This window comes from Sorex fumeus, unplaced genomic scaffold (genome assembly GCF_029834395.1).
Source record: "Sorex fumeus unplaced genomic scaffold, SorFum_2.1 ptg000082l, whole genome shotgun sequence".
Lineage (NCBI taxonomy): Eukaryota > Metazoa > Chordata > Mammalia > Eulipotyphla > Soricidae > Sorex > Sorex fumeus.
In genome coordinates, this window is record NW_026606139.1 from 3,398,649 (window position 1) to 3,623,853 (window position 225,205).

Genomic DNA, 225,205 nt, shown 5'->3' on the forward strand with positions numbered 1-225,205 from the left:
AATAAGCCGGTTCACAGGCATTGGAGTGATTCTACTTCTATAAACTATGGAGAATCGTCAAAATCCAAAACCCGTGAGGTGTGCTGGCCAGGGCGGAGACCGGGGAGCTACTTAGGGGGTGCAGAGTTTCCCTTGGGAGAGAGGAAGAGTTCTTTAGTGGATGGTGCGGAAGGTAACACCATATGAAGGTCCTTCAAACCATGAACTGGGGCTGGAGTGATAGCACAGCTGGTAGGGCGGTTGCCTTGCACATAGATCCGACCTGGGTTCGATTCCCAGCATCCCATAGGGTCCCCTGAGCACCGCCAGGGGTAATTCCTGAGTGCAGAGCCAGGAGTAACCCCTGTGCATCACCGGGTGTGACCCCAAAAAGCAAAAAAAAAAAAAAAACATGAACTGCATACTGAGTATTCACGTGGGAAATGTGTATTTACACCCCCCCACACACACACACACACTACACACACAACAAAACACTCATGGAAAAGGTTTAAAACTCTCTCCTCTCCCGCTGGCTCGCTCTTCCCTTCCCTCCTCTCTTTCTCTCTCCTCTTCTCTCTCTCTTTCCCCTTCCCTCCCTCTCCCTCCCTCCCTTGCTCTCCAGTCGCCTCCGGGAGGTCCCGTGGGTCCTTCCCGGAGCCCCAGGGTGGGGAGCGGCGGTGCGGGGCAGGGAGGGGCCGGCCAGGAAGGCCCGAGGCGCGGTCCGGGCCGGGTCACCTTTGCGCGGGGACAGGTGCGGATCGCGGAAGCCGGGCGCGGGCTCGCGGGGGATGCAGGAGCGCGGTGCGGGCCGAGAGCCTCCGCGCGCCGCCGCTCTGCTGCCCGGGCTGCTGCCCCGACCCGCCTGGAGGTCACTCCGACCTCCAGGGGCCGCCGGCTCCGAGCATCCCCCCCTCACCTCCAGCACCCCCAGCCGCACTGGTCTGCAAAGTAAAACCCAGGGGCCAGCGCCAGCTGGGAGGACCCGTCTCCAAATTGCAGGAACTGGAGGGGGACCTACAGCTGTCCGAAATGCAGGAGGGGGCATCTGGCTCGAGGGTGACAGCATCCCGTGGAGACCCGCGAGCACTCCCAGCGGGTCCATTCAGAGCCCAGCCAGCCCCGGGTCACGGTCAAGCTACTCCTTTGACCTGCCCTGCAGCGATGTTCCCAGCAGTGGGACATGATGGGGGGCTGGGGTTTTGGGGGGCGGGGGCGCCTGTTCTGTTTCTGTTTATTGAGCACAGCCCTGCAAGGCTGGATCCGGGGCCGTGAGCACCAGAACTGGTGGCTTCCGACCGTGATCTGGATAGCTGGGGTAAAAACCTGTGAGCAGAAGAACCCTTTCCTATAGCCTTTCCCCAGGGTCTACCAGCCTGGGGAGGCGCAGCCCCTCTGTACCTCTCATTCCCCGTCTTACTGCTGACTCCTGTGACACCGGGCCTTGACCCCCAGCAGTCAGGCCCAGATTAACAGGCTACAACCTGGATCCTTTCTCTGGCTGCAGCTTTTATTGAATCACAGCCACCTCCATTTTCCATTTCTACAAATGGGGGAACGAGGGCTCAGATAAGTTAAGCAACTCGTGGCCATACAGCTAGAAAGTGCTGGTGGTAACTTTCAAACAAATCCACTGGTCTGCAAAGTAAAACCTAGGTACTACCCTCCCGGCTGCCTAGTACATTGATCTGATTAATATACATCCAGCCGGAACTCTTCCTTAGCTTGGGGTTTGGTTTTGTTACAGGTCCACTTCTGACAGTGCACAGGATTCACTCCTGGTTCTGTACTCAGGGATCATTCCTGGTGGTGTTCAGGACATCATATGCAGTGCTAGAGATCGAATCCAGATAGACTGCCAAGTCAAGAGCCTTACCCAGCACAAGAACTCGTCTTTTTCTAACTCCTATTCCCACCCCACCAACATCCCCCACCCCCTTGATTATCCTCTCTGTCTGTCTGTCTGTCTGTCTGTCTGTCTCTCTCTCTGGCTGTACCCAGCAGTGGTCAGGTCAGGGTTTACTCCTGGCTTTGTACTCAGAAAGCACTAATGGCGTGGCTTGGGAAGCATATGGGGTGCCAGGGATGGAATCCAGGTGGGCCATGTGCAAGGCAAGACCTCCACACTGTACTATCTCTCTGGCTCCACATCCTAACCTCTTGCCCGTGAAACTCAACTCTCAGCCAGAGACAAACTCTTTTGCAATGCCTTGGACAACCGGTAAAGGTAAAGGTAAGGTAAAGGCCCTCCCGTTGATCGTCGATTTGCTCGAGCGGGCCCAGTAACGTCTCCATTGGAGACTTTGTTGTTCCTGTGTCTGGCATATCGAATACTCTCGGTAGCTTGCCGGGCTCTCCGAGAGGGGTGGAGGAATCGAACTCGGGTCGGCCATGTTGGCCGCTTGTAAGGCGGACGCCCTACCCGCTGTGCTATCGCTCCAGCCCGGTATCTATCCTAAACCCCTCCCCCACCCCTTGAGTATGCTCCATTGTTCTCTGAGAGTTTGGCTCACATTCCAGACCTTTGACTTTAGCTGTTTGACCTTCCCAGAAGGCCCGTTCCAACCGTTCAACCTCTTCACCAGCCTAAATCACAGAAAATGCCTTAAAAATTTCAATCCAGTGATCTCACAATTTAGGGTCTGAAGACTAGAAACACCCTGTGAACACTCTGGCCCACGACTCAGTGAGAATGCTGCCAAGAGCAAGGAAAACCTGAGTCTCGGTCCTAGAAAAGTCGGGGAGGGGAGGCCCCTGCAGCTGCTCAAGTCCTGAGTCCATTGTTTTCTCCCAGATCTCGCTTGGCTCAGGGTTCAAGATGTTGAGAGGGATTAGTTGAGATCTACCCAAGAAAGAGACTTCGTAGAAGCCATATAGATTACCTTCCTTAGCAGAAGTTTCTTTCCATCACTGTGGGGAGTGAAAACTTGAAACAGTGCATCTTAATGAATTTTTTTTTAATGTTTTAAAGGACTGTTAGGACAAAAGCGAATTTCTTGGAATATCTTTGTTTGCGGCTGGTGGGGTGGGAATGGGGGCACATCCAGCAATACTTGATTACTCCTGACTCTGCGCTCAGGAATTATTTCTGTCAATGCTTGGGTCAATGCCAGGGAACGGAACCTGGGTCGGCCTCGTGCAAGGCAAATGCCCTAACCACTGTACAATTGTTGCATTCCCTCTCCGGGTTTTTTTTTTTTTTAAAGCTAAAAGAGGATGTTGCTAGGAAATTCAGTGCTTGAGGAGGGAGAATTTGGGCTTGTCTCCCAAACGGGGCTGATTCCCTTTGCACTGAGGTTGGGGGGGCTGAGTTGAGAAACCAAGCCTGGGCACTGAGAGAAAAAAGGCAGCTATTGTGACTGAAGGAATGGTTCATGCGACTGACGGGGTCAGAGGCCCTGGGAAGGCGCGTCCCCGCGTCCCCGCGGTAGCTCCCGAGACTCAGGGGCCCCAGGGTGGGACGTGGGTTGCGGGGATGGAGCCGGTCAGCCGGGGCCACGGGCCCCACCCCTCAGGCCCCGCCCCTCAGGCCCGCCCCTGCTGGCCCCCTGTTGGCCCCGCCCCCTCTGGCCCCTGTTGGCCCCGCCCCTCTGGCCCCGCCCCTGCTGGCCTCATCCCCTCTGGCCCCGCCCCTGCTGGCCTCATCCCCTCTGGCCCCGCCCCTGTTGGCCCCGCCCCTCTGGCCCCCTGTTGGCCCGTCCCCTCTGGCCCCGCCCCTGCTGCCCTCATCCCCTCTGGCCCCGCCCCCGCTGGCCTCTTCCCCTCTGGCCCCGCCCCTGCTGGCCCCCTGTTGGCCCCGTCCCCTCAGGCCCCGCCCCTGCTGGCCCCGCCCCGGCCCCGGCCCCGCCCCGGCCCCGGCTCCGCGCGCTTCTCGGCGCCTGCCTGCGGTTCATTCCTGGGGGTCGCGCCTGGGGCCCCAGCTCGAGTGCGCGGCGGCGCGGCGGCGAGCAGCGCGATCCCGCTAGGGGTCGGTGCGTGCCTTCTCCGCGGAGGTGAGGAGCGAGGAGCACGCCCCGCGAGCGAGACGATCCCCCCGCCCGGCTCCCGACGACACGCGGGTGGGAGGCCGGGTGGGAGCGCCCCCGGGCCGCCATGGCCGTGCCCGCCCGCCGCCTGTGCCACGTGGCCTTCCACGTGCCGGCCGGGCAGCCCCTGGCCCGCGACCTGCAGCGCCACTTCGGCTTCCGGCCCCTGGCGGCGCGGGAGGCGGGCGGCTGGCGGCAGCTGGCCCTGGGCAGCGGCGAGGCCGTCTTCCTGGTCAACGAGGGCGCGGGGCCCGCCCGGCCGCTCTACGGCTCGGACCCGCGCCACGCCGTGCCCAGCGCCGCCGGCCTGTGCTTCGAAGTCACCGATGCCGGCGCCGCCGCCCGGGCGCTGGCCGCGCGCGGCTGCCCCGTGCGGGTGCGGCCGGTCCACGTGCGGGACGCGCAGGGCGCGGCCACCTACGCGGTCATCGGCTCGCCCGCGGGCAACCTCAGCCTGACGCTGCTGGACCGCGCCGGCGTCCGCGGGCCCGTCCTGCCCGGCTTCGCGCCCGTGGCCTCGGCGCCCGGCCCGGGCTGGGTCAGCCACGTGGACCACCTGACCGTGGCCTGCGCCCCCGGCAGCACCCCCGCACTGGCGCGCTGGTTCCGCGACTGCCTGGACTTTCGCCACCTGCCCCTGAGCCCGGGCGAGGACCCCGAGCTGGGCCTCGAGGTGTCCGCCGGGCCCGGGCGCGGGGGTCTCCGGCTCACCGCCTTGCGGGCCCCGCCGGGCTGCGCCGCGCCCACCCTCGTGCTTGCCGAGTCCCTGCCCGGGGGCGCCGGCGAACCGGACCAAGTGGAGCAGTTCTTGGCCAGGCACGGGGGCCCCGGGCTCCAGCACGTGGGGCTGTACACGCCGAACATCGTGGGGGCTGCGGAGGGGGTGGTGGGGGCCGGGGGCCGCCTCCTGGCCCCTCCCGAAGCCTACTACCAGCAGCCGGGCAAGGAGAGGCAGATCCGAGCTGCGGGGCACGAGCCCCGCCAGCTGGCCAGGCAGGGCATCCTGCTGGACGGCGAGGAAGGCCAGTTCCTGCTGCAGGTCTTCACCAAGTCCCTCTTCGCCGAGGACACGTTCTTCCTGGAGCTGATCCAGAGGCAGGGCGCCACGGGCTTCGGCCAGGGCAACATCAGGGCCCTGTGGCAGTCCGTGCAGGAGCAGGCCGCCCGCAGCCCGAAAGCCTGAGCTGGGTGCGGCCGCCGATCCTGGAGCTCTGGGACACCCAGCGCCCATTCACTGCCACTGAAAGACCTGCCGGAGGGAAAGGCTATGACGACCGACCCCAGGGGCCACCTGAGACCAGCACCTCGCGGGTGCCTGCCAGGAGCAAGATTCTCTTCCTGGAGTCTGGAGGTGGGGTTTTGTTGAAACAATTTCTTACATACAGTCTGTAAAATAGATGCAAGAATAAAGGAATCACGCCTTTAGGACGTAAGCAGTACTTTTTTCTTTTTGGGTCACACCCGGCGATGCACAGGGGCTACTCCTGGCTCTGCACTCAGGAGTCACTCCTGGCGGTGCTCAGGGCACCATATGGGATGCTGGGAATCGAACCCGGTCGGCTGCGTGCAAGGCAAATGCCCTACCCGCTGTGCTATCGCTCCAGCCCCAGATGCAGCACTTTTGAAGTTTCCTTGTACTCTCTGGTCCTCTTTCCTTCCACGCCGCATCCCAGCCTTATTATTATTATTATTAACTCCTTGCTGTTCTGTATCGTTAACATAACCCTGAATAAACAGCTTGTTTGAGGTCACAGACTTAGCAGATCCATCTGGCTTCCCACTGCAGGTAGGAGGGGCGGAGTCGGCCACCTGCTCTGGGGTGATGGCACTGCTCCAATCAGAGCCACCACCGGGTCCTGGACCACAGTGTTAGGTGTCAGCCTTTGGCAGGGCCTCCCTGCAGCTGCTTCTCCCTTTCTCCAGGACACCCGGGCGCTCCTTCACCCAGGGTTGGCCCGGGGCTAGGCTGGCTTGGTCAGCAGAAAGCAGGACTTATTTTCAGACCCCTCTCAGAGGTGCAGGGTGAGGGGGGAAGGGAAAGGTAAACTTCAAAAATTACTACAAAAATAGACACTTTATTTAAAAACGGGGTTTGCAGGAGTTGGAGGTATCCAGAAACATCACTGGGCAGTACTTTTAAGGCTGGGTGCATCAGTGTGGTTCTGGGGCTGAAAGAAATGATCCAGGACTTGCTGGCCTGGGCTGGGCTTTCTTCGGTTGCATGGAGTGGACAGCTGGTGTCTTTTAGAGCCCTGGACAAAAGCCAAAGAAAGGGAGAGCTGAAAGGCCGCAGAGAAATCCGCCCTCCACTCCTCCCCTCACTGGCCCAGCTCAGGTTCCAGCTTGGAAAGTTCCCAGCATGTCTCCAGTCTCTACTCCCTGGATAAACTGAAAGGCAGACCAAGGTAATCTTCCAAAAATGCAAATCTGACCCTCTACCAGAAATGCCTGCGTGGCTTGTCATGGTCCTGACTGGCCTGGGCAGGCCCTGCCGCCAGCTCCAGCCCACACCCCAGCCCCAACCCCCGGCTCACAGCCCCTTCAATACCTGAGACCTGTAGACTAGGGAAGGACACCCTTACTGCTGATTCCCTTCCCAAGTCTGGAAAACTCATTTCCAGCACTCCAATTATCAACTGCTTCCTAGTCTTTCCAGGTCCTTATTTCCAGACACAGCTATTTCCCCTCGTCCTCTACCCCACGTAACCCGTTACAAGCATTTCACACAGCTGTGAGAACACTGACGTCTCCATCATCTGCTCTTCTTCCCTCTCCACTGGAAATGCCAAGATCTATTCCTCTCCCATAGCCCCCAGTGAAGCCTGGTGTGGAGAACATGCACTCAAATGCGTGTCATGTACCTCGAGGTCTCCTGAATTTGGGTCTGGGAAGAGGCTGGGAGAGGGTCACGTGACTCACCTTGCAGGTTGCTGGCAGATTGCCTTCATACACACGGAACACCTAGCCAGGAGGGGAGAGCAAAGGGCTGGCTTCTCCCCCTGAGCGCCACACCCCTGTGTTGTCTTCAGGTGCATGCCCAGCGCTTTGTTTCAAATGTGCGTTTTTAGGGCTGGGGCACACGCTTTGCTCGGGCAATCCTCAACCCTGCTTGACCCACCCTCCAGCACTGCCAGGTGTGCCTGCCCCCACCCCTGAGCCAAAAAATTTCTCAGATGTTCTCAAACGTGGGAAACACAAGAAAAGTGGTGCCTTTTTCATGGCAGTAGAGACGGCGGCGGTGTGGAACTCCTCCCGGGTCAGCCAGCGAGCGCCGGGGGTCGTGACGGTCACTGAGGCCTGCCCATCCAGGGCCAGCCCATAAACGTGGTAAGTCAGCTTGATGTGAGAGAAGGTATGCACCACCTGGGGGGACAGTCCAAGGCTGCAGCTGGTGCAAGTGGCCCCTAGAGCCCTCTGCCGGGCCTCTCTGCTCACTCACCTGCCCCAGGTGCTGGAGGCGGGTGGCCGGCAGGGGCCCCGCCCACTCCTGCAGTTCTTGCAACAGAGCCTGGCGCTGGTGCTCCCCCGGCCTCGAGGGCTCCACACTCACGGATGGAAACTCCCATAGTCCGGCCAGCAGCCCTGAGCGAGAGGGCAGCCGTTTGGGGGGGCCCGAACTTACGACTGGTTGCATTTGCCACGGGCCCTCTAAACAGAGTCCAGGTACCTGAGTCAGGCCTCTGAACGAGCAGAATCCGGGCACCCCCAGGAGCTCCGGGCTGCTCCACAACACAGGTGGCAGAATACTCCTCCCTGGGCGGCTTGCGACTTGCCTTCCTGGGAAAGTTGGCGACGCCCAGGGTCTGGTCCCAGGGCTCCGTGGGAGGCGCACACAGCAGACACTGCCCAGGGATGGACGCTGAGAACAGACATCCCCGGACCCCACTCAGGCCGTGGGGCTTCCGTGATGAGCTGGGAGCAGGCCCTCGCCCGGCTCTGCAGCCTCACACGCCGAAGGAACGGGCATGGGGAGTGCAAGAAAGGATGGGGGCTTCCACTCACCACACTCCTCCACATCAGGACCACCTGGCTGGCTAGGGGGGGCTGCGAGCTGCATTAGTTCCACCTGCGGCACAGAGCAGGGTGTCACAAGGCCGCTCTCTTAGACCCCAGACTGCCCCCTCTCAGCTGACTCACCCTCTGGTATGCCCGGCACAAGCTCTGCACGGGGCACTGACTACAGAGCGGGCGCTGTGGGGTGCACACGGTCGCCCCCAGTTCCATGGCAGCTTGGTTAAAGTCCCCGGGCCGGGCTGGGTCCACCAGCTGCTGGGCCAGGCTCCTACAGAAAGGGAGGACTACTATGAGCCAAGGCCACTCTGCAGGCCCTTCCCCCTACCGGCATCACACCCCAACGCTCCTATCACCTACCAGAGCTGCTGGGACACCGTGGTGCTGCTGGGATCCGCACCGATGGCCCGGACGCGGCACAGCACCCGGATCACGTTGCCATCCACCACACCGGCTGCCTGGCACAGAAGCGTCAGGAGGCAGCAGGAGCGTGGCAGGAAGGAGGGTGGCTGCCCTGCCCGAAGCAGGGATGGGTTCTGTGCTCACCTGGCCGAAGGCTATGGAGGCGATGGCGGCAGCTGTGTACCGCCCCACGCCGGGCAGTGCTCGCTGCAGGGCCTCCGCTGTGCGTGGCATGTGGCCCCCCAGCTCTGTGACCACCTGATTGGGGGGAGAAAGCTCGAGACAACTGACCACTGAAAGTATCAGACCACTGACCCCCTGAGGCTCCCAGCTCCCACCCTCCCTGCGGCCCCCTGACCTTCAGGGCCCCTTCCTGAAGCCGTCGGCCCCTCGAGTAGTAGCCCAGGCCAGCCCAGAGCTGATTCACCTCCTGTCGGGGGGCAAGGTGCAGAGTTCAGAGAGGTCAACGGTCGGGCCTCAGTGCCCACCCCGCACCCAGGGTGGCTCTCACCTCCAGGGAAGCACTGGCCAGATCTTGCAGTGTCGGCCACTTCTACAGCCACAACAGAGAGGGTGAGGTGAGGGGGTGGAGAAAGTCTTCCTCTCCCCCACCCCCAAAGGGCAGGGCATCATCTGGGAGCGGCCCTGAGCCTCCCGTCTTCCCCGACGTCACCTGCATCCACCGGGTATAATAGTCGGTCACAGTGGCCACCTGAGTCTGCTGCAGCATGACCTCTGACACCCACACTGCGGGAGAAGGGCTGGCATGAGGGCACCGCTGCCCCACCCTGCTCTAACCCAGAGCTCCTGACTACCCAGCCCCGGGGGTGTCCAGGTAAAGCAGATGGACTCACCGGCATATGCCCGCCTGTCGGGGTCCACCTCAACCTCTGCCTGCCAATGCAACCCCAGATGGGAGTGAGTGGGAACGGGGGCAGAGGGGTGCCATACTCCCACCCCGCCATCCCTGTGCCATGTGGACCTACCCTCCTTCTCCAGGGTAGGTCCCGCTTCTCTTGGTCATACCAGCGCAGCAAACGCTCCCGGAAGCTGGTGACCTCAGCTGGGTCCCTGAAGAGATGGTATGGAGAGACAGAAGCCTTCTGCTGCTTGCCCAGGTCTGCTAGGGTCGGAAAATGTAGGCTCGACCATGGCCAGGCTGTGTACCAGGAATACGAGCAGGCAGCCTGTCCCACCCCAGACCCCTGCATAAGCTCTGGGGTGGGCATGAGACCAGCGTCCTCTGGCTGTGCTCATGAAATCTGCTCTTTAAGTTGAGGCCAATACAGTGGGTAGGTCATTTGCTTTGCACGTGGCCAGCATAAGTTTGATCCCCAGCATCACACATAATTGCCCTGTGCCCACCAGGAGTGATCCCTAAGCACAGAGCCAGGAGTAAGCCTTGAGCACAGTCGGATGTGACCCCCTCCCCACCCCACCAAAAAAAAATCTGTCCTTCCTTTTCCCAGGGTTGTACTGCTGGCACTTTTATCTATCTCTATGCCATAGTGGAAACTCAGTAGTTTCTGCCAAGAATAAGATGAACCTGTGCAGGTATTTCCTGTTTACAAAACACCTTGAAACCGACAATCTCCCTTGATCCCCTGAAGGCCACCCGAGGAGACTGGGCGACACCGGTTCCCTTCACTGGGAAGAACACAGCCGTTCTCCGGAGAGCACTCTCGTGGTGCTTGCCAACACCCGCCTTGCGTCCCCACCAGCACTGCCGGCTGCGGCTCTGGTGGTCTCTGACAACTGCTGGTGCCCAAGCACCACACCATCAGGTCCAGGATGAGGCCCCGGGTCCTTCCCAGCACTGCGGGCTAAGGCCCCGATATTAGGGGCGGGGCGGGGGGGATGAGGGGTGAGGGGAGGGAATCTGGGGCAACAGCTCCAAGGGCTGGAGTACTTGCTTTGCTTGGCAAGTTTGATTCCCTGGCACTGCATGCTCCCCACCGGAAGTGGGAAATGGTTCTGAAGCAATGCCAGGTGTGGCCCCAAACAGAAGCAAGAAAAAGCAAGCAGTCATTCAGAACAATTATACCAAAGTCCCACAGTCAACTCAGAATCAGATGCTCCATTAGCCTCTTAATGCCTCGATGCGTGCCATGCTCCCCTCCCCCTCTGAACCACACCCTGGGGGACCAATGAAACCAGACCCCCAATCTCTGACTAGCACTGACAGAACACCTCACCATCAGGGGTTGAAGACTTTGCCCGGATGCTTCGAAGGGCATCTTTCTTCCTCCTCTCCTGGCTGGACGCCTGCTTCCTGCAACGACTTCCCACAGCGGCGTGTGGCTTCTTCATGATGGCCTGGAAGAGAAGGACCCCAGCAAAGTGGTCAGTCACAATAACGCTGAATCTTGCGGGCCCCCAGAGGAACAGCCACCTCCTTCCCTACACCATTTATACGTTTTTTTTTTTTCCCCATGGGCTCTCCAGGGGGGTTGCTTGTGGCACTTCGGTATGACCAGTGGCTGAGCATCTCCAGACAGCCTCAGGGGGACTAAACTTAGTCTCGCTCTAGTACAGATCTGGACCCACGTATGCAGAGATGAGGGCCTTCCTGGAACAAGGACAAAGCCTCCTCTTTGGGAACAGCTGGGGATTCTTGATGCTTACTGTGACTATATGGGGACAAGGATTTTTTTTAATAGGAGCTACATATGACATAGCCAGGATACTGAGGGTGTTGGGGACACTCCAGGTAACGGCGGTGAGATAGTTCTGGGGGGCAGGAGAGGAAAGGCATGTATACTGGGGGTCAAACTCAGGGTCTCACAGCTGCGAGGTATGTGCTCTGCCACTTGAACCATCTCTCCAACCCCATAAACCAGGTTGTTTCTGTTTGTTTGGGGCTACACTTGGTACTTAGGGCCCCTGGCCCTGGCCCTGCACTCAGGATTCACTCCTGGAGGGTTCAGGAGATAATATGGGATGCCGAGGATCGAACATAGGTTGGCTGCATGCAAGGCAAAACCCCTAGCTGTTGTATTATTGTTCTGGTGCCAAGACCAGGTTCTTTAGATGAGAGCATGAGAGTGGGTGCTAAGAGGTACTGCACAATTACACTGAAAAGATTTTCACAATCTTATAGCCCAAACTTTCATCCTATAGACAGGAGAAATCAGGGCTGGAGCGATAGCACAGAAGGTAGGGCCATTGCCTTGCACGCGGGTTCGAACCCGACCTGGGTTCGATTCCCAGCATCCTATATGGTTCCCCAAGTAATTCCTGAGTGCATGAGACAGGAGTAACCTCTGTGCATCACCGGGTGTGACCCAAAAAGCAAAAAAAAAAAAAGGAGAAATCAAGGATCAGAGAGGGGAAAGATTTATCTAAGAGTAAATGGCAAGCTGGGAGTGGAGTGAGAAGGGAAATGAAATATTTTTATTTCTTATCTTCTCTGGGCTAGTAAATTATCACTCACTGGTCTTGAGTAAAGAGAAAATGCACTGGTTAATCTTCACGGCCCCTTTAACACTCTGGCCCCCTTTTCTCTATCCGCTTAAAACTGCCAACCCCCTATGATAAGGCTTTCCTAGATTCTCATTCTTCCAAAGACTCCCTTGAAACACCTTCTAGGATTACCTCCATTTTAGTTATGAGGAAACCAAGGTTTATAAAGATTAAACAACTCGTTCACTCAAACCCAAAAAGTTGGTTTGTTTTTGTTTTTGGGCTTAAGTATGAGCAGTGGCTGAGCATCTCCATACGTTCTCAGAATTAATTAATGCTTAACGCTTAATTAATTTTAGGTCACACCCAGCAATGCTCAGGGGTTATCCCTGGCTCTGCACTCAGGAATTATTCCTGGCAGTGCTCAGGGTACCACATGGGGTGCCGGGGATCGAATCCAGGTCGGCTGTGTGCAAGGTAAATGCCCTACCTGCTTTACCATCACCCTGGCCCCATCAAGCCCCAAGTCTGCCTCCAGAGACTGTACTTTTATTCTCTACTAAACCAAACTCCTTGCAAAACCTCTCGATCAAGTTCTCCAAGGCCAGAAAGACAACTGGCTTAACAGGCTGAATATATGCTTTGTCTGCAGGCAGGAGGCCTGGATTTGATCCCTCAGACCACCATGGTCCCCGTACCATAAAGTCAGGAGAAGCCAGCACCGCCAGTCATGACCCCGAGCATGGCCCAATCAAACCGAAAAAGGAAAAGTAGTTGGGAGCAGAAAAAGTACAGGGATCAAGGTGTTTGCCTGGCACAAAGCCTACCCGGGTTTGATCACCAGCACCGCTTATGGACTCCAAAACACCGCCAGGAGTGATTCTTAAGCACAGAGCCACGGGTAAGCCCTGAACACCACCAGCTGTGGCTCAAAGCAGACACACACACACACACACACACACACACACACACACACACACACGGAGTGGGGAAGGAAGTTTTGGATTTTGCTTGTTTTTGAACCACATCAGGCGCTACTTAGGTCTTAAGGCAAGCACCTTCCCTGCTATACTATCTTGCCGACCTCCTCCAAGTTTCAGTCCTAGGATGATTACTCGCTTTCTAGTCCTCAGACACAACCCTGTTCATTTTACTTGGGAACAGCAGTAAGGAACAGAACACCGGCCCCAGTTTTGCAACTTGAAAGTGGTCGAGGTAGGCTCTTTTTGTTGTTTTTGTTTGGGGACCACACCAGTGATGCTCTGTGCTCAGGAATCACTCCTGGCAGTCCTGAAGTGAACTTCATGGGTCAGCTGCATGCAAGGCAAGAACCCTACCCACCGTACTATCATTCCAGCCCCGAGGTAGGCCTTTTTATTTTATTTTATTTTTTGCTTTCTGGGTCACACCTGGTGATGCACATGGGTTACTCCTGGCTCTGCACTCAGGAGTTACTCCTGGCGGTGCTCAGGGGACCACATGGGATGCTGGGAATTGAACCCGGATCGGCGGCCGCGTGCAAGGCAAACGCCCTACCCACTGTGCTATCTCTCCAGCCCCGAGGTAGGCCTTTTTAAAGTGATAGTTGAGGGCCAGAGAGATAACTCAATGAACTGGAGCACATGTTTTGCATACAGAAGCAAGCTTACATTGGATCATTATCACTAATTCCCCAAATATCACCAATAGCGGCGAAGAGGGCGTAGCCCCTGAGCACTGCCAGGTACGGGCAAAAATATAAAATAATAATAATAGTGATTTTCTTAAGCAAATGTAAAGCTATTGAAAGAGACAGCCATCTGGACAATTATGGGGAAGGTGCCCTAGGAAGAAGGTTGTGCAAATACTCTTCGTGCCTGGTGTATTTGTGGAACAAGAAACTGTTGGTTAGAATAGAATAGGAAAAGGAACATGTGAGTAGTAGGAAAAGGTTGAGGTAAGGGCATAGCATCACAAAGTACCTCATAGGCCACTGAGAAATCTGGTTCATACAGACAGATTTCCTTTGAGAGTAGAAGTCAATTCTCTTAATTGGAGAGCTTTTCTGTGCATTACCTATATTTATTCATTCTTTTTGTCTGCTTATTTTCTTACTTCATGCTAAGGATGGAGCCCACAGCTTCATGGGATGGGGAATATGTACTCTACCAATGAATTATATCCTTGGCCCTCTTTTACTCTTTTTTTTTTTTTTTTTTTTTTTGCTTTTTGGGTCACATCCAGCGATGCACAGGGGTTACTCCTGGCTCTGCACTCAGGCATTACCCCTGGCGGTGCTCAGGGGACCATATGGGATGCTGGGAATTGAACCCAGGTCTGCTGTGTGCAAAGCAAATGCCCTACCCGCTGTGCTATTGCTCCAGCCCCTCTTTTACTCATTTTTTAAGTATTGATTTAAGCATCCAAACCAGGCCCTGTGTCTTATTCTCTTAGTGTACTTCTCCTGTACTGTTTTTTTTTTTTTTCAGTTTTTTTCTTTTCTTTTGGAGTGTATGTGTGTGTGTGTTTGGATCATAGCCAGAGATGCTCAGGGCTTATTCCTGCTCTGTGCTCAGGGGTCACTCCTGGCAGGGCTTAGAGGATCAGCTGTGAGGAACATATGTGCCTTACCCAGTGGACTTGCTCCAGCCCCATCATTTTTGCTCTTTTTTTTGGGGGGGAGGGGGTCACATCCAGCAATGCTCAGGGGTTACTCCCGGCTCTGCACTCAGGAATTATTCCTGGCGGTGCTAGTGGACCATATCCGATGAGAGGGATGGAACCCAGGTCACCTGTGTGCAAGGCAAAGGCCATACCCACTGGACTACTGCTCCACCCCCCCCCCCATAGTTGCTCTTAAGTCAACTGTATTTCACATTTACTTGTGATTTTTGTTCAGTGTCCACTTTCTCCACATTAGTGTAAAAGTCTTCAAGAGCAAAGGTCTCTTGACTAGTCTGTCCCCTGAGTTAGCAATGTCCACTGTCCTCCCATTGTTCATCGATTTGCTCGAGCAGGCCCAGTAACATTGTGAGACTTGTTACTGTGTTTGGCATTATCGAATACGTCACGGGTGGCTTGCCAGGCTTTGCCGTGTGGGCGAGATACTCTCGGTAGCTTGCCGGGCTCTCCGAGAGGGGCGTAGGACTCGAACCTGGGCCAACCAGGTAGGCTGCATGCAAGGCAAACGCCTTACCCGCTGCACTATCGCTCCAGCCAAGTTAAGCCAGGTAAATTATACATAATAGATATAAAATTAACAGAACAGAGTTGGTAAAGGGTTTTCTTTTTTTTTTTTCCTTTAAATATAATTTGGGTCAGGGATGCAGTTTCAGGGCAGAGCACTTGCCCTGGGTTGGATCCCCAGAACTGCGGAGGGGGAAAAAAAAAAAAAGAACGGTGGGGGTGGTGTAGTAGAATGGAAGAAATTGAAACGACACAGAGGCCAGAAAGTTAAAGCAAGAGTTAAGGCGCTTACCTGGCACGCAACCAACCATTTGATCCCCTGCATCACATATGGTCCCCTAAGCACTGCCAGGAAGGAGCAATCCCCGGGTGGAGCCAGGAAGGAAGGGGAAAGCAATGGTGAAATTCAGACAATGAAAGAACCAATTAAAGTTAGAGGAACCTCAAAGAACTCATAGCCAAGTGGAGAGAGGATGGGGCTACTTGGGCCGGGGATGTGGCATCAGAGGAAATGATTTGTTTGGGGAAAATGATGTTTCTGGTGGGGTCACGTGTCATCCATCACCCTCTCCAAACTGCTCACAGTTTCTCCCTTCCTCACCGTGCCTCCTGCTGGGGCCTTGACTCAAGCTCTCATCATTTGCCGGGATGATTTCAAAAGCCGTCTAGTTTTTGCAGGAAACCTCTCCCGCCTGGTTTACTGCACGGAACGCAGCGATCCCAACTCTTCCGATCCCAGAATATTCTCTTTTTTTTTTTCCACCCCCCGTTGGCCCCGTCTCTGCCTAATTACTGGGCGTGCTCGGGCAGCCGGAAATCCTTGCCTGCACAGCCCCCCAAAGGTGTCGAGGTGAACATCCGAACGCGGAAACCCACGTTCACAGCCCGGGCACGCGAAGAAATTACCTCGTGGGACGAAGCCTCCCGCGCTCGGCGCCAACACGCACTCCAGGGGGCGTGGCTCCGGTAAGGGGCGTGGCTCCGGCCAGGGGGCGTGGCTCCGGTCACTCCAGAGCCAGCCCATAGGTTCCCAGCGAGGCCCCGCCCACTCCTCGGCGCCGGCCCGGCAGGTCTGAACGGAAGTGGGAGCCGCGGCCGCCCCCCCCGCAGCCGAGGCCCCGCCCCCGCGCCCCGCCCGCCCCGCTCGCGCCGCCGGACGGAGAAGCGGAAGTCCCGCGTTTCCGCCAGCAGCCTGGGCGGCGTCATGGCCGCGGACCGTGACGCTGGCGCAGCCTCAGCACCAGCGGCCTCTGACGGTGAGCGTCCTCCGGGGGAACGCGCTCGAAGCCGGTGTGCTCCGCGGGAGGGGAGCGCCTCGGGCTCGGGGTTCTGCAGCCCCGACTAGGGCCGCGGAGGACGGGCGCTTTCCTGGGGGACAGACACGCGCGGACTACAAGTCCCGGTGTGCACCGCGGCGCGGGCTGCCCAGGCTCGGCGGGTCGGGGCACGATCGAGGCGGGCGAGGGCCACAGAGACAGGGGTGGGGGGTGGGAGGGATACTGGGACCCGCGGTGGTGGGAAATGGGCACCGGTGGAGGGGTGGGTGTTTGACCATTGTATAAGTGAAACCCGAGCAACAGAAATGTGTAAGTCTGCAACTGTATACCTCATGATGTCTCACTATTAAAATTTTTTTTTTTTGCTTTTTTTGGGTCACACCCGGCGATGCACAGGAGTTACTCCTGGTTCATGCACTTAGGAATTACTCCTGGCGGTGCTCGGGGGACCCTATGGGATGCTGGGAATCGAACCCGGGTTGGCTGCGTGCAAGGCAAACGCCCTCCCCGCTGTGCTATTGCTCCAGCCCCTATTAAAAATGTTTTTAATTAGAAAATAAATAAATAAAATCCCAAGCGGAAAAATAAAAAAGAAATCCTGGTACAGAACATCTCAATTAAATTAGTAAATTAGGAAAAAGGGATAAAAAAAATAGGTGGGCAAGGGCATATCGGGAGGTGTAGTCCTGACTCTGTTGGGGGCGATTGGGCGTTTTGATCCCCAAGAAGTGGGAGGTATTGGGAGCTTTGGAGCGGAGCATTGTTTATCAGGTGCTGGAGCATATCCTGGCATTGCGTCTCGTGGCCGCTGAAACACCACGGTGATAATAGCATGGATCCTGGTGGAGTATGTTCGGGGAACCTGTCTTCGAGCACTGCAAAATAATTCTTGCAGAACAAGGGGAGAAGGACGGTCAGCTGTAATCTAGATCACTCTGTCTTCTGCAGATGCTGAGAGGGGTGTAATTTCCCCGAAATCTCACAGAAGCAAGTGGAAGGCCCCTATTTCCTCTCCCCAAATTCAGAACACTCTTCACTCTAAGACTTGTAGTAGTGCTGTGAGATCCACTGGTTTGAGGGGAAGGCCGCCGTCTCGCGTCTCGGTTCAAACTACCCTCAGGGTCCCAATTATGGCCTTGCTTATGTTCCTCTGACTGGTGCCTTAGTATTGACATCTGTCGGCTTCCTTGTCACCAGGAGGTATCAGCCAAAGCACCAAATCTGGAGAGGAGCTAGTAGTCCAGGTGCCTGTGGTGGACGTGCAAAGTGACAACTTCAAGGAAATGTGGCCGTCCCTCCTGCTGGCCATCAAGACTGCCAGCTTTGTGGCTGTGGACACGGTGAGGGTCGGGGAATCAGGAGGGCAAGAGGTTTGGAAGGGCTGGTGCCTGGGACCTAAACACTCCCTTCCCCCGTCCTTAGGAACTGAGCGGGCTTGGGGACAGGAAAAGTTTGCTGAACCAGTAAGTATAAGTCCTTTTCTCTCTCTCCCTTTTTTCCTTGTTTTTTTTTTTTTTTCATTTGGGGTTGGTGGTGTTCAGGACTTAGCCCTGGTTCTGTGCTCAGGGATCAGTTCTGGCTGGGCTTGGGGTACCATATGGGATGCTGGGGATCAAACCCTGGTTGGCTGCATGCAAGGCAAGCACCTACCCACTTTACTATCATACCAGCACCCAGCCCTTTCCTCTTTAGTCCCACCCTGGGCATGACAGCCAGGTCTCAGCTCTGGTCTGGAGGCCACGATCCTTGGTGGTTTGGGTCCTCCTAGGCACCCACTTATAGCTTCTCCCAAACCCGACCCCAAGGTGCATCGAAGATCGTTACAAGGCCGTGTGTCATGCTGCCAGAACCCGTTCTGTCCTCTCCCTGGGTTTCGCCTGCTTCAAGCAGCAGCCAGACAAGGTTGGTGTCTGGGTCTTTGACTCCCGGGGCGAGGGTTGAGATCAGGTGTGGGGGTGATGTGACAGACCCTTTTCCATTCCCAGGAGGAACACTCGTACCTGGTCCAGGTGTTCAACCTGACCCTGCTGTGCATGGAGGAATATGTCATAGAGCCAAAGTCCGTGCAGTTCCTGGTACAGCATGGCTTCAACTTCAACCGTCAGTATGCTCAAGGCATCCCCTACCACAAGGGCAATGACAAGGTTGGTGTCATCCCTGAGACACCTCTGTGGCTTCATTTCTTCCTCCCAAGCTGAGCAGACAGGGAGAATCTATTCCTCAGGAAGTCTGGGGAATCACTAGTGACAGGACTGGGGAAACAAGACTGCTGTCAGGCTTCGGCAGAGGGACAGCTTTCCAACTGGGGGGGCAGGGGCAGGGCCTCTAGGCTCTCTGGGAGGGCTCTGTGCTTCCCAGTGACCCTTTCTTTCCACACAGGGTGATGAGAGCCAGAGCCAGTCAGTGAGGACTCTGTTCCTGGAGCTCATCCGGGCCCGGCGGCCCCTGGTGCTCCACAATGGTCTCATAGATTTGGTGTTCCTGTACCAGAACTTCTATGCGCACTTGCCTGAGACCCTGGGGACCTTCACTGCTGACCTGTGTGAAATGTTCCCGGCTGGCATTTATGACACCAAATATGCAGCTGAATTTCATGCCCGCTTCGTGGCCTCCTACCTAGAATATGCCTTCCGGAAGTGGTAAGGAATTGGTTGAGGGAAAAGGGTGGGACTACTTCATTCATTCGCTGAAGATGTTTCTTGAGCACCTCCCCTGTGCTCGGCGCTGTTTTAGGTGCTGAGGATTCAGCAACAAACAAAAGACCTAAAACTAAAACCCCTGCTCACGAAGTAATTCCCCCTTGAATCGCTGCAGTGAGCGGGAAAATGGGAAACAGCGGGCAGCCGGCAGCCCACATCTCATCCTGGAGTTCTGCAGCTATCCTGCTAGCATGAGGGCGCATATCGACTACCGCTGCTGCGTGCCCCCCACCAGTCACCGTCCTCATTCCACCAACATCTGTGATAACTTCTCGGTGAGGGCACTTGTGCTTGTTTCCCGCCCCTGTCCTTTGTTTCCTTTGGGAGACGCCTACGCCTGATGCTTTGGAACCTCTAAGCTTCTGTCTTGCTCCTAGGCCTATGGCTGGTGCCCCCTGGGACCACAGTGTCCTCGATCTCACGATATTGACCTTATCATTGACACTGATGAGGCTGTGGTGGAGGACAAGCGGCGGCGACGGCGACGTAGAGAAAAACGGAGGAGGGCTTTGTTGGGACTGCCTGGAAAACAGACGTCTGGAGGGGCTGAGGATGGTCCTCCCACAAAGCAAGTCTGTGGGGATGACCTCAGGGTCAGGGAGACTGAGGAGGAGGCAGCCGAGGAAGAGACCAGCGAACAGACTGACTCTGAGCAAGCTCCCAAAAATGACTTAGAGATGGGGCTTACGGCAACAAAACCAGAAACGGCTGATCTGGTTACCCCCGAAATACCCGCAAGTCAGGCCGGTCCTAACCCAGTGCCTGGGGATGGACTGCATCGGGCTGGTTTTGATGCCTTTATGACAGGTTTTGTGATGGCCTACATGGGCGTGAACCAAGGAGTCCAGCCCAGTAGCTCTGGACCGTGGCTACCAGAATGCCACAATAAGGTGTATCTGAGTGGTAAAGCTGTACCCCTCACGGTGGCCAAGAGTCAGTTCTCCCGTTCCTCAAAAGCTCACAACCAGAAGATGAAGCTGGCTTGGGGCAGCAGCTAACCCAGCTTCTGCCAAGTACTCGGGGCCCAGGAAGAGAAGCTGAGAGTGGAACCGAGGGACCTGTATCCCTTTGCTGCTCTCTCCTGACTATTAGAGTTGGTGTGAAGGTTGGGAACCATCCTTAAAGCATCGTTCCTGGACTTCTTGCAAGCCGAATTACAAGGACACAAGAAGATAACCAAGACCTGTAACACCATCTTTATTTATTTTTTAATCAGAAAGTATCTTGGGAAAGTTTTACAAAAAAAAAAAAATCAACAGAAACAAGTTATGAAAATATTTGACCAGCTTCATCTTTGGTTATTTCTTATTGCGACTATAAGAATAAATCTTCCCATAGCTCCAGCCATATAGCAGGAAGGGAAGAAAATCTGCCCATATAGAAACTATTTAACCAATTGGATGTTTCACACATTAGACAAATACATAGAGCAGACCAAGGGTCTGCAAAACCAGCCCCACTTCCAACCACAAAGTTGAAAGTCTTACAGGGCAGAACATTAAGACGCCTTCATAAATATGAAAATAGATTAATCAACTGGAAAGGATCTTTGACCAGGTTAGCTAAGAGCCAGGACGACCACACTGCCTTACCCTCCCCTTGCATAGAAATGTAGTGATGTGGTCTGACCGTGCAGTCAGTGCAAACAGCAAGTATTCAAGTGTCTTAGATATACTGGCAAGAAGCACCCCGGTCTTAAGGTCCGAGAAATAACCGATCCTTTATGGCCTCCTGGTCAACTCCAGATTCCATCCGGTAGCTTATCTGCCCTCGGAAAGGGCAAGAGATAGACCTGGGGTAGAAGAACCTGGGGTAACAGCTGCCTGCCAGCACAAACTAGAACTAGGAGTTCTCTGGTCCTGTCTGGGAAGTGCACTGGGGGCTCAGGTGTAAGCCAGTTCTTGCTGGATTTCATACACTTGGTACCAGCTATTGGCCCCAGTTAGGAAGGTGTTCTCGACTGCTGCCTCCCTTATACACAGCCGTGGGGCATTAGAAACCCATAATTGAGCCTGGCTTGGTTGCTCTGTGTACCCTGGGGCCCCTGTGGCTTCAGCTGAAGGGGTTGATGGGAACAAGGCTGTCTTACCCATCCTGATCTTCTTGCATATTTAGACTTAAGCCTAAGAGAGAGAGAATGGGAGCGGAGCCAGGCCTCTGGGCTTTTCTTCTACCTCCATCTCCTCAGAGGCATCTTGAAGGCATGGATTTGCCCTCTGGGGCCTGGGCCCCAAACCGTTTTCTTCCTGGGGACTGGAGCAGTCCATGGCCTCAGTGGGAGCAGCTGGTTGGGCAGATGCTCGAAATGGGGGAATCTCTCTCACACGATACTTGAGACTGTTGAGGAGTGGTGGGGGCCCATCAGATGATTCTTCTTGGCCCACAAATGGACAGGCCTCGTTATGCAAGAACTCTGGTGAGCCGGGCAAAGAATGCCACCGGCGAGCAGATGGGGCCAAGGGCTCTTGCCAGTCAGCCAGGGGCATATTTCCAGGTCCTGGTGCATTCAGGTCAAACACCAAGGAGATGACAGACTTGCTAGGAAGGTCAAAGAGCTTGGTCTTGCCTCCCTTGAGGTCCTGACGAGCAATGAAAGGGTTGACTTTGTGGGTGCGGGCAGTACCACCTCGTTGTGGCTGGTAATAGGGGTCTGAGACATTCACTGTGTATGGGGGCTTATGGGAGAAGATGTCTGATTGACTTCGTGACAGCCAGATGGTACGTCTTGGGCGTGGGGACTTGGGAGGGATCTTGTCATCCAGTGAGTTCAGTCGCTTCACCCCAACTCCTTTCTCCAAGAGTCCTAAGGAATAGTGTGTCAAGTCAGTGATATTCTCCCCAGTTTTATCAGACAGAAGCTGTACTTTGCACCACGATTTTTGGTTTGTTTTGGGCCACATTCAGCAGGGTTACAAGGCTTACTCCTAGTTCTGTTCAGAACTAACTTCTGGCTCTGCACTCAGGGATCACTCCTGGCGGTGCAAGGGGACCATATGGGAGCTGGGACTCGAATGCGGGTCGGCCCCATGCAAGCTAAGTGCCCTGCCTGCTATAAGAATGCTCTGGTCCCAACACCATAAAATATTTTAATGCACCAAAGTAGAGGTCACTGTCCCTATTTCACCAGTGAGGAACGACTCAAGGGAGCAACTCAAGTCACAACCCATAGAGCCTTGTACTTTTCCCATTACCCCCTGCCCCTTCCCCTCACTTCTGGTCACTGGATCCTACAAGCCCAGCCCTCAAAGAGGACACTGGCCCTAATTTCCTCCCTGAGGCGAAGCTGAACACGGTCTAGCTTACCCTTCGCAGTGGGCTGCAGCTTTCTGTCCTCCAGCTCTTCTTCCTTTAGGCGTCTCAGAATTTCCTCCAGAATCTTCTCGATGTCCACAAATGATGGGCGCAGTTTGGGATCCATCTGTAGGCATCCACACCAGCTATTAGCCTGGCATCCTCCTTTCTTCCACCCTCAGGATGGCCTTTGAGTTTATTTCTGTTCCCAGGCCAAGAAGCGATTCCCAAAGCCAAGGATTGGGAAGATGTCTTTAATTTCAACATCCTTCCAATGTATCTTTTGTTTGTGGATATTTGGGGGGGGGGGTTGGAGGGGGCACACCCAGGAGTATTCAGAGCCACTACTGGCCATGAGGTGCTAGAAGTTGAACCCAGGCCTCCAGCCAGCAAAGCATAAGCCCAGCGCACTGAGCTCTCAGTCTGTGTCTTTTTATTTTATTTTTTATTTGGGTCACACTTGGTGATGCTCAGGGGTTACTCCTGGTTTTGCACTCAGGAATCACTCCTGGTGTTGCGCAAGGGATCCATATGAGTTACTAGGAATCGAGCCGGGGTTTGCCACGTGTGAGGCAAGCGCTATACCCACTGTACTATCACTCAAGCCCCACCTCAGTGCGTCTTATCCCTTAAAGGCATAGCCTCGTGGCACTGTAGCACTGTCCTCCCATTGTTCATCGATTTGCTTGAGTGGGCCCAATAACGTCTCCATTGTGAGACTTGTTGTTACTGTGTTTGGCATATCGAAAACATCACAGGTAGCTTGCCAGGCTTGGCCGTGCAGGCGAGATACTCTTGGTAGCTTGCCGGGCTCTCCGAGAGGGGCGGAGGAATCAAACCCAGGTAGACCACGTGCAAGGCAAACGCTCTACCCACTGTGCTATCGCTCTAGCCCATAGCCTCGTATGTGTTTATTATCTTCAAGATCTGCAGCTCACATGTTTTGGGAAACCTGAGCCAAGCCAAAGAACCTCCTGTGTGTGATAAATGTCCAGACCTGAGATATAAAATGAAGTTTAGCAAGAACCTTTCCCACAGGCCTTGGGACCTGCTTTATCCACAGTCTAGCTAAAACCTGACTTGGGATCTATCAGAACTTCAGGCTTCAGACTCCAGGCTCAGAACTGGATAATACAAAGGCATTTTCCTCTCCATGCACCAGGGCTATAGAGAGCCTGGCAGGCCCAATGGAGGGGAAATATGCATTGCAAATCAATGGTGAAATAAGCTTCTTGTGAAGCTTTTAGTGGCCTCTCCCTACAGTCCTAACCCTGTAGAAAGGATTCAGCCAGCTCCTAGTCAATTAGGGGTGAAAGAGACACTCACATTACAGCAGTCGAAGGTGAGTTGCAGAAAGTCTGAGGGACAGTCTCCCACCATGTGCTGGAAAGCATCATAGTCTAGTCCGAAGTTCTGTGGAAGAAATGGGACATGAGTAAACGAGTCATCAGCCATTCCCTAGTGTGGCCTGCTCAGGAGAGGAGGCTGGGAACCACCACTTAGAACCATCCGCATATACCCAGTTCCATCAAGCTCACACCAAAACCAAAATAGTTCCATTGCCTCAAAGCAGTCTCAGCCCAGTGGCACTGATCCCCACGCTGACAGCTCACCTCTGTACGGGGTAGATAATCCGGATCAGCCTGGATGCGGGCGATGATCTCACAGAGGATGATACCATAAGAGAAGACATCTGCCTGGTGGATAGCAAGACTTCAGTTCCCCTCAGTGGGATGAAAGGGCAGTTTCTGCACGCCTGTTCACCAGCCCAGCACTGCCCTCTACTGCCCATTTATTCTGTTCATTCAGTGGGCAGCTGCCAGGTCCCTGCCTTTCCAGCAGGAAGGCTGTTGATCCCTAACATAAAGCTCATCGCAGACGCTGATTGCTCAGTGTGCATTCTAAGAACCCACTGTGTGGGGAGCCAGACTCACCTTCTCATTGTAGGGCTCATCTCGGAGAACCTCCGGTGCCATCCAGAAGGGTGAGCCCACCACTGCCAGCTTCTCACTCCTTGTGCTGTGGAGTGGGATTATATGAAAAAATGAGTGAGCTCTCTGACCTTGGGAGTTCCTCTCCCTCCAGGGCAAGTACACATTAGGACTGGCCAAATTCAGGGAGCTGGGGCTGAACTATCACCAGCCCCTGGTGACTGGGCAAGTAGCAGAGGCTTTCTATGCCTTAATCTCTGCTAGGACCCTAGCGCCTAGCAGGGCTACCCACCTGACATCAGGGATCTTCTCAGCCAGGCCAAAGTCAGCTACTACCGCAGAGTAGCCATTTTCATCCTTCTTTATCAGGCAGTTCTGGGGTTCCCAAAGAAGAAAACGATACGGCTCAGAAATCGGGACCAGTCAATCAGTTATCCACCCCTTTGCCACCGGGAATCCTGTTCTCTGCTCCCCAGTGAGCCATACTCTTGACCCGCCCCCAGTGTAAGAGTCAACACTGACAGCTGTATGAAATGAATTAGGCTTAGTTCTTGGGTGGCTCTCCTAGAATATATTTCATGCTCCAAACACAAATATTTATCTTTGCTTTCTATGTACTGGGCATGTTTTTAAGTGGCAGAGATAACCTCAATGAACAGAAACTCTTATCCTCTTGGAGCTTCTGATAGAATGTTTTATCTACCCACACACGGATGGACTTCAGGCTACTGATTTTCCTTTTTTCTACAAGATGCAGAGACCCAAAAAGTCAGCACCTGACCATGCCAACATCAGTACAGGACAAATGCCCATTTGTGTTAACGTTCACTGTTCACAGAATCTAAATCCAACTCCTCTTGGTATTGCATCTATGATACGAATTATAGACTCTGACCAGTCAGCTGACACCCTCCCAGCTGGTCCTGGTCTTGGTCTCTCTCAGAATACATCTTCATACGAACTTGTCACAGTCAAGCTGGATCTTGGAGGTCTTTTTTATTTTGGAGCGACAACTGACAACAGCTCAGGGGTGACTCCTGGCTCTGCTCGATGAGGGGGAAGGAAATTTCTTCCAGTGGTGCTCAAAAGGCCATGTGGTGCCAGCAATTGAATCCCAGGCCTCTTTTTAACATCTTTGCCTTTGTAAATACCATTCCATTTGGAATGTTTTCCTGATTCATTCTCTCTCTCATTCTCTCTCTCTCTCTCTCTCTCTCTCTCTCTCTCTCTCTCTCATCTCAGAAAACATGTTTTATGGAAAGCTACCTTTTCAGCTGACCCCTCTAGCTTTCACTTTCATTTCTCTTCTCATCTCAACCTATTTAATTTCTCTACTTCCTCTTACAGGCTAGTAGAGAAGCCATGAGCTTGTCAGGGCCAAATTCTGGTTTGGGTCTTCCTTCCTCAGAGTACTCGGTTCCTGACAGAAACTCGGGACATGTTTGCTGAGCAACTGCTCTGTCCCCAGAGAAAGGATCTGAACCTAAGTGACTCGTAAAGAAACACAAAGCAGCAATATGCTCTCTCCCAAGAGCTGCATTCAAAATAGCCCTTCCCCAGCTGGGTGGCACTCACCACCCCTCTTCCTCCAGAGACAGCAGACAGTAGGTATCCTTGGCTCAGAGAGAAATTTCTGGGGCCAGCAAGGCCCTATCTGACCCACACCAGCTCTCCCTCCTCACCAGTGCTGGTATCCAGTTGCCAGGGCTTTGCCAAATCACCTCTGCTTCTACGCCTTCAGGTATAAATCAGTTCCTAACTCTGGCCTTGACGTGGTCATTCTCTTCTCTCTCCCTGAGCTGGAAGGAGCCTAATTTCCTCACATCTACTGACCCTGACCTGGGATCCCAGTCACTGACTGACTCCTGGTGCTTGTCCTGGTCACGGCCCTTCCCCACTCACCCTGTTGGCTCAGTTCCCCCCCCCAGCTCCCTGACTGTGAGGAGACGGGCACCAGGCCAGCTTGCCTATTACACAGCCAAAGCCCATGCGAAGAGGGCACTGGTCTGTGAGGCCCTGGCAGCGCAGATCTGTCACCTATTTTCTCCCCTCCTCCTATTTCACTAACAACTCGGGCTCCTGTCTCCAAGGTTCAGTCTTTAGGTCTATTATTTGCTTTTTAGTCCTCAGACACAACTTAGTTGAGTTCACTTGGGAACAGTGGTAAGGACAAGAACACGGCCAAAGGGCACGGCTATATCAGAGCCATTCAGGTTCCATTTCAGCTTCATGGGGAGCAACTGTTCACTCACTGTAAACCACCCACCCAGGAATAAGTAGTTTCATAATCACGATCATCACGACCATCCTGTTATTCATCGATTGCTTCGAGCAGGCCCCAGTAACGTTTCCTTCGTCCTAGCCCTGAGATTTTTAAGAAAGTGTCATATTCAAGGCTCTTTAGGAGAATGAGACCCATCATTTGTTACTTGTATTTGGCATATTGGGTACGCCACGGGGAGTTTGCCAGACTCTGCCGTGTGGGCAGGTTACATTTGGTAGCCTGCCGGTTTCATAATAGTGTCTCTAAATTGCTGGGAATCAGCTAAGGAGGGACCTATTGACCTAGGGACCAGGGACCTAGGTCAAGGGGCCAGGCTGCATTGTCCAACTGCCCCTGGGCTGGAATGTGACTTCTACCCCTCTTAAAGCTTCTCCAATGCCAAGAGCCTGGCATTGGAACCAAAGACAAAGACAGGATATTTAAAACCAAAGACGCCAGGTTGTAGTAGTCTGCATCTGTGATGATAAATCAGGGGTGGAGCAAGAGAGATAGTTAAGGCACTTTTATCTTTTATCTTTTTTTTGGGCGGGGGATGGGAATGAAGGGAGAGGCCATAACCAGAGTGCTCAGAACTTATTCCTGACTCTGCACTCAGGGCTCATTTAGTACTGGGACTCTAGGGATTAAGTAATGTGATTGTGAAGCTACCACGGCAGCTATTGGAGGCTATTCCTGCTCCTTTTTGATTCTTCTTTCTTAGTTTCTACAATACATTCTGGATTTCCTTCTTTACTGTTGGCTAATCTGCAGATTCCCAAACAATTCCTATCCCAAAAGGATGAGGATTTCATTCCTACACATTTCTTGTGCTCTATTTTGAAGCCTTTCCCACATTTCTGATCTAATTACTATTTCTGTCCTGATGACTCCCAAATGGGTGCCCTCAGTCCTGATCTTTTCCCTCAAGCTTCAGATCTGTAAATTCAGTTTGTTTCTGAACATCTACTGATCACTTGTTGAACTTCATATATGTAGGCCTGAACTCATCTTTTACTCCCTAAAGTGAAAATGCTAGTAGAATTTTGATCACTGGTACTTTCATTTTCTACCCAGTTTGTTAAGCTAGAAACTGGGATCCATCCCGTAGACTCCACACAGTTTTAGCTTCAGAATGTTTTTCAGGTAGGTCCCTCTCTCTTCACCCTCCTTCTTGCTGTCATAGTTTGGATCCTCCTCAATACTCCTCGCCCCGATCTCTGATTTTCCAGACTAGATCTGCATAACTCGCCTTTCTCATTCCCGCCTGCATGCTCTTTGTAAAATGCAAATCTATGTTACACCCCTACTTAAAAACCAACAATGACGTCTTGTATGCTTCCATTTATATAGAATGTCCAGAGTACGCAAATCCACGGAAACCAAAATTAGATTAGCGCTTGCCAAGAGATGAAAGGAGAGGGGAGTAGAGGTTTCCTTTTTGAGGTGATGAAAAGTTCTGAAATTAGTAATGATGGTTAAATGCACTTTAAAAAAAAAAACACTGAAATGTATACTTAACTAAAGGGTGAATGTTACTGCATGTGAGGTATATTCCAAAAAAGTTGTTACTATGGTGGCCAGATCTGCAGCTTAGTTGTAGAGTGTAGGTATGAGGCACTACAGAATGTTTCCTAGTCCCATATGTAAAAGAAACATTGTTTTGTGTGGCCCCTAGGAGTTATAAAACACTTATCACAGGGCCAGAGAGAAGAGAGACTGTACAGGGGTGAAGGCATTTGCCTTGTATGCATTCCAGTTGGATCTTCAACACCACACTTGTTCTTCAGTGCACCGCCACTTGTCATCCCTGAACACAGAGCCAGGAGTAAGCCCTGGGAATTGCTGAGTATGGCCCCCAAATCAAACATTAAGACACTCCTCGCAAAACGCAATCCCAACGGGTTTTCAAAACAATACCATCAGGTGGAGCGATCTGAGATTTTTCCATTTTATTTTATTTTTTGCTTTTTGGGTCACACCCAGCGATGCTCAGGGGTTATTCCTGGCTCTGCACTCAGGAATTACTCCTGGCGGTGCTTGGGGGACCATATGGGATGCCGGGGATTGAACCCAGGTCGGCCGCGTGCAAGGCAAACGCCCTACCCGCTGTGCTATCACTCCGGTCCCCAGATTTTTCCATTTTAAAATGAGAAAATGGGGGGTATGGTGCCGCCAGCAGGTCAATCTGTACTTGTGAGGCGAGTGCATCAGCAGCCTCATGGCGCCTTCAGACTTCCAGATACCCCAAAATTGCTGCTGTGCCTTTGGCAAGACCCCAAAAACTTGGGGCAAAGTTTACCAAGAAAGTAAACGGCCAAAAGTCAGGTATGTGGGAGACACACCCACAAACCACCTCCGGCTCAGCTATATAATTGGAGGCAAGGCCTCTTTGGTTCCTGATTGAACTGCTTAATGGACATGATCCTAGAGACTCAGAAACGAATCTCAGAACCCAGTGGCTTTAGGTAGAAATGCGTCTGGTCTCTGCAGTAGGCTACCGGTGCTGGGCCAACCCAGGTGGGAATAGGTTTCGTGCCTTGGTCTGTTCCCCTCGCCGGCCCAGTGGCCGCCATCCGTCTGAGGCCACTGGATAGTCACATTTGGGCCCCCAGTGATGAGACACACAGGGCCTCACGGGATGAGGGTGGAGCCGGGCTTGTCCTCCCCACCCCAACGTGACCTCAAGTCATCGCCCACGAATGGCCTCTCTGGCTCCTGATCAAGCTGCTTAACGGCCATGATCCCAGAGACTCAGAAACAAATCTCGAAACCCAGCAGCTTTTGTCAGAAATGTGTCCGGACCCCGCAGCAGGTTACTGTCACCGGGCCACCCCGGGGGGAATGGGTGCTGTCCCAACACCTGCTCCCTCTTGGCGACTTGGTGGCTGTCATTCTCCAGAGGCCATTGGACAGTCAGGCTTGGGCCCGCAGTGACAAAACTTGTTGGGTCTCACGGGATGGGGGGGGGAGTTGGAGCCGGGCCTGTCTTCCCCACCCCAATGAGACCCCAAGTCATCGCCCATGAATGGCCTCTTTGGCTCCTCATCAAGCTGCTCAACGGTCATGATCCCAGAGACTCAGGAGCAGATCTCTAAACCCAGTGGCTTTTGGCAGAAATCCCTCCAGATTTAAGTGTTAAAATTTCAGAACTTCAAAACCACATGGCCCTACTGCAGCCACACGACATCATATGTTATTCATAACCAGCAATAGAACACAAATTGTCTATTGTTGCCTTTTTAGCAGATCTGAGTGTTGGGGTAAAATCTTAAATAATGGTGGGTCTGGTGTCGAAATAGTGAACGTGATCAAAGTAGAGAGAGAGTAATGTGGAAATCATCTGCCCCACAGGCAGGGGGAGGGTGAGGGATAGGGGTATACTGGGACTTTTGGTGGTGGAGAATGGGCACTGGCGAAGGTACGGGTGTTTCATTGTATGACTGAGACTTGGACCCAAAAGCGTTGTAACTGCTCTCACGGTGATTCAATAAATAAAATTATAAAAAATGGAAAAAGAAAAAAAAAGTAAGGTGGAGTTCATGCACAATTCCATCAGCTAATCAGTGGCTGAATAAATAGCAGTACTCCTACAAAAAAAGGAAAAAAAAAATGAGAAAATGTGACCAGCCGCATAACGGCAATGTAGATGCCCCGTTATAAGTAGAAGTGGCAGCAGGAGAGCGAGTCCAGGACTAAGGCACTAGCCTTGCTTCCTTCTGACCCTCTGTTCAATTCCTGGCACCGCTTATGGTCCCCCAAACAACACTAGTGGCCATTCCTGACCACAAGAGCCAGAAATAGCCCATAAGCACCACTGCGTGTGGCCCCAACACTGGGCCCCTGCAACCCCCGCCCCCCCAAAAAAATCAAATAAAGGCCAGAGAGATAGTATGGAGAGGAATATATGGCATTTGCCTTGCATGCTGCAGAATGTGACTCGATTCCTGGCACCACACATGGTTCCCTGAGCACTTCCAGGATTGATCCATGAGTAGAGCCATTAGAAAACCCTGTATACGGCCAGGTGTAGACCCTGCCCCCCAAAAAACAATACAAATAGACGTGGTAAAGATCCGTGTAATAATTTCAGCATCATTAGAGAAACAGCTGACAAAACTTCCTGCTGGAGACAATAAGGCCATGATTGTTCAATGTAGTCTACGGAGAAACGAAGGGGCAGTGCCCTGGGAGAGGGCTGCCTGTGCCGCCAATACACGAACCTCTCATCTTCCAATGTTGATTAACCCAACGGCATTGCTCACCACCTTGGACACAGCCCCTGTATGCATGGACTGTGTGACCATAATATGAAGCTCTGACCACTCTGGGAATAGGAAGCAGCAAGAGCGATTAGCAGCTTGTCTGAGACGCAAGGTTCATCATTACATAAAGAAGGAAGATCGCTTTTTGCTTTGTTTGAGTTTTTGGTTTCGGGCTACACCCAGTGATACTCAGGGGTTACTCCTGACTCTGCACTCAGGAATTACTCCTGGTGGTGCTGGGGAACCACCTGGGATGCTAGGGATCGAACCCAGGTCAGCGGCGTGCAAGGCTAGCACCCTACCCACTGTATATCTCTCCAGCCCTGGAAGATTGTTTTTGAATGATGTGACAAGGCAAGTAAAGTCAGACATAAGAGAGGCTGAGTCAGAAGTCCCCGAGGCAAGTAGTAACCTCTTCCAGCCGCTCAAGCAGGGCACCTCCCTGGCCTCCATGTCCTTCTGCCCTGTTATAATATGACACACTACAGCAGAATGACTTTCATGTTACCCTCTTCAAGGGCAATGAGTGACTCCATTCATCTCTAACTAACCCAGATGTGTAAGAGTTTAGCAACTTTCTTTTCAGTGAAAGTGGTCAGCTGACCAAAGCACGTTGGCTTCCATCAATAACATGTGTAAAATGCATACACTAATCACACATTCAGCTCTCCACGAAAGAATAAAAGGGGGTAGGCATGGATGTATTTCTAGAAGCCAACACATACTCTTCAGAACGGGACCTGAGTTACCCCCGGAATCCGTTCCTGAGCTGTCCGAGGACAACTTCACTGTCGGTCATTTGGGAAGATGGGACCAAAGCGGGTTTGGGAACTCAACAGCTCAGCTTTCCAGAAGAGGTTTTGGGCTTCGTGCATCAAACACGTGCTCTCAGAGAGTTTTTGTCTTAGGAGCAACTGGCCCAGGTTTGATCCCCAGCACCCTCTATGGTCTCTAGTCACAACCAGGAGTGATCCCTGAGTGTAGAGCCAGGAGTCAGCCTTGCCCCTCCCCCAAATAAATAAATAAACAAACAGCATACCAGGGAGCCCCTCCCTGCATAGGCTCTATGCTTGGCTAGGTACTAGGAAGAAAGGTGTACATAAGGAGCATTTAAGAAACTTATATGTCCACAAAAACATAAACACAATAGGAACATCAAATAATAAGATTTTTCCCTTGCAGATGATGATGCAGATAAAGGACACTTCAAAACTTGTTACCAAAACACAAGACCAAAAAAAGTTTTCTGTTTATTTTTGGGCCACACCCATTAATGCCCATTAGCCAGGTCGTCCTGGTTCTGCTTAATGGTCCATGTGACACCAATGATCTAACCAAGGCTCCAGTACAAATACAAATACATGTACAAATACATGAAGTACAAATACATACAAGTACAAATACATGAACTCCAGGCCTTTAAGCTGTGCCCCCGCTCAGGAATACTTTATTGACCTCAAAGAAATCAAACTTAGACCCAATGTTGACAATGAAGAAGTAACTTGAAAACATCAAGGCCCAACTCCACGCCTTTTGCTTTTTTGATTTGTGTTCTTTTGCTTTTTTTTTTATTTTATTCTTTTGTTCTTTTTTTTTCCATTTTATTCTTTTGCCTTTAGCCTTCTTTTTTTTTCCCCCCCTTTTTGGGTCACACCTGGCGATGCTCAGGGATTACTCCTGGCTTTGCAACTCAGGAATCACTCCTGGCAGTGCTCAGGGGATCATATGGGATGCTGGGAATTGAAGCTGGGTCGGCCGCATGCAAGGCAAACGCCCTACCTGCTGTGTTATGCTCTAGCCCCATCTTTAGCCTTCTTATGTCTCCCTCAGGGCTTCTCATTTTGGAGATGGGGAGGAGAGGCCACTCCTGGCACTGCTCTGTCTGATGCGTGTACACAGGGTGTATAACACCAGGAACAGGGTATCAACCCCAGTGCCATGACCACTTAAGCCACATTCCAGCCTGGGAATTCTCATTATTACAGTCTCTGTCACCACTATCACGCAAGTCTGAAGGTGGGATGACGTGGGGGGAGGAGGGATGTTGCTTAAAGTTGGCCTTAGATGTGAACATGTGAGTTCTTCCACTATCCCTGAAACACAGTTACAGACAAAACTTTACAAGAAGTTCAGAGATAATAAGGGCAATGAACAGAGACAGTATTCCCAATGAGATCGTCTGCCTGGTAAAATATCTAGTCTTCAACTTAAGATTTCCTACAAGTGCCCTTCCCAGGCTGATTTCAGCTTACAAAGTCATTTGCTCTTACACTGGGAAGTATTCGCAACACTTCCTTTGAAGTCATACCCAAGAAGGTATAGTCCAGGGGCTGGAGCAATAGCACAGTGGGTAGGGCGTTTGCCTTGCATGTGGCTGGCCCGGGTTCAATTCCCAGCATCCCATATGGTCCCCCGAGCACCGTCAGGAGTAATTCCTGAGTGCATGAGCCAGGAGTAACCCCTGAGCATCGCTGCGTGTGACCCAAAAACCAAAAAAAAAAAAAAGTATAATCCAGAGACACAGGCAATTCTTTCTAAGTTTCTAGTTGCTTGTCTCACGCCAACAGACAGTGGGAATACTTTTTTTTTTTTAAGGAAAACCAAAGTATAATGTTCTTACCCTATGAGATCCAAAAAAGTCACTTTTATAATACAGACAAAAACCATACTAGGTCACTAACACAACAGGACAAAGTGCTTGAGAGCACAAAGGAATCTAATGAGCTCAGGCTGGAGGGAGAGTACAGAGGGCAGAGCACTTGTCTTGCATGCAGCTGACCTGGGTTTGATCCCCAGCATGCCATATGGTCCCCTGAGCCCTGCCATAAGTGATCCCCGAGCACAGAGCCAGGACTAAGCCCTGAGCACCTCTGGGTGTGCCCCCCACACCCCCACCAAAAGAAAAACTATGAACTCTTAAGGAGTAGGACAGAGCTTTATTTCAGAAAGCCTAGTTACCCTAGTCTAATGACCTTCTCTGATTATAAAATGCAGTGGACCTCAGGATGGTGCTGCTGTTTAAGAATACCCCAAACATTTTAGGGTAAGGAAGCTTACTTTCCAGACTTTCGTTGGATCTGGAAAGTCAAATATAAAAAACAAATACACTTTTGTTCTCTTTCAAAGAAAAATGTTCCCATCCCCCTCACCCGTGACAGAAATGGTATAGGAGGAGTGCGTGCAGGTATGTGTGTGCTGAGGGCGGGGACGGAAATGATAGATACTCGGGCAGGCACATAACTCCTATCCACTTCCCTGATAGACCTTGTAGCAACGCTTGGATGGAAGTACAACATGATTTGTAATTTGCCTATCAGTGATCAAACATTCTTAGTATAAACCTTGTCAGAGTGATGCCCGAGGCTACGTGGCCCTCCTGTGCCTGCCCAACTTCCTCTAAAAGCAATTCTTCTCAGGTATGTCCCCGCAAGTCTCCAATCCCCACACTATCTTTGCCACTCTCTTATTTCTTAATCACTTCAGTTCAACCCTGAAAATAGAAAATGAAAACAAACAAAAAGAACTATTTTCTAAACTGGTCACACAGCAGTTTGGATGGCCAGAGAATACTGAAGAGCTCAGCTGTTGCCAAAGAGGAACTGGCAGAAACTCAGTCACACAGAAAATGGGTCAGTACATCACGACCCTCAGAGTGACTGTGCTCCAGTGACTGAAAATCACTGAACTCAGGCTCTTGGGTAAAAGCTACTTCCCAGAGGCCACGGGAGAGAGCACTGAAAGACAGCCCTGCCTTGCCTTGACTGCTTGCACTCTGATTGGGCAAAAGTCTCCTTGCCCTCTTCATGCCATCTCCTGCTGCATCACACTTGAGGAAACTGAAGTCAAGCGTGAAGGTTCTCAAGGTATCTAACTGCCTTGCTTAATACAGAAAGTGATCTGCTGTGGGCCACGCGCAGCTTTCTAAGAAACGCTACACAAAGCAATAAGCCATTTCCTCTAGTGGAATGTTAAAGCTGTGCGAGATAGTCCAAGCTCATTACCTTTGGTACGCTGATGCTGCTCTCTTGAGAAGGGAGTCTGAAAGGAAAACCTTCGTACCTTAGACGTGAGATCCCGATGGAAAATGCCTTTCAAATGAAGATAGCGGAGGCCCACTGCTATGTCATAGGCCAGTTTCACCCTCACAGTCCAGGGCAAATGCTGGTTACTGTCTAGCAACTGTTCCAGGTTTCCAGAGTTTATATACTGAAAGACAGAAAGAATGCCCGGCTACAAGTTACCAGGAATGTTTAGGCTGGCAGTTGATACTTACCTGAGAGCAAGCAACCAGAGAACACACAGGATGCAGCGCTGGAGAGAGGATATAACAGGGAAGGTGCTTGGCTTTCATGCAGTCTACCGAGGTTTGGCCCCGGAATCCCCTGGGGTCCCCCAAGCCCTACCAGGAGTAATTCCTGAATTCAGAGCCAGGAGTAATTTAGGGACTGAGCATGCTGGGTAGAGTTCCCCCAACGAATTTAAAATAAAATAACGATAAAATAGAGACTATGCTTTTTTGAAGTTACTCAAGGCTAATTCTATATCCAGGCACCATGCAGACAAAGAAACTGTTACTCGTCGACTGCCTCGAGCAGGCCCCAGTAACGTCTCCTTCACCCTAGCCCTGAGATTATATTCAAGGCTCCTTAGGAGAATGAGACCCATCATTGTTACTGGTATTTGGCATATTGGGTACCCCACGGAGAGTTTGCCAGACTCTGCCATGTGGGCAGGCTACATTCGGTAGCCTGCCAGTTTGTCCAAAGAAACTGCATACGAAGAAACCATCCTTTGAGGGGAGCATAATCTACTAAGGGATAGAAACAGGATCCGCGAGAAAGTATAGGGGTTAAGGTGCTTGCCTTCCATGCAGTGACCTGGTTTCATCCCCAGCACCACAGGAAGCAGCACCCCCTGGAGCACCACCAGGAGCAGTGCCTGAGTGTATCAAGAAATGGCATTCCATTTGTAAAGGAGCAGGCAGAAAAGAAGAGCCAAAAAGAACCTCATCATGGAAACCAAAGGAGGAAAACATTCTAAAGAGGAAGTGACCAATAGTATCAAATAATGGGCCAGGTAAGATAATCATGCAAAGTGCCCGCCAGTTATGCAGCTCGGAAGTCACTCCAGAGCCAGAGCAGTCTTGGTAAAGTGGCCAAGCCCAGAGTAAGGCCCGAGGACAAGGCCATGGAGAAGCTGTCCTCTTCCAAGAAGTTTGACTGTTTACCATTCCCACATACCAATGAGGACTGCTTTGTTGCTTTTTCTGTCTTTGGTTTCGGTTTTTAGGCCTGCAGCACTCCTGGCTTGGTGCTCAGGAGTGACCCCTGGCATATTATTATTGAATGATGATAGCCTCTGTGGGAGTGGGGGTTGGGGTGACAACCAGCGACGCACAGGGGCATTTCCAGCATGGTGCTACTGTTCCTAGCAGTGCTTAGGGAACTGGTGGGAAGCAAGAGAGCTGAAATTCCGTACAAAGGACACACAGAAGTTAAGCAACTCGCTCAAGGTTACCCAATTATTAAGTAGTAGAGTCAGGGCTCAAATCCAGGCATTCTGGCTCCAGAGTCCACGCTCTTTACCACAATGTTACAGTACAGTGAGAAGCTGCCACACATGCGTCAGGAAGTTTCATGTCTATTTACTGAAGTTCAACATTCTTTTTTTGCCAATTAGGTTAATGAACTGACTTAAACCTTACAAGATCTTCTCACTCTTTCTTCCAAGGAAGGAAGAGGGGCAAAAGTCTCTAAGACTAAAACTAAGTTTAGTTATCTGGGGGAGACTGGGAGGGCCGGGGTGGGAAGATGCTGAATTTATCAAAGACTAGAGAATATAAGAGATCAGGGCTGGAGTGACAGCACAGTGGGTAGGGTGCTTGTGTTGCACGTGGCAGATCCAGATTTGATCCCCCAGCATTCCCTATGGTCCCCAAGCACCTCCAGGAATAATTCCTGAGTGCAGAACCAGGAGTAACCCCTGAGCATTGTTGGGTGTGGCCCATCCTCCCACAAAAAAAAAAAAAAGGAAATTTAATACAGTTCTGCCTCCCTCCCCCCTCTCTCCTTCTTCTTCATTTTTCCTTTCTTTTTGGCTTCAGGTCCATGTCCAGCAGTGCTGGGAAGTTGTTCCCCACACAGTCCCGAGGAGTTGCTTGGGAGGTGCTGGGGCCGATGCAGTGCTGGGATCAAACTCAGGTCTCTCACATACAGAGCTTGTGCTTCAACCTAACAGCTACCTCCCCTGGTTTTACAATTCCGTCTTTTTCTAACCACTTAAATTTAGATACTATACTGATATTCAATTTTCTCCCCTATAAAGTAGGCCTGATCATTCCTGATCCATGTCAGTTACAATGCCATCATAAGACGTAAAGCAAGTATAAGAAGGTGTTTAGGTAAAAAAATCTCAAGTGCCACATTATCTGAAATTGTTTGATGTGGTAATACCATTACGAGCCGGTTGGGGGCAGCACTATTCAGCACTTCAGCTCCTTGGATGCCCAGCAGCTTTGACCAGGCAGGGAGGACAGCTAAAAATACACCTGGCTTCTCAAAAGGGAAACGCCTCAATCTGCTTTATCCTACTTGATAATCCACCTCACAAGGAGGCGTGAGGGTCTTAACACAGCTTTGTCTCTTCACTTGTTCCGTCTATCCAAGGATGAAATGTAAGGTGTCCATTTGCCGTGGAGAAACAGCTTACAGACTTGAGGCCACAGGAGTGATGAAGCGAACATCCAATCCTTTCGACTTGGAGGCAAAAGGGTGTGAAGAGGAGCCAGGGTGGTAGTACAGTGGGTAGGGCGCTTGCACGCGGCCGACCTGGGTTCAATTCCTCACACCACATATGGTCCCCTTAAGTGCTGCCAGGAGTGATCGCTGAGCACAGAGTCAGGAGTAAGTCATGAGCACAACTGGGTATGACCCCCCCCAAAAAAGCAAACAAGCGAATCAAACAGCTGTCAAGAGGCAGCAGTGGTGTGATACAGAAAGCCTGCCTGCCTGCAGGAGTCACTGGGTCTCCTAGCTGGACACACTCTGTGAGCCTTGCAAAAACACGTCTACTCGGCTCAGTCGTGCTTCTCAAGCTGAGAACTAGACCAAAGCAGAAAGTTGAGGGCAGAGGAGAAAGAAGGGACAAACGAGGAGTCACACCTCCCTGCTAGGCTCCGGTTTGTCCAGAACAGAAAAGGCACAAAACAAGACCAGAGACAGAGAACAAACGGAGTTTTTACTGTTTTTTTTTTTTTGTGTGTGTGGTTCTGTTTTGTTTTTGAACACACCCAGCAGTGTTCAGGGCTTACTCCCGGCTCAACTTCAGGGGTCACTCCTGATGGGGCTTGCTGGACCATTTGCGTTTCTGGGAATTGGACTGGAGTAGGCTGCGCGCAAAGCAAGCATCCTATCCACTGGAGTTTATTTTCTGCATTTGGTTAATGCACTGGTGGAGTTGGTAAGTCTCAGGGCTCTCAGAAACTACGACCTCTTGGCCTTAAAAAACCACTGCCTGGGGCCAGAGTGATAGTCCTTGCACACAGCTGACCGGGATTCAATCTTCAGTACCCCTATGGTGGTCTCCTGAGCCTGCCAGGAGTAATCCCTGAGTGCAGAGCCAGGAGTAAGACCCGAGCACCACCAGGTGTGGTTCCAACCTCCCCCCACCACCACCAAAAAAAAAAAAAAATCGACTTTAATTTATGAAGAAAGGAAGTTTGAGACCTGCCAAAAGGAAGATTTTGAAAGGGCTACTCACTCTGTGTACCCATTAATTGGGACATTCACTTCCCTATAAGCAATTCAGGGGTTGCAGGCTCACTTGGTGCATCCTCTGAACAAATCCCCCAGGGGGTAGAAAAAACAGGCATGTTGATTTGTCTAGGAGAGGAGAACAGCTATTTTGCTTTTATTTTCTTTCACAGAACTCTCCCTGGCAAAACCACCTAAGGCATTGGCAATACAGGAAATAGGCTAACAGAAAGAGGGGGAAAATTTATTTATTTAAAGGGCCAGACTGTGCTCAGGATTAAACTTAGGGCTCTGTACATGCTGGGAAGGTGCTCTACCACTTGGACTCCATTCTGATCTCCTCCGTGGTTCTTTAAACTTTCAAGTTGAAAAAATCACGTATCAGCATAGCTTTAATACGTCTCCATGACGGTTACCTAACTGACACCTACTTCCTCTGCCTCACAGACTAATAAAATATTACAATACAGTTTCTACCATTTATGTTTAATAATCAATTTCTTTAAAAATATAGCCCCTCCCAAACCAGAGAGATAGCACAGAGATTAAGGTGTTTGTCTTGCGTGAAGCAAATTCCAGTTCAATCTATAGCAATGCATATGGTCTCCTGAACAAGGCCAGGGGTCACCAATGAGCACAGAATCAGGAATAGCCCCTGAGCATGGCCGGATGTGGCCCAAATTGCAGTTCCCCCAAATATTTTAAACGTTTTCCTAGGAAGCATTCAATAAATAAGTATTGGTGACCAGGCAATATTATGCCAAAAGATCATATGCCAACATCTTCTGAGTATCAGTTAAGCGAACAGCGAGATAGTTTAATGGACTAATTACATGCCTTGTATGCAGGAGGTCTGAGTTTGATCCCCCACACCACATGGTCCCCCTGAACATCACTAGGTATAGCCCCTGTACACCTAGCCCTGCTGGGTGGCCCAGTAATACCTGGTAACACAGTGCCCAAGCAGCACCACATCTTGGACCCTTGAGTTAAATGACATGCCCCATTGGCTGAACTATCTCTGGGAGGGGCCCCCAGGCTCCTGATCACCTTGGAGGCCTCAAAATAATAAAAATCAATCTACAAAGGTGATATACTCTGTCCTGGAGTCACAGGCACCCCAGTTCTGGGTGTGTAACTTCTCTCCCTTGTTGGCCTTTCTTCTCTCTCTCTCTCTCAAGAATTTCATATTCCCTTAGAATTAATATCCTCCTCCAATAAAACTATTTTACTAAAAAAGAAAAAGATTACCAAAGGTGGTGGTGGACATGGTATGGTAACACTGAACCCCAGAAATATAAACATCAGAGCCAAAGAAATAGAGCAAAGTTAGGCCCTTGCCTTGTATACAGCCAACCTGATTTTGATCATCTGTGCCGCACAGAATCACCTGAGTGCTGCCAGGAGTGACCCTTGAGCACGCAGCCAGGACTAAGTCCTGGGGGAGGAGAAGCAGGGGAAGGGGAAATCGACTTTGCCTGAGGAGTTTGGAAACTTTCAGAGTCAAGTTAACTGAATCCTAAAAGCTAGATGAGAACTGTTCTAGATTTTTTAATGCCCTATGTGAAGTCTAGGTAGACAAGAGTAGTTGACTCTGAAAAGTTCAGACGTTGGGGCTAGAGAGACAGCAGCACATGGAGTAAGACCTTGCACATGGCCAACTGAGATTTGATACCAGCCCCCTGTGTGGTTCCCCAAGTTCCAACAGGAGTGATCTCTGAGCATGGAGCCTGGAGGAAACCTTGAGCACTGCCGGAGATGCCCCCTACCACCTACCTCCGGCCCACCTCCCCCCATACACACACACACACACACACACACACACACACACACACACACACTTGAGATGGGTGGCAGAGGGCAGCAGTGAAACCCACACTGCAGAGTAAAGAACTGGGGGCAGAGTGATAGAACAGTGAATAGGGTGTGTGCCATGCACATGGCCAACTGGGTTAGACCCCTGGCATCCCATATGGTCCCCTGAGCAAAGAGCCAGGAGTAAGTCCTGAGCACCACCAGGTGGGGCCTCCCCAGTCAATCCCCTCCCCCCAAAAAACTGCCTAGAATAGAATCTCACCAATGTCTAGTACTGAAATAACAGAATATAATATTAACCTATTGTAAATATTCAGTGAGTTGATGTATAAAATGCTTAGAATGACAAAGTTCTCAATATAATTCAATTATTATTGATATCATTTTTATTAGTGTAGAAGTTCCAGAATACCAAGATGAAAATCTACATTTATGTTGGCAGGCCATGGGACCACAAAAGGTTTATAAAATATAATCTAATCTGTTATATGCTGCATTTTATCTAAAATTTTATCTAAAGTCCTATTTGCATAATCAAGTTCAGATGACATTATACTGGAGTAGGGTGGATCCTTAATCCAGTATGACTGAAACCCTCATAAAAAGAGAATACACAGAACTAGCGAGATAGTACAGCAGGTAGGGTTCTTTCCTTATTACAGTTGACCTAGGATTGATCCCCAACATACTATATGGCCCCTGAGACCTGCCAGGAGTGATCCCTGAGCATAGGGCCAGAAGTAAACCCTAAGCACTTTCAGGTAGGGGTGTGTGTGTGTCTGTGTGTCTGTGTGTGTGTCTGTATCTGTCTGTCTGTGTGTAAGGAGGGAACACATGACACACAGGTATAGGCACACAGGAAAATATAATGTAATGATGAAGACATATATTTGAGTGACACATAGATCTGAGTGACATCTATAAGCCAAGGATCCCCACCAAATGTTAGGGAGAGACAAAGAAGGATCTGATGACCCTGAGCCTTTAGAGAGGTTGTGGTCTTGTCAGTACTTTGATTTTGGACTCTTACATATCTTCAGATATGTAAGAGAATAAATTTCTGTTGGCATAAGATACACACACATTGTGATACTCTGTTATGGCAACTCAGAACCAAAACAAGAGTCAAGAAAGATTCTGGCAGAATGATAGAGGAGGCACTAGATGAAGGTTTGAAGGGCACTGGAAGAGTCCAGAGGAGAGGAGATCAAAATGTCTTACAGTGTCATTGGGCTGGAGCGATAGCACAGCGGTAGGGCGTTTGCCTGGCACGCAGCCAACATGGCCGACCCGAGTTCGATTCCTCCGCCCCTCTCGGAGAGCCCGGCAAGCTACCGAGAGTATCTCGCCCACACGGCAGAGCCTGGCAAGCTCCCCGTGACGTATTCGATATGCCAGACACAGTAACAACAAAGTCTCCAATGGAGACGTTACTGGGCCCGCTCGAACAAATCGATGAACAACGGGAGGACCGTGATACCGTGATACAGTGTCATTATGGACATGAAAAACTGAACTAGAGTAAGAAAATACAGCAAGTGACTCTAAAGACTTTTCCAACTGAGTGACATAAGAACTGAGAGCAAAACAGCAAAGATAAGCAGATTTCAAACTGAGGTGATCAGAGCAGCAACAGGAAAAGATCCTGGGATCTTCTGTGCCATCAAGTGGATCAGAAAACCAACAGAAATATGTGTTAGTGCCAAAAAGCTAAATTGGGCAGGGCCCAAAAAGACAGCACTATAAGGCACTCGCGTTGCAAATCGCCAACCAGGGTTCCATCCCTGGCATCATGCATTGCCTGAGCATTGCCAGGAGTGACTCCTGAGTACAGAGCTAGCAGCAAGCCCTGAGCACTGCCAGGTGTGGTTCAAAAACCAAAACCAAAACATCGATATTCTTTCCAAAAAACTGAAAACCTTGATTCTTTGGATGGGCCACGTCCAGAGGAGGGCCTGGGCCCCGACCTAGTTTTCACTGTAGCCCAACAATGCCATTGTGCTGGCCACTGTATATTTGTTGGTTGGCTCCAAACACAAAGACTAGCAGACATCCCATCCTGCTGGCTTGCTTTGTAGAAGACAAGAAAGCTTTGTGGCTGCCCTGGGTGATTCCAGGACAGGCATCTCAAGAGCGCCCCGTGGGAGGTTGTGCTCCAAAGGCCTCCTGTTCTCAGCTCGAGGTTCCACGGTCACGACAAGCATATATTCATATATCTGCCAAGGCCCAAATCTGCCACATTTTGGCCTCTACCGCAGGACGCTTCTCGGGCTCAGCTCGATTAAAAGTCAGTAGTTATAAGCTGATTGAAAGATAAAAGGAAATCTAAAATTTGTTTCTAGAATATTTAAATTCTGGATCGGAGTGACAGAACAGCCAGTAGGGCATTTGCCTTGCACACTGCCGACTTGTGTTTGATCCCCAGCATCTCGTAAGATCTCCCAAACACTGCTGGGAGTGATTCCTGAGTGGAAAACCAGGAGTGACCCCTTGATTATCACTGGTTGTGCCCCACCCATCAAAAAAAGGAATATTTAAATTCTGGGCAAAGGATATGGCTCAGTGGTAGAATATAAGTTTTGTATGTGGAGGAACTGGGTTCAATTCCCAGTACCACATAATAAATAATGTGAATCCTCATTGTCAGAGGGATGGTAGGATACTTGCCTTGCACACAGCTCACCTGGGTTCAATCCCAGGTCCCCATTTGGTCCCCTAGCCCACCAGGAGTGATGCCTGAGCGCAGAGATAGGAGTAAGTCCCAAGCACTGCCAGATATGCCCTCCCCCAACAACACCAACACACATACACACAAACCAAAAAAAAAAAATTAACTACACATCCCTGCTTTCATATAAAATGCTTATCTACTACCCAGAATAGACTCTTCCCCTTTTTAGCTTTGTTCATTCTCTTTCCCTTCTAAACCCAGATCAGAGCTAGAGTATAGGAGTTAAGGAGTTTGTATTGCATGTGGTCAACTTGGGCTGGACCCCTGAAACTCCATTTGGTACCCTGGGACCACCAGTTGTGATTCCCGAACACAGAGTCAGGAGTAAGCCCCTGAAAGTGTGGTCCATCCACCCAAAAAAGTACCATCACCTATCTGATTTTGGAAAGCGTTTCCTGATACCCACTCCATACTTTTGTACCACTTCAACCACCTGTACATACTTCTATATTGTTTGTCACATTGCACTAAATCTTGATAGCAGGCACCAGGTCTTTCTCAAACTTCTAAGTCTAGAATCTAGTAAAATGAGCAATAACTATGAAGTGTACAAGAGTGAGAACATTTAAAAAATGGAGGCAGTTTCCAAGTGCCCTCTTTTGATTGGAACCCCCCTCCCTATTCAATCATTAATGTAAGTTAAAATCAAAAACAGAAAAGTGCCTTAAGAATAATTTTCTGGGGCTGGAGTGACAGGACATCATGACAGGAGAGCATTTGCCTTGCATACAGCCAACCCGGGTTCAATCCCAGGCATCCCATATGGACCCCCAAGCATGCGAGGAGTAATTTCTGAATGCAAAGTCACGAGTAGCCCCTGAGCATCACTGAGACCCAAAAAGAAAGAGAGAGAGAGAGAGAGAGAGAGAATAATTTGGGGGGTTGGAGAGATAGTGCAGGGATTAAGATTTTTGCCTTGAGTGAGGCCAATGCCAGTTCGGTGCCCTGTGCCACGTGGTCTCCCAAGCATGACTAGAAACAATCCCCGAGCAAAGAGCTTCAAGTAACTTCCAAGTACCATTGGTGTGACCCAAACCCTCTTTACTTGTAAGATTCAAAGATGTATGATTAAGCTTTGTCCCACAGATTGGGGGGTGGGAGACCACATCTGACAACACTTAAGGGCTACCCTGGGCGATGCACTCAGGAGTTACTCCTAGCAGTGCTCGGGGGAACATATATGATGTGAGGATTGAACCTGAATCAGCCAAGGCAGGGCCAAGCACCATACCGGCTGTACTATTACCCCAGACCCCCACTGTTAGGACCCACTTAGCCGGAGAACTGCCATGATAGGCTCTGAGTAACTTGGGCCTCTTTCAGGAACAAGAAAAGCAGAAAAACCAGATGCTTTTGTCAAAGATTACATCCCCAGAATAAGATTAGATCTCCGGAATGTAACTGTTAGGGAGGGGGCTGGATGTCGCTGGCCAAAAAAAAAGTATAAAAACTCACCTGACTTTAGTGCACGGGGTCCTTGTCGAAACCTGGTGCATTGGGCGGGGACTTGGACCCAGCTAGCTGGAAAAATAAACCTCACTATGTGATTTGCATTACTGGCTCTGTTCTCTGTCCTTGAGGGGTGGTAGACTCTGGACTTTAACACCACACACTTTTTTTTTTCTTTTTGGGTCACACCCGGCAATGCACAGGGGTTACTCCTGGCTCTGCACTCAGGAGTTACTCCTGGCGGTGCTCAGGGGACCCTATGGGATGCTGGGAATCGAATCCGGGTTGGTCGTGTGCAAGGCAAACGCCCTACCCGCTGTGCTATCTCTCCAGCCCAAATTTTTTAAATTCTTTTTTGGGAAGGTGGGAGCTCATACCTGGCAGTACTCAAGGCCACATCTGACTCTGAGTTCAGGGACAACTCCTGGTTCTGTGCTCAAGAGCCACACATGATGGTGTTGGGGAACCATATGTAGGGCCAGGATTCAAAGCACTGTGCAGCTACAGCAGCAGTGACATAAAACAAGTGCCTTAACCTCTGTACAATCTCTCCAGAATGCCTTACTCCTATAGGTATGACCCAAACTCTACACAAGTAACATCGTTCATACATATAATTGGATTATGGGAAGCAAATGGAAGAATATCCAAGCAATCTTGGAATATCAGAAAAGGCTTCCCAGAGAAAGTACTAGCTGTGTAAGTAGGAGCTGGCCATGCCAATAAGAAGGGTGAAGATCCTTTTCCAGCCAGAGGGAAGAGGTGATACAGAGTCCCAAAGGTGCAAAGGGTCATATCGCATTTGTGGAACTGAAAGAAGTCTGTACAGTTCTGGTACAGAGTGGAGACAGAAAGCAAAGAGGTCAGAGATGTGAGCAGTGAAGACAGAGACTAGCAGAGACAGTAAATAGGATCAGTGTCTTACTTTATCCTGAGGGTGATGAGGATTTCTATGCAGAATCTACAGGGTGGAGGGGTGATGCAGGGGAGGGGGGATCAACGCGGGGGTGGTGATGGATAGATTTGTATTAAATAGTGATGTTAATATAAAGACAGACAGACCAACAGAACAGAATGCTGAGCCTAGAAATAATTCCCCATATATCAATGCAGAAAGACAATTTGGAAACAAATAGGAAATGCAGGGAACAGGGAGATGGCTTTGAAGGGCTGACATGCATGTTTTGCATATAAGAGCACTGGGTTTGATCCTTGGCACTGCATGGTCTCCTGCGCACTGCTGGGATTGATCCCTGAGCACCAGGTCAGGAGTTCCTGAGCATTTCTGGGCATGGTCCAAAAAAACAAAAAGAAGAACTGCAAAGCAAAACCAAATTGAGATATTATCATACACATATTAGGGTGGCTACCACCAAATAACTACAATAAAATATCAAGTATTAACAAGCATATGGAGAATTGAAATTCTTGTACACTAATGGTAAGGTGCAAAACATTTCAGTTACTACAGAAGAAAAGTACTGTAGTTCCTCAAAAAAGTCAAACATAGAATTACTGTAACATCGGAAGTCTAACTTCTGGGGAAATATCCACAAGAATTGAGAGCAGGACAACGGGTATGGTCCCACCAGCAGGTTAATCTGTACCTGTGAGGCGAGTGCATCAGCAACCTGATGGCACCTTCAGACTTCTAGATACCCCAAAATTGCTGCTGTGCCTTTGGCCAGACCCCAACAACTTGGGGCCAAGTTTACCAAGAAAGTAAATGGCCAAAAGTTAGGTACGTGGGAGACACACCCACAAATCACCTCTGGCTCAGCTATATAATTGGAAGCAAGGCCCCCTGTTCCTGACCAAACTGTTTAACAGCCATGATCCCAGAGACTCAGAAACAAATCTTGGAACCCAGCAGCTTTGGGCAGAAATGTGTCCAATCCCCCCAGTAGATTACTGGATCTGGGCCACCCCAGGTGGGAATAGGTTTCATGCCTTGGCCTGTTCCCCCTGGTGGCTCGGTGGCCACCATCCTCCAGAGGCCATTGGACAGCCAGGTTTGGGCCCATAGTGATGAGACACATGGGGCCTCACGAGAGGGGGGTGGAGCTGGCCCTTTCCGGACCGCCCCAACAAGACCCCAAGTCGTCTCTCATAAACGGCCTCTCTGGCTCTTAATCAAGCTGCCTAATGGCCATGATCCCAGAGACTCAGAAACAAATCTCAAAACCCAGTGGCTTTTGGCAGAAATGCATCCGGTCCCTGCAGTAGTTTACCCGCGCTGGGCCATCCCAGGGGGAAAGAGTGCTGTCCCTCCGCCTGCTCCCTCTTGGCGGCTCAGAGGCCTCCATCCTCCAGAGGCCATTGGACAGTCAGGTTTGGGCCCACAGTGACGAGACACAAGGGGGCCTCACGGGTTGGGGGTGGGGCCGGCCCTTTCCTTACCCCTCAAACAAGACCCTGAGTCGCCACCCATGAATGGCCTCTCAGGCTCCTGATCAAGCTGCTTAATGGACATGATCCCAGAGACTCAGGAACTAATCTCAGAACTCAGCAGATTTTGGCAGAAATCCCTCCAGATTTAATTGTTAAAATTTCAGAATTCCAAAATCGCGTGGCCACTACTTGCAGCCACACAACATCACATGTTATACATAATCAGCGTGTCTATGGTTGTCTTTTCAGCAGATCTGAGTGTTGGGGGAAAATCCCAAATAATGATGGTGGGTCAAGGGTCGAAATATTGAATGAAATCAAAGTAGAGATAGAGTAATGTGGAAATCATCAGCCCCAGAGATAGGGGAAGGATATGGGATGGGGCATATACTGGGGTTTTTGGTGGTGGAAAATGGGCATTGGTGAAGGGACAGGTGTTTCATCATCGTATGACTGAGACTTAAACCCGAACTCTTTGTAACTGTTCTCATGGTGATTCAATAAATAAATTTATAAAAAGGAAAAGAAAAAGAAGAAAGTGAAAAAAAAAAGAATTGACAGCAGGACAAAGAAAGACTTAAACAAGCTGAGTACAAGCTTTACATGCTGGAGACCCAGCTGCTATTCCTGGAACCTCAGGGTCCCCTGAGCACCACCAAGAGTTACCCCTGAGCACAGAGTCAGTCAAAGCCTCTGAGTACCACTAGGTGCTTTCCATAAACAAAACCCAAAATGGACAAGTATCAGTAGAAACAAGGGCCAGGAGAGCTGGTCCGAGGTAGGAAGCTTGCCACAAAGTGGGAAGATAAAGATAGTTAGGACAGAGAAGGGACCACTATGACAATGACGTTGGAAATTATTACTCTGGACAAAAACTGAGTGCTGAGAGGAAGTAAAGTGATATGCATGATACCCTTTCAGAAACAATATTGCAAACCATAGTGCCTAAGGGCTGAAGTGATGGCACAGTGGGTTGGGCATTTGTCTTGCATGCGGCCGACCCGAGTTTGATTCCTCTGCTCTTCTCGGAGAGACTGGCAAGATACCGAGAGTATCTCATCCTCACGGCAAAGCCTGGCAAGATCTCCGATACGTATTCAATATGCCAAAAACAGTAACAGCAAGTCTCACGATTTGTTGTAAGACGTTACTAGTGCCCACTTTGAGCAAATCGGTGAACAACGGGAGGACAGTGCTACAGTGCCTTAGAGGAAAATGAGAGAGAGGTGGGGGAGCAGAGAAAAGTACCTGCCATAGAGGAGGCGGAGGGGGCAGGGAGGACGGGGAGGGCCAGAGGGGAACTGGGAATATGGTGGTGGCAAATATACACTGGTGAAAGGAAGGGTGGTGGAAAATTCTATGACTGAAGCTCAATCACGAGCAACTTTGTAACTGTCTATCTTACTGTGCTTAAATTTAAAAGGACAAAAATTAAACACTGACAACAACATCTAAAACTCCACTACTGATGTGATATTAATAAAAATTCTAATATCAGTCTTTAAAAAACCAAGAATGATGGGGCTGGAGCAATAGCACAGCGGGTAGGGTGTTTGCCTTGCACGCGGCCAACCTGGGTTCGATTCCCAGCATCCCATATGGTCCCCCGAGCACCGCCAGGGGTAATTCCTGAGCACAGAGCCAGGAGGAGCCCCTGTGCATTGCCGGGTGTGACCCCAAAAGCAAAAAAACAAAAAAAACCAAACAAACAAAAACAAAAACAAAAAACCAAGAATGATGAATACAAGAGTAATTCCTGAGTGTAAAGCCAGGAGTAACCCCTGAGCACCACTGGGTGTGACCCAAAAAGAAAAAAAGAAGAAAAAAAAAAGGGAAAGAAATCCTGTAATGTTTTCACATAGGTGAACCTTATGCTAAGTAAAATGGACTAGTCACAAAAAGACACACATCATATGAGTCCACTTAATGAGTTACCTAAAGTTAAGGACCTCCACAGAAAAGAAAGTAACATAGTAGCTACCAGATGCTGGAGGGAGGGGTTAGTAGGGAGATTAATAGTTACAGAGTTTTAATTTTGCCAGATAAGAAAACACTAGGGAGGCTAGGGATGTGGCTCAGTGCAAAAGTGAATGCCTGGCATGAAGACCTGGGTTTGAAACTTTGTATGAGTGGAGCAAGTAGTGGTGTGTGTGTGTGTGTGTGTGTGTGTGTGTGTGTGTGTGTGTGTGTGTGTATACACACAATGGAATACCGTGCAGCTCTAAGAAAGAAAAAAATCATCCAATTTGCCACAAAATGGATGGAAGGAAAGGACATCATGCTGAGTGAAGTCAGTCAGAAAGGGATACATACAGAATGATCTCTCTCATATGCGGACTTTAAAGATACACAGTCAGGCAGCAACAAAGGGCTAAAGGGAACACAATGAAAGAATTGATAAACACAACTGAGTTGGTGGAGGGGGTTAAAAGGTAGGGGTGGGGGACACAGAGATAGTACAGTGGATAGGGCATTTGCCTTGCACGCCGCCAACCCGGGTTCGATTCCCAGGATCCCATATGGTCTCCCGAGCACTGCCAGGAGTTAATTTCTGAGCGCAGAGCCAGGAGTAACCCCTGTGCATGGCCAAGTGTGAACCAAAAAGCAAAAAATAAAAAAATAAAAAAGGAATAAAAGAAAGGGAGGGGTGCTGGGGTCCTTGGGTACACTGGTGATTGGTGTGGAAAATACTGGTTATGTGCAGGGAAAAGCATTACAAACAATATTATAAGTCACAGAATCCAATTAATGGAATGAGTTTGATCCCCAATACACTGTAAGCACTGTCCTCCCGTTGTTTATCGATTTGCTCCAGCGGGCTTGCCGGGCTCTCTGAGAGGGGCAGAGGAATCGAACCCGGCTCGGCCGGGCCAGCTGCGCAAGGCAAACGCCCTACCTCTGTGCTATCACTCCAGCCCTCCAGCCTCAATATGCAACAAACAAAAAGATCTGGAGATTACTACATAACAATATAAACATATTTAATGTGAACTCTTAAGCTGTACATTTAAAATACAGATCTGGAGCTGTAGCGATATTACAGTAGGTGGTAATTTGCATTGTACACAGCTGAACCAGATTCGATTCCCAGCATCACATACGGTCCCCCAAGCATCACTAGGAGTAATTCCTGAGTGCAGAGTAATCCCTGAGCATCGCCAGGTGTGATCCCAAAAGCCAAATAAATGAATAAAACACAGATTTGTATTTTAGAAGAATTACACTGACTGGTGATATGATTGATATGAATGAGGTAAGGAATGAGACTGTTAAGAATTCTCATTAGAATCTTAAAGTGAGAGGATGAACACAGCAGAAGAATTCGTTTAAGATGAGCAGATTTAGGCAAGAAGTAAAATGGCCAAGACAAGGTGATTGATAAAATGTAGAAAATCAAAGAAATCATGGACAAAGGAACAGAATTATCATTTGTAGTAAATTAAGTACTAATACTTTTATAAGATACTAATTACTTTCACGAACACCTATTAAGCAGTTACTCATGTCAAGTACAATAAGTCCTACAATAAGTCCTACTTAACATGGGACTCTTGGAAACAGGCTCTAAGCCACAATGTATAGCAAAACCAGGTTCTCGCATACCTTGGCCCTCATTTTTTTTTCTGTCAACACTGTAATGATACATCATTAAATTACACAGAGCTGACTGAAAACTTGAAACAGTTTTCTGTTATTTCCAGTATCTTTTCTGAAGTTCATTTATAGCTGGCCTTTGTGAAACTATCTGCTTCCTTATTTATTGAGTAGGAAATAGACACAAGTTATTACTATAAGAGTAAAATAAGCTAAAGTGGGCACCTAAGAAAAAAAATATTGGGCTTAAGTGGCAGCACATGTACATGGCATGAGTGAAACCCTGGGTCCAATCCCTGGCCCTGCAATGCCACGCGTGACCTCTCCTCTCCAGAACAGCAGCTACGGCCACAAGTGCTTATGATCTGCTTTGGAAATCTGAGAATTTACTATCTAAACAAACACTAGTTACCATAACAAGAAAAGACCAAAATAAAGAGCAAGTAAACACAGAAAGTAGGAACAGCGATTGGTTAGAAGGTGTAGGAATGCTGAAATGCCCTTGAGCAGTGAGAATGGATAACAAGGATATTAAGAGACCACCTTTCTTTCATTTTTGTTATAGAATCCAAAGTAGAACAACCCTCCAAGACCAAACTCAGACCCAATTCCTGTGAATAATGATGCTTAAGTTAAAAAGTTAAATTAAAAAGAAAGACACCAAACTTTTATTAGAGTCAAAGTTACCCTATGCTCAAGGAGAGTTCGATTGACTCGAATTAGTTTCACCATCATGAGGTGACTAGACTCATAATCATGAGAGAAGTGGAAAAAAGGTTATCTAGCCCCCTGCCCCCTTTTTTTTTCTGCTGGTGGTGGTCCAGAGAGATAGTATAATGGTTAAGGCACTTGTCTTATATTAGCCACAGCCCAGTTTGATCACTATTGTCCATATGATCTCCAAGCAATGCCAGGAGTAGCTACTGAGCACAGAGCCAGAGTCAGAACTAAACACTGTGGGGGTGACCCAATTCCCCTACCACAAAATCACAAAATCACAAATCATCCTGTTAATCGTCGATTGCCTCGAGCAGGCCCCAGTAACGTCTCCTTCATCCTAGCCCTGAGATTATACTCAAGGCTCTTTAGGAGAATGAGACCCATCATTGTTACTGGTATTTGGCATATTGGGTACACCACGGGGAGTTTGCCAGACTCTGCCGGCCTCTACCACATCTACCCAAAACAAAAATTTTCTAGGGGCCTAAGAGAAAGCTCAGTGGGCTGGTATGCATGTTTCGCATGCTGGAGGCTAGGGTTTAATCTCTAGCGCTAGCTGATCTCCCAATCACCAAGGGAAGGGACCCCATAAAACAGCTGAAAAGGTAGTCTCTGAGCCCTGTAGGCTATGGCCAAATAATCAAGCATTTCCTAAATCCTGCTGTTCTATCACTGCCAACCTTGAGAAGATTCAGAAAATACTTAGGTCAAAATGACCTTGAAAGAAATAGATACATTTGTAGCTAATAATTTAAATGCTCAAAGGTCAAGTGCTGGGAAACAGCATTCATTCATTTGTTCAATCACCCAACTAATATTTATCGTTTACCTTATAAGCTAACTAAAGTTAGTTAGCAGCAAACAAAACTGACCAAGAAGCCTAAAGTTTAGTAAATGGAGGATTATAGTTATCAGAACTTGCTACAAATCCCAACTCCTCAACTTAGGCTAAGAAATCTTAACTAAGTTAATTACATTTTTTTCTTCTAATCAGCACCCCCTGTACTATCCCTTCGGCCTGTGTTTTCTAATGAAAAGGCTGAGGACTGAATCTAAACCAGGAAGGACTCACACAGGCACCTCAGTTCGGAGAGAAGATGAAGTTCGCTCTGCCTGGATAAATATCTCAAACTCAACCTGTTCAAAACTGACCTCTTTTTCGTCTCTCATCTTGTACTGCATATAGCCTTCCCCTTTTCTACATTGACAGCAATTCTATCCTTCAGGTATGCAGGTCAGAAACCTCAGTTTTCCTTTTATCCCTTAATCTTCTCATACCACTCATCCAGTACATCTAAACAGGAACCCATTTTTTTTCCTACTTTCAAAATGGCAGAAAATGTTTCATGGTGTCTACCAGTCTCCACGTAAAACTGTCTAATTATCTGCAGATGATTAAGCTAAGGGAAATCCAAACCATATAAAGATGATCTAAAAAGAGATACAACGCAGAGAAAGAGAGATGTCAGGAAGCACCATGGTAACCAGCATGTGAATTTTTAAAAAAATCACCCTGGAAATGGGTCTTCCACTTCAGATACCCGGATACATGTGATCAAAGGCCCAAACAACACCCCTGAATTTCTCACAAAAATCATGAGCAGTGTAAAGTGGCTGTTTAAGTCACCATGTTTTAGGAAAGCTTATTTTTTTGTTGTTGTCGTTGTTTTGTTTTTTCCCCTTTTTGGATCACACCCAGCGATGCACAGGGGTTACTCCTGGCTCTACACTCAGGAATCACTCCTGGTGGTGCTTGGGGGACCATATGGGATGCTGGGAATCAAACTCGGGTCAGCTGCGTGCAAGGCAGACGCCCTACCCACTATGCTATTGCTCCAGCCCGGGGAGTTTGTTATGCAACTAGTTAAAGAAACAGGTTGTTTTGTCATAGGGGCTACATCCTGCTGTACTTGGACCTGCTGCGGACCACTGGTGCTTGGGCTCTCAGGACACAACCACTGGTGATAAGAGTAGGAAAGTTCGTGGTGCTGGGGATCAAACCCAGGGCCTTGCACATACAAGACATGTTTTACTCTTTGAGTTACATCCCCGGTTCCTAGGTTTCGTTCTCATTCTGCAAGGTCCAGAACTGAGCCAACAGTATAACGGGTAGGACACTTGCACTGCAAGTGGCCAACCTGGCATAGCCTACAAACATCCAAGTTTTATGTGGAAGTGATCTTTCTCTTCTTCCTTTATAGGCTCTAATTCATATCTTTGTGATTTATCTACCTTCAACAGTCTTTCAGGAAGCCCTAAATCACAAAGACAGTTGTTGGGAACCAGAGCAATAGAGTAGCAACTAGGGTGCTTGTCTTGCACACAGCCAACCTAGGTTCAATCTCTGGAATTCCAAAAGGTCCCTCGAGTTCTCCAGGAGTGATCCCTAAGCACGGAGCCAGGAGTAAGTGCTGAGCCTGGGCAGGTACGGCCCAAAAAAGTAAAACAAAAACCAAAGACAATCTGATGCTACATACAGCCTACCCTGAGTGTACAGCCCGGTATGGCCTAACTACCTCCTGACCCCCACCACAACCACCAAGAGAGACAACGGTTGCTGATACTTGTGATCATTCCACTTAAACTACCAAGAAGAAGTAAAAACCTTCCAAGACAGCCTATGATCAAAACCACCAGTCAGGGGCCAGAGCAGAGGGCAGGGCATTTGCCTTGCACATAGCCAAACCCAGATTCAAACCTTGGCACCCGGTATGCTCCCCTGAGTCCCACCAGGAGTGATGCCTGAGTGCAGAGCCAGGAGTAAGGCCTGAGTACCGCTGGGCGTAGCCCAAAACCAAAACAAAACAAAACCAAACCTCCAGATAAATTTGCATCTGACTGCAGGTAAATAAGGACAAGAGAATACTCTGTACTAGGTCACACACACAAAAGAAAAGGAGCAGGCACAGCCAATGGCAATATCATAGCACCCCAAGAAACTAAAATCGGGGTCTGGATACTTGCTTTTTATCAATAATGCATGAGTTTGGTCACTGAACCCACAGAGTTTCCTTTCATTGTAAGCTCCTTGATTCTATGAGGCTTCTTATAAGTCTGATGAAAACAAGACACATTAACCCTCATAAACAAGGAATTTCTAAAGTAATTTTTTTTTTTTTGGTTCACACCCAGCAATGCTCAGAGGTTACTCCTGGCTTTGCACTCAGGAATTATTTCTGGCGGTGCTCATATGGGATGCTGGGAATCGAACCTGGGTCAGCCATGTGCAAGGCAAATGACCTACCTGCTGTGCTATTCCAGTACCAGGAAGAGAACCTGGGGATTCTGCATGCAAAGCATGCACTTTAGCCCTTTGATCCCCCAGAGTAAGTATTGTTAATTTTTTTGGTAATGTATATTAAGTGAGGGACCAGAGAGACACAGTGGGTAGGGCAATTCCCTTGCATGTAGCTGACCCAGGTATCCCTAATACCCTCCATGGTCCCCTGACAAAGCCGCACCAGGAGTGATTCCTGAGCACAGCGCCAGAAGTGAGCCCTGAGCACCACCAGGTGTGACCCCCAAACAAAGAAGTAACAACAAAAGTATATTGCGGGAGATGTAATGGGGAGTCAAAGATGGTCAAGCAATTACTAAGCAATTACAAAGTCTATAGAGTGGCCTTCATTGCCACAGAAGAAAAAGTATAGCTTCTTCATCAAGAGAAGGCAGGAGAATCCCCAACCCACCACAGAGTCCTTTTGCTAATTCCCTGACCAGAGAATATTATCACCTAGGAAACATGCCCCACAACCTTATACTCTTCTCATTCTCCCAGGGCCCAGTCTTCTAGTCATTGAGAAGCTGTGAAAAAGATTCCCCAAACGTAATTCATTCATTCATTCATCATCCTGTTATTCGTCGATTGCCTCGAGCAGGCCCCAGTAACGTCTCCTTCATCCTAGCCCTGAGATTATATTCAAGGCTCTTTAGGAGAATGAGACCCATCATTGTTACTGGTATTTGGCATATTGGGTACGCCACGGGGAGTTTGCCAGACTCTGCCCTGTGGGCAGGCTACATTACATAGCCTGCAAGTTTGTCCAAAGTAGGAATGAGATAATAAGATGTCATAAAAAGATGTCCTGATAAGATGTCAGATGTCCGGGAGCTGGATTTTAGTCTCTGAGTCTTGGCCGCTGATGGCATTACACGGCACCAGGGGGCCAGGTGGTGGGTGTGACCCCCGTCTACTGGAATTTGGAGGATCTGGGTGGAGGATGCTCAACTCCAATCCGAGTAGGCTTGGAGATCTCGGCCCCGGAAGCCGCGTGGCTTTGTCCCTCCGCCAGTACCCCCAAACGTAATAAAGCTTAATAAAGAGATCACTTCCCTCTTGATGCAGTTCCTTGGAGGGGAGAAGAGAGAGGCACAGCCAGCGGGTGCTACTTCCTTGTACAATGCTGGAGGTCACTCCCAACAATGCTGAGAGCCTATGATGTGCCAGGAATCAAATCTGGGCCTCTCTCATGCAAAGCATATGCTCCTTTGAGCTTTTTTCCCAGCCTCCTTAGGCCTTTCTTAAAATGCTTTAAAAATGCTCCTAGTGAAGACTGGAATGACAGTACAGCATATAGGGTATCTGACTCTAGGTTGGATCTCCAGCATCCCCTGTGGTGCCCCAACCCACACCAAGAGTAACAGCACACAGCCAGAGGTAAGCCCTGAGCACTGTCACGTGTGGCCCCAAACCCAAAATACATAATTAATAAAAATAAATTAAAATGCATCCAAAGTCTGGAGAGACTGCACAGCAAGTTGTATACAGCCAACCCAGGTTTGATCTTCAACATCTATTTGGTTCCCTGACCACCATCAAGAGTATCTTGTGTGCAGAGCCAGGAGTAATCCCTGAGCAGTGCTGGTTTGGCCAAAACCGACAAACAAATAAGCAAATGCCTTCAAGGCGAAAAAGACAGCACAGCAGGCAGGGAACTTGCTTTGCACACAGCAGTACTGGGTTCTATCCCCAACTTCCCTTAGATAAGCATCCTACCTGCTGTACCATTGCTCCAGCCCTGGAAAATAGTCTTTATCCCCAAGGATGATAGAAAAGACAAATAATTTTGATATGCTGATTTAAGAATTTAGAGAACACAAGATATGAATCAATAGTTCCATTTCTTTATCCCTTAGTAAATTCAAACCCTGTGACATGTAATTATATAGGAAGCTCTTATGCATGTGATTGTTTTGTCTAATGAGATGCTGGCCAAGTAAACTTGAACACAAGAAAAATCAGGAAGAGCATGATGATGATAGGTGGCCATACTCCTGTTATTTTGAAAATGGACACGTCCAAGTCAGGCTCTTGCTCCCATGAGGAGAATGACAAAAGCAAAAATAATAAATATGGGCCAGGAGACAGAGAGATAGTACAGAGGGTCAGATGCTTGCTTTGCATATGGCTAACCCAGTTCAATTCCAGGCACCACAGATGGTCGCCTGAGTCCCACCATGAGTGATCCCTGAGGGCAGAGTCAGGAGTAAACCCTGAGCACTGTTGGGTGTGCACTCTAACCCCCCCCCCCAAAAAAATAGAATGAAAGATGAAAGAAAACCATGAGAAAGATGAGAAACAGCTAGCACAAAGTTGCCCCAGGAAAACACAGCCTGATCTGCCAACTGAAATCAACTGAACCCTAAAAACACTTGGGGCTACTACTGTCCACCCTGGATTGTTCCAGAGTTCCCTGGTCCCTACTGTGGTATTAACCCTTTGAGAAATATGGTCATAGGACATAGGTTTTCAAAATCTAGATGTCCAATAGTATAATCTTGGGAGCTTTTAAAAATAAAACCGGGCCTTATGCAAACCTCCTAAACCAAGAATGTTGTAGAAATCTACGTTTCTAAAAAGCACAGAAGCAAATCCTACAGCTGATAGTCCAGTAACTGAGATTTAGAAAACCTTTATTTGAGAGAGGATTCTCTGGTCCTAAGAACCTGAGTGATGACTAATATGTATTTATTTATTCAGCAAAAGCTAAAAATAAAATTAAAATGGAGATCGAAACCTGATTCCAAGGAGAAATAAGGGAGGGATGTGAGGGAGATCTAGCTGAGACATCTGTCACACCATTGATCACCAGGTTTGATTCGGTTGATCTGGCTGGCCAGGAAACTGTTCCCTTCCTCCCTCACTGTTCCAAGCGTGTCCTTCCCAAAGCTGCGTGCTCAGTCAAAGAGGACAGGCTTCCCGGAATAGACAAGGACCTTTCCTCAGTAGAGGGTATACAAGTAGCTGTGCTCCCCTGCTACAACTTTCAAATAAACTCCCAAGGTCCGAGAAGAAATAAGACCAACTGGGAAACTAAAGCAGGAAGAGTGGAATTCTCAATGACATCACCAAATATTTCTGGGTAGTTGGGCACTTGTCATGGTAGAGTCTACTGTCAAGTGGTGTTATTTCATAGCACAGAAGGGATCATTCAGGCAGCGAGAACCAACAGATGTGAGCACTGATACTCTCAAAGCACTCACCAAATATCATGAGTGAATTTAAGAGTACTAAGAGATATGGCCACAGCCCCCAGGAAACATAAGTATTTTGTTATGAAATTTTTCCACAAACAAATGCACACACATTTTGTTTATATATGCAAGTAACAATTACTATACAGTCACAAATGCTAAAATTAAGAAGGAAATTCACTTCAACATATGTATTAAAGTCATACCTCTGTAAGTGCATGTAATTGCCCTTGATGTACACACACGCCCATGAACCTACAAAACAACAGATATATTTTAAACAAATGAAACAGACATTAACACAAGCACATAAAGAGAAACTAGTTATTCATGCATCAGAAACAATCTAATACCTGTGAGTTCCCAAGGTTCCTGTATAACCCTGTGTCCACTCAAATAATGATGCCAGGATGATAAGATAATGATTTATTTACTGGGAGACGGGGAGGGGCACAGCTGGCTGTACTCAGGGTTTACTCCTACCTTGGTACTCAGGTTTTTTGGGTCACACCCGGCAATGCACAGGGGTTATTCCTGGCTTTGCACTCAGGAATTACTCTTGGCGGCGCTCAGGGGACCATATGGGATGCTGGGAATCGAACTCAGGTTGGCCGGGTGCAAGGCAAACGCCCTACCCACCATACTATTGCTCCAGCCCTACTACCTTGGTATTCAGGGATCCCTCCTGGGAGGGCTTGGGGGATCATATGGGATGCTGGGAATAGAAGCCAGGTTTGGGGTCACTGTACAAGGGCTTACTATCTCTCAGCCCCCATGTGATAAATTTTTTTTTAATTTTTATTAGTGAGATACCATGGGGTACAGTTGTGGACTTACAAATTTTGTGCTTGGGTTTCAATTAAGTTTACCATGAGACCTCTTATTGTAGGCAATACCTAATGATAAAAATAAGTATGTGAAAAAGTAGTGTTTAAGCCTTAACTAACAATAGTACAATAGGGTCAGAGAAATATCTCAATGAGCTGAGAACACACTTTGCATGCTAAAGGCCTGGACTTTGATTCTGGTAACACATGGTCCCCTGAGCACCGCTGGGAGTAACTCTTGAGCTTTTAAGCACTTCTGGGTGTAGCCCAAAAACAAACATTAAAAAAATAATAACATGGGTTGAAGTGACAGTACAGCATGGAGGGTATTTGCCTTGCATGCAATAGTACAGCAAGGAGGGTGTTTGCCTTGCATGCGGCTGGTGTGGGTTCAATCTCCAGCATCTCATATGGTCCCCTGAGCACTGCCAGGAATAATTCCTGAGTGCAGAGCCAGGAGTAACCCCTGAGCATCACTGGGAGTGACTTAAAGAGCAAACTAATATAATAATAATAGTATGATATGGGCTGGAGCGATAGCACAGTGTGTAGGGTGTTTGCTTTGTACACGTCCGCCATGGCCAACCCGAGTTCGATTCCTCCGCCCCTCTCAGAGAGCCCAGAAAGCTACCGAGAGTATCCCGCCCACACGGCAAAGCCTGGCAAGCTACCCGTGAGTATTCGATATGCCAAAAACAGTAACAACAAGTCTCACAATGGAGATGTTATTAGTGGTGCCTGCTCGAGAAAATCGATGAACAATGGGAGGACAGTTGACAGTGACAGTGACAGTATGATATAAGGCCAGAGAAAGATCTTGGTGGACTAAAGAACACTTTGCATGCAGGAGGTCTGGGTTCAATCCCAGTGACACAAGGTCCCAGGGAGTGACTCTTAGGCACAGAGTCTCAAACTATTGCAGGGTGTGGCATTTAAAAAAAAAGTATAATATAATGGAAAACCACCACCAAATTGGAAGGAAAATTAATTCTGGTTTCACCTCAGCTACCTTGATTACATGCTTTCTAAAGTAAATATTTATTTATTTTGGTTCTTGGGCCACACCCCAAAGTACACAAGGGCTTACCACTGACTGGCTCTGCACTCAGGGATCACTCCTGGCAAGCTTAAGAGACCTTATGGGATGCCAGAAATTGAACCTGGGTTGGCTGTGTGCAAGGCAAGTGCCCTACCCACTGCGCTATTGCTCCAGTCCAAACATACAATTTTTTAAAACTCAGTAATGGGAAAAAATAAACAAAACTTAGTAATGGGGTAGAGGTCATAGCTCAGTGGTAGACCACATGACTCAAATCTGTGAGGTATTGGGCTCAATTCCCAGTGTTTAATCAATCAACAAGGTAAAGGTAAGGTAAAGGCCCTCCCGTTGTTCGTCGATTTGCTCGAGCGGGCCCAGTAACGTCTCCATTGGAGACTTTGTTGTTACTGTGTTTGGCATATCGAATACGTCACTTGCCTGGTGGCTTGCCAGGCTCTGCCGTGCGGGCGAGATACTCTCGGTAGCTTGCCGGGCTGTCCGAGAGGGGCGGAGGAATCGAACTCGGGTTGGCCATGTTGGTTGTGTGCAAGGCAAACGTCCTACCGCTGTGCTATCGCTCCAGCCCTAATCAATCAACAAATAAAAATAAATTTAAGATAATTAATACTATTTACAATTCCATTTCCTCCTATAGAAAGTGAATAGGGGACTGAAGAGATAGTACACTAGGTAGGTGCTTGCTTTGTTATGACCAACCTGGGTTTGGTCTTTGGCACCACATATGGTTCCCCCTAGCTACACCAGGAGCGATTCCTGAGTCCAGAACCAGGAGCAAGCCCTGAGCCCTGAGCACTGTGTGACATGAAAGAAAGAAAGAAAGAAAGAAAGAAAGAAAGAAAGAAAGAAAGGAGGGAGGGAGGGAGGGAAGAAAAAAAAAAGTAAATAGGTTAGATCAACATTTCTCTACCAGAGACCCAGGGATCGTCAAGATATCCCAAGGGGTAACAACTTATACTCACATAAATGGGGGAGTCACTACTTGAGAGAATGGGACCAACTGAGAAGTCAGGGGGTCAGAGGAAAACAAAAAACAAGTTCAGAAGGGGGCCTTGGTTAAAAAAAAAAAGTTGAGAAACATAGATTAGACTATTTAATCTGAAAGTCTATAACAACTACTGAGGTAACAAAAGACCAGATTTATTGAAAGATGAGGGTTAATTTTCTTAATATACAAAGAACTCTTCCAGGGCCAGGGAAATGGCTCAAAATTCTAGAGAGTATGCTGCCTAGGACACAAGGAGACAGAAAGCAGTCCCTGACCAGCATTGGCTGTGGTCCCTAAACAAATAAAAAGAATTATCCTAAATATATCACTTAAGGGGCCGGAGAGATAGCACAGTGGTTAGGACATTTGTCTTGCACGCAGCCGACCCATGTTCCATTCCCAGCATCCCATATGGGCCCCCGAGCACCGCGAGGAGTAATTCCTGAGTGCATGAGCCAGGAGTAACCCCTCGCAACACGGGTGTGACCCAAAAAGCAAAAATAAATAAATAAATAAACATATCACTTAAAAAATAGAAAGTATGTATATGTTATCTACTCAAACTGGAATTGAGGAATAGAGAGTGTTTGGGGTTTTTTTGTTTTGTTTTGTTTTGTTTTGAAGTCACACTTAGCAGGCTCAAGAAGTAGGTAGTTTTTATGTATTTTAATATTATTTTGTTATTTGTTACGGAGGTACCTGGTCATAATTGATATCATAGAGGTTTTTTTTTTTCCCTTTTTGGGTCACACCTGGCGATGCGCAGGGGTTACTCCTGGCTTTGCATTCAGAAATTACTCTTGGTGGTGTTCGGGGGACCAAACAGGATGCTGGGAATCGAACCCAGGTCAGCCACGTGCAAGGCAAATGCCCTACCAGCTGTACTATAGCTCCAGTCCAATAATATGTAGGAGGCTGGAAACAGTACAGGGATTAAGGCACTTGTCTTGCACATGGATGACCTTGCTTCAATCCCGGACACTGCATAAGGTCCCCTGAGCAGAACCAGGAGTGATTCCTGAGCACAGAGCCAGGAGTAAGCCCAGAGCACCACTGCATGTGAAACCAAAACTAAATTTTTTAATTATTTTTAATAATAAAATATGCAATGCGCATGTAAATAATTCTATGGGAAATAAATAGAAAAAAAAGCAAAAGCTATATAAATAATTCACAGAAAAAAAATAAATGGCTAATAAAAATATCTCTTTGTAGGCCAGAAGTGTGAACTAAAGGGTCAGTCTTGCATACATAAAGTATAAGACCCTGTGTTTGATCCTTGACACCTTAGGGTCCCCAAAGCACAACTCAGGTGTGGTCCTGATGGGCCCCTCCCAGCACCACATGATATAACCCAAAAAGAAAACAAATAAAAATAAGTGGTACAAAGGAATAAAGGGTGATGTTTAGAGGTTTTTTTTAAATTATATATTTTGGTTTGGCACTACATCTGCCAATATTCAGGACTTACCCCTGGCCTTGCATTCAGGAATTACTCCTGATGGTGCTCGGGGGACTATATAGGATGCCAGAGACCATACTCGGGTCAGTCCTGCGCAAGGCAACCACTTGACCCACTATTCTATCTCTCCAGCCCTAATTTTCAGATTTTAGTATTAAATATGAATATGTTATATTTGAAGGGGTTTTTTGAAGCTTTTTTGGGTCACACCTGGCGATGCACAGGGGTTACCCCTGGCGTTGCTCAGGGGACCATATAGGATGCTGGGAATCGAACACGGGTGGGCCACGTGCAAGGCAAACGCCCTACCTGCTGTGCTATCTCTCCAGCCCCTATTTGAAGTTTTTTTAACCAAGTTTTTTTTAATTTATACACATAAATTAATCTTAAAGCTATGACAGCTAATGATGATCAGTAAGTGAAATAAGATAAATTTAATAATAATAGGGATATGGGTTGGCCAAGAACAAAGTCTCATTAACAATACCTCAATTTTTTGTGGCCCCAAACAAAAGCAATATCATCAACAACAACACAACCTAAATCAAGCTGGAGAGGGGACAAGGTGCTCGCCCCCAGTTCAACCCACAGCACCACATTCGATCCTCTAAACCCGACAAGGAACGATCCCTGAACCAGGATTAAGTTCTGAGCCCAGGAAGGCATGGCAAAAAAACAAACAAAAAACTTACTTCACACACACACACACACACACACACACACCCCTAATCTCAAGCAAATTGTCATTTAAAAGGGAAGAGACTGGCCATAAATGAACGTAAGGGTGTAGCAATAAGTACCTGGCAGGAACCATAAAGTTTTGTGAAAGCAAAGTTCATGTCCTATTCTTTCTGGGACTGACAGCACCAGCAAATAGCTGTGTGTGCATGGGAACCATTTCAACTAATGACTGCTGAGTGGAAAGGAACTGAGTGAGGGAGCATGCCTGGCCAGCTGTGGTATCACAGCAGGACGCTCTACTTGCTGTTCGGTTCCCCTTTCCTTCCCTTTGTTGCCACTGTGATGGTCACATACTTGGAGTGCCGGCGAGGATCGCACGCTTATTTGGTTGCAGGGAACCTGAGATCAACAGTGGTGCTTCCGGGATCACATTCAATGACACAGGGGGAGTGCTAGGGATCAAACTTGCAGCCTCATCTCTCTGACATTGAGTCACACCCCAGGATCCCTCATAGCTGATTTTTTATTCACTCGTTTTGCTGGGTTTTAAAGACATAGTCCTTCACATCAAGCCTTTTGTGACAAGTAGTAAATAAACCAATAAAAGGTAAAAAGGTAAAGGCCCTCCCGTTGATCGTCGATTTGCTCGAGCAGGCCCAGTAACGTCTCCATTGGAGACTTTGTTGTTACTGTGTCTGGCATATCGAATAATATAAAGTATATTCAAAAACATCTCTGAGAAAAAAATTTTTAGATATAGAGAAGGGAATAATATATTTATGTAGTTCGGATGAGCAGTAATCTTATTTTTGAGAAGGGTACACCTGGGGTCACACTTAAGTGACTCTGGGATTAAACCACTGTTGTAACCTCAGTGGCACGCAAGACAAATAACCTAACCTCTATACTATTGCTCCAGCCCATGAGTTTATAAATTTTAAGTCCATGTAGCAATTCACAATTCAGAGAAGTTGGAAAACACTGTTCTAGGCAGAGAGGGCAGCGTGAGAGAGTGCAAGGGTACGTGAAGAGCATGGGCCGTTTGAGAAATCACATTAGCGGTCCGTGGGAATGACCTCTTAAGAAGGTCAGCAGTACATGGAGGGGCCCGGAGAGTAGCATGCTGGGTGAAGTTAGGCAGAGGGAGAGAGACCGACACAGACTGATGACACAGACTGATCTTTCTCGTATGCAGGATATAAAGAAACTTAAAGGGGGAATAATGAACGTGAGAACTGGTATTCAGTAGCAAACCAGTAGGAAACTGGCTAGGGGAGTGGGGGAGGGGTGCAGGTGGGTGGGCTAGGGTTATGGGGGGGGAGGGAGGCAGCAGCTATGGTGGAGAGAAGATTCAGCTGGGAGGAGGAGGTGGTTTTAATAGGTGGTAGAGTGTTATGGATGGAAACCTATCAATAACAGTACTATAAACACAGTAAACGGGTGTTCCTTCCCGGAGCCCCTTGGAGGGGAGCGGGTTGAGCTTTCCTCCCCGCCCCGACCAGGGCTCCGGCAGCCGAAGACCTCCAGGACCAGCCACCACCATGCTGAGACCACTCTCCGCACACATGAAGGTACTGGCAGAGGGACAAAGCCACGCGGGTTCCGGGGCCGAGACCTCCAAGCCTACTCGAATTGGAGTCGAGCATCTTCCACCCAGATCCTCCAAATTCCAGTAGGCGGGGGTCACACCCACCACCTGGCCCCCTGGCGCCGTGTAATCCCATCAGCGGCCAGGACTCAGAGACTATAAAATCCAGATCCCGGAACCGCGCGGCCGCATTCGCAGCCACGCCACATCTTATCAGAACTTTTTTTTTATGACATCTTATTGTCTCATTCCTACTTTGGACAAACTTGCAGGTTATCGAATGTAGCCTGCCCACAGGGCAGAGTCTGGCAAACTCCCCGTGGCGTACCAAATATGCCAAATACCAGTAACAATGATGGGTCTCATTCTCCTAAATAGCCTTGAATATAATCTCAGGGCTAGGATGAAAGAGACGTTACTGGGGCCTGCTCAAGGCAATCGACGAATAACAGGATGATGAAATGAAATGAAACACAGTAGCAAAGTCCAAAACTTTTTTTTAAAGCACTTGTCATATAAAGCTATATTTGGGGGGGGGGGGGGTTGATGTGGGACAAGAAAAAGTGGACACTGGTGAAGGGATCCTTGTTGAAACATTGTAGCCTGCTTAATCAAAGTGCTCTTAAAACACAAATTGTCTATTGTTGCCTTTTCTGCATATCTGAGTGTTGGGGTAAAATCTCAAATAATAATGGTGGGTCTGGTGTCGAAATATTATTGAATGTGATCAAAGTAGAGAGAGAGTAATGTGGAAATCATCTGCCCCACAGGTGGGGGGAGGGGGTGGGATGGGGGGATACTGGGGTTTTTGGTGGTGGAGAATGGGCACCGGTGAAGGGACGGGTGTTTCATTGTATGACCGAGACTTAAACCCGAAAGCTTTGTAACTGCTCTCATAGTGATTCAATAAATAAAATTATAAAAAATGAAAAAAAAAAAGTAAGGTGGAGTTCATGCACAATTCAATCAGCTAATCAGTGGCTGAATAAATAGCAGTACTCCTACAAAAAAAAAGTGCTCTTAAAATGTAGTAAGTAAATAAATAAATAAGCAGAAAGGAGCCACAGCAGGGTTTTTAAGACATGCTACATCAACCAAAAGCATCATGTGGGGCCAAAGAGACAGTTCAAAGGGCTACTTTGCAGGGAGGAAATCTGGTCCAATCCCTGGCACAGCACAGTCCTTCCAGCACTGGCAGGAATAATCCCTGAGCGCTACCCTGAGAGCAGCCCCCACCCACTTTCATGTGTACTCCCAAAACAAACAAACAAAAACTACTTAAGCGGGAATTTCAGGTTTCCGGACCGCTGGTTTTCTCAAGGTTTATCTCGCCAATGATGGGAATTTGAGAAAGGAAAGAACCCAAGGAAAGATCTTGTCAATACCAAAAGTAGGGTACAGGCTCCAATGACTAGTTGGAATTACTCTGCAAGAGAAATAGTAGAGTTGTGAAAAGCCTCTGAAGTTCATGGTGTGGGTTCAAGTCCCACCTCCACTCTACCAGGTACACATTAGTTTTCCTCTCACTAAAAGAGCAAAATAGTGTCCACAACAAAAAGATCTTAGACTATATGAATGAACAATAAATGTAAAATTCCTAACATAAGGACTCAAGCATAATAAGAGTTCAAAAACCAGGGGCTGAGGAAATAGCTCAAAGATCTAGTGCTTATGCTTTGCATGCTGGGGGCTAGGGTTTGACCTCTGGAACTGAACGGTCCCTATGAGCACCACTGGAAATGACCACTGAGTCCTGCCAGATGTGCTCCAAAACATACATCGGCAATAAGAATCACCAGGTAAGGAACAAATAAGGACTGGCAGAAGCAGGTTTCTATATGCCCACTCTCCTCTCCGTTTCCTAATCTCTGCTCCTATCACCACTCTACTCAGTGGATGTTGGTCGTTTGACTTCATTTATGCGTCAGTTTCTTCACTATGAAACCCATGATCTAATAACAAAAAGAAGTGGAAGGAAGTTGCAAAAGTAAAAGTAAAGTAAAGTAAAGGCCCTCCCGTTGATCATCGATTTGCTCAAGCGGACCCAGTAACGTCTCCATTGGAGACTTTGTTGTTACTGTGTCTGGCATATCGAATACGTCACGGGGAGCTTGCCAGGTTCTGCCGTGCGGGCGAGATACTCTCGGTAGCTTGCAAAAGTAAAAGTATAACAAATAAAACACTGAGCAAAAGAGAGCTGCAAGACCAAAATCTAAAGTGCTGAGTGGCCAGGATGGCAGCGTGTTTGTAAACTGTGTGTCGAGGGCACCTGAGAGATTCTTTCAGTTAACATCAGAAACGAGACGGAGGGCCGGAGCAAGAGCATAGTGGGTAAGGTGTTTGCCTTGCACACAGCCAACCCGGGTTCAGTCCCTGGCATCCCATATGGTTCCCCCGGCAGCGATAAGGAGTGATTCCTGAGTTCAGAGCCAGGAGTAACACCTGAGTATTGCCAGGTGTGACCCAAAAAGAAAAAAAAAGAAAAGAAAAAAAATCCCAGAAACAAAATGGCTGGGCCAGAGAGATAGTAAAGTGAATAGGGCACTTGCCTTGCATCTGGTCTACCTGGGTTAGATCCTCAGCACCACATATGGTCCCCTGAGCCCTACCAGAAGTGATCCTTGAGCATAAGCCCTTAGCATCTGGGGTGTGGGGAAAAAATGGGCAACGGAGAAGAAATTGTGCTAGAGAAGAGGAAACTTTGACATGATGAATAAGAAAATAATAGTTGTGGGTGGGGCCAGATAGATTCGGAACGTGCCTTGCACATCATGTCCTCAGCATCCCATATGGTCCCCCAAATACTGTCAGGAGTGATTTCTCAGTGCAGAGCCAGGAGTAATCACCAGGTGTGTCCCCCCAAAAAATGAAAGAAAAAAAGAAAGAAAACAATAGTTTAGAAGGGAGTTACACACGTGTGCACACATGCTTTGAGAGGCCTTCACATGATGTTGTTCTGGGTTATATACCTACAGGATTTAACCAAGGCCTTCCACACCAAAGCCTGAGCACAAGCTCTTTCAGCTATCATCTTGACCCTGCATAAGTATTTTTAAATATGTCACTCTTGGGGTCAGAGTGATAGTACAGAGGGTAGGGCACTGGCCTTATACATGGCCAACCTGGGTTTAACCCCCTGCACTACATATGGTCCTCCAAACTCCACCAGAAGATGTGCCCTCCACCCCATGAGAAAAAAATAAATGAGTGAATAAGGTCACTCTTAGGCCAGGGATGACTACTCAAAGGACTGAAGTACAATTATGCAGCCTTGCATGCTGGAACCCCAGGTTTGATTCCCAGCACTGCATGGTCCTTTGGGCAACCCCAAGGGCCACTCCTAGAGGAGTAGAACCCGGAGTGCCACTGGGAGAGAACAAGATATTTTACAAACAAAACAACAAAAAATAATAAGTCATTCTTCTCTTAAATGTTTGCACAACTTCCTAATCATTTGAATTATGAGCCAGCATGTCACTCATTTGCTAGGAAAATCTTTCAATTAGCAATAATTGCAACTCAGAAAAGCCTTGATGGCAGTGGGACTACACAAAGCTTGTTTATTAAATAGCTATTTATTAATGTGGAAAACATTAAGAACAGAACAATAACTAAAGCAAACTCCCTGGCCTCACTTTCATTTGTTGGAAGACAATTGCAATTAAAAAAAAGTCATGTAAGAGCCAGAGGGATAATTCAGCAAGCTGAGAGCATACTTTGCATGCCAGAGGCCCCAATTCAATCTCTGGCACTATATGATCTTGTTCACCACCAGGAACAACCCCTGAGCCGGAAGCATCCCCTGAGTACCACTGGCTATGGCCCCAAAACCACACTTAAAAATGAGTATATTGCAGGATGTAGTTAAACGGTATGTAACATTGCCATTTCTAGAAAGCTCCTTTCTGGAAAGGCTGATTCTCTAGGTTCTAGGATATCCCCATTGAGGGGAGGGATGTGGCTCGAGAGTGAAGAGGTCCTGTAGGCATAGGAGCTGGGTTCGATCCCTGGCACTGTAAAGAAAATTAAACCATATCCTTCCTATCTAGGAATATTTCAATCCCCATCAACCCAAATTAGGAAAAAGAGGTGAAGTAAAATGACAAGCTATATTTCTCTCTTCATCACATCAAATTAGAATGACATGAACAAGGGTTTGCTAGCTATAGCCTGCTACTTGCTTTTGTGTTTTTATTGGAACAAAGACATAGTATTCTCTGTGGTTGCTTTCATGCTACCACCACAGAGTTAAATAGTTGTGACAAAGAGACTCAGAAAGAAATCTCGGAACCCAGTGAGCAGAAATGTGTCCGGACCCCGCAATAGGTTACTGGTGCTGGGCCACCCCAGGTGGGAATAGGTTTTGTGCCTTGGCCTGTTCCCCCTGGCGGCTGGGCCGCCATCCTCCAGAGGCCACTGGACAGTCAGGTTTGGGCCCGCAGTGATGAGACACATGGGGCCTCATGGGATGGGGGTCGAGCCGGCCCTTTCCTCCCCGTCCCAATGAGACCCCGAGTCGTAGCCCACAAATTGCCTCTCTGGCTCCTGATCAAGCTGCTTAACAGCCATGATCCAAGAGACTCAGGAACAAATATTGGAACCCAGCAGGTTTTGGCAGAAATCCCTCCAGATTTAATTGTTAAAATTTCGGAATTTCAAAATTGTGCGGCCACTACTGCAGCCGTGCAACATTATATGTTACTCATAACCAGCAGAGAAAACAAATTATCTACTGTTGCCTTTTTGGCAGATCTGAGTGTTGGGGTAAAATCCCAAATAATAATGGTGGGTCTGGTGTCAAAATATTGAATGTAATCAAAGTAGAGAGAAAGTAATGTGGAAATCATCTGCCCCACAGGTAGGGGGAGGGTGCGGAATGGGGATATACTGGGGTTTTTGGTGGTGGAGAATGGGCACTGGTGAATGGGTGTTTCATTGTATGACTGAGACTTAAACCCAAAAGCTTTGTAATTGCTCTCACGGTGATTCAATAAATAAAGTTATAACAAATGGAAAAAAAAGAAGTAAGGTGGAGTTCAGACCCAATTCAATCAGCCTTATCAGTGGCTGAATAAATAGTAGTACTCCCACATAAATAAATAAATAAATAGTTGTGACAGAGACTGAATGATTTGCAAAGACGAGCACACTACCTGATCCTTTACAGAAAACATTTGCCAACCTTGCACTAAAGCAAAGCATGGGTTTATATCTATTTCTATTGAGGGGGCCTTAAGCAAGTTACTTCAATTTTATAAATCTCAATTTCCTCATATGAAAAAATATAACTGAAAATAAAACTACCTTAAGGGATTGTTATAGGGGCTAGGAAGGTAGTAAAGATATTGAGGTGCTTGCCTTAAGGTGCACGGGGCTGACTCTTGTAGGATTTCCGACATCACATGTTCTCCTGAGCACTGTCAGAGTAACCCCTGAGCACAAAACCAGTGGTAGTCCTTGAGCACTGCCAGGTGTGGCCCAACCCTCATTCCACCCTCCACCCCCCAGGGCTGTTAGGAAGATTTAATGGAATATCTCAACAACAGTATTTAGCAATATCTGGTGGACCATGCACAAATAAAGCTTAGTGGGTTTTTTATATTTGGGATTTTTTTGCTTGTTTGTTTTGTACTTTGGGGCACACATGACAGTACTCAGGGACTATTTCTGGCTGGGTGTGAGTAATTCCTGACAATACCTGGAGAATCACGTAGTGCTAGGGATTAAGTCCTGGCCTCTAGCATGAGCACCACATCCTCCTGTCTACTGAACCATCTCTCTGGCCCAATTTAGTGGTTTTTACCTTATCATTTAGCAATGATGCGAGAGCAATGGTACAGAGGTTATACATGCCTTGCATGTGCCAAACTTGGGTTCAATCCCTAGCACTAGGCGCTGTAGGTGCAGCCCTGGGGGCAACCAAGAACTGCTGGGTGTGCCCTGGAGACTCGTAAGCACCACTGAGTGGCCAGCAGTGCAGGGTAGAGCAGCATGGCATTCTCAGACTCTCTCACAGAGTCACCAGCCTAATTAGCCAAAAAAGAGCCGGGAGGGGTTCCCAGGCCTCTGAGTATCACTTGGGAGACGCTGCCTTAGCACCAAAGAAGAATCGTGATCCTAAATTATGCTATCCCTTACGTGGCTTTCAGATAGTTTTCCAAAACTCAAAATGTCATTTCCATCTTCAAAAACTTTCAGTGACTTCCCCTTCTGCCTAGAGAATAACATCAAGGCTTCTTGGAAGACCAGAGCAAGAACAAGGGCTGTACCCGCCGTCTACATTTCTGTGACCTTTTTTTACTCCTACACTCATTATCGTCTGCCTTCTGCTCTTATAATCACTATTTTATAAGCTTAGAAGATCAGGATTTTTTTAATCTATGTATTTATAGTAACCGGGTACTGTAACTGGTACACAACAAGCAAGATCTCAGTAAAGATTTGTGAAGTGGGATGAATGATTTTTATCAAGTAGAAACTTAACGCCAAAGCGTTTCCCCCTAGTTAGATTTTACTTACTGACAATCATTCTCCCAGTATCAGCTAAAATTTCACTTTCTCTGTAATGATCTCCTCGTGCCTTCAGAATTACAGTCACTTGTTGCTCAACAATACGGATATATGCTAAGAATGTGTTTTTGTGCAATTTATTCGCTGTGCAAATGTCAGAGAGTACTTAAATCAACATGATACAGCCTACTCTACTCCTAGGCTATAATATTGTATTGCTAATTGATACAGATTACCAATCTATGTATCTAAATGTATCTTAACACACAAGAGCTATAGCATGAAAGATGTAATTAAATGATACACGGGTATAAGGTACATACCATGAATGGAGATGACAGAACAGACATTACTCCGGAGTCAGAGAGTGAATGACTAGTGAAAGTGAAGGCATAGGACATTACTATATACACTACAGACTTTTTAAACACTCCATGAAATTTAAAATGTTGCAGGGGCCAAAGAGATAGTACAGGGGTTAAGGAACTTGCCTTGGACATGGCTGATCTCCCCAAAAGATTTTTTTCAATAAATTAACCTTAGCTTATTATAATTTTGCTTTGTTTTGGTATCACACCTGAAGTTCTTGGGAACGAACCACCCCGGAAGTATGTTAGAAGTCACTCTTAGGGGCAGCCTGGGGGGCCATGTGAGGTTGGTGACCAAACCCTAGCCTCAGGCACTCATCCTACAGAGCTCCTCTCCAGTACCACAAGAGCTTTTTTACTTTCTAAGCCTTTTAAAATTGTTTTTGACTTTGAGGTCAGATAGGTAGTACAGCGGGTAAGGCTATACTCAATCCCTGGCACCTCATAAGATTCCCTTTGTCTGGCCAGAAGTGATCCCTGAGGAGAGAGACAAGAGTAATCCCTAAACACAGCCAGGTGTGGGCAATGACACACACCCCTCATTTTTTTAAAACTTCTGTTAATTTTTTTTGTTTTGGGGTCACACTAGGTGGACCTCAGGACTTACTCTTGGCTCTAAGATCAGCAATCACTCTGGTGGGGCATGAAGGACCATATGCAGTGCCAGGGATCCAACCCAGCCGCTGTGTGCAAGACAAGAGTTCGACCTGCCATAATATCTTCCACTCTCTCTCCCCGCCCAAAATTTTTTAACTTTTGTTACATGTATAGTTTACAATTCAAACATACTAGACAGTTGCTCAAAAATAGTTTCTTCCCTTTTTCTTCCTTCCTTTCTCTTTACTGCTACTGTTGCATTAACCAGGAGGGACCCACTTGATTGCAGTAATCACACACTTTGTGGTGGTGGCAGAGCTTCCAAAAAGGCAGTGTTACTGGGATCACTCTGGGCACACACAGTAGTATTGAAACTTAAACTCACTGCTTCAAGACAGGTGTTCTGCCACTGAGTTATTCCAGAGCTCAAGTGCTTATTTTTTTATTTATTCAATGTAATCTTGCCCCTATTTTTAAAATTTTGGCTTTTCTGACTTATAAAATTTTTTTTTTTTTTGCTTTTTGGGTCACACCTGGTGATGCTCAGGGGTTATTCCTGACTCATGCACTCAGGAATCACTCCTGGCGGTGCCCGGGGGACCATATGGGATGCTGGGAATCGAACCTGTGTTGGCCATGTTGGCGGCGTGCAAGGCAAACGCCCTACCCGCTGTGCTATTGCTCCAGCCCCGACTTATAAAAATTTTTAAACTAGGACACAGGTGTGAAGTGTAACTAGCTCAATGAGCTGAGTACATGCTTTGCATGCAGGAGGTTCAAGTTTGTACCTCCTCATCTTTAGAAAATCTTTAAAAGTCTCAGATAAACTTCTTAGGTGTCTTTTCCACCTATAGCTCATGTACTCCTTGGAAATACAAGCCCAAGCCCAAAAAAGGCTCTCAGTAAAATTACAGATGCTGTAATTCTTCCAGAATTACATCAATATCTTCTCATTGTCTTCCTCTGTTGCAGTATTGCTTGAACAAAGTTCCACTTCGGGGAGTAGACTTTAAAAGCTGCGTTACTCCTTGATCCATTGATTGGATCATGGAGGTGGTATTTAACAGGAAAAACACCACTTTGATAATGGATGAAGATCAATAAAAAGAGGATGTCCAGAAGCACTGTCAACAATAATAAAACCTTGAGAAAGGTATGTTACTCTCCAAATAGCACTTCTCCATTTTTTCTGGAAAAGAAATTCAGGAGGGCATCTTGGAAGAGGAGCTGGGTTATTCAGCCAAATACAAGGCAAGCACCTTAATCCTTTTACCATCTATCTCTCCAAGCCCTATTCCTCAACTTTTAACTTTGAAAGGTTGGTCCTGGTTTGGGGGCCAATATCTCACATGAGTTTCCAGGGATTAAACTTTGGTCTGCTGCATATACAATGTGCACATAACACTTTGAACTCTGCAACGGAAGAAAGGTTTTTAAAAGTACAGATCTTTAGGCAGGACTCTCTAGAACCCTGAAGCCAGTGGCATCTTTAAGGATGAAATGCCACTGACCAAGCAAGTAAAAGCAAAGATAAATAAACAGGACTAAGTTAAACTAAGCATTTTCATAGGAAATGATGACCAGAATACAAAGACAGCCCTCAAACTGGAAGAAATTTTTTGCTCACCACTCATCCGACAAAGGGTTAATATCCAAGATATATGAAGCTCTGGTAGAATTCTACAAGAAAAAATAGCCAACCCTATCAAAAAACAGGTAGAAGATATGAAAAGAAAGATCTTCAAAGAAGAAATACAAATGTACAAAAGGCAGATGAAAACACTATATATCACTAATCATCAAGGAAATGCAAATCAGAACAAGAATGAGATGTCACCTCACAACACAGAGACTGGCACTCATCAAAAAGAACAACAACCAGTGTTGCTGTTGGGGATGTGGGGAAAAAAAGACCCTCATTGACTGCTAGTGGGAATGTCAACTGGTCCAGCCCATTTGGAAGACAATATGGATATTCCTCAAAAAACGAGGAACTGAGCTTCCATATGACCCAGCAATCCCACTCCTGGGAATATATCCCAAGAGCCTAAAAGCACAATGCAGAAAAGACAGCTGCACGCCTATGTTCACTGCAGCACTATATAAAATAGACAAAATAGTAGAAGAACCCAAATGTCCATGAACAGATGACTAAGTAAAAAACTATGGTACATATATGCAATGGGGATACTATTCAGTCTTAAGGAAAGATAATCATGCAATTTTCTGCAACATGGATGGATCTGGATAGTATTATGTTGAGTGGAATCCGTCAGAGTGAGAGGAACAGACTCAGAATTATCTCTCTCATATGTGAATATAAAGAAACGTTGTAGGGGAATGTCAAATGCCCAGTGACAATATAAACAAAGAGCAGGAGAACTGGTCTTCAGTAGGAAACTTGGCACTGGGGCAGGAGTGAAGAGGGCAAGTTAGGAAAAGAACACTAGGATGGTGGGGGAGAAGAAAAGTGCCTGTCACAGAGACAGGGTGGGTTTGGGAAGGAAACTAGGTGGAGAGTGGTGGGCATGAGTGAAGGAGTTGGTGTTAATACATCTACAACTCAATCATAAACATCTTATAACTTTGTAATTCACAGCGATTCAATAAAATAATAAGAGTACAGAATTTGTCCCATTTGTTTCAATAGACAACACCTGACACAAAATAACCCCCCCAAAAACATACCACATAGCAAGTCATACCCACTTCAGGTCGAGAGAACAGCTCAAATGGAGAGAGTGTGTGCTTTCCAAATGGGACACTGGGTTCAGTCCCTGTACTGCATGGTCCCTGAAGCATCACCAGAGGCAACCCCAGAGTATTCAATTTGGAGTATTCTCTGAACACTCCCAGGTGCAGCCCAAAAACAACAAAAGTAAACAGTAAAAAGGCAATGCAACCCATCCAAGCATCTCAAAACCACCATTTGCTGACCTTCTATAACCCCCATTTTAAAGTATTATTTTATTTTCCTTTTTTGGGGGGGCCACACTCACTGTGTTCAGGGCTTACTCCTTACTCTGCACTCAAGGATCACTCACAGTAGACTCAGGGAACCAGAAGGAGTGCTGGGGATCAAGCCCGGGTCAGCCAGATGCAAGGCAAGCACCCTACCCACCGTACTATTACTCTGACCTCCTATTTTCTTTTTTCTTTCCTTTTGTTTTCTTTCTTTTCTTTGGGGAGAGGTTCTATACCAGTCAATACTCAGGGGTTACTCCTGGCTCTGTACTCAGGAATTATTCCTGGCAGTGCTTGGGGGACCATATGGTATGCCGAGGATCGACCTGGGTTGCTTTACCCACTGCACTATCATTCCAGCTCTCTATTTCTTTTTTTTTTTTTCCTTGTTGGGTCACACCCAGTGATGCTCAGGGGTTGCTCCTGGCTCTGTACTCAGGAATTACTCCTGGCAGTGCTGGGGGACCATATGGGATGCCGGGGATCAAACCTGGGTTGGCTGCGTGCATGGCAAACGCCCTACCCTCTGTACTATCGCTCCAACCCATCTCTATTTCATTTTTAAATAAGGAGAAAAGTGGACAAACACATGTTAGTGAATGCTAATTGCTTATAGTCACAAAAGAGAAAAGAAAGGAAAGCCAGACTCCTATGTACTTCACAGCTGCTCAGTCCATCAGTTTCCAGCAGAGCTCAGGGTGCAGAAGATCCTTCTTTATTTCCACAGAGCATAGTGGTATAGATTAGATGATGTTTTTAATTTTATTTTTTGTTTGTTTGGGGGCCACGTCCAGCAGCGCTCAGGGATTACTCCTGGCTCTGTGCTCAGGGGACCATATGGAATGCCAAGGTTTGAACCTGGGTCAGTCCACATCCAAAGCAAGAGCCTTAACTGCTGGGGGTCCTGCCCCCATGTTTATGTTGGGATAAGAATGCATTTGGGAGCTGGAGAAGTAGCTCAATGGGCCAAAGCACATGCTTCACATTCAGGAGGTCCAAGCTCAATCCCCACGTATGAACTCCAAACATTACTGAGAATGAGCACTGAGCCGGGAATAAATCTGAGCTCCACTATATGTGGCACCAAAACAAAATTAAAAAATAAACTGGAATAGAAAGGGGTAGAGACATCTGTCCATTATATCCTTCTCAAGATAGTTTCCCTCAAATTTAGTTGAAAACCATTGCATAAAAGAGAAAAGAGACCTCAAAAACAGAGTAGCAGTTTCCCATACAGAGTCATTATTATGTTTTTCCAGATCTCTGCTTTTCTCAGGTTATTCTTACTGCCTACAAAATCCCTCCTCTCATCTCCACAATTAGATTCTATATATTCTCAAAACCCAGATCAAATATTTCCTTCTTCTAAATTTGATCCCCTCCAAAGTAGAATGTGTGTGAGAGAGAGTGAGCGAGCGAGAGAGATAGAGAAAGAGAGAGAGAGAGAGAGAGAGAATGATATGTGTGTAGATGGATGGGGGCGGGGGGTGTATGTTGCTAAGGACTGAACCCAGATTTGATCTGAATGAACAAAATTTATATACTATTTAGTGTACAGGCATTGCCACATATTGTGTTATTTAATTCTAAAAGTAGCCCTTTGGGGATAGTTCTAATAATTTCTCTTTTTTTCTTTTTTCTTAGGCCACACCAGCAGTGCTCAGGGCTTACAGCTGGCTCTGTGCTCAGGGATCACTCCTGGTGGGCTCAGTGAACCATATGGGTGCCAGGGATCGAACCCATGTCGGCCTCCTACAAGGCAAACACCCTGCCCCCTGTACAACAGATAGCTCCAGCGCCAGTTCTAATAATTTCGATCTCAAAGACATAATTTTAAATACTTTCTAACTTTTATAATCAAGATTAATCTCCTCTTCCCTATACACTCATGAAGCTATTTGTGAACCTCTATTGTAAGAGGCTGGACAATGGGCTCAATGATTTAACGACTCAATTGGCTAGAGCCCATGTGTTGTCTTTGAACAACAGCAGGTATGGTGCAAAAACAAAACAAAAAAAAAACACACAAGAAACAAAAATGATGAAAGATGAAAAGATCTCTACTGTAGGGATCTAGAGGAATAGCATAGTGATTTAGATCAGGACTTCTTAAACTTATCTACTTGCAATCTCTTCACATACAAAGGGGCAAAAATAATTTTTCTTTTTAAATTTTGAACCACACCCAGCATACCCAGGGGCTATTCCTGGCTCTATGCTCAGGAGTGACCCCTGGCAGTGCTTAGGAGACCACAGGCCCAGAAGCATGTCGAGTGGTAGGGTGAGAACTGGGTTCAGTCCTGATGCTGAAAAAAAAATTAATAAAACTTAACTTTAGATCATATCCTATGTAGTAATGTTCACAGATCAAGGATGAGGGGATTTGAGTCAGAGGCGTGGTTCTTGAAGTAGCAGCATGCAAGACAAGTGTCTTAACTCTTACACTCTTTCTCCTGTCCCTATATCCAGGAAATGTTTACATGATCCTGACTACATAAAATAGATACACAAAAAAATTTAATGCTAATAGATCATAAATTTCTTTCAAACAAATTTTTGATGACTCCCACAGTCAGTTATATGGCCCCTCCTAAGGATGTGATGCACAGTCTAAGAAGCTAGGGCATTGAGAACATGACTTACAAGCAGATGATCATGAGTTCAAATCCCTCTGTCCCACGTGTGTGGGGCACTGTCCTGGCAGCTGGCAGCTTTGATGTGTGTGCTTCCCACCACCACATGTAATTTCCAGATGTACTGCTGTGAGGAAAATATGAGCACCCATCTCCAGCAGTACATGGCTCCTTGTGCACTGCTGAGAATAATCTCAAGCACAAGAGACAGAAGTAGGCCCTGAGCACTGCTGGGTGAGACCCCCAAACAAAAACAAAAAACTGCAGGTAGACCTGAGAGAGTACAGGGGCTAAGGTGTTGCCTTGCATGTTGCAGACCCCAGTTTGATCCTTGGCACAGCATATGGTCCCCCAAGCATAAAGTTAGGAGCAAACCCTCTGCATTGCTAAGTATTGTCTAAAAACAAAACATAGCAGCTATAGGGCCAGAAGCATGGCAAGGGGTGGGTAAACCCTGCATTCAATCTGATGCTGCCAAAAAAAAAAGTTTTCTAGTAAAACATAACTGTAGATCATATCCTATGTTAAAATGTTCACAGATCTGGGGTGGACTTTGTGCTTTTACTTTCTAAACAAGCAAAAGGAAAATAACATCATGTTCCCAACAATATGACATTCACATATAATAAAATATTTATTGAGCTCACAGCTCTGTATTAAGTACAGAGTTAAACATTAAAGTTTAAATATTCTCTCTCCTTAAAACTTTACTACCTAAATAGAAGAGTGAGGAAAATCTGACATCAATCTGAAATACATCTAGCTATCCTCCCTCTCAAGTAAAAAAATACAAAGACAAAGGAAAAAAAAAAAACAGAACCAGACACTTCTCACAGTCACGGACCTCCTCAATACCATATAAAAGTACCCAGTAAGAAGAGTTCTGTAGACATTCAGTCAAAGCTATCACCAAGATTACCACTACTTACTGCTCACCTACAGTATACCTGGGGGTTATGCTAGATAGTTCCTTATGTATTACCTAAGATCTAATCACACACACACACACACACACACACACACGCACGCACGCATGCACGCACACACACACACACACACACACACACACATCACTTCATCATCCAGGAAAGTGAGGATGAGAGCATTTAGGTATCTTATAAAGGTTGGAGAAGATAGCAGTATTTGAATTAATCTTTGACAATGAGCAGGAAAGCTAGTGGCTCAATAATAACGTCATTATTAACTCATAAAAAAAGAACTGCTTACCTGTATAAGCCATTGAAAATCTAACTGGTTTGCATGATAGGCCTTCCTACTACCAACTTCTGAGCAGTAAGCAGTGTTCATACTGCAGGAGCTCTTCTGACCTTTACTGTTCTCTCCAGAAAATTATCTGACTCCAAAGTTATGGTGAAAACACTTAGGAGGCTTAAAATAAATCTATAATGGAATATTACAACATTGACATACTTTTTCTATTAATATGCTTTCTAAAAGTCTATATCTGAAACCTACTTCGGTTAGTTTGCTATGCTTTAAAATAAAGTTTCTCAGAGGCCAGAGATAGTACAGTTGGTAGGACCCTTGCACTGTGTGTGGCTGAGCCACGTCTGACCCCCAGTAATACATATGGTCCCTTGTGCATGGCCAAGAGTGAGCTTGAACAGAGCCAGGAGTAATCACTAAGCACCATTGGGTGTGGCTCAAAATTCTCCCCCCCCAAAAAAAATAAAAAGTTTTTTATGTTATGTTTGTTTTTGGGTCCCATCCTGTAGTGCTAGGACTTACTCCTGGCTCGGTGCTCAGGGATCACTCCTGGCAGGGCTCAGGGGACCATATGTAATGCCAGGGATAAAAACTTGAGTCAACTGTATGCAAGGCAAGTGCCCTACCTGCTGTACTATCACTCCAACTCATAAGCTTTATATTTTTATCAAATTCCTTCCATAATTTTGGAAGGAAAACACTTGCAACACACTCCACTAGATTCTACTGCATTGCACTTCATTCCCAAGTAAAGCAGATACCATCATTTTATTAGACTAGAAATAATTACCAATAACAAGAAAGGAGAATAGAGAGCAATGGCTCAGATCTCAAGTCCCCAAAGAGCTATGAGTGTCTATGAAATAAGCAACATCCTTGGGTAACGCTTCTTGTGATCCAGACAAATGTTAGAGATACTTCATCATGGAAAGTTGGTTGTGTTAAGTCCTATATATATGATCACTCATAAAGAATCCCCAGCTGAATAGAAATTAGCTATTGGAGCCTCACAACTCTCTTTATAGAGCTGATTCAATATGACTTTCTCTTTTCTGTCCATAGTTTCAAATAGTCCTTACTTTAAAACAGCAAGAGGCTGAATAAACATTGTTCAACAATTATTAAACCGTGCCAACAGCACTATGTATAATAACAAGAGGCCCAATCAATTGTGTGCTCTAATTATCTTTTTGTTTTGGTTCTTGGTTTTGAAGCCACCCCTGGTAGTGCTTAGGGCTCTTCCTGGCTCAGTGCTCAGGGGTCACACCTGGCAGTACTCAGGAGACAGTGCTGTACCAGGAATCAAGCCCAGGGCTCCCACATGCAAAGCAAGAGTTCCAGTCCTCTCCCCATTCCTAATTTGACTTTTCTTACTGAAACAATTGAAAACCATAAGCCTTTAATATTAGATAGGCTTGCTTATAAATATTAAGCGTAATTAATATAGAAGCATGCTAGATTTTTTTGTTTTGTTTTGGAGGCACAGTCAGCAGTGCTCAGGGTTTTACTCCTGCCTCTGTGCTCAGGAATTACTCCTCATGGTGTTCAGTGAGACCATATGGAATGCTAGGGATCAAATGTGGATTGACCACATGCAAGGCAAATTGCCCTATCTACTATTGCTCCAGCCCCAGAAGCATGCTAGATTCCTGAGAAAAATAAGTATGACCTTAAAGAGCAACTGAAATTAAGTGGATACTAAGAATTAACTCATTCCATATGTATTTTCCCCAAGAAAAAATTTGAACGGAATTGAGTATGTAGCTTAGTGGTCGAATATACATCTTGCATGTGTGGGGTCCTGGGATCAATCCTTAGCACAACAAAAACAAAACTGTCAGGGCTGGAGAGAGTACAGCAGGAAGGGCGTTTGCTTTGCAATGGCCGCCCAGGTTCGATAGGGTCCTGCCAGTACCTCCAGGAGTGATTCCAAGTGCAGAGCCAGAGTAAACCCTGAGCATCAATGGGTTTGGAGCCTCTACCACCTCCCCCCCCCCACAAAAAAAATCTATCATGCAAACAGAAAAACACTAAGTCCCCTGACAAAGGCAGAACTATTAATAAACTAATAGCCACAAAGCTCAAGTATCTAGATTGTCTCCCTAAACACTGAAGACTTCCTTTCAAACTTATCCTTTATTGTAAGACTGTTCATAATCTCACATTATAATAGCAAAATCTAATAGACTTTACTTCTGAAACAACATTCTCACAATGATTTACTTCTTCTATCTCCCACAGTGGAAGATATATTTGAAAGAGAGTAATTCAATCGAACAAGCAAGAAATTATTAGACCCAACCAAGCTTTGGCATGCACTGGAGAATACTCAAGTTTTGGTTTTGGTTTTGTTTTAATTCTGGACCACACCAAGCACCCAACAGTTGCTCAAGGCTTACCCCTGGCTCTGTGCTCAAGGATCACTCCTGGCAGACTCGGGGGGACCATGCGGGGTACTGTGGATGAGACCCAAGCCAGCCACAAGTGCCCTACCCGCTGGGCCTTGTCGTTTGGGCCCCATATAGCCTTTTTAGTGTAGCTACTTGAATTAATTTCTCCCAGAAGTTCAAATTTAAAAAATCCAGAATCAGACTTGATTTTCTTGTGCTAATATCTCATATGTAATCCATAAAAAAATTGCAGTGTATCTATTTAAAATAAAACTTCTATCTCCACTGCTATCGCACAACCTGAAACAGTACTGAATATCCAGATTATGGAAATATGCTTATATAAGTCAATTTTATTACAAAATATTTGTTTATATTGAATTTTATCACTTAGATGCTTACATAGCTGCAGATAGATAATTCAAAACAATAGCTTACCCATGGTCTATCATGCAGCAACTGAATTCTACTCCCCAGAGGGAACCACTTTCAAGTCTTTTAGCTGTTTCTTCTATCGACCATCATAGCTCTAGCTAATTATTTGACTTTGCTTCTGACCTTTGACTGATTTTCCAGTGTTGAAGCTAAGAATTCATTCCTCTTAAATTACTTCCCCTTCAATGTCACTATAATTCGGAGAAAATCAATACTTGGGATAAATAAATCAAGGTTTGGCATTTCCTTCAAATAATATGATACTTTAGATGCCAGAGTTGAAATTATGTACTGTAAGAGAATAGGCATTTTATTGAATTATATTCAATGGTTTTAATTTTCTTATTTACATAGGTCAAAATCATAAAGTTATCACAAATTGCCTCTTACTGATTTATTTTTCTGATCATCATATTTGCCACTTCTTAAAGTTTTGTTGGAATAAGCAATATGAAGTGTGTATCTAAGGGGGCATGTTGGGATTGGGAGGGAAACTGGGTATCTTGGTGAAGGGAAGGGTCACACTGGTGATGTTAGAATACTAAATGTTTGAAAACAACTGTATAATAAATAACTTAGTAAATCATGTTATTTTTAATTAAAAAATTAATTTAAATAATAATACTGTATTATGACTACATCTTCTTTCTTTTTATTGAAGTAATGTGGTTTACAATAGCATTAATGTGTGTGCTTTGGTGTACAGTTATTGCTCTACCACCACCACAGTGACAAAAACACTCTACCCTCTGTCTCTAGGTCCATTCTGGTCCATCCCATCCCTCTGCTGCCCTCCCACCCCATCCCACCCTAATCCCAACACCTTTGGCAACCTCAGTCTGTTCTGTTGTCAGAGTCCAAGGGATGATTTTCACTGGACATTGTCCATTCCCTTGCTTTGTTTCTTTGTATACCACATATGAGTACTATCGTTCGGCAGTTGTTCTCTCACTTATTTCACTTACCATGACACCCTCTAGTTTCACCCAGGTGTTATGAAAGGCGAGGTTTCATCTTCTCATGTAGCTAAGCAGTATTCCATTGTTATAAAGACCACAACTTCTTTATTCACTCATCTGTCATTGGGCATTTGCATTGTTTTCAGATGCTGGCTACTGTACAGTGAAAAATAGTATGTAGATAGCTTTCCAAAGAATGTTTGCGTTCAGGAGTGGGATCCCTGGATGATATTATTGAGAGGTTTCTAAATTGTTTTCCACAGAAATTAAACTGGGGCTGGAGCAATAGTAGAATGAGTAGGGCATTTGCCTTGCACACAGATAGAACCCCAGTACTCCATCTGGTCCCCTGGAAACTGCCAATAATGGTTTGAGCGCAGAGCCAGGAGTAACCCCTAAGCACTACTAGGTGTGGCCCAAGAGGGAAAGAAAAAGAGAAAAAAATTGGATCAGTTGACAGTTTCATATTACTTTTCGTGATTTTTTTTGTTTGCCTTATTTTTTATTTGCTTAGTTACCATTTTCCTACCACTAGCCTCCAAAGGAATTCCTTTCAACACACTATGGAATCCATGAATTCTTTCCTCTTATCTCTTTCACAACATATCTGCTGGAGTTTTTGTTTTGTTTTAGTGCCATATCTGGCAGTGTTTAAGGTCTTCACCCAACACAGTGTTCCTGGGACCATGCAGTGCTGGGCACACCCAGATCTCCCTGATGTAAAGTGCTTGCCCCAGCTCTTGGCATGCCAAGCGCCTCTGCTAGAGTTCCTGGATCTTTCTGCTCCAGTTCAGGCTGTTTACTCTAGACCAGAGGCTCCCAGACTTATTTGATTTGCTGTTCTCCTTTCAGGAAGGAAAAAAAAATACTCAGCAATACCCTACAAATCTACCTTTCTTAAGCAAACAAACTAAAAGAATCCCCCACCAATTGCACCAGGAGTATGAATCATTCCAGCACCCCCAGGGGTGGCATCTCCCACTTTGAGAAAATCGCTCAACTGTACAGTAGTTGGCTTTATATTCTCTTTCTTCCTGCTTCTTGATCTCATGTCTTCCTTTTTTTATTTTGTTGAATTTTTTGACCCCTTCTTTCGATGGAAAATATGCCGTAGCAATTTCATAAGACACATGAGAAGCACAATTTTCAAAACCTTCCAAATTTAAAAATGTATTTATTTGGGTACAGAGAGATAGTACAGCGGGTAAAGTACTTGCCTGGCAATGTGGTCAACTCAGGTTCTATCCTCAGACCCCATATGGTGCCCCTGACCGCCACCAGGAGTGATCTCTGAGCGTAGAGTCAGGAGTGATCCCTGACCACTGCCATGTAAGGCTCAGAATTTAAAAAATAATAATAAAAAAATAAAAAAACAGTATTCAACCCTCATATTTGGCTGTGAAAATTATTTCCTAAGGAGAAAACAATTTTCTCTCACAGGGCACCGTTCCATCAGTCTAGATTCCAGAAGTGTTGTGAAGAGCAACACCATTTTGTATGCATGTATTTTTGCGGTGCCAGGGATCAAAAGCAGATTTCAAGCATGCAAGAGAAGGGCATTACTGCTCCTGCCTAAAACTAACTTCCTTCCTCCCTTCCTCCCGCCTAAATGGTACCATTTTGATTTTGAATCCTTTGCATGGAGTTGTTTTGCTTTGTTTTGGTTCTGGTTTTGGTTGGGGGGCCACACCCAGTGGTGCTCAAGTCCTGCTTCTGGATCTGCACCCAGGGATCTCTCCTGAAGGGCTCAGGGGACCCTGGGGTGCAGGAATCAGCTTTGAGCAAAGCTAGTGCCCTGTCTTCTGTACTTTCACTCCAGTCCCTGAACAAGTTGTTTTCCCCCCCCTCTGTGGAAGTGTAGCTAATCTTATTTCCATTACCCATATTCTAAAATTTCATAACCATATGCCGAGGTAAGATTTTTCTCATTCACTCTGGTAAGTCCTTTTAAATAGAAGTTCATGCCCTTCAAATCTAGGAAATATTCTTACTAGTCAAAAGTAGACTTTCTAGATCAACCCTTCAGATTTCTTTTTTCCCTCCCATTTCTCATTTTTTTACTTTTTCCATTAGTGAATTATCTCCTTTTTGTTGTTGTTGAGTTTTTGTTTTTAGGTTGGGTTTGGGGTGTTGTTGTTGTTGTTGCTGGACATACCTGGTAGAGCCCAGCGCTTATCCCTGGCTTTGTGCTTAGGGACTACTCCTGGCACGCCAGGGGTACCATTTAGGGTGCCAGGGATCAAACCTAGGTCAGCCATGTGCAACGCAAAAGCCGTATGCACTGTACTACCTCTCTAGCCTACTGGACTATCTCCTTAACCTCATCTCCTGACCTTCTATTCAAATGGGCTTATTTTAAAACTTTCATTAAAATTGTGCTATAGGACTGGATAACAGTACAGAGTATAGGATGGGCGTCTAGCATAAACCTGACCCAACACTCCATGACTTCTGAGACTCAAAACGAAAATTACATTAAGATTGTCCTATAAGGGCTGAAGACAGTATAGGGTTAAGGTGCTTGCCTTGCAAGCTGCCAACTCCTGTTAAACACCTGGCACACATCTGGTCCCTCAAGCACTGCCAGGAATGGTTCTGATCAGAGCACCAGGACTAAGCCTTAAGTACCACTGATTGCGACCCAAAAACAAAGGGAAAAAAGCTAAATATAATCTCAAGTATAATGAAGAGAGTATTATTAATAACTGAATAAAGACGGGTTACCTTTTAATGTTTCTTGGGGTTATTTTTGGGTTTTTTTGTTTGCTATGGGACATGTTTTTTTGGTGGGTTTTGATATTGTTTTGGTTTTGGGGCCACATCCAGTGATGCACAAAGGTCACTTCTGGCTCTGTATTCAGAAATTACTCCTGGCTGTGCTCAGGGAATCAGGGATCAAACCCGGGTTGGCCACATGCAAGGCAATCACCCTCCCTTTTGTACTATTGCTCCAATCTTCCTTTTAATGTTTTAATTTCTAAAGAATAGACCTGGGCTGGAGAGCTAGCACAGCGGGTAGGGCATTTGCCTTGCATACAGCCAACCCGGGTTCGATTTCCAGCGTCCCATATGGTCCCCTGAGCACCGCCAGGAGTAACTTCTGAGTGCAGAGCCAGGAGTAACCCTTGTGCATTGCCAGGTGTGACCCAAAAAGCAAAAAAATAAAATGAAATAAAATAAACCTGACCAATTTTTTAAAAAATGACTTTATCATATTTTTTTACTTTCCATAATCTGTCACTGTCGCGGTCACGGTCCTCCCATTGTTCATCGATTTGCTTGAGCGGGCCCAGTAATGAATGTCTCCATTGTGAGACTTGTTACTGTGTTTGGCATATCAAATACCATAATCTGTAATTATTCCTTTTAATAACATACTATTTTTGTTTCATATACTTGATATCTTCTCTAACCTACCAAAAGATAATAATGATAAGGTTTTAGCAGAACTAAGGCGACCAACCAGGCTGGGGTTAGGAAGAGACTTAGGGACAGTGGTGGAAGGATACTGGCACTCTGGTAGTGGGTGCGGTACTTCAGCATGGTACACTTATAACACTACTATGAATACTACCGTAAATCAGGATATCTCAATGAGGTATCACTGTCACTGTCCTTCCGTTGTTCATCAATTTGCTCGAGAAGGCCCAGTAACGTCTCCATTGTGAGACTTTGTTGTTACTGTGTTTGGCATATCGAACACATCACGGGGAGCTTGCCAGGCTTTGCCGTGCGGGCGAGACACTCTCGGTAGCTGGCCGGGCTCTCCAGGAGGGGAGGAGGAATCGAACTCGGGTTGGCCATGTTGGCTGCATGCAAGGCAAATGCCCTACCGCTGTGATATTGCTCCAGCCCCTCAATGAGATACCTCAATGAAAATATAAAGGTAAAAGGTAAAGGCCCTCCCGTTGATCGTCGATTTGCTCGAGCGGGCCCAGTAACGTCTCCATTGGAGACTTTGTTGTTACTGTGTCTGGCGTATCGAATACTCTCGGTAGCTTGCCGGGCTCTCCGAGAGGGGCGGAGGAATCGAACTCGGGTCGGCCATGTTGGCCGCGTGTAAGGCGAATGCCCTACCGCTGTGCTATCGCTCCAGCCCCAATGAAAATATAATTGGAAAAATAAAATAATAAGCTGAACTTTAAGAAAAGGCTCAATGTGATAGATTTTGAGGGAAAGAAACAGGTCGAAAGTTATTGCTAGGACAAAGTGAAGGGAGATCCAGCTACACTAGCAAGCTCCTGCCCTTTCTTTCTTGATTTCCCTCTCTTCTCATTCTCTTTTCCTTCCTCCTCTCAACAAACATCCTTTCTTCCTCACAGATCATGAATACTTTGAGAAAATGTAATGGAAGGAGATTTTGTAAGCAAATGTCTTGCTTGTTGTAACAGGAGTTGAACTTTTTTTTTGGTGGTGGGGGGGTCACACCCAGCAATGCACAGGGATTACTCCTGGCAGTGGGTGTAGGATAATACTGTTCTGTCCTTCCTGCATAACCTCAGGAATAGTTGATAGTTTATTGGACTGAGGAAAAGAGAAAAACACCTTAAGAGATATCTTGCCCTTGAGCAGTCAGGAAGGGCTTTCTTATGTTGATTTGGCTACCTGACTGGGTGGAGTGTCAGCCCAGACTAGAAGGGAGCCCAGACTAGGAGAGAGCAGGGCTGAAAGATGGACTACTGAGAGACTAGCAAGGGGAACTTGTGCTTGAGAGAACCTAGGCCCTCCATAACATAAATTTCTTCTATGGGATAAACTTCCTTGTAATAAACTGCCACTAAGATCAACCGGCCTGGCCCTCGTCTCTTCCTTCATCTGCCCTTGGCCAACAGCCGTCCTGATGCAGGCCACACACAGCGGCTCTAGGGCACCGAAGGCGGTGAGATAGAGCCGTCCAGAGAGCCCGCGAACACACGACCTTCTGCGAGTATAGTTTTCGACACTCGGGGGACCATATAGGATGCTGGGAATTAAACCTGGGTCGGATGCATGCAAAGGCAAATGCCCTACCAGCTGTGCTATCGCTCCAGCCCCAAGAGTTGAACTTCAAACTTTAAAAAAATCACAAAATTTTATTATGGTAGTTAGTGTTTTCATACAGGTCATCCCCTATGTTGCTGGGGGAGGGTGCTGGGGCACTAGTCCTAGCAATACTTAGCTCAGCTGATGTCTAATTAAGACCTCCAAGTTTGCACCCCGTGGTGCTCAGGAGATAATGCAGTGCCAGAGATCAAATTCAGGGCACATGCTTTATGTTCTACCACTTGAGTTATCTCTCCAATCTGTTTCACCTCTTTAAGTCATATTCCTAGCCCTGGCTGTGACTTTTTTTTACGCTTTCTGCTTTTATTAGGGGCTATTCAATTTCTTCAAATTCATAAATTTCCTGGCAGATGACAGGGGTTGAAGGTGGCTTGAGGATGATCTTGCCTTCCTGAGAACAGAGTGACAGAAAACTAGAAGTCTCAAGAGTCGTACTATTTGCTACAAGAGTATCCCTTCACCTCTCTTTTCTCATATGGCATTTCTTCCCTATCATTTATCATATTCAATCCTTATAAACTTTTCTCTTGCCGGGGTAGTGATATTTACAATGTATGGGCTAGTAACTTTCAGGTACAGGTATCTCCTTAAAAGATATCTTGGGCTCACACCACAGAGACTGGCCCACATCCAAAAGAACAAAAGCAACTGGTGTTGGCGCGGGTACGGCGAGAAAGGGACCCTCTTTCACTGCTGGTGGGAATGCCAACTGGTTCAGCCCTTTTAGAAAACAGTATGGACAATTCTCAAAAATTTAGAAATTGAGCTCCCATTTGACCCAGCGATATCACTTCTGGGAATATATCCTGGGGAGGCAAAAAAGTACAGTCGAAATGACATCTGCACTCTATGTTCATTGCTGCACCGTTCACAATAACCAAAATCTGGAAAAAACCCAAGTGCCCAAGAACAGATGACTGGTTAAAGAAACTTTGGTGCATCTACACCATGAAATACTATGCAGCTGTTAGAAAAGATGAAGTCATGAAATTTACATACAAGTGGTACTACATGGAAAGTATCATGCTAAGTGAAAAGAGTCAGAAAGAGAGGGACAGACATAGAAAGATTGCATTCATCTGGGGAATATAAAGTAACAAAATAGGAGACAAACACCCAAGAATAGCCAAGATAAGTACCAGGAGGTTCACTCCATGGCTTGGAGGCCAGCCGCACATGCTGGGGGAGAAGGTGGCTCAGATGGAGAGGGGAGCACCAAGTAAAGGGTGATGGGATGATCCTCCCAGGATGGGAGATGCATGCTGAAAGTGGACTATTGACCGAACATGATTGCCACTCAATGCCTCTTTTGCAAACCACAGCACCCAAAAAGAAAAAGAGAGAACAAAAGGAAATGCCCTGCCACAGAGGCGGGGTGGGATGTGGGGGATGGGGGAGTGGGAGGGATACTGGGATCAGTGGTAGTGGAGAATGGGCACTGGTGGAGGGATGGGTACTCGATCATTGTATAACTGAAACCCAAGCACCAAAATTTGTAAGTCTACAACTGTACCTTATGGTGTTTCACTAATAAAAACTTAAAAAATAAAAAAGATTTCTTGGGAGCCTGAAAGAGTGTGCTGCTTTGCAAGCATGAAGCCATGAGTTCAAAAGTACCTGCCCTGCAAGCATGAGGCAACCTTGGTGCTACTCACTGCACAAAGCGCACTTTTGGCAGCTTATTGTTAAGGACCCCACCAGCACAACAGAGTATGATCTCTGGTTCACCAAAGCCGAACCTTGGAGAGCACAACTAAAAAGGTTATAAGCACCACAGTCAGGAGTTGTGAGCACCACAACAAAAGTGTGTGAGCCCTGAAAAGCACTACAACAACGTGCATGAGCAACACAACTAATTGTGCAGCACTCAGAAAGTACATGTGGAAAAACCTCAACTAGAAGTATGAAACCGCTGGACCAAACACCACAGCAAAATATGCAAGCACGGCAACCAGATGTGAGATCCCCAGTGAAAACCACAATCAAGTGCGAATGACTGCAAACCAACCAGAAGCGTCTGTGACTCTTCAGCTGCTGCAACAATAGGAAGAAAATGGGGGGTAAATTAAAAAAAAAAAAAAAACTTTTAGGGCTGGCAAGATAGCACAGCAGGTAAGGAGCTTGCCAAGCTGATAGCTGGGCCAGGTTTGATCCCCAGCACCCTATATGGTCCCCTAAGCATTACCAACAGGGCAACGCAAGGAATATAGAGCTGGATGTGAGCCCAGAGCACTGCTGAGTGCGGGGGAAACTTTCAATAATTCTGTTTCTTTTTTTTTCATTTTTTTTTTTTTGAGGAAGTGAGAGGGAAAGCAAGATAGTTTTTATTGAAACTTATTTGAAAGGATGTGAGGGAAAAATAGGAGAGAAGTATGTGTTGAAGAGAGAATACAGGTTTCTCCAGAATGGAAACAGGCAAGCAAAGAAACAGACAATCAAGCAAGAGATGTGTTCAAGGAAGAACATGGGCTTGACGAGCAAGCCAATAGTTCTGTTTTCACCCAAGCAGGAAACCACCTACAGTGGGGTTTTTTTTCTTTTTTAGGTCACACTCGGTGATGCACAGGGGTTACTTCTGGCTCCTGGCTCATGCACTCAGGAATTACTCCTGGCGGTGCTTGGGGGGACCATATGGGATGCCGGGAATCGAACCCGGGTTGGCCACGTGCAAGGCAAATGCCCTACTCGCTGTGCTATCGCTCCAGCCTCGACCACCTACAGTTTTGAAGTGTTCTACATGTTTCTGTGATGCAAAGTGATTTGCTTATAACTGACATTGGTGTCTACAAATACTTTTCTGTATGTTTTGAAAACATAATGACAAGACAAAACTCCACCCTGTACAGAAGACTGTAAATAACAACAAATAATTTTTTTTCAGAGTTTTAAAGAACTTTGAAGACAAAGAAGAGTAAGAGACCTGTGAGATGAGTGGCTTTCAGTGTTTCGGAGTACGGGGGCAGGGCATTGGGTCACACTCCAGTGGTGGTCAGAGACCCCTCCTGGCAGTGCTAAGGAACCATGTGGTGCTGGGGACAGAAGCAGCGTTGGCTTCGTGCAAGACAAGTGCCTTAACCCCAGTATCTATCTCCCCACTCCCCCCTTGCTTGTCTGTTGTTTTGTTTCGAGGTCACACACAGCAGTGCTCAGGGCTTGTTCCTGGCTCTGTGTTCTAGGATTGGTCCTGGTGGACTCTGGGGACCATATGGCGTTCTGAGATCAAACCCAAGTCCGCCACATGCAAGACAAAGGCCATCCCGACTATACTATCTCTCTGGCCCCCCTTCCTATTTGATGGCTATTTTAGAAGGCTAAGTAAAAGTCTCTTGGAGGAAATAACTAAAAGGAGCAATTTATATAATTCTGGGATCAAAACATTCTAGGAAAAGGGAAAAGTTAAATAAATAAATAAATAAATAAAAGGAGCCTAAAGCAGGAAAAGATGAACACAATTGAGAAATAAGGCTTTCCTGAGGGTCATGTAAGACAATGGACAATATAGCTCATAATAAGTACCAAAGAAATGGCAGCCAATGCTGAACAGCTTAATGATTGAACTGTTAATAAATGAATTGTTTAATGATTAGAACTTTTCCTCCATGCGGTCAGAGAAATGGTATTAACGGGAAAAGCACTTGCCTTGCACACATCAGACCTCACTTTCAAACCCGGCACTCCATATGGTCCCCCAATCTCCACCAGGAGTGATCCCAGAGCACAGAACCAGAAGCCCTGACACCAATTGGTGTGATTCCATCAAAAAAAATTATCTTCTGTTACATGTCAATTATGTCTCAATAAGAATAATTTTTTGGAAAATTATGTTTTTAGCACAACGGGTAAGGCCTTGCACACAGCTGACCCAAGTTCGATTCCTCCACCCCTCTTGGAGAGCCCAGCAAGCTACCAAGAGTATCTTGCCTGCACGGCAAAGCCTGGCAAGCTACCCAGGATGTATTCAATATGCCAAAAACAGTAACAACAAGTCTCACAATTTGTTGTGAGACGTTACTGGTGCCTGCTCAAGCAAATCGATGAACAATGGGATGGTTGAACAACAATCTCGAGCAAAACGATGAACAACATTGATTGGTGTTCTGCGCGATCTGCTCAAGCAAATCGATGAACAACATTGATTGTTCATCAGTCGATGAACAATATGTTTTTTAAGCCAGAGATATAATACAGGAGGTAAGGCACTGGCCTTGCGTGCATCTGTCCCTAGTTTGAATCCCTGCACCCCATACAGTCCCCTAAGCACTGCTAAAGGTCAGTTGTGAGCATAGAACCAGGAATAGTCCCTAAACACCACTGGGTGTGGCCCTCACAAATGTTTTTTTTAAATCATGTTCTTTTAGGGGGTCTGCTACTGTCAGTCTAAAAGGATTTTTTAATATTAAAGATGAATTGAAAACATTTTCTCCCTTTTAAAAAAATGGCAATCATAACGTCACAAACAGCCCCCGAAGAGGGCTAAGACAATTGTGAACAACAACAGAAAATAGTAGGTAGGAAAGTATAATCGGCATGTGACCAGGGGGAAAAAAAAGGTCAACATTAGAATGTGAACAGGGAGTCTAAAAGAAATATTAAATTTCTCAAGGCATGAGGGACAACAAAGGGGTATGAGAACAAATGTTGGTTCGGGTCCTCAGAAAGGCCATCGGGGGGTAGACGTGAGCAGAGCACGGGTTTGGGTTACTTATCTGGAGCACAAGACCTCTTGGCATAAACAGCTTTATTCACAAGAGGCCCAAACAATCAGTCCCTGCACTCAACAAAGTCCTTTATTGTTACTTTTTTTTTACTGACAAGTCAGAGTAACTGACGATAAAACAATCTTAGAAATCTTAACAGCATTTTAAAAATACACACAAACAAAATGCACACAATTACCGACTGCTTCTGTGACTTACTAGGTTTCACTCTTTTCCTTCCAAACAGAAATCTTATTAGAGAGGAAAGATAAAAGGGAAAAAGGAAGTAGAGGGGTACGGTCAAAAAAAAGGGAAGAAGTAAAACTAAGAAGTTCAGCTCACTTACTCCTGCTGGGCACAGAATAGCTGTTCCAGCAGAGAACCAAGACATGCCCAGAGGACTAGATGCCTATCAGCTGGCAGGTCATGCAGACAGTCTTCTTTCCCAAGCCGATTTTCCGAACCACTGACAGTGACTTTCAACTTTGTCTTTGATTTTTAGCTGAAAGACCTTTCTTCAAAATTCTGATACAGAGGTCCAATATAAAATAAAATAGATAGTGAGAGGAGTCATGGTGGCTAGAGAAAGGACATGATCCCTGTTGCCTGCACCCCAGCCAGCTATGTCTACTTTCTCCCTCAACCTCTCTGACTCTTCTTACATTTCTCTAAACAAAACTATTTTTCCTCGGACCAGAGAAACAGTGCAGTGGCCAGAGCACTTGTCTTGCACAGGGCTGACCCAGGTTTAATCCTTTCACCACATACAGTCGCTGAGTATGGAATAAGAATAAGCCCTGCGTGCTGCCAGGTGTGGTCCAAAAAAAAAATAATAATACAACTTTTTTACTCCAACAAAAAATCAGGGAAAGAGACTGAAAGCCTCATCTGTTCAGCAACTTCTCTCCTGGGGTCAGTTCTTTAGAAGATAGATCTGTGAAAAAACTAGAGTTCAAAGAGATGAATTATTCCTAATTTAAATCTAATCATCTCAACATGAGGAAAACTTTCTTTCATACTTCTCTCTTTGCTTATGCATCTACAAGAGAGTTCAGGGCACTGGAGCAATAGTACAGTGGGTAGAGTGTCTACCTTGCATGTGGCTGACCCAGATTCGATCCCCAGAATCCCATATGATCCTCCTGAGCCTTCCAGGAGTGATCCCTGAGTGCAGAGCCAGAAGTAAACCCTGAGTATAGTTAGGTGTGGCCCAGAGACCAAATGGGGCGTGGGATAAGAAAGGCGGAGGAAGAGAGAGAGAATTCAGGGGTCCAGTGGAAGAGCCCAAAGAGTACACCACACACCTAGCATGTTCGAGAACTCTGAGTTCACCTCCGCAACACATCCCTGGCCCACCAACACTACCATATGCGGCCCTGGTGGCCCCAAGCACTGCTGAATGCAGCACTGGTGTCACAGGACAGAGCACCATGGGATGGGGCGCCTATCTCTTAAAGTGGGTGAACCAAAGATATAGCACAGTGGATAAGGTTTGGCTTTGCATGTGGCCAACAACAGTTCAATTCCTCCCCAGTACTGCATGATTTCCTAAAATGCACCAGAAGTGACCTCTGAGCACAGAGCCCAGAGTAACCCCCGAGGATATGGGGCAGAAAAAAAAGAGTGGGGAGCAGGCGGGGAGAGAGAGTTCAATCTTCACATAAACCCTGAAAACAGACTGAGTCTTACTAACTAGTAACCCAAAAAAGAGTATAAAAATTAAGTCATAAGAATAAACTGCTAACCTTCTGACTCATTTCACTCAGCATGATAACCTCCATGTCCATCCATTTATAAGTCGATTTCATGACTTCATTTGTCCTAACTGCTGCATAGTATTCCACTGTGTAGATATACCATAGTTTCTTTAACCAATAGTCTGTTCTAGGGTACAGAGGTTGTTTCCAGATTCTAACTATTATCACAGCGGTAGGGCGTTTGCCTTGCACGCAGCCCACATGGCCGACCCGAGTTCGATTCCTCCGCCCCTCTCAGAGAGCCCGGCAAGTTACCGAGAGTATCTCGGCCGCATGGGTGGCAGAGCCTGGCAAGCCACCCGTGATTATGAACAGTGCTATGATAAATACAGAAGGGCAGGTTGTTTTTGGGCCCCCGGGGTATATTCCCAGAAGTGGTGTTGCTGGGTCATATGGAAGCTCATAGAACGATTGCACTTATTTGTGGGATGTAAATAAACATATTAGGAGACTAATACCCAAGGGCAGTAGTAACAAGGACAGGAGGATTGGTCCATGGTTGGAAGTACTTGGAGAAAAGGCTGTTGGGATAGAGAAGGGATCACTATGACAAAGATAGTTGAAAATGATCACTCTGGATAAGAACTGCTGAAAGCAGGAAAAAAAACATAATAACCCCTCGGTATCTGTATGGCCCAAAAAAAGAAGGAGAGAGGGAGAGGGAGAGGGAAAGAGATAGAGATACAAGAAAAGTGCCTGCCTCTGGGGGAGGGGGGTGGAAACTGGGGCCATTGATGATTGAAAATGGACACTGATGGAAGGACGGCTGTTGGAACATTGCATGACTGAAACCCAATCATGATCAGCTTTGTGACTGTGTATCTTCTCACAGTGACTCAACAAAACAAAATTCACTAACTATAACCTATGTACTTTTCCTAGCACCCGTTTAATTGATATAGAAGAATAAAAGGGCTAGTTACCAACAAGAATCTAAAAAAAAAAAAGAATAAATTGCTAAGACATGTAGAAATCTAGAAAAACATTCAGAAAATTAAAATTCTAAGAATTTTGTGAATGAAATATAGTCATACCCAGGCTTATGTTTAAGAAGTTTTGGGAAGTAAATGAACTATCTACCGTAATTAATATGCCCCACTAGGTAATATAAGTCAAATGGACTGCTTGCTCCAGGCCACTGTTAATTTCCTTTTGTTGTATTCAAAATATGCTGGAGCGATAGCACAGTGGGTAGGGCGTTCGCCTTACACGCGGCCAACATGGCCGACCCGAGTTCGATTCCTCCGCCCCTCTCGGAGAGCCCGGCAAGCTACCGAGAGTATTCGATATGCCAGACACAGTAACCATGAAAATGAAGCCAGCAAAAATGTAAAAGATATAAACAAATAGAAAGTAACTTACTTCTAGGTTTTTACACCTACTTCCAGGTTTTTTTGGGAAACAGTATGGACGATTCTCAAAAAATTAGAAATTGAGCTCCCATTTGACCCAGCAATAGCATTCCTGGGAATATATCCCAGAGAGGCAAAAATGTATAGTCGAAGTGACATCTGCAATTGTTTGTTCATTGCAGCACTCTTTACAATAGCCAGAATCTGGAAAAAACCTCAGTGCCCGAGAACAGATGACTGGTTAAAGAAACTTTGGTACATTGACACAATGGAGTACTATGCAGCTGTTAGAAAAGATGAGGTTATGAAATTTAAATACAAGTGGTATTACATGGAAAGTATCAGGTTAAGCGAAATGAGTAGGAAAGAGCGGGATAGACACAGAAAGATTGCATTCATCTGGGGAACATAAAGCAACAAAATGGGAGACAAACACCCAGGAATGGCTGAGATTAGTACCAGGAATTTTGCTCCATGACTTGGCCAGCCACACGTGCTAGGGGAAAAGGAAGCTCAGAGAAGGGAGCACCAAATAAGGGGTGTTGTGAGGACCCTCCCAGGGTGGGAGAAGCATGCTGAAAGTAGACTGTAGACCAAACATGATTGCCACTCAATGCCTCTCTGGCAAAACACAGGACCCAAAAGAAGAGAGAGAGAACAAGGGGGAATGCCCTGCCACAGAGGCAGGGTGGGATGGGAGGGATGGGAGGTGGGAGGGATGCTGGGACCCGCGGTGGTGGGAAATGGGCACTGGTGGAGGGATGAGTATTTGATCATTGTATAACTGAAACCCAAGCACAAAAATTTATAAGTCTATAACTGTACCTCATGGTGTTTCACTAATAAAAAAATAAAATAAAAAAATTTAAAAAAATTTTTAAAAGTGTTTAAAACAGAGTACGGAAAGAGTTATATTCAGTTGCAAATCTACCCTACTTAAAAGATTAATGGTAATGATTTTTTTTAAATTTTTGGATCACACCTGGCGATGCTCAGGGGTTACTCCTGGGTCTGAACTCAGGAATTATTCATGGCGGTGCTGGGGGGGCCCTATGGGATGCTGGGAATCGAACCTGGGTTGGTCATATCCAAGGCAAATGCCCTACCCACTGTGCTATTGCTCCAGCCCCCAATGGTAATAATCTTTATATATTATACATTTACTCTAAATTATAACAGTTTCAAAAACTTTTTTTTTAAGTTTTTCATTTATTTATTTCTTTATTTTGCTTTATGGGTCTGGAGCGATAGCACAGCGGTAGGGCGTTTGCCTTGCACGCAGCCAACATGGCCAACCCGAGTTCGATTCCTCCACCCCTCTCAGAGAGCCCGGCAAGCTACCGAGAGTATCTTGCCCGCACGGTAAAGCCTGGCAAGCTACCCGTGGTGTATTCGATATGCCAAACACAGTAACAACAAAATCTCCAATGGAGACGTTACTGGGCCCGCTCGAGCAAATCGATGAACAACGGGAGGGCCTTTATGGGTCACACCTGGAGATGCTCAGGGTGTTCTCCTGGCTCTGCACTCAGGAATCACTACTGGCAGTGCTCGGGGGACCATATGGGATGCTGGGAATCGAACCCGGATCGGCCGCGTGCAAGGCAAACGCCCTACCCGGTGTGCTATTGTTCCAGCCCCAACAGTTTCAAAAACTTTAAATACAATATTTGTTGGCTTATTATAAAGACCGAGATAAGACTTAACACTATCTTTTATATGTTAGAAATATTATGTGAAAGCACAGAATATTACTTTTTGTTCTAAATTTTTGTTGTTGTTGTTTTTGTTTTGGGCCACACTAGGTGATAATGAGGGTTTACTCCTGGCCCTGTGTTCAGAAATCATTCCTGGCAGTCTCAGAAGACCACATGGGGTGCAGGGGCTCAAACCCGGGTTGGTTATGTGCAAGACAGATGTTTTACTCACTGTACAATCACTCAGACCCCAAGAATACTATCTTTTGTAGGTTAAAAATTAGGGGTGTGAGGGGCTGGAGCAATAGCACAGCGGGGAGGGCGTTTGCCTTGCACGCAGCCGACCCAGGCTCAATTCCCAGCATCCCATATGGTCTCCCGAGCTCCGCCAGGAGTGATTCCTGAGTGCAAAGCCAGGAGTAACCCCTGAGCATCACCGGGTGTGACCCAAAAAAGCCAAAAAAAATTAGGGGTGTGAGATTGGGGAATATGGTTCAAGTGGTAGAGAAATGCCTTGCATATTGAGGTCCTGGTCCTGGATTCGATTCCTGACACAGAATACCCTCGCCAGCACTGTCAGCTGTGGCTTAGTAGTCCCTGAGCACTGCCAAGCCTGCCCTCCCTCCCCACCCAGACATCAGTATTGGCAACCCAAGCACTGGTCAGAACCACATTACCAGATGAGTATTGCAGTGAGTGGCACCTGGGTCTCTAGAAACCCTCCCCCAAAGAAAATTTCATTCTTTTAAATAAAAATTTTCCCCATAATCTCCTTTTTTTTTTTAACTTTCTAAATTGAATCACTCTGAGACAGACCCTTACAAAGCTGTTTGTGACTGGATTTCATTGAATAGGTAAAGGCCCTCCCGTTGATCGTCGATTTGCTCGAGCGGTCCTAGTAACGTCTCCATTGGAGACTTTGTTGTTACTGTGTCTGGCATATCGAATACTCTCGGTAGCTTGCCGGGCTCTCCGAGAGGGGCGGAGGAATCGAACTCGGGTCGGCCATGTTGGCCGCGTGTAAGGCGAACGCCCTACCGCTGTGCTTTAATTTACATTATTCCAACACCCATCCCTCCACTAGTGTACATTTCCCAGTGAAATAGACAAAACACTCCTGAAATTCACATGGAAGAGTAAACCCCCACGAATAGCTAAAGCAATCCTTGGGAAAAAGAAGATGGGTGACATCACCTTTCCTAACTTCAAACTGTATTACAAAGCAGTAGTAATTAAAACAGTATGGTATTGGACCAGAAGGAGACCCACAGACCAGTGGAACAGAGTTGAATATTCTGTCACAGATTCCCAAATATATGATCACTTAATCTTTGATAAAGGAGCAAGAAATGTGAAGTGGAACAAAGAAAGCCTCTTCAACAAGTGGTGCTGGGAAAACTGGACTTCTACCTGTAAAAAAATAAACTCTGACCTCTAACGCCAGGCACAAAAGTCGACCAGAGTGGATTAAAGACCTCAATATCATAACTGAATCCATAAGGAAAATGTAGGCAGAATCCTCCATGATACTGAAATTAAAAGTATCTTTAAGGATGAAACACTGGACTGGAGTGATAGTAGAGTAGGTAGGGCGTTTGTCTTATACATGGCCGACCCAGGTTCAATTCCCAGCTTCCCATACGTCCCCTGATCACCACCAGGAGTAATTCCTGAGTGCAAAGCCAGGAGTAACTCCTAGACATCACCGGGTGTGACCCAAAAAGAAAAAAAAAAGATGAAACACCATCTGATAAGGGGTTAATATCTAAGATATACGAGATAGTAATAGAATTGTACAAGAAAAACCCTCCATCCCCATCAAAATATGGGGAAAATAAATGAACAGAAGCTTCCTCAGAGAAGAAATACAAATGGCCAAAAGGCACATGAAAAAAATGTTCTACATCGCTAATCATCAGGGAGATGCAAATCAAAACAACAATGAGGTATCATTTCACACCACAGAGACTGGCACACATCAAAAAGAACAAGAACAACCAGTGCTGGTGCAGATGTGGGGAGAAAGGGACTCTCTTTCATTGTTGGTGGGAATGCCGATTAGTCCAGCCTTTCTTGGAAAACAATATCAGCATTGCTTAAAAAACTAGAAATTGAGCTTCCATGTGACCCTGCAATACCACTTCTGAGAATATATCCCGAGGATGCAAAAAAGCACAGTAGAAATGACATCTGCACCTGTATATTCATTGCAGCACTGTTCACAATGGCTAGAATCTGGAAACAACCCGAATGCCCAAGAATAGATGACTGATTAAAGAAACTTTGGTATATTTACATAATGGAATACTATGCAGCTGTTAGGAAAGATGAAGTCATGAAATTTGCTTCTAAGTGGATGGGCCTGGAGAGTATCATGCTAAGTGCAATGAGTCAGAAAGAGAGAGACAGACATCGAAGGACTGCATTCGTTTGTGGAATATAAAATAACATAATATGAGACTGACACCAAAGGACAGTAGACACAAGGGCCAGGAATATTATTCCATAGCTGGAAGCCGGCATCATGAGCTGGGGGAGAAGGCAGCTGGTCAATGATGGTTGGAGGGATTGTTCAGGATGGAAGATAAGTGCTAAAAGTAGATAAAGGACCAAACGTGACATCCTCTCAGTATCTATATTGCAAAACACAATGCCCAAAGTAGAGAGAGAGTATAGGGGAAACTGTCTGCCACAGAGACATGGGGAGGGTTGGGATGGGGGGTGGATACTGGGGACATTGGTGGTGGAAAATGTGCCCTGGTGGAGGGATGCGTGTTCAATCATTGTATGATTGAAACTCAAACATGAAAGCTCTGTAACTGTATCACACGGTGATTCAATAAAAAAAAAAAAAATCACAAAGGTCCCTAACTGATCTCTTGTTCATAAATCCTTTCAACGAGCTTCTGCATTTACTCTCTGTCAGTTCCAGTTCCTTCTCAGAATCCAGTACACAGAGCATAATATAGAAACTTAGGTTTATGTAAAACATTTCTGATTAATTTATCCCAGCTCTACTTTTCCACTTTTATCAACCAATACCATGCTGTGAAATTCTCAGTTCTTCCTGAAACTTAGTACAAAGAGCCCCGGCCTCAGAATCATAGATTCTGACCAATACACGATATCTTGGTTTCAGAGACTTCAGTGGAGAATAGTTGTGATGTTTAAATCTCTAAATTGCTAAAGTAGAAAGTCAGAGAACACTGACCCGGGTTCATCCCCAGCACCACCTATGATCCTCTGAGTTCTGCCAGAAGTGATCCCTCAGCACAATGCCATAAGTAATACCTGGTGGTATAGCCTCACCACCACCACCCCTGCCCCCCAAAAGGCAAAGAACTCAATATACAACAAACTTTCAAGAATGTTCTCTGGGCTTAAGAGATAGCACAGGAGGTAAGGCATTTGCCTTGCATGTGGCAGACCCTGGCAGATCCCCAAAACATGGTCCCCCCAAGCAATACCAGGAGTCACTCCTGATCAGGGAGCCAGGTATAGCCCCTAAGCACCACATGGTGTGGTCCAAAACACCCACCTCAAAAAAATATAAAAGGTGTGGCTGGGGAGACAGTATAGCAGGTAGGGATTTGCAAATCAAAATTCACAAAAATCACAAATCATCCTGTTAATCGTCGATTGCCTCGAGCAGGCCCCAGTAACGTCTCTTTCATCCTAGCCCTGAGATTATATTCACGGCTCTTTAGGAGAATGAGACCCATCATTGTTACTGGTATTTGGCATATTGGGGACGCCACGGGGAGTTTGCCAGACTCTGCCCTGTGGGCAGGCTACATTCGGTAGTCTGCCAGGTTGTCCAAAGTAGGAATGAGATAATAAGATGTCATAATTATACCATATGATTTCTCTCTAATCTAAGTAGTAACAATAAAAGGTAAGATGTGAACAGAATGTTCAACTTTTACTTTAACATACCATCTAGTTAGGGCCAGAGAGATAGCACAGAGGGTTGGGTGTCTGCCTTGCACATGGCTGACCCAGGTTCTAACCCAGTAACACATATGATCCCTTGTGCCCCACAAGGAGTGATCCCTGAGTGATCCCTAACTAAGCCCTAAGCACCTCTGGGTATGTCATTCCCCCCCCCAAAAAAAAAACTAAAACCAAAAAAAAAAAAACCAAAATAAAAAGACCTAGTTAAACTTTAAAAATGTGAGAAATACTTATTTAGAAATAATTACATTAGTAAAGTGAGAAATACGCAGATACTGATTATTAGAGTATGATAATTTATAATTTCACTCTATTTTTTTAAAAAAATAAACTATGGGGGCTGGAGCAATAGCACAACGGGTAGGGCGTTTGCCTTGCACACGGCCAACCCGGGTTCGATTCCCAGCATCCCATATGGTCCCCTGAGCACCGCCAGGGATAATTCCTGAGTGCAGAGCCAGGAGTAACCCCTGGGCATTGCCGGGTGTGACCCAAAAATCAAAAATAAATAAATAAATAAATAAACTATGGTGTCAGGGATGTAGCTTAGTGGTAGATTACTTGCCTTTTCCCTTTCAATCTCTGGCACCACACACACACACACACACACACACACACACACACACACACACACACGGCAAACTGCCTCTTCAAGTACTAAAACTTCAGAGCGAATAGGTTGGGGACATAATTTTACTCTTATTGTATTCACTGATTTAATTACAATTCCTCCATAAAGTGATTAAGAAAATTAAATTACCACGTAGAAACTAGTATCTTTTCTCTGACAAATTTCTAATTCAGCAATAGAAAATAATGGTTCTAATGAGCTGATACTAGAGTAGAGTAATTCGGGAGAGAGAAGTTGCTTAATTAAACGTTGCTAATTACCAGAAAGTTATGCCAGTAGGTAGAAAAGGACCTAAATATGGCCAAGCCCCAGAGACCCAGCACGAGAGACCCAGCATGGACCTCAAATCTCTCTTTGCAAGCTCTTATCATCACTATTTTAGCAGCTTCCGATAACATTTCAGCCTTCTCGGTGATCCCCAGAAGGAAGTGGAAAAGCCATTACTTGAGGATGTTGGGATGGGAGAGTTTATTCATGAGCTGGACTTCTCTCAGCATATTTGCCCGGTTGCTGCTCAGCGTGTTCATCTTAAGAGCCATCACCTGACCAGAAGCGCGGTGTCGTACCTACAGAATAAAACAAAACAAGAAGAGCAGCTTAAGAGCAGCAGCTATGCAAGAGGCCAAAGTGTCCACCTGGAGAACATGCCATGATATTTTCATGCCCATTTAGAACAGAATAGACACGACAGAAACGTCTCGTCTCTTCTATAAAATCTGATCACCTTAGGTTTTCCTAGTAGACCCTGCTCTTGTGAGCATGATGAATGCACTCAAAATCCACTCGATGTTTTGTCAAAACGTGGCAAGAGACAGCACTGCAAAGTCCCACAGTATAAGAAAAGCAAGGACAATAATAATAAAAAGAAAAAGAAAGGTAAAGATTCTCTGCATGCCCAGGGAAAGTGGTATTATGACAGGGGGCAAAGTACTATGGAGGTCAGACAAAGCTAATTTGCTGGGAAAAGGATAAAATGATAAAGAAGATTGTGTTGAGGCTGGACGTAGTTGAGATAAGCTGAGATCTAAGAGAGTGCTCGTCATTAAGAGATGAAAGCATTTGGGTTTGTTTGTTTTGGGGTCACACCCAGTGATTCTCAGGTATTATTCTTGGCTTTACATTCAGAAACCACTCCAGGTGGACTCGGGGGACCATACAGGATGCTGGAGATCAAATCCAGGTCATCAGCATGCAAGACAAGCATCTCTCCAACCCAAAATGCAAGGGCTTTGAACTCATGCACAGAAAATTAAAAAATATATATTTTTTATATATAAAAAGGGGCTGGAGAGATAGCACAGCGGGTAGGACGTTTGCCTTGCACGCGGCCGACCTGGGTTCAACTCCCAGGGTCCCATATGGTTCCCCGAGCACCGCCAGGAGTAACTCCTGAGTGCAGAGCCAGGAGTAACCCCTGTGCATCGCCAGGTGTGACCCAAAAAGCAAAAAATAAATAAATAAATAAATAAATAAATAAAAGGAGTACCCTAGTAATCCAGTTATAAGCTTCAACTTTAGTTAAGACGACAATGAAATCCTGAAATCCTGGGCTCTGTTAAAAACTATATATGGGGAGGGAAATGAACTAGTTGTATGAATAAAGTTTCCCATATGAGGAAATTTCCTTAAAGATTTAAAAAAAAAATCTTATCACATTAGGATCTCACTTCCATTAACTGGGTTTATTCCATTTAAGACCAAAAGTGTTTCACATTATACTGGCAAAAAAAAAAAAACCTACTGTTAATACCACTTCAAGATTCTTTATTTTTTAATACCTTAGAAAAACTGATGGAAATGAATATGACTGGTGCCTGATAACCAACATGCGTGAATCTTAGGATACCAAAAGAAAAAAACTGAAAAAAAGACAACAGAAAAACTTTTTATAGAATTTTAAGTATACCAAAAGTTAAGAAAAAATACATATTTAAGCCTCACATAACACTTAAAAACTATAAAACTGTCTCTGAAACACTAACGTCAAGATTTTCCCAAACTTTGTAAATTATGTATTGATTTTAAAAAATAAATAAAAGCTTTGTGGGCTAGAGATACACAGTACAACAGATAAGACACTTGTCTTGCATCTGACTGACCCAAGTTTGATCCCTGGCACCACAAATGGTTCCCTGAGCACAGTCAGGAGTGATCTCTCTGCACAGTGATCTCTGTGCCCTGAGCAACACTGGATGTGGCCCCAAAACAAAACAAAACAATAATCACAAAAACTTTATTTAAAGATCATGGAGATAGCTCAAAGGACTGGAGCACATACTTTGAAGACGAGAGGGTGGGTTCAATTATCTACAGCACATGGTCCCTGAGCAATCATGAGTGTTGCCTCTCCCCACAAAAAGTAAACATTCATTTCATATTTTGTACAGTTGGGAATTACTATGCAAGAAGTCAACATCCGGGGCTGGAGCAATAGCACAGCGGGTAGGGCGTTTGCCTTGCACGTGGCCAATCCGGGTTCGATTCCCAGCATCCCATATGGTCCCCTGAGCACCGCCAGGGGTGATTCCTGAGTGCAGAGCCAGGAGTAACCCCTGTGCATGGCCAGGTGTGACCCAAAAAGCAAAATAAATAAATAAATAAACATTTAAAAATAAAAAAAGAAGTCAACATCCTATGGACTTTAAAGTATGAGGGTCTGAAAGTATAAAAATATTATTTCAGGGGCTGGAGCAATAGCACAGCGAGTAGGGCATTTACCTTGTACACGGCCGACCCGGGTTCAATTCCCAGCATCCCATATGGTCCCCTGAGCACCGTCAGGGGTAATTCCTGAGTGCAGAACCAGGAGTAACCCCTGTGCTTCACCAGGTATGACCCAAAAAGCATATATATATATATATACATATATATATATATGTATATATATAATATTTTAATTATATATTTTAAATTATATTATATATTAAATATATATTTAAAATTATATTATATATATTTTTTCAGTATATTATAACTTAAAGAAGCAGCAATCTATAGAAAATGTGGCAACTGAACCAAAAAGAGTACAGGAGTTAAGGCACTTGCCTTGCATGTGGCTGTGGTTTGCTCCATGACATGGCATGGTCCTCGCACTCTATGATCAACACCACCAGGAGCAAACTCCTAGCACAGAGCCGGAAATACCCCAGTACTGATTGAAGAGCATGGCTCAAACCCCTCTCCCCAAATGACAATTGACTTAATTTTATTTATTTATTTATTTGCTCGAGCAGGCCCAGTAACGTCTCCATCATGAGACTTGTTACTGTGTTTATTTATTTTGCTTTTTGGGCCATACCTGGCAATGTTCAGGGGTTACTCCTGGCTCTGCACTCAGGAATTACTCCGGGTGGTACTTGAGGGGCCATTTGGAGTACTGGCAATCGAATCCAGGTCAGCTGGGTGCCAGGCAAACACCCTACCCACTGGAGTATCATTCCAGCTCCTCTACTTAATTCTAATCTCCTAACATCCCTTAAAAACATCAAAAACAGGGACTAGAGAGATAGAAAGAGATAGAATAACAGGTCAGGTACTTGCTGTGCAAGTGGGAGACCCGGATTCAATCCCCAGAACCCCGTAATGTCCCAAGCTCTTCCAAAAGTGATGCCAGAGCACAGAGCCAGGGGTAAACCCTGAGCATTGCCAGATGTGGTGCCAAAACAAAACAATCAATAACCCCAAGTTTAGTTTACCTGTAAATAAGAATAGGCATCAAAGTTCATCTTAGAATTGAAAGAAAAACAATGTTAGAATGGTTAGACAGAAGGAGAATGAAGCAAAACATTCAGAGCCCTAAGAGAAAAACTGAGGCAGGAGTCTGAAGGAGAAAGATTGAGGCAAAACATCAGTTACCTCTCCCCTCTTCTAGATCACTAAGTGAGATTTGGAACCCACTCTCTTCCTACTGCATCAATGATTCTGTTGTCATGCACCTCGTGACTAATGAAAGAGAAGTGGCTTTCCTTTTCAGATTCTGCATGGATAAGTTAAAAGAGACATTTGTACACAAAGAACTCACTAACAGTATTTTTCCAATGCTATTTACAGAAGATATCTGTGTTGAAGAGCAGATCCCCATCCTGAAAGCGGTTTTTTCCCCCTCTCTCATCAAAAAAACTATCACTAACTTGATTTTGTTTTCTTTTATTTTGGTTTTGGGCCACACCCTGCAATGCTCAGGAGTTACTCCCGGTTGTGCACTCAGGAATTACTCCCGACAGTGCTCGGAGACCATATGAGATACCAGGGATCGAACCCGGGTTGGCCACACGCAAGACAAGCGTCCTACCTGCTGTACTATCTCTCCTGCACTGTTACTGTTATTGGATTTGTTTTTTTAAAGTAAAAATAGGTTTGATTTGGAAGTTTCGAGAAAGGGTAGAAAGAGGAAGGAAGAGAGGGTGAGAGAGACAGACAGACAGACAGAGAGAGAAAGAGAGAGAGAGAGAGAGAGAGAGAGAGACTCAAGAGACAACAAGGGTTTCTTCAGAGTGGAAAGAGCGCCCTAGGACACATCCCAGCATTAAAGTATGAGGGTCTGAAAGTATATATCTCAAGAGGGGAGATGGAAGCAATAAACCAACACATCTGCTCAAGCAGCATATGCACGCTTCAATCAATCAATCACAATCACGACCATCCTGTTATTCATCGATTGCCTTGAGCAGCCCCAGTAACGTCTCCTTCGTCCTAACCCTGAGATTTTTTTAAAAAGTGTCATATTCAAGGCTCTTTCAGAGTTAGGAGAATGAGACCCTTCATTGTTACTGGTATTTGGCATATTGAGCACAACACGGGGAGTTTGCCGGACTCTGCCGTGTGGGCAGGTTACATTCGGTAGCCTGCCAGTTTGTCCAAAATAGGAATGAGATGATAAGATGTCGCGGCCACGAGCGCTTCCAGGAGCTGGGTTTTATATTTTTTATTTATTTATTGAATCGCTGTGGGAAAAGTTACAAAGCTTTCAGGTTTAGGTCTCGGTCATGCAAATGTCAATCACATTTCCCTTTACCAATACTTATTTTTCAGCACGAAGAACCCCAATAAACTCCCCCACCCTCCCCCCAATGCCTGTGAGCAGATGAATTCTAGTTAACACTCTATCTACTTTGACTAGCTTCATTGTTTAGATAAAAGTTGCACCATTATTATTTAGAGTTTACCCCCCCCCCCCAAAATCAGCCATGCTGAAAAAGCATTGTGAAATGATTTGCTTTCTACAGCTGGGTTCAAGAATTAAATGATATCGCGTGGCTGCAATTGTGGCCGCGTGGTTTTGGATTTCTGCTATTTTACTTATTAACCCTGGAAGTATTTCTACTGAGAGTCAGATAATTAAGAGATTGGTTTCTGTGCTCTGGAGTCATGGCTGTGCCGGAAAGCCGCTCGTGGGGGGCAACTGGTGACCTCGGTAAGGTGTGAAGGACGGGCTAGAACGCCCCCCCGTCCCATGAGGTTTCAGTTGCGCCCCCACCTGGGAGCTGGGTTTTATAGGCTTCAATAAGTTGTTTTTTTATTATCAGCTGATAAGAAAATCTTTAAGAGAATTTTAAATATCAAAAATCTTGATATTTGAATCTCTTGAGTACTTGAGTACTTTTTGCCCCCGCGTTGGGTGTTCCTCCCCGGAGCCTTGGAGGGAAGCGGGTTGAGCTTTCCTCCCCGCCCCGACCAGGGCTCCGGCAGCCGAAGACCTCCAGGACCAGCCACCACCATGCTGAGACCACTCTCCGCACACATGAAGGTACTGGCAGAGGGACAAAGCCACGCGGGTTCCGGGGCCGAGACCTCCAAGCCTACTCGAATTGGAGTCGAGCATCTTCCACCCAGATCCTCCAAATTCCAGTAGGCGGGGGTCACACCCACCACCTGGCCCCCTGGCGCCGTGTAATCCCATCAGCGGCCAAGACTCAGAGACTATAAAATCCAGATTCCGGAACCGCGCGGCCGCAAATGCGGCTGCGCAACATCTTATCAGAACTTTTTTTTTATGACATCTTATTGTCTCATTACTACTTTGGAAAAACTTGCAGGCTATCGAATGTAGCCTGCCCACAGGGCAGAGTCTGGCAAACTCCCCGTGGCGTACCAAATATGCCAGATACCAGTAACAATGAAGGGTCTCATTCTCCTAAATAGCCTTGAATATAATCTCAGGGCTAGGATGAAAGAGACGTTACTGGGGCCTGCTCGAGGCAATCGACGAATAACAGGATGATGAAATGAAATGAAATGAAATGAGTACTTTGGTGGTGATGAAGATGCAGTACAACAAAACCACAAACTCTAACATTATTATACCACTATATCCAACCCTAATAAAACAAAAATTTTTAAAAATCTAATATTAGAATCACTTGATCACTTGATCACTTGACATCCTGTTACTCATCAATTGGCTCAAGCAGGTGCCAGTAATGTCTCCATTTGTCCCTGTCACATGCTAGTGTAGCCCAATGGCGTCTGCTCACTCCAGAACACAAAGAGCCTCAAACCGATCATTCAGGGTCTTGACGAAGAAGTCTGACTATCTCATAAGTGGGTGGCCACACAATCTTTTGATCACCTGTGGAATCCAGTTAGTAATGGCTCTAGTCCAGCGGTTGTCTCCAAATCTCATTACGTGTCCACCCCATCTGATTTTTGACACCTTGGCAAACGAGACAGCGTCCCTGATTCTTGATCATCGACAGAGGTCGGAACTCCGGATTCTTTCTCTCCTTTGAGTGAAACGTGATATTCCAAGCATAGCTTTTTCTATTCTTCTTTGGGAGACCTGAATAGCGTTCACATCTTGTTTGCGTAGGGCCCAGGTCTCTGAGGCATAAGTTAATGCAGGAAGAATAGTGGAATCAAAGAGATGTGCCCGGAGCCGGAGGTTCTTCGTCCTCTTAGCTATTTCTTTGACACTCTTGAAGGCATTCCAAGTTGCTCTCTTCCTCCTGTGCAACTCAGGTGCCAGGTCATTCGTCATGTTGATTTCTCAACCTAGGAACACATAACTGTTGCATTCGGAGATGTTTGCCTCGTTGAGAGTGAATGGAACATCAGGAACAAGACCGTTTCTCATAAACACTGTCTTCGTGAGATTCAGCTGTAGTCCGACCTTTCCACAATCACGGTCGAAGTTGGCCAGCATTTGTGCTGCTTGGCTACTGTTTGGTGTTATTAGAACGATGTCATCAGTGAAGCAGAGATGGTATAGTTGCCGACCGTCTATCTTCACTCCAATTCCTTCCCATTCCAGTCGTCACATGACGTTCTTGAGGGTGGCACTGAAGAGTTTTGGTGAAATGGTAACACCCTGCTGAACCCCTCTCTTGACATGGATTACCACTTCCTTGTAGAATGGTGAGATCCTGGTAGTGAATCCATAATACAGTTCACGAAGGATCCTGATGTATTGTGTTTGAATACCCTGTTTGGCTAGGGCTTCGATGACTGCTTCAGTCTCAACAGAATCAAAGGCCTTCTTTAACTCCATAAATGTTAGACAGAGAGGCATCTTGAACTCCCGAGAAACCTCAATGAGCTTGGTTATTGTGTGGATATGGTCAATCATAAATCCTTTTCGAAAACCGGCTTGCTCGCATGGTTGTCCTTCATCTAATGTTCTGCCAATCCTATTCAAGATGACTCGAATGAACAACTTGTAGACAAGAGACAACAGGCAGATGGAGTGATAGTTGCCAATGGGATGGAACTTTGCATTCAGATAGCGTATGAAGAGCCGAGCCAGTGTATTGATGAGAACTGGCAGCAGGTTCTTCAGGTGTCCGGGTCTGACCTTGTCTGGGCCAGGTGCTGTTCTCTTCTTTACCGACAACATGGTGTGTCAGATTTCAGAAGGGAGAACATTGGGAACAACATATCCATCCTGCGGATTTTGGTATGTGGGCAGGTATACATGGCTATCGAAGAGATCTGAGCAGAAGTCATGGATAATCTTCTCCATTGCCATTCTGGAAGATGTGATAGCTCCATCAGGACGTCAGAGAGCAGTCACATTGGTCTTGTAGTTGGCGAAGGACAGGCAGGCGTTGTGAATGCTTTTCCCAGCTTCTACTGCATCTGCCAGCATTGCTGCTCTTCTCTCTTTGAGATCTTCCCTTATCGCTTCTCTGCACTGCTTTGCAGCTTGGATGTTTGTTTGTGGTTGCCTTAGGCTTGTGCCACGCCATGTTGGTGAATGAGTTTTCAAAGACAGGTGTCTTTTTGTGACTATCTCTCTCTCAGCATTCCTCGCACAATCATGGAGGTGCTGAACCAGTTGATCGTATTCTTTGTCAATGTTGTCAATGACGGCATCTTCCCATGTTGCCGCAATAGTGCCAAAGAGCTCCCAGTTGGTGGTCGCTCTGGGAGTTCTCGTCTTAAACTCTGCAGCCCTTTCTCCCCACTCTGTGAAGTAGAATTTTTCATAAAGGAGATGGTGGTCCGATCCCATTTGAAATTTTAGGACAAAAGTGATATCAGTCAGGCAAAATTGTCCATTGAATATGATGTGGTCAATTTCTTTATGGAACCATCCACCGGGAGACGTTTAGATTCAGCCTTCTGGAACTGTGAGTTACCATGGTTGATCTTGGTCGACATGATGAACTCAGATAGTCTCTCACCCTGTTCGTTCCATTCTAGGCCATGGGTCCTAATGTGGAGTTCTTCAGCTGATCTTCTCGGTCCTATCTTGGCATTAAAATCACCAACTATGATCTTGTAGAAGGTGTGATCTTCTTTATAGAACTTCTCCAACTCCATGTAGAACTTCTCAATTTCTTCTTCATCATATTAGAATGACTTGATCACTTGCCTTCCTGTTAATCATCGATTTGCTCGAGCAGGCGCCAGTAACATCTCCATTTGTCCCTGTCGTGTGCTAGTGTAGCCCAATGGCGTCTGTTCGTTCTAGGAACACGAAGAGCCTCAAACCAATCGTTCAGGGTCTTGACGAAGAAGTCTGACCATCTGGTAGGTGGGCGGCCACGCGGTCTTTTGACATCCCGTGGAATCCAGTCAGTAACAGCTCTAGTCCAGCGGTCATCTCCAAATCTCATTACGTGCCCAGCCCATCTGATTTTTGATGCCTTGGCAAACGAGACAGCATCCCTGATTCTTGACTGTCAATGGAAGTCGGAAGTCCGGATTCTTTCTCTCATTTGAGTGAAATGTGATACTCCAAGCATAGCTCTTTCAATTCCTCTTTGGAAGACACAAATAGCGTTCTTATCCTGTTTTCATAGGGCTCAGGTCTCTGAGACATATGTTAATGCAGGAAGAACAGTAGAATCAAAGAGATGTGCCCAGAGCCAGAGGTTCTTCGTCCTCTTAGCTATTTCTTCGATGCTCTTTTTCAGTTTTTTTTTTTTTTTTGCTTTTTTGGGTCACACCCAGTGATGCTCAGGGGTTACTCCTGGCTTTGCACTCTGGAATCACTCGTGGCGGTGCTCGGGGGACATATGGGATGCTGGGAATCGAACCTGGGTTGGCCGCGTGCAAGGCAAATGCCCTACCCACTGTGCTATTGCTCCAGTCCTGCTTCGATGCTCTTGAAGGCATTCCAAGCCGCTCTCTTCCTCCTGCGCAACTCAGGTGCCAGGTCATTCGTCATGTTGACTTCTTGTTTGTCATCTACAAGCTGTTCACTCGAGTCATCTTGAATAGGACAGGCAGAACACTAGATGAAGGACAACCATGCGAGCAAGTCGGTTTTCGAAAAGGATTTAGCACGACTGACCATTTCCACATGATAACCAAGCTCACTGAGGTTTCTCAGGAGTTCAAGATGCTGCTATGTCTAATGTTCATTGATTTAAAGAAGGCCTTTGATTCTGTTGAGACAGAAGCAGTCATCGAAGCCCTAGCAAATCAGGGCATTCAAGCCCAATACATCAGGATCCTCCGTGAGCTGTATTGCGGATTCACTACCAGGATCTCACCATTCTACAAAGAAGTGATCATCAATGTCAAGAGAGAGGTTCGGCAGGGTGATACTATTTCACCAAACTCTTCAGTGCCACCCTCGAGAACATCATGCGACGACTGGAATGGGAAGGAATTGGAGTGAAGATAGACGGTCGGCAACTACACCACCTCTGCTTCACTGATGACATCGTTCTAATAACATCAAACATTAGCCAAGCAGCACAAATCCTGGTCGACTTCGACCGTGAGTGTGGAAAGGTTGGACTACAGCTGAATCTCACGAAGACAATGTTTATGAGAAACGGTCTCATTCCTGACATTCCGTTCACTCTCAACGGGACAAACATCTCTGAATGCAACAGTTATGTGTACCTAGGTCGAGAAGTCATATAAGAATAATGTATGAAATTCAGAATATTCAAGAAAGGGGATGGAACTATAGTACAGTAGGTAAAGACCTTGCCTTCCATGCAGCCAACCTGGGTTCGAATCCCAGCATCCCATATGGTCCCCATTCCTGCCAGGAGTGATTCCAGGATGCAGAACCAGGAGTAAGCCCTAAGCCCCACCAGATGTGGCCCAAAACCAAAACAAAACAAAAATAATAAAAATATTCAGCGAAAATCCCCACAAATAGTACATCAGGTAAGGCACTTGCCTTGTACACTGCTAACCCAAGTTCCATCCACAGTATACCATATGGTTCCCTGAGCACCGTCAGGTGTGATTCCTGAGCATAAAGCCAAAAGTAACCCTGAGCATCGCCCCAGTTGTGTCCCAGAAATAAAACAAACAAAAACTATTCAAGAAAAAACCTACTTCTTAAACAAGTAGATCTGATGACAAACATATTCATAACTCACTGCATAGTAAGTATGCTTCACCTTCATGAAATACTATCCTTTCTTCAAGAGCCCTAAATTCCGCTTACTTTTCAAGGACAATATCAACATCTCCTTGACTCTCCCTGGAATAATCTGTTGTTTCTTTATACTACTACAGAACATTCATAACACCAAAAGAACGGTCATCACACAGTTCTAGTCATAAGTATCTCCTCATGTAGCTATAAAGCATCATGAGGACAAGACTTACATTGCATTTATCTTTGTCTACAGGGCCTAGACCATCTGGCACATCATAAGGCACACTAAGAACAAAAACACTGGGGCTGGAGCAATAGCACAGCAGGGAGGGCGTTTGCCTTGCACCTGGCCAACCCGGGTTTGATTCCCAGCATCCCATATGGTCCCCCCGAGCACCACCAGGCGTAATTCCTGAGTGCAGAGCCAGGAGTAACCCCTGAGCATCGCAGGGTGTGACACCTCCCCCCCAAAAAAAGAATATAAAAACTGTAAAATAACACTTGTTATTATACTTTGGAAAGATTGTCATTTAAGCAGGTTATTTGTTGAAGGGAAGGAGTGGTCTTCTTTTCTTTTTTTTTTATGGCAGAAGTTGCAGGGAGGATGTAAACAACAAAGAAGGCAAAGCTTTAGCCATATTTTCAAGTTTACCATCTAAAAAAGAACAATTAATTATAGGACTAATTGATAAGAAAAAAAAATGAAGAAGCCAGCAGTTGATGGGACTTAGAAACACTGAGAAAAAACTTCATGAAATTTTAGTTAAACCTCAAAGCGTTAACAGAGTTAGTTCAGCTATTTTTCTTTTGGTCAGGGAGAGCCAAAGACTCATACAAAATACGCTTCATGGGGGCGCTTCATGTCCTCAGCCATTTTTCTTGTGCAGCAAAGTCATAAGGAAAAAAGGTTTCTATAGAGAAAGAAAACAACAGCTTTTGGAAAGCAGGGGTGGGGTGGAGCAGTAGGGCCCAAGCTGAACAATAAAAGACCCTTCAGTGCAGGCCAGAGAGATAGCACAGGGGTTAAGCACTGTCATGCATGCAATCAACCCCAATTTGATCCTCTACGCCGCTTCTCGTCTCCTAGGGAACATGATCCCTGAGCACAGAGCAAGGATAAAGCATGGAGCACTGCCAAATATGGCCCCAAAACATAGAAAAAAAAGAAAGAAAATACTCTGTCCCCTAAAGCATACTTCATGCTATCTGTAAACTAAAAAAGAGTTAGGCTGTGGGGAAGAACATGAGGAAGACTGTCCTTAGCTTCAGGCTTTTCGGGGAAAGGGGAAACAGAGCACAAACCGTCCTTATCTTTCTTTAGGTTTTGAGGCAAGAACAGTCCTCCTTGTCTAATATTGATCTCTGGCCCTACTTCAATCCCCACTTGAAAGTCAAATCTCACTTACAATTCTTTGGAAGTTGGATCAAAATTGGCCACTTCCTGCTTAAATAACCCTTGAACCCTTTTCCTGGGAATTTGAGCAGAAGGGGAAGCATTTTCTATGAGATATTTTCCTTTTATGCTAGTTCTTTTAGGCTCCACTGTTAGTTGTTCAATTTAGAAATGGAGTATTGACTCGGCTTTGGCTCGTTCTTGCTGAGCCAGGTCATCATGGGATGAGAGCAGAACAGAACAAACTGGCCCGGTGGGAAAAATACATGGGAGAGCTACTAGAGAGAGCACTCAGCAGGCTGAATACATGTTTTACATGCCAGAGGCCCAGGTTTTATCCCTAACCCTGATTGGTTCCCAAAGCATGCTGCCAGTGACCCCTAAGCACAAAGCCGGGAGTATCCCCTGACCTGCGTGTGAGCCCCTCAAAAAAATAAAACATACCTTTTCAGACAAGCTACATTCTACCTTTGGGTCACTCCTGCAAAAATAATCTTTTACCCAAGACACATTTTAGAATGGCAGATTGTTGCTTTTTTTTTTTTTTTTTAGGGGCGGGGGTGTCTTTCAACCAGTGCACAGGTGGTCCAGGGAGCACTCCTGGTGAATCTCAGATGACATGACTTGGCTGGCGGTTTAATATAAAGGTCTTAGGATGTGGTGGTGCTCAGGCCATGTCATGCTAGATAATCTGGGTCCCCCTCAGTAGGGGCTACTCTCAGCTCAGAGCTTGGAGGTCACTCCCAGTGACGCTCAGGTGACCAAGTAGTGCTGGAGAAAGAACCCAAGTTTCCTTTACGAAAAGCTTGCTCTGTAACCCATTGGACTATATCTCCAGCCTACATACTGTAACTTTTTTTTCAGTTCTCTTATCACCCAGAAGTGCTTTGAGGCTATTCCTGGCACACTGCTCAGAGGTCACTCCCAGTGCTACTCAGGGTTCCATGGAATGCCAGAGATCAAATCCAGAGTTTACACAGGGAAAGCACACACTCCATCCCTTTGAAATGACTCATCTTCCTGGACTACATATTGCAATCTTAAGTAAAAAAAAAAAAAAATATAGTAACATCTGTGGACCAGAAAGATAGTACAAGAAGTAAAGTGACTATCTTGCATGTGGCCGAACCTGCAAGCACAGCATATAATCATCCAAACACCTCCAGAAATAGTCTGAACACTCCTAGATGTGGCCCAAACCTCCTCCACCATGTGGCACCGTGGCAAAAGTGTATGACTCTCATGCAAGAGGCCCTGGGTTTGATCCCTAGCATCATACATATAAATATACATGCAGCAATATTCAAATCTATTTTTTAAAATCTCTATTACTGGGACAGAGTGATAGCACAGCGGGTAGGGCATTTGCCTTATATGTGGCAGACCCAAGTTCAATCCCCGGCATCCCATATGGTCACCCAAGCACCACCAGGAGTAATTCCTGCATGGAGAGACAGGAGTAACCCCGAGCATTGCTGTGTACGACACACACAAAAAAGCAAAAAAACAAACAAACTCTATTACTTAAAAAAGTAAAATTTTTAAGTATACCTTTGTAAAGTGGGCTGGAGTGATAGCACAGCGGTAGGGAGTTTGCCTTGTGCGCAGTCAGCCCGGCAGAGCCAGGTTCGATTCCTCCGCCCCACTTGGAGAGCCTGGCAAGCTACTGAGAGTATCTCACCCGTGCGGCAAAGCCCGGCAAGCTCCCCGTGACGTATTCGATATGCCAAACACAGTATCAACGAGTCTCAAAATGGAGAAGTTACTGGGCCCGCTCCAGCAAATCGATGAACAACGGGAGGACAGACAACGACCTTTGTAAAGGAGAAATGTGCTGTCTGATTGAGCACTACTCAAAGTGAGGCATCTGACATTACCCACCCTCTGATGTGAGACATTTCCTAAAATGTTCAACTTAAATCTAATTGTACGATAGATTCAGACTACCTAAAAAAATAACTGGTCAGTAATCTCCTGCAGATTCTAAGTAAGTTTCAGCAGTACACAAAACAAAGGGGGAAAACCATAAACACCAAAAAAGAACAATTCCAAGTTATAAGAAAGGCCTGGGCACACACATTGTATTCTAAGTCTAGTTCTCTCAGTTTCTCTGGACAAAGCATGAACAAGAAAAAACTATAAAAAAGGCAGGAAATTAAGTAAAGGGTCATGCTGGGGGCTAGAGCAATAGTAGAGTGGATAGAGAACTTTTTTCTTGCACACAGCTAACCCAAGTTTGATTCCTGGCATCCCTGGTCCCCCGAGCCCAACAGGAGTAATCCAAATACAGAGCCAGAAGTAAGCCCTAAGCACCACCAAGTGAGCCCCCTAAAAAAAAGATGATCCAAAGAACTGAGATTTGCTACTCAAGTAAATTATTATAGTCACAAAAAAAACACAACAACATTTGATAGGCAACAGTCAGGGAACAGTTCTCCTTCGGTTCAAAGTCTTGGAACAGTTCCTAAAATGAAAACTGGAGTTAAAGATAATTTCAGCTTTTACTAAAGAGAATTATAAACCACAAACTGAAGGTCAGTCAAGTGTATGCTTAAAGCCTGGAAGTGACTGCTAATCTTTCATTAGTTTTTTTGGTTACTTCCAAATAACGAAAAATATCACCTCCTATAATACAAGGCACTGTAATAGTTGAAGGGAAGGCTACACATCAACTTGTCAGATTTTCAAACAACCCACCACCAAAGCACAAAATTATCTTATTCTCCCGCTTAACTTGGGGCCAGAGAGAGAGTACAGTGGGCAGGGTGCTTGCTTTGCTTGTGGCTGACCAGGGTTTGATCCCCAAGCATAAGACCGAAGGAAGCCGTGGACACTGCCAGGTGTGGCCGAAAAAATAAACAAAATATTCTTCAGTGGCTCACCACTACTCAGGTAATGAGGTCCAAATTCCTTACAAAGAAAACTGATCACAAGCTCACTGTCCCAGCCTACTCCTACCCTCACATCTAGTTTCTATATACTGTTTGTAAAACTTTGCAAATATCTCCTTATCTCACACTTCCTTGCACTGACATGCTAATCTCCTTGCCATTTTTTATGTTTTGGCAAGGGGGGGTGGTGGGGGTAGGGATGAGGGAGACTAAGTCATCTGTAGGGAAGTGGGGAAGGGGTGTTGAGGCCAAATTTGGCAGTGCTGGGGATTAAACCCAGGCCTCATGGAAATTATGTGCACAGCCTATTGTGCTATCTCTCTTGCCGTGCCCCTATTTGCCTTGCTTTGATGTACTTGATGCTCAGCTATCCCTAACAGCAAACACACACACACACACACACAAACACCCACACACACAAACATACCTGATATGCAGGACTTATTCTCAAGACAACAAACCTAGATTGTTGTCAAAAATCTCAAAAGGCAAGCAGGAAAGAAAAAAATAGTTATGCAACTATCAAGAGATATTAGTAGATTGCTAGCTATAGACTCTAGAACAGAAAACAATTCCAATGTCCACTGGCTCTCTACCCCATTTTTAGATCATGCAAGTTAAGTACATTGTAGCACTGTGGCACCGTCCTCCTGTTGTTTATGGATTGCTCCAGCGGGCCCAGTAATGTCTCCCTTGTGAGTCTTGTTACTGTGTTTTGACATATCAAATATGTCACTGGTAGCTTGCCAGGCTTTGCCTTGCGGGCAAGATACTCTCGGTAGCTTGCCAGGCTCTCTGAGAGGGGCGGAGGAATTGAACCCGAGTCAGCCCGGCCAGCCGCTTGCAAGGCAAACGCCCTACCGCTGTGCTATCACTCAAGCCCATTAGTTATAAATATTAACAAGTATTCTAATTCAATTCTAATTTATACATTTTACTTCTTCATTATATTTTTAATAATTTTTACACTATTTGCATCTGCAGGTAACTGAAATTTATTCTTATTTTGCTGTTTTGCAAGGCACACGCAGTAGTACTCAAGAGGTTTTGCCAGAGTCACACCTGATGATGCTCACAGGGTCATACAGTCCTTCGGAACAAACTCAGGGATCTGCATGTAAGAGGCATATGCTCCATCAATTGAGACAATTTCCAGCCTGATTTAACTATTTAACAATGCAGCACTGTCCTACCGTTGTTCTTCGATTTGCTTGAGCGGGCACCAGTAACGTCTCCATTGTGAGACTTGTTACTGTTTTTGGCACATCAAATAAGCCGTGGGGAGCTTGCCAGGCTCTGCCGTGAGGGCAGGATACTCTCGGTAGCTTGCCAGGCTCTCCGAGAGGGGTGGAGGAATCGAACCCAGGTTGGCTGCGTGCAAGGCAAACGCCCTACCTGCTATGCTATGGCTCCAGCCCTCCAAAAAACAAACAAACAAAAAAAACTCCTCCAAATTCAAACAAACAAAAAAAGCAAAGAAGAAAGAATAAATGGTAACTGCTACTCATGTCCCTGTTCCTGACTCTTATTTTGTTGTTGTTGTTGTTAAGGATAAATTTCAACAAAGGGAAAACAGTGGAGCGCTGAGCCTGCCCTCTCCGGGTCTGCTCACCTGGGGGATGGGGTTACAGAGCCTGTAGGGAGGGTCCCCGGGATAGCGCCCACAGACTCACTTATTATTGTTATTATTTAACAACAAGTCATATGAGTATTCTTCGCCTTTAATAAAATTGTATAAAACCAAGCTAAGGAGCCGGAGAGCTGATACATAAGTTAAGGTGTCTTGTATGTTACTGCATGCAATGGACCCTAGTTCTGTTCCCCAGCCCCATTTCTGCTCCCCCAAACACTTCCAAGTGTGATCCCTGAGTATGGAGCCAGGAGTAGTCCCTAAGCACTGACACGTGTGATGTGGCCCAAAATCAAACAATCACACACACACACACACACACACACACACACACACACACACACACACACACCACCATAAGAGTCTCTACTGTGGTATAGTGCCTAGATTTACAACCTCAAAAAATATTGCTGATGCTGAAAGTAGACTATAGGCCAAACATGATTGCCACTCAATGCCTCTTTTGCAAACCACAACACCCAAGAGGAGAGAGAGAACAAAAGGGAATGCCCTGCCACAGAGGCAAGGTGGGATGGGGGGGGATGGGGGGTGGGAGGGATACTGGGATCCGTGGTGGTGGGAAATGGGCACTGGTGGAGGGATGGGTATTCGATCATTGTATAACTGAAACCCAAGCACAAAAATTTGCAAGTCTACAACTGTACCTCATGGTGTCTCACTAATAAAAATTTAAAAATATATATTGCTGAGGGCCAGGAATACAGCTTATATTAGAGAATATGTGCTGTACGTGTGAGGTCCGAGATTCAATACTTGGCACCACCAAAGGGGGGCTAAGAAAAAAAGTTTTCTAGGGGCTGGAGCAATAGCACCGCGGGTAGGACGTTTGCCTTGCACACGGCCGACCCGGGTTCGATTCCCAGCATCCCATGTGGTTCCCCGACCACTGCCAGAAGTGATTCCTGAGTGCATGAACCAGGAGTAACCCCTGTGCATTGCCGGGTGTGACCCAAAAAGCAAAAAAAATAAATAAATAAAGTTATCTAAATCTAAATGATGAACTTGAGGCAGGAAACTTGAGAAAGAAAGTTAAAGGGCAGAAAAGCATAAACCCCTAATCAGTTCAGAAATATAGTAAGAACACAAGAACATAAGAATTGTTACTGGGCGTGACCCAAAAAGCAAAAAAGAAAAAAAAAAGAATTGTTACAAAGCTATTAATAGTAAAATTATTTATTAATGATTTAAAAAGAAGCCACAGAGGGATTGAAGAGGCAGTACAGCAGATAAGGTGCTTGCCTTGCATGGGGTTGTCCAAACTCTGGCATCTCATATGGTCCCCTGAGCAGCACTAAGGATCTCTCCACACAGAGCCAAGACAACTTCTGGGTGTGGCCCAAGGACCAAAAGAAAAGTCACAGAGTACACACTAAGCTAGTAACATCAACTTTAAGCAAATAAAGTTTATTAGTTAATTTAGACGAAGTGAATAGTTTTATTTAGAGAACTACAAGAGAGATACATGTTTAAGAGCTAAAAAAAAATCAACTGGGGTGATGTGGATCTAGACAAACAGACTTGAAAGCAGTAGTTTTCAACAGAAGCTCTAATATTTCACTTAGCTGTCTTTGATGCTTTTCTGGCTGTAATAATGAACAGGGACAGGGAGTGCTGCCAGTCATAAATGCTAGACATCCTGAAGGGTAAGGGAGAGTAAGTTTGGCACAAGAAAGCATTGTGCCTGAGCCCAGGGAGATCACTCAAAGGGTAAGAGCGCATGCTTTGCACACAGAAGTCCTGGGTCTGATCACTAGTAATGCAGAGTTCTAGCAGTAGCACCACCAGTGATAATTTACCCCCATCCGTGAAAATAACAGAAAAGGAGGGAAGGAGAAAGGGAAAGAGAAAGGGGAGGGGAAGGGGGGGTCGGGAAAGAGAGGAAGAAAAAACAAATCTTTGTTTCATGTGCTGCACAAAGTTCAAATATCTTGCCAGACATTCATATAAATAAAGAACAGAATGCCTGAACATGAATTCTAACTCCATTTTGCATAAAAACAAAAATAATCTAACAGAAAAACAAAATTATTTTACATTGTTTTAATACCTTCTGAATTTTCTGGAAATGCAACTACCTTGTAAATAGAGGAGGAACTGCTTTTTTTGTTGTTGTGTTCAGATTGATTAACAGGGCTGGACGATAGTACAACGGGTAGGGCATTTGCCTTGCATGAGGCTGACCTGGGTTCAATCCCCGGGATCCTATATGGTCCCCGGAGCACTGTCAGGAATAATTCCTGAGTGCAAAGCCAGAAGTAACCCCTGAGCATCGCTAGGTGTGACCCAAAGAGCAAATGAAAGGGAGGGAGGGAGGGAGGAAGGGAGGAAGGAAGGGAGGAAGGGAGGAAGGGAGGAAGGGAGGAAGGGAGGAAGGAAGGAAGGAAGGAAGGAAGGAAGGAAGGAAGGAAGGAAGGAAGGAAGGAAGGAAGGAAGGAAGTTTAGTTTGGTTAACAACAGGCTGGAGAAAAATTACAGTACGTAGGGCATTTGTCTTCACCCAGGTTCAATCCTCAGCACCACATGTGGTCTCCTGTGCACAGCAAGGAGTTATCCCTGAGCAGAACGCCAGGAATAACTCCTGAGCATCACTAAATATGGTCCAAACTCTCTCACCCAAATAAAGGAATTAGTTACCAGAATAGAGAAAAAAAAGAAAGAAAGAAAAAGAATCAACCAACATTTAGCAATTAAGCAGCTGTGGCAAACAACACGCTGATACCAAAATTCAGTGTGAAATTGAATTGAATTTTGTGAAAGTGTGAAATTTCAATTGAAATTTGATAGTCACAATTTTTTATTTAGTTAGCCTTTCTTTATAACAAAATGGCAAAGATAAGAATATTTTTGTAGGGCTGGTTTATGACTCAGAGGGTTGGAATGCAGGGTTGGAGCAATAGCACAGCGGGTAGGGCATTTGCCTTGCACGTGGCCGACCCAGGTTCAATTCCCAGCATCCCATATGGTCGCCTGAGCACCGCCAGGAGTAATTCCTGAGTGCAGAACCAGAAGTAACCCCTGTGCAATGCCGGATGTGACCCGAAAAGAAAAAAAAAGGGGGTTGGAGTGCATTTTTTGTATTCAAGGGACCCAGGTTCCACCCCTGGTATACATGATCCCCAGAGATCATTTCTGAACCAGGGACCTATGGTCCCCAGTGTGCTCTCAGGATAACAGGTGAAATAAGAAGTCACAGCACAAGACTAAGGGGACAACCAGTAGAAAGGATAAAGGTGGGAGGATGAGAGAAAGGGTCACAGGGGAAAAAAAAAAAGGTTGAAAGGCAGCACAGTCAGAAATAGCTTGAGAAATACTGCTCAGAGCACTGCCCACTGTAGCCCAGAGAATAAAATCAAAAGAAGTTTATTTGTGTTTTACCCACTGATAATGTACCTACTCTGTCAACTTTATTCTTATTTTTGTTTTTTCAGGACACACCCAGTGGTGCAGGAGGATCATGTGTTACCAGAGATTAAATCCTGGGCTTCCTCATGCAAGCCAGGGGCTGCAGCCCGCTGAGCTTTCTTCCCCCAGCCACACTCTGACAGTTTTTCCCTCTAACAAAACAATCGCTCACTTGAGATTATTTAAATGAACAGTTTACAAAGAAACAAATCTGATTAAGTTGGCAAAGATACATCTTTCCTTGTTTGCTCTCACTTATTTGTAATTTGTCTTGCCAAACTATCTCTATTTCAATTAAGATTACTCCCTTTCTACAATCACATTTTTTTTAAAAAAATGGGCATTTTTATGTGATTGCAGAAAAAAAAGTCTAGGGGTCAGCAAGATAGTACAGCAGGTGGCGGCTGGAACGATAAAACAGAACCTAGGGTGTTTGCCTTGCATGCGGCTGACCCGGATTCAATTCCCAGCATCCCAGATGGTCCCCTGAGCACTGCCAGGAGTAATTCCTGAGTGCAAAGCCAGAAGCCACAGTAACCCCTGTGCATTGCCAGGTGTGACCCCAAAAGCCAAAAAAAAAAAAAAGATAGTACAACAGGTAAGGTGCTTGCCTTGTATGCAGCTGACCCAGGTTTAATCCCCAGCACCTCAGGGTCAACTCCTGACTCTATGCTCAAGCAATCATACGCAGTGCTGGGGTAAAACCAGGGTCTCTCATTATACTTCTGGTTTAATATCAACTTGCTTCTTTAAATTTTCTTTTTGCTTCTGTCTTCTCCTAAATCTAAAGTAAGAGGATAAAAGCATCAGACTATTTTACCGTACTTTCTTTCTTTAATAGTTGGCACCAAAGTATAATACTGAACTTTATATTTTTGTTTACTTAATTTTCTTTATTTTTTCCTTTATGTGTGTTATTCAGGGTGTGGTGCTTATGCTTTAAAAATCTGAGCACTAGGACTAGGGATTTGACTCAGTATTAGAGCACTTGCCTTGTAGGTGTAAGGCCTCAAATTTAGTGCCTGGCAGAGACAAAAAAATTGCTAAAACATCAAGCAGTACAGGGCTGTGCAATCCCTTTCTTCTATTTCATGAGACTCTCCTCTCTCTAGAGAAGCCCATATTCCACTATGAATATGTCTCCTTTTCTCCATTTTAACAAAAACTTCTTCTTTACTTTTTAATAAAATTTATTTACTTAAAAAACATACATAGGGGCTGGGGGCCGGAGCGACAGCACAGCAGGTAGGGCATTTGCCTTGCATGCGGCCGACCCGGTTCAATCCCCGGCGTCCCATATGGTCCCCCCAAGTACTGCCAGGAGTGGTTCCTGAGTGCAGAGCCAGGAGTAACCCCTGAGCATCGCTGGGTGTGACCCAAAAAGGAAAAAAAAAATTTTCATTAAAAAAAACAACATACATAGAGGAGGGGCCAGCAGGCACCAGGAGGAATCTCTGAGTGCTGAGCCAGGAACAAGCCCTAAGCACCACCAGGTGAGCCAAAACGAAAACAGAAAAAGCTTCCATCCTTGCAGGTCTCCCTGTATCTAGGATGACTGGGTGACACTGTAACAGTAAAAGGTAAAGGTAAAGGCCCTCCCGTTGATCGTCGATTTGCTCGAGCGGGCCCAGTAACGTCTCCATTGGAGACTTTGTTGTTACTGTGTCTGGCATATCGAATACTCTCGGTAGCTTGCCGGGATCTCCGAGAGGGGCGGAGGAATCCGTGTGTGCTAGCTGTGTGCTAGCACAGCGGGTAGGGCGTTCGCCTTACACGCGGCCAACATGGCCGACCCGAGTTCGATTCCTCCGCCCCTCTCGGAGAGCCCGGCAAGCTACCGAGAGTATTCGATATGCCAGACACAGTAACAACAAAGTCTCCAATGGAGACGTTACTGGGCCCGCTCGAGCAAATCGACACTGTAACAGTAAGGAGATGTAAGTGGGAACTGCTCATCAGGAAACGCTATTGTTTTCCCCAAAAAAGCGCCCTTTATCCTTTCCCTCCTTTAAAGCTGGAACAGAGATGTGGTTTCTTGCATCAGGGGTATCTTGTAAGCCACTTGATCACTTGATCACTTCACTTCCCATTAATCGGGGATTTGCTCGAGCGGGCGCCAGTGACGTCTCCATTTGTCCCTGTCGCATGCTAGTGTAGCCCAATGGCATCTGTTCGCTCTGGGTACATGAAGAGCCTCAAACTGATCGTTCATGATCTTCACGAAGAAGTCTGACCATCTGGAAGGTGGGCGGCCACACGGTCTCTTGACATCCTGTGGAATCCAGTCGGTAACAGTTCTAGTCCAGCGGTCGTCTTTCAGTCTCATTACGTGACCAGCCCATCTGATTTTCGACACCTTGGCAAACGAGACAGCATCCCTGATTCTTGATCGTCGATGGAGGTCGGAACTCCAGATTCTTTCTCTCATTTGAGTGAAATGTGATATTCCAAGCATAGCTCTTTCAATTCCTCTTTGGGAGACCCGAATAGCATTCTCATCCTGTTTGCATAGGGTCCAGGTCTCTGAGGCATATGTTAATGCAGAAAGAACAGTTGAATCGAAGACATGTACCCAGAGCCAGAGGTTCTTCGTCCTCTTAGCTATTTCTTCGACGCTCTTGAAGGTGTTCCAAGTTGCTCTCTTCCTCCTGTGCAACTCAGGTGCCAGGTCATTCATCATGTTGACTTCTCAACCTAGGTACACATAGCTGTTGCATTCGGAGATGGTTGTTCCGTTGAGAGCTAATGGGGCATCAGGAACGAGGCTGTTTCTCATAAACACTGTCTTTGTAAGATTCAGCTGTAGTCCTACCTTTCCACACTCACGGTCAAAGTCGGCCAGCATTTGTGCCGCTTGGCTGATGTTTGGTGTTATTAAAACAATGTCATCAGCAAAGTGGAGGTGGTGTAGTTGCTGACCATCTATCTTCACTCCCATTCCTTCCCATTCCAGTCGTCACATGATGTTCTCAAGGGTGGCACTGAAGAGTTTCGGTGAAATGGTATCACCCTGCCGAACCCCTCTCTTGACATCAACGATTACTTCTTTGTAGAATGATGAGATCCTGGTAGTGAATTCGCAATACAGCTCACGGAGGATCTTGATGTATTGGGCTTGAATGCCCTGAGTGGCTAGGGCTTCAATGACTGCTTCCATCTCAACAGAATCAAAGGCCTTCTTTAACTCCATAAATGTTAGACAGAGCGGCATCTTGAACTCCCGAGAAACCTCAATGAGCTTGGTTATCGTGTGGATATGGTCGATGGTGCTGAATCCTTTGCGGAACCCTGCTTGCTCGCATGGTTGTCCTTCATCTAGTGTTCTGCCAATCCTATTTAGGATGACTCGCGTGAACAACTTGTAGATGACAGACAATAGGCAGATCGGGCGATAGTTGCCAATGTCATGGATGTCTCCCTTCTTGAACAGTAGTACGGTCCTGCTGGTTTTCCATTGGGACGGAACCTTGCATTCAGACAGGTAGCGAGTGAAGAGCAGAGCCAGCGTATTGATGAGTACTGATGGCAGGTTCTTCAGGTGTTCAGGTCTGACCTTGTCTGGGCCGGGTGCTGTTCGTTTCTTTACTGACAAAATGGCGTGTCGGATTTCGGAAGGGAGAACGTTGGGAACGACATATCCATCCTGTGGAATTTGGTATGTCGGCAAGTGGACATGGCTATCGAAGAGATTTGAGTAGAAGTCGTGGATAATCTTCTCCATTGCCGTTCTGGAGGATGTGATAGATCCATCAGGACGTCGGAGGGCAGTCATCTTGGTCTTATAGTTGGCGAAGGACAGGCGGGCGTTACGAATACTTTTCCCAGCTTCTGCCACATCTACGAGCACTTCTGCTCTTCTCTCTCTGAGGTCTTCCTTGATCGTATCTCTGCACTGCTTTGCGAGCTAGGATGTTTGTTTGTAGTTGCCTTAGGCTTGTGCCACGCCATGTTGGCGAATGAGCTCAAGAGTTTTCAAAGACAGGTGTCTTTTTGTGACTATCTCTCTCTCAGCATTGCTCGCACATTCATGGAGGTGCTGAACCAGTCGATCGTATTCCTCGTCAATGTTGTCAACAATGGCATCTTCCCATGTTGCCGCAATAGTACCAAAGAGTTCCCAGTTGGTGGTCGTTCTGGGAGTTCTCTTTTTGAACTTTGCAGCCCTTTCTCCCCTCTCTGTGAAGTAGAATTTTGCACGAAGGAGACGGTGGTCCGATCCCATTCGGAATTTTGGGACAACAGCAACATCGGTCAGGCAAAACCGTCGATTGAATATGATGTGGTCTATTTCGTTGTGGAATCGTCCACCGGGAGACTCCCATGTCCATCGTTTAGATTCGGCCTTCTGGAACTGTGAGTTACCATGGATGGTCTTGGTCGACATGATGAACTCAGACAGTCTCTCGCCCTGTTCATTCCATTCAAGGCCATAGGTCCCGATGTGAAGTTCTTCAGCTGATCTTCTCGGTCCTATCTTGGCATTAAAATCACCCACAATGATCTTGTAGAAGTTGTGGTCTTCTTTATAGAACTTCTCTAGCTCCATGTAGAACTTCTCAATTTCTCCTTCATCATAATTAGATGTTGGTGCATAGACAACGAAGATAGAAACTGCCGGCAGTGAGCCACATCTATTCAAATGTAAACATCTGATTTGGGTTGTTAGGCATTCAAATGAATCAATGTTCATGGCCAAGTTTGTGTTGACAAGGACACTGACGCCTCCAACACCTCTTTTATTGCATGTTCCGAGGATCAATTCTTCTCCAGTGTCGGAAACGGCATGATGAGATTTGTGCCTTCTTGTCTCGGTAAGACCAATGATGTCGTACTTGATCTTTCATGCTTGTACCATCAGGTCCTCGATGGATGCATCTGATGCTAGCATACGTGCATTGAAAGTACAGACGATCATTTTTGTCTTCCTTCGATGTGGCAGCCTAGTTGGGCCTTGATATTTTATCGGCCTCTCCTTTCTCATCCTTCTCAGTGCTGCCATGTTGGTGAAGCCTTCAGGGTCAGGTGAATGAGACCCATTGTAATTACTGGTTTTGTCATATCGAATACATAACGGATAGCTTGCCAGGCTCTGCCGTGCGGGCGGAATACTCTCGGTAGCTTGTCAGTCTTTACGAGAGAGATAAAGGTTTTTGGGACGACCTCTAATCGCCTTGGTAGGTGTTACCATATTTGAACCCTATCAAATATGGTACGGGAATTCCAGAAGGTGGGTATTTAGTGTCTTATAATGTGTCCCACGGCCACTTTGCGGCCGAGTGGGTCCAGAAAGCATCCTGGAGTGTGGTGGCGGCTGGGTAGTGGAGGTAGTGTCGGTAGTGGAGGTCTGCCAGTGGGGTATTTATCTGGTCCTGGTAGGGGTAGGGTGGGTCTTCTGTGCACAATCCAATCCCTGGGTCTCTGGTGGTTGGTGGAAGCAGACAGGGCAGGGTAGGGTGGGGCTCTTGATTATAATCCCTTTGTCACCTGTGGTTGGTGGGAGCAAGCAGAGAATCTCTGTCCCTGGGTCTGTTGAGCCTGGAGTCCAAGGTCTCAGAGGTTTCCGCTTATTTTGTTCTGTGGGTCTTCGGTCGTGCGTGAGTCTCGGTCAGAGCTGCCACGCGGGTCCGGAAAGCGTCCTGGTGTGTGGCGGCGGCTGAAGTGTGTGCCCCACGTGGCAGCTTGTAAGCCAAAAGTATGGAAACCATACTCTCTATATAGAGGAAACTAAAAGCTTGGGTTTCTTCCCTCAAGCAGCAGCAGAGCATAGGAATGCTCAAGATTTCTTGAGGGAAAATTAATCTTTTATTTGAAACCAGTGTTCAGGTTTCTATACATAGTATCAATAACAACCTTAGTCAATTTGTGAAAGATTCCAAATATGGGAGTGCAACTAGATGCTAGAGACTGGGGAGATATCTCAAAGCGCCAGGGCACACACTTTGCATACGGAAGGTCCAGAATCGATACCCAGGACCCCATGGTCCTCCAATCAATGTCAGAAACAAACCCAGCCTATTTGCCGGGAGTTGCCTGAGCACCTTTGGGTGTTGCCCAAACCCAAACAAATGAAGATACTCCAAAGAAAGTATAATAATAAAAATAAAGATTGATAAAGTGGAAAACATAGTATGGGCTGTAGTGAAGGTTACTGGCACTGTGGTGGTAGATGTGGTATGATTAACACTATCCCCGAAAATAGAAACATTGGGGCTGGAGCTACAGCACAGCCAGTGGGGCGTTTGCCTTGCACGCGGCCAACCTGGGTTCGATTCCCAGCATCCCATATGGTCCCCCGAGCACCACCCGAAGTAATTCCTGTGTGTATGAGCCAGGAGTAATGCCTGTGCATTGCCGGGTGTGACCCAAAAAGCAAAAAAATAAAATAAAATAAAATAAAGTAGAAACATTTACACTCTTGTAACCTAATTTTACCTCAATTAAGCAGGGAGATAGTTCGAAGGACTGAAGCACATGCTTTGTTGATATCACTTTTGTCATCTCATATTGAGCCTATGCAAATTTTCTTTTTCATTTCTGGTAGGAGGGTTTGGGCCACACCTGTACTGGTCAAAGTGCACTCTCATTTTAGTGCTCAGGATTGGTTTTGGTAGTGCTCATAGGACCAAGTGGTGTCAGTTCAATCAGGGCCTCCTGCAGGAAAGCATTCAAGGCATGCACACCATATTATTAAGCTATCTCTCTAGTCCTAAAGAACTGTTTATATTTCTCATGTTGGCCAAGAAGAAATATTATATGTACTGAATATGGTTCAAAGCAAAAATTATAATAATATATGATACAAATACAGTCTTTTAAAACATACTATTTCATATGCCCCAGAATACAGGACCTCCCCAGTGAGATCTCCTTCTCTGAAAATCAACCTAACAGAAAGAAGTTACAAAACCAGATAAATGAAACAAGAAAATGATAGGAAATTTAGCAAGAAGCACTTTTAACAAATATGAAAATGCAACAAAGACCATTTCCTATGTGCAGAGCTCTAAAACGCATTTGATTGCTACCATCTTTCCTTTCAGGGTTTTCAATACTAAGATAGTTTTGGGTCACATCTGACAGTGCTCAGGGGCTACTGTCAGGGGCGACTCCCAGTTCAGGACAGTGTTTGGGCACTCTATGAAGTTCTGGAGATTGAATCTGGGTGTCCTGCATGCACTGAACCTTGAGTAAAGGTGATTCTATAAAATTGGTCAAAATCTATTTTAAATCAGTTAGGAAGCAATAATAGTATAGCGGATAAGGCATTTGCTTGTACGTGGCAGACCTGGGTTTAGCTAGTTCCCGAGCTTGCCAGGAGTAATCCTAAAACAAACAACAACAACAAAAATAATATACATATCCCGATGAGATTGGGAGTAGTCACTGACACCACTGGGTGTAGGCCAAAAACTAAAACAAATTTAGAGTCTGGAACCTGGTTATAGGTAGTACAGTGATACCTAGGTTCCATGCTGGGCACCACATGGTCCTCAGGAGTGAAGTCCTCTGGGTGAGCCCTGCAGGTGCTGTAGAACCCCAAGAACCCTGAACATCCCCAGGGTGGCTCACACAGCAAGGCCTGACCAGCACTGGAACCCCACTTGTAAAATCCAAAGTAACCACTGAAACAAACTTGCATTTTGAGACACAGTATTTTATTTCTTAAAGCTGACAACATACCACAGAACATAAAATATGTACCTTCCAAACCATAATAAAATATCCCAGAACAAAAAAAAATTTACACTAAAATGTTCACCCTTACTTTCCTCATACACTGTAGGATAACACTGTTCTATCCTTCCTGCATAACCTCAGGAGTAGTTGATAGTTTATTGGACTGAGGAAAAGAGAAAAACACCTTAAGAGGTATCTTGCCCTTGAGCAGTCAGGAAGGGCTTTCTTATGTTGATTTGGCTACCTGACTGGGTGGAGTGTCAGCCCAGACTAGAAGGGAGCGGGAGAAGGAGAGAGCAGGGCTGAAAGATGGACTACCGAGAGACTAGCAAGGGGAACCTGTGCTTGAGAGAACCTAGGCCCTCCACAACATAAGTTCTTCTATGGGATAAACTTCCTTGTAATAAACTGCCACTAAGATCAACCGGCCTGGCCCTCATCTCTTCCTTCATCTGCCCTTGGCCAACAGCCGTCCCGATGCAGGCCACACACAGCGGCTCTAGGGCACCGAACGCGGGCGGTGAGATAGAGCCGTCCAGAGAGCCCGCGAACACACAACCTTCTGCGTGCATAGTTTTTTACAATACACCACTGCCAGTAGTTATATAGAGTTTGCATGAGTTATAAGGAGTTATATACAAAGAGAGGGATATACGAAGACTTACATCTATAACTATATAGTTATATGGAGTTTCATTTATTATTTAGTACAAACTTCATTTGTACTAAACTTCATTTGTGCTAAATAATAAATGAAACCATGAATGTGAATAAATCAATTTTTCAGTACTAAGCAGATGGCAGGTATCTGCCTCCTTTAGTTTTTCCTTTATTTTTTGTTTTTGGTTTTGTTTTTTGTTTTGTTTTGTTCTGTTTTTGGCCCACACCTGGCAATGCTCAGGGTTTACTCCTGGCTCTGCATTTAGAAATCATTCTTGGTGGGCTTAGGGAACCATATTGGGATGCCAGAGTTAAAACCTGTGTTAGCCACGTGCAAGGCAAGTTTACTATTTTTTATAACAACATTTCCAAACAGTTCTGCAAATTTTAAATATATATATATATATATATATGGGAGAAAGTGAGGGCTGAAAACCTTTATTTTATATATATGAGTTATCTTTTTGTCATACAAACAGAATCAAGTTGAACTCTAAAAGATTATAAAATATATAACTTACAGCTGCCATCATGTCGAATAACCTACAGCCCTGCTCTTTGAACTTACAATTAAATCTTCAAGGAGATTCAAGCCAAAAAGCTAAAAATTCATGGAAATGAGACCAAAGCTATCGTACAGTGGATAAGGTGCTTGCCTTGGCATGGAGCCAATCCAGGTTCAATCCTTGCATCCCATATGGTCCCTCGGGTACCGCCAGGAGCGACTCCTGAGCACAGAGCCAGGTGTAATCCCTGAGCATCACAGGGCTCAAAAACCCAGATATATATAATATATAATTACAGTGCCTCAAAAACCAATAATAATAATAATAGTAAACAAAAATTCATGGACACACCAGTCTCTAAGCTGAAAACTCTGGACGCTCTTGGGAAGAGGCAAGGCCAAGATCCACCCTGCAGAAGCCCAGCAGCCACACCCACACCCTCCACTGCTGCAACGCCAACGGTTCAACTCTGCTAATTCACTAACAATCTCTGCAGAGACACCTAACCATGAAAATTCCAGGTCCTCCAGTGTTGAGGCTGAGAACTCCAGGGTCTTCTCGGATTAGGGGCGGGCATCCTCTCCTCAACCCCCACATCCTCCTCCTGCAGCTGCCACTATGTCAATTCATCAGCCGGGTTCTACAGATCCTGAAGTTTCATGACTGCACAGCACTCTTCCAAGTTGCACAACACTGACAGCACAATTAGATGGGAAAGTAACATAGAACCCAGCTACACTCGATAAACAAAAACAGTAGCACAGAAGGCTCAACTAGCACCAAACAGTAACAAGGCCGCCTAACAACCCCTTGTGAAACACAGTGATTCTCACTAATTTTCTTTTCCTGAAGTATATTTTGACAAGTCCATTAGCCATTTGGTTCTAAAAAGCAATATAACATAAACTATTATGTGCCTGCAAAGAGCGCAGGCTTGGAAGATGGTTGGAAAATTTGGGACAATGGGGCGGGAACAATAGCACAGCGAGTAGGGCGTTTGCCTTGCACGCGGTCGACCGGGTTCGATTCCCAGCATCCCATAGGGTCCCCCGAGCACCGCCAGGGGTAGTTCCTGAGCGCAGAGCCAGGAGGAACCCCTGTGCATTGCTGGGTGTGACCCAAAAGGCAAAAAAAAAAAAAAAAATTGGGACAATGGTGAAGGGAAGGTCACTCCGATGGTGGGAATGGTGTTGGAATATCAAAAGCCTGTAACAACTATATTATGGACAACTTTGTAAATCTGTAATGTTTAAAAAAAGCTATTTGTTTTCATTTTGGGGGGAGTTATACCTGGCAATACTCAGGGGTTCCTCCTGGCTCTGCATTCAGGAATTACTTCTGGTTGTGCTCAGAGGACCATGTGGTATACCTGGGGTCGAACCTGGGTAGGCTGTGTGCAAGGCAAACACCTGCTGTACTACCACTCCACCCCAAAAAAGTATTTTATTTTTTTAAAGTGTATAATTATATAAATGTATGTATCTATACTTACACTATATATGAAACATATTATAGAAATCTTATCAATTAAAATTATTCACTTCTTATATGCTGAATTACAATCAGAATTAAATATAATGTTCCATTCACTAATTAGGCAACAGGAATTCAAACCCTAACTGTACCAGAACCAACTGATTATGATATGTTACATAATATACTAATGAAACATATTTTTTTTGTGGGGGGAAAGGGCTCCACACTGGAAGTGCTCAGGACTTAATCCTGACGCTGTACTCAGGGATCCCCCTGATAGTGATCTGTGGACATTATGTGGTTCTGGAGACTGGGACTGGGGTGACTGCATGCAAGGCTCTATCACTTGCATGTGACAGTACAGCAGGCTTACACTGCACGTGGCCAACACAGCTTCTGTCCCCAGCGCCTCCGTACGGTCCCCTGAGCCCACCAGGAGTGATCCCTGAGTGCTGAGCTAGGAAGAAGTCCTGGGCACTGTTGAGTTTGGCCAAAGAAAGTATTAGACTCAAATAATGAGACCAAGGCAATCCAAGTCTGTTAAGCTACCTTCAATATATTCTTTTCTATGGGTTCTTTTCCTCATGCAACAAGTATTTTGTGAGTGTCCTCTATACAGTAGGGTCTGAGCTAGGTACCAATGACAAAGAGGTGAAAAACACAGGCAGCTCTGACTGATCAGAGCGAGGAAATATAAACAAATGCCACAAAATACAGCACAGCAGTAGGGCCTTTGCCTTGCACGCGGCCGGCCTGGCCAACCCGAGTTCGATTCTTCAGCCCGCCTCGGAGAGCCCGGCAAGCTACCGAGAGTATCTCGCCCACACGGCAAAGCCTGGCAAGCTACCCGTGACGTATTCGATATGCCAAACACAGTAACAGTGAGTCTCACAATGGAGATGTTACTGGGCCCGCTCGAGCAAATCGATGAACAACGGAGGACAGTGCTTACAGTGCTATCACGATCACGATCATCCTGTTGTTCGTCGATTTCCTCGAGCAAGCACCAGTAACGTCTCCTTCCTAGCCCTGAGATTTTAAAAGAGCCATTTCAGTGCTCTTTCAGGATTAGGAGAATGAGACCCATCATTGTTACTGGTATTTGGCATATTGAGTATGACACGGGAAGTTTGCCAGACTCTGCCGTGCGGGCAGGATACTTTTGGTAGCCTGCCAGGTTCTCCAAAGGAAAATAAGATAATAAGATGTCTCAGCCGCGCGTTTCCGGGAGCTGGGTTTTATAGTCTCTGCGTCTTGGCCGTTGATAGGACCAACCTGGCGCTGGCGGCAGCTGGTGGGTGTAATGCCTACCTACTGGAAGATGGGGGGTCTGGGTGGAGAAGACCCAGTCCCAATCCGAGTAGGCTTGGAGACCTCAGCCCCGGGACCCGCACAGTGCTACTGTGCCACAAAATATATCATATATCTGATAGAAGACTGCACTGAACATAGGAGGCCCAAAGGAAGAAGCAGTCCATCACACTACGAAAAACAGCATGCTCTCCTTACCAATGATAATGGTAAGGGGAAAAGACATTTGATTTCATAAAACCAAATCATTATAACAAAAAACACTGGAGTGGCCACTCTTAGAAGATTAAATTTGAACTGTCCTGCAAAACTGAAAGATAATACCAAGATCACTTGATCACTTGATGACTTGACTTCCCGTTAATCGTCGATTTGCTCAAGCGGGCGCCAGTAATGTCTCCATTTGTCCCTGTCGCGTGCTAGTGTAGCCCAATGGCGCCTGTTCGTTCTAGGAACCTGAAGAGCCTCAAACCGATCGTTCCTGATCTTGATGAAAAAGTCTGACCATCTGGTAGGTGGGCGGCCACGCGGTCTTTGGACATCCCGTGGAATCCAGTCCGTAACAGCTCTAGTCCAGCGGTCGTCATTAAATCTCATTACGTGACCAGCCCATCTGATTTTTGACACCTTGGCAAACGAGACAGCGTCCCTGATTCTTGATCATCGACAGAGGTCAGAACTCCGGATTCGTTCTCTCATTTGAGTGAAACGTGATATTCCAAGCATAGCTCTTTCTATTCTTCTTTGGGAGACCTGAATAGCGTTCTCATCTTGTTTGCGTAGGGCCCAGGTCTCTGAGGCATATGTTAATGCAGGAAGAACAGTGGAATCAAAGAGATGTGCCCGGAGCCAGAGGTTCTTCGTCCTCTTAGCTATTTCTTCGACGCTCTTGAAGGCGTTCCAAGCCGCTCTCTTCCTCCTGCGCAGCTCGGGTGCCAGGTCATTTGTCATGTTGACCTCTCGACCTAGGTACACATAGCTGTTGCATTCGGAGATGGTCGTTCTGTTGAGAGCGAATGGGGCGTCAGGAACGAGGCTGTTTCTCATAAACATTGTCTTCGTAAGATTCAGCTGTAGTCCTACCTTTCCACACTCACGGTCGAAGTCGGCCAGCATTTGTGCCGCTTGGCTGATGCTTGGTGTTATTAAAACAATGTCATCAGCAAAGCGGAGGTGGTGTAGTTGCCGACCATCTATCTTCACTCCCATTCCTTCCCATTCCAGTCGTCGCATGATGTTCTCGAGGGTGGCACTGAAGAGTTTCGGTGAAATGGTATCACCCTGCCGCACCCCTCTCTTGACATCAACGATCACTTCTTTGTAGAATGGTGAGATCCTGGTAGTGAATCCGCAATACAGCTCACGGAGGATCCTGATGTATTGGGCTTGAATGCCCTGATTGGCTAGGGCTTCAATGACCGCTTCCGTCTCAACAGAATCAAAGGCCTTCTTTAAATCAATGAATGCCGTACCATATTTGATAGGGTTCAAATATGGTAACACCTCAAGGGCAATTTAGACACCGCCCCAAAAGCCTCTATCCCTCTCAGAGAGCCTGGCAAGCTACCGAGAGTATTCCGCCCGCACAGCAGATCCTCGCAAGCTATCCGTTGTGTATTAGATATGCCAAAACCAGTAATTACAATACCAACATCAAAACTAACAAAACTACTATTTGACTGAAGAGCTAACACAGCATTGTATACAAGGTGCTCTATGTTACATTTGCTTCTTTAAGGTCAGCAGTCATACAAGGTACAGTGAGAGGATACAAACTTTGTGCTCATCTTAAATTTTTTATTTCGGGGCTAGAGTGATAGCATAACGGGAAGGGCATTTGCCTTGCATGCAGCTGACCCGGGTTTGATTCCCAGCATCCCAAATGGTCCCCTGAGCACCACCATGAGTCATTCCTGAGTTCAAAGCCAGGAGTAACCCTGAGCATCGCTGGGTGTGACACAAAAAGTAAAAATGTTTAAAAAAATTATTTCTCCATCAAATCTCACTTTTTTTTTCATAAATGCAGAAATATGTACACAGACACCATTGACTCTACCTTCTACCAACTCTTACAATGGCCCCTTCCTTCCTCTATCCAATTCTTAATTACTAGTATGCCTCAGCATTTATTCCTAGTCCTTTTCTATTCCACTTATAGTAGTTGTATAATCTCATTCCTACCCCAGACTTCAATTTCTCTTCTTTGTCTTTTTTCTTTTATTTTTTGGGGGGAGGATTGTGGGAGACTGGAGGTGCTGGGTCACATGTAAGACAAGCACCTTCAACCTTAGTGTGCTATCTCTCTAGTCCCTTAAATCTATATTTATAAGCCAGATCTATTTCCTGAGTTCCAGATCAGCAATGGCTTATTTGTCATTTCCATGTCTTAAAAGTTCCTCAAGTCCAAACTCCAAATCATCAAATGTGCTTTTCTTTCAGGGTTCAAACATGAAGCTGTTCATATTTAAAATCACCTTTGATCCCTCCTTCCTCTCACCATCACAATCAACCATCCACCTGAAGTTACAGAGGGTACCTCCCATGTCTGCACTTGGTCAAGCCAGGTTTGGTCCCCAGCACGCCATATGGTCCCCCGCACCGCCAGGAGTAATTCCTGAATGCAGAGCCAGGAGTAACCCTGGGCATCTCCAGTTGTGAGCCAAAAAGCAAAACAAACAACAACAACAAATATTATATATATGTAGTCTAATATCTGTTATCAAAAATCAGGCTTCAATGAAAAATACTATAAATTAAACAGATAATATAGGTAAGGTCTATACTTTATTTGTTTGATTGATTTTTGAGCCCCACCTGGCTGTATTCAGGGATTACTGTAGAGTCTGTGCTTACTCTAGAGTCTGCTCAAGGGTTTCTCCTGGAGGTGCTCAGGAGACCATATAATGCCAGGGATTAAATGGAACCCAGGCCACCCACACGCAAAGCTCACTGAACTATCTCTCTGGCTCCAATGATTAAAGATAAATTATTTTAAAGTAATAAAAAAGGGCTGGAGCGATAGCACAGCAGTAGGGCGTCTGCCTTGCACGCAGCCAACATGGCCGACCCGAGTTCGATTCCTCCGCCCCTCTCGGAGAGCCCGGCAAGCTACCGAGAGTATTCGATATGCCAGACACAGTAACAACAAAGTCTCCAATGGAGACGTTACTGGGCCCGCTCGAGCAAATCGAGGAACAACGGGAGGGCCTTTACCTTTACCTTTTAGTAAAAATAAGCTGTATAAATCCACATTCCTCAGTATGAAATCGTTTTTCTTTTGCTATCAAAGACAAGTAAAAGTCTTTATAATGACTTCGTCATTTTTTTTTTTTTTTGCTTTTTGGGTCACACCCGGCGATGCTCAGGGGTTACTCCTGGCTCATGCACTCAGGAATTTCTCCTGGTGGTGCTCGGGGAACCATATGGGATGCTGGGAATCGAACCTGTGTCGGCCATGTTGGCTGCGCGCAAGGCAAAGGCCCTACCCGCTGTGCTATCGCTCCAGCCCCCAACTTCGTCATTTTTATCTTCTACATCTAAAGTCAAATATCTCCCTTTGTTACCAGTGATACTTTTTATTTAACTTGACATTTAAAGCTTGGTAATCATGCATCCATTATAATCTAAGATAAAAATTAACCATAGATCTGTGCGCTGTGGAGTGAATTATTGGGCCAAGGGTTGGCCAACTTCCTACAAAAGATCAGAGAGCAAATATTTCCAGGCTGTAGAGGACGTATGGTCCCAAAGCGAGAGGACAGGTAGTGTGCTTGCCTTGCACGGGGCCGACCTGCATTCAATCCCAGGCATCCCACACACACACAGTTCCCTGTGCACCGTCAGGAGCAATTCCTGAATGTACAACAAAGAGTAACCCCTAAGCATCACCAAGTAAGTAAAGTATAAGTAAAGGCCCTCCCGTTGATCATCGATTTGCTCGAGCGGGCCCAGTAACGTCTCCATTGGAGACTTTGTTGTTACTGTGTCTGGCATATCGAATACTCTCGGTAGCTTGCCGGGCTCTCCGAGAGGGGCGGAGGAATCGAACTCGGGTCGCCCATCTTGGCTGCATGCAAGGCAAACGCCCTACCCGCTGTGCTATCACTCTATATCCTTCCCAATATTCTAACTTATGCTCAGGCCACGTGGTGTTACAGAGGTCAACAAGACATTTCTTATCTAGACTTCCTACTTGGAAGCTCCTCTGGTGTTTTAAGAAGCAACCCATAGGAGAATGTTTAGGTACTGATGTAGAATTTCCCATATTTCCTAATTGCAAGAAATAATCTACGAAAAAGATGGTTCCTTGGCAAAACTTTTCTTCAGGTCTATCCAGGGGACTCGAACCCCTTTACTCTGGCCTCTCCCGAGGGGACTCTAACCTCCCGTGAATTGGCCTTCACTTTGGCTTCTCCCAAGGGGACTCTAACCCCCTGTATACCCTGGCCTCTGCCGAGGGGACTCAAACCCCTCGTAAATTGGCCTCTTCTCAGCATCACCAAAGCATCACTCAGCACCACCAAAGAAGCCCAAAAAATTAAAAAACAAAATCAAATAAAGGACATATGGTCTCTGGTGCAGGTACTCGACTCTGCCATTTTCACAGCAGCAGCTACAAGAAATATGTTAGAAAATAGGCATGACTATGTTCCAATAAACTTTTTTTTAATAGAAGTTGGGAAGGGCATTTGCCTTGCATGCGACCAACCGCGGTTCAACCCCCAGCACCCCATGTTTGTTCTCCAAACCCTGTCAAGTGTGATCCCTTCTGAAGTCAGAGCCAGAAGTAAGCCCTGAGCACTGTATAGGGTGTGTCCTCAAAACAAAACAAAGCGATCCTATTTACTGGGCCAGAGAGAAAGTTCAAAGGACTGGAGTGCAAGTTTTGCATGCAGGAGGCCTAGGTTCCAGCCCAGCTAGCCGGGAGTAGCCCCCAGCACCAGCCGCGATGGTCCCAAAACCAGACAACAAAAATGTTGCACTTTACAAAAACACATTGGACCAAGGGTTGGCAAACTGTTTTTTTTTAAAAAACGGTAGGATTTGGGACTAAGGCTATAGTTTATCAGAAGAAATTGTGTATCAGCAGGTAATTCCATGTGAAATAGACTTATTTTCTTTCCCAATGACAATTTTCTTGTTTTTATCTTTGAGTCAGCTGTGCTCAGGGCTTACTCCTCATTCTGTGCTCAAGAATCACTCCTGGCATACTGCGGGGGAGGTGGGGGTTGGGGGGCATATTGGAATTCCAGGGATAGATGCGTGCAAGACTAGCACCCTACCCACTGTACCATCACTCCACCCTCTCAATGATTGTTTTCTTACCACAACATTTCTAAATTTCTAAAAATAGACACAAACCAAAAAATAGGAGCCAGAGAGCTAGTACAACATGTAGGGCACTTGCCTTGCATGTGGCCAACCCGAGTTCAACTCCTAGCACTCTTATTCTTGGCACCCTCCCGTGCCCTGCCAGGAGTAAGCCCTGAACACAGAAGCCAGCAGTAAGTCCTGAATACCACTGCATGTGACCAAAAAAAAACAAAAAAAAATAAAAATAAGGGCCAATGAGACAGCTCAATGCACTAGTGTACAAGTTTTGTGTGAGGCCCAGGTTCGATCCCCAGCACTAGATGCTTCTAAGAGCATAAGATATCTAGAGTACTCAAACTCATAGAAATAAAAAGTAAAAATGGACCAGAGCGGCAGATGCAGCAGATTATATGCTGCCTTGCATGTGGCAAATCCAGGTTCAGTCCCCAGAATTCCATATGGTTCCCTGGGCACCGTCAGGAGTGATCCCTGAATGCACAGCCAAAAGCAAGCCTTGAGCATCACCACGTAAGGGGAAGGAAGGAAGGAAGGAAGGAAGGAAGGAAGGAAGGAAGGAAGGAAGGAAGGAAGGGAGGGAGGGAGGGAGGGAGGGAGGGAGGGAGGGAGGGAGGGAGGGAGGAAGGAAGGAAGAAAGGAAGGGAGAAAGAAAGGAAAGAAAGAAGGAAAGGAAGGAAGGAAGGAAGGAAGGAAGGAAGGAAGGAAGGAACGAAGAGAGGGTGTGAAGGAGGGAGGGAGGGAGGGAAGGGAGGAGGGAGGGAGGGAGGGAGGGAGGGAGGGAGGGAGGGAGGAAGGAAGGAAGGAAGGATGGAAGGAAGGAAGGAAGGATGGAAGGAAGGAAGGAAGGAAGGAAGGAAGGAAGGAAGGAAGATGGAAGGAAGGAAGGAAGGAAGGAAGGAAGGAAGGAAGGAAGGAAGGAGGATGGAAGGAAGGAAGGAAGGAAGGAAGGAAGGAAGGAAGGAAGGAAGGAAGATGGAAGGAAGGAAGGAAGGAAGGAAGGAAGGAAGGAAGGAAGATGGAAGGAAGGAAGGAAGGAAGGAAGGAAGGAAGGAAGGAAGGAAGGAAGGAAGGAAGGAGGGAGGGAAGGAAGGATGGATGGAAGAGAGGAAGGGAGGGAGGATGGGAGGGAGGGAGGGAGGGGGGGAGGGAGGGAAAGGGAGAGAGAGTAAATAGCCGGAGATGTGGTTCAGCAGTAGAGCTTGTTTTTGTATGTGTGAGACCCCAGACTCGATCTCTGGTACAGAAAAACAAATGCGAAAAAAAAAAAGAATAAGGAAAAAACTGAGGCCAGATGGTACAGAGGGTACTTGACTTGCACGCGGCCAACTGAGGTTTGATCCCCAGAACCATATACAGTTCCCCCAAGCACCGCCTGGAGTGATCACTCAGCTCAAAGCCTGCAGTAAGCCCTGAGCACAGTGCATGTGATCCCAAAACTAAAAAATATAATAAAATTAGAAAATCTAGCCAGAACAGAACTTAACACGAGCTAAAAAAAAAAGAGAGAAATGGAGTTGCTAAATGGACAGTTTCCATTGTACAAGATGAAAAGTTCTAAAAATTGCAGCATGCAAAAATTGTTGGGGGCTGGAGTGATAGCACAGTGGGTAGGGCATTTGCCTTGCACGCAGCCAACCCGGGTTCGATTCCCAGCATCCCATATGGTCCCCTGGGCACCGTCAGGAGTAATTCCTGAGTGCAGAGCCAGGAGTAACCGAGCCAGGAGTAACCACTGAGCATCGCTGGCTGTGACCCAAAAAGAAAAAAAAAAACCAGATTGTTGTTTGGGGTCTATTTCTAGTACAGACTCTCCTTGAGGGTCACTTCTGGTGATACTCAGAGAACTATGTGGCACCAGAGATTAAACCTGCTCTAGTCCTTTGAGCTATCTCCCTGATCCATGAAAATTATCTTATGTAAAAATTGGAAAAATCACAACTTTTTTTTATTTTTCAGATCACACCTGGTGATGTTCAGGAGTTACTCCTGGCTCTGTACTCAGAAACTACTCCTGGTCATGCTAGGGAGACCAAATGGGATTCCAGGGATTGAACCCCAGTCAGCCAGCCGTGTGCAAGAAAAAAAATCACAACTTTTTAAAATAGTACAACAGAGTATTACTATATGTCCAGTAATTCCACTTAGAGATAAATACCCGAAAGAACTGAAACATAGACCCAGATGTGTGTGTACCAAAACACATAGAGGATTATTCTCATTATTCTCAATAACCAAAAGCTGAAAATAGTCTAGATATCCATCAATAGGGAGCCAGAGAGACAACATTTAGGGCATTTGCCTTGGACCCAGCCAAGCTGCATTTAACCCCTGGCACTGTAGATGGTCTCCCAAGCCCCACCAGGAATAATGCCTGAGCGCAGAGCCAGGAGTAAGCCCTGAGCACCACTGGGCGTGGCCCCCAGAAAACAAAACACATATCCATCAATAGATGAATTCAAAACCAAAACAAAGCACATACAAGTATTTACACATGATAAAATAAAGCAAGGCTATACTATTTATCCATAAAAAAAGGAATACAATTTGGACAGATGCTACAATATAGATGAACTGTGAGGACATTATGGTAAGTAAAACAAGGACACACACAAACTCAGATGGGTATATGAATAGAGACAGAAAGTAGAAGACAGTCTGGCAAAATAGGAGAACGTAGCTGGGTAAAGAGGCAAACAGGGAGTGATTGTTTTGTGGGTCTAGAGCTTATGTTGAAGATAATGAAAAGATTTTGAAAACGGGTAATAGTGGTGGTAGCTATACAACGTTAGAACGATACTTAATGCCACAGAACTGTACGTTTAGTGTAAGTCAAAATGGAATCTTTAGGCAGGGAGTAGCACAAAGAGCTAGTGTGCATGTGCATGTAAGAGGCCTGGATCTGATGCCCAGCACCACGCAGTCTCAAGAACAGCTGGGAATGGCGCCAGGACAACAAACCAGAAGTAGGGGCTGGAGCGATAGCACAGCGGGTAGGGTGTTTGCCTTGCACGCAGCCGACCCGGGTTCGATTCCCAGCATCCCATATGGTCCCCCGAGCACCGCCAGGAGTAATTCCTGAGTGCATGAGCCAGGAATAACCCCTGTGCATCGCCGGGTGTGACCCAAAAAGAAAAAAAAAAAAACCAGAAGTAGTCCCAAAGAACTTTAAGCTGAGGTCAAAATACCATAACCAAAACAAACAAAAAATTACATAGTACAATATTTAGGAGCGATCGGTTTGAGGCTCTTCATGTTCCCAGAGCGAACAGATGCCATTGGGCTACACTAGCACGCGACAGGGACAAATGGAGACGTTACTGGCACCCGCTCGAGCAAATCGACGACTAACGGGAAGTTAAGTGATTAAGTGATTACCTCCTCCTTACACACAACTGTAATTCATAGCAAAGCCTGATCATCAGCAAGACAAGATGAGAAAAGCTAAAGTATCACTCACCTTAAACACTTCAGAGAAGAAACCAGATCCTATTTTTTCACATGTGAAGTCATCTAACCGAGTCAGTCGAGAAAAGGCATTCATAAGAGCTCGATATGAAGATGTTTCATCTCTTTCCACTTGGGTCATGCTCCCCTCCCCTCCGCCACCTCCTTCATAATCTTCCAGACGCTCCACACGTGGAGGGAATCCAGCAATTGAATTTCGCTTGCTCCGATCCATAGTCTGAACAATTATTTTTTCTTCTTTTAAGAAAGAACTCCACACATCATAATTTCGGATTGAAATTTACTTCTCTTCCAGTTTGACACTAAATAAGAAAGCAAAGAAATTTTATTAAAACCATTAATGAATACATGCTAGTCAGTGATCTATAATGCAAGAATATTCTCTCTCAAGTTCTAGTTTATAATTTTTATATTATAAAAAACAATCCATGCATTTACCATTTACCCTCAAAGGACAAATATTTATTTTTGGGTTTGTTTTTTTTTTTTTTTGCTTTTTGGGTCACACTTGGCGATGCACAGGGGTTACTCCTGGCTCTGTTCTCAGGAACTATTCCTGGCGGTGCTCAGAGGACCATATGGGATGTTGGGAATTGAACCTGGGTCAGCTGCGTGCAAGGCACACGCCCTACCTGCTGTGCTATCACTCCAGCCCCAAGACATGAATATTTAAAGCCCACAAAAGAGCCCAGGTTTTTGTTTGCTTTGGGCCTACATGTGGCAGAGCTCAGGGATCACTCCTGGCAGACTCTAGGGACTCTATAGGGTGTGGGGGATCAAAACCAGGTCATCCACGTGCAAGGCAAGCACCTACCAGCTGTACTATCTTTCTGGCCCCACATAATCAGTTTTTATTATAAGTAGAACTAATTATAATAAATTAATTAATTTATAAAAAAATTAAACTAGAATTTAATTTATTGATTTATAATATATAATAAATATAATTAATTTATAATAAAGATCATAATTACATTCTAATAATCACTATCATTCACGAAACATCAACTTTCTAGGAAACAGTAATTCATGATATAATAATTTTTTTTTAATTTATAAGGCAGAGATAGTGAAGGAGGTTAGGCACTTGTCCCGCATGCTGCTGACCCTGGTTCAATTCCTGACGTTTTTCATGATCCCCAAGCTCTTCCAGGGGTCACACCCACTGAGCATCACTGGGTGTGGACCAAAAACAAACAAAAAATTTATAGGGTCCGTGGCTCAGTGAATGAAACACATACCTTGTATCTCTGAGGTCCTGAGTTTGATCCCCAGCACTTAATAGAGCATAATTAAGTGAAAAATACGTATAGAGGCCACCCAGAGGTGTCGGGGTGAGGGTGAGTGCAAAGGGCTGCATCTGGAAGTACTGAGGAATTAATACCCAATGCCAGGGACCAAGCTTGGCGCTTACTCACACTAGGCATATGCTCTTAATCATCCAACTCGATTTAAAAAAATTTTAGCTATTTAAAAAATATTTTTAAATGTTTTTAATTTTTTTTAATGTTTCAAAACATCCCATCCTTGGGACTGGAGCAATAGTATAGCCGGTAGAGTGTTTGCCTTGAATACAACTGACCTGAGTTCAATCCCCAGCATCCCAGATGATCTCCTGAATACTCCCAGGAGTTAATTCCTTAATGCAGAGCCAGGAGTAATCCCTGAGCATCGCTGGGTGTGACCCATAATTAATTAATTAATTAAAATCCTTATAGGGTGTTTAATGCTCAAGTCAGATACATAGCTCAAAGGGTTGAGCTCATCCTTTGCACGTTGAGCTCAGCCTTTGCATTTGTATTTAATCTCCAGCACCTCATGGTCCCCTGAGCACCACCCAGAGTCACATCCAAGTACCAAACAAGCAGTAGTCCCGGAGCACGGCTAGGTGTGACTCAAATTCCTTTTAATTTTCGGAAAGACTTTATTGCTTTTATTAACTCTTTTTGAGGGCGGGCACACCTGGCCATGCTCCGGGGCTACACCTGACTCTAATAGGTTCATACCACATGCAGTGCGAGGATTTGGACCATGTTGTGGTCACAGTCACATGAAGGCAGGTGCCATAACCTCCCCACCAGCCCAAAGATTATTGTTCCTTTTACAGAGAAGTCAATGAGCCACACGGTCTCTAAAAGACAAAGATTTAAAGACTGTGTTTCTAAATATCCTGCACAAACTTCTTTCATTTTCTTTCTGTTGAAATATCAAGTCCAAATATATAGAACGAAGATGGCAGTTTATAGTTAAGAACACAATGAACCAAGGCCAATACATTTATAAGTGTCACGGTGTTGCAAAACTATCCAAAGAATCTGTTCAAACCTTTCTCCAGGTAGGAGAGAAAGTGCAATGGGAAGTGTGTTTGCCTTGCATACAGCCAACCTGGGCCCAATTCCCAGCACCACATCTGGTGCCCTGAACCCTACCAGAAGGGACACTGAGCACAGTTTGGAGTAAACCCTGAGCATCTCTAGAGTACCCCAAGAAGCCCCAGCACTGTAGGACCCAAGGAACACAGCATTTTCAGGCTCCTGTACTGAATCACCAGCCCAGCTAACTGAGAAACACCAGAAAAGGCCTCCGAGCCCACTGAGCAGTGATTGGGAGACCCAAGAAATTATTAAAATTAAAATTGCTAATGTATTAGTGATTGGGAGACCCAAGAAATTATTAAAATTGCTAATGTATTTAGAAAGGTCGGAGCAATAGGACAGCGGGTAGGGCACTTGCCTTGCAGGCAGCCAACCCAGGTTCAATCCCACTATTCCATATGGTCTCCTGGACCCCACTGAGAGTGAACCCTGAGCAGAGCCAACAATAACCCCTAAGCACTGCAGGGTGTGGCCCAAAAAAGCAAACAGAAAAAATTAGGGGACCCAAGAGACAGTACAGCGGGTAGGGCTCATGCTTGTAAGTAGCCGAACTAGTTTCAATCCCTGTATTCCATATAGTCTCCTGAGCCTACTGATAGTGATCCCTGAGTGCAGAGCCAGGAGAAAATCCTAATTAGTGTGACCCCAAAATAATAATAATAATAAAGTGTATTTAGAGGCCCAAATAAATCAGGTTTTTTTTTGGGGGGGTCTCACTGGGCGATGCACAGGGGTTACTCCTGGCTCATGCACTCAGGAATTACTCCTGGAGAGGCTTGGGGGACCATATGGGATGGTGGGAATTGAACCTGGGTGGGTCTCGTGCAAGGCAAACACCCTACCTGCTGTGCTATTGCTCCAGCCCTGAAATAGTTCAGTCTTAAGTTTGCCTTCTTTGAAAGCATAAGATCATAAATTTAATCCCTGGTGTCACCACATGTACTATACACAATCCTAGAACTCTGCTAGTTCATCCTGGCAGCTCTGTTGCATGTGATCGCTTGCACACCAAGTGATTTCTAGACATTCTTCAGCCACAAAAGGGGCTTTGAGCACCAGCGAACACTGAAATAAAAAGATGTGCAAGGGGCTGGAGAGATAGCACAGGGGGTAGGGCGTTTGCCTTGCACGCGGCCAACCCGGGTTCGATTCCCAGCATCCCATATGGTCCCCTGAGCACCGCCAGGAGTAACTCCTGAGTGCAGAGCCAGGAGGAACCCCTGTGCATCGCCAGGTGTGACCAAAAAAGCAAAAAAAAAAAAAAGATGTGCAAGCACCCCTGCCAGGAAGTGTGATCCCTGGTGATCACATTTGTGTGTGTTCAGAATGTGTCTGAAGATCACAACTAGAAACTATGGAACTGCCCCCCCCAAAGTGTGTGGAAGCTTCATAACCTGCTGCACCATCCCAGCAAGCACCACATTAAAATGATGCGAACAACTGATCATCACAACATCAACAAGGCCCTCCCGTTGATCGTCGATTTGCTCGAGCGGGCCCAGTAACGTCTCCATTGGAGACTTTGTTGTTACTGTGTCTGGCATATCCAATACTCTCGGTAGCTTGCCGGGCTCTCCGAAACAGGCAAAAGGCAGGGGCTGGAGAGATAGCACAGCGGTAGGGCATTTGCCTTGCACGCGGCCGACCTGGGTTCAACATCAACAAGAATGATGAAAAAATAAAGGGAAGGAGGAAATTTAAAAAAATGTTAAAAGAAGAAAAATGTTAAAGGAAGAATTGAAAAATAACAATAAAAGGTGCTGGAGGGGCTGGAGTGATAATACAGCAAGTAAGGCATTTGCTTTACACATGACCAATCCGGGTTCAATTCCCAGCACCCAATATGGTCCCCTGAGCACCACCAGGAGTAATTCCTGAGTGCAGAGTCCTGTGCATTACCAGGTGTGACCCAAAAAGCAAAAAAAAAAAAAAAAAAGGGGGGGGGACTGGAGTCATAATACAGTAGGTAGGGCATTTTCTAAAAGTATGAACTAAAAAGATAGACAATAAATTAATAGTAGATACTGCCAGGGTAGAAGAGACAGAAGATGAAAGGATATAAAATCAATAGTCTTATTTTCTTTTATTAAAAACTAAACTATGAGGGCTGGAGGGAGAGTACAGTGGGTAAGATTCTTGCCTTGCATGTGCCTGACCCAGGTTCAATCCCTGACACCCGATGTGGTCCCCCCCGCAAGCCCATCAGAAGTGATCTCTAGGGCAAGCCAAGAGCAAGTTCAGAGCACAAGCAGGTGTGCCCCTCGTCCCCCTCAAAAACAGCTGAGAGACAGGAGCAATAGTACAGCAGATAGGGTATTTGCATTGCATGCAGCTTACCTGGGTTCTCCCCTGACCCTAAGATGGTCCCCTGAGCCTGCCAAGAGTGATACCTGAGCACAGAGCTAGGAGCAAGGTCTGAGCACTGCCAGATGTGGCCCAAAAACCAAAAAAAAAAAGAAAAAAACTAAACTGGGGCCAGAGGGATAATATAAGAGATAAGATGTTTGCATATAGCCAACCCCACTTTGAACCCCTGGCGACACAGATGGTTCCCTGAGCACCACAGGAACGATCCCTGAGCACAGAGCCTTGAGTACTTCTAGGATGGCCAATCCTCCTAACTCCAATAAAGGTATAAAACAATATGTTTTCTGGTTTTTAATTTTTGTGTGGTAGGGGGCAGGCTGCATGCAAAGCAAGCCCCTTAATTCCTGTACAATATATCTTTGCAGCCTTAAAATTTTTTTGTGGGGAAGAGAGTTTGGGACACACTTGGCAATGCTCAGGGTTTATTCCTGGCTCTGTACTCAGGAAATTACTCCTAGAAGTGCTGGGGATCAAACCCAGGCAGGCCTCCTGCAAGGCAAATGCGCTACCTGCTGTAATATTGCTCTGGTCCAAGCATTAAAGAAAAGTTAAGTAATATTTGTTGTTATAATATTTAACTAATATTCTGGGCAGAATTATACTTTTATTTGTTCAATTTTTTAAAAGATAAGTTATTTAGGGGCCACAGAGATGGCTCAATGGATAGGCACACATTCTTCGCATGCAGAAAGCCCTGGTTTGATCTCCAGTATTATATGGTCCCCAAATACTACTGGAAATAACACTGAGAACCACTGTAAATAGCCCCAGAGTACCACCAAAAAAAAAAAATTAAAAAGAAGACAAAAGAAATTTGAAGCTTAAACACACACACACACACACACACACACACACATACAACTTTAGTGGGTTGGGCATTTGCCTTGCACACTGCTGAACTGGGATCTGGCATCTCAATATGGTCCTCTCAGAACCACCAGGAGTAATTCCTGAGTACAGAGCCAGGAGTTATCCCTGAACATCTGCAGGAGTGGCCCAAAAACAAACAAACAACCAACAACAACAACAACAAAACTATAAGCTAGGGATATGGTCCAGAGGTTCAGTAAGTGTGAGGTTCTGGGTTTGGTTTTTCTGTTTGTTTTCTGAACTCTGGGTTTGATCCCTAAGCAAGTGTATATGCATGCATGCATGCACGTACACACATACACACACACACACACACACACACACACTCACTCACACAAATTTATTATCAGGGCTGGAGAGATAGTATAGTGACTTGGACACTTGCATAAGGCTGACTCAGGTTCTTTTTCTTTCTTTCTTTCTTTTTTTTTTTTTTTTGGCTTTTTGGTCACACCCCCAATGCACAGGGGTTATTCCTGGAGGTGCTCAGGGGACCATATGGGATACTGGGAATAAAACCCCGGTCAGCCACGTGCAAGGCAAACACCCTCCCCGCTATGCTATTGCTCCAGCCCCCCTGACTCGGGTTCAACTCCTTATGATTGCCCAAGCCCCACTGGGCGCGATCCATGAGGATAAAGCCAGGAGTAAGCCCTGAGCACAGCCAGGAGTTGCCCAAAAATAGAAAAAAAATCTATTACCAACACAACAATTACATAGTACTCCTAGGCAAAAAAATCTGAATAAAATTTGGCAAACAAATAGTATTCCAATGTGTAAGCCAAGTCTTATGTTATATCTTTATTCTTACAAGTTTTACTACAGTTCTGAGTCCAAAGAGTCCAATAATTTTAGGTAGAAATGAGAAAGCTTGGGAAGAAGTTTGGGTAGTAAGGTAAGAAGTTAGTGAGTTTCAGGAGCCAGAGAGATTGTACAGAGGGCAAGGCACTTGCCTTGCACGTAATAAATGCAGGTTAAATCCCCAGCACCCTATACGATCTCCAAAGCCCCACCAGGAGAGATCTCAAAGCACAGAGCCAGGTGTGAACCGCCTGGTGAGGCCCAAAATTGAAGAAGAGAAAAAAAAAGGAGGAAAAAAATAATGGCTAAAATAAAAACACTCTAATGAAAGGGAGAAAATATTCTCACACCATGCATCTGAAAAAGACTAATATCCAAGATATGTAAAGCACTCGCAAAACTCAGCAATAAAACCAACCCATCAAAAATAGGGAGTTGCTAACCAGAACTATGAAACAGGTATATGAAATTTCTTTCATCATCGTTGATCATCAGGAAAATGCAAATCAAAACAACAATGAAATGTCTCTTTCTATTAACAAAAACGGGTTTATTTCAAAGAGGCAGAAACCAGGGGGTCAAAGAAATAGTACAATAGGTAAGGTGTTTGCCATGCATACAGCTGACCTAGGTTCTATCCTCAGCACCACTTATGATCCCCTGAGCCCATTTGGGGTCATCGATGAGCATGCCCACCACGAGTAAGCCCTAAGCTTAACAAGAAAAAGTCTAGAAACCAGTGCTGCGGGGAGGAGGTGGAAAACGAGACCCTTGCCCTGCTGTTGAACGCTGTTTGGTTCAGTCTCTGTGGAAAACGGTATGGAGATTTGTCAAAACATTAAAAACAGAACCTCCATATGAACCTGCAGCAATTCCTCTCCTTGGCACTGAACCCAAGAACAAAAAAAAATAATCTAAAAAGATAAGCATATCAATATTTATTGCAGTGCCATATACAATACACAAGATCTGGAAATAACCCAAGTACCTAACAACAGCTGAGTGGATGGAGACATTATTGGGTCGAGGGCATAGTTCAAAGGGCTGGAGTGTAGACTTTGCATTTAGGAGTACTGGGTTCGATTCTCAGCACTATATTGTCCTCTAAGGACCATGGGGAACAATCCATGAGCACTAAGTCACTTTTAGGGTTTTTCTGGGGGGGCACACCCAACAATGCTCAGGGGTAATTCCTGGCTCTGCATTCAAGAATTACTCCTGGCAGTGTCAGGGCACCATATAGGATGCCAGGGATTGAACCTGGTTCAGCCACTTATAAGGCAAGTGCCCGATCAGCTGCACTGTCTCTTCTGCCACAACTCTGAATCTTTTATTATCCCCTCAAGCTACACCAGGTTGACCACCAAAAAAAAATGGAATATAAATACAATGGAATATTACATCATTGTAAGATAAAATCAAGTCGAAGAGAGAGCTCAACAGGCCAGAGCACATGCTTTGATCCCTGATCCCTGACACTAAATGTTCTCCTCCAAGCACTGCCAAAAGCAACCCTCAAGCACTAAGTCAGGAGTAGCACTTAGCACCAGCAAGTGTGACCCTCCCATCCCAAAAATATGCATGCACACATAAATGTAGCCCAATGGCATCTGTTCGTTCTAGAAACACGATGAGCCTCAAACCAATCGTTCAGGGTCTTGACAAAGAAGTCTGACCATATATGTATATGTATGAAATGGGGGGACACACCCAACTATATATATGTATGAAATACCTATATATGTATGAAATATGTATGTATATATTTCATACATATACACATATATGTATATGTACGAAATCTTGCATATCACTACAACATGAATGGACTGAACACCGCCAGGAATGCTTCATGGACACGGACCCAGAAGTAAGCCCAGAGCACAGCTCAGTGTGGCCCCAAAACCAAACAAGAAGAATATCTGCACTACATATCAGACGAAATTATACATACATGAGTCATAAATGATATACAGAGAGGCTATGTATGTATGTGTATATACACATTATACTATATATTTCTTACATAATGTATGTGTGTATATATATATATTTATATCTATCTGAAAAGATTGACTTAGAAATCAATGAGAAAGAGTCCTATAACTTAAAAGTAAACTGGGTAAGAGGTTGGAGAGATAGCAAAGGGGTTAAGGCACTTGCTTGTATGCAGCCAAACCTGGTTTGATTTTAGCACCAGAGCATTACCAAGAGTAATTTTTTTGTTTGTTTGTTTGTTTGCTTTTTGGGTCACACCCGGCGATGCACAGGGGCTACTCCTGGCTCTGCACTCAGGAGTCACTCCTGGCGGTGCTCAGGGGACCCTATGGGATGCTGGGAATCGAACCTGGGTTGGCCGCGGACAAGGCAAATGTCCTACCCGCTGTGCTACTGCTCCAGCACCAGCAAGAGTATATAATTTCTAAGAACAGAATCAGGGGCAGCCCCTGAGCACCACCAGGCAGGTCCCCAAAACAACAACAAAATCAACAGAAATCTAGGTAAAAATTTCAAACAGGTTGGGCCAAGAAGGTAGCTCAAAGGACTCCTGCAGCTTTGCATACAGGACTCCCAAGGAGCGATAGCACAGCAGTAGGGCGTTTGCCTTGCACGCTGCCAACATGGCCAACCCGAGTTCAATTCCTCCGCCCCTCTCGGAGAGCCCGGCAAGCTACCGAGAGTATCTCACCCCACGGCAGAGCCTGGCAAGCTCCCCGTGACGTATTCGATATGCCAGACACAGTAACAACAAGTCTCGTGATGGAGACGTTACTAGGCCCGCTCGAGCAAATCGATGAACAACGGGAGGACCGTGACCGTGACCGTGAAATACCACACTGTTCCCCAAGCATTGACAAGAGCAATCACAGCACTGAATCAGGTGTGGCCTCCAAGCACCACCAGGTGTAGTCTCTCTAAACTTTTTAAAATAAAATAAAAATTTTTAAATAGGTATAGAGTTTACAGAACAAGAAAAAGGGGCTGGATAGAGTGTAATGAGTAGAGAGCTTGTCCTGCACGTGGCAGACTTAGGCTGAATTCCCAAGCCTCCATTTTGTCCCCTGAGCCCTGCCCAGAGTCATCCCTGAGTGCAAACCCAGGTGTAAGCCTTGAGCACTGCTGGGTATGGCCCCCAAAACAAAATAATAATGATGATAATAATGTGAATGAGACCAGTTGTAGTTACTGGTTTCTTCATCAAGATCATGAACGATCGGTTTGAGGCTCTTCATGTTCCCAGAGCGAACAGATGCCATTGGGCTACACTAGCACGCGACAGGGACAAATGGAGACGTTACTGGCGCCCGCTCGAGCAAATCGACAACTAACGGGAAGTTAAGTGATTGATTAAGTGAATAATGTGAAAATAAAATTATACTCACTCTGAGATCAGAGAGATAGTATAGCGGGTAGGGCTCTTGCCTTGCACAGGGCAGACCAAGTTCAATCCCCAGCACCTTAAAGGGTTCCCTCAGCACCACCAGGGATGATCCCTGAGCACAGTCAGGAATAAGCCTGGCAATGCTGTGTATGGCCCCCAAATTTCAAAAATATATATTAAATTTCATAATAGCAAAGCATAATATTAGCAACACGGACCCTAGAGTCAGATTGAATAGTTTCAATTTCTGCCAGCAACTATGTCATTTGGAAAGTCACCTAAACTCTCTTCTTCAAACTATCCATTTGATGGGCTGGAGAGATAGTGGGCAAGGCAGCTTGTCTTGCATGCAGTCAGGAGGATTTTATCCCTGGCACTACATGTGGTCTGCTGAGGACTACCAAGAATGATCCCTGAGCACAGAACCAGGAGTAAGGCCCTGAATACCATCAGGTATGGCACAAAACAAAACAAAACACAAAATTATTCATTAGAGAAATGGAGGTAATAGTATCTACCTTCAAAAAGATGCAATTGTGTGTATGTGCACAGTTGTATTGCCAGGGATCAAACCCAGGCATCCCACATGCAAAGTGTGATCTTTACCAGAGCGAGATCCTAGTTCCAAAACAATGTCATTAAAATAAAATAAGGTATGTAATGCAAGCTCTGAAAGTGTATCTGGCACACAGCAAGCACCATATAAACATAAGGTATGATACACATAACATTATGAGACCTAGATCTGATCCCTAGCAGCACAAATAGAATATAAAATGTATATATCTCCTTTGATTTTCAGCAAGTTCTGAAATTTTATCCACAGATACCCTTGCACACATACAAAATGACACATTTTCAAGGGTCTTCATTATAAAATTGCTTATAATATTCAAGCTAGAAGCCACTGAAGTGCTCAGTAGGAGCTAGTTAAACAAATTATGACTAGAGAGAGAGCATGGGGGATAAGGCACTTCCCTTGCATCTTGTCAACCCCAGTTGGAATCCCTGGTACCGCATACAGAATCCTGAGCATCACCAAGAATCATTCCTGAGTACAAAGCCAGGAACAGCTTGAGGTCTGCTGGTACAGCACAAATTCCCCACTCCACCCTGCCCCCATCAAAAAAATTAGGATTCATTGATTCAACGGAATACTATGAAAAAACAATTCTTAAATAATAATGGGGGGAGTAAAAGGTATAGTAAGGCACTTGCCTTGGATGCAGCCAACCTGAGTTCAATCCCCAGCACCCCATATCGTCCGTCCCCCACACCCTCAGCCAGCAAGGAGTGATCCCTGAGTGTAGACCAGGAATAATATCTGAGCATGGCTGGGTGCAAAAAAAATAAAAAAACAACAAAATAAGTACATAATTTTTAAAGAACGGGAGGTCCAGGGAGGCAAAATATTTTATAGGGCAGAAGCGATAGTACAGCAAGTAGGACATTTGCCTTGGATGCGGCTGACCCAGGTTTCATCCCTGGCATCCCATATTGTCCCCAAGGCCCCCAGAAGCAATCTCTTAATTCAGAGGCGGAATCCTTGAGCATTACTGTGACCTGCCCCCAAAACTGCAGGAGGCTGGAACAACAGTACAGCTATTGCCTTGCACACAGCCAACCCAGGTTCAACCAGCAGCATCCCAGAGTGTCTCCCAAGCACTGCCAAGAGTAAATTCTGAGCGTACAGCCAGTAGTAATCCCTATGCATCACCAAGTGTGCCCCACCAAAAAAAAAAAAATTGCAGATAACTGTGGTAAAGATAACTTTACCTCAGATAATTGATCAGATCAAGGGGGGGAAAAAAAGGTCAGGAGGCAGAGAGTGAGATAGTACAGTATAAGACACTTGCCTTGATTTTTTTGTTTTGTTTTGGGGTCACCCCTGGTGATGCTCAGGGTTATTCCTGGATCTGCATTTAGAAATCATTCCTGGCAGTGCCTGGAAGATCATATGGGATGCAGGGGATCTTAACCAGTCTGCCTCATGCGAGGCAAACACCCTACCTCTACTCTATCACTCCAACCCTCGAGATGCTTGCCTTGAATGCAAGTGATCCCAGTTAGATCCCAGTAACCTATGGTCCCAAGGACAGAATTAGGAATAAGCCCTGACTCAGCACCACAAGGTGTGCCCCTGGCCCACTGTTTCATAAATAAATAATGAAGTTATTTGTCAAACTCACCTTCTCTCCCTTAGATTATTATACATCCTGATTTATATCCTTTTGGGTTAAAGAATAAAATGCTCATAATAGAGACTGGAGAGGTAGCACAGGGGTTAGAGCGCTTGCCATGAACACACCCAAGCCCAGTTCAATCCCCCAAGTACCACCAGGAGCAATCCCTGAGCACAAAAGCAGGAGTAAGCCCCAAGCACCAGTGTGCAATGCCTGCCATTGCCCAGGAGTAACCTCTGATGATGCTCGGGGGACCAAATGTGGTAACAGAAATTAAAAGAAATTTAAAGAAATTTTTTAAAAACTGCTTAGAGTCCATATTGATAGTACAGTGGGTAAGGCATTGGTCTTGCAGCACATGACTGACCTGGGTTCAATCCTGTCATCCCATATGTTCTCTCCAGGCTGCCAGGAGCGATCCCTGAGTGCAGATCCAGAGCATCGCCACCCTGAGCATTGCCAGGTGTGACCCAAAAACAAAAAACAAAAGTTTATATTTGGGGGGAGGGGGCCAAACCTGGTTTTGCTCTGGGCTTATTCTTGACTTCTCTGCTCAGAGAGCATTCCTGACAGTACTCAGGGGACCATATGGAGTGCCAGGGATTGAACCTCAGTCAGTACTATGCAAGGCAAGCACTTTACCCATTGTACTATCTCTCTGACCCCAAATGCTCATAATTTTTCTCCTTTCAACCTGAAACACTGGGGCTGGAGAGATAATACAGTGGGAAAGCCACCCTTTCACATGGCCAACCTGGGTTTAATCCCCAGCACCACATATAATGCCCCAACCCTGCCAGAAGTGATCCCTGAGCAAAGAGCTAGCAGTAAGCCCTGAACACACCCAAGTGTAGTCTAAAAACAAAGACAAAAACAAAAAAACCTTGAAAAACCATGATGCCCAAAGTAGGGAGAGAGTAAGAAGGAAGGTGCCTGCCACAGAGGCAGGGGGTGGGAAGGGGGTGGGGTAGTGGGAGGGATACTGGGGACAGTGATGGTGGGAAATGTGCACTGGTGGAGGGATGGGTATTTGATCACTGTATGACTGAAACTCAATCATGAAAGCTTTGTAACTGTATCTCACAGTGTTTCAATAAGGAAAAAAAAACCTGCAAAACTGTTTCACCTATTAAAAAAAAAGAAAAAGAAAACCACAAATGTAGAAAGAACACAAGTTTGAAAGCTAGCAAATTCTTCCCAAATGTAAAAAGAGCTACTTAAACCACAATGCTGTTGCTGTTGTAAAGCATCTTTATGGTACCTATAATAAGTATAGTCTTAATAAAGATCATTTCACTAGCAGAGCTCCTTTACAACCATGCTTGTTAAAAGAATTTTTACTCCTTACTGAGTTATGATCTGACCATCACCACAATTATATCAAGTGTTTCTTGGAACTGGAACAATAGTATAGAGGGAAGGTGCTTGTCTTACACACAGCTGACCCCAACTGGATCTGGGATCAGTATTGCACACGATTCCCCGTACATCCAAAAGCCTCCCCCAAACAAAAAAGTGTCTCTTGAAAGACACAAGTAACCTTCAAATCGCTAAATTCAGCAGTTTCTTCCCAATTCTTATCCTACTCCTCTAGCACCTGCTTTTCCTTTTCCTTCTTGAAAGTCTTATTTTCTTCTATTACAATGCCATTCTGTTCCAGTCTTTGTCCCATTCCTTAAATCTTTCTCAGAGTCTTACCCTTCAAATAATGATATTCCTTCTGGTACAGAATTCTTTTCTTCTTTCCCTAAATATTCAAATATCTTCCAGATATTCTCGGTTGACCCTCGAATTTATGTATCCAGTTCTAAACTTTCAATTTCACATCTAAATTTTCGGTTACCCCAAAACTCCTCAAATTTGACCTGTTCAAAGCCAGATTTACTATTAACTTCCCTTCAGATTGCCTTATATTCCCTATGAGAGGGTAAGGATGTGGGGATACAAGGGAACATTTGGTCCACACCCAGAAGTACCCAAATGCTACCACTGGCTCTGTACCGGGAAGTCACAACCGACCACGCTCAGGGGACCATGTGGTGCTGAGACTCCCAACTCCTACCTCCTTCTTGCAAACCATGCACTCAGCCCTTTGAGTCACCTCCCTTCCCAATTCCCTTTTCCCTTATTTTGCACTGCTGGAAATCAAAATGGGAGGAGGGGGGCTGCCTCCTCACACAAATGAGGCACCTATGCTGGTATTTCATTTCACATCATCCACCCGCACCATCCGTCAAGTCCACAAACCTCCTCCCACTAATCCTCACATCTCCATTCGGGAACCTCAGGACCAGCGTGACAATCTCTGGGTATTTCCTCTGCGGTTCCAGTTCATCCCCCTTTGCCTGGGAAGATCAGCAGTTTTCTGCCTCCCTGGGCTGTCTGCCTCCACGCTGAACTCCACTTTCACTTCTTTCGGCACTGAACTGTTACCAGCCTCCAGGGGCTCCCGAGGGCCTCCAGAATAAAGTGCAAGAGCTTTACTGGGGGTGGCTGGAGCGATAGCACAGCGGGTCGGGCGTTTGCCTTGCACGCAGCCCACCTGGGTTCGATTCCCAGCATCCCATAGGGTCCCCCGAGCACCGCCAGGAGCGATTCCTGAGTGCATGAGCCAGGAGGAACCCCTGTGCATCGCCGGGTGTGACCCAAAAAGCAAAAAAAAAAAAAAAAAAAAAAAAGCTTTACTGGGGCTTCCCCCCCCCACTCCCCCACCGCAGAGATATAAATGGAAAGTTGTTTTTTTTTTTCCCACCTAACTTGGATTTTATTTCTAGCTACACGGAAAGAGCGGCTGAGAGCAGCCCTCAGAGCCAGATCACGAAGGGCAGAGGACGGAAAGGGGAGCTGGGAGCCAGAGGGGTGACAGAAGAGGCGGTGGTCGAGGGTCCCCCGGCGGCGGGGGGCACAGGGAGGACCTTTTCCAGGGCCGAGTCTGTCTGCGGGAAGGAAGTCAAGGCGCAGCAGCGGAGGGTCGAGCTGCCGGGCCCCTCTCCAGAGCGGGAGATCCGAGAAAATCGAAGCATTTTCCGAAGAAACGTCCAAACTCGCTCCCCAAGCGGAGCGGGCGCTCGGCCCTGGCGGAGGAGGAAGGAAGGCGCGATGGGTCCGCGGCAGCCGGGGGCGGTGGCGGGGGGCCCGGGACAAGACCGGGGTCCGGGGGCGGGGGCGCGGGAGGCGCAGCGGGAGGCGGGGGGATGCGGAGTCGCGTCCGCAGCCGGTCACGGCGCGGAGGACCTCGCGGAGGAGCCTCTCTCCGGGCCAGTGCTCGGGGGCGATCGCGCGAGCGGGCAGGGGTCCCCCGGGTGGGTGGCGCCCCGCGCGCGTTGCCGGCGTTACCTGCGGCGGGGCTGAGCGGCCAGAGCGGGGCGTGCGGGAGCGGGAGGCGGCGGCCAGGTGGGCGCATAGTCGCCCCGTCCACTCCGAGGCGGCGGCGGCGGCGGCGGCTCAGCCCGCGGAGGCGGTGGGGGTCCCCCGCGCAGAAGCCGGCGACGCCACGGGCCCAGCGGCGGCGCAGGACGAGGAGGAGCCCACGGCCATGGCCCCCAGGGTCGGGGCCGGGAGGACGGTCCGGCCGGTCCGCCGCCAACTGCGCCCGCCCGCGGCTCTCGCCGGCTCCCCGGCCCCGAGCTGCAGAAACGCCGGCACCGGCGGGGGGAGGAGCCGGGGGCGGGGCTCCGGCCGGCCCAGCCCCTCTCCGCGGGCTCGCCCTCCGAGCAGCCAATCAGTCGTCGACCCCTCGCAAACGCGCTCCCGGCACGGCCCAATCAGCGGCGAGCGTACCACGTGTGGCGAGGCGGGCGCGACGGGCGTCCAGGAGGGCCAATCGGGAGACCCGGGCGCCACCTCGGCGCGCCAAGGAGGACCAATAGGAAGGACGCAGAGGGGAAAACAGAAGAGGCACTGTGTCCGCGAGGCAGAAGCCGGGAGGAGGGAAGTACACCTAGGGAAGTACACCCTGTCGCCGGGCCGCTCAGACCCAGGGACAGTCAACTCGAGATCAGCTCCAGTGCCAGTCGTAGACGCGAATGGCAGTCGACCAAGCCCACGGGAAACGGACTCAGCGACCCCACCTGAAGAGTTTAAGGTTGGAAAAAACTGAACGGTTAAGTAAAGGCCAAGGAAACGATCTGTGGATCTTGCGATCCTTCGGGATCTCAGCACGTTGAGAACTAATTATTAGGGACTTAAGAGAGTAAGAGGAAAAAAGTAGTGAGAGGGTTAAAAGGCTGAGGGAATACTCATCTCCATAAGGGATTCAAGCAGGTGAAGGTTCTTAGAGGAGGTTTCAGAGCTGGCTTGAGAACAGGATTTTGAAAGAACTGCATGACAAATAGAGACATACTTATTCAACGTGCACAGATCTTTCACAGCATCCTTCTGCCTGAACCTAAGGAGCTCATCATCTTATGCCTGAGCAAATTAGAACAGAACCAGGGTTTCCAGAGCAAGGGCATGCAAAGAAACCTGTGTGCCAGCACTCCCTGGGACATCTTTAGATTTGCCTCCTATTGGTAGGATCTCAAAGAAACGTGTTAAAAACGTGAGTGACATACAGCACTCGCTTTGCATGCAGCCGACCCAGGTTCCATCCCCTGCAAGCCCTGTGGTTTCCTGAGCTGGCCAGAAATGATCCCTGAGTGCAGAGTCAGGAGTCCTAAGCACAGCCAGGTATGACCCGACAACCAAAAAAGAGCAGGAAAAAGAATGTGAGTTCAGATCAGGCTTTCGTGTAGTAGAGTTAGTATAGCAGATAAGGCACTTACTTTGCATGCAGTCAACTGAATTGGATCCCTGGCACAAATGATCCCCTGAGAACAGAGCCAAAAATTAAAGCCCTGAGCACTGCTGGGTGTGGTCAAAAAATATATACCAAGAGTGTGAATCGGGCTTAAATGTCAGACCCTTTTTTTTTTTTAAAGCTCTATCATTCTGGCAACAAATCATGTGCTGCCACCTGGTGACAGCTCAAATACCATTGCCCTGCCTCACCACTGTATTTAATGCTTTGGGGATTGTTTGCTTCTTGTTTTATTCGGTTTGGGGATTTGGGGTTTGGGGCTATACCAGGTGGTGTGCCGGAGCTACAACTGACAGACTGTTCAGGAGTTGTTTAAATAGGCGCTTGGGGGAACATGCGGTACTGAGGATTAAACCCAGGCCTCCCACAATCAAAGTATGTATATTCGCGCTTGATCTCTCTTCCTGACACTAATCAATGTATATGTAGAGTCCTGGCAACCTGAAAAAACTGCCTCCCATTGAGACTGATGCAAAAACCAGTTAATAAGTGAAGCACTGGTAGCAGTAGTTGAATAATGCCAGTTTCCCAGATGTATCACCTTCCCAGAGATACAACTTAACTCACTGGGTCAGAAAAAAACAGACCTTGATGGAAAGTTTATACTTTGACCACACCCAGCATTCTTATCCTGTTTGCATAGGGCCCAGGTCTCTGAGGAAAAATAGTGGAATCGTGGGGCTGGAGAGATAGCACAGCGGGTAGGGCATTTGCCTTGTACGTGGCTGACCTGAGTTCGATTCCCAGCATCCCATATGGTCCCCTGAGCACCACCAGGAGTAACTCCTGAGTGCAGAGCCAGGAGTAACCCCTGTGCCTCGCCAGGCGTGACCGAAAAAGAAAAAAAAATAAACAGTGGAATTGAAGAGATGTGCTCGGAGCCGGAGGTTCTTCGTCCTCTTAGCTATTTCTTCGACGCTCTTGAAAGCGTTCCAAGCCACTCTCTTCCTCCTACACAACTCAGGTGCCAGGTCATTTGTCACGTTGACTTCTCAACCTAGGTACACATAACTCTGACACATTCGGAGATGGTCGTTCCGTTGAGAGCGAATGGAGCGTCAGGAACAAGACTGTTTCTCATAAACATTGTCTTGGTGAGATTCAGCTGTAGTATGACCTCCGAGATGAGAACGCTATTCGGGTCTCCCAAAAAGGAATCGAAAGAGGTATGCTTGGAGTATCACGTTTCACTCAAATGAGAGAAAGAATCCGGAGTTTCGACCTCCGTCAACGTTCAAGAATCAGGAACGCTGTCTTGTTTGCTCAGGCGTCAAAAATCGGATGGGCTGGACATGTAATGAGATTTGGAGACAACCGCTGTAACCGACTGGATTCCACGGGATGTCAAAAGAACTGCATGGCTGCCCACCTACCAGATGGTCAGACTTTTTCATCAAAACCCTGAACGATCGGTTTGAGGCTCTTCGTGTTCCTAGAACAAACAGATGCCACTGGGCTACACTAGCATGCGACAGGGACGAATGGAGATGTTACTGGTGCCCACTCAAGCAAATCGATGATTAACGGGAAGACAAGTGATCAAGTGATCAAGTGAGCACACCCAGCTGTGCTCAGACCATACCTAGATGTACTCAAGGTTTACCCAGGCCTTTGTGGTCAGGGATCACTATTTGTGGGCACCATATATGGTGCAGGGAGATGGAGCCCATATTAGCTGTGTGCAAAGCAAGCCCCCAACTGCTGTACTGTATTTCCAACACTAGGAAGTTTTTGTTTTTGTTCTGAATAGGTTCTGTTTAATCTTGAACATTCCACTGTCAGCCTTTTCTCTAATGCTAAGGAGAAGCCAGTTACTCCTCATGACCTTTATGCTAATTAGCTCAAGGTCTTGAATGCATCTTATAACTCAAAATAGTTCCTGTCCTACTCCCGTCCTGTCTTGTGTGTGTGTGTGTGTGTGTGTGTGTGTGTGTGTGTGAAGCAAGGTAGTTTTTATTAAATGAAACTTGTTGGGGACCAGAATCCAGAATACTGGGGCCCTAAGATGAAGTGCTGCCCCTAAGCAGATCTTCTAGAATTTCCCCTAAAGGAAGATTTATGTTTAACCAAACAGATGTTTATATTTATGTTCAAAAAAACCTGTTTATATTTATATTTGACCAACACCCTCAGATATGTAAAATCTTATCCAATTAAATAATGCTTGTAATTCTCCTGATGTTTAATGGTTCTAGTCAATAAATATTATAACTGAGGACCTCAGGGTTCTCAGTCCATGAGGCTGTTAGACCCCTAATCCCATGCTTTTTCTCTCTTATTTCTCTTTTTTTTTTTTGAGTTTGCTTTTTGAGTCACACCCAGCAATGCACAGGGGTTACTTCTGGTTCATGCACTCAGGAATTACTCCTGGCGGTGCTCAGGGGACCTTATGGGATGCTGGGAATCGAACCCGGGTAGGGTCACGTGCAAGACAAACATCCTACCCGCTGTGCTATCACTCCAGCCCCTTCTTTCTCTTTTCTTAACCCAGCCCCTTCTTTCTCTTTTCTTAATCCTTGTGATGCCCCTGCTTCAGGCTTGTTCACCCAGGGCTGGGCCCCAGCAGAAAGTTGCTTAGATCGAAGAGAAGAGAAAGGGGAAATCTGTTCAAGGGAAAACAAAGAATTCCCCAGAGTAGAAATAAGAAACAAATATAACAAGCAAGTGAGATACATGTTTAAGGGAGAAAAATCCCTCACTACAGTCTTCATCAAGCTTTAATTTCAGTAGTTGATTTCTCTTCCCAGACAGCGGGAGCTGAGAATGGGAGCCTGTATATAAACCCATCAGACATCTTGATTCAAGGCAAATATATTGAGACTGGTAAGCATTAAAAATTACTGTCACTGTCCCTGTCCTCCCGTTGTTCATCAGTTTGCTCAAGCAGGCCCAGTAACATCTCCACTGTTGTTACTGTGTTTGGCATATCGAATACGTCAACGGGTCGCTTGCCAGGCTTTGCCGTGTGGGCGAGATACTCTCGGTAGCTTGCCGGGCTCTCCGAGAGGGGCGGAGGAATCGAACTCGGGTTGGCCATGGTGGCTGCGTGCAAGGCAAATGCCCTATCCGCTGTGCTATCGCTCCAGCCCACATTAAAAATAATAATTTTAAAAAATGTAAAAGTCTGGGGGCTGGAGCGATAGCACAGCGGGTAGGGTGTTTGCCTCACACGCGGCCAACCTCGGTTCAAATCCCAGCATCCCATATGGTCCCCTGAGCACTGCCAGGAGTAATTCCTTCCCGAGTGCAGAGCCAGGAGTAACCCCTGTTCGTTGCCAGGTATGACCTAAAAAACAAAACAAAACAAAAAAATGTCTGGGGCCTGGACCAATAGCACAGCGGGTAGGGCATTTGCCTTGCACGTGGCTGACCCAGGTTCGATTCCCAGCATCCCATATGGTCCCTTAAGCACCGCTGGAAGTAATTCCTGAGTGCAGAGCCAGGAATAATTCCTGAGTGCAGAGCCAGGAGTAACCCCTGTGCATTGCCAGGTGTGACCCAAAAAGCAAAAAAAAAAAAAAAAAAGTTTCTAAAAAATTTAAAAGTCTGGTAAGCATTCTAGTCCGTAGCAATGGGCTGAGCACATACTTTGCATACAGAAAGGCCAGTTTTCCTGGTCCGGTATAGTCCCCTGAGAACTGCCAAGAGCAACCCTCGACCACCAAACCCAATGTAGAACTCAAGCATCACTGGGTTCTACACTAAACACAGTATAAGAGACGTCAGGAGGTGCCACAGCAATAGTCTAGCAAATAGGGTGCTTGCCTTGCACAGATTGGTATCATTGGCATCATGATAAACATGTATCTCGCTTGCTTGTTATATTTCTTTGTTTCTTATTTCGACTCTGGCGAATTCTTTGTTTTCCCTTGAACAGAGCCAGTCTGGATTCAATCCCATGCGGGTCCCCTGAGTGCAGAGCCAGGAATAAGCCCTGAGCACCATCCTGAGCACCACCAGGTGTGGCCCAAAAACAAAAAGTCCATCTCCAAAAGTCAATCAATTTAGATATGAGAGTGGAGGCAGCACTCAAAGAAAGACTAGAAAGGTAGAGTCTATCCCATGTGGGTTCTGACTCCCAGAAAACACAGCAGGATGGATTAAACCATTTTATTAAAGTTGATGGGAAGGGACTGGCAGTCAGTAACAAGCCTCTATAGTGAGGACAGAAACCAGCTGATCAGGAAAGGGCTGGGAGTCAGGAACAATTCCTTCCTCTTCCTATTCTTACAGGTCCTCTTCTTACAGGTCACTCAGGAGCATCTTAGAGCCTGTAAGGGAAAGGTCCTCCTGCTTAAGGCTCTGAAGCTGGAGCCGTGAGCTGCTGAGCTTCAGGTTAGAAAGGGAATTCCCCTGGAGATCTAAGAGAGAAAGGGGAGAGAGAATAAACCATCACAAACTCTGTGACACACACAGAACTAGACCTTGGGCCAGTGTGATGGCCTGACGAGAAAACTAACAACAGAGGCCAATAGGTTCACAGAATTTGGAGATTCTATTCTACCTAATACCAAATAACGCAGCTGGTATGTGGCCACCATTCAGGCTTCCCCAGAACTGGAATCCTTACCCCCACCGTACTTCCTTAAAAGATCCCAGCTACTGTTACTGCCTAGAAGATTGATTTCAGGGTTAGATGAAGGAGACATGGCAAAGCTGGCAGCCACGGGAAGCTTACTCTGGAGGTCGGGACTTGAGTTCCTATGAAGGGAAACAGAAGCAGAGGAAGAGACGATGAGTCAAGGATACCTTCCAGAACAGAACTATCTCCTTCCCGAGGCCAGATCCCAGCCTTCTCCCCCTTTATTCTCCAAATATATAAGTATCTCAGTGTCTTCATATTAAGTAAAGAATAATCAGCGCTGGCCGGAGCCAGAAGTAAATTGTGGGCACAGGCCGGTTTGGCCCACAAAACAAACAAACAAACAAACAAAAGAGAAGTTATATATCCCCAGAGCCTGGGGATATGGCTCAACAGTAAAAAAAAAAAAACATGCGTATGCCCATGAGTTTGATCTCTAGTACCAAAAAAATAACATACACCCCCCCCCCCAAAAAAAAACAGCAACAAACAAAAGTAGTATTGCCTTTGTGGACTACAGCCCAAATACTCATCACTTTCCAAGTAGCACTGTACTGTAGCACTGTCCTCTCTTTGTTCATCGATTGCTCGAGCAGGCACCAGTAACGACTCCATTGTGAGACTTGTTGTTACTGTTTTTGACAGATCGAATACTCCACAGGTAGCTTGCCAGGCTTTTCCGTGCGGGCGGGATACTCTCGGTAGCTTGCCAGGCTCTCCGAGAGGGACAGAGGAATCAAACCCGGGTCAGTTATGTGCAACGCCCCACCAGCTGTGCCATCGCTCCTCTCCGACTTTCCAAGTAACCCATGTAAGACACAGAGTTACAGAAGAGCTGCACTTTGGTCCCCCCCTGGCCTGGCCTCTGTGGATAAACCCCCTCCAGGGCTACAGCATCTACAGCCACTGACCTGAGTTCATCCTCCTGCCAGTCATCCTGGCCTGCTGTCCTGGTCTCCTCCAGTGTGTGACCACTGCCCTCTTGGCCACTTTGCAACTGCTCCAATATCTGCCAGATGAGAGTCCAGAGAGCACCAAACCTCTCCCTCCCCAGGGGGGACCCTCAAGCCCTGTGATTAGCTTATTCGGCACACGTGGTTTTTTTTTTCCCTGTGGGCAAGTTTCTCAATGCCTAAAGCAGAGGAAATGAGAAGAAACACTTCACAGGGAGTTGATGCTAGCGTAAGAGATGGGAAGGGACAGGTGGGAGAGGGTATCTTGGCCAGTCTGCAGAATAGAGCAAAAGGGACCTTCACAGAGAGGTATGAAGAGATAGGTCAGACTCTTGTTTTGGTGTTGGTTTTTGGTTTTTGGTTTACACCCAGCAACTTTCTGGGTTGCTCAGGACTTACTCCTAGCAGGGTTTGGGGGACCAGATGAGATGCCAGGGATCAAACCCAGGGCTTGGCTGCATGCACAACCTTCTAGATTATGGCTCTAGCCCAATAGGTCAGATTCTTTTTGTTTTGTTTTATTTTGGGTTGGCCGCATGCATGCAAGGCACGTGCCTTACCCACTGTACTATCCTTACTATCCTGCAGTCTGCTGCACCTCCTGTCCCCCACTGTCCCCAGCCCCCTGCCCTACCCTGAGTAGGTCAGATTCTTGCCCTACCTTCCAGCTTTGGGTCTGAGTCGGCCTCCCTTCAGTCATCTGTTTCAGCAGTCGTCCCTGGTCCTGGCCTACAAATGGGAGAAAAAATAAAAAGGCTGTGATCCAACTTTGTTCCGTGCCCCCCCTCTTCAGCACTGTGACTCTGAGAGGCAAAAAAAGCAAGACTTGGAGGTCAGGGATGTAACTCAGTGATAATGCACTGGTCTGCCATGTGTGAGGATCTAGGTTCAATCCCTGACACTTTATACTAAAGAAAAAAGGTGTCAGAGAGAATACAGTAGGGATTGTGTATACTCAACTCAGGTTCAATCCTTGGCAACCTATATGGTCCCCCCGCCCCAGATCCTGCCAGGAGTAAGCCCTACTCTGAGTACTTCCAGACACGGCCAAAAACCAAAAGAAGAAAAAATATACCTGGGCTGGAGCAATAGCACAGCGGGTAGGGCGTTTGCCTTGCACGCAGCCAACATGACCAACACAGGTTCGATTCCCAGCACCCCATATGGTCCCCTGAGCACCGCCAGGAGCAATTCCTGAGTGCATGAGCCAGGAGTAACCCCTGAGCATCACCAGGTGTGACCCAAAAAGCAAAAAAAAAAAAAAATATATATATATATATACCTGGTCAGGCTCAAGCAGTTAGAGCTATGACAAACTACAGGGAAAGCAAAACGGGATTCTGGGGGGGGAAAGTACAGAAAATTTCAGACCCACTCTCGATTGTTAACTCACTCAGCTGGTCTCGAAGCAACTTTAGTTCTTCCCTCAGGGCCTCTGACTCCTTCCACAGAAGCTCTCGCCTACAAGAGTGATAGCAGAGTTATTCTAGAACCAATAATAAACCCAGAAGATGCCGCCTGCATCTGAGCACCAGACTTCAGAGGCCTGCAGAGTTTTGCCCCTCACTTACTCATTCTGCAGCTCTTGGTGATGGCGACTGGAAGCACAGTCCATTCCTGTTCCTGTGTGTGTTTGAGGTCGCACCTGATTTCGAAGATCTTGCAGTTCCTTTCTCAGCTCCTCCAGGCGCTGTTCGAGAAGGGCAGTCCCAGTTGGGGACTCCAGCAATAACTGGACTGATGCTACAGAGAAACAAGTTGGGGTCAGACCCTTGTAACAGCTTTACACATGGGCCTAGAGGCTCCACTTACTGATCAAGACGTGCGAAGAGCCAGAGAGTTAGTACAGAGGATAAAGCAGTTGCTTGCATGCAACCAACCCAGATCTGATCCCCAGAATCCAGTCAGGTGTGATCCCTGAGTGGAGAGCCAAGAGTAAGCCCTGAGCACCACCAGGTGTGGTCAAAAAATATATATACATATCAGTTATGTGAACTAATAGTGTGCAAACATAGGCTGAGTATGAAGGAAACTACTAGATACCTTCCAGGGAACAGATCTGGGACTTCTGATGCTCTCGCTCATCCAATAGGTCCTGCATGGTTAACCTCAGTGTCTCAGTTGTCTACTCGAGAAAAAAGAACATAAGGGATTGGGAGATGCATGCTGAAAGTGGACTCTAGGAGCTGGAGCGACAGCACAGCGGGTAGGGCATTTGCCTTGCACGCAGCCAAGATGGCCGACCTGGGTTCGATTCCCAGCATCCCATATGGTCCCCCAAGCACCGCCAGGAGTGATTCCTGAGTGCATGAGCCAGGAGGAACCCCTGAGCATCACCGGGTGTGACCCAAAAAGCAAAAAAAAAAAAAAGAAAAAGAAAGTGGACTCTAGACCGAACATGACTGCCACTCGATGCCTCTTTGGCAAACTTCAGCACCCAAAAGGAGAGAGAGAGAAGAAAAGGAATGCCCTGCCACGGAGGCAGGATGGGATGGGGGGCGTGGGGGGAGGGATACTGGGATCACTGGTGATGGGAAATGGGCACTGGTGGAGGGATGGGTTCTCAATCATTGTATAACTGAAAACTAAGCACAAAAACCTGTAAGTCCACAACTGCACCTCATGGTGTTTCACTAATAAAAATTAAAAAAAAAAAAAAAAAAGAATACCCAGAAAAAGTGGTAGGAGCTAGTTTTCTCAAAATCTTACCTTTGTATCTTTCATTTTATATATATATATATATATATATATATATATATATATATATCTGAGAGCTATAAAATGATTTTCTCATCTCTGGTATTTTCCATCCAGATGTGTCATCTAGTTTACCTTTTTTATGTATTATGTCCCTCAGAAATCAAAATCCACTCTACTTTGTATACTTAATTTTTTCCCCAATCATCTTCGAATTAGTACTTTTGTTTGAGACTTGTATTTAAAAAGTATAAATCTGGGGCTGGAGAGATAGCACAGCGGGGAGGACGTTTGCCTTGCACGCGGCCAACCCAGGTTCGATTCCCAGCATCCCATAGGGTCCCCTGAGCACCGCCAGGAGTAACTCCTGAGTGCAGAACCAGGAGGAACCCTTGTGCATCACTGGGTATGACCCAAAAAAGCAAAAAAAAAAAAAAAAGTATAAATCTACCAAGAAAAATTAAAAAAAAAAAACCCATAAGGGATTTGAGGAGATAGCTCATACTCTGCATGTGGCAGCCCTGGCTTTGTTCCCAGGCACAACCGAGGGCCCAGCTAGGAGGAGTGTGGCTCCCCACACCCAAAAAGGCCATCACTAAACCCTAATCAGCCCACCTCACATAAACATCGCAACTCCACAACTCCACACTTAGGATGCCACAGCTCACCTGCGCCTGGGACCGAAGCTGGGACCTGAGAGCAGTCACTTCATCCCAGAGAGAAGATGCATCCGGGGCATTCGCCCAGCCCGGATTTTCTGGGACCCGTGGATTCTCCCAAGACTGTGGAGCTTGGACTCCTGACTCCCAGGGAGACGAGTAATGAGGGGAGCCCAGGGTCCTCATCGGGGCTCCTGCTGAAGAAATAAGGGACAATCCGGAGGAAGGAGTTGGTGGGCGGGGAGGCGGGATGGGGAGCCCATATGTTTGCAGAGAGAGGAAATAGCTGGAAGGAATTTGGGGATCTGGGAGGAATCACGGATGGAGGCGCTGGGCGGTGGGGAGTCAGGGGGCAGCAGGCAGGTACCTGTGGTGGCCACCCCGTGAGGATACAGTCGCTGCTGCAAAAGAAACAAGTGCACGGGTCAACAGGACCCCAGAGGGGCTGGAGCAATAGCACAGCGGGGAGGGCGTTTGCCTTGCACGCTGCCGACCCGGGTTCGGTTCCCAGCATCCCAGAGGGTCCCCTGAGCACCGCCAGGGGTAATTCCTGAGCGCAGTGACCCCTGTGCATTGCCGGGTGTGACCCAAAAAGCCAAAAAAAAGAAAATAGGACCCCAGAGTCCCTCCACGGACACCCCAACCGGGCCCCCGAGGTGCTCCCCCACCTTAATCCGGGCCACGTTCCCGTCAGTAGCGCTGAGAAGCGCGTCGAGCTGCTCAGACCAGCTCCGGCCCCCGCTCATCGCCCGGCGGGGGTCGAACTACCCGGTACTTCGTGTCTCTGCTCGGGCCGCCTAGCACAGCAGCAGCCGCAGCACCCGCCCAGGAGCAGGCGACCGCGTCCAAAAGGACGGGGAGGGGCGAAGCCGATTCAACCAGAGCGACCCCGGAGTGGGCCGCGCGGCAAGCGGGGGGAAGCTGGACCCCCGGACTCGCAGGTATCAAGCGGGAGTGGAGGGGAGCCGAGTCCTGATCGAGGACCCCCCCGGTCCCGGCGTCATCGCGCCCAGCCGGCCCCGACCGCTACTGGCGCCGCCCGGTTCAAACCCTCCGGGAGCGCTGGGACAGCCCCTGGTGCCCGCAGCGCCATCTGGGAAACTGAGTTTCACCCCTCGCGGCGCCAAACCGGCGTGGCGCGCCGCAGCGCCGCGGGACTCCGTTTCCCACCCGCCTTCTCGCTCGCACGCACGCACGCACGCAACCGAGCGAGCGAGCATCCCCGCGGAACGGCGCGGCGGGCGCCCACGGGGACGCGCGAACTACGTCTCCCAGGATGCAACCGGGCGGAACCCGCTGCCGCGCGCGGTCGTTCTTGGGAAATGTAGTCCACGCGTTCGGGACCCGAAGAGCCCGCGCGCGCCTGGAAGACTACATCTCCCAGCAAGCCCCGCGCGCGGCATCGTTGCGCGATGGAGCCGCTAGCCGCGGAGCTGAAGCAGAAGATCGAGGACACGCTGTCCCCCTTCGGGTTCGAGGTTCACCCCTTCCAGGTGCGTGGGTCCCCCCCGCTCGTGTTAGGACCTGGCGGGTGACCAGGCTTCGAGGCGTCCTCGCGTGAGGCTTTAGGTCCTTCGCGAGCTGCTCCCGGCCCCGCGTCGTCTTTGACCTGCCGGTTGTCAGAGCGAATTTGTGTTGAAACGTAGGTGAAACGACCGGGATTCGACACACACCGCCCAGAGCACCCGAGAGGAGACCTCACCACCCTCGGCCATCTCCCGAGTCGGGGGTACCCCCCTCCAAAAACAAAAAAAAGAAAAAAAAAAGCAGTGGGGAAGGGCTTAGAAAGTGCTTGGCGCGTTTGTCCTTTTCCCCATTTATAATACCGGCTTGGTAATTGGCAAACGCCATGTGATCCAGTAACCTTGTGGCTTCCTACAAAAAGAAGGAGACCCCTGGAACTTTGCAAACCCTAAAGGAATTAGGAGAGAGCGACGGCTGTAAGGGTTGCACGTCTGGGTTTTAGGTCAAACGAGGAGGGAAGGGCATTCAGGGTGTTGGAACAAAACACCCTGTTCTGTTGACAGAAGAATGGCTCATTATGTTGCAAATACCACTGCAGGGCAAGATGCAATGCCCTCTGCATGCTTCTGACACGTAAGTCTGCAGAACCGCCTGCCTTTGTTTACCGAGCTCCATTTTCCCCTTACATAATATCCCTGCACTGAACCCAGTGCTTGCACACCAGCTAAATCAACTGGACTTGAGCACTTCGCATTATGCTTCCTCCAGAGTCCTACAGAGTCGCCCTGAGCCTCTGGGCAAGGATAGAGAAAAAGATTGGGTCTGTCTAGCTTGTGAGTTTTCCCAGAAGAAAAGTGGAATTGGGCTCTGCATGAGAAGGAAGAATTGAATAAAGGATGATTATGTACATCCCCGTTATCAGCTTGAATGGCAGTGTGAAGAGAGGATTGGGGAGATAGCTCAGAAAGTTGGGGGTGGGGGGCTGGAGCCATAGCACAGCGGGGAGGGCGTTTGCCTTGTATGCTGCCGACCTAAGTTCAATTCCCAGCATCCCATATGGTCCCCTGCGCACCGCCAGGAGTAATTCCTGAGTGCAGAGCCAGGAATGACCCCTGTGCATTGCCGGGTGTGACCCAAAAGCCAAAAAAAAAAAAAAGTTGGAGTGCATGTTTTATATACAGGAGCCCTAAATTTGATCCCTGGCACCGCATGGTCCCCCAAGCTGTCCTGGAGTGAACCCAGAGCACTGAGCCAGGAGTAAGCCCTGAGAACCACTAGGTGTGGGCCAAAATGTGGAGGTAGTGGTGGATGACTCTCTGTTGCTTGGTCAGGCAGACCAGGGTTGTGGGATCTATTGTAGTTAACAGAGCCGTCTGCAGCCCTGGTAACAAAGCTATCTTGCTCTCCCACCCTGTTAGTTCCTTAAATCCCCCCCACCCCACACACATACACACACAAGACAGTTGGCCACCAAAACGTACAGGAATCCTTCTCTCCCAAATTCATTCACTTTCATCCAACCCATCTATGCTCTGGCCCAAGCCACTGTTTATTTTCTGTTGGTCCAGGAGCCACGCACGGTGGTGCTCAGGGCTTGCTTCTGGCTTTGTGCTTAGGGAACACTCTGGGCAAGGCTCAGGGAACCATAGAGGGTGGAGGGTGTCAGGAATCAAACCCGGAGCAGCTGCATATAAGGCAAGCACCCAATCTCCTATAGTATCACTCTAGCTCTCAGCAATTGCTCTTTTTTTCTTTTTTTTTTTCTTTTTGAGTCACACCTGGCGATGCACTCAGGAATCACTCCTGGCGGTATAGCTCAGGGGACCATATGAGATGCTGGGAATCGAACCCGGGTCAGCCGCGTGCAAGGCAAACACCCTACCCACTGTGCTGTCGCTCCAGCCCCTCAGCAATTGCTTTTACTCCAGTAATTTCCATACTGTAATTTTCCCTCCAGTCCATCCTTCCCATTGCAGCCAGATTTCTCTGATGTCCCTCAGTGTCCCCAGGTTAGACCTCTACTTCTTAACTTAGTATTCGATAGTCATAATCTTATCCCTCTTATCTTTCCAGCCTTCTATCCTCTGCTTCCCTCGATAGACCCTTTTCTCCCAAACTATATTCTCCAAATATGCGTTTCCTTTTTTTTCTTTATATTGTAACATCTGTCTTAGTAGACACACCAGTGCGTGTTTTGGCAGAACATATACTAAAATTGGAATGATACAGAGATGAATACAAGGATGACATGCAAATTCATAGAGAGGACCATAGTTTTATTTGAAAGACAAGAAAGAAAAAGGGATCACCCGGTAATTCCGATGGTCCCTGACACCACAGGACTTGAGCAGCACGCACCAGACTGTGAGTCTTGTTCACCGAGAATTGCTGGAAGTAGCCCCAGCAACACCTGTGGGTGCCTGTCACTGCCAAAGTACATGCCAGGAGATTAGGAAGATTATTCAGAGGGCTGGAGGCTGGCTTTGCATTTGATCTTCAGCACCAGAGTCCTGCTGAGCACTGCCAGGTAGAACTCCTTTGCCCTACCCCACCCCCCAAAAAATAACCCTATACACCATATTCTTCCTACTCATGTCACCACATCAAGTTTTGAGTTTTTTTTCTTTACTGGTTTTCAGGCCACATCCAGTGATGCTCAGGGGTTACTCCTGGCTCTGCTGTCAGAAATCACTCCTGGAGGCCTCAGGGAATCATGGAATGCCGGAGATCAAACCTGGGTCAGCCGCTTGCAAGGCAAGCACTGTCTCTTCGGCCCTGCACATCAGTTCTTTCGTAGTTTTCAAAATTCAACTTCCAAGGGCCCTTTTCTAATGTTCAGAGGACCTCATCAGGCTCTGTCTTCATTTTCTTTTTTCCAGTTCCAAATTGAAGCAAACTCCCCCACATACAAGACACATGTTCCACTGAGCCACATCCTCTGCCCTACCCTGTCAAATTCAGATGCGTCTTGAATTAACATGCATCACTAAAGCATGTCGGAGCGATAGCACAGCTGTAGGGTCTTTCCCTTGCGCGCAGCCAGCCCGGCAGAACCAGGTTTGATTCCTCCACCCCTCTCGGAGAGCCTGGTAAGCTACCGAGAGTATCTCGCCCACACAGCAGAGCCTGGCAAGCTAGCCGTGACGTATTCAATATGCCAAACACAGTAACAACAAATCTCACGATGGAGACGTTACTGGTCCCACTTGAGCAGATCGACGGGAGGACAGTATTTGGTTTTTTTTTTTTTTTTTGGACACTAAAGCATCAGTGAAGTCATTGATGGAATGCTTGAGATGGAAGCAAGTGTGAGGCCTTAAATGCCAGACTTAGTAAAATACTGATTTGGCTAAAGACTAAGTTGGGCCATTAACGTAGATCAAATTCTCTTTTCAGGGGCTGGAGCGATAGCACAGCGGGCAGGGCGTTTGCCTTGCACGTGGCCAACATAGCCAACACAGGTTCGATTCCCAGCATCCCAGATGGTCCCCCGAGCACCGCCAGGAGCAATTCCTGAGTGCATGAGCCAGGAGTAGCCCCTGAGCATCGCTGGGTGTGACCCAGAAAGCAAAAAAAAAAAAAATTCTCTTTTCAGGTGGCATGGTATAATGCAGTTCTGCCTCCAGCCTTCCATCTGCCCCTGCCAGCATCTACCCTGGCCTTTGTTGTCCTCAGCACACCGGCCATGTTTGACCAGGCCCTCAAGCCCTTCCTACAGAGCTGTCACCTCCAACCTCTGACCGACCCTGTGGACCAGTGTGTGGCCTACCACCTCAGCCGGGTTAGAGAGGTGAGTGAGGCTCATGTCCTCTGCAAGCTTCCAGACGTGCAGCTGCTCCCAGCTCTGCCAAGTTTAGCTAGGAGCTACTTACTGGGTAGAACAATATGCCAATGACAGCCTTAACATTATGCTCTAACCCCGCCCCTCCCCACCCCCCCATTTTCCCTTCCTGGCACCTTTCATTGTCCTTGGGCCTGAAATCAGTGCGACTGACCCTACAATAATTGGCAACTTTCTGAACCTCACATCAGACTTCCCTTGGCTTCCGGTGAAATAGGAATAAGCCCATTATCCCAGGTATCCCAAACTGATCTTTGTCCTCCCAGATTTAGAATAGCTTTGCACTGTCTTGGGTTTCCCATGACATATTCTTCACTTAATCACTTAACTTCCCGTTAGTCGTCGATTTGCTTGAGCGGGCGCCAGTAACGTCTCCATTTGTCCCTGTCGCATGCTAGTGTAGCCCAATGGAGTCTGTTTGCTCTAGGAACATGAAGGGCCTCAAACCGATCGTTCATGATCTTGACAAAGAAGTCTGACCATCTGGTAGGAGGGCAGCCACGCGGTCTTTTGACATCCCATGGAATCCAGTCGGTAACAGCTCTAGTCCAGCGGTCGTCTTTAAATCTCGTTACGTGACCAGCCCATCTGATTTTCGACACCTTGGCAAACGAGACAGCGTCCCTGATTCTTGATCGTCGACGGATGTCTGTCTTTGAATAGACATATTCTTAAGCAAACATAAATATATAGATACACATATATATAAGCATGTGGTCTCCAGTCTTTTCACCACATTAAGTCACCCCAAATGGAGGCTTCTGAGCAGGATCTTGTATTTTCCCCTTCAAAACATGTGCCTGCCAGACTGAACAATTTCCTTACCTGTTTTAATTTTATTTTTGGTCACATAAACTATTTCACACTCACCAAACACTCTCTTCACAAATAGCTTATTTTTACTTAGTTTTTTTTTTTAATTGAATCACCTTGAGATAATCCATCACAAAGCTATTCATGATTGGGTTTCAGTTATACAACTGAAGAGACTATTCTTCAAACTGTACACACACACACACATTCTCCCTCCCCCATCTCAAGGAGAGACACTCCTAGATGGATTTTATTTTCTCTTGTCCCTGTTTTCCTTGACTTCATTTTCAATAGTAACTTCCCCTAAGTTTTGTTTTCAGTTCACATTTTGCCATTTTTTCTTGAATTTTAATTTGGAACATCTTTGTAAAAACTGTCAAACTAAAACATATGAGGACTACAGTCACTGACCAACTGTTTCAGAGTCAAGACAGGAAAACAACTGACTTGGATAGTAGTCGAGCCAGTTAGTTTTGTCATTACCTAGTGTTGTGTACTTAATGCTGTGTGGTAAATAACTTGGGTTGTCTGGTTTGCTTGCTCTTACTAAACATTTTCAACATGAGAACTCTATGAAATCAAATCTAGATTAACTAGATTAGGGTTTAATAAAAATTGTGAAAGTTTGGTTAAAAAAAAAAAGAGAAGAGCCAGGAATAACCCCTGTGCATTGCCCGGTGTGCCCAAAAAGCAAAAAAAAAAAAAGAGAGAGAAAGGCTGTGAGATAGCACAGCGGGTAGGGCGTTTGTCTAGCACGTGGCTGACCTGGGTTCAAGTCCCAGCATCCCATATGGTCCCCTGAGCACCGCCAGGAGTTAACTCCTGAGTGCAGAGCCAGGAGTAACCCCTGTGCATCGCCGGGTGTGACCCAAAAATACAAAAAAAAAAAAAAGAGAGAGACTCCGATCCCAAAGACACACACTTTCCAATCAAGGACACACTCTTGCCCCCCAACAACACATATTCCATCCCTTAGAAGATACACACACTCCCATCCTCATGGCATATTAACAAACACACTCTCTCATCCCAAATTTAAGGTCAGGTTTTCCGTTTGAACAAGACTTCTAGGACAGAACTGTGTTAACACAAGTGCGCTCTAGGAGGTGGTTATGAATCATCTCATCCTGCAAGGTCTTTTGTCCTGTCGCAGAGCCTCCCAGAGCTACAGATGGAAGTCATCGCTGACTATGAAGTACACCCCAACCGACGCCCCAAGATCCTGGCCCAGACAGCAGCTCATGTGGCAGGGGCTGCTTACTACTACCAGCGGCAGGACGTAGAGGCTGATCCTTGGGGAACCCAGGTGAGAGGACAAACATCAACCGGTAGGAATACACGATGGTGGCAGTTCCTCAAGACAGCAGGCCTTGCATGAAGAGATAGTACAGTGGGTAGGGCACTTGTGATAGATGACGCAGACCTGGGTTCTATCCCCAGCATCCTATGTGGTCCCAAGAACTGCCAGGAGTGATTCCTAGTACAGAGCCAGACTCAAGCTCTGAGCATCACTGATTGTGGACCAAAAACAAAAAGCAGGCCCCACATTCCTCCAGTTCTCCACAATGAAGGGAGTTGATAGACCAAATTCAAGAGGTATCCTGACCAGGGGTACAACTCACATGCTTCCTTGTGTCCACTGACATCAAAATCAGCTTCGGCGAACCTGGTCTGATTTTAAATCCGTCTTACAGGATGATGCAGAGTACAATTAAGCGGTCAGTGTTAAAACTGGGAAAGTGAGGCTTACCTTAGGAACCCTTTCTCATGGCCAGATTGCTCTATGTACAAATGAGGCCCAAAGAAGGAATTGGGATCAGGGTGGACGACATGACACACACACACATGCCCATAGGAGTGACAGGGCATCACGATGTGTGCAGTATCCAGAGTGCGGGGAAAGCCCAACTTTCAGTGATGGAAGCCAGACTTGGTGCCACAGTGACCCCCTGAACCTTCCTTTTCTTTGTCCTTTCCCCAGCACATATCAGGTGTGTGCATACACCCCCGATTTGGGGGCTGGTTTGCCATCCGGGGAGTAGTGCTGCTGCCAGGAACAGAAGTGCCGGATCTGCCGCCCACGAAACCGCTCGACTGTGTACCAGAGAGAGCGGACCGGATCTCACTGCTGGAAGGTTTCAACTTCCACTGGCGTGACTGGACTTACCGGGATGTCGTGACACCTGAAGAGCGCTACTCTGAAGAGCAGAAAGCTTACTTCTCCACCCCACCTGCCCAGCGCTTGGCCTTACTGGGTTTGGCCCATCCCTCAGAGCCTTGTTCGGAGTCCTCCAAGTTTCCCGTCACCACACTCGATTGCAAAACTCAGAATCCTAGTAGAGGTCAGAGCTGGCTCAGCCCCAGGGTCTCGCCACCTCCAACTCCAGGCCCTTGATAGCCTCCCTCTGTGAGATGCCTTATTTATGACAGTGGTACTTGCTAGGCCTTACTTGACTTTGGTGAGGCAAAAGGCTTTATTTTGGGTACAAAATGACTATTTCTGATTTATTAGAGATGTCCAAAGAATATTAGGATCAGTTTACACAATACAAGAAATCCAAAACTAAAGCAGACCTAGAATTCATTCCCAGTAGGCTAGAATACGGGACTATTTATTGCATATTACCATGTTTCCCCAGTGGCCTAAGATGGCACCTGTTACCAATGCCAAGAGGCAAAGTCCCGTAGTGTTTCTCAACCACTTGCATGGTGGCCTTCGAGCCTTGGCGATAGGCTTCCCCAACTACCCCTCCGTATGTCCTACCAATTGGGCCCGTATTTGAAAGTTTCCCCCACCTGTGGCCCCTTAAAACATCCTGGGGTACCTACCAAGGGAACCAATGGTCCCTAGTTGCCCTAATAATGGTACCTGTTGGAGTTATATTGTGGGAAACGAATAAATGGTAAAACCTTGTGCAACACTGCCTCATGTATAGCGATGCCATGTCAGCTACGGTGAAGATGAGAATCATAAGCTATCTGAATAATGGTAAGTAGGTGAAGTTTGGGCATCTCAAGATATCAATGTGGGACCGGGGCTAGAGGTAGTGCAGCAGCCAAGGAATGTGCCTTGCACGTAGCGAACCAAGGTTCCATCCCCAGCGCCCCATATGCTCTCCCGGAACCTCGCCAAGGATGATGAGATGAACACTGCCAGGTGTGACCAAAAGAAAGGCAAGGTGCCAATGTAATGCATTTGTCTTGCAGATAGCAACCCATGTGGTCCCCCTAGTCACAAAAGGAGTGATTTTAAGCAGCATCCTGAGCAACGCCAAGTGTGACCCTAAAACAAACCGATAAATGTGGAAAAAGCACTAACAGCTGTGCTAGCTTTGTTGTTACCCACTATACTATCTCTCCAGCCCAAACTGTCCTAGATTTAATGATTCAGAATCAACCTTCTCCCCTTTTGGCAGCACCTCTCAGGACTAAAAAAAAAATGCAAAAGTGCTCAGTCCTGTCCTTTCTGATACTATAAATCCTTCCAAAGCTGCCAGCAAGGCTTCCCCCTCCACCCTTCAGGTCTAACTACAGAAGCCAGTAGTGAGCTTTTAGAATTACTTCCCAGTAGTAACACAAAAAGAACCAGATTCTGGTTCTGCAGCCCTCCCAACACTGAAAGCTGCCTGGTGAAAGTGATCTCTTGGGAAACAACCCAGAGAAGCACAAACGAGTGCACTGGCCAGCAACCATCCCTCACCCAAATCAAGTTCTTAACAGAAATTCTTAATACTTTGGTTCTGTTCTATTCACTGTCAATTTGCATCTCCACTCATTTCAATGGACAATCCGGGTTCTCAGAGCTCATTTCTCACTTTTCCCTAGAGAAGCAAACCCTCTTAACACCAGGTCAGTGAGGATAGAGTGGTGGGGCACATGCCTTTTTTCCCTTTTGGGTCACAACCAGCGATGCATAGGTCACTCCTGGCAGTTCTCAGGGGACCATACGGAATGCCAGGGATTGAACTCAGGTCAGCCACGTGCAAGGCAAATGCCCTACACACTGTACTATCGCTCCGGCCCATGTAACACATGCCTTTCATGGTGCGTGGCTCTGATGTAAAGAAATGACCAACACCGGAATCTTCCACACCCCACCCCTACCACCCTCAGTAGAACTGGCTATGGCCTCCACAATAAAAGAAACCAAAGCCAACAGAGTTGGAAACGTTCATTGTGAGTGATGCTGAAGACCAGAGACCCACCTTCAAGCAAGTGCACCAAAGTGTGGCACAGAAAACGAAGACTAAGCAAGTCTCAGTTCAAGTTTAATAGGAACTACAAAAGGTCAAAGGCGTTATGCACTATACACATCTGCTGGCCTGCCCCCAATGTACAACTCAGGCTATTCTTGCCAAGGAAGTTGACCCCTCCCAACCCCTGTAAGAAAGACTGTTCCAATCCCAAACCACATCTGGTCAAGTCTAAGGTCTCATGTTTAAAGGATCACAATAGCAAAAACAGATTGCTTATGGCTACTTATTGCAGCCTGGCCCGTAAAAGACCCGGAGCTCATTTCTGCTTAGCAAAATATTCTTTGCTCTTCTGGACATCAGGCTTGATGGTATCACTGCCAGGCTTCCAGCCAGCAGGGCACACTGCAAGAGAAAAGCACAAGTCACTCGTCACCTTCTCAGTAATGTACTTAATCCACTCTGCCCCCGGGGAAAAAGAGGGATTCAAAACCATATCTGAGGCTTGCTCAAGCCCATGTTCTTGCACTATCTTTCTTGCTTATCTGTATGTTTCATCACTATTTGCATTCTAGAGAATGCCTCGGTTCTCTCTTGAACGTGTGCCTCTCCCTCCCCTCTCACATCTTTCCGAAGTTAGTTTCAATAAATCCTACCTCAACAAAAAAACAAAACCCATGATATGAAATCAAAACCAAATCTGTTCTGAAAATAATCTCTAAAGTGCACTTACTAAAATACTAAACTTTCAGGCTAGCGCAGTAGCACAGCAGGTAGGGGTAGGGCACTTGCCTTGCACGCAGACAACCTGTCAACCTGCATTTGATCCCCAGCATCCGCATTGTTCCCCGTATTCCCCAGGAGAGGTCCCTGAGTGCAGAGCCAGATGTCCCGAGCACCACTGGGTACGGCCCCAAAATGCAGAAATACAACACGGAGGGACAGAGAGAGGATACTAGGCAGGGTACTTGCCCTGCACATGGCCAACCCAGAACTGATCCCAGGACCTCATGTGGTCCCCCCACAAGTCACACTAGCAGCGATTCCTGAGCACCAAACAGGAATAAGGACTGAGCAGTCACGTGGCCCAGAAACGAAAAAAGCTCTTGTCAGCTGGAGAAATAGTCCTTTGTGTAAGGCACATGTGTTGCAGCCTACCTAGACTTGATCCCAAGTACCAACAAGAATGATCCCTGAAGCAATATATCTGTATCTGTATATCCGTATACCTATAAAGCCTATATAGGTTGGGTGTGGCCCCAAAACAAAGATTATGGGGGAAGATATTTGCCTTATATGCAGATGATTTGAGTTCAGTACCCAAGACATAGTGAATAGGGTGTTTGCTTTGCACGTAGTGTACCTGGGTTCAATCCCGGCATTCCACATGCTCCCCCGAGCACGTAAGGAGTAATTCCTGAGTGCAGAATAGGAGCAACCCCTGAGTTTCACGTGGTGTGGTCCAAAAACAGGAACAAAAGCAAAAAAATCTGGTACCCCCATGTTTCCCCAAACCAGCCAGGAATAATCCCATGAGCTGAGTCCAAGAAATAAGCCCTGAGCATCACAGGATATGGCTCTAAACAAAACAAATTTTAAATGCAAATAAAACTTAAAAATTAAAAACAAAAGGCAGGATAGAAATATTCAAAATATGGCTGTAGGTAGGTGTAACAGTGGTAGGATTAGTGTTGGAATATTAAGTGTAATAAGTTATCGTGAACTTTATAAAAATAAAAACTAAAAAAAAAAAAAAAAACACGCAGAGGACCCTGAAAGTTACGCTTCTCTTTGTACTTTGTATCATTCCCCACTAGGGGGCAATCTTAAAAACTGTCTGTACACATACTGCTTTTTCTCAAATGGTGCCATGTGCCATCAATGCTAATCCTTATTTTAAGGTAAACTGAGAGGCTGGAACTGGAGAACAGCATGGAGGGCATGTTAGGTAAAGGTAAAGGTAAAGGCCCTCCCGTTGATCGTCAATTTGCTCGAGCGGGCCCAGTAACGTCTCCATTGGAGACTTTGTTGTTACTGTGTCTGGCATATCGAATACTCTCGGTAGCTTGCCGGGCTCTCCGAGAGGGGCGGAGGAATCGAACTCGGGTCGGTCATGTTGGCCGCTTGTAAGGCGAACGCCCTACCCGCTGTGCTATCACTCCAGCCCTGGAGGGCTGTTACTTATACATGGAGGGCATGTTACTTATACACTAACCCAGGTTCAATCCTCAGAACCCCACGTGGTCTTCCAAGCACCTTCGGGAATAATTCCTGAGTACAGAGCCAGGAATAACCCTTGTGTAGCCCCCCCCAAAAAAAAAAAATCAAAAAGAAACTGAATTTGGGTACCCAGCGAGATAATACAACAGGTAAGGCAAGAACCAACCTAGGTTCTCATCCCAGGCACCACACAGTCATCAAGCCCTGCCAGGAGCTATCTCTGCAGGCAGAATCAAGAATAAAGAGTATATGGGTATGACCGTACCCTAATCAAAAAAGGCTGAATTTTGACTCAGCCGGGTGCACACGGATTGTTGTGTACCAAGTCCTGAGTCATCTCATACTCCTGGAGCACCACCAGATGTGGACTAAAAGGTCTGACCAGGGGCTGGAGAGATAGCACAGCGGGTAGGGCGTTTGCCTTGCACGCGGCCGACACGGGTTCGATTCCCAGCATCCCATATGGCCCCCAGAGCATCACCAGGAGTAATAATTCATTGCCAGGTGTGATCCAAAAAGAATTTAAAAAAGCAAGTTTGACCAAATCCACTTGTACCTTTGATCTGATGTTAGTATTTAATCATAAACACAGTCCCTGACTACATTAAACTTAGGGAAAAGGTTGGGGGCAGGAATCACCCTGGCAGTGTTCATTTGGGGAACAGGAAAATGGTTCAAAAAGCTAGTATGGGAAGCCCCAGTTCAAACCTGGCCACCATGTGTGTCCCACCAGCAGTGCTGGGAGTAGCCCCTGTGCATCATGGGATGTGGCACAGAAAACACCAATAAGGTTCTCATCCCTGGCACCGCAATCATTGGGCCCTGCCAGGAGCTATCCCCGCAGGCAGTCAGGAGTAAGGAGTATATGAGTGTAACCATACCCCAAATGGTTGTATTCTTATACATCATGCAGCACAATAAATTTTGTGCTAATTAGGAAAAATGGCTTAAAAAAACAAAGAAATAGCTCAATGAACTAGAATGCATGTTTTGTATGTAGGAGGCCTGTACCTTTATGGTTCCCCATCACTCCCTGATCTGATAGTAGCTTTCAGGTCATACCTGACTGTGCTCAGGGCTTACTGCTAGCTCTGGGCTGGGAGATACAATCAGGTCAGTAGTCCCCCAAGCACCGCCAGGAGTAATTCCGGAGTGCAAAGCCAGGAATAACCCGAGCATCGCTGGGTGTGACCCAAAAAGTAAAAAATAATAGTAATAAAAAAATTTTAAAAAAGAGCAATACAAAATAAATTATTTAGGTCCTGCTTTAGGGGCAGGGGTTGGGGGGCAGGGTGGAAACATTTGAAATACAGTGGTGGGATTAGCACTGGAATATTAAATGTAACAAGTTACTGTGAACAACTACTTAAAATAACTTCTTAAAAAAAGATGTTTTGCTATCTAGATGTAACTTCAGTACTTTGTGTTGTCCTCTTGCCCCTTGTGTAGCTACATCCAGGGCATCCTCCTACCCTCCTTTACTAAATCTGCAAGCCATTCTTTTTTCACTCCTTTTTTGGTGGAGGGGAGAGGGCACTCCAGGCTTTAACCTTGGGAGTTGCAAATGAGGTAAAAAGCACCAGACACAGCAGGCCTCCAGCATGTGTGCTCAGCCTGTTATCTCCCGAGCTCTGCGAGTAACTTAAAAAGAGCAGAACAGAAAGAAGCTGGGAAAAGCTGGCAATGTGCCATTAGAACAAAACCGTTGTACTTTTCCCCCCTTTGATTTGGGAGCCATACTTGAGGTGACCTAGCAACAGCGGTCTTGTGTGATGCCAGGGACCAAACCCACATTGGCCATATACAAGACAAAACACCTTCACCTCTGCACTATCTCCAGTCCCCAAATTTCGATTTCCGTTTGGTTTGGTTTTAGGGTCATACACAGTAGAACTTAGGGCCCATTCCTGGCTCTATACTCAGGCATCACTCCTGGCAGGCACGGGGGGACCAGAATCGAACCAGTCAGCCACATGCAAGGTAAACACCCTACACGTGATAAAATTTCAATTTCATGGAGACATAATTACTTTTTTTTTAAATCTTTTTTTCTCACCCTATCATTTATCCTGTAACCAAATGAAGTGACTTACCTTCACCATGTTTGTCAGTGAACTGGAAGGCCTGAACCAATCTCAGAGTCTCATCCACAGAGCGGCCAACAGGGAGATCATTAACAGTGATCTGGCGGAGGATACCCTTATCATCAATGATAAAAAGACCCCTAGGGAAAACAGGTTAAAAGGAACATTAAAGGATTAGAAAATGCTTTGTTAGAATGAAGAACCAAGAGAAAAATTGGTCTCTTGGGGCTGGAGCAGTAGGACAACAGGTAGACAACTTGCACACAGCTGACCCAGGTTGGATTCCTGGCATCCCTGAGCACTCCCAGGAGTAATTCATGAGTGAAGAGCCCAGAGTAGTAATCCCTGAGCATGACCAGATGAGACCCAAAGAAAGCCAAGCAAACTGGTCTCCTTTTCTGAAATTCAAAATTTCTCCTTTAACTGCCCTTGGCCTTAAAAATGACATCCCTGCTTTATGCTCTTTTCAGCAGCTCATCTTAAAAATAAACAGCAGACCTTAATAAAGACCAAAAAATGGTGGTGGTAAGGAAGGTGGAGCAACAGTGGGTGGGATTCTCGCCATGCATGAAGCCAACCAGAATTTGATCCCCAGCACCACAGAATTCTCCAAGTCCCACAAAGTGTGATCCCTGAGCACAGAGCCTAGAGGGCATCTCAAAAACTTAATTTTTAAGTGCTAGGGGGCTGGGTCTGCAAGAGGGTAGTACAGCAGCATTTGCCTGCTTTGCGCAGTCAATCCCGGTTCAATCCTCAGTATCCCACACGGTCCCTTAGCACTGCAAGAGTAATTACCAAGTGTAGAACCAGGAGTAAGCCCAGCACCATCACCAAGTATGGCTCAAGACAGAAGCAAAAGTGCTCAGGTGTCAAAGGAGATCTGATCTGCTCAGCATCCCAAAACCCTGTTTTGCCCCCTGCCCCAGAATCCCGGAGACCAGCTATTAAATATAGACACCACAGGACAGAGTCCCGGCCCTACTAGGTGTGTTCCAAACCCAAAACCAAAGCTGTCTTCAGTCGACATCATTTCTAAGAAATGGTATCCCCCCAGTGGACAAACACCTGAAAGAGATGCCTTCATCAGCCTTCAAGACACCATAATCCTGAGCGATGGTTCTCTTGGGGTCCGACACCAAGGGAATGTTCATGGGTCCCAGTCCTCCTTGTTTCTTGGGTGTATTGATCCTACAATGAGAAACACGTGTGTAATTACATTCACTTATTTATGCAGCAAATGCATGAACCCTAACCCTTCCCCTTTACATTTCCTGACTTTCAAAAACAACCTCCAGGGATGGCGTGGCTATCTCAGGACTAGAATACAGCATGCAGCAAGTCAGCATTCAATCCCAAGAGAAACATGACCCTCAAAAACACAAAGCTGGGGCACACAGTAGTACAGCAGGTAGGGCGTTTGCCTTGCACACAGCTACCGGGGTTCGATCCCCGGCATCCCATATGGTCCCCTGAGCACCTCCAGGAATAATTCCTGAGTGCAGAGCCAGGAGTAACCTCTGTACATCGCCGGGTGTGACCCAGAAAGCAAAAAGCCCATAAAGGGCTAGAGCAATAAAACAGCCGCTTTTTTTAAATTACTTTTTCAGAAGTACAGGCAGTTGAGGTCACCAGGATACACAACTAATTGTGACCAAGCCTCTTTTCCCATGCCCAAGTAGTAAGAAACTAAGGAAGAAACGGAGCCACTTCTTCCAAGAGCAACGAAAGCCACGGACAGGGAAAAGCACAGGGGTACATCCCCATCCCACAGCCCAACCCTGGGTTCTATCCCAGTCGCCACATGACCACCATCACTACCACCTCCACCCTCAACAACGTGACCCACTAAAGCACCTGAGTAGCCAGGGGTGATCCCTACAGGGCATTCTCTGGTCTTTGTATTCAACTGATATTGGTTGAGAACTACCAGGAAGAACCCCAAGTCTCCTGCACACTGCTTGGGAAGCCCCCCAAAATAATCCAGATACTAAGTCTATTACCAAAGTCTTCCATGCTAAAGGAGCCAAGATTTTATTACCATGCCAGATGACAAAAGTGAGAATCTACAGAAGCACCAATCACTTGGCAGTTGAGCTTCTTAAATTCTTCCGCCCGATCACTGAAAGCAATGATCTCCGTGGGGCACACGAAGGTGAAGTCAAGAGGGTAGAAGAAGAAAACAACGTATTTTCCTGTGAAGAAAAAGAGCCAGGATATGATTCTGAAATAGGGAGACAATATAGACATGATACAGAAGCACTACCAGGTGTGACTAAAAACTCAAAATAAGTAAATGAATCAACTGTTGTGGGTCTAGGCGCCAGCGCAATGGCTTTTCATGAAGAAGGACCAGCATGGCGTTCCAGCATGGAACCAGCACCATGCTCTTTCCTCCAAGGACCCCCATGAGTACAATGCCAGGGGTGGGCCCTGAGAACCTGGGTATGAGAGCCAGGCTTGTCTATGCCCACCTATGGCTGGCTACCTGACCTGTACACCAAGCACTCTCTCACCACCCACAACAAATGTCAGGAAAAGTTCCTGCAAGTTTTATGAGCTTATGAGCTGAACTGTAACAAGAACAAAAACATTTTTAAATCTTATTTGGGTAGCCAAAATTAGCATAATATTAAGTTCTCCGAGAATGGCAAAACGATGATGCTGGAGACAAGGTTTCCATCCTGGGCCAGAACAGTCAGGAAGGCCCAAATATTTGAAACAGAAAAGTGCATCTCCCAAAATGAAAGTCAGTGGCTCTTTAGAGTTCAACTCTTGGTACCATATAGAGTTACTCCAGCACCGACAGAGGTCATTCCTGAACACGGGACCAGGAGTAACCCCTGAGCATGGCCGAGTGTGTCCCCCAAAAAGCAAAAAGTTTCAACAAAGAGGTAACAGGTATTAACTAAAGTTTTGCAGAACTCCAATTACGACCGAGTGGACAGCTAGTTTATCTTCTACTAGCTGTACAGTCCTTCACCACACCTAATGGGCTAAACAATTAGGACCATTTCAAACCATTTCCAGGGAGAAAGCAATATTTGAAGTCAAATGAGCTGTTCCTCCTGAGATGCACTTTGAAAAAAAAAAAGCGAACAATATTAACTATTCAACAACCTCAAGGGCTTTCCTACCATGGAGTGCTTTAAAGCCCAAATGGTCAAGCCACAAAGGACAAAGAATAGCTCAACCTATTACCCTGAAAGCCAGGGGTACTGCCCTAAATGGTGGTGGCTCCTTATGTTTGCCAGAGGCTTCTCTCCAAGGACTCCTTTCAAACAAAAGTTAAAATGTTTTAAGACTAGGATTCAACTTTGCTTGTTGGGTTGTTTTGTTTTGGGGGCGGGGTTCATTCAGGCTACATGGTGCTCAGGACTTCCTCCTGGCTCTGCCCTCAGAGATTACTCCCAGCAGCGTTAAGTGACCATATGTGCTGCCTGGGGTCCATCCCGAGACAGCCACATGCCAGGCAAACACAGTAACCTCTAACCTCACATGCCAGGCAAACACAGTAACCTCTAACCTCACATGCCAGGCAAACACAGTAACCTCTAACCTCACATGCCAGGCAAACACAGTAACCTCTAACCTCACATGCCAGGCAAACACAGTAACCTCTAACCTCACATGCCAGGCAAACACAGTAACCTCTATAGTAACCTCTATAGAGCAGCAGCATGGGCTCTTCGACCACTCTATGCCTGCTTACCTTCCGAGAGAGACTACAGAATGCTGCTTTAGGCTCCCTAGTGGAATGACTGAATCATGAGCCAATTCTAGGAAATGATACATGGCTGAAAAATATTCACTTGTTTGAAGCACTTGCTTTCCGGGCACTGCTGGTCCCGGCAGTGCACTGTTAAGAGCACTCCCAGGTATGCCCATAATCTCTGTGAAACTAACATAAGGGTAGTTCCAGCTAGATCATCAGTTTTTCTCTAGGGGAAAGTTCAGCAAGAATATTCCCCAGCCTTCTACCTAACGAAAGAATAACAGCATATTTGATCAAGTGAACATTTACTAGTCTCAGCTCTCAAGTCTTGGGGCAGAAAACAGTACAACACATAACACCTCATGAGGTCCCCATAGTACCACGAGGAGTGATCTCTGAGCAGAGATAAGATTAATTCTGGGCACTGATGGGTAGATTCCCAGCATCTCATACGGTCCCCTAGAACCACCAAGTGGGATGCAGAGCAATCCCTGAACAGGTGTGACCACAAAAAAAGCCAAAAAAAATCAAAAACTTACAATCAATAAGGCATTAAGTTTAAAATAGCACTGTGATGATCACTTTGCAATTTAACAAACCTAGTTTTTTTTTTCCTTTTTGGATCACACTGGCCATGCACTCCTAGCTCTTCACTCAGGAATTACTCCTGGAGGTGTTGGGGGACCATATGAGATGCTGGGAATCGAACCCGGGTCGGCCGCATGCAAGGCAAATGCCTACCCGCTGTGCTATTGCTCCAGCCCCACAAACCTAGTATTGTATGTCAGTTATATTTTAATTAAAGACTTGTATTTTAAGACTCTGAATTGTGAAAGGACCCCAAGAAGAGCTAGTAACAGTATCACCAATAAACCACAGTGAGTGCTGAGCAGATAACTGAGCTACCAGATCCAGGTGTAAACACATCTGCTTTCTACAAAAGTAATCTGGACTTAGGATATCTACCCAATGATCACTTGTTGATAATTACTTCATTGAAGTGTCCGCCCAAAAGACCTTGACCAACAAGATAGAAAATCATTTCACAATCAATCAACAGATAAAGAAACCTAACAAGTCATGTCCAGACTACAAAGTAATTCCACTTACAATTCTAATGTACTCGTACCTTTGTAATCAGACAGGCTAATATCTTTAAATTGACCATCTGGCATAACAGCTGTAGCTTTGAAGTTGGGGGCAGGGTGCCCAATCTTGGCGTTTCCTGAAGACATCTTGCTATTTGGCTGGAAAAGATAAAAGGGAGCGTTAGAAAAAATAAAAATTCAAGAAATTTGTATTTTTCCTAAACAGCAGTTTTCACCTAGATCTCAAGCTGTAGATCCTAGATCCTGAACAATACTGCCCAGTGGTCCTGACAGGTTTAACATGCCAAGCTTCCCAACTTTGAAACAAAACAGTACTACAAATAGCTGACCCTCAGCCTTTTTTCACATTTAAAATTGACAGATTATGGCCAAGGATATGGCTCAAATGGCAGAACACACACAGGGCTTCCACTTAAGCACCTCAACTGTTCCCAGATGGGGACCCTCCCAACAATTCCATAACAAGAAGAGATGTGGAGGTAGTTTAGTGGGGTGCAGCACATTCAGTAGCCCAGGGTTTGAATCCCCAGCACCCCATGGCCTTCCAAATACTGAGCTAGGATAGCCTACCTGAGCAATGCTAAGTGTGATCCAACAAAAAAAAAAGGGGGGGGTTGGGAAGAGAAATACTCAGTGGAGTGGTGGAGTGCTTGCCTTGCTGCCTTGCTCTGCTCAGTCAGCCTAGTTGGATGACCGGGTTTGAAGCCTGTATCATACTGATACCCTGAAACCTGTCAAGAATAAACCCTCAGCATCAGTGTGAACAAAAAAAAAAATTTAAGGAAAAAATTAAGGGGCCAGACAGTATTAGAGTTGTAAAAGGACTAGTCTTGCAAGTGGCCAACCCGCTAATAACCTCATGCTATCCTCCAAGGACCACACCTAGTCAATGACCCCTAACCGGAGTGTGGGCCAACACCCCTAAAATAAAGCTATTTCCTTATGTATGTACATTATGCAATCCATCGTAGGTACAATGGCATTTTCTTGAGGTTGTACACTGTCAAACGCAAGTCCAAAGCCATAAAGGCTCATAAAGCTTTCTCAGGAATGCAGTCCACCTTCCTTCCTACGGGCGAAAACATTCCTGGACATTTTCCCAGGTCGATTTGCATACTACTAAAGCCAACCCAACTTTGAGGTAAAACCAAGATTCAGGTATCTGCTCAACTTCAAAATTTTAGGTGGCGTTTCCTAAAAAACGTGTTTCTGACCTTAGTTAGGACTAAGATCCTGAAGCAGGAAGCCCTAGTCAATTTAGAGACAAAAAGCAATGCTGCATTTGATTCCCGCAGGTCAACGCTGATAAGCAGTTATGATTTAACCCAGGAAGTCACGGATTTGCCCCACGAAGCCCCAAGTCCCAAAGGTGCACGCACTAAGGTGGTATACCAATTACAGCAGACTTTTTTACTGTGTAACAAACACCAAGGCCGCGAAGCTGACCCGGGAGTTTACATAAACTGTCGTTCAGATCTGGTATATTAAGAGGCTCGATAGCTTTGGGTTCTGACCTTGTGGTTTTGTGAAGGCCTGAGAGCCACACCGGGCAACGCTCAGGAACCACCCTGGTGGGCTAGTTAGTGGGACCTCATGGGATGCCGGGGCGCGAACCCGGGTCGGCCGGCTTGCCTTTTGACACCGTCAACACTCCCGAACTTGGGGCTGGAGCGATAGCACAGCGGGTATCCCTGAGCAGCGCCAGGAGTTAATTCCTGTGCATCCACAGGTATGACCCAAAAAGCAAAAAAAAAAAACAAAAACCACTCCCGAACTCTCCACCACCCCCAGACAGAAAACCACCCAACCCCCACCAAAGCAGGGCGTAGCACGAAGCAGACTGTGGCGCCCCCAAACACCCAGAAAAAAGAAAAAAACCGCGAGCAACCTGTAAGGTGCAGACGCAACTAGTGGATCCTACGATGCGACCCCACCGCTAACGGAACTGACAACCCCGTCCTCTCTTCCAAGCGGGCGGGAGCGGCAGGTGAGGGAGAAGGGACGGACCCCAAGGTCTAACCGCACTGCGCTTGTGGGTCAATGCACGGATTTCTTCAAACGTTCCCACGTTCGGGGGCCGGAGCGACAGCACAGCGGGGAGGGCGTCTGCCTTGCACGCGGCGGACCCAAGTTCGATTCCCAGCATCCCAGAGGGTCCCCCGAGCACCGCCAGGAGCGATTCCTGAGTGCACGAGCCAGGAGGAACCCCTGTGCCTCGCCGGGTGTGACCCAAAAAGCAAAAAAAAAAGAAAAAAGTTCCCACGTTAGTCCCTTCGATTTCTGCCCCAGTTGGGGCTCCTGGTCCTCATGCACGTCCACCCTGCCCCACCCCTTCCGGTAAACAAAGGCTGCCCAGGCTTTCAGGAAGATTTGGATCCTCTGGGTTTCTGCCCCAAGAACGACCAGGGCAGCGCCCCCCAAGTAAGAAGACAAACAAAAAAAAGACCTTCCAGGGGGCCGGAGCGACAGCACAGCGGGGAAGGCGTTTGCCTTGCACGCGGCCAACCCGGGTTCGATTCCCAGCATCCCATAGGGTCCCCTGAGCACCGCCAGGGGTGATTGCTGCGTGCAAGAGCCAGGAGGAACCCCTGTGCATCGCCGGGTGCGACCCAAAAATGCAAAAAAAAAAAAATACCTTCCAGGATGAGGCCACGTCTGCAACTCCCAGCTGGGGGACCCCCCTGACACTCCCGCGAGCGAGCGCCCCGGACCCGAGCGCGGGCAGAAAGAACGAACGAACTACGTTCGAGGGTCCCCCGAGCCCCGTGCGCTACAGGTGGTCAAATAAAACACGGATCCGGGGTCCCGGAGGTAAGTCGAGTCAGGGGCGGTGCAGCTTTTACCATCACCGCACGACCCGCACGATTCCCGACGATTCCCCCGAGCCCGCCCGGCCTGGCACCGACTATCAGCCGTCCTGGCGCTCTCGGCCCCCCACCCAGAAGCCAATCAGGGCCCCCCACAGCTGCGTTTGCCGCGAGAAGGGAACTCGGCGTCGGCGTCCCGGGTACGAGAAGGTCCCGGGATGGGGGGGGAGGGGGAGGGGATGGGATGGGGGGGGAGAACACGTGACAGTTCGCGTCTCCGCAGAGCCGTCTCGGACCGACGCCAGGCCTCGCGGGAGGGGCGGCCGCCAACGCGCAGACCCTCTAACCCGGGCCGGGAGAGGGGAGAGAGAGCAGCCGAGAGTCGCGAGGGGGCACTTCGCCGCGCCCACGCGGCGCTGCCCACGCAACTCACCAGTTACACACCGCGGGCAAAGGAGACGGGACGAGCCGGGAAGACGACGACGCACGAGGCGCGCGCGGGCGCTGCCTTTATAGCCTCCGGGGTCTCGCGAGAACGAGAGGAGGTCGGGGGGGGCGCGAGAGGAGGACGGAGGAGGGGGAGCTGGCCCGGCCCCGCCCCGCCCCGGCGCGCCCCGCCGGAGTGACTCAGCGCTTTCCCCGGCGCGGGGGCGGCTCGGGCCCCTGGAAGTAACAGTTTCTCGCTCCCCGCAGCTACTGTTGCAAGGTGCTCGCGGTCTGGCCTCCGAGGCGCCGGCGGGGCCCAGCTGCCTGGCAGACCCGCCTGGCCCTCGGAGGACCCCGTCGAACTGCAAGACACCCCGAGAAACCGAATGGTTTCTCGAATATTCCGTGCAGCTCCCGCAGCCTCTGCGGAAGACCTTCCACGTACACCTGATCCCGTCGAACCCTCGGTGCTAAACTTCCTTCTCTGTTCTGATGAAAGCTTTGGTCTCCCGTGCACTTTCCTGCAAATCTGTGCGACTGAAATTGAAAACACGGGCTCTGTCAGTTTCCTAAGTTAAAACTCCTATCTTGTGTGGGCAAGAGTCTTAATCTCATCAGATTGACTTTTCACACCTGTAAAATGGTAAAATGGTAATTATATATATATAGTCTTTTGTTGAGATCATCTCTATTTGGTACAGCGCCTACTTGGGCATTAAAAAAAAAACCTGTTGGGGCTCATCGCAGTGCACAAAAAAGTGAACTCTTGTTTCTACTGTAGCTCTTTTTTTCCTCCCTGAATTTAACAAGCAGAAAAGGCTTAAGGCTTCAGACTTTTGTATGAGCCTGGAGAAACTTCCTTCCTGGTTTGCCAAGAGAAAATATCTTTAAAGATGATAGCAGAAATAGGATTTAATCTGAGGCCTCGGAGATAGAACAGTAGGTAAGGCAAAGGCAGGCACTGGCCCCAGGTGAATCCCAGCAACCATTTGGTCCCCCACGCCAACCTGAAGAGATTCCTGAATGCAGTCAGGGACAAACCCCGAGTATCTCAGGGTGTAGCTACAAAAAAAAATAGAATTTAATCTGAAGAGAGGCAAGAGTGATAGTTCTGCAAGTGGAGTGGGCTGAGTGAGGCCTGCCAGGTTCAATCTCTGGAACCTCACTCAAAGTTTCCCAAACCCTGCAAAGAGTGATTTTGGGGGGTGCTTTGTGTTACACCCAGGCTCAAGTGCTCAATGCTGACTCCCAGTGGGTTTGGGGAACCTTATGTGATGATCGAACCCTGGCAGGCAGGTACAAAGCACAATCTACCAGCTGTGATATTGCTCCAGCACCCAAACCCAGAATTGACTATTTCCACTCTTCCTGCCCAAAAAATAGGCTGTATAGGAAAAAAAATAAAGCTTTAAAACTACTTTCTCACATGCGTGTCTTCCCTTGCTAGATTGACTACTTTTTGTACCTTAGGTTTTGGGTCACATTCACCTGTCTCCAAGCAACGACAGAGCACTTGCTACAAACAGGCACATCCCACTCATGGCCTCCACCCTCCACTACGCCCTAACTTTATAACAGGACAAAATATGGGTGGGGGCAGGGATATGGCTCAATGGTAAAGAGGATGCCTTGCTGCGTTCATCCCTGACAAAGCAAAAAAAAAAAAATTAAAGATAAGGGAAAGTGGGGCCAGAGAGACAGTGCAGAGGGTAGAGAACTTGCCTCTAACTCAGCCGACCAGAGTTCATTCCTGGGCGTTGCTTATAGTCCCCCCCTGAGCCTTCCAGGAATAATTGTTGAGTGCCAGGAGTGACCCCTGAGCATTGCCAGGTATGGCCCATAAACCTAAATAAATAAAGAAAGAAGGAAAAGAGTGCTGTGTCATGCTAGCTGGCCATCTCAAAAATTTTAGTACTTGTCATCCTATCTTGCAATAATAGTGATTTATTTTCTTATGAACTGGAGCGATAGCCCAGTCGGGAGGGCGTTTGCCTGGCACGTGGCCGACCCGCCTGATCCGGGTTCGATTCCTCCTCCGCTCCTCTCAGAGAGCCTGGCAGGCTACCGAGAGCATCTTGCCCACACAGCAAAGCCTGGCAAGCTGCCCGTGACATATTCGATAATGCCAAACACAGTAACAAAAAGTCTCACGATGGAGACGTTACTGGGCCTGCTCGAGCAAATCGATGAACAACGGGAGGGCAGTTCGACAGGGGCAGTGCTTATTTTCTTATATCCATTTTCCTTTTCTGCCTGAGCTTGAATGAACAGTTATTTGGTCTTACTCATTTCCTCCCCTTGGGGCTTGCATATATTAATAGCTTAATAGTGGATGGTTATTGCTACAGCTAGGGTAAGCCAGTAACACACAGGCAGACTTCAGCTACCTAGAAGAAATACACCGTTTTCCTAATTAGCATGTGCCAGGCCCCAGTCTGGATTGATCTTTCTCCTAAGAACCGAAAGAGGGTCCGGAGCTGTAATACAATGGATAGGATGTTTGCCTTGCAGGACACCCACCCAGGTTTGATCCCGAGCTTCCCAGGTGGTTCCTGAGCACAGCCAGGAGTGTGGTTCCTAAGCACAGAGCCAGGAATAATCCCTAAGCCCTGCCAGGTGTGGTTCACCCTTCCCCCGCAAACACACATACACAAAAAGGCATCAAAAGAGGAGAACTAGGGCCCAGAGAAGGCATTTTCCTTGTCTGGGTTTGATTCCTGGTGCCTCATAAGATTCCCCCAAGCACCTTCCTGAGTAAAAGCAGAGAAGTGAGCCCTCAGCACAGCTGGGTGTGGCCAGAAATAGGAGTAACAATAACAATAGGAGCCAGAGAGATGGCACGAAGATTAAGACACTTCTCTTGTACACAGCCAACCCTGATTAGACTCCTGAAACCACATAATCCCCCTTTGGTAGGCCCTGTCACTGTCTGTCACTGTGCTGCCATTGTTTATCGATTTGCTCCAGCGGGCACCAGTAACATCTGCCATTGTGAGACTTGTTACTGTTTTTGGCATATCAAATACGCCACAGGGAGCGGGATACTTGCCGGGCTCTTCGAGAGGGACGGAGGAATCGAACCCAGGTTGGCCGTGCCCAAGGCAAATGCCCTACCCACTGTGCTGTCGCTCCAACCCTTGGGGGGCCCTGATAAATAAAATACTGAAAAATATTAGTTGAGTATACTAACTATGATTTACAGATAATGCATCTGATGCCCAAATATTTCAGAGTCTTACCCAAGGTCACAGCTAATAGATGTTGGGTTCAGAGTTGCTGTAGCTCATATGGTCCCCTGTAGCACTGTCCTCCCATTGTTCATCCATTTGCTCTGCTCGAGCAGTAACATCTCCATTGTGAGACTTGTTGTTACTGTTTTTGGCATATCGAATACGCCACGGGGAGCTTGCCAATCCCAGGTAAAAGACCGACTGTGTTGCAGCAGATGCAGATGTGATATTTTTTCTGTGAGTAATACCTCCTGGGGTTGTGCTCAAAGTGGTCTGGCCAAAATCTGCAAAAGTTGGATTTGAGGCATAGAAAATTGAGAGCCTCAGCGAAATTCAGGTAGAGATGTTCAGAAGTCAGCATTAGAGACTTCGATTTGCCAATCAAAACACAGAGGTTTAGTTACCTATTTGTTGTTCTTCTGTTTTTAGTACGCCTACATCTGCTAGATACCAAATGTTCAAAGATAAATAAAACACCACATATATTTTTTGTTTCGTTTTGTTTTGTTTGGGGGGCCACAGTTGGCGTACTCGGGGTTTACTATTGCCTCTATGCGTAGGGATCACTTCTGGCGGGCTCTGAGGAACATATCGGGTGCCAGGGATCAAACCCAGATTGGCCATGCCTTATACCTCTCTCCCTCTGGTACTATCTTGTAAGTGCTAGCTCTTCAGCCCCAAGACACTAGATGCTGAGGTGAGTTTTTCCTTCCCTTCCATTGCTGATGACCAGGTTTTTGCGTATACTTGACTAGATACCTGTGTACCAGTGACTCTGGAAATAACACATCACACACAGGGCCCGTATGAGGCTTGACATGTGGAATGATACCAGAAATTGAATTCGCAACCTCATGCCTGCAGGGCAAGTGTTCTACCCCAAAGTTACCCCAACTCCAAAGGAGGTGTTTTGAAGTAATTAAAGAGGCCAAAGAGATCGTACAGCAGGTGGGGAGCTTTCCTTGCATGCAGCTTACCCAAATTTAATCTCTGAGCACTCCAGCAACCAGGAGTGATCCCTGAGCACAGAGTCAGAAGGAAGTCCGCCTTGTGTCTCACTCACACTCCTGGATGTGGCTAAAAAAAAGTGCCCATTCATGGTTTGCTGGTTCTTCAATATTTTCACAAGTGAAAATATTGGGCATTAGGGGCTGGAGAGGAGGGCACTTGCCTTGCATGTGGCCAACCTGGGTTAGATCTTAGCATCCCATGTTGTTCGTCAAGCACCGCCAAGAGTAATTCCTGAGTTCAAAGCCAGGAGTAACCCCTGAGCATTGCTGGGTGAGACCCAAAAACTTAATCACTTATCACTTAAGTGATTAAGTTTTAATCACTTAACTTCCCGTTAGTCGTCGATTTGCTCGAGCGGGCGCCAGTAACGTCTCCATTTGTCCCTGTCGCGTGCTAGTGTAGCCCAATGGCATCTGTTCGCTCCAGGAACATGAAGGGCCTCAAACCGATCGTTCATGATTTCGAGATAGTCTCGAGACCCAAAAACAAAAAAGAAAAAAGAAACTCTCCCCACCTAGAGGACTTAGTAAAAGTACAAATTAAATATGAATCGTTTTGTGGGTTTTTTATAGGAAAACTGGGAGTTTGCCTTACTTGGCAAGTGGCAAGAATGTTACAGAGAATGTGAAGATTTTATAGAGCAGTCTGACTTGTTCGGGCCTTTTCAGATTATCTATTTGACCATTCACCTAGATACTGCCCATTATCTCTTAGTTTCCTGTGAGCGTAAGATTTGGGGCTGAATCTATGATTTTTGGAAATTCCTTATTTCCCAGGAATTGTAGGAATGTTTAAAATGTGGAGTGGAGGAGGTTAGAGCGATAATACAGCAGGTAAGGCTCTTCCCCTCCTTGTGGCCAACCCGGGATTGATCCCTGGCATCCCATGTAGTGCCCGAAGCCCCAGAAGAAGTGATCTATGAGCACAGAGCCAAGACTAAACCCTGTGTGCTGCAGGATGTGACCCCCCAAAATTAAAATTGTGTAATGGAAACAGTAAATGGAGCTGTTGCAGCAGCTGACAAAGGGGAAACTAAGGCTTCCTCTTTAAGGAGAAGAAAACCAGAGAAAGTTAAATGCAGAGAAAACAGCAAAAGGACTTCAGAGATAGTACAGGGGTTTAGATGCTTGTGATGCACATATTTAATCCTGGTTAGATCCCTAGCATATGGTCCCGCAAGCATTTCAAGGAGTGATTCCTTGATTTCAAAGAGCCAGGAGTAAGCCCAGAGCACCCCAGCTGTAGCCAAAATAACAAACAAAGAAACAGGAGGTAAGAAGTAATATAATAGGTGCTAGAGGCATAGTATGGGGAGCAGAGTGTTCGCCTAGTATGCAGTCAACCCCAGTTCGATCGATCCTTGGGATTCCATTTGATCCCTCAAGCACCACCAGGAGTGATTCCTGACTGCAGAGCCAGGAATACCCCCTAAACATTGCTGCCAAGGAGACAAAAGAAGCTTGGCTTCAGTACCTTGCACTGAATGGTCCCAGCAGCAGCAACAAGAAGGAAAAAAAAGAACAGCATTTGGAGGCCAGGGATTGTGACTCAGTTCTAGAGTATGTTTCTTGCATGTGAAACGTGCAAGATTAGCTCCCTAGCATGGAGTGGACAGTGGGGAGCAATTTGGAGGTGAAGAATAATTTTTTCTCCTTTTTGGGGTGAGGTTCAAGCCACACCCAGTGATGCTCAGGGGTCATTCCTGGCTCTGCACTCATGTATTACTCCTGTCAGCCTCAGGGGACCATATGGGGTGCCAGGAATCAAATCTGGGTTGGCCACAAGACAATGGCCTTTCGCGCTGTACTCTCTGGCACAGAAGGTAGATTATTTTTACCAAGAATTACTTCCCCTGGCTTCCACCGTAAGCTTTCTTTGGTGGGGAGTTGGGGGGGAGAGGGTCACACCAGTGATACTCAGGAGTTACTCCTGACTCTCCACTCAGAAATTACTCCTGGCAGTGCTCTGGGGACCAAATGGGATGCTAGAGATCGAACCCAGGTCAGCTTCTTCTTGCAAGGCAACTACCCAATCTGCTATTCTATTGCTCCAGCCCCTTAAATGTATTGTATCTAGAAAAAGCAACAAAAAAAAAAATTAACAAACAAAAAATGAATGAATTAAGAAGTTTATCATGGCTGGAGAGATAGTACAGTGGGTAGCGCACTTGCCTTGTAGGCCTCTGGCCAGGATTAGATCCTTGGCAGCCCATTCAGTCCCCCAAGGCCACCAGAAGCAATTCCTGAGCACACTGCCAGAAGTGACCTTTGAGCATTGCAGGATATGGCCTAAACGCCAAAAAGAAGTTAATTGAAGCGGGACAGGAGTGTGGGGGTGCGGAGTGACACTTCGGCGGGTAGAGTGCTTGCCTTGCATATGGCCAACCCAGGTTTGATCTCTGAGTTAGTTCTCTGAGCATTCCAAGGGTGATCACTTAGCGCAGAGCCAGCAGTGAGCTCTGAACACCTCAGGGTGTGACCTTTAAGCAAAGCAAAGATTAGTGGGCAGGAAAGATAGCAAAGGGGGTAAGATGCTTGCCTTGCACATAGACAACTTGGATTCAATCCCTGGCACCTCCTATGTACCCCCCATAGTGTCATCAGCACGAATCCCTGAGCACAAAGCCAGGAGTCGGCCCTTGAGCACAGCTGGGTATGGCCCAAATCCCACATTCCCATCATTGAAAGAAGTTAATTAGTAGTTCTACAGGTTGCTACTTGAATTACCTAATGTTTTCCCTCAGATCCCTTAAGTGAAAACATGAAAAACAACTGTTACTAAGTTGTTGGTTTCTGAGGAGTTTAGGTGGGGCTTTATTGGGAAGAATTGTTCCTGGTTAGGGCAGTTATTTAAATGAATCATATTTCACTCTATTTCTTAGAAGTTAAACCTGTAAAATATTTCTCTGCCTAGTTTTCAAATACTGAAGACTCTTGTTTGCTGAGAGAGCACTGATTCCCAGCCTAGTTATTCTGAAGATTTAGCTTCCTATATACAATATTTTTTCAAGTGGTATTCTCAAACACCAGTAATCTAAGGTTCTATAAAAGAAAAATTATTCTTTTAGGTTTTTTGTTTTGTTCTATTTTTTTTTATTGATTTTGTTTGCTTTGGGGCCACACAAAACAAACTATGTTCAGGGCTTCCTTCTGGCTTTATGCTCAAGGTTCACTCCCTGGGAGGCTCAGGGTAACATGTTTGTGCCAGGGATCAAACCTCTGAAGACTGCATGCAAGACAAGTTTCTTACTTTTTTTTTTTTTTTTGCTTTTTGGGTCACACCAAGCAATGTTCAGGGGTTATTCCTGCCTCTGCACTCAGGAAATACTCCTGGCGGTGCTTGGGGGACTATACGGGATGCCGGGGATCGAACCCACGTTGGCTGGGTGCAAGTCAAACGCCCTACCTGCTGGGCTATCACTCAGCTTGAAAAGTTTCTTACTTTATGCACAATCTCACCAACACCAAAAGATACTGTTGAGAAAATCCAATATTGGTTCAATTTGTTACATTTAATAATTTACATTTTATTAATTTTGTTGCTGTTGTGGTTTGGGGGCCACACCAAGCCATGCTCAGGAATTACTCTTGGCTTTGCACTTAGGAATTACTCCTGGCAGTGCTTGGAAGAGCATATGGGATGCCAGGGATTGAACTCAGCATGGTCGCATGCAAGGCAAGAGTTCTACCCACTGGTACTATCTCTCCAGCCAATATTAATTGTATTTCATATTTTTATTCAATCTGTTTAATATTTGAGTAGATTATTTCAAAGTTAAAGATTAAAAAGACTTTAAAACACTTTCCTTTTTTTTTTCCTTTTTTTTTTCTTTTTTGGGTCACACCCAGCGATGCACGGGTTAGCCCTGGCTCTGCACTCAGGAGTTACTCCTGGCGGTGCTCAGGGGACCATGTGGGATGCTGGGAATCGAACCCGGGTCAGCCGCGTGCAAGGCAAACGCCCTACCCGCTGTGCTATTGCTCCAGCCCCTAAAACACTTTCTTGAAAATGATTTCCTTGTTAATTACTACTACCAGTGCTGCTGATAAACTATTGCAACTTGAGATGAGGTTCCTGCAAGCAAGCCCCCTCTAAGAGTATGGCTTCAATATTATAGACAAACACTTTTGGGTTCTGCATTACCTAGTTATACTGCTTACACCCTATGATGATTCAGTTTCCCCGCTACCTTTCTCTGTTCAAGCAAGCCTGAAAGCTTTGTTCACACTGGACTTTTATTTTTCAATACAGTGCCACACCCAGTGGAACTCAGGGACTGCCAGAAACTCATCTGGTGTGCTTGAAGCTATATGATGCTAGGGAGAGAGTTGAGTCTAGCACCTGCTATGTGAAAGATCTGGGACAAGGTTGCGTAAAGGGAGAAATAGAGTTCTAAAGGAGAATTAGGCTGAAATGGGGTTTATCGGAAAGGGAGCTCTCCTGGACAGACATCACAAACCCTTAGAGAGGTTAATGAAAATCCACCCTCCTGTGTTTTAGGGGGGGTGGGTTATATTAGTAAAGAAGGCCTGAGGCAGCATCGATTACCTAGCACCAAGGTCAGGTTGCTAGTCCTTTGTTGTGGGTTCCAGGGATTCAGAAGGTGAGAAGCTCGCCCCACCCCCACCCCCACTGGCAGCAGGGCTATTTATGCAGGCTTCAATATATTCAATTCTTGGCCAACCCAACATTAGACATGTGTTCTACCTGATCCACATCGCCAATACTTTTTAGGATTCTTTTACATCATATGATTTAAGTCATAGTAAGAAAGCCGTAATGACATCCTTTCACTGATTTGCTTTTTCGATTTGTTTTGTTTTGGTTTTGGTTGTGGTTGTGGTGTATGCTCAGGAGCTACTCCCGGTTCTGCACTCAGAAATTTCTCCTTTTGGTGTTTGGGGACCTTATGATGATTCAGTTTCCCCGCTACCTCTCTCTGTTCATGCAAGCCTGGAAGCTTTGTTCACACTGACGCATCTAGAGCTGCTGTTCTGTCTTTATGGCTAATTACACTGGTAGCACTATAGCACTATCCTCCCATTACAATGCAGTGAGAATATGAGCAAACACGTTAGAACAAAGTGCTGGGAAGGGCCAGAGAGATAGTACAGTGGGTATGGCGCTTGCCTTGCATGCAGCCGACCCGGGTTCAATTTAGGCATCCCATAGGTTTCCCCGAGCACCCTACAGAGTGATTCCTGAGTGCAGAGCTGTAGGATAACATAGGTTTTTCCTTTCTGCCTTGCCACAGGGAAATTAGCTTTACTGGGTTACTCCCATCACAGTGCTCCCATTCCTCTGTGTTTATTTGTGACCTCTTTCTTTGTGGCCAAAGTGCCATAATACTTAACGATAAGTTAAGCACATGGTCATGGACCAATTCTGTCATGATCCAAAAATAACTGGAGTAGGACCCTGCCGGGCCTGAGCACCGTAGTCTGAGATCTACAGTGAGATGTCCCCAGGAAAGCCACCCTACAAGCTCAAAGTACCTCTTACTGTGTCCATACAAAATAACTAATATTAAGAAGTAATATTAAGAAGGGTGCTGGAGCGATAGCACAGCGGGTAGGGCGTTCGCCTTACACGCGGCCGACCCGAGTTCGATTCCTCCGCCCGTCTCGGAGAGCCCGGCAAGCTACCGAGAGTATTCGATATGCCAGACACAGTAACAACAAAGTCTCCAATGGAGACGTTACTGGGCCCGGCTCGAGCAAATCGATGATCAACGGGAGGGCCTTTACCTTACCTTACCTAAGAAGTAGAATCAAGATGTTAATTAAGATGTTAATTAAGTTATTGGACTAAGGAAAGGAGGAAACACCCCTAGGTGGTATTTCCTCTCCCTTGAGCCTGACCAGTGATCAAGAAGGGCTTTCATATGTTGATTTTGCTACCCACCGGGTGTGGTTGCTACCCCCCAATGCGGGGAGATGGTGAGAGACTAGGGAGAGACGTGGGCAGCAAGATGGAGAGCCGAGAGACTAGCAAGGGGGACAGAGGGAGAAGAATATATGGGAAGAATGAAGCAGTAGACGCGTGGAGAGAGAGAGAGAAGCAGCTGTGAGAGAGAGAGCCGAGAGATGAGTGGGAGAGACAGGAGGAGACGAGAAGAGAATGAGGGGCAGAGTGAGACTAGAAAGGGGGGCTTCGTGAGATTGGAACAGGCGGTTGGGAGTATGAGATAAACAGCAACCTATCACCAGCCAGCCTGGCGGCCTCGTCTCCTCTTTCATCCACCCATGGCATCGGCCGTCCTGGGTGGGCGAGCGGCTCCAGACCACTAAACAGAGGCGGCAAGAGTGAGAGCTGCCAGCAGGGCTTCCCTAGCTGCCCTGGAGATTAGACACAGAGTCAGGAGTCACCAGTAATCACTGAGCATCGCCAGGTGCGGGCCCCCTCAAAAAAGAAGAGTGCTGGGAATCAGACCCAGGTCTCCTGCATGCCTTGCACTGAGTCACGCTCTCAGCTCATCAATGATCATTGTAATGACGGAATGTGCTAACCAAACAGCAGCCTGCCATAAACTTGCAAATCATTAAAGTTGATCCCTGGCTCTGCACTCAGGAATGACTCCTGGCGGTGCTTGGGGGACCATATGGGATGCCGGGGATCAAACCCAGGTCAGCCACGTGCAAGACAAACGCCCTACCTGCTGTGCTATCGCTCTGGCCCCTAAAATTGAATCTTTCTATGACATGTTAAGAATAAATGCAGGGTCTGGAGTGATAGCGCAGCGGGTAGAGCGTTTGCTTTACACACAGCTAACCCTGGTTACATTCCCAGCATCCCATATGGTCCCCTGTGCACCATCAGGAGTGATTCCTGAGTAAAGGGGCAGAAATAATCCCTGAGCATCACCAGGTGTGACCCAAAAAGAAAAAAAAATAAAATAAATGCAGTTGGAGTCAGAGCGGTAATGCAGCAGGTAATACAGCCCACCTGGGTTAAATCCCCAGTATCCTATATGGTTCCCTGAGCATCACTGGTGTGGCCAAAAGCCCCTTCCCCAGCCAAAAAAAAAAAAAAAGACTCAGAGATGAAAGGAACCACAGAAAACTGAAAAATAAGGTTCCCATTTGTTGGGCAATCAAACAACAAAATAACCCAAGGATGGGGCTGGAATGAAGTACAGTTGGCAGGAAAAGGCTGAACCGGGTTTGATCCCTGGCATCCCATACGGTCCCCTTGCTGTAGGCAGGTAGACAGGGAAGGCCCCCTCCCGAGGCAATGACAAAAGCCAGCCCTGCAGAAAAGAGGAAAACAGGGACTAAGGCTTAATAAGACCCTCACCTGGCTCCAGCAACAGACCCGAAGAAGCTCCTCTAGGAACAAAAGGCCAGGAAAGGAATTTTAAAGACCATCACCACTCCCATCCTCCCTGGTAACCTCCTTAGCAACGGACTTTTACCTGGGAAGAAGCCCCATGTGGGGGCAGGTTGGAGAAACCCTATAAAGGCCACCTGGAACAAAGGAATGATGCGCAGATGCTGCCCGAGCCCATGTGCTGCTTGCGCCCACGTGGCTGAGCACATGTGGTGCCCAAGCACATGTGTGCCCGCATCTCCCCTCTTGAGATGTGGACTTTCATGCTTTCGTGTCTAATGCTGGGATGTGTGTAGGGGCTCTCTCCACCCTCGGAGAAGCCCGCGTTCTCTCTGGACGCGTTACTCTCTCTGTTACTCTCCATTCCCCCGCTTATCTGCTTATCCCTTTCTCTCCCTCTCCAAAAATCCTCCAAATAAAATCTATTTGTTTCACTGCTTGTCTGCTCCTGAAATTCCTTTCTGCGAGGCGAGACAAGAACCCAGTAACCCTGGGTCCCGGGTGGCAGAGGCGGGTGGGGAAAAGTGACCATCTTTCTCCTCCCTGCTTCACATAAGTCACCCGTGGGGTCCACCGACATCACCCTGAGCATTGCCAGGAGTCATTCCTGAGTGCAGAGCAAGGACTAAATCCTGAGTATCGCTGGGTGTGACCCAAGAAGCAAAAAACAAGGACAAAAACAAAAACAAAAAACCAAAACCAAAAAATGCCAAGATTGGGATGTCCTCTGGGCAAAACAGTTTAGGTCTGTTAACTTATAATCAAGCAAGCAAAAGAGGGCCCAGGAAAGAACATAATAAAACAGTTAAGCGCCTTTTAAATGTAGAGAGAAACATAGACAAGAATAGAATAGGAAATTGCCTTGACTTTAGACTCAGGGTCTAAACAGGGAGCCTGCTGTTTGGCTAAGTGTTTGACCTTTGCCTTCCTTTTAGTACCTATTGAAATTTGATGTTGCTGGAGCGATAGCACAGCGGTAGGGCGTTTGCCTTAGTAAGAGGCCAAGATGACCGACCCGAGTTCGATTCCTCAGCCCCTCTCGGAGAGCCCGGCAAGTATCTTGCCCGCATGGCAGAGCCTGGCAAGCTCCCCGTGATGTATTTGATATGCCAAACACAGTAACAACAAGTCTCACGATGGAGCCGTTACTGGGCCCGCTCTAGCAAATCGATGAACAACGGGAGGACCTTGACCGTGACCGAAATTTGATGTACTTATCTGTCTCCATCAACTTAAACAATGGCCTCCCTGTTGGGAGCAGTAAGGGTGAGAGAGCAGCGATGATTTTGTACTGAATAAATGGAAAGCCTGTGAAATCACTCCGGACTGACCAGGAGACCCAGTTCTTGTGTGTTTGTCTCATTTCTGTTTCCAATCTCCCTTAGAAGTCAAAGGTGCCAACCAATTTGCTTGTGGTAAAGTGCCCGTACTCATTTATGTGCCATACACTGTACCAGATCCTGTCCTCTGTGTCCTGATTTAAACATGGAACTTGCTATCCAACCTTCTACCCTTTACAGCCATTCTTATTCAACAGACCTAAAAGTCCCTGAGTCTTGGCTTCGACATTCAGTAATAACATTTTTTGTGTCTACCTTCCATTTTTAGGTCACCTTCCCCTGGGTATTCATATTAATGCTCCCTGGGCTGTTTGTGATCCCTGAAGGTGGGCAATAATTTAGCTAAATAGAACTTAGGTATTACCCTTGTGAAAAAACAGTGAAACTCTGCCTTGGGTCGCCCGCCAGATTCTGGAATAGTTTCACAAAGACCGATAACTGAGATTCCAAGTGACTAAACTTTTCTTGACCTCAGCTTTCTCATCAAAATGATCTGACAGTTATCACTGGCACAAAGTAAGTACTAGCACATAGTTGTTGCTATCCTCCTCATCATTATTATCCTTCACTGTGTTAAAATGTTTTGGCTTGGGAGGACAGGGTGGAGGTGGCGGGAGGGATCCTGGGAACACTGGTGGTAGAGAATGGGCACTGGTGGAGGGATGGGTACCCAATCATTGTAGGACTAAAATATAATGGTGAAAGTTTGTAAGTCTGTAACTGTATCTCATGGTGATTCATTAAAATATAAAAAAATTTAAAAACACTGTAGCACTGTCCTCCAGTTCATCCATTTGCTCCAGTGGAGAGTTACTAATTTATAGAGTTTTAACTCTGGAATCTCCCTCAGGGTCCCTAGGGACCTAACAGGCCCAGTAACATCTCCATTGTGAGACTTGTTACTGTGTTTGGCATATTGAATACTTCACAGGTAGCTTGCCAGGCTTTGCCATGTGGGCGAGATACTCTCGCTAGCTTGCCGGGTTCTCCGAGAGGGGCAGAGGAATCGAACCCGGCTTGGTCGGCCGGCCGTGCGCAAAGCAAACGCCCTACCACTGTGCTATCGCTCCAGCCCTTAAAAACACACAAAAAAATAAAAAATAAAATGTATTGGCTTGACTCCAAACCATTATTTGAGTCTATTAAAAAAAAATAAAGGTAGGGGCTAGAGCAACATAATAGCGAGTAGGGCATTTGCCAACCCAGGTTCCATCCCTGGCATCCAAGCAATGGGTTTACTCAGGAGTAAACCCTGAGCATCGCTGAGTGCGAACCAAAAAGCCAAAAAAAAAAAAAAAAGAGAGAGAGAGAGAGAGAGAGAGAGAGGAAAACACGCACACTGAATGAGCTGAGTGCATGCTGGAGGCCCAGGTTCAGTTCCTGACCAATGATCTGGAATCAGTCCCTGAGAGCACCAGATACACCCCTCTACCCCTAAAAAAAGGGCAAAGCAGGGGCTGGAGCAATAGCACAGAGGGTAAGGCATTTGCCTTACACGTGGCTGACCTGGTTTCAATTCCCAGCATCCCATATGGTCCCCCCAGCCCCGCCAGGAATAATTCCTGAGTGCATGAGCCAGGAGTAACCCCTGAGCATCACCGGGTGTGACCCCAAAAAGCAAAAAAAAAATTCCTGGAATTGAATCCAGGTACCCAGATATGCAAAACATGAACTCAGCCTACTGAACTCTGGCAAGAATTCTGGCAAGACCCAATATTTAGTCTTATCATTGTTCTGAGGAGCTGATGTGTACAGGGAGGGGGAAAGGTTTTTCCGTCTAGCGTGCAATATGTTGTTTAGCAATATTCTGCCTTTGGATACCATTAATAGCACTCCCACATATTGTCAAATGTCACCCAAGGGACAAAATTGCCCTTGACTGATAACTTCAGATCTAGAGAAAGTCAAATAATTTTTTTTTCATCTTTTGGGTCAGACCTGGCAGTGTTCCAGGCTATTCTCAGCTCTGTGTTCTCTCTGGAAATGCTCAGGGGACCATGCAGTGCTTGGGAATGGAATGGCGTCCTACAAGCAAAGCATGGACTTAGTATCTTCCCAGGCCATAAATGACTAGAGAATTCCAATCTTATCTAAGCTTTTGCCCTATTTGTCCTTACTGGTAGGGTCTTCTCTGCCTGGAAGGAGGTGGGAGGTACTTTATTTCTTTTCATTCATGACAGTTCTAGACATCTTGGTCTAAGTCCCTAGAACGCGCGTTTGTCAGAACCCTGCAATTAGGAGAAGGAAGGTGATGGGACTAGAACAATTTCCATCCATAATAACAAGTGAGTCTTTCTTCGATTAGTTCCTCTGCAGCCACCCTCCCACTGACTGGGAGAGAAAGGCAGACAAGAGACAAAGGCAGGAGAAAACTTTAGAGGGAACGGAAACCCTCTGGGCAAGAAGGTTTCACTGATTCATTCCTCTTCTTGACCACACCCCAAACCACAGGCGACTGCTGCTTCAGGTCCTGAGTCATAGTCTCATGGCACTTTGCAATCTATAATTCTGTAGCGACGGACTTCTCCACAGTTCCTCCTTTCAAATCCTCTGCCCCCAGAGGAGCTTTAGGGGTGCAAGTGGACCCTGGCTTGAGACCTCTAAGACCAGAGAAGATAGTAATGTGAGCTACCTTTAAGGTTAACAACGGGTCACCCGAGGCCAGGGGAGGTGTGGTCATCTGCCCTGAACCTGTTTCACCACGCCAGAAGAAACATCACCCCTTTCTAACTCTGAAGCAACAAAATAAAATGCTGTACAGACTTAAAGTCAGAAGACTCATCTTCTCTCCTCTAAGTCTTTTTTTCTTTTTTTTTTTTTTTTTTTTTTGCATCACACCCAGCAATGCACAGAGGTTACTCCTGGCTCATGCACTCAGGAATTACGGAATTACTCCGGGGACCATATGGGATGCTGGGAATCAAACATGGGGCGGTTGCGTGCAACTGTGTTAGCAAATGCCCTAACACTGGCTGTGCTATCGCTCCACCCCTCTAAGTCTTTTCTTATTTAAGCTTAAATAGTCTCATTTCATCAACCATTAATAGGTGACATGATTTCCAAGTCCTTATAACGTTTAATCAAATCTCCCACATCCTATACATTGCCTTTTCACATAACTCTCAATATTTATCCCAGTGACAGCACTTAAAGCCTTACTCTGGGGGGCCGAAGCAATAGTACAATGAGTTGGGCTCTTGCCTTGCACAAGGTGGACGTAGTTTCAATCCCTGGAATCCCATATGGTCCCTGAGCACTGCTGGGAGTAATTCCTGGGTGTAGCTTCAGTAATTCCTGCGTGCAGACCCCTGAGCGCCACCAGGTATGATCCAAAAAACATAGACCTAACCAAAACAAAGAAACAATAAAAAACCCAAAGCTTTATTCTGGGCTTGGAGCCATAGTATAGCAAGCACTTGCCTTACATGCTGCAGACTTGGATTCAGTCTGTGGCATTTCATATGGTCCCTCAGGCTCTGCTAGGAGTGATCCCGAGATGCAGAGCCAAGAGTAAGCCTTGAGCACTACCAGGTGTGGCCCCAAAACTACACACAGAAAATAAATAAATAAATACAATTTTAAAAGAGGGCTGGAGAAAATAGTATAGCAAGTAGGGGGCTTGCTGAGCATGGTGTCCAAAAATACAAATCAAATAAATATCAAACATAATGCCAAAAGAGCCCCCCCAAGTGTTTAGAACAACTTTCTTAGTTCCCTGGGAGCATTATATGTCAACTCCACTAAAACTGAGCCAAACTCATCTACTTGGTCTAGATATTTGCTACAAGGAACGAATCTGGACCAGAGAATCACACTGTGATTTCTGTCACAGACCTCTGGATGGTCAGGGAGGAAGCTTTACTGGGACTAGAGAAAGTATAGGGGTTAAGATATCTGCCTTGCACGCTTAAGGTTAAGAAATCTGCCTTGAATGCTTAGTAGTGATCCCTGAGCACAGAGCCACGAGTATTCCTGAGCACAGCCATGTAGGGTTCCCAAACCAAGAGAAGTCTTATAGGTTTTTTTTTTTTTTTTTTTTTTTTTTGCTTTTTGGGTCACACCCGGTGATGCACAGGGGTTACTCCTGGTTCTGCACTCAGGAATTACCCCCGGTGGTACTCAGGGGACCATATGGGATGCTGGGAATTGAACCCGGGTCGGCCATGTTGGCTGCGTGCAAGGCAAACGCCCTACCCGCTGTGCTACTGTGCTATCCAGCCCAGTCTTATAGGTTGTTAAAAAGTGTATAAGATTATTTTTCTATTTCTTTTGTGTGTGTGTTTGTGTGTGTGTGTGTTTGTGTGTGTGTATGTGTGTGTGTGTGTGTGTGTGTGTGTGTGCGTGTATGTGTGATGGGATTACACCTGGTGGGACTCAAGGATAACTCCTGGCTCTGCGCTTAGGAATCATTCCTAGCAGTGCTCCGGTGCTTGGAGAAACATCAGATGCTGGGGATCAAACTTGGAATGGCTGTGTGCAGGACAAGCACCCTATCCACGGTACTATTCTTTGTTTCAAGAATTTCTTTAGCTACCAAGAGTATTCAATATGCCAAACACAGTAACAAGAAGCCTCACAATGGAGACGTTACTGGGCCCGCTCGAGCAAATCGATGAACAATGGGAGGGCGGCAGTTTTATTTATTTATTTATTGACTTTTGGGGTCACACCTGGCTATGCTCAGGTGTTACTCCTGGCTCTGCAATCAGGAATCACCCCTGGCATTGCTTGGGGAACCATACAGGATGCCAGGGATTGAATCCGGGTCGGCTGCGTGCAAGGCAGACACCTCACCTGCTGTATTATCGCTCTGGTCCCTCAAGAATGTTTTGATGAATAAATATTATAAGTTGGATATACTGATTCAGTCCCAAGAGAGTTTTCTTATGAGCCTTGGTCAGAGATCTCAGATCTCCAATTAGTTACTAATTGGCCAGTTAAGTAATAATAGTTTCATCTGTCCATTCAGTTCACAAAATGTGACCCCAAAGCAAGCAAAGCTAAACAAAAAAAAAAAGATTAATTTCTAACAACCACGTTGTCTCCCCTCTCATTCCCCCCTCCCCCATCAAATAAAGAAACTATTTTTCTTCCTAGTATCTAACTGGAAGCCCAGGTTTATATGACGTTAATGAATGCTTACCAAATGTCTACTTTTCTAGGGACACTAAAATCCTCAAAAAAAAAAAAAAAGGATTCAGAGGGACTGGAGCAATAACACAGTGGATAGGGTGTTTGCCTGGCATGTGGCTGACCTGGGTTCGATTCCCAGCATCCAATATGGTCCCCTGACCACTTCCAGAGGTAATTCCTGAGTGCATGAGGCAGGAGTAACCCCTGTACATCGCCAGCTGTAACCCCCTCCCCCCAAAAAAGGAATCAGAGCACTAGAGAGATTGGACAGTGGGTAAGGCTCTTGCCTTGCATGCTGCTGACCCAAGATCAATCCCTAACATCCCATATGGTCCTCTGAACTCCACCTCAGTGATCCCTGAGCACACAGACAAAAAGTAAGCCTTGAGCACAACCAAAAACAAACCCAAAAATTTACATGTGGCAGACCCAGATTTAATAATTATTCTGGGCACAGCTTGATCCCAAAGAACTGCTCGGGGTGAACCCAGGCATGAATCTGAATTTTTTTTTAATTACAATTTTTATTTTTTTCAGTTTTTGGGCCACACCCAGCGGTGCTCAGGTCTTACTTCTGGCCCTGCACTCAGGAATCACAATCACTCCTTGCAGTTCTCAAAGGACCATTTGGGGTGAATCCAACTCGTGTTGGCCCAGCCCCATGCAAGACCTGCCTACTGTACGGTGTCTCTGGTCCTGAGCCCATTTCTTACCGCTTGTTCCACCCTACTCCACACAGCTGGGATGGTCCAACATTTATTTATTTATTAGAATTCAAAAAATTATTTGGTTTATAGCTTGGGGCTATTCCCAATGCAGTGCTCTCAGGGTTCACTCTTGGAGGGGGCTTCTGAGGTGTTTCTGGGTCACTCTGGCTCGGCCTACATACAAACCATATACTTCATTTTTTTATTTTCTTTTATTATTTTATTTATTTTTTTGCTTTTTGGGTCACACCCAGTGATGCTCAGGGGTTCCTCCTGGCTCTGCACTCAGGAATCACTCCTGCCAGTGCTCAGGGGACCCTATGGGATGCTGGGAATCGAACCCGGGTTAGCCGCGTGCAAGGTAAACGCCCTACCCGCTGTGCTATCGCTCCAGCCCCTCATGTACTTCATTTTTTAGATTTTTTAGAGGGTGGGGGGCATACCTGGCTGTGTTCATGGCTTACTCCTGGCTCTGTGACCACCTGGGATGCCAGGGATTGAACGGGGGTCAGCCACATGTGAGGCAAATACCCTGGCTGCTGTACATTATTCCAACTCTGGAGGATCCAGAATTTTAAAAGAAGGAAAATATAAATAAATAAAAGGGCAACATTATTCCAGTGATGTATATGCTAGATTCACTCCCTTGTGCCCCCAGAGGAAATTTGATTCAGGAAGCCTATCACCAGCAGAGTGTAAAGTCCCCTTTTTACTCTAATAAGATAGGAAGGGCACCCAAAAGAAGCTTTAACATTCACCTAGAAGAAATCCAGACTTCATTACAGAGGTCTGTTTCTGGGGTGCCATGGCCAGGCAGGGCTGGAGAAGTCCCTAGCCCCTACCCTGGGCCCTTGGCCAGCCTCCTCCTGGGCCTTGCACAGCTTTGATCCACAGACAGGAACTGGCGCCTGGGCCTTCTGAAGCCCAGGACTTTGATCTCTGGTGCTGAAAAAGCTGAACACAGTTAATGCTAAGCCCTCTTTGATGACTTCACTGTTTTTTTTGGTTGGGTTTTCTTTCTTATTTAATAACATATATATAGTGGACTTTTTTTCATAGCAGCACCTAAAAACTACTTTATCTTATAGCTGAATAATTTTGTTTGTTTGTTTGTGGGCCACACCTGGCATTGCACAGGGGTCACACGTGGCTCTGCACTTAGGACTCACTCCTGGTAGTACTCAGGGACCAGAAGGGATGCTAGGGATTAAACCCGAGTAGGCTGGTGCAAGGCAAATGCCCTACACACTATACTATTTGTCGGCCCTTGAATACTTCTTTTTATAGATACATATGGTAAAGGTAAGGTAAAGGCCCTCCCGTTGATCGTCGATTTGCTCGAGCGGGCCCAGTAACGTCTCCATTGGAGACTTTGTTGTTACTGTGTCTGGCATATCGAATACTCTCGGTAGCTTGCCGGGCTCTCCGAGAGGGGCGGAGGAATTGAACTCGGGTCGGCCATGTTGGCTGCGTGCAAGGCAAACGCCCTACCGCTGTGCTATCACTCCAGCCCAAGATACACAAGAATATACTTTTTTAAATTTTATTAATTCCCTTCTTTCTTTAAGTGTTATTTTATTTTTATAAAGTTGTTCATAAGAATTAATTACATTCAATATTCTAACACCAATCCCATGACCATTACACCTTCCCTAAGACCTTTCTTAATGAACATTTGGATCATTTTTCTCTGCTCTAAGCAATACTGTAAATATTCTTGCCACTATTAAATTGTTTTCCTTACTTCTTGGGAGAAGACATCTCAACAGTACTCAGGGGTTACTCCCAACTATTCACTCAGGAATCATTCCTGGTGGTGCTTGGGAGACCATATGGGGTTCTGGGGGTTGTGTGCAAGGTAAATGCCCTACCTACTGTACTATCTCTCCATTCCCTGAAGTTTACTTTAGTTGTTTGTTTTTGGGCTACATCCAAGCGGTGTTCAAGTCTTATTCCTGGCTCTGCCCTCAGGGATCACTGCAGGTGGGCTTGGGGTGCCTGGGTTCAAATCCAGGTCAGCTGCTTGCAAGGCAAGCACCACACTCACTATATATCACTTCAGCACTAAAATTTACTTTTTTTCTTTCCCCTCTCCCTCCCACAAAAAAATTTACTTTTGGAGCTGGAGTGATCATAGTACAGCAGGTAGGGTATTTTCCTTGCATGCGGCCAACCTGGGTTCGATCCCCGGCATCCCATATGGTCGCCTGAGCACCACCAGGAGAAACTCCTGAGTGCAGAGCCAGGAGTAACCCCTGAGCATCACTGTGTGTGAGCCAAAAAGCCAAAAACAAAACAAAAAAAATTTACTTTTGTGTTTTTGATATGCCAAACACAGTAACAAGTCTCACAATGATGACGTTACTGGGCCCGCTGGAGCAAATCGATGAACAACGGGGGGGGGGGGGGGGGGGGGGAAGGGGCACACACACACACACACAGTGACAGTGACAGTGACTTAGTTAGAGATGGGTACTGAATTATGTTGCTTTGGTTTCTGTTGGGGTAACTCTTGTTTTTTAAGACAGCAAACAACATTGTCCTCACTGGGTCAGAAAGGAACTTCTAATCCTTCAGGGTCTAACCATTTCAAAGTGATATCCCTCAGTCTAATCGAACTGATCTTTTCTTTCAGATAACTTCAGGAACCCAACCAATTCATTGCCTGGGGCCCATTATAAACTAAGGTAGTCTGAGATTTCCCCCTTTCACAGGCAGGGTCTGCGCCCCTTGTCAGCATGAAGCAGCTTCAGAAGATGGACCACCGACCAATTTCCCCTTAAAGATTTAAGGTGGTGAAATCTCTAGGGGGGATATGATGTAGGCAGGTAGTGTTTAGTAAGAGATAGGAATTAACCTCCCAATCTCCTCCAACCTCCACCCTGCCGCCCCCAAAATCAATTATCCAAGCATTTTCATGTAGCATCTAAGGCTCTTAATGAACTGGCCTCAAACTCCAATTTGACCTCCCACTTTTCTTCCTGGTGCTACATGACCCCATCTTATCAAACCACATACAGTTCCTGCTTTATTCTTCCACAAATTGGCACGCTACTTCCTCTGCCAGACTGCCTGCCCCCAGCTCCCTTTCATTTCCTGACCAACCTTTGATCCAGGTACAGAGAGAGCATCAGAGAATGTCTCTCAGTTGCATGAGTGAGTCAATCACTTCCATCCACTTTAAGCACGGAGCTGCCTCTGTGGGTGACACGTGCAATGGGAGGATGTAAAATTGGGAAATGAAGTTGACACGGGAAATTCACAGGGCCGTAGGACCTCTTCTGCTTCCTGTTGTGGTTCTGCGCTTGCCCCGCAAGCCCTGCCCGTTCACTCCTGTATCTTCCTCTCCTCTTCCAGCCCAGTCCAGTGTTCCATTCCCTGCAGTCTCCTTTCTGCCACTTCACTGCAGCGTTGTGAAAGGAGCTAGGAAGGCTAGGAAGGAGTTAATTAACTTGCAAAATTGCTTTCTGAAAACAGTTCAGCAGCCTTGAGGTTACAAAATTGGATTGAACCCAGTAGATGTGGAAGGTATGGGCTAGAATAAGACATAACTATTTAAAGATAGAGTGTTTTGACCATCCTGGAAACTGAAACTATGTGACCAGGTCAAGAAGTTTGGGTCGAGATACTCCAAGAAAAACCGCAAGGAACCCAGCAAAACGCGTATTGGCAAAATATGTGCAAAATAACACGTATCGGCAATATGTGGTCTTAGTTCTCAAACTGTATAAAAGATGACCTGTTTCTGAGTTCGAGGCTCTCAGCCTCTGCCGGCTCTTGGGTATGTTGCAGAGCCCCAGCATGCTAGTCTGAATAAAACCCCATTTAAATTCCTGAAGGAAGGTTGTCTGTCTGGTCTCTCCGTGCCTCCCAGGGCTAGGGAACTCCCGACCCCAACAATTGGTCTCTGTCACTAAGCTTCCTGCCCTTATGTAACTCTGATTTTTTCTCTTGGGAGTGTGGGGGTGCTCCAGCATTGCTCAGGGGTTACTCCCAGCTCTGTGCTCTAGGGTCACTACTGCTAGTGTTCTGGGAACCAGGCAGTGCCAGGTATCACACCCAGGCCTGCTGGCAAACTACATGCCCAACCGAAAATGTATAGTTGCAGCTGTTGTTTTTAGTTTTGGGGCAACACCAGCAGTGCTCAGGGGTTATTCCTGGCTCTGCACTCAGGAATTACTCCTGGAGGTGAATGAGGGGTCATATGGGATACAAAGGATTGAACCTAGGTAGGCTGCAAGCAAGACAAGTTCACTATTTGCTGTATACTCTGGTCCCATGTTTTGTTTGTTTGGGGGTCACTTCCTGCATTATTCAGGGAACCATATAGTGCCAAGGATCAAACTCTACCTTCTGCATGCAAAGCATGCCCTCAATCTATCAAACTATCTCTCCAGTCCTACATAGTTTTAGTCAAAGTCCCCTTCTCTTTTCACCTCTACTCTCCCTGAAAATTTAGGATTCTCTGGCGTTAGAAAAAGCTAAAACCGACAGGCCCAAGGCTCATAGGTTTTTTTTTTTTCCTTTTTGGGTCACACCCGGTGATGCTCAGGGGTTACTCCTGGCTCATGCACTCAGGAATTGCTCCTGGCAGTGCTCAGGGGACCATATGGGGTGCTGGGAATCCAACCTGTGTCGGTCATGTTGGCTGTGTGCAAGGCAGACGCCCTACTGGCTGTGCTATCACTCCAGCCCCAAGGCTCATAGTTTTGAGGTTTCGAGGGTGTGACAACATTTTTCTGGGAAAAACTGCCCCCCTTTGCATTCTGTTGATTCTGATTGGACCAAAGCAGAAGTTTAAGGATATCTTTGCAATGAAAAGGAACCCATGCCCTTGACTAGCCAGTACAGGCCAGCAGACACTGAGCAGTAAAACCCATTTTTGACCTCTAGTTTCTTTAATCTTCATTACCACAGAAAAATATACACCCCCATGTTATTTCTTTGCCATTTTCTGTGCATGCAAAATATGTTCTTCACTTGCACATGCTTACCACTTTCCCTCATGAATTTTTGAGTCTGAGTTTTCTAAAAAGCTACTAGAATATGCATAGGCTGCTACTTCACTCTGCTAGGCAAAAAGCCAGACCTCTGTTCCCTCTCTTGGAGTCTATTCTCCAGTCTTTGCTGGTGGACATCCTTCTCATCTTCAATTGTTCATTTGTGGACATACCCAGTGGTGCTCAGAAATCACGCCTAGTTTTGTGCTTAGGGATCACTTCTGGTAGTGCTCAGGGGACCCTACCGGGCTGGGGATCGAACTCAAGTTCGCCATGTGCAAGGCAAGTGCCTTTCCTGCTATTCTAGTTACCCAACTTAAGTTGCTTCATTGCCAGTAAAGTCACTTTGACTTAGTTCTACCTGTGCTTTTCCTTGGATGACATTTTCATACCAACAGCTGAGGTTCTACATAAATAGGTGTGTTTGAGTGTGAGACTCAGAAAAAGAAGAGAATGCAACCCCATGCTGACTCCTTCCCTCAGAGTTTTAGTGTATCCCTCAGGTCTGGGAAGCAGTTTCAGTTGTTTCACAGGGTGGAGAGGAGTAAGCCTCCAATCTCAGTTTTATTCACAGCAACCCACTCTTTTTGTTGTTGTTTGCCTTTTGGTCACATCCAGCGTTGCTCAGAGGTTACTCCTGGCTCTGCACTCAGGAATTACTCCTGGTGGTGCTCAGGGGACCATGTAGAATGCTGGGGATCAAACCCAAGTAGATTGTGCAAGGTAAATGCCCTACCCACTGAACTATCCCTCCAGCTCCACAGCAGCCCACTCACTCTTTTTTTTTCTGAGAGTGACAATGCTGTCTTTTTCAAATTATTATTAATTTATTAAATCACCATGAGATAGTTACAAGCTTCCATGTTTGGGTTATAATCACACAATGATCAAACACCCATCCCTCCACCAGTGCAGATTCCCCACCACCAATCTCCCCAGTATACCCCCCTTCCCCACTCTCCCTCTGCCTCTATGGCAGACATGATTCCCCATAATCTCTCTCTACTTTTGGGCATTATGGTTGCAATACAGACACTGAGAGGTTATCCTGTTTGGTCCTTTATCTACTTTCTGCACACATCTCCCATCCCGACCGATTCCTCCAGCCATCTTTTTTTTTTTTTTCGCTTTTTGGGTCACACCCAGTCGATGCTCAGGGGTTACTCCTGGCTCTGCACTCAGGAATCACTCCTGGCCATGCTTGGGGGACCATATAGGATGCTGGGAATCAATCCCGGGACCCAGGTTGCAAGGCAAACGCCCTACCCACTGTGATATTGCTCCAGGCTCCAAGCCATCTTTTTCTTAGTGATCCCTTCTCTATTCCAGCTGCCTTCTCCCCTCCTCTCATAAGGTGGGCTTCCAGCTAGGGAGCAATCTATCTCATGTATCTACTGTCCTTAGGTGTCAGCCTCATGTTATGTTGTTGTATACTCCACAAATGTGTGCAGTCCTTCTATGTCTGTCGCTCTCTTTCTGACTCATTTCACTTAGCATGATGCTCTCCATGTCTATCCATTATAAGTAAAGTTCTTGACTTCATCTCTCCTGACAGCTGCAGCAGCCCACTCTTGATATGAATAACAATCATTACCATTCTGCTGGAGCGATAGCACAGCGGGTAGGGCGATCGCCTTACAAGCGGCCAACATGGCCAACCCGAGTTCGATTCCTCCGCCCCTCTCGGAGAGCCCGGCAAGCTACCGAGAGTATTCGATATGCCAGACACAGTAACAACAAAGTCTCCAATGGAGACGTTACTGGGCCCGCTCGAGCAAATCGACGATCAACGGGAGGGCCTTTACCTTTACCTTTACCATTCACTAAATCCCCGGGCTGCTTACTGCTGTCGCAAAGAATTTTTGTCAAATAGTTACTAAAATCTCTACCTAAAATGACAATTACCAAGGGCCTTGCACACAGCCAACCCAGGTTCGATTCCTCTGCCCCTCTCAGAGAGCCCAGCAAGCTACCGAGAGTATCTCGCCTGCACAGCAAAGCCTGGCAAGCTACCCATGACGTATTTGATATGCCAAACACAGTAACAAGTGTCACAATGGAGACACTCCTGGGCCCGCTCCAGCAAATCGATTAACAACAGGAAGACAGTGACCAAGGGCCTTAGCAAGGATTAAAGCACAGTCTTTTTTCCTTTGGGGGTTGGGGGTGGGGCAGCCACAATTCCTTGCACTTTGAGATTACTTCCTGCTCTTTGCTAGCGGGGGGTTGCTCCAAGCAGATTCACAGCCTATCTAATTGGGTAGCTTTCAAGTTGGCGGTTTCGGACTGAAGATCTCCAAGGCCTGGGTGCATACTAGGCATGCAGGGGCTCCTGGTTCAGAATCTGGCTCTGCACGGTGCCCTGAGCACCACTGGTAGTGACCCCCAGACACCATTCTGGAAGTGAGCACCACTGGGAGCGTTTTCCAGTGGTGTTCAAAAGTAAACCAAAAATATGGTAATATACTTATATGTAAATATAAACACTAACATATCTCCATGTCTATATTTAACAGCTCATAGTCCAGCCTGATAGTCTAGGCTCTACAACTGCTATACTGTTCTTGAGTGGTCACTGCCCTGTGGGTACTTCACTCACTGCTTAATCTGCCTTTCTTGATCTCAGTGAAATGAGCACTCTCTTTTGAAATTAACACAAACTTAATCCTTTCTTTACCAAGGTGTTATTTTGTTTTCACTTCTTGGGAGCATACTCTCAGGGTTCAGAGGTCACTCCTGGTGCTCCGGGGACATTATATGGTATTGAGGATTGGAACTGGGATTGGCTGTCTGCACAGCAAGTGCCTTAACCTTTGTACACTTATTGTGTCATGAATTATTAAGCCTCTCTTTCTACTGGTGCTGGTCACAGGTTGGTAGCTAGTGAGAAACAAAGGGTTTATTAGGGCACATAGATCCATATGGCCAGGTCCTAAAGAAGACACAACCGGCCCTAGCAGGCAATAGGGTATAAACTTTCAGGGGAGATTTTCCATATTCTTTTTTTGTTTGTTTGTTTTCTTTTCGAATCACACCTAGCAATGCTCAGGGGTCACTCCTGGCTCTGCACTCAGGAATTACTCCTGGCAGTGCTCAGGGGACCATATGGGATGCTGGGAATTGAACCCGGGTCGGCTGCGTGTAAGGCAAACGCCCTACCCGCTGTGCTATCCTCCAGCCCCAATTTTCCACATTCTTGAGGTTGCTTATGACAGGAGGTGTGCACTCAGGATTCCTTGAGGCGGTCAGGGAGTATCCAGGAGACAGTCCTTTTTGGTCATCCTGAAGATGGGCTGATGGGTTGTCAGGGTTCATTGAGATAATCAGGGAGTATCAACTGTTCCCAAGAAACTATTCCTTTTGGTATTTTTTGAAGTGGTCAAGTCTCCAACTTATACAAAGGCTTGGTACAAATCCTGTGAAAAGTCCCCAGTTCACATAGAGATAAAGCTGTTATAGACATTTTTTTGTGGGGGGGGGGGGGGAACCAAACCCAGCAGTGCTTAGGGATCACTCATGGCAGACTTGGGGACCAAACGGGGTTCCAGGAAAGCAACCTCCCACCCTCCCTGCTGTACTAACTTTCTGGCCCCAGAGTAAATTTTTTTTTTTTTTGCTTTTTGGGTCACACCAGGTGCTGCACAGGGGTTACTCCTGGCTCTGCACTCAGGAATTACTAATTAATTATATGGTGCTCAGGGGACCATATGGGATGCTAGGAATCAAACTTGGGTCGGTTGCGTGCAAGGCAAATGCCCTACCAGCTGTGCTATTACTCCAGCCCCCTCCCAGAGTAAATTCTTTTACCAAAGCTGCACTCCCAAAGTCCCAATGAGAGGGCTCCCATTTGATTTCTCATTTGTTACCCCATGGTGAGATAAAACAGGATCATTCATTATCATCTCTGATACTTAATTTACCCCACTTTATTGTTTATTATTGCTGCTTTTTTTTTTTTTTTAATTTGGAGCCACATCTGGTAGTGCTCAGGGCAACTTCTGACTCTGCTCTGAGTTTGCTCCAATGGTGCTCATGGGAACATGTGATACTGGGAATTGAATGCAGGCCTCTTGCATGCAAAGCATCTGCTCCAGCCCTTTAAGCCATCTCTCTAGGCCAATTTACCTACTTTAAAATAAAAAGAGCTGGGCTGGAGCGATAGCTCAGCGGGTACGGCGTTTGCCTTGCACGCGGCTGACCCGGGTTCGATTCCCAGCAACCCATATAGTCCCCTGAGCACCGCCAGGAGTAATTCCTGAGTGCAGAGCCAGGAGTAACCCCTGTGCACCTCCAGGTGTGACCCCCCCCAAAAAAAAATAAAAATAAAAAGAGCTTGGAGTAAGCCTTGAGCACCTCCCGATGTAGCCCCAAAACAAAACAAAAGAGAGACTGAGAAAGAGAGAGAGAGAGGGTGAGTTGGAAAGGGAGAGAAAGGGGGGAGGGAGAGAGTAATAGCCCCGCAAAATTAATATTATTATTTTGTAGAGTTGAGGACTGAAGAAAGACAAATGCTCTACCATTAAGACTCACCTCAGCACAATACAAAATTCTTTTAATGACCTCTTATCCTCTGCTAATAGCTTTTAAAACAATAATTGGAAATACCTTGCCCAAGGGTTTATGACCCAGTACGCAGGCTCATCAGTATTTCAAGAGCATTTGTTTCGTGCCTTCAAGATTTGAACTTTGGGACAAGAGCACCCTAGAAGCTAGAAAAAACCTTGTTTCATGCACGATAGGAAGGACGGCTGTGAATGTGGCGTGTCCCGAGTACATCTACGACGGAAAATGGTCCACTATGGAAAGGGGAAGCCTCAGTTTCCCCTTGCCATTGAGAGAGAAAGCCACAGTTTTCTCCCAACAGATGTGAAATCTCTCCTATCACTTGACACACGGTCCACACCCAAGGTTCTGTCTCCGCATGCCAGGAACATAAAACTCTGCCCTGGAGCCTAGGCTGACAGGGACACTAAGATAATGGGCAATTATGCCTGGAGAAATTTAGACATCCCAGCAATTTTTCTGGTGCCTTTTTAAAATCCTTGTTAGCCTATAAGGAATGCAAGGAGACTTTACAGGGGAGACACAAAACTCCCTTAACTTAGTCCTATACTAAGTTCCTCCCCATCTGGGAAGCTTTTTTCCTTTTCTACTTTTCAATCAACTTTTCTACTTTCTAACTCTGCGTCTGAGCACCTTTATTACTCAATATTTTCACTCTTGAAAATACTGAAGAGGGGCTGGAGCGATAGCACAGCGGGTAGGGCGTTTGCCTTGCATGCGGCCAACCCGGGTTCAATTCCCAGCATCCCATATGGTCCCCTGAGCACCGCCAGGGGTAATTCCTGAGTGCAGAGCCAGGAGTAACCCCTGTGTATTGCCAGATGTGACCCAAAAAAGCAAAAAAAAAAAATACTGAAGAACCTAGGAATTGTAAACACAGAGACCTACCATCCCCGCTTCTGCCTCATCTTCATCATTATCAATTCGATGAACAATGGTATCAAAACTTTTGCAGTGCTGGGGTGAATGGGGAGCCACGGAACAGGGAGGAGCAGCCACAACAGAAAGAATATCCGTCTGCTGCTTTTTCTGTGCACCCTGGCCTTGCCACTGAAGGGGAGGTCAGCACTCCTAACTGCTTACACAAGGGACTGGCGGGGGAGAGAGAACAGTTTGGGGTCATGCCAAAACCAGGTTTGCTCCCTAACATCACATGTATTATTTGATATAGGCTTTCCACGGCGCTTCCCATATAATTCTGAAGGCTATTCTGGAGGACCCCTCTCGGCCAGCAACTCTGGTGTGGCCCCTGGTGATTCTTGGTATTTCAGGGTACACACAGCACCACATCCTCAGTCTCTAGTGTTCAACTTCCTTTTTCACTGAGTCTACAGGACTGGCTCCCTGCCACCCAATGATGGCATCGGAGACCACCCATTGCCTCCTTTACACCCACCTCCACCTTCACCAAAAAAAAAAATCCCAAAGCAACGTACAGGAGTTTGCACCATTATCAGACATATTGGTTCTGCCAGTCCTCAGATGGCTCTGCACCGTGTAGGAGCTGGTCCTTGGCATGAATGACCCTGGAGGGATCCATGGTTCTCAAGTTGAGGCACAAAAAGGGGTCAGTTCTGATTTCCACTCAGGTGTCCCAGGTTCACAGCCTGTTCCTGCAGAAATAAATTTCATTTGATATTTTGGGGGCCAGAGTGATAGTACTATGGGTAGAGAACTTTCCTTGCACAAGGGTGACCTGGGATTCAATCCCCAGCATCCCATTTAGTCCCCCAAGCACTGCCAGGAGTGATTCCTGCACGCAGAGCTGGGAGTAACCCCTGAAAATTGCCGAGTGTGCCCCTTTCCTCCACAGAACTAATTTTTGCTTGTTCGTTTTAGACTACACCTAGCAGTGTTCAGAGAGTACTCCTGGCTCTTCACTCAGGATTACTCCTGGCAGTGCTTGGGGGACCATATAGAATGCCCGGGTTCGATCCGGGTCAGTCACATACAAGGCAAGCTCTGGTAGATTTGTGTGTGTGAAGAAAGGTAATTTTTTTTTTTTGGAAATTTACCTAGAAAAAAAGAGAGAAGCACATATTCAAGAGAGAATATGGGGCTTCTCCAGAGTGGAAATAAGCAAACAATGAAACACTGAGACAAGCAAGTAAAGTGAGTATTCAAGGGAGAACACGGGTTTGAAGGCAAGCCTGGACACTGTGATATGCAGTACTGTTAATGACAGGGTTTCTAGCACATGATCTAACGCTAAACCCTGCATCAGAGTGTATAGGAAGGGATTTTAAAAGATAGTGAAGGGGGGACTGGAGCAATAGCACAGCGGGTCGGGCGTTTGCCTTGCACACGGCCAACCCGGGTTCGATTCCCAGCATCCTATAGGGTCCCCTGAGCACCACCAGGAGTAACTCCTGAGTGCAGAGCCAGGAGGAACCCCTTGCATCACCAGGTGTGACCCCCCCGAAAAAAAAAGGGAAAAAAAAAGATAGTGAAGCAAAATTTTAATTAATTGTGTGTGGGGGCATACCCAATGGTGTTCTGGGCTTACTCCTGGCTCTGTGCTCAGGGATCACTCTTGGCAGGTTTGAGAGAACATATGGAGTCGCCAGGGATCAAACGTGGTTTGGCTTCATGCAAGGCAAGTGCCCTTGCTGCTGTACTATCTCCAGTCCCTTTTTTTTTTTTTTGATGTACCTGGCAGTGCTCATGGACTAGTGTAGGCTCAATGTTCGGGTAGGAATGGGGGATAATGATGTAGTGCTGGGAATATAATCTGGGCCTCAAGCATCCAAACCATGTATGTGCTCAGTCCTTTGAGCTATCTTTCCTGTCCTCACTTTTTTTTTCCCCCCAAGAAATTTTATTAAAAGGCGTCAGAGGAACCAGAAAGTGGGCTCAATGGCCTAGGTCACATGCTTTGCACGTAGGAGTACCCAATTTCTATTTTGGGGGTTCACACCCGGCTGAGCTCAGGGTTTACTCCTGTTTCTGTGCCAGGGATCCCTCCTAGTGGGGCTTGGAATTGAACCTGGGTCAGACCCTTACAGAGTAAGAAGCACCCTACCTGTTGCATTACTGCTCTGACCCCAGAGCCTCCAGTTTCTTTCTTTTTTTTTTTTTTTTTTGCTTTTTGGGTCACACCCGGTGATGCTTAGGGGTTCCTCCTGGCTCTACACTCAGGAATTACTCCTGGCGGTGCTCAGGGGACCCTATGGGATGCTGGGAATCGAACCCGGGTCGCCCGCGTGCAAGGCAAACACCCTACCCGCTGAGCTATCGCTCCAGCCCCAGAGCCTCCAGTTTCGATCCCTAGCATCACATCATTCTCTGAGCACTTAGGGAAGTAGCTTTCAGAGGAGCACCTCCCTCCCCAGCATTGCTGAGTGCGGGGCCCCCAAATCTAAGTGAATAAAGAAAATAAGGAGGAAAAAGAAACATGTCTAAGAGGGAGTGGTTTCTCCAGAGAGCGGAGAAAGGGAGGAGAGACAACCCTCTAGAGTAAAAGAAAGGAATTACATACCCATTAGGATGTGGCAACAGCTGCCTGTGTGTCCCAAGTGTGTTTTACAGGCCTCTTCCAAGCTGGCCTGCTTGGAGATTTCAGTGCGGATAAGAGTCCATCATTAGGGTGTTGTCAACTCTGAGTTTGGAGGTCTTCTTTCATATCCCAAACTCTTAACTCCACTTTGTTCAGTCTTGCCAGGACTTTCCTTTCCTGCTGAATCATCCCTTGATGATCGTTAGGGTTGGAGCTAGAGTCCTCATTCTGGAGCTGGGCCCTGGTCTGGAACTCCTTTCCTGATTGCATTTTTAAGGGCTTTTTAGATAAATTCATTGCTAAGGAGCCCCTTGTCTGCCTATTTCACTAACACCCCTCTGGCCCAAACTTAGAATAAAAGCCTCAGAACTGGGGGAGAAGGGCACTGATTTACAACAGTGACTCAGCAGTTATCAGTTGGCAAGGTCACTTGATAGTTGCACTTTGGACTTCTCAGAAGTCAGGGTCAGCAGGAAAGAGGAATCGCAGGATGCCTCAGACTCTAGGGGGTCGGGGAACTAGTAGGGTACATAGTTAATTTGCGCTGATGTATGTGTTTGGGGGGAGGCATTTGGATCGCACCTGGTTGTGTTCGTGTCTTATTCCTGGCTCTGTGCTCAGGGATCATTTCTGCCAGGGAACCATATATAATGCTGTGGGTCAGTTGTGTGCACAGTTTGTGTTTTTTTTTTTAATTTAATTTTTTTTATTGTCTCTGCTTTTTTGGAGATTCTAGCAGGGGAGCGCAGCTACTTGTATACCCTTGACTGAAGACCGGCTTTGTACAGGGGTTACTCCTGGCTTTGCATTCAGGAAATACTCCTGGCAGTGCTCAGGATACTGGGAATCGAACCCGGGTTGGCCGAGTACAAGGCAAACGCCCTACCTGCTGTACTATCGCTCTAGCCCCAGCATTACATACTCTTGACTTAATTTACTTAGCAACTGGAATTTTGTATTTCTTGACTCATTTAACCCCTTTTTTTTTGGTTTTGTGTTTGAAGTACCGAGAGTATCTCACCCGCACGGCAAAGCCTGGCAAGCACCCCGTGACGTATTGATATGTCGAAAAACATTAACAACAAATCTCACAATTTGTTCTGAGACGTTGCTGGTGCCCGCTCAAGCAAATCCATGAACAACACAACGGGAGGACAGTGCTATAGTGCTATTGTCTCTGTTAAAAGGAATTTGAGTGATCCTAAATCCTAATGAGTTAAGAAAGCTTCTGCTCATCTTTCTGAGGGTAGATAATGTTTAACTTTGGACCTTGGACAATTTCTTTTCTTTTTTCTTTATTTTTTTTGTAGAACCCCTGGGGGGTAATCCAGGAGTGTAAAGATGCAGAAGGGGCTGGAATATAGTTCCAAGATCTGGGGTGCAAGCTTTGTTTGCTTGTAGTAGTCTGGTTAGATTCTATGCACTGCATGGTCCCTTGAATACACTGAGAGCCACCTCAAACACCTAGAAGTGGTAGCCCAAAAGCCAACTAAACAAAAGATGAAGAAAATGTTTACTGAGAGGGTCAGGGGAAAGAGACGTGGGGAGAAACAGAGCCAGCTAATTGGACAACTCTTTTTCTGTCTACCATTGCCAAGAAAAATGCATAAATACAAGTTATTGCCCAGTCACAATGGCAAAGGACTATTTCAAATCCCAAATTGATAATTTAATCACCAATATGACTATGGTAAGCCGTTTTTGGCAGTACCAGGTTCAAACCCATGTTTCATGCACTCGATACTGAACCTCTCTGACACCTTGTGCCCCAAAGTCAATAACAGAACACAAGTTTTTGGAAAAAGGGGAAGGGCTGTTAAAGCAAACAGACAAGGGAGGCAGCAAGATCCCAAAGATCCGAAATCCCAAGTCCACAGTTGGGGTAGGATCTTTAAAGCCAGACACGAGGAAACGCAGAAGTGTTATTGATCCGCTACAGGGTAGGTGAGGGATGGGCTGCAGTCACGGTTATAGAATTAGGTTTTGACAGACTCTGGAATTTTGAAAGTTGTTGATTATATATTCTCCCATTCTCTCTCTTGTCCGTGGTTCAAGGACAGCCACCACAGCCATTTCACAAGACAGGATTCAAAAGGGGAGGGAACCACACTCAGTTCCAATTATATTTGGTTTATATTTTAACAGGGTTAGGGTGCTATGAACTATGGGAAAACATGTATATTGACAAGGATTCTTCTCCAAACAAAATCAACAAGATGAGAAAAATAGAGTGAAACTTTACGGCGAGAGCAGAATTTTAGTAGAGCCGGTAGAGGTGCTTGCCTTGCCAGCAGCAGACCCGGTTTGATCCCTGGTATCCCATATTGTTCCCCCACTGGATCCCCGTGCAGGGGTGATTCCGGAGTTTAGAGCCAGGAATTAAGCCTGAGCACAACTGAGTGTGGCCCCAAAACAAAAGGAAAAGTTGAGGGAGACCTAACAAGTGCTTTGACATTCTTGCCCCTGGCAAGTCTATTCCATCTACAAAATGAAGCATGCGCACCTCCTTCACAGGCTTTAGTGTGTTTGCGAAGGAAGCTGTGCCTTTAAGATTTGGACTCCCCTTCCCCCTAGGAGGGGTCTTTGTGTCTGTGTGCTGATCACTCAAAAAAGGAGCCAGTTCCACCAGTCTGGCCAGTCCGGCCACTTCCCCCCTGCAGCACCCCCCTAGTTGGTCCTCAGGAGCAGCCCATATGCACTCTTGGCTGTGCCCACCTTGAACAAACGATTACAAAGTCTGTGTGTGTGTGTGTGTGCTACACTTCAACGAAAGGTTTAGATTAGAATAAATAAAAACAAAAGAACAAGAAATAGGGGCTGGAGCGATAGCAGAGCAGGTAGGGTGTTTGCCTTGCACGCAGCCGACCCGGGTTCGATTCCCAGCATCCCATAGGGTCCCCCGAGCACCGCCAGGAGTAACTCCTGAGTGCATGAGCCAGGAGTAACCCCTGTGCAACGCTGGGTGTGACCCAAAAAAGCAAAAAAAAAAAAAAAAAACCGAAAAAAAGAAAAAAACAAGAAATAACTACCCTTTTACAGATTTGTTGGGAAGATTCCAT

The 225,205-nt window shown here is 46.6% G+C and overlaps 7 protein-coding genes and 1 pseudogene across 8 annotated transcripts; 4 read left to right on the forward strand and 4 right to left on the reverse strand.

Moving 5' to 3' along the window:
* Positions 1-4,067: 4,067 nt before the first annotated feature.
* On the forward strand, positions 4,068-5,231 carry HPDL (4-hydroxyphenylpyruvate dioxygenase like). The gene has a single exon (XM_056130929.1). The coding sequence runs from the start codon at positions 4,072-4,074 to the stop codon at positions 5,185-5,187; it is 1,116 nt and encodes a 371-aa protein (XP_055986904.1). The 5' UTR covers positions 4,068-4,071; the 3' UTR covers positions 5,188-5,231.
* Positions 5,232-6,084: 853 nt separating this feature from the next.
* On the reverse strand, positions 6,085-15,332 carry MUTYH (mutY DNA glycosylase). The gene is made up of 16 exons (XM_056130952.1): positions 15,277-15,332; positions 10,613-10,733; positions 9,404-9,540; positions 9,272-9,311; positions 9,091-9,164; positions 8,929-8,970; positions 8,776-8,847; positions 8,562-8,675; positions 8,376-8,473; positions 8,142-8,286; positions 8,007-8,070; positions 7,672-7,863; positions 7,444-7,586; positions 7,215-7,367; positions 6,924-6,965; positions 6,085-6,256 (listed from the first exon to the last, which is right to left on the reverse strand). The coding sequence occupies exons 1-16, from the start codon at positions 15,307-15,309 to the stop codon at positions 6,125-6,127; spliced, it is 1,602 nt and encodes a 533-aa protein (XP_055986927.1). The 5' UTR covers positions 15,310-15,332; the 3' UTR covers positions 6,085-6,124.
* An 822-nt stretch (positions 15,333-16,154) lies between these two features.
* Positions 16,155-20,245, forward strand: TOE1 (target of EGR1, exonuclease). Its single transcript, XM_056130917.1, has 8 exons — positions 16,155-16,240; positions 17,459-17,601; positions 17,684-17,724; positions 18,067-18,163; positions 18,247-18,405; positions 18,641-18,900; positions 19,076-19,235; positions 19,338-20,245. The coding sequence occupies exons 1-8, from the start codon at positions 16,189-16,191 to the stop codon at positions 19,956-19,958; spliced, it is 1,533 nt and encodes a 510-aa protein (XP_055986892.1). The 5' UTR covers positions 16,155-16,188; the 3' UTR covers positions 19,959-20,245.
* Positions 20,246-20,359: 114 nt separating this feature from the next.
* TESK2 (testis associated actin remodelling kinase 2) lies at positions 20,360-157,414 on the reverse strand. The gene is made up of 11 exons (XM_056130916.1): positions 157,316-157,414; positions 141,994-142,303; positions 101,894-102,015; positions 57,839-57,887; positions 34,767-34,913; positions 24,475-24,557; positions 24,186-24,270; positions 23,865-23,948; positions 23,578-23,664; positions 22,264-22,378; positions 20,360-21,763 (listed from the first exon to the last, which is right to left on the reverse strand). Exons 2-11 carry the CDS (start codon positions 142,213-142,215, stop codon positions 21,084-21,086), a joined length of 1,674 nt encoding a protein of 557 aa, XP_055986891.1. The 5' UTR covers positions 142,216-142,303; positions 157,316-157,414; the 3' UTR covers positions 20,360-21,083.
* Positions 157,415-162,873: 5,459 nt separating this feature from the next.
* Positions 162,874-169,590, reverse strand: CCDC163 (CCDC163 homolog). 2 transcript variants are annotated; one of them, XM_056130935.1, is made up of 11 exons: positions 169,495-169,590; positions 169,193-169,277; positions 168,036-168,069; positions 167,678-167,865; positions 166,356-166,437; positions 165,884-166,055; positions 165,706-165,773; positions 164,974-165,041; positions 164,271-164,368; positions 163,348-163,478; positions 162,874-163,048 (listed from the first exon to the last, which is right to left on the reverse strand). In XM_056130935.1, the coding sequence occupies exons 4-11, from the start codon at positions 167,852-167,854 to the stop codon at positions 163,020-163,022; spliced, it is 825 nt and encodes a 274-aa protein (XP_055986910.1). In that variant the 5' UTR covers positions 167,855-167,865; positions 168,036-168,069; positions 169,193-169,277; positions 169,495-169,590; the 3' UTR covers positions 162,874-163,019. The 2 variants fall into 2 exon arrangements, with proteins under 2 accessions (XP_055986910.1, XP_055986909.1); XM_056130934.1 differs by having other exon boundaries at positions 162,874-163,138; positions 169,495-169,588.
* On the forward strand, positions 169,058-176,268 carry MMACHC (metabolism of cobalamin associated C). Its single transcript, XM_056130939.1, has 4 exons — positions 169,058-169,161; positions 172,728-172,922; positions 174,940-175,092; positions 175,768-176,268. Exons 1-4 carry the CDS (start codon positions 169,081-169,083, stop codon positions 176,179-176,181), a joined length of 843 nt encoding a protein of 280 aa, XP_055986914.1. The 5' UTR covers positions 169,058-169,080; the 3' UTR covers positions 176,182-176,268.
* On the forward strand, positions 171,322-171,411 carry LOC130039118 (uncharacterized; annotated as a pseudogene).
* A 1,769-nt stretch (positions 176,269-178,037) lies between the features above and the next one.
* On the reverse strand, positions 178,038-190,434 carry PRDX1 (peroxiredoxin 1). The gene is made up of 6 exons (XM_056130951.1): positions 190,345-190,434; positions 187,125-187,242; positions 184,322-184,475; positions 183,349-183,471; positions 182,293-182,423; positions 178,038-178,384 (listed from the first exon to the last, which is right to left on the reverse strand). Exons 2-6 carry the CDS (start codon positions 187,228-187,230, stop codon positions 178,299-178,301), a joined length of 600 nt encoding a protein of 199 aa, XP_055986926.1. The 5' UTR covers positions 187,231-187,242; positions 190,345-190,434; the 3' UTR covers positions 178,038-178,298.
* Positions 190,435-225,205: the final 34,771 nt, after the last annotated feature.

What these genes read in the sequence shown, in the direction of transcription:
- HPDL (XM_056130929.1), top strand. Translation starts at nt 4,072, where the DNA reads ATGGCCGTGCCCGCCCGCCGCCTGTGCCACGTGGCCTTCCACGTGCCG.
- MUTYH (XM_056130952.1), bottom strand. Translation starts at nt 15,309, where the DNA reads ATGCAGGGGATCAAATGGTTGGTTGCGTGCCAG. An exon ending in CGACAGGCGGGCATATGCCG is followed by an intron (nt 9,165 to 9,271) that starts GTGAGTCCATCT and finishes CTTCTCCCGCAG; the next exon opens with TGTGGGTGTCAGAGGTCATG. An exon ending in GCCTCCAGCACCTGGGGCAG is followed by an intron (nt 7,368 to 7,443) that starts GTGAGTGAGCAG and finishes CTGTCCCCCCAG; the next exon opens with GTGGTGCATACCTTCTCTCA.
- TOE1 (XM_056130917.1), top strand. Translation starts at nt 16,189, where the DNA reads ATGGCCGCGGACCGTGACGCTGGCGCAGCCTCAGCACCAGCGGCCTCT. An exon ending in AGGAAAAGTTTGCTGAACCA is followed by an intron (nt 17,725 to 18,066) that starts GTAAGTATAAGT and finishes CCCGACCCCAAG; the next exon opens with GTGCATCGAAGATCGTTACA. An exon ending in TCAAGCAGCAGCCAGACAAG is followed by an intron (nt 18,164 to 18,246) that starts GTTGGTGTCTGG and finishes TTCCATTCCCAG; the next exon opens with GAGGAACACTCGTACCTGGT.
- TESK2 (XM_056130916.1), bottom strand. Translation starts at nt 142,215, where the DNA reads ATGGATCGGAGCAAGCGAAATTCAATTGCTGGATTCCCTCCACGTGTG. An exon ending in TCTTCTCTGAAGTGTTTAAG is followed by an intron (nt 102,016 to 141,993) that starts GTGAGTGATACT and finishes TTTATTCTGTAG; the next exon opens with GTACGACACCGCGCTTCTGG. An exon ending in TCCCATCCCAACATCCTCAA is followed by an intron (nt 57,888 to 101,893) that starts GTAATGGCTTTT and finishes GTTGTTTTGTAG; the next exon opens with GTTCATGGGCGTGTGTGTAC.
- CCDC163 (XM_056130934.1), bottom strand. Translation starts at nt 167,854, where the DNA reads ATGAGGACCCTGGGCTCCCCTCATTACTCGTCTCCCTGGGAGTCAGGA. An exon ending in CACCAAGAGCTGCAGAATGA is followed by an intron (nt 165,774 to 165,883) that starts GTAAGTGAGGGG and finishes TCACTCTTGTAG; the next exon opens with GCGAGAGCTTCTGTGGAAGG. An exon ending in CTCAGACCCAAAGCTGGAAG is followed by an intron (nt 164,369 to 164,973) that starts GTAGGGCAAGAA and finishes CTCATCTGGCAG; the next exon opens with ATATTGGAGCAGTTGCAAAG.
- MMACHC (XM_056130939.1), top strand. Translation starts at nt 169,081, where the DNA reads ATGGAGCCGCTAGCCGCGGAGCTGAAGCAGAAGATCGAGGACACGCTG. An exon ending in TCGAGGTTCACCCCTTCCAG is followed by an intron (nt 169,162 to 172,727) that starts GTGCGTGGGTCC and finishes TTCTCTTTTCAG; the next exon opens with GTGGCATGGTATAATGCAGT. An exon ending in ACCTCAGCCGGGTTAGAGAG is followed by an intron (nt 172,923 to 174,939) that starts GTGAGTGAGGCT and finishes GTCCTGTCGCAG; the next exon opens with AGCCTCCCAGAGCTACAGAT.
- PRDX1 (XM_056130951.1), bottom strand. Translation starts at nt 187,230, where the DNA reads ATGTCTTCAGGAAACGCCAAGATTGGGCACCCTGCCCCCAACTTCAAA. An exon ending in CACTTTTGTCATCTGGCATG is followed by an intron (nt 183,472 to 184,321) that starts GTAATAAAATCT and finishes TTCTCATTGTAG; the next exon opens with GATCAATACACCCAAGAAAC. An exon ending in GATGAAGGCATCTCTTTCAG is followed by an intron (nt 182,424 to 183,348) that starts GTGTTTGTCCAC and finishes TGTTTTCCCTAG; the next exon opens with GGGTCTTTTTATCATTGATG.